Source organism: Chrysoperla carnea, chromosome X (assembly GCF_905475395.1).
Source record: "Chrysoperla carnea chromosome X, inChrCarn1.1, whole genome shotgun sequence".
Taxonomy (NCBI): domain Eukaryota; kingdom Metazoa; phylum Arthropoda; class Insecta; order Neuroptera; family Chrysopidae; genus Chrysoperla; species Chrysoperla carnea.
In genome coordinates, this window is record NC_058342.1 from 32,906,985 (window position 1) to 33,195,342 (window position 288,358).

General features: G+C 31.0%; 21 protein-coding genes and 1 long non-coding RNA gene across 29 annotated transcripts; 9 read left to right on the top strand and 13 right to left on the bottom strand.

The window, feature by feature from the left end:
- The first annotated feature begins 1,022 nt into the window (after positions 1-1,022).
- LOC123302773 (INO80 complex subunit B) lies at positions 1,023-2,196 on the top strand. The gene is made up of 2 exons (XM_044885860.1): positions 1,023-1,117; positions 1,176-2,196. The coding sequence occupies exons 1-2, from the start codon at positions 1,108-1,110 to the stop codon at positions 2,051-2,053; spliced, it is 888 nt and encodes a 295-aa protein (XP_044741795.1). The 5' UTR covers positions 1,023-1,107; the 3' UTR covers positions 2,054-2,196.
- A 2,874-nt stretch (positions 2,197-5,070) lies between these two features.
- On the top strand, positions 5,071-8,325 carry LOC123302748 (SET and MYND domain-containing protein DDB_G0284059). Its single transcript, XM_044885822.1, has 6 exons — positions 5,071-5,143; positions 5,359-5,923; positions 6,394-6,951; positions 7,289-7,457; positions 7,895-8,065; positions 8,129-8,325. Exons 1-6 carry the CDS (start codon positions 5,128-5,130, stop codon positions 8,318-8,320), a joined length of 1,671 nt encoding a protein of 556 aa, XP_044741757.1. The 5' UTR covers positions 5,071-5,127; the 3' UTR covers positions 8,321-8,325.
- A 595-nt stretch (positions 8,326-8,920) lies between these two features.
- On the bottom strand, positions 8,921-14,295 carry LOC123302718 (putative uncharacterized protein DDB_G0282133). The gene is made up of 2 exons (XM_044885781.1): positions 11,739-14,295; positions 8,921-11,031 (listed from the first exon to the last, which is right to left on the bottom strand). The coding sequence occupies exons 1-2, from the start codon at positions 14,192-14,194 to the stop codon at positions 10,113-10,115; spliced, it is 3,375 nt and encodes a 1,124-aa protein (XP_044741716.1). The 5' UTR covers positions 14,195-14,295; the 3' UTR covers positions 8,921-10,112.
- Positions 14,296-15,094: 799 nt separating this feature from the next.
- LOC123302779 (survival of motor neuron-related-splicing factor 30) lies at positions 15,095-19,061 on the top strand. 2 transcript variants are annotated; one of them, XM_044885871.1, is made up of 4 exons: positions 15,108-15,232; positions 15,294-15,388; positions 15,470-15,754; positions 16,754-19,061. In XM_044885871.1, exons 1-4 carry the CDS (start codon positions 15,191-15,193, stop codon positions 17,019-17,021), a joined length of 690 nt encoding a protein of 229 aa, XP_044741806.1. In that variant the 5' UTR covers positions 15,108-15,190; the 3' UTR covers positions 17,022-19,061. The 2 variants fall into 2 exon arrangements, with proteins under 2 accessions (XP_044741805.1, XP_044741806.1); XM_044885870.1 differs by having other exon boundaries at positions 15,095-15,232; positions 15,294-15,754.
- A 3,170-nt stretch (positions 19,062-22,231) lies between these two features.
- LOC123302728 (band 4.1-like protein 4) lies at positions 22,232-42,632 on the top strand. Of its 2 annotated transcripts, none has more exons than XM_044885794.1 (15): positions 22,232-22,291; positions 23,699-23,814; positions 32,330-32,589; positions 35,114-35,211; positions 36,751-36,871; positions 36,933-37,020; positions 37,099-37,251; positions 37,652-37,809; positions 37,889-37,986; positions 38,076-38,154; positions 38,547-38,987; positions 39,368-39,745; positions 40,011-40,148; positions 40,399-40,675; positions 42,485-42,632. In XM_044885794.1, exons 2-15 carry the CDS (start codon positions 23,719-23,721, stop codon positions 42,602-42,604), a joined length of 2,505 nt encoding a protein of 834 aa, XP_044741729.1. In that variant the 5' UTR covers positions 22,232-22,291; positions 23,699-23,718; the 3' UTR covers positions 42,605-42,632. The 2 variants fall into 2 exon arrangements, with proteins under 2 accessions (XP_044741729.1, XP_044741728.1); XM_044885793.1 differs by having other exon boundaries at positions 40,399-41,113; positions 42,485-42,592.
- A 2,225-nt stretch (positions 42,633-44,857) lies between these two features.
- On the top strand, positions 44,858-55,855 carry LOC123303065 (histone-lysine N-methyltransferase trithorax). The gene is made up of 12 exons (XM_044886163.1): positions 44,858-45,022; positions 45,141-46,652; positions 46,881-47,003; positions 47,070-47,270; positions 48,312-48,470; positions 48,572-51,269; positions 51,520-52,200; positions 52,340-54,028; positions 54,279-54,876; positions 55,093-55,255; positions 55,368-55,514; positions 55,682-55,855. The coding sequence occupies exons 1-12, from the start codon at positions 44,864-44,866 to the stop codon at positions 55,853-55,855; spliced, it is 8,304 nt and encodes a 2,767-aa protein (XP_044742098.1). The 5' UTR covers positions 44,858-44,863.
- Positions 55,856-64,906: 9,051 nt separating this feature from the next.
- LOC123302767 (palmitoyltransferase ZDHHC20-B) lies at positions 64,907-76,393 on the bottom strand. Of its 5 annotated transcripts, none has more exons than XM_044885850.1 (8): positions 76,096-76,393; positions 75,762-75,883; positions 75,572-75,692; positions 74,542-74,765; positions 72,551-72,680; positions 71,777-71,903; positions 71,554-71,634; positions 67,997-68,482 (listed from the first exon to the last, which is right to left on the bottom strand). In XM_044885850.1, exons 1-8 carry the CDS (start codon positions 76,265-76,267, stop codon positions 68,356-68,358), a joined length of 1,104 nt encoding a protein of 367 aa, XP_044741785.1. In that variant the 5' UTR covers positions 76,268-76,393; the 3' UTR covers positions 67,997-68,355. The 5 variants fall into 5 exon arrangements, with proteins under 5 accessions (XP_044741787.1, XP_044741788.1, XP_044741786.1 ...); XM_044885849.1 differs by having other exon boundaries at positions 74,530-74,765; XM_044885852.1 differs by lacking the exons at positions 67,997-68,482; positions 71,554-71,634 and adding an exon at positions 64,907-65,127.
- Positions 76,394-84,085: 7,692 nt separating this feature from the next.
- LOC123302753 (ceramide kinase) lies at positions 84,086-98,402 on the bottom strand. The gene is made up of 6 exons (XM_044885831.1): positions 98,248-98,402; positions 91,004-91,198; positions 90,053-90,622; positions 88,834-89,267; positions 88,570-88,715; positions 84,086-87,853 (listed from the first exon to the last, which is right to left on the bottom strand). The coding sequence occupies exons 1-6, from the start codon at positions 98,381-98,383 to the stop codon at positions 87,769-87,771; spliced, it is 1,566 nt and encodes a 521-aa protein (XP_044741766.1). The 5' UTR covers positions 98,384-98,402; the 3' UTR covers positions 84,086-87,768.
- Positions 98,403-103,210: 4,808 nt separating this feature from the next.
- On the bottom strand, positions 103,211-105,124 carry LOC123302781. The gene is made up of 2 exons (XM_044885874.1): positions 104,798-105,124; positions 103,211-104,036 (listed from the first exon to the last, which is right to left on the bottom strand). The coding sequence occupies exons 1-2, from the start codon at positions 105,010-105,012 to the stop codon at positions 103,622-103,624; spliced, it is 630 nt and encodes a 209-aa protein (XP_044741809.1). The 5' UTR covers positions 105,013-105,124; the 3' UTR covers positions 103,211-103,621.
- A 943-nt stretch (positions 105,125-106,067) lies between these two features.
- LOC123302794 (THUMP domain-containing protein 3-like) lies at positions 106,068-108,756 on the top strand. Its single transcript, XM_044885887.1, has 6 exons — positions 106,068-106,319; positions 107,160-107,517; positions 107,576-107,754; positions 107,936-108,112; positions 108,426-108,563; positions 108,636-108,756. The coding sequence occupies exons 1-6, from the start codon at positions 106,101-106,103 to the stop codon at positions 108,753-108,755; spliced, it is 1,191 nt and encodes a 396-aa protein (XP_044741822.1). The 5' UTR covers positions 106,068-106,100; the 3' UTR covers position 108,756.
- A 5,426-nt stretch (positions 108,757-114,182) lies between these two features.
- Positions 114,183-118,097, bottom strand: LOC123302761 (bifunctional arginine demethylase and lysyl-hydroxylase PSR). The gene is made up of 5 exons (XM_044885843.1): positions 117,844-118,097; positions 117,368-117,726; positions 116,452-116,691; positions 116,036-116,310; positions 114,183-115,783 (listed from the first exon to the last, which is right to left on the bottom strand). Exons 1-5 carry the CDS (start codon positions 117,911-117,913, stop codon positions 115,450-115,452), a joined length of 1,278 nt encoding a protein of 425 aa, XP_044741778.1. The 5' UTR covers positions 117,914-118,097; the 3' UTR covers positions 114,183-115,449.
- A 1,100-nt stretch (positions 118,098-119,197) lies between these two features.
- Positions 119,198-120,666, top strand: LOC123302789 (cytochrome c oxidase subunit 5A, mitochondrial). Its single transcript, XM_044885883.1, has 2 exons — positions 119,198-119,437; positions 120,222-120,666. The coding sequence occupies exons 1-2, from the start codon at positions 119,313-119,315 to the stop codon at positions 120,541-120,543; spliced, it is 447 nt and encodes a 148-aa protein (XP_044741818.1). The 5' UTR covers positions 119,198-119,312; the 3' UTR covers positions 120,544-120,666.
- Positions 120,667-121,377: 711 nt separating this feature from the next.
- On the bottom strand, positions 121,378-125,175 carry LOC123302766 (palmitoyltransferase ZDHHC16B). Its single transcript, XM_044885848.1, has 8 exons — positions 124,857-125,175; positions 123,974-124,121; positions 123,310-123,501; positions 123,116-123,233; positions 122,346-122,554; positions 122,143-122,281; positions 121,604-121,796; positions 121,378-121,529 (listed from the first exon to the last, which is right to left on the bottom strand). The coding sequence occupies exons 1-8, from the start codon at positions 124,877-124,879 to the stop codon at positions 121,418-121,420; spliced, it is 1,134 nt and encodes a 377-aa protein (XP_044741783.1). The 5' UTR covers positions 124,880-125,175; the 3' UTR covers positions 121,378-121,417.
- LOC123302764 (lysosomal acid phosphatase-like) lies at positions 125,085-127,500 on the top strand. Its single transcript, XM_044885846.1, has 5 exons — positions 125,085-125,423; positions 125,488-125,583; positions 126,028-126,267; positions 126,530-127,054; positions 127,285-127,500. The coding sequence occupies exons 1-5, from the start codon at positions 125,265-125,267 to the stop codon at positions 127,432-127,434; spliced, it is 1,170 nt and encodes a 389-aa protein (XP_044741781.1). The 5' UTR covers positions 125,085-125,264; the 3' UTR covers positions 127,435-127,500.
- A 922-nt stretch (positions 127,501-128,422) lies between these two features.
- Positions 128,423-131,505, top strand: LOC123302787. Its single transcript, XM_044885881.1, has 5 exons — positions 128,423-128,475; positions 129,551-129,761; positions 130,181-130,368; positions 130,432-130,482; positions 130,833-131,505. Exons 2-5 carry the CDS (start codon positions 129,575-129,577, stop codon positions 130,914-130,916), a joined length of 510 nt encoding a protein of 169 aa, XP_044741816.1. The 5' UTR covers positions 128,423-128,475; positions 129,551-129,574; the 3' UTR covers positions 130,917-131,505.
- Positions 131,506-142,834: 11,329 nt separating this feature from the next.
- LOC123302730 lies at positions 142,835-149,906 on the bottom strand. The gene is made up of 4 exons (XM_044885800.1): positions 149,376-149,906; positions 147,451-147,813; positions 146,112-146,253; positions 142,835-145,352 (listed from the first exon to the last, which is right to left on the bottom strand). The coding sequence occupies exons 1-4, from the start codon at positions 149,540-149,542 to the stop codon at positions 143,289-143,291; spliced, it is 2,736 nt and encodes a 911-aa protein (XP_044741735.1). The 5' UTR covers positions 149,543-149,906; the 3' UTR covers positions 142,835-143,288.
- A 17,115-nt stretch (positions 149,907-167,021) lies between these two features.
- LOC123302758 (mesoderm induction early response protein 1) lies at positions 167,022-171,153 on the bottom strand. Of its 2 annotated transcripts, none has more exons than XM_044885838.1 (5): positions 170,542-171,153; positions 169,240-169,549; positions 168,566-168,651; positions 168,098-168,499; positions 167,022-167,600 (listed from the first exon to the last, which is right to left on the bottom strand). In XM_044885838.1, exons 1-5 carry the CDS (start codon positions 170,767-170,769, stop codon positions 167,283-167,285), a joined length of 1,344 nt encoding a protein of 447 aa, XP_044741773.1. In that variant the 5' UTR covers positions 170,770-171,153; the 3' UTR covers positions 167,022-167,282. The 2 variants fall into 2 exon arrangements, with proteins under 2 accessions (XP_044741773.1, XP_044741772.1); XM_044885837.1 differs by having other exon boundaries at positions 169,210-169,549.
- A 3,461-nt stretch (positions 171,154-174,614) lies between these two features.
- LOC123303066 (protein dbl-1) lies at positions 174,615-211,779 on the bottom strand. The gene is made up of 3 exons (XM_044886164.1): positions 211,608-211,779; positions 193,643-193,805; positions 174,615-175,745 (listed from the first exon to the last, which is right to left on the bottom strand). Exons 1-3 carry the CDS (start codon positions 211,686-211,688, stop codon positions 174,892-174,894), a joined length of 1,098 nt encoding a protein of 365 aa, XP_044742099.1. The 5' UTR covers positions 211,689-211,779; the 3' UTR covers positions 174,615-174,891.
- A 10,099-nt stretch (positions 211,780-221,878) lies between these two features.
- Positions 221,879-224,004, bottom strand: LOC123302797. Its single transcript, XR_006535557.1, has 3 exons — positions 223,890-224,004; positions 223,485-223,489; positions 221,879-221,917 (listed from the first exon to the last, which is right to left on the bottom strand). It is a non-coding gene; the product is annotated as an uncharacterized LOC123302797 (long non-coding RNA).
- A 5,779-nt stretch (positions 224,005-229,783) lies between these two features.
- On the bottom strand, positions 229,784-236,934 carry LOC123302762 (growth/differentiation factor 8). The gene is made up of 4 exons (XM_044885844.1): positions 236,378-236,934; positions 236,079-236,312; positions 232,748-233,166; positions 229,784-230,533 (listed from the first exon to the last, which is right to left on the bottom strand). Exons 1-4 carry the CDS (start codon positions 236,802-236,804, stop codon positions 230,369-230,371), a joined length of 1,245 nt encoding a protein of 414 aa, XP_044741779.1. The 5' UTR covers positions 236,805-236,934; the 3' UTR covers positions 229,784-230,368.
- Positions 236,935-254,736: 17,802 nt separating this feature from the next.
- On the bottom strand, positions 254,737-256,886 carry LOC123302786 (keratin-associated protein 6-2-like). The gene is made up of 3 exons (XM_044885879.1): positions 256,630-256,886; positions 256,250-256,566; positions 254,737-254,769 (listed from the first exon to the last, which is right to left on the bottom strand). The coding sequence occupies exons 1-2, from the start codon at positions 256,836-256,838 to the stop codon at positions 256,260-256,262; spliced, it is 516 nt and encodes a 171-aa protein (XP_044741814.1). The 5' UTR covers positions 256,839-256,886; the 3' UTR covers positions 254,737-254,769; positions 256,250-256,259.
- A 4,247-nt stretch (positions 256,887-261,133) lies between these two features.
- On the bottom strand, positions 261,134-273,887 carry LOC123303067 (zinc finger protein 423). The gene is made up of 7 exons (XM_044886165.1): positions 273,800-273,887; positions 270,516-270,742; positions 266,075-266,217; positions 265,345-265,756; positions 264,174-265,253; positions 263,233-263,592; positions 261,134-262,603 (listed from the first exon to the last, which is right to left on the bottom strand). The coding sequence occupies exons 1-7, from the start codon at positions 273,885-273,887 to the stop codon at positions 261,134-261,136; spliced, it is 3,780 nt and encodes a 1,259-aa protein (XP_044742100.1).
- Positions 273,888-288,358: the final 14,471 nt, after the last annotated feature.

Below are 288,358 nucleotides of genomic sequence, written 5' to 3' on the forward strand. Positions count from 1 at the left end.
GTAGAGGCGCTGAAACTCGTATACTACGATTTTACATTAGCTCATATGGGCTGCTTCTCCTCTATCCTATGCTCTTTGGTTACAACTTGAATAACAAATAAACGAATTTACAAAACAAAAGAGATTGATAAACCTCTACAGGAGATAATTTGAACTAATTAATATTTCCATCGACATATACAGATGTTTTTAGCTTAAAGGCAAAATATAGTAGCTCTACAAAATCGAGGAAAAAAATTTGTTAAAACGTTTCATAATACCAAAAGAAATCTCAAACTTTAGGGGTCATATGTCGCAAATTATTTTCAAATTTTCAAATAAGCCTAATTTTTGTAACACATGCAAATTTGATCCGATCTAAATGGAATTTTTTATTGAAACTATAATTTTTGGATCAAACTTTTCATTTTTAATATTAGTTTTATTGTTGCTATTCACTTTTATGCTAAATACCAAGACCTGAACCCAATGATGGATTTAACAGATGGTCAAAGGAGCATTTGGCCACTGAATCCCACCCTCCTGAGGATTCAAAAAAATGTGAATATAGTTGGTATAAAAATACAAGAGAGCTGTCTATAGTAGAGCACAAAATTCGATGCAGAAGGGGCCTCAAACTATATTTTTAAGGACCCCATGGGGATTTTGCCTATTGGGCTGCTTCCCTTAAATCCATCACTGCCTGGATCCCACATTCTCGAAATCTATTAACGGGTTATATCCAGTTAGAATTTTCAAAGAATCGATTTTTTTTTGCAATTCCGGAATGTATATGTATTTAAGCATATTCTCAGAGTGTAATCTTTTGAAACTTTAAACGCGTTTTTTTTCGAAACAGCATTTTCAAAGTCAGTGAGCAAGATTTCTCCGAAACGACTCGACCGATCGGTTTCGAATTTTTATAAAATCTTTATAGATATTTTTCCCAGATATTAATCATTTCCCAGGATGGTTGAGACTTTGAGACTAATATTATTATTATACATATAAAACATTATCACACTAGCTAAGCACGTCCAGATGATATATGTCCATGAATTTGTGTATAATGATATTGCCAAATTTGAGGTTAAAATATTTTGAAATAAACAAAAAAGAAAAGTCGAAATGGATATCGGTATGTATTTTCTTGAAATATTTTTGAATATTAAATAATTATTAATTTCATATTTCAGACGATTTAGGTGAATCAGATTCACCGTCTTCCAATAGAAGACGACATAAGCATAAAAAACATAAACGTCGAAAAATTCGTGATGATAGTGAAGGTTCTGTTGACATGTCGATGGATGAAGAAAACATCAAAGTAAAATCACCACCTCCAATGTTACCCATAGAAAAAACAAAGTTAATCAAAACTGAATCGAAACCTGTAACACCACCAACAGTAACGACCCCAATTAATGCACCACCTTTAAAAGCAAACACAGCTAAAAAGAAACGGACTAGGGGCCGTGACAGTGGCACGTCCAGTGAAGAAGAACGTTGGTTAGACGCTATCGAATCGGGAAAATTGGAAGATGTGGATGATGAACTGAAAAAAATCAAACCAAAAGATCCAAAACTAATGACAGCCCGTCAACGGGCGATGTATGAACGTGGTACCGACAAAGAAGCATCACCAAGTCGAGAAACATTAATGTCCCTACCCACCGGATACAAAGAGAAAGTTATGACAGCGGAAGCAATTCAAAAAGCCGCCCTAAAATCACAAAAACGAAAACAGTTGGCGGATGAAAAACGTGAAAAAGATAAGAAACGTACAATGGAACGATTATTAAAGAAACAAGAAACAAAAATAAATAAATCGGCTAAAATGAAAGCGAAACGGAACGTACCGTTAATTTCATATAAACAAAATTTACAGGAAATCACGTTATCGTTCCCAGAAACTGTTGAGTTTGATATGAGATCGAAATTATTGAGTGAACAAAAAATACCGGAACGGATTTTATGCGGTGTGGCCGGCTGTAAAAATCCGAAAAAATATGCATGTTCTATAACCAAAGTGCCATTATGTAGTCTACAATGTTACAAAATGAATATCCGTTGAATTACCAACAATACCGAAACTACTTGTCATTAATTCTATTTATTTTTTAACCCGTGTTGTGAGCATTTTGCTCACACACGATTTAAAACATAAATAACTTTTTTTTTTAACTCCCGAATGAAAAAAGTGGTGTTATAAGTTTGACCGCTATGTGTGTGTGTGTCTGTCTGTCAATGGCATCGTAGCGCCTAAAAGGGTGAACCGATTTTGATTTTTTTGGTTTTGTTTGAAAGGTCATTTAATGGAGAGTGTTCTTAGCTATGCTCTTAGTTATCTTCAAATTCGAATTCAGGGTTCCGTACTCGAAAATACGAAAAATTTGCGATGATCTTCCAAATCTGTTCAGTTTGGAAAAGGCTTTAAAGAAAAAGGCAATTGTTTTTCTTCATATAATTTTAATTTTTTTTTGAATTATGAATTTCTCAGATTTTATCAGCTCATACAGTTTTAAAAAATATATTTTTTTCAAGTCCTTGAGAAACTGTGAACATTTCTTTCATCACGAAAGTAAAAGCGTAAGCAAAAAAACATTAACTTCGGAAATTTTCGAGCTTGCCCGTGTACTCAGTAAATAAGACAAACTTAAGATTGAAAATCATGTAATCAAACTATTTTTAATTAGCTAGTGTATTAAAAAATAAATTTATATAAAATTATGTAGAGGTTATGTTTTACAAAGTTAAGGAATATTTTACGCATGTGCAGAACGCATCAGCAAATCTCTTATCACGCGACTTAAGATCATCAAACGGTTGACGCGAATGCTGGTGTTGATTTAATTGAAAGGGTGCTTGATTTTGGGTTGGATTTACTTGTGATTTACTTGGGAATGCTTTAAAAACATTTGAATGATCCGTATTTTAAACTTAATAGCAATAAATAATTATGAAATTAATAATTTTTTTAAATAAAATATTTATAATTTGAAAATTGTATTTTAATTTTTTGAATCCAATAAAATGTTTAGTAAATTAGTTTACAAAATTATTCCAGAACAAATATCTTATCGGATTCATAAAGAAGCACTAATTTTGGGTCAAACTTTTCATTTTTGATGTAATTTTTTAGATAACATTCATTTTTTTGCGAAATATGGGCATCAGAACCCCACTATCTTCAAAACTTTTATAGATAGGTTAAATTTGTCCACAAATTCAAAAAGAATGGCCCAAATTTAGTATAATTACATACTTGATTGATTAAAATTGGATATAATTTGGATGTGATAGAGCAAAATTCAATTTTTTGGATTTTGATGACGTCATAAAATTCAAAAATCCATTTTTTTCATAATATACCCAAATATTATCCGATCTGAATGGAATTTTTTTTGAAACCCACTAATTTTGGGTCAGACTTTTCATTTTTGATGTTATTTTTTAGCTTAGATTCACCTTTCTACGAAGTATCGGTACCAGGACCCCACAATTTTCAAAACGGTTATAGCTAGGTTAAATTTGACCACAAATTTGAAAAGTGTGACCCAAATTTAGTATAATTCCATACTTGGTTGATTAAAATTGGATATAATTTGGATCTGATAGAGCAAAATTCAATTTTTTGAAATTTGATGACGTCATTAAGTTCAAAAAATCAATTTTTTTCATAAAATACCCAAATATTATCCGATCTGAATGGAATTTTTTTTGAAACCCACTAATTTTGGGTCAGACTTTTCATTTTTGATGTTATTTTTTAGCTTAGATTCACCTTTCTACGAAGTATCGGTACCAGGACCCCACAATTTTCAAAACGGTTATAGCTAGGTTAAATTTAACCACAAATTTGAAAAGTGTGACCCAAATTTAGTATAATTCCTTACTTGGTTGATTAAAATTGGATATAATTTGGATGTGATAGAGCAAAATTTAATTTTTTTGATTTTGATGACGTCATAAAGTTCAAAAAATCAATTTTTTTCATAAAATATCCAAATATTATCCGATCTGAATGGAATTTTTTTTGAAACCCACTAATTTTGGGTCAGACTTTTCATTTTTGATGTTATTTTTTAGCTTAGATTCACCTTTCTACGAAGTATCGGTACCAGGACCCCACAATTTTCAAAACGGTTATAACTAGGTTAAATTTGACCACAAATTTGAAAAGTTTGACCCAAGTTTAGTAAAATTCGTTACTGAGTTAATTAAAATTGGATATAATTTAGATGATATAGAATACAATTCAATTTTTGGGATTTAATAATTACCCCTAGAGGGGAGGGGGGAGTATATCGAAATTGTGACTTCGGAATAGTGATCAGTGACACCGAAAATCCTCCTGTTTCTGGCCCATTTTCTTGAATATTTCCAAAGTTTTAAAATTTTAAAAATTCGTCTCAGAAATGGATTCTTATAATTAGCCTATTTGGCCAATAGCAATGGCCAAACTTTCTAGCGGCAACAAGTTAGATGTAGATTTTGCTCTATGCATCTTCTTGAACATTTTTTTTTTAAATTGGCCCTAGAGATCGAGGTACAAAAAAATGCTTCATTTTACACTTTTTTCGTCTAAATTGATTCGTCTATAGACATAATTTCGAATCTAACAAGCCATAACTCGTATTTTTACGACCATTACTTGTTCACTTGACTATTATGGTTGCATGTATATTCGCAAATAGAACAGCTTGGCGGTCTGTTCGTGCGTTAAATGTATACGAGCACAGCTGTGGTGGTGGACGTCTGCACTCCGCACATGCTATAAATAATTTGACCATATGCACAGCTAAATATAAATCAAATTATCTTGAACAAATAAAACAAACTTGAACAAATCAAAAAAAGAAAATGAATCAAATTAATAATACAACAAATGATATTTTCAAAAATTGCTATCAAAAAATTCGAAGCGAATTATCAACAAATGATTTTGATTCATTTACAAAATTACAAACGAACACACAACGATTTCAATTTGTGTATAATTTGAAAAATTTACAAGTACCGGCATGTGCTCGTACTGTAACCAAAAATTTTGAACAAGCTATCAACTATAAAAATGATGGGAACAAACAATTTACGCTTAAACATGATTTGCAAGCTTTGGAATTGTATAATAAAGCGCTTATTTCGATGCCAATTCAATCCGGTAAGTTTTTAGTTCTAAGTAAAAAATTTTTACGACTTTTTAGCATAGAATTCGAAATGATTTCTGATGAATTTCTGGGCGTGATAGTTCATAATCCATTGACCAAAAAAAACTTTCAGTATCGTGTTTTTTTTATTTTTTTTTTATTCAAGTTTTTGGCTAAGCCTGAGGATAATTTTTGCAATATTTTGAAAGGAATTTATTTTTGTATACAGCAAAGGATGTGGCAATAATTCGTGCAAATCGAAGTGCAGTTTTACAACATCTAAAATTGTATCGTTTAGCTTTAATTGACATTGAATGTGCTCTAAAAATGGATTATCCAAAAGATATGCAATACAAATTACATGAACGTAAAGCACGTATCTATCTAGCATTAAAAAAACATGCGGATGCATTGGATGCATTCAAACGCACTATATCAACGTTAAGCGATTGTAAGTTACCATTGGAACGTAAGCAACAATTACAAATGGATGCTCAAATTATGGTTGGAATGTTATCCAAAGATAAAAACGTTCTAAATTCAAAACAAAGTGATTTTAATTTGGATGTGAAAAAAGTACGAAGTGATTATTTACCAGAATTAACGGCCAAATGCAATACAGAGTATCCAAATGCAAGCGAATTAGTGAAATTTGAGTTTAATGAGAATTTGGGTCGTTATGCTGTTGCCAATAATGATATTCAAGTGGGAGATACGTTAATCGTTGAGAAAGCTGCATGTTCTGTGTTGTTGTCGAATTATTCGTTAACGCATTGCCAACATTGTTTTCTAAAGTAAGTTTCGTAGTCAACATAAATGAAGCCCACAATATTAGATAGTAAAATGGCTTTCTGTGAAACTTTTTCTAACCCACCGTAAAACGTTCTTTGAATCATTCTGATCAAAAGCTATCATTTGTAGCTTTAATCGTCCCTCACTCGAAAACTATCCGTTAAAAAATTTTGTGGAATTGAGAGCTCTTGATCAGAACGGCCCGAGTTTTTTTTGAGTTAAAAACTACCATTTAAAATGTCTCTACACAAATATCAATTTGAATGTCCCGATAATGTACTTTATTTCGTCCCCAATAGATGCCAGGAAGAGTCATATTTTGCAGTCAACGTTTCAGTTTTTCCTGAAAACACCGATAAAACGCCATTTTTTTAAAATGAAACTTAGCTAGATTGATTTTTTGCCTCAAAAACCATTTGCATACTAATTAAGAAGATTGATATTTCCACTTTTGATATTTCCACTTTTGCAGATTACAAGCACCAATAGCATGTGACTCATGTGCAAATGTAATATTCTGCAGTGAATTATGTAAAACAAAATCAAAAATTTATCACAATCATGAATGTGGAATCACTCAATCCATTTGGGATTCAGGAATATCAATTATCTGTTTAATGGCTTTACGTTTTATCACGGAACGTAATCAAGAATATTTTCAAGAATTGTACTCATCAAACTGTAAAACTCAAAATGTATACAATCAAGTTTTAACATTGGTCACACATAGTGATAAACGTTCACAAGAGGATTTCTTCCATCGATCCATAATGGCATTGTACCTTATGAAATGTTTGGAACAATCCAATTATTTTACATCCGATTCTACGATCGATTTCAAGTATTTTATTGGTGGTTTAATAATTAAACATTTGGAAATTTTACAATTTAATGCACATGAAATATCCGAATTAAAAATGGATGAAGTTTATCCAAAACGTGTCGATTTAGCCAAATCTATATTTTTGGGTGGAGCGATTTATCCAACATTAGCGTTATTTAATCATTCATGTGATCCAGGAATTATCAGGTAGGTGCTAGAATGACCAAAAAGTATACACAAATCTTATGATTGAAGAATGGGTTAAGGTGTCCCCACGATAGGCGGAAATTTAGGACAAAAGCCTATTGTAATATTTATAAAAAATTATTTTCTCAGGCATATACATTACATAACTACATTTGGAAATTCCAAAATCACTTGACTTACATGCAATCATGCGGCGTCTCGAAACAGGATGAACTAGGCTGCCGATACCAACTGTGGTGTAATCAAATGCTACACCATATTTAAATTTATAATATTCAATCGACATCGAAATTTTTGATTTGATTATCGTTTGAAGAATGAATAATTTCCATTTCAGATATTTTCATGGTACATCTGTAATAGTTCGAGCAATAAAAAATATCAAAAAAGGTGAAATGATTGCTGAAAACTATGGACCGATTTACACTGAATCACCATTGTATGAACGTAAACGTATATTGAAAGAGCAATATTGGTTTGATTGTTTTTGTATGCCATGTATGCAGGTAAAAGACTCCATAAATAAACAAAATTCGGTCACTATTTCGTAAATCTATGCTTACGGTTTCTAGAGATTGAATATTCTGAATCATTTCCGAACATTTACTTCCGAGTAACGAGTTTGGACCGATTATATAACGAATTTCCCGAAAACTCCAAGAGACGGCGGAGATACCGTTTACCCTGAGCACCAGGTGCCTCGGAGACCAGTTCTGACGCGATATTCGTGTTCAGCGACTCCAAAAAACCCCCAATGTAACAAGTTTGAAATCATTTCCATCACTATTAACCGAATTGTGAATTAAGTATATTTACGGTTACTTAATTCACTGTTCAAAGTTTTCGAAGTTGACCGTTTTTAGTGTTTCGTTTCTGCGACTAAAACATGAATTTATAGGATTGATTTTTCTGATTCATATGTTCCTGTATTTCCCCCATACAGAATTGGCCCACGTTTGACAACATGAACCCATCAATATTACGATTCCGTTGCGATGCTCAAATCAAGTGCACGAATATCATTCCGATAAGTGTGAACACTGATAAATTCTTTGCACATTGTGGTCTGTGCGATCAGAATACAAATATTCTAAAAGGATTAAAATCTTTGGAGGTAAAAACGCGATTTGTATATTTTCTGGATGAGCTAATTAATTGATATTTTTTTTACGTCCAGGAAACCGATTATTTATGTAAAAAGGCGAATGAATTCATTGAAAAAGGTGATACGACGAATGCCTTTCAAATGCTGAAGAAAGCGTTGTCGATAATGAATGAAGTTTTGGCTCCACCATTTCGGGATTATACTTTATGTCAACAAGGAATACGAAGATGTTTGTTGGATTTAGGAAATAAAACTAATTTTTAAACATTTAAATTACTACATTTATTTGGAAAACATAATACATATACCCTTTTATAGTATAAATTTTATATATAGGGTGTCCTCAAAAAATTATTCTTAAAAGTATATTTATTTGTATGTAAAAAAAAACTACTGTTTTGTTTTAAATTAATTCAAAAAATCCTAATTCAAATATTTCTATGATTAAATACAATATTTTTATGATTATTAACAATTAAAAATGATCGCTGATTTGTTTAAAGTGTTTTGCACCTCTTTGTTTAAAATTATTGTGGGACACCCTATATACATTGTTTAATATTCTGTTTTTAATCACTTTGTACGAATATCACCCTGTACGATAAGCGTATCACATTTCAGTCTTACGTTTAAAATTTTGAAAATTCTTAAGAAAAAACAAACAATACAAAATATTTAATATTAATAGTACTTAAAGTTTCCATTCATGGACTAGATCGTTTTCGAAATATAAAATCAGCTAAATATGAATTATTATAAATACAAACAAAAATATCACATTCTAATTCGAAATCTCATAAAATTAATAATTAACTCTCAAAAATATAATTAATAATTAAGTCTTAAAATTATAATAAAGTCATGTCAAAATACAAGGAAATTATTGAAATGTTGGTATTTTGTGATAGATCGACGAATCAAAATGATCTTCTTTTTTAGAAAATACATTACGCAAAAATAAAAACGCGACAAGCTTTTCTTTCGTTAAAAGTACTGGCCCGGGAGCGGACTGCAAAATCATTTGACCCATCGGTAACCAGCTCAAACTTTCTAATAAAGCTGCAATAAATCGAGTGACAGATCGTTCTCAAGGAGAACACAGAGGAATCTTAATCTAGGTGCTAGGAACCCACTTGCGGTACCCCTCTTTTGTTTTATTATTATTATTAGTTTAAGAGAAAATTCGTAAGATACGTTTGTTATTCTAAATTGTCCAAATAACCGTAAAATCTTTTTCCCGAGAAGTAATAGATAATTTTCGCAAATTTTATGGTTTTATTGCGTTAAGCACAACGAAATTCTTTTAAAAGTTTGCCACATTTGATCCACAATTTTAAATAGCGCATTTTCTAAAATAAAAAATCAAGTCACTTCGTCGATTTGCCTCAAAATAGACACAGAAATACTATTTTGACACCACGAAAAAATAAACAAACTTCACAAATTCATCAATCAATATTCTTCTTATACTGCAGCCATAAAAAGGAACATCAAATTTTTGAACATTTATTTTGAACATTGGATCTTTAAAAAACGACAAAAAAAAAGCAAACGATAGAAGATCAGAATTTCGATTGATTCTGATACGAAAGTTATGTCTTCGTTAAAGGATTGACTGGTCTGCATGATTTTTTGTCTTTCGATACTCTATTTCTTCTTCTCTCGTCTTTTGGGCTCATTTTATGAGCGAATTGAGCGATTCTTTTGGATCGTATTTAAATAACGAAATGTAATAAAAAAGGTATTTAAACTTATCGAGTGTAAAATAAAGAAGTGTTAGAAGTATCCAAAGATCCAGTGTTCGAATTCCAATAAGAGACCATCCATTAATTACGGCACCGATAAGGAGGAGAGGTAGAAGTCAAAAGCTTTGGGGCGCAAAATTTATATGTATAAAAAAAAAACTAGCCCATGAAGATTTTTAACTGCTGAGAGAGGAGTAGGGTTGGTTAAAAAATCGTAAAATTGGTGTGACGTAATTGATGGATAGCCCCTAATATTACATTTTAAAAAAAAATATAGAGTTAAAGCACACCTAACACGATGCAAAATCATGTTAAACAGTAGATTGACCGTCCTGTTGACTTGAACCACCGCCGGTTGAATTATTATCATTGTTATTGTTATTTCCAAAACGGTACGCGAATATTTCTTGTTTTAATTGGTCATTTAATTTGCCTTCGTGTGAGTAAGGGCATTCATTTGTTTCATTCTTTATACAGCGCTCATCAAAAGTATAATGCTCACAAGGGTATTCTGAATGCATATACAAACAACCATTACCTTTGGCACATGACCCACGAAAAAAGAACTTACAAGGTTCTAATTTTATTGGTGGCATCGCACAGTGGCTGAAGCCACAGTCCTGGCCTTTTCGGCAGTTACCTTTCATATAAAATAGGCAAATGCTTTTTTCTGGTGCAAGGTCGGGGAATTGAGCTTCTCTAAGCTTTTCTTGACGTAGCCTTTCACGAAGTTCACGTTTTTTCCGTCGACGTTGTTCATTCCGTAGCATTATTTCAGCTTTACGTTGTTTAATTCGATTTTTGCGATTTTGACGTTTCCTTGAGTTCGCGGCTTGTTTACTTGTTTTTGCTGGTCCTGTTGAACAAGATGGCAATGACATATTGCCATCGTCATAGATATCAACATACTGATGATCACGTAAATGCGATGGGGGTACATTCTCTTTCATTAAATGTTCTTGCGCAGAAGAGATGTATACTTCTGTGGATGCGCTAGAATTGTTGATTTGGACATCTTCAGTTGTGTCAACATCACTTACATTCTCATAAATGGGCATAAGACTTGAAGAGACATTTTCATTAGCCACAGGATTTCCGTTATCATTATTATCATTAACGTTTTCAGAAAGAAACTTATTTGGAGTAGACCTCTCTTCAGAACAATCATTTCCGGCATTCAAACCATCCTTAGAATCTTCTTTAAAAGATGTTGATGAATTGTTATTATTCCTAAACAAATGAATTGAAACTATGCATTAGTGGAATTTAAATGGAAAATAAAACAAGTGAAAATAAACAATTGATTGAGTTAATTGTTGAAATAACCTGTATAGAAAGTGTTGAATGTCAATCCTTGCATTTTTATATCATGTATATATGAAATATATCAACAAAGTATACTAAGTACAGTTCAAAGTTTGTAACGCTTAGAAATATTGATGCTACTAAGAAAATTTAAGTATAGGTGTTCATAAAATCACCTAATTAATCTATTCCCGGTTGTCAGTATGTCTGTCCGTCTGTGATCACGATAACTCAAAAATGAAAAGATATATCAAGCCACTGAGGAAGTGAGAAGAAAAATACTCTTATTACATTGTGTGTAAGAGTGGCTATCTTTCTTTACTTACATAACGCAAAAAAAAACTATTGCGTAATCAGCACTGTCTCTATACTGAGTATTTCAATTGTTTCTTATAGCATGTATATGAAATATATCAAAGTATACTAAATTTAGTCCCAAGTTTGTAGTTCATATACGGTTGTCTGTCTGTCTATCCGTCTGACAACACGGTAACTCAAAAACGAAAACAGATACCAAGTTGAAATTTTATCAGCGTGCTCAGGACGTAAAAAAGCGATTTCAAGTTCGTAAAGAGCAATATAGACGTGAAACGGGCGGGTATGTGGCTAGTAATTAAATAAAAAAATGTTACCCATGCTTAATTTCATGAGAACGGCTGCTATGTTCAGTTTTTTCATCTTGAGAATCATTGTCGTTACTTGAAGCATCATCCCCTGATTCCTCGGATTTAGATGAGGCGCAATCTGTATCACTACACGAATAATAGTCTTCGTTTGATTTGTCAGTCTTATTTGTTTGATCATCTTCTCCAGCACTTGGACACGGGGTAGATGTTCGTAAGCTTTCATTATTAAATCTTGTTATGGCATCTTCTTCGTCATTTGAAGATAATTTTTTAACTTCTTCTTCCTCAGATGTATTATCATCAATTCCATCCGATGAACTTTCGTTATCGCTAAATTCATTACTGTCATTTGTTTTATCATTTTCTAAATCACTGTCGTTATCGCTTAATTCCCTACTCTTATTTGTTTGGTCATTTAAAGATTCTTCCTCGGATGATACGCTTTCATTATCACTTTGGTCTGTTCGGCTTCGGTTTTCGTAATCCTTTAGAGGAGTATTTTCATCAAAGAATAATTCCCGGAAACGCCTTGAATGTACTCTTTTTTTAATTTTATTTTCATTTTTCTCATTCGTCTCATCTTCAGATGATAAACTTGACGATGATGAAAATATCGTTTTGGTTGAATTGTTTAGTGAATCAATTCCCGTGAAACTTTCTCCAGCTTCATCCGATGATGAGTTTTCGTCATCTTTTTGAGGTGTATTTTGATTTTTTAGAGCACTTGACTCGTTGTCGCTTAATTCGTCTTCGTTTGATGACGAATGTTCATTATTGTGGCTTCTTTTTTCATCTTCTCGGCCATTTGGAGATGATTTTGGCGTTCCTTCCTCGGATGAAATGCTTTTTAGAGCAGTTTCGTTGTCGTTTAATTCGTTGCTCTCATTTATTTGATCATCTTCGATTGATGACGAAAGTTCATTATTGTGGCTTCTTTTTTCATCTTCTGGGCCACTTGGAGATGATTTAGGAAATGCTTCCTCGGATGAAATGCTTTCAACATCACTTTCATCTGTTTCTTTTTTATTTTCTTTATCTTCCAACGAAGTAGGATCATTTTCATTAAATAACCCCCGGAAACACTTTGAAGGTGATACTCTTTTTGTAATTTCATTTTTCTCATTCGTAAAATCATCTTCAGATGACGATGACGATGGTGAAGAAATCGTTTTAAATGAATTAGTTCCTTTGAAACTTTCTCCAACTCCTGGAGCATTAGAAGTTTCTTTTTGAGGTGTATTTTCAATTTTTGGAGTAGTTTCGCTATCGCTTAATTTGTTCCTCTCATTTGTTTGATCATCTTCCAAAGAACTGGAACTTGTACAGGGGCTTGTGGGGCTTAAAATGTTTGATGGTAAACGGTCATTATTGTGACTTCTTTTGACATCTTCTCGGCCATTTGGAGATGGTTTTTTCATTTCGTCCTCCGATGAAATGCTTTCAATGCTTTTATTTTCATTTTTGTCAATTTTCGAAGTATTCGTGAAGCCATCTTCAGATGATAAACTTGACGATGATGAAGAAATCTTTTTGTGTGAATTATTTAGTGATTTAGTTACCTTGAAACTTTCTCCAGCTTCATCTGATGATGAGTTCTCTTCATCTTTTTGAGGTGTTAGAGAACTTGAACTTGTACAAGGGCTTGTGGGGCTTAAAATGTTTGATGATAAACGGTCATTATTGAGGCTTCTTTTTGCATCTTCTCGGCCATTTGGAGATGGCTTCTGAATTTCTTCATCGGATGAAATACTTTGGATATCACTTTCAAGATTTTTATTTTCATTTTTCTTAGCTAACAGTGCCCTACACTTACCTACAGTTGATATAAATGCGATCATAAATTCTCTTTCATCCTCGTCTGTAGGATTGAAATATGCTTTTTTAGTAGAAAGACTTGGTGATGAACTTTCACCATATAAATTATCAACTTCGAACGATTTTCGTTTCCTTGGAACTTGAGAAGATGATGCACTAGATTCGTTTCTCTGCATTGATTTATATTTATTCCATTCTAAACACGAAAAAGGTTGAATTGTGGCATTTTCTGGAATGTTACATGGGGGCTTTTGAAGTATGGAAAAGAATCTCGTCACACTTCTTTCATCAATTTTATTTTGAACAGTACCCGGAGATTGCTTGATACGTTCATCACTTTCACTTTTTGACGAGGTTTTCGATTCATCGTCATCAATTATTGTAAAAGAATCGACATTCTCGTTATTTGATTCCAATTTTAACTTTTTATTAATTTGTATGACTTCACTGTAATCCGCAGGGGGAGAATCGACAATCTCAATGACACCGTCATTGACGATATAATCTCGATTTTCAGGTGAATCGACGAGATCAATTATTACACTAGGTTTTTCAATTATCTTCACGGATTCATTATCTGAATCATTATCTTTGTTTGATTGTAACGCTTCATCTTTTTTATTATCACTTTCTTCTTTCGAATCCATTTTCGAAGTAGAATAACACTAATTGGTACAGTTTTAACAATATAGATAACTAACGATCATCCACCATTCACGTTTATTAGTTTTTCGTTCGTTTGTTTATACAAATGGCCGCCATTTATTGCTAAAAGCCGCACTTGCCCTCACTACTATATCCCTGGTAACAAGCACTGAGCACATGAAAAAAAAAATTGAAGTTTCCCTCGTTTTATAATTTTATAATGGTGGCCGATTCACACTTCTTGATACAACAGAACACGATAACGTTTTGTAAAGGGTTGGTATTCATATTTTTGTAAAAATGGAAACTTTTAATATTTAACAGGGTACTAATATCTGTGTGAAGAATCTGTTCTAATACCATCCTATGAAAGATCCAAAACATAATGAAACTGGAGTCACTTAGCCTAAAATATTCTTGAAATTTTTTGTCATCCTGCAGTAAATGCTAATTGATAAGTTTTGCAAAGAAACTATCATCTCTCCTTGTTTTATATAAGATTTCTTCAAACATTAATAAGCGCAATAGAATATCACGATCACTTATTTTATTGAAGGACCGCACACAACTGACGCTTCAGAAGAAATAATCCAGTACGCATCAGACGCTCAGCGTCAACATCAAAATACAGATTTCATGTGAGCTCACTATTAGGCCGGTATCGCACATAATATTGTATTCGAACGTACCCTACATTCTGATCTGAACTTAGCTGTAAAATATGACATATGTTCTTTTTGTATCCTAGTGTATACACTATTTACACTAAATGTAAGTCTAGAAAAGGATAGTCTTATGCCAATGTAATAGCAGTCATTTTATTAATTTACACTCAGTGTACCACATCGGGACAAACAGAAAAAACAAAATATAATCTAATGGTGTAAATAAATTTTTTTAATAGTTTATAAAATTGTTACCAAATGTAGTATTTGAATAAATAAAATTTTCGAAATAAAAAATAATCGGATTGAATTGTAAATTGACGGGCATTTACGATGGCGGACGATTTTCAAAACTATTATTTACAATTACAACAGGTAATTGAAAGTAGCAAAAATATTGCAAAATTTTAACATAAATGTCATTGAATCTTTTTAGGTGGAAGCAGCTTTGTTATCCGATCCCAATAATCGGGAACTATTAAAGTTAAAACAAGATTTAGAGGAGGTGATTGCATTGAGCAAAGATTTAAAATCACAAGCAGATGGCGATGATTATTTACCGACTGATGGTGGATCTGGGGGCCTGTCAGATGATGGAGACACAGATGCCACAAAAACTTTATTAACATCCGAAACGAAACTCGCATCCTTACATGGCGCGTCAACATCCTCACGAAAATCAAACACAACGGTTAAACGAGAATGGAAAGTGGGTGATCGATGTTTAGCAAAATGGGCTGAAAATAGTCAATTTTATGAGGCGGTTATTGATAGCTTGTTGCCCGATGGTCAAGTTAATGTCACATTTTTAGCGTATCAGAATCGATCCACGACTACCGTCGACGAATTAAAGGAAATTAAGGAGAAATTTATTGACGTTCATGGTGATAGAAATAAGTGAGTATGTACAACTCGATACTTTTCGCGTAATTTATGTCGATGAGAATTTTTCACATTTTTCTTGATTTTTCCATTAAGTTTAGTAAATTATTGGGTTCAGCAATTTAGTCTATGCCAATTTCGGAAAGATCAACGATCAACGGGGGCTTTTCTGATTTTAGAAACTTATTTTTTTAATTCAAATTAGAGACTCAAAATTAGAGAGTATAGGCAGTGTTGATTACGGAATCGTTTTTTTTTTTTTTGTCATATTAAGAAGGAAAGGTGTAGCCTTGTCGTGCCCTCTTAAACAAATTTGTCTTTCCATCTCCCTTTTTTTTTAGTCTTTCTTCATAAATGTACTTCGGGCCCCCTTGAAGTGCCCTATTTCAAGGGCTCAGTAGGAAACTGTTCCTTTGTCCACTTGTTAAATCCGTCATTGATCTGTCGTAGGTTAGGTTAGGCTAAGCTAGAGTGGCTGTCTTGGGATTTGACACACTTAGACCATAAGTTCGTTGTGATTCTAAAAAGAGAGTTAGCCCGTCCCCGGTCACTTCTCTGTGAACCATTTAGAGCTATTTAGAAACAGCAGGAGCGTTTTGGCGTCAACGAACTTTGGATCGGAGAGGTCGTGAAGGGAAGACTGGCTCAAGTAAGTCTTCATGGCAAGAGCTGGACAGTGACAGAGAAGATGAGACTTCGTTTCCTCCTCACCATGGCAGATCCTGCAGTAGTCATGATAAACTGTCAGGCCATGGCGTTCAGCGTGCCTGCCGCCCAGCCAGTGTCTTGTAATAGCCGTAACAACCTTGCTAATAGAGGTCCTTGGAAGAGATTTAAGATCTTCGGAACGCCTAAGATTGTACTAGTCTGTTGTATGTTCTTTAATTATATTTTTTTAAGTAAAATTTCTTATACAAGTTTATTTCGAGTATCGTGATATTTATTTCAATAACTATGTCTCAACTTGAACTCAACAAAAAATTCATTCTTTCACTCTCATTTTATTTTTTACAGAAAACATTTAAAATTAAATCAAAGAGAATACTTAAAGAAGAAAAAATTGAAAAAACAGCAACGTTTCAAAGAATTAGAAGCCGAACGTGAAGTCGAAAAAAATAAATGGTTAGCATTCAATACGAAAGCTGCGAAAAAAGGTGTCAAAACAAAAAGTATTTTTGCATCACCTGACAACGTCAACGGACGTGTTGGGATCGGTACTTGTGGTATGAGTGGAAAACCTATGACAGAGTTTACGACTGCCGAAAAGTGGAAGAAAAATTAGCATTACCTTCAACTATATAAATTTGTACTTTTGTTTTTCTTTTAGACCGAGAGCTTGTCCGCTATACTTGACAATCATTTCAGAAACAGTTATCAAAGTCTTGGATAAGAAATACAATCCGCAATCCGCTTGGTCTTTTTGAATCCTACCAGAGCTCATTTTAAGACTCGGAAATTCAAGACCATTTGTAAAAGTATATGAAAAGTTATTGTTTCCAGTAATTTCCAGTCGTTCTGAAATGATTGTCAAATATTACGCCAGGCACTAAATTTATGTTTTTGTATAAACGAAAATCATGCATATTTTTACGTTCTTTATAGTCGAGTCAGATAAACTTTTTTTTTGCGTCAAAAAGTTGAAAAAGCCAGTTTATTGACCAAATTTTCTTAAAATCAAACAGTTTAGCTACAATTTGTACCGAATGCCGTGAAAAATCCTGTGTTTGTTAGTAAAAACGATCTAATATTTGGTTTGATTGACGAAAAATTGACCTGAAAAAACCTACAAATATCAGGAAATTTTAATTTTCTGGAAATGTCAGGATTTAAGGTGTTATTTCCAATTGTGAGCGCAAAAAAACATGTTTTTATGAGTTTTTTTTTGGAAAACGTATACATGTAGGACATTTCTTTAATTTTAAGATCCTATTGTTCGATTTCATAAATTTGATATGGTACTGCTCCTGTAGACGATTTCCTGGAGGTCCTCCAAAAAAAAGTGTCCGGCGGTGCGTACCATATCTCTCGTTGGATTAAATCGATAGATGAATACAGGTATTAATCGAAGTAATAGTCAAAATTGTGATTTATAACAAAATGGCGGCTTCCAAAAAATTTCCAACTTCAAAGTGATTTAAAATATCGAAATAATTTTCAGAAATCTTATTCTTTCGATTTATACCTGGGAAAAATATCTAAGAAGATTGTGTAAAAATTCGAAACCGATTAGTCAAGCCGTTTCGGAGAAATCTTGCTCAAGGATTTTGAAAACCCTACTTCGAAAAAAACAATGCCTTTATCTTTGTGAATATTTCTCGGATCAACTTGAAACTTTAAGAGAATATACTTTGTACATTGCGGAAATGCATGATTCTTTGAAAATTCTAACTGAATATAACCCTTTAAGAAAAGGTTTAACGGTATTTTGACCAAGGTGTTAATCTCCAAATCAAAATTTTCATTCTCAGGAAAATATGATCTTGAACGAAACAACCACCAAATCTTTTGTCTTCCTAAAATTTGATAACATCAAGGTGGTGAGTGCCCTCAATAATCTTGAAAACCTGGGTATTTTGGGGGAATTTTGAGACTCTAAAAATGTCAAAGTTTAGTTACTAAATTTTATTTTCGTTCAGGGAAAATGATAAAAATATTTTGTGTCTCTTGAGAGATTGTAAATCCGGTTTTTTATAGAAATTCGAATCCAAGCTATTTTTTTTTTTTACAATCGATTTCTTGTAAAATGGAAAATTTCCAAAGGATTGTAGGTTTTCAATGAATCACGGCGTATTCGGAATAATATTGAAAAATTATTGTAATATATACATTTCTTCTGGAAAATTTTTTAATTTCAATTTTTTCGAAAAAAATAAACTAGAAACAAAGATAATTTTTGCGAAATTTTGATGATTTAATGATAATGATTATCCACTTGTATTTTGTTGTGTTGACTAAGGTCGGGGATACGCGAACGTTTAATTCGACGTTCATGTTTTTTTTTTCCGAAAATAAATTTTTCCAATGTTCACATGCTCAAACTTATTAATAATAACGCGAAAAATTTTATTATTAATGATATTTTCGTGACAACTTTTTCAATATTCGTAGACAATAGGACAATCGAATCGCAAAATTTTTCGTTTACCAATTCGCCATCAAGTACAAAAAAAAAACAAAATTAATTTTTCGGTATTTTATGCGATATTTATGATTGCGCGCATTTACGAACGTATTTTTAAAACGGCTGTGTGACCCCGACCTAAATTTAATTGTTAGGAATTAATTATAAATATGTAAATATTCTTAAATAAATTGATAACTTAAAAAAGATTTGTGTTCATTCTTTAAACAACCTATTTTTACTAGTGATGGGACGAATATTCGCGTATTTTTTAACCCCCGAACTAAAAAAAGGGGTGTTATAAGTTTGACCGCTGCCTGTTGCATCGTAACGCCTAAATGGATGAACCGATTTTGATTTTTTTGTTTTGTTTGAAAGGTAATTTAATTGAGAGTGTTTCAAGTGCGAGTTTGGGCTTCCGTACCCGAAAAAATTAAAAAATTGGCGATGATCTTCAAAATCGGCTCAGTTTGGAAAAGGCTTTAAGGGGAAAGGTGATTTAATGGATAGTGTTCTTAGGTATGTTTCAAATTTGACAAAAAAAATCATCATTTTGTATCATAAATTGCAAAATAACCCCTAACTTCACTAATATGTACTTTACTCATATTTTTAGATCAATTTTGAACCACTGTTAAATTTGTATGTTGGAAAAATGCAATTATAGTAAACTAACCTCAAATAAAGAAAAATCTGAAACTTTTGCTTTTCCCGGACTTATATGGTTTGTTTTTAATGGACTTACAACATGATAAGCTTGCAAATGAGTGGTGCAAATAAGGAAGATAAGGATAGAACAGAATAAAACTTGCTAGAGTAATAATATATAAGGAGACGCCCTTCTTGGCGACGCCCATGATTTATGAGCAATTTGGGAACTCTCAATCAACAAGCAGATTATAATAAATGTGAAATTTCAATTTAGTATTATCTATTTATGAAAACAGTTATACCAAGAACATGACAAACATGTTATAACAATTGCATACACTTGTATCTTAATCAGGTAATGATTATCGAGAAATAAGTGAATGTAATTATAGGTCAAAGCTATGTTCTGTGTACCAAAAAATTTGTTCTTACAATTATTATTGATCGTGTTTTTTTAAGTTGCGGGCTGGTTAGTGGCTATGGGTACTTGGTTTGGGTTGTTGGTTTGGCTCATCAATGGTCATTATCATCGATAGCAATGTACTCTGAGGCCTGAGCTAAGCGCACACTATTTGAATTTGTTAGTCATCAGTAGTAAGCGGTAAGGTAATAGTTATACAATCAAAATAACTTATAACGACTAATCAATTATTATAAACAATTGACAATCATACAAATTGAATCCCTATCCTCCTACTGATCCTGATCCTGCTATATTTATGTGAACTTTTTTGAGGATGAAAGAATGTATCAAACTAATTATAACTGCTAACCCATAGGTATTATTTTTTAAATATACAGGACATGTTACATTTGAGAGTTACAATAATTCTATACATAATTTAACGGGTTGTTTAAATCATTCTAACCATTCCGAACCAATTGCTATCCCTGTATATTTTATATGTTTCCCTATAAATTTTTGTTTGTTTGTTACGCTTTCACGCAAAAACTACCAAATGGATTTGAATGAAACTGTAGAACAAAATAGCTCATACATAGGAATAACACATGAGCTATGATTTATAAAGATATATTTAAAAATAAATTAAATTTAATCTGACATTTGACTGCTCCATCTATGATCATCATTTTGAACCATAAATTTAAGATTTCTGTTAAAATTTAAAATAATAAATGATTTTAAATAAATTCATGGCCATCTTTTCTGATATACTCAATGAATTATGACTATTTTACACTTTTAAAAAAATTGAAAACTGATAAATATGAGAGTAAGGATGTTTGTTTGTTACGCTTTCACGCAAAAACTAATAAATGCATTTGAATGAAACTCTATCAGGTAGGCCAACTATTAAATTATTATTGTTATTATATATAAATCAAAGATTACAATTATGGTACCTTCAATGTCGTAATAACTTATTTGGACTGTAGTAAGCATTGCTGCGCTGCCATATTATTGCCTTCTTTGTGGTTACTTCAGAAGGTTACTTCATGTATCTTATTTAACACCAGTGATACTGAAACAAAATTTTACCTGTACAAACTTTTCAAGTTAATGATTCTCATGCACAGGATCAATCGGTTCGGAAAACTGAAAATTTCAGGAAATTGAACAAAAAATTTTCTTCATTGTTTATCGAAGTCGAGACTTTATTCTCTTGGCCGGATTTCCTCATGAGGTTGAAGTCTGATTTTAAGACTGTATTAAAGCGAATGACAAATATTTCCACTTTCTGTCCGAATATTTTGTAAAGCCAGAATAAAGTACCTAATCTTCGACTCGATCGAAAAAAGAGAAACTTGTGATGAACTTGGACTTCAAAAGATTCATCCAAGTGTTTCTTAAACAAATTTTAAGTGCTTGATTTCTTTGCTTCATACGTCATTTTCACATCAGGATCCATAGATTTTCTTTTTCCCGAATTCATTAAGAATTAGTTACAAGGGCATAAAATGGTTTGCTTGTTAAATCTCGACTCCTTCCTCCACAATTATTAATGTTCAAAACATTTAGGTAAAAAAAACAACGAGAAGTGTCGTGGGACACCCTGCAGGAACTATATTCCTTTCGTACCTTCGTACATTATAAATGTAGAGCTTACTTTTTTACAATAAATTAATATTCAAAGCTAGTAGTGTTCGAAGATTTCATCCAGCAGTAAAAAAAACAACAGGTTGTTAAAAAAAACAAGTTGTTTTGTTAGCTAGGCAAGTGTTATTGACACCTGTTAACAGTGTTAAAGACCACTGGTACTTAGCCACTTCTTAAATATAACTTGAAAAAAATACAAGGAAAAAAACAATCATACAAACGATATAGCATTTAGCTTTGTTTGAAGCTAAGTTAAGAGTAGGGGACCCTCTCTACTTTAACCAGGGGCAGAGCCTAGTGAAGTGTATTGGTACTGGGTACACTGTTTTTAAGTGTTTACAGTGTTTACGAAGCCAGCTTCAATGAACTAGCCATGCTATTAATTCACTTAACAATAAGTTTTGACACGGTGTAAAAGTTGTGCAGTTTTTCATTCTGTGGGGGCGAACTAAACGAAAATCATGTGTGTACAGTGAAAAACCGTGAACTTTCATATTGAAACATGGATAGACCATAATAAAGTTTAGTGAAGTTTTGTTTTATGTTTTTTGGGAAAAAATTGGCTAGAAATATGACATTGTTTTTTTTACAGTTACTTTTTTTAAGATAAGTTTTTTTTTTTTGAACAAGTGGTGATTTGTTTTCAAATGAGTTTCAAATTTTTGAAAATTTAAATTTTGGAAGGGCGGGAAAGTTTTCTTGTTGTAAATTTAATTTTATGGTGAGTTTTTTTTTGTTTCTTAATATTTAATTACTTTAATGATTCTTTTGGTGGTAATTATTATTAGGTAATCAAAGTTTTGATTAATTAATTAATCAAATCAATTATCTTTTTATATCAAAATACTTTTAATATATATATTTATTTGGTATTGAAAGTGTTTGATTAACAAGAAAACGTTTCTAATAAAAGTTGTGATTATTTTTTTATGGGAACACATGGACTGAATTTAACTATACTTCGTTCAATTAAACATCGCTTTGCTTGCACTAGTTTTTGGCGTATAATTTTTATCTTCTTATTTTTTTACATATTATTTTTTGATATGATTTCTAGCAGTGGCTGTGGTGATTTGGGAGAGTGTTGGACTTCTAATCTATAGAATCTATAGGTTTACTGTTCAAAGCTCATGCACTTTCACAGCCGGTCACTTTCAATTTTCAATTAATACTCAACGTAATCTGAACGTAATTATCTGAGGGACAGTTCTGAATTGTTTCGACGGTAATACAATTTCGATAGTACGTACAATTCGCCTCAAATCAGTCTGGTAAGATTGAATGGTTCTGTTTTCTGTGGCAAGATGTTGATAACCTCATTATCACAAACAGTATTTTTTCGTTTTTGGGTAGATTTTTTAAAATTGGAAAACAGTTAAATAGGGTTCTTCTATCGGATTATAAGTGGATGGTTAGGTTAGGTTATATTGGCTGTCCACGAAGGACACACTTAGGCTATAGAGCCCATTGTGTTTTACCACCTTTCCGCTGATAATTTCATTTATCAGCTCCTCAATTTCAGAGGCTGAGTGCACCTCCTTCATGCATATACCATGCACTACACTAACACATCACAAATATTAATTAAGTTAATTATGTTGCGATGGCGGGAATCGAACTCGCTACCCTTAGCATACCGCGGACGGAATTTGTTACGCTTTAACATTATAAGTGGATATTTGATTCTGTTTAAATTATAAAACATAAAATTTGAACCATAAGATTACTTTGATTTATTTAATTTCAAATTTGATTTGTTTCTAAGTTTCTAAGTATTAGTTGTATCATAATAATTGAGAGTGCTATAGACATAAAAAGATTGTATACACTTTTTTGGGTCGCGTAAATAATTTAAACGGAATTAGAATTTTTAATATCGATCTCTGATTGAACGTAGTATATATATTTATTTGTTTATAAAAGGGTTGAATCAGAAAAGCCACTTTGTTTTAATGTCCACATGTTTTCAGTAAACCAAATTGTTGTTGAAGGCGGCAAATATTATAAATGTGATTTTTTCGAAAAAATTGGTATTCATATTTAAATAATTTTTAATTTTTACAACTTTTTTTTGAACTATTTTAAATTTAAATATATGTAAACACAAAAGTATGTTTTTTTTTTCTAGGTGCAATAAAATTGGACAAAATGAGGGACTATTTTTGTTTCCTTTGTCCAACAGTTAGGGTGATTAATTGTTCCGTATTTTTTCTGGACGACCACACATGTGAATTTCCTATGGAGGTTAGTAATTTTTTTTCTTTTTTAAATTTAATTTCCTTTGAACAGGTCCTATCTTTTCTTTTTTTATACAAAATTATGATAATTAACTAGCAAAAGGATCTCTGATGCTATAATTTCTATGATCTCAAAATGTTGATTTTGCTAATAAAAAGCCACAAAAAATTTATTTCGGAAAAATACACAAACTTTCTTGTCAAAAACTTAAATTTTAAACCTTTTTTAAACTGTCAAAAACGCGGGCATCCAATTTGATGACGTAATATCGGTATCATTATACGAAATAACACAAATAAGTTTGACAGATATATTCATAGACATCTGATTATAATAAATATAAATACTTATTATTTATGGATATATTATACCCAGCTGTCTACACTGAACTAATTGATGGTCTATGACTCATACCGATATGACATCACAGCAAGGCTAACCCGCGTTTTAGGTCACGTGATATACAGTTTAAAAATAACGATTTTTAATTTTAATATTTTAAACGAAAAATGTGCTTTAATGACTCGAAATCACAATATTTAAGTATATTTTTACATAAATTTTAACTTTTTTTAAATTTCATGATTTATTTTTGACCAACGATAATACCCTATTACTGAAAAACTCAAAAATTCAAAACGTGATAGATTAAACTTCGAAAATTCGAAGGGAAATCTCGAAAAAATTTGTTCGTATTATGTTCCGAGTTTGCTAATTTAACTGAAAATTTTTCTCCAGAAATAATTCGTTTCCGTTTGTAGTAAATTAAAAGAATACTTTCCTCATGAATGCTAGTCATAATTAATTAATTAATTAAATGCATGCAGATTCGCAATTGTTTCATAAAAACAATTACGAGAATTTTTTAATTTATAATAATAAATCAACTAATTAATTTTGCTTGCCATCCCATTAATTATTAATTTTAAAACCTTATGCACTAAATATTATCTAATTTATGATCTTTGTACTAGAACTATACTTGAGTTATTTTACCGAGACCAACTTTTTGAACTTTAAGGTAGTTCCAGCACCAAGGCAATTTTATATTTACGGTTGAAATTATTTGTACCTTATTTTCAACTTTGATGATGAATTTTGTTATAACTTCATGAATGTAGACGAAAAATAAAAATAAAATTTTTCGATATGTACCTTGGTTTTCGAAACATCGAAAGCTAAAATAATTAAACAAAATTATCAATTTTCGATATTTTGAAAATTACTCCAGATATCGAAAAATTGTATTCTTACTTTTCGTCTTATTTTGTCAAGTTATAATATAATTGATCATCAAAATTGAAAATATATATTTTTTTAAATTTTTATCCCCACTACCGTGCTCGTACATTAATTAGTCGGGCACAACGAGTTTTTTTTGGTTTTCAACAATATATTAAGTTAAAATCTATGAAAACATATCATTCATCTACCATTTTACCATAAAACCAATTTTAACAAGTGAAAACAAACAATTGACTGAGTTAACTGTTGAAATACCATGCATAGACAGTGTTGATGACTCTATCACATTACACATACATACATAACTGATATTCTCATAATTACATACTATACAATTTACGCATAATGTGTGCTCTCACGGGTAAGTAAACAGTGATGTTTACGAAAAAATGTTTCAAACAAAAGTTGGTTATTTTTTTATAAGGAATATTTTTTACATTTATACTTTTGTTCTATCTCTAACGGTTTACAAGATGGGTCCTACGGATCCAAGACCCACTTGACCTATGTTGCTCATTTACGAACTAGACCTTACTTTGTATGTCTTCAGTACGCTATAAAAATATCAGCTTGATATCTCTTTTCGTTTTTGAGTAATCGTGATGACAGACGGACGACAGACGACAGACAGACTACCGGAATTGGACTAATTAGATGATTTTATGAACAACTATACCAAAATTTTTTGCTTAGCATCAATATTTTTAAGCGATACAAACTTGGGACTAAACTTAGTATACCTTGGTATATTTCATATATATATGGTATAAATATGCCTACTTTTGAAGTCATTTATTGATTTAAATAATCAGGCAAACCACCAACCCCCCTAAAATTTTCAGAATTTATTTACACTTAGGCTACCTTCATATAAAAAAATCAAGCCTTTTATCCAAAATTGGCGCTCGTTCATCCTCAAAAATTCTCGTTTCAAGAAAAAAACTTATTTCTCGTATGGAACCCTCGATAACATGTCTAATACACACTTGATTAAGAAGATTTCAATCAAAATTCTCATAAAAGTACGGGGGGTACAAAAAAATTATGATGAATTGTTTCATACAATTATTTAGCGAAAAAAAATTATACATGTAACAGAAGAGTGGCTACGGCAGTGGCTGATGAGACGGAGTGACGCGCGTGTGAACTTTTTCTCTTGTTCTTTTATTATCAAACAAAAATAATTATTTCAAACATTAAAGCTAACTTATTCAACGGAAGTAGAATAAGTTGTGGATCTGTTTTTTTTTTTTTATATTATTCTGTAAGCTAAAATGCACTTAACTGTTTCACAATGTGTACCAAATAAATTTATTTCTTTCATTAAAAACACACTTGGAAGAAAAAAAACTTGCAAATAATTTATACAAAAGCTTTCCATTTTCATTTTGTATATTTTGGGAAAAGAATTTTCACCCAAAGAAAATTTTTGATGGTGAGATAATATCAACATTAGATAGCTCGTCAGTCAATTAAACAGCTTCTCAATTTTTTTCAATTAAAGGGTTATATTCAGTGGAAACAGTGATGTTTACAAAAAAATGTTTTAAACAAAATTTTTTTATAAGGAACATTTTTTACATTTAAACTTTTGTTCTGTCTCTAACGGTTTACAAGATGGGTACTACGAACCCAAGACCCAATGGACCTATCTTGTTCATTTACGAACTCGACCTCACTTTTCACGTTCTCAGCACGCTATAAAAATTTCAGCTTGATATCTATTTTCGTTTTTGAGTTATCGTGATGACAGACGGACAGACGACAGACAGACAACCGGAAATGGACTAATTAGGTGATTCTATGAACACCTATAGCAAAATATTTTTCGTAGCATCAATATTTTTAAGCATTACAAACTTGGGACTAAACTTAATATACTTTGTATATTTCATATATACATGGTATAAAAATGATAAAAATAAGTTTATTTGGTACACAACATTAAATTAATCGTCAAATGAAATATTAGAAAACAGGATTTTGATAATTTTTTTTTTTTGCAAACTTTATGAAATGAACGTTAATTTCCCGTGTAATTTATAATCATCATTTTCCTTGAATGTTAAACAATTCAAAAAGAAAGTGATTTTAAAATTCCGTAACAAAAATTTTCGAATCCATAACAATAAATTCAATTTATCGATTTTTATCTATTCGTCGCTAATGTAAAAACTTCGTGAAACGTAAAATCTGATTGAACAAATTCGGAAAATGTCGAGAATTCGAAAAAATTTGATTGTAGACACTAAAATCTCGATTCCTTTGAAACCTATCTAAAGTGTTTCAGTTTTTTCCACTCACCGTGGAAAGTAAACCCAAGGAAAATGAAAAATCAAAAATTTGTATTTGTAAGCAATGATGGACGGTTTTAAAGGAAGCCATCGTTTTTTTTATGAATAATGAACTAGCAGACAAATTTATTTTCCTGTCGTGTATACCTACCTATATTCTATACGAAACTCCTTGTACAATTGTTATCAATTTGAAAAGCCATTATTATCAATTTGATATTATTGAAAATAATAAATTTTTATTAGTTTATATTTAATAATAATAATGTTTTAAAAAGATTCAAGTTTCTAAAATGGTGTAAATTACTTTTATAGAGACTTTAACGATATATACAAGGATTGAATAATACTTGGGCTTTCAATAAAACTTTATAAATACTTTTTTTGATTAACAAAGTTTACAAAAATCACCAAAAATTCCTAGATCATCGGGATTTTTATTAATTTTTTTATCGTTCAAAGTTGGCTGAAAAAATGATGAATCATATAGGTTATCCTTTTTAATTGGATATTTCTATTTCAAAAAATCTAGAGAGTGTGATAAAAAACTATCTAAAATATTTAGACAATCTTGTAGTTTATAAAAATTACCATAAAAATATAAGGTTGTCGATGATATCAAAACTAAATTTTAATTTAATTATGAGTTCATCGAAGATCCAATTTTTTTATGAACAGAGACGACTATAGTTAGTTTATTAATGATTGAAGAGAGATATCTATATTATCAAATTTATAAGCAGCACTTGCACACAATATATTGTATATTTTTGTAGTTGCGTGGTTTTGTAAAGCTAAAAAAAATCACATTATTTGAGTACAAAGCATGTATGTATTTGGTTTATATGTATGTACCGTGCAATAAACCAAAACTTTTTTACAATACTGTAGGTTTACAATCACCTAAAGTATGGAATACTTAACTCTCGACTCTGCTCAAACTGAATTTTTTTTAGCGAGGTTCTTTTGTAGTACTATATATTTATTTATATACGGACGTCGTGTGAGTATTTCTATTTCACACAAGATGTTTTCGAAAATTAGGTTTTTAGACAAACAAGTGGACTTATGCAGATATATGAACCAAAAAAACATAACCTGCTAAAATATTACGGTAATTTTTAAATTTAGACATAATGTGGAAATTATCTTGTACTTGGCAATTCATTAATTTTAATAGTTATGTTAACGGATATTTTTATTGGAAACCAGTTTTGAGTAAGATAAATATTGACTAAAGTCTCCTAGAATGTATTCCGTAAATTATCGAAATTCGCTCAACGACACAGAGCTTGGACCAACCGCATTTTATCATGTTTTTTTATACCCTGTATATCAAGGTATACTAATTTTAGTCCCAAGTTTGTTACGCTTAAAATAATTGATAATACGACCAAAATTTATTTATAGGTGCTCATAAATTGGATTCATTGAAGTGTCTGTGACAATTTATAGGTCCACAGGCGAACATGCTGCAGTAATTGCCTATAAAAAAATCACTATATTAAAAAAAAAGAAAGACAAATGAAGCAAGCAGTTTTGATAAAATAATATAACGGATGTAATTAAGTGTAATAGTTAATTAATTAGTATTGCTAATTAAGAGTATCGTTTTTAAATAATTAATAAGTTTTCATAGAAGAATGAATGTTCTCAATTCATTGTATCTATTCGCTTCGTGCATGAGTTTTACTCCAAGGAGTTACCATAGTAACCACACAGTACTTTATTATTAAAATTAATCAATTTCGTCTCTTGTTTTCACAATTTCTAATGCAACAAGTTTAATTAATTTTTTTTTTTTCAATAATTTTAATTGGGCATTTATTTACTATATCGTTTACATGTAAACAATTGAAAATTACTATCCAAAATGATCCACTGGAAGCGCTGTCGTCGATCTGATTCTCTATATCATGGCTACGCACAGAGTCAATCACAGAGACATTTTGAAGTCATTTGAGAGATTCACGAAGGTAAATGTTGCGGAATATTGGAGACTTGCGAATTTCAATCTTTCGAACGAGAGTTGTATACCTGACAATATTTTTTCGAGGCTTCAGTGGGGCAGCTGTAACTTCCTTCCTGTTCCTCTTTTAGGCAACATCCTTGCATCCAGTAGCTCAAGGATTAATATCTCGAAATCGTCGGAGTTCCAGTGAAGAGAAACAACAGTCTTATCCTATAACTAACTATTAAACTATCCTACATTGCAGGCGCGGATCTACAAAGGAGGGGGGGGGGGGTAATGGGAATCATGAATCCACCAAAAAGTTTTTAATTAGGCTTTCATACGACAAAAACGCCTCAGGTAAATTTACGAAGATCTATCTCTGACTAACACCCTCCCCAAATTAACATAGATTCGCGTCTGATCCATCGAACAATAAAATGCATGTCAGCTTCTTATAACTAAGACATTATTAAGAGGTGTTCCATATTTTGTAAGAAAAATTATGAAACCTCCCAAAATGATCGCATTTCAAAAAATTATTATTTTTTTATTTGATTTGTCTGCAAACATCAGACAACAGTGTGAGTGCGATAAAGAGCGATACATTGAACTGTATATTAGTATGTCTTTGTTTAATTGAAACCTACATATAGATAAAGATATGGTTATCTTTGTTCCACAAATAATAGATGTATATTCATAATTGGTTTATGTAGATGCCTTAAGGCCATATATTTCGTGAGTCATTTTTTCTTTACCAGAATATTATTAAAAAATATAAAAAAATAAATCTACCTAGTCGCGGCCAATTTACATGTTTCTATTGTCATTATTAAACTGTGTTGATCAATCTAGGATTCCGTACCACATTCACAATTTTTTATTACAAGCTTTTATTTAGTTTCATCTGTCCCGTTGTCTGTCTGTGATCAAATCTTGCAAGTCAAATTTGATCCACTTTCCGGTTTCCGATTGATCTTGGGTAACAATGGATGGTAAGGCTGTGGCGTCCTGATTTTCCCATCGCTTCCGCCATATTTGATGTATATACATTTTTTTTAGTCTTAAATTAAAAATTTTAATAAAAAATACTTTTTAAGGGACAAGCTTTTATTGTACTAAAAAGTAGAAAAAAAGTTTTATCTATGAATCACTAATACCCGACTATTTTTAAAAGCTTGAAGCGCTTAATATCAACAATGAATCGAAAAGTACTTAGGCATGTGGAGTAGATGAATGAGGCATTCCGATTCATTTTTGATATTTTAAATTGAGCGCTTCAAACTTTTACAAATAATCGGGTATTATAATTTTTAATACCCGATTATTATATAAAAAAAATATTTATTATAATTTATATAAAAAAATTTTACTTACAAAGACTATATCGATTTTTTATTGGAAATTTTCAAAAATGAGTGGTACTGAACCCTAAATAATAAATCTACATATTAACCTCGTGAGAACCCCACCCATTTGTGATATGTGAGTGTAGTGTGCCCCCGCAAAATTAATATGTCCATAATGGTCAAATGTTAGTGTCGTATTTATATTGGGTCTTTCAATAAGAGCGACAACTTTTATAAAAAAACAACAATTTTAATGTATCAAACAAAATTGTGGTTTATTTTTAAGATTAGGATGAAATGAGATATCAAGCTGAATTTTTATAGCGTACTCAGGATGTAAAAAGTCAGGTGGATTTCGTAAATGAGCAACCTAGTTCAATTGGATCTTGTGTCCGTAGGACCCATCTTGTAAACCGTTAGAGATAAAACAAAATTTTAAATGTAAAAAATATTCCTTATAAAAAAATAAACAACTTTTGTTTGAAACATTTTTTCGTAAACATCACTGTTTACTCGTGAGGGCGCAAATTGTATAGTATGTATTATTATATTATAATCTCAGTTATATATGTGTGACATGTATATATGTGTAATGTGATAGTGTAATCAACACTGTCTATACATGGTATTTCAATAATTAACTCAGTCAATTGTTTGTTTTCTCTTTTTTTTTTTTTTTTTTTTTTTTTTGAATAGGTTGAAGACTTCGACCCAGGTCGATCGTATGCCATATAACTTAATTTATGATTCACAACAATTATATTTTTTCAATAGAATTCGTAATAAATTATTCCGACCACAATTCGAGAATAAACGTTTTTACTTCGAATATCATACAACGATTTTTGAATTCTTAAACATTTTGTTATGTACGTTTATTGTACAGTTGAATACTGTATAAATATTTCCAATATTTATTTGGAAATATTTCTATCACTCATAATTTCTCTTTCAAAGAGAACGATGAAAAATTTGTTAAGTCAAAATATTAAAATTGGTGAATACCAGCCGAAAACGATATTCAATTAAGAGAGAAAATCATGGTTTATTTACAAAATTTTAGATTGAAATATTTTGTTCTACCTTTGACTGTACATTTTAATAAAAATAAAAAAAAAACGAAAGACCAAATTTGCATAATAAAACAGTATTTTTAAATATTTTTGTATTTTTAGTATCCGCTATTCATGTTTACGATTAAATCGTTACTTTTTTTATTTATTTCGTAGCCCAAAAAGATGGTAAGAAAAGGGAAAATTTGAGAAAAAGGATAATCACACTCTTTAGATTTTTTGATATAGAAATATTCAATTGAAAAGGATAACTTATATGATTCATCATTTTTTCAGCCAACTTTGAACGATAAAAAAAGTAATAAAAAGCTCGATGACCTAGGAACTTTTTGTGATTTTTGTAAACTTTATTAATCAAAAAATGTATTTATAAAGTTTTGAAACCCCTAGTATTATTCAATCCTTGCATATCTCCTTAAAATTTTTGTCAAAGGGTTTCTTTTGGGAGGTAGTTTCTGTCGTTAATCTGTGATCCTCACCAAAATTTAATTAATTTTATAACCGTTCTGTTCTGCCCTGACTTACATCATAAATTTCAATCAAAACGATACTTGAAAGAAAAATTTCCCAAAAATAAGTTTCAAAATATTTGTTTTTTGATTACAGGACAATAATACCGGTCAAATGTTATTGGAAGAAGTTTTTCATCATTTAAATTTAATGGAAACAGCGTATTTTGGATTACGATACTTGGATTCACGAAACCAAACACATTGGCTAGATCCCACAAAAACGTTACATAAACAATTAAATTGGAATACATCGACGAGTAATCGTAATACGGATACAGTTCCGACTTATGTACTATATTTTGGTGTGAAATTTTATGCTGTCGATCCATGTAAATTAATCGAAGAAATTACTAGGTGAATATACATTTATTTTAATTTATTGTGTTGTGCTGTTATTCCTGGAACACACAGTAGTGGTAATAATTAGATTTGAAAAAAATCGATTTAAAAAAAAAAGAAAATTTCCCAATTTTGACCAATTTACTTTAAATTCTTTCAACTCTCCTACTTTTTTCAATTCTGTATATCGAAAAAATAACTGGGAGGACAATGAGTTTGACATGCTTTGACCCTCGAAATCGCGAACTTTGCATCTGATTATCACACGATCTAAACGAACAAAAATTTTTCAATTTCGGGAACTCACAGCTTACATTATTCTGAGTCTGTGAAAAATATCAAATTTATCGAAGAGTGCTTTCATGCTGAAAGTACCTTTAAGAAAGTACCGAAAGTACCTTTCATGCTGAAAGTACCTTTAAGAAAGTACCGAAAGTACCTTTCATGCTGAAAGTACCTTTAAGAAAGTACCGAAAGCACCTTTCATGCTGAAAGTACCTTGCCATCTCCTTATGGCAACAGTTGGGCAATGACAGAGAAGATGAGACATCGTTTTTTTTCATCCCCAATGTGACAGCTCCGAGAATAATCGTGATACACTGTCAGATCCAGGCGTTCGCACTGTGTATAAATAATTACAACTTTTATCTGAAACATTATTTTTTTGAATATATCTAATAGTTAAAATGTTAAAAATCCCACCCAAATATTTTCTTAATGTGCGCAAGTCAGCGCTGAATTAATTGTTGAAAATATCATGTCCATATAAGTAAAGAAGGATAGTCACTCTTAGACAGCCACAGTCGTGTATATATAACACGACTGTGGTGTCGGGCACGCATAATTTGCGCCCTGGTGGGTAAACAGTGATATTTACGAAAAAATCTTTCAAACAAAAGTTGTTTATTTTTTTATCAGGAATATTTTTTGCATTTGAACTTTTGTTTTATTTCTAACGGTTTACAAGATGGGTCATACGGGCCCAAGATTCAATTGCTCATGGACAAACGCTTCAATTTTTACGAGCTATCGTGTTTTCGAGCAGACAGGCACACAACCGGAAATGGACTCTCTAGGTGATTTTATGAACACCTATATCAAAACTTTTATGCGTTACAAACTTGGGACTAAACTAAGTATACCTTGATATATTTCATATGTACATGGTATAAAATAATTTTATTTTTGTTTTTTTTTAAATTGTTGAACGGTTGAAATGATTAAAAATTTATACTTTCGTGGTAAATTCCTTTAATATGATGAATTACGATCAATTATTAGTATGCGGTTATTTTTTGGATGGTTCGAGCAACCATGTTACCAATTAATCACAGAAGAATCTCAAATCGGTACGTTCTGTCGAAAAGTATGTTTTATCATAGTTTTAGCATAAGAACTGCAAATACCATTCTGGAAATACCTACCTTAAGGTAGTGCAAGCACCAAGGCAATTTTACATTTAGGGTTGAAATTATTTGTACCTTATTTTCAACTTTGATGATGAATTTTATTATAATATAATGAATGTAGACGAAAAATAAGAATATAATTTTTCGATATCTTGATCTCACTCATCCCCTTTCCATAACACTCGAAGTATTGTTTTACAAAACTAAAATATATGTACAGTTTTAAATTTTTTTAAGTGTAAAATAGTCATAATTCATTGAGTATATCAGAAAAGATGGTCATGAATTGTTTGACATTTACTATTTAAAAGTTTTACAGAAATCTTTAATTTATGGTTCAAAATGGCAGTAAAATGTCAGATTAAATTTAATTTAAAAAAAAAATATATCTTCATAAATTATAGCTTATGTGTTATTCTGATGTATGAGCTATATTGTTTTACAGTTTCATTCAAATCCATTCGGTAGTCTTTGCGCGAAAGCGTAACAAACAAACAAACAAACATCCTTACTTTCAAATTTATAATATCAAACTTTTTATTTAAAATTGCCTTGGTGTTCGTACATTCTTAATTGCAAATATCTCAGTTGCGTTCGACAAATGAGGGTTTTGAAGCTTGAAGGCATTTTTATGGATTGCGTGTGTTGCATGACACGTTATTGTTTGCTCGAACCAATTTAATAAGTATAGTTTATAACAAGGAGTAGACTGTAGAGTAACGATAGTGACTATTAAGTCAAATATAGCGTATTATATGTTATGATATGCGTAGCACTGCGCTGCGCTGGCTGAAGACTGGACTGAAGAGTGGAGCGCACTGTAACAGCTTACAAAGTACGGTGTATGTGAAATACCTTTAGGGCAATTGAAAGATACACATTTTGACGTTGGTAAATGGCCCTGTGGTCTCTAACTACACAAGCTCTATAATTAATTTTAAATCAAACTTAATATTATTTTACTTCTGGTGAAGTCCAGCATCCACGATACGACCGACCTACCTTTTAGACTTTAGAGAGGCACTGTGGGAATTATTTTTTCTTACATTCCATTATAATAGTTTTGAAAAATAAAAAAACAAAAACAATTATTAAATTGGAGTAATTTTTTGTATTTTTTTTATTTATAGATATCAATTTTTCTTACAAGTTAAACAAGACGTTTTACAAGGAAGATTACCTGTTTCCTTTGAAATGGCTGCGGAATTGGGTGGTTACATAGTGCAATGTAATTCATTTTTATTTTATTTTTGCTCTAACAAAAAAAAAATCGGAGCCTGAAATTTTTTGAAGGGAAAAAATCGAAAATATCAACAACAAAAAGTTATGTTTCAGAATTCCATAAAACTCAGTTATAAGGGTAATTTTGATCCAAAAAATTCAAAAATCGAGTTCATTTGATGATTGGGCTGGTAGATTTTGAAAAAATCGAGTCCTTGGATCGATTTTTGGCGATATCTCAAAAATTACCCACCTAATCTTTAATTGAACCCGATTTTTGATTTTTTTGGGTCAATTATACCTTATAAACTGTGTTTCATCAAATTCCAAAGCAACAAAATTTTTTCGTTTTTGAAATTTTTTGAATTTTTTTGAAGTTGAGTTGGGAAAAAATCAAAAAAATTTTTTTGTTTCAGAATTCGATAAAACTTAGTTTATAAGGTAATTTTGACCCAAAAAAATCAAAAATCTAGTTCATTTGACGATTGGGCTGGTAGATTTTGAAAAAATCGAGTCCTAGGATCGATTTTTGGCGATATCTCAAAAATTACTCGTTCAATCGTTAAATGAACATCAAAAATTGATCAGAAATGTCGTTTTTCTCAGAAGCTACTCTCCCAATCGCCTTATATACCCCATTTTTGAATTTTTTGGGTCAAATTGACCCTATAAACCGAGTTTTATCGAATTCCTAAACAAAATATTTTTTTTGAATTTTTCGATTTTTTTGAAGGGGTACCCCTTGAAAAAATTCGAATAATTCGAAAAAAATTTTTCGTTTCCGATTTGGATAAAACTCATGTTATAAGGTAATTTTGAACCGATAATTTCAAAAATCCAGTTCATTTAACCTTTGGACATGTAGTTTTCGAGATAATAACAAAAATTGATCAGAAATGACATTTTTCTCAGAAGCTACTCTTCCAATCGCCTTATATACCCCATTTTTGAATTTTTCGGGTCAAATTGACCCTATAAACCGAGTTTTGTCGAATTCTGAAACAAAATATTTTTTTTAATTTTTTCGAAGGGGTACCCCTTGAAAAAATTCGAATATTTCGAAAAAAAATTTTTCGTTTCCGATTTGGATGAAACTCATGTTATAAGGTCATTTTGAACCGATAATTTCAAAAATCCGGTTAATTTAACATTAAGACGTGTGGTTTTCGAGAAAACAACAAAAATCGATCAGAAATGTCATTTTTCTCAGAAGTTACTCTTCCGATCGCCAAATGTACGCCATTTTTGAACTTTTTGGGTCAAAGTTACTTTCTAAACATAGTTTTATCAAATTCTAAAACAAAAAAATTTTACCTCTTAAAAAAAATTGGAAAAATCATTTACTAGACTTATGCGATTGGAAAAATCGTCAAATGATCGTAAATGAGCGTTGGAAACCCTAAACAAAGGGCTATATTCCGGAGCAGCTTCTATCAATAACTCAAAAATTTTCGTTTCTCCAGACCTTACAGCTGAATTGTTAGAGCAGAAGTTTGATATTATGTTTAACCGAATACCACCAATTAAAATTATTTTTCTGCTTTAGCGGAATTAGGCGATTACGATCCTCAACAATTAGCACCCGGTTATTTATCAGAATTTCGATTTCTACATAGCCAAACAGTTGAATTAGAAAATCGTATTGCTGAATATCATAAAGCTAATGTGTAAGTACAGTAAAACCATTCAAAAATTACATAAAATATTTACAGTAAAATCTTTTTACAGAGGAATGCCACCATCTATGGCCGAATTAAATTACCTAGAAAAAGTCAAATGGTTAGAATTATATGGAGTCGATTTACACGCAGTATTAGTAAGTTAAACAAGTTTTACTGTACCCCTATCACTCCGCAAAAATTTAAAATTTTAAACTGAATTTTATGTTTTAAAGGGTGAAGATAATGTTGATTATTTTTTGGGCCTAACACCGAGCGGTATTGTTGTGTTACGTAATACGGCGATTGTTGGTAATTATTATTGGCCAAGAATTACAAAAATTCATTTTACTGGTTGCTATTTTATGTTACGGGTCGCTGATAAAAATGTAAGTATTAAATTATGCACCAATACCACCCCTGCCCCCCGATTCAAATAACATTTCATTAAAATCGGACCAAATTTCGATCAGTTATAAAAAAAAAAACAAGTAAAAACAAACAAAAAGTTGTGTTTCAAACAAAAGTTGTCATCTCATTTACAAACTTAGCCTTACTTACTATAAAAAATTTCAGCTTGATATCTCATTTCGTTTTTGAGTTATCGTGATGACAGACAGACGGGCAGACAAGCGGAAATGGACTAATTAGGTCATTTTATGAACACCTATATGCGTTACAAATTTGCGACTAAACTAAACATATATACGGGATATAAAAAATGTAAATTGTTTTGCTTGAACGCAATATTTACTACATATATGTAAATAATATTGCCTATATTTGTAGAACGATGAAAGTACGTATGGATTTGAAACACCATCGAAAGCAGCTTGTAAGCATCTATGGAAATGTTGCTTAGAACATCATGCTTTTTTTCGATTGTATCAAGTTTCACCGAGTACCGCCGCTGATATTTTTGGTTTAGGATCACGATTTCGATTTAGGTATGTTGATTTAATTTTAAGGATTCCGTAGAAGAAAAAAATTAGTTTAATTATTAAATATTTTCATGAATTTTGTTAGTGGGCGAACGGAAAAACAAGCTGCCCAAGATGCAAAATTATGTGTTCGTGCGCCACCATCGTTTTCTAGAACACTTTCTCATCGACGAAATGCTGATGGTAAGTTTAGTGTAATTGTTTCTTTGACCCGTAGTGGAACTTAAAAGATTCTTAACACAAAAAATACAAGCAACTTTTCTTTTTTTCAGGTACAAAATCAGAACGAAATGGAGATAATAGTCAAAATAAAGAAATTAAATTAGTTTCAATACCTCAACCGGTTCAAATGTAAGTGTAGTTCCTACTATCTCCACTCGACCCCCCTACCTTAGAGCATCAAGAGAAAATTGAATTACAGTGAAATCTGGTTAAGAGAGATGACTCACTGACTCTCGCGCGAAAATTCACTCGCTGTCTCAGTTATAGAGGTAACTATGACGATAAAATCGTAAGAACAAATGCCAGATATCAGCCAGCTTCGTCCCCCTAACAGTGGTAATTCAGTGCCAAAGTGTTGGGATCTGAGCATGGAATTCAGTTATGAAGGTTTCTCACTTATCCTGGTCTCATTTAACCAAGTTTCACTGTATCTCCTGAAGTAATGTAGATTTAGTTTGACTGGTATCAAATGAAAATAGATTTAGTTTGATTGGTATCAAATGAAAGATATTTTATTTCAGATCGGATAATCCGTATAGATCATTAACAAATATCGGTACAACTAGATCTCAAAAATCTGAGCTTGGTGGTGGAAACGATTCGCCACGGAGTACAAGAAGTGCTCCATGGACTCAATCCCAACAGCAAAAAGGTTTATATGGAAATGGCGGTACCACACAACGGTCACCAAGTTCGTTAGATGCAATTGTTTCGACCTTACAACGATCACAGCAATCGAATATACGACAGCGATCATCCTCGGTGGATAGTCATAGTTCAACGGATTCGAGAAGTATGCGTGGCGTTAAATATCGTCATCATCAAAGTCGTGCACATTCCGATAATGAAAGTGAATTATCAAAGAGTTCGAATCGTTCACGACGACATCGACATTCATCGGGACATCGAAGATCTACAGGCACCGATATGGATCCTTCACAAATGTCTTCCTCCAAGTATGAGTAAGTATATTTACTATTTCCTCTCGAAAATTCTTCGCCCTAGTAAATTTAATTAAAACGGTCCAAGAGACAATTCTTATAAGGGACTCGGCGAGTTTTCAGGGTAAACATTTACTTTGATATGAAGTGTCACATGGAGCTAATTTGATGAATCCTTTTTTTGAGGACCTCCAGGAGTCTCGCCTTCGAATGACACGTTTTTCTCAAGGATTACAGTTCTCAGTTGGAACCGTTTATATCGGGATGATTTTAGTAAAAAGAATCACCGAATTGATAATATCCCCTCTACTAGTGTGAAAGGTTCCCCCTCTACTAGTATGAAATTGGTAATATCCCCTCTACTACTTCAAAAGATAACGATCATTGTTTTTATTTTTTAGGGATTTAAAATTAGTCGAATCGAAACAGCAATGGCGTGAGGTACAAAGATTAAAGAACGGTCGAAGTGTTCAACAAGCGAACATCGTAACAAATCGTCGATCGAGTGTTGTAAATAGTTGTCATGAATCCGAATCAGAAATGTCGTATCGACAGAATGCTTCACGACGTCATCGAAAGCATCGATCCAGATCACGATCACCGGCCGAAGCAAAAGCACCATGGTTAAGTGAAGAATTAAAGAAACATGTGGAGTTCGATTTAATTGATACAACTGGCATGTCGCAGGCCCAACTCAAAGAAATACCGTACACGGTCGTTAAGACCAGTCATGCGAAACAAGTCAAATTAAAATATGGTACATCCAATTCGAATAAGAAGTAATTCAATTGTTTTTTTTTTTTGTCTTATATTGTACACCCCCTCTTCGCATACTACATTCATGCAAAGACAGTGGAGGGTTCAGAGTTTCAATTAAGGGGAAATAATTTTTTTTTAAATTCCGGCCGTAGAGGGACAAAATTAAAAAAATACTTAAAAAAAGTCACCGTATAATAATACATACTGCATTGAACCCCTTGCCTTTAGATCCGCCGCCTATTTTCGTAACCTAATCAAATTTGTAAAACTAAATGAATTTTTTAGGAACCTAAATGTACAGTCAAAATCGTCGCATATGATACAAAATCCAGAATATAGTCGAAATACAAATGGTGCTGTTCCTGGCTTTAATCATGAGCATACCGATTCAGGTTTAGGCGGTGAACAAGAATACGAGGATAGGTTTGTCAAATCTAATCAATATTTTCAATTTTCTAGAGTGGCCACAAATCGAGAGAAACAATTTTCAGAGCATGTAGTTGATCGGGAAGTATTATCAAATCAGAGTAAAAGGGTTTTTAATGTCTTACCCAAAAATCCGGACATTTAAGGAATTTTAAAAATTGGTTTTTTGTAGCCGCTCTGTTCTGTTGCGAATGATCTAGGAGATCATTGAAGCGGATTTAAAATTTGATTTTGTTGTATGTTTCAGATGGATCCAATCAGCACGTCGATACGACCCAACCCGTTCCTCTGCGTCAACAACGCATGACGTAACTACCTCAGTCCACAATCCAAATCCAAATAATATAAATAATAATCCAAATAATGCAATAAATAATTGTGTAAGTAATATGAATATGAATATGAGTATGGGTATGGGTCTTGATCCATCGATCCATCGATCCACACAGTCGTACGTAGGTCATGACGATCCACATCGTATTTTGAATACCAATACCAATACGTCATCGGCTACGTCATCATTTGTGAGTAAAACTTCATCTAGATTACAATTAGGGTCAGGCATTGGCACAGGCGCTACAACATCTAAATATAATAATATGCTGACATCCGCTTCCTCTTCTGCTTATAATCAAACTCTTTTGGCAAGTAGAGGTTCTTCTGTTAATAGAGATTTATCTGTGAGACTTTTTGCCACTTTGGAACCGAAACACAATTCTGCTTCTAATAATAGCTTTAATCATAATTTATTACCTTATATTGGAACAAATTATATTAATCAAAATCAAAACCAAAAAATACAATACGTTCCAAATAATACGACGTCCACGTCCAATGATCATGGTCATGGCTCTAATTATTTGGGTTATGGTAGTTTGGGTCGCGTATTTGTACATCGTGACGGACCATTAAGATTACGCAAGAATCATGTTGTTTAAAACGTCCGAAATTGTAAACGTTATGTAAGTATCACACTATTCATCAAACCATTCAAACAAATTGGGTGCATTCGTCCAAAACAAGTTCCTTTTAAGGCGAAAAAAAAATTGAAAAAACATGCTAATGATGTACTGGACTATGCGAACATCCTGTTGCCTAATCCAGTGACGTCATTTGCAGAACAAGATGAATTTCATACTCTTAAGCTGGCTCATCTTGGTACGCTTTTCTTTGTCAGGATACTTTTTTCAGTGCTTTAAAATGACTTTTTTTTGGGGAACGCAACCAATAGTCGTGTTCAAAGTAAATAAGCGTTTGATATCATACTAAAAGCTTCTCTTTATTCTCAACAAAATCTATAACCCTATTTTCTTCCAATAGACCCATAAGTTTATAATTACTTGAAACCCGGTTAGGGCTTTGATCTTAGCGCTTATTTACTATAAACACAGTTAATCATCTTCATTTTCCAACTTATTTTCATTTATTTTTTTCAAAACCTTTTTTTTTTTTTTTAATTTGAAAAAGATGGACATATTTTGAGATTTAACTCTAAAGCGATATCGCTTTATCCAATTAACCATTCAATGCATATCTTTTTCCTACTTCATAACCCGAGTAGTATAACTAGAAAACATTTTTTTAAATCATCGGCGAACTTTTCCTTTTTAAAGACCGATAAAAGACGCATTTTCAAAATTTATTAGTAATTAAGCAGAATGTTGGTTTTTTGGCTGTTTCGAGGCACACAGTTTACTCTCAAAATATCATAGTTCCCTTATTTAAGGTAGTACGAGCACCAAGGTAATTTTAGATTTAGGGTCTAATTATTTTTATCTTATTTTCAACTTTGATGATGAATTTTGTTATAACTTTATGAATGTAGACGAAAAATAAGAATATAATTTTTCGATATTTGCCTTGCTTTTTAAAAAAATCAAGCCTTTTATCCAATTATCCTGGCGCTCGTAGATCCTTAAGCAACATTTTTTATTTTATAATGCCTAGACATCCCTTCTTATCCTTTTTTTTTTAAATAAATACAGCCGTTATTCTGCATAATTACCATATAATTAAATGCTTTATTTTCGTTTTAAGCTCTGAACTTTGCTAAAGCTTCATTTTTACTTTTCCACCTGCCTTTTTCAAAATGGCGGCACTTATATGACGTCTTTCCTCTATCGAATTCTTCCGTTAGGTTATATTATTCTATCGTATTCTTGGCTTTGGCCTCAAATCCAATGGATTTGAGTATAAATAAATTTTAACTGACATAATTTTTTTAAGATAAGAAGAAAAACTTTGCTCTAAAACCATTTAGGAGCTGCAAAGGACCCCGTAATTTTTGCATGCTAAATATTTGTTTTTTATTAATTTTTTTATATTATTTTCAGATGGCAAATGATAATCATCGATATGATCAAAATCCAAATTTAAATAAGAATACGTTAAATAAATCGAATGGAAAAAATGGCGGACCTGTGGGAGCCACTGAAATGACCACTGAATTATGAAAAACAAATATAATATTTTATTTTTGAGAATAATTTATATTTTTTATTTATTTATTTTTATTTTTATTGAGTCATAATTTAGTGCTGTCCATTCCACTGTCCTCTTTATAAATAAACAACAAAATGTAACAATTCATAGAGTTAATTGTTTAAATACCTTGTATATACAATATAATCTGTTTTATATCATTGTTATGAAATGCCAAATGCAAAGCAATTGATGTAAAAAGTGGAGAAATATACTTAATTTACAGAATTTAGGATTTGATTTTTCTTAGGCGTTCTAAAATCTGAAACTTTTCGGGGCAATTGATAAATGCGCGATGAAATGATAATCGCTTCATGTGTTCTAGTAAAATCGTCGCACGTTAAAATTGACGCTTGCCTGAAACCGTAGCGATAATAATTTTTAACACTCGTATTTTCTTCAAATACGCTAGCGCAAAGCGTTCTGAGTAAATTGCTCGAGTATTCTCGACTATACTCAATACTTTTCCACGAAATAATTTATTGTAATCCAGAATTTATCCAAGCGAAGGCACTATTTAAGATTCTATACAAAATGAGAAACAGTAATACGTTTAATGGCAACCATTCATAAAATGCGTTACGCAAATAAAGGCAAGTAGGCGTATTAGTTAGAAGAGGCCACGAAGACATTTGACATTTGTAGATCATTGCTTACTTTAATTTGTTTCTTGTACATTTATTTTTAATTTTAGATAATTAGGAAGGGAAGATAATTTCTGGCAATTGTTAAAGATAAACACGGAGGGAGGGCGTTTAATAAGCGAAATTTTGTGTGACGTATTTTGTAAATGGTCAAAGTCATCATAATAATCATTCCAAGTCATTTTTTTAAAAATCGTATTAATAATTGAGTGAAGTAGAATATTTTTTGGGCACTTTACACGTTTAATTTTTATACACAGGAAGGTCGAAGTAAGTTATACTTGGGCTGTTATTTTGTGTACCAAAAAGAACGCACCCATTGACTTTCTCAATGAAGTACCCCAAAAAGTGAAAGTTTTATTTCCCGCCAATAAAAACAAATTTGCTTTACTTTGATAAAAGTTGTAAAAATTAGATTAATTTTTTTAGAGAATTTAAAAAATATATTTGAAAAATGGAAAACTTTTTTGAAAATGTTAAAAAATGTTTATATTTAAGCAAAAAATAAAAAATAAATGATTTTTCATATTGTTAAAAAAAATGTATTTTCTTGTTATTCCTGTTTCCCCTTACAATTTACGTAATAAATACATAGAAAATTTTCTAGGAAAATAGGTGTGAGACTAGGAAAATGTTAATATTTTAATACGCAGTTAAATATTAAATCAATATGTTTATGTAAATTTTCTAATAAAAACGTTAAAAAAAACTCTATAGGGAATTTCAGTTTATTTTTTAATTGTAATTTTCTATATAGCCGAACCAAAAATTACATTTGGAAGTTTACATTCAAGTCTCATAATTTTATATCATCAACAAATTACATTTATCCTCGAAAAAACCTGAATTTAAATAAAATTTATAAAAAAAAAAAAATTTCAAAATAATTTTTACAAAAATAAATAAACCAGATTTTGGCGGGTTTACAGAGTGTATCTAAAAATTGTGCCACAAGTAAAAGTTACATAATAAGTGTTTAGCATCATAAAATCTTTTACCATAAAAACAGTATTCGTTATATAATAAATAGTAGTCAAACATTGAAATTGTTTACAGAAAAATGGAAAAATTGTAGTAAATCTTATTTTCTACAACTTTGTTGCCAGTAAAAATTTATATTTACTGATATTATTATAGAAATTTCAAGTATTGTATTTCTCTCATCTTTTGTTTTAGTCTAAATATTTTATTAACACTCGTGACATTTTATTATTTCGGTAAAAACTAAAATATATCCGAAAATTATCAAAGTTTAACTTTTTGTTTTGTTAGTACACCCAGATTTTTCTTTGGAAAAAAGATGAATTTTATTATTTTTGGAATAATGGTAGTTTTTGTGATGTTGAAGCTTTTCATTTGGAAAAAATTTCGAAATGAATTAAAAATTGTTTTTGTTGAAAACTTAATATACGATGTGATATTTTTTGTGACCATCCGGTAGTTTGAAATAGGTGGTATTACTGGTAAACATTTATTTAACGAAAATTGGTATGACTGTGTACCAAACCAAATGTCTTTAAAACTGAACTAAAGCTTTTTTTTTGTAAACTATCCACAAAAAAATCAAAAATAGTGATTTCAAATGCAATGGGACGATCAAAATTTCCTGGCAAGCCATCAAAACATGTAAATCGTCAGCGTGTAAATGTTTTAGCTTGCCCACAAAATCGTGAAACAAAAGTTGTAATTGCTGAAAATATATTTATTGGCCTGAACACGTCAAATTTGGATAGCAAAACAGAACAGGTATGTACACAATGCAAAAACATTTACAAATTTTTAGTTTTTACCTAGAAATTCTTAATAAAACGTTTGAAAATGGTTTGGTCGAACATAACCTTAAGTGAACATATTTTGTTTGCAGGAAACTGAAACGAAAAGCGAACAAGACGAAAGACAAACAAAGAAGTTTAAAAAGGCGCAGATTCAACGTAAACGACGTTTAGTTACGAAAAAAATAGAACCAATACGACGTACACAGATTCGACATCGTACCAGATCAGAATTATTAGCACGACGATCCCGTTCAGCGGATTCCATCAACTTAGGTGGTAAATTTATTTTACCCCAGCGTAGTGCGCATTCATCGCGTGTTATCAAACCCAACAAACGTTTCGTGGACAGTGAAAACGAACCAGAACCAGTGAACAAAGTTAAAACTTCAAGTGATAGTTTAATACAAAGTGAAACAGAAACAGAGATACGAACTTGTGATGGAGTTGAATCCCCTCGTGATTGTTCCCCGGTGAATAGCGATTATAGTACCACAAATCCTCAATCAAATAATAATCCTCGATTAATATTACGTAAAGCAAAGTTACAATTAAATTCGAATCATAATTCACCGACACATCGACTCAACGATGGCGGACAAGGTCCATTTTCTATGTCCGCATCATCGGTGGACACGGCCTCTGTATCACCCGGTACAGTTACGTGCGGTGTCTGTGGTGCTGTACGCTTTTATCGGTTTGTTAAACAAGCTCGAAAGTTTAGTATATATAGTTGTGAATCCTGTCGAAAGTTTATATCGAAAATGATAAAACGTCAAGCGTGTAACAAAAACAATGGAAGTAATACCTTAGCGAAATTAGTTTGTCATAAAGGGCAAGGTGTTTGTCATGTACCGCCAATTGTACGAAGTCAACAATGGAATTTAATTCGATGTGCGTACAAAGCTCGATGTCCGGCATGTTGGTTAAAAATGTGTTTGCGCTCATTTAAAATGCCACCAAAGTTACGATCAAATTTAGCTGAAATGTTACCCGCAAACATGCAAAGTATTGAAAATTTAGCAATGGACACAAATCTATCCACGTTTGGATGGAAGAAAATCATTACGCCAACGTTTGATAGTGTACAAGAACGGTTAACGCCAGCCACCAACGACAACGATCACCAACGTCCCACTCCTCCATTGTTACGAGCGCGTAAAAAGGATCTAACATCGACCTCAACGCCTGCAGGTCTGCTACCAACCATCAACACATCGACCGATAAATTATTACTTCGACAAAAATTAAGTTTAAAAGGACCCCGAGTTAAACATGTTTGTCGGAGTGCATCGATTGTTCTGGGGCAAACTCCCGCCTTATTTCAAACGAACGTTCACGATGGGGATCATCATGGTCATGAAGGTGTTACGGGCGCAACAAATACTCAACAAACTCAGATACCGGAATGTCATAATGATTTGTCACAAGATTGTGACGACTGTCATCATAACATTATTACAAAGAGTTCCAGTGGCGCTAGCAGTGGCGGTAATTCTAGTAGTAATGACAGTGAATTAGAAGATTCGAAAACATCATCGACTACGTCCAGTATTAACGATACTTATCATTCGTCTTTTAAACTTACACCGAAATTTCAACAGGTAATTATTATTACACCCCGTATATTGTATAAATTACATATACAGGGTGGTAAATTAATCATACTATCGTCGCTTGAATAAGAACGAAGTTATCGACTCCACCCACATCATAAAATTAATTTTATATTCGGGTATAATTATGTGGGTGGCCCCTGTTATAGACGTGGTCTGATAAACGGAAATTTAACCGCGTTATTATTAATTGAAATTCGTAAATTTAATTTTTAGGTATGTAGTGAACCTGTTTACGATGCTTTGGAAGTTCGCCAACATGGTTTTGGTCTTGTGATGTCACGGGGTGTTGTTCCAAAACAAGTATGTTTTTTATGTGGAAGTGCTGGGCAAGAACAGGTAATAATATATTATAAATAATATTCCTGTCAATATTTCTAAATAATTCTTTTTTTTTTTTCATAGTTAATTCATTGTGCGGTTTGCTGCGAACCATATCACGATTATTGTGTTGGTTCAGACGCAGCCACAGCTGCGATTGGTAGCTGGACATGTCCAAAATGTGTGATCATATGCTCGGGATGTTCGAATAATGCTACTCGAACCACTCCATGTTTACTATGTCGCAAATTATTTCATACAACTTGTCTTGGAATTGATAATGCTGTAAGTATTCGTATACAACCACCCCCCTCGCTCCTCATTCAATCCTTTTTTTAACTTCCTTTTTTATTTCAGACATGTCCTTTGTAATAATCCTTTGTCCTTGTTGTTATAAAAAAGGTATACAAATTGATTTTATAGATTGATTTAATTTTTGTAGTCATATTTTCCCCGAAATATGTTTCTCGCTATTTTTAGATCATCTCCTGTGATCGCCTTTAGTTTAAATATCCTGGAAATATTCAGATTTCACTAATTTTAAACGAATTCCCAGAAGAAAACTGTTTTTTTTCGACAAATTTGATAACTTTTAACATCGGTAAGGCCTCTCCAAACTGAGCATAGAAGATTGAAAATCGGTATGTAGGTCGGGTTAGTGTTCAGAATGTACTTTTTTGAGGCGTCAACATTCCCTCAACATGCCCCTCCCATTTTAAATTTATATTTAAAATGGGAGGGACGTGTTGAGGGAATGTTGATATATATATATATATATCCAACGATTTTCATGAAAATTAGTATGTAGGGGTTTTTTAGGGCGAAAAATCAATCTAGATTGGTTTCATTTTTAGAAATTATCGTTTTATCCGTTTATCCGAATTTTCAGGAAAAACTGAAAAATGTTACTCTTACTGCCATCTATATGCGAATAGTAATATTATTATGTTTTTAAATTGGGAGCAACTAACTGCTTTACAGACACTGAAACATTAAAGATAGGTTTCAGTAGATGGCCTTGTTACGCGATTAGTATACAAGACGTTTTTGCTAGGTTTAATTTTAAGAAAACGTCGTTTTCTCTCGGAAACGGCTCCAACGATTTTCATGGCATTTAGTATGCAGGGGATTTCGGAGGCCAAAAATCAATCTAGCTAGGTCACACTGTAGATATTGTATGATTCCAAAAATTAGAACAGAAATGCGAAGTTTCATTTCAATTTAACAAGAAATATATAACGAGTGGAAAATATGACTTAAGTAATAAAGTAACTTTGTTTATTTTTTACTGAATTGTACCATAAACACTTGGTTCCCTTTTTTTAGTTATGTTCAAATTGTTTACAATGCGTGGATTGTGGTTTAAAAAGTGTTGATCAAATAATTGGCGATAAAGTGTACTGTTCGAAATGTTTCTGTTCGAAGTATAAAGATCATCGGTGCCCACATTGTAATATAGGTTTTGATTCCAAAAATAAAAATGAGGTGTGTATTTGATTTTGTGTATTATACTTATTAAAAATTGCCTTGGTGCTCGTACATCCTTAACGATGAATAAAAATTGATTGTGTTGTTTTGTTTTGCAGGTGATATTATGTTCGGAGTGTAAATGTGTTTGGCATACGAACTGTGATAATTTGAATAGTGAACATCTGATAATGCTTCGAACATTATCGTTAAATTCGATATATACGTGCCATAAATGTTTACAACAAAAAAACAAAAAAAGTATTTCACGTTCAAAAACATGGCGTGATCAATTATGTGCCCATTTTGTAGTTGGATGTTTAGCTGTGCTCCGTTCATTGGCCGAACTACGTGTCTCACAACGTTCAGTCCATAATAAAACTGTTGTTGCTGTCTCAACTGTATCAAATACTTCAAACAGTTCCAGTTCCAATAGTTCAAACAGTTCACAGCAACAAACATCCGATAAAGACTGTAGTAGAAATTATTTATATGGTGATCAAACAGATTCAGTGCCTGATTATTTAAAACAAAAATTTTTTTTACGTGATTGTTCTGTTGCAATACGTAATATACAAGTGAAAACGGGTGATGTTCTAACGTCAAATAGTGCCTTGTGTTCGTCACAAACCGTTGCGGCAACTCAACCGAACTCAACGTCTACGTCAACGTCAACCGAAACGGACGAACAGTGTTGTAATTGTACCGAAACTTTAACATTGTTAGAAGTGAAACGGAAAGTTGTCTCGAAAAGTTATTTATCGTTAAGTGAATTTAGACATGATTTAGATTTAGCAATACGTGGGAGTGGTTGGAACGAAGTGCTTAATTTAGTGGATGATATGTTTTATAAAGAGTTCCCATGGTGTACACTTGCGTCCAAAGCAACTCTACATCTTCCCACTTGTACTGTAACACTAACCACCAAAACACCATGCTCCTTAATTCAATGTACAACTTGTAGTACAATGTCGGAAAGAAGTTTTCCTCAAGCATCTGAAGATCTTCGTCCTCTCGAAGATGACCTTGAAGAAATATACGATTCACGTACATGTGTATTGTGTTTGAATCATGGCGATAAGTCAGATATCGAAGGAGGACGTTTATTATACTGTGAATCAAATACTTGCATACATGTAGCGTGCGCCCTCTGGTCAGTGGGTGTACATGAAACCCTTGATGGTGCGTTGTTAGGTGTAGCAGCCACCATTCGTCGAGCACGTCTTGTACGCTGCATGTATTGTAAACTTCGAGGAGCAACAATCGATTGTTCCGATCAAAATTGTAAAGCCACATATCATTTTCCATGCGCACAAAAAGCAGGTTGTGTGTTTGTGAAAAATTATCGTGTTTTCTGTGTAGATCACGGCGATTCAAAAGACTATGATGACGATGACTTTCAAATACGACGTTCTGTTTACGTTCATATGGATTTAAAGAAACACATCGTCTCGGAATCACACTCAAAATGGCAGTTTGTGGTTGGATCTTTGGTTATTCGTAACTTAGGATCGTATTATCCAATTTTATCGGATGTAGATGATGTTATTATACCATCTGGAATGGCTTGTACGAAATTATTTTGGTCGACTGTTGATCCTTGGCGGATTGTTCAATATAATATAACGACATTCATCGCAAGCGATGAAGATGATGTTTTTTGTGGTCACGAAAATAATATATCAATAGATCATTCAGATCTTCCAGAAAAAATTGATCAAAAATTAACTTTAATTAAGAAGTTATTCCATGAAACTTCTGAATCCGATACCGACTATGATTCTGAATCAGAAACGGAAGGCGACTCACAAGTTGTTCAAATAATATGTCGAGAAGTAGTTAATTATCTTTTAGATACAATATGCTCCGTTGAAGATGAAGAACTCCCACAAAATGCTACGGATATCCTTCCACCGGAAATAAAAGATGCAATTTTCGAAGACTTACCACATGACGTGCTCGATGGAATATCCATGCAAGATATTTTCCCGAAATTAATGTCCTACGATGATTTAGAAACGTTTGTAAATAAGGTCGAAACAAAAGATCATGCTGAAGATGATGTTCGAATTGTGAAACGTAAAAGTGAACCCAATAGTTGGACAACACGATCGTTGGATGATTCGCATAATATTTCGTTTGCTGTGAAAATGAATCGTGGTTTAAAACGAAGTAAATCGGATGTGCTACCATCGAATAGTTTTCATCCAAGTATATCCTCGAATCAACAACGATCGTGTAGTTTGACCTGGAGTTGTAAGTTAAACAGTAACACTACAATTAAGAAACGTAAAATATCGTGTGTAACAGACACGAATGTGTTGATGCTTGATACATTCCAAAATCACCAAGATCAACGGATCACGGATATGTTCCGACGTCGAATCTTACAAGTCGATGGTGCGAACGATGGATCATGTAGTGATAGTGACGATGAAATCCATAATCCAAATCTATTATGGAATTTTAATCAACAATCCACGGATGAAATCAACACTAGCGATGAACCGGTTCGTTGTCAACGATGTCAATGCACGTATCGTACACCGGATAGTTATACACGTCATCTGCAATCGTGTGATACAATGTCTACCAGTGATAGTGATACGGAAGATCAACAGCAAATTGATTCGAAGAAAATTAATTCAACAATTGTTAAACATCAACAGAATATCTATTCGAATATAACGATTACATCGACTACAACGTCTGTGTTACCATCACAGCAACAATCAATACAGAATCAACAATCGACGCTTGTTGATTCATTTCAAAGTCAGCAAGCGCCCCCTCAACAAACGACAGCTATCAATCAAGGTATGTTCGCCCCCTTTTAAAACTTCTAAAATATTTTTTTAAACTTCGCTTATATTTGTTTACTTTATATGTACTGTCTTGCAAAGTTATTTCTGCTAACCAAGCTGTTTTGCCTTCTTTTGAAGCAGAAGAAGCTCGCAGTACAAAACGATCAACTCAAACATCGTTACCAGAAAATCCGCTGTATCTCCGAAAATTTGAAAAATCTATTTCAGGGTATATTCTTAAGTGTTTTTATTTTTTGTTACAGGATTTATTCAACAAAATCATTATCCATTAATCAACGATTTAATATTTCAAACGAATCAACAATCAACAGCAAATCAAGCCATTAATAATCCACAAATGTATCATCCACAGAATATTACATTTAATCCTGCTCCAACAATACAAACAACTGTCCCAACAGACCCTGTACCCATACTTGTTGATCAATCGAATCAACAATTAAACCAACAATTGAATCAACAATCAACAATATATCCATCGATTATTGACAACAACACAATTACCTTTCAAACAACACCACAAATCACTCCAATCAATATTGATTTTCAAGGTCGAACTCAAGTCGTTGATCATCAAATTGTTGATCACACACCTAAATATATCATTGATACATCACATTCACATCAGGTCCAAGATCAACAATTTACCACTCAAATACAAAACTATCCAACAATGATTGATTCTGGAAACAACATGGTGATTTTACAATCAACCAATCAACAAAACGATCTACAAATTGTAACTCCAACACTCATACACAAATCAACCAAGAAATCAACAACCATACCGGTTACACCAAGTCCGAAAAAGGTTCGAGCTGTTCGAGGCCCAGTACGACATCGATCAATACAACAGAAACAAATTCATCATATCGATCCAATGACTCAATTTACGTTACAACAACCAACTAATACTGTACTAGGTATGTATAAAATTTCTGGGGCACAAGGACATTCCAGGGAATTGTGAATCTGCATATGCAGCTTCATTACGCAGCTTCTATGCGCTTAATGAGTACTTTAATGCACATATAAAAGATGATTATTTTTGTGTTTATATAGGTATGGTCCAACAAACGCCAATATTTCAACCGACGAAACAGCTATTTGTACATGGATTGGGTACAACGGATTTAGTTGTAGCGGAAAGTATTAAACCGAATTTTACAACTCCAAACATTCAATATATATTAACAACGCCGAACATAATGACAACTCCACAACAAAATACATTCCAGATTCCACAAATCAATCCATCTGATGTGATGATTACAACGACGCCGGTTCCAACAATGGTTGGAACTATTATTCAACCACAAAGTTTTGAATGTGGAATTGTACAACATGAACAATTCATGTTCACTCCACAAGCTACAGTGGCTCCGAATCCTGCTCCAATGATGTATGTCAGTGGTTTGGGTACAAATCAACCCGTTTTTTACGGACTTGAAACCGTCGTTCAAAATACGGTTATGTCACAACAATTTATGTCGAAAGTTAGTTTACCGGGCTTGTTGGCCCAAAACAGTTATCAAACCACTCAAGTATTTCAAACAAGTACAATTGAGCCAGTGTTACCAGCTGAACAACCAATTATGATGCAACCAACTCAAATAATACCAACACAAATTGTACAACGAAATACAACGTCAAACTGTGGTCAACCACAACAAAATTATTCTCGATTACCGACCGTGATCACAACTAGTGGCTGTGCTTCAAACTCAATCCAAAATCATCACAATATTACTTTACCGATTGCCCCCATCCATAATACGAATCATAAGCTACCAACAAATGTTGTACCCCCTACTCCTCAAGTGAAAATCATAACATCGAGCTCGACATCGACATCGACATCGACAGCGATTAATAAACCGTCACGACCAATGAATCGTGTACTCCCAATGGCCGTTACAAAACCGGTTAAAACACTGAATAGCCAATTGAATGTAAACACAAATTTAGCAAATGTTACAAATAATACGACGAATGCCGAACTTTTACGACCAATTGAAATTAAATCGGAAAATTGTGATAATCAACAATTATTTGATAAGAATGATTGTAGTAAAACTGTTGATAATATTGATAAATTAACTGTGATAAATAGTACGCCTACGCATACGCAGCATACAACTGCGCATACGCATACGCTTACGCCTCAAACAATGCCATCAATGATTATAAATCATAATCATAATCATAATAATCAAACACAAAACAGTAGTGATATTAAAAAAATGGAATTGAATAATCAAATTTTTAATGAGAATCATAAAATTCGTATTATTGAGCAAAAAACAGTCCAAATGAATGTATCGAATCAGTCTCAGAATCATGGACAAATCCAAACGTTTCATGTTGTCTCAAAATCAACACAACCACCTCCACTTACATCTCCTCGTCCTGCTTCTGTTATTCCTTCACCCTCCACCAATTGCAGCGATACGATGCAACAAGCTACCAATCTGACTCAACAGTGTGCGACTCAACAGACAACACCTTCAACAGCAGCTTCGTTACCTTCAATACCAACACCAACCCCTGCACCAACTACGGATCAATTTATTGAAGAGAATCAAGAAAAACTTCAAGTTTCAGCTCAGACTCAAATTCAAACTCAACAACGAACAAATGTTGAGGAGCAATTTAAAATAAAGGAGCCAGAAACTGAATCAACACCTCAAGCTCCAACCAATAATCCATCAACATCACTTAAATTAGTCTTCCAAAAACAATCTGAAGAAGGTAAGATCATTTTTTCGCTATGTGTGTGTGTCTGTTTGTCTGTCTGAACCAGTTTGAATGCGGGTTTTTTTATTTATTTGAAAGATCAGATCGAAATTTGGTAAAAAGCTTTTCCATTTGTTTTGATAAGTTTAATTTACTGGTATAATTTTCTGCTATCAATAACAGAACATCCTGTATAAGATTACACGAGAGAGAGTTCTGCTGCTCACGAATTTTGTTTATAATTAAGATTGTATTTTGTTTCCAGGTATTTATAAAATAACAAACAAGCCAAAAAATTTACCGGATGAAAGTGAAAAAGATGTTGAAACAAAAACTGAAACACCAGATGTTTTTATATCGGTTGTGCCAGACACAAAAGATACAAAATTAGTACGTGAGAAAAAGATGAAAAAACGTAAAAATAATATTCAGCATTCAGCATCAAACACGACGACCACGACCAAGAAAAAATCAAAATTATTATTTAAGATTCAATCACAGGATGGTTTAAGTTTAACGTGTAGCTCATTAACTGAATTGTGGCAGAAAGTTTTCAATTTGGTACAGGAATCACGGAAACGACACAACATGGTACCGTTACCAGTGGACGCGTTGGATGGCTACGAAGCGTTGGGCTTGAAGAATCAAAGTTTAAAATGTATACTCGAAGAAATGAAAAAATTACGTTTAGCGGAGAAACAGAAGGAATGCGAAGATGGTGAATTGGATTTGGGAAGTGTAGCTGGTGCAATACGTTGTACCCCATATAATGGGATTCGTGCCGATCATGATATGTTTAGTTGGCTTGCATCACGACATCGACAAATTGAATTCCCAGAAAGCTATGATGATACTATTTCTAGGTATGTATCTAAATCATTTCAAAGCCTTCCAAAACACTAATGAGACATTATCTAAGTGATAAGGTGACGAATCGACCGAGGAAACCTGCAAATATCAGATGATTTTTTAGTATTTAGACTTAATAAATCATCAAGGTCTGGGAATTTCATGTCCAAAACAATTCAAAAATAAACAAAGCCGTTTTATTTAATTATTTGATGTAAATTTGTTTACAGGAGAGCGTCTTCAATAAATTTACCAATTGCAATGCGATATCGTAATTTAAAGGAAACATCTAAACACTGCGTGGGTGTGTATCGTTCGAACATCCATGGACGTGGTTTGTTCTGTTTAAGAGATATCGAACTTGGTGAAATGGTTATTGAATATGCTGGCGAGGTAAATTTTTATATTCATTTCTTAACGAGATCTTTCCAAAAATCTATTACGCATGCGGCATTTATGTCACTTTCCATGACATTTTTACTGAATAATGGGAATTTTTTTGCAGGTAATTCGATCTTCCATGACTGATATGCGTGAGAAATATTATAATTCAAAAGGAATTGGTTGCTACATGTTTCGAATTGATGATAATTTAGTTGTGGATGCAACGGTTAAAGGAAATGCAGCGCGATTTATCAATCACTCGTGCGATGTAAGTTTTCACTCAATTTTAAAATCCCTTTAAACCTTCGTACATCGCATGATCAAAATATTAGTCTAGTCAACAAATTTAATTTGGTGAATGGACTAATATTTTAATCTTTATTCATAATATTGTTTATCGAACATCCTGTACAATTAAGTAATTATTTTTTGCAGCCAAATTGTTATTCGCGAGTGCTAGACATATTGGGACATAAACACATTTTAATATTTGCATTGAGAAAAATTCAGCAAGGCGAAGAACTTACATATGATTACAAATTCCCCTTCGAAGAGGATAAAATCCCTTGTACCTGTGGAGCAAGACGATGTAGAAAGTATTTGAATTAAACAAACAATTTTTTTTTGTATAAATATTAAATTTGAAAAGAGAGAAAAATTTTAAAAGGAAAATTTTTGGTCCTGTATTTTAATCGGGACACAAAATAAACATATTTTTGTAATGGAATTTTCAAAACTAAACAAAAAAAAAAAGGATTTTATTTCTGATAAAAGAAAAATTGTGAAAATGAATATTTAAAAAAACAAATTTTTATTATATGTCGTAAAACAGTGGCGGATTTAAGAAGAAAGATTCAAAGGACAATTCTTAATGGCAACCGATTTTGTGTGTATTTGTGAGCGAAAGTTACATTGTTGAATTTCAAATTTTTATCATAAACAAGAGCTGATTTTGCTAGAGGGATCATGAAGTCCATCTGCTAGGGGTTAAGGAGGGTGATTGATCTTTTTTCGATCGCTTAAATCCACCACTGATCTTAAAACAAATTTTTAGATGTTTATTGTAACTGTTACGAAATTATCGACATTTTGTTGCGTAAAACACTAATTTTTTTATAAACATTATTTAATCGGAGGATACACGAGCGTTAAAATAAACCAGGACGTTGATTTTAAAGTCCGTTTTAGCTTTACAATATTTAAGAAGGTATTAAAATCTGTTTTATTTTTAACGTTTTTGTGTTTTTCGAAGTTTGTTTACATTTATTATGAAATACTTTCAAATTATAAGCCTTTGAATTTCGTACAAACGTTCAGAATTTTTATTAGGAACCATATTTTTCAATTTCCTACCATTTTGGAAATAAATTCGAAGGTTTCAACAACATAGTAACAATGAAAGAACCGGGTAGTCTTTGAAATAGTGATAAATGCATACAAAATTAGGATAGGCAATATGTATTTCATCCATGTATACTTTATGCATCAATCTACTCGTTTCGTGTCTTTTGAGACTTGGAATTAATCAGTGAAGTGAGCGGATAGCAGTTATTTAAGGACTAAACTTTTGTTCATCATGTAAAAACAAGGAACTTTTTTTTCGAGAACATTTTATTCGATAAAAATGTGATATTCTGTCATTATTTTTCGATCTCTACACCGCGATGTGTTATGTTTGGTTGATCCCCCTTTTCTTGGGATTTAAATAAGTATCTAGCACAAGACGATCGCCCTTAACTTCACAAAGGTCTTAAACAGACCTAATAAAGATTCTGAAAGTCTTGTATAAGGCGAATTTCGACACTCCATTTGATTCACCAGTCACCTGACACACCCAATATTACTCAAGTAAAGTGCCCATTTTTTGATTTTGTTGAATACTTCGTAAATATATTAAATGCGACATTTTTTGTTTCGTTAAAAGTACTCAAATATTTGCAAGCATGAGTCCCCTTTTGAGCTGTATCATGGTTCATTTTAAGGGCAAATTACGCCACTTTACTGGCAATCACATGTTTAAGCCCATTTGTAAACAAAATAAAAGTTCCAAGTCTTAAAAGGAGCTTTGGTATATCCCAAAAGGAACAAGGATAACTAAATTAAATGCCTGCAAATATTATGTATCGCGTGTCTCGTTTTTATTTTTACGGAGTGTATTTTAAAACTAAAAACAAACCATTACAATATTCTTTTTACTGATAGATAGGCTCACTAGGTTTTATTTTAATAATTTGTGTATTTTTTTCACAAGTTTTACTGTAAATATACTTTTTTTTATACATATTTTTTTTATTAATTATTTAAAATGTAGTCAACTAACCTTTCGAAGTATTATTATAGCATTAGCTTTAATACATCTTGGAAATCGACTATGGCTACGAATTTTTATTTTGAAAACGATTTTAAGTGTGGCGAAAATAATTATCTAAGTCTCTAGAAATGAATTCTGAAGACTGAATTCTTCGTCGATATTACGAAATGTATATATTCTGTATCAATGTCGAAAGTTGTACTTCGTTATAATACGCGCGCACAGAATGACACGAAAACTATGTTGAAGTTAGTTAGAATTTTTAACACGATTTCTAAGTAGAGTGCATTATTTTAAATAAATGTAATACAGAATGTACCAAAAAATGTATACACTCTTTATAATATGCCTGTAACATCTTATAGATTGTTTCTCTAGCCGGTTTTCCGGTTCATCCATGAGATCTTCTTAATGACAAAAAATAACCCACAGTTCATAAAAGGTACCGGTTCTTTTAAATTAAATTTGAAACATTTTTTAAATTTAATTTAAACATTTTAAAACTTTCTTTAAACAAGTGTCACCATCTGGTGTTAATTTCTTAAATTAAATTTAAAACTTATTATACATTTTTTTCGGGACATTTAAATTCCAGAATACTGCATTCTATTTACAAATTGAGTGATTTTGTTTTCAAAATAAAAATTTCTTGTATTCCCGACTGACAAGATGTATTTGGACGCGATCCCGTATTTTTTTTATCATCACAATCATAGTTTTTTAATTCTCGATATATGTGTATATTTTTTTTTTGTAAAACGAATCCAAAAACCCAAAAAAAAAGTTAGTATTTTACAAGGTTTCAAAACTATATTTAAATGTCAATGTTTATAACAAAAAAAATAAATAAATTTATTGTAATTTTTCAAAAATATTTTTATAAAAATTGAAAAATAAACAAAGAAAAAAAATTATATAAAAAAAAAAAGAAAATCGATAAAAAAATGCAAAAAAAAGAACAAATTATGAAAAATTTTGTGTTTATTTGATAAGTTAATTTCTAGTCAGTTATAAAAATTGTATTAAATAGCTAAAATATTTTACAACAGTTAATTAAGAGCCAAGAATCCGTTAAACAAATTTAATTCAAGCTCAAAATGGTTTTTCTTTGGTCATTTTAAACATATTTAGAGAGTGAATTATTAAATATCGGGTCTGTAATCTTGGAAAGTTTGTGGGCTTTCTGCGTAGCGTCTACTTAAAATAACATCTTTTATCCAAAAACGTCTCGCCTTCGGTTGAAAGGTTCTTCTCAAGGAAAAGAGGATCCCTTGTTCCTGATGCAAGAGACCCATTTGCGGTATCCCTTTTATTATAGTTATTAATAGAAGTCCAAAGAGGGAGGTGGATGGGAACATTTGTTCCTTAACCTTTCAGGAAGCAATGTTAATAATAATAGCAACCAGAGGGATAACGCAAATGGATCCCTAGCACCTAGATCTATAGATCCTTCATAGTTTCGTAACCAAACATCTTAACTCTGACGACATTTTGACATGCATTAGGGTTTCATCGTCCGTTCATTTAACCGACAATTTTCTGTCAAAGGAATTACTAACATTCCAATTTGATATTCGGGTAAATCTATAGATTAGAAAGACTTCCATTAGAAGATTGGTATTCTAGTAATTTAGCCTGTCACAGCAAGACAGGTGGCAGGAATCCAGAATCCTTCAAATTTTAATCCTCACTCGCAAGATATATTTACAATTGATAACTGGAATTTGACAGGAAAGATGTAAATTAAAACAGGAAAGTGACCCGTATTGGGTAGTTCCAATTTAGATTACCAGATGGCAATACTTATACTTACCATTTATCAAATAACTGAGAATTGCAGCTTCGCCAACTAGCGGTAATAATTCATACTAATTATAACAGGAGGCTGATCCGTTTGAGTAGTTCCAATTTAGATTACCAGATGGCAATACTTGTACTTACCATTTATCAGATAACTGGGAATTGCAACTTCACCAACTGGGGATAATAATTCATATTAATTGAAACAGGAAGCTGACCTGTTTTGAGTAATTCCATTTTAGAAAACAATTGATTTTGAATTAAAATTGTACGCAACTTTTTGTGGCATCTACTTTTATTTATACCGAAAGCGTTTTTTTTTTTAAATCATTGCTTTTTTTCTTGAAAGAGTTTCATGAAAACATACAAACTATTCTAGGGCTGAGCTTACAAGATGTGTTTTAACGAATGTTAATTTTAATACACGCTAAAGTTTTATTTAAACATTATGTAATTTTAACGAAAGTTCGTAAACCGGACGTTTTAATTAACGCTTAGTGTGAGCTCAGTCTTAGATAGGGCATATCCATTTTATTATATGTTGATGATCTGATAAAACATCAACCAAAAAAATATTTATTTTTGATTTTATGAAATGTACACTGAGAGGTATATAAGATGAACAAGTTTTTTTCTTCAGATTATTGCTCAAATAACAAAAATACTTATGCAAGAAGTTTCTGAAGTGATTCTAAAACTACTGTTAGTCGCAGACCTATTTATACCACTAGAAAACATCAAATAGTAAAGTCGACAAGTTAAAAATGGTGAAAAATAGAGATAATTCTCTTAAACATATTTTTAAGATCATTATCTCTATTTTTCACCATTTTCAACTTGCCGTCTAGACTATTACGTAATGACGTTAGATAATTCAAAATGGAATTGAGACACAATTATACTTCTGTTATGTACATGTCTATAAAGTGTCCTGTCTCTAAATTCATGACGTCATTGCCATCTTAAATACATCACGTGATAAATGTGAGATTTTTTTTTAGACCAACTTGTATAATTTTACATAGAATCTCGGATTAAGGAGAAATAACTCGACACGTTTATATCGAAAAGTTCTCGTCCGTTCTCAAGTATTAATTTTCTTGTATTTTTTTTTAAAGGTAATTTTTCGTTTTAAGTAATCAAATCCTTTGATGACATCACAAGAAATACCAATTAGTTTTGGTATCAATAATTAAAAAAAGAAAAATGATTACTTTAAAAAACAGTTAAAAATTTTTATTGATCCTTTTTGGGCCCCATTTCTTAGGGAGGAAAATATGTACTTTATATCACAATGCAGACATCTTCAGTATGAATTGGTTAAGCTTGGATTTCTATATTTTATAGAAAAGTGAAATCCCTACACTAAAAAGATTATTAAGGTGATTGTATACCTACAGTATTGTAAAAAAGTTTTGGTTTATTGCACGGTACAAACATATAAACCAAATACATGCTTTGTAATCAAATAATGTGTTATTTTTAGCTTTACAATACCACGCAACTACAAAAATATATAATATATTGTGTGCAAGCGATGCTTATAAATTTGATAATATAGATATCTCTCTTCAATCATCAATAAACTAACTATAGTCGTCTCTTTTCATCAAATGATGGATCTTCGATGAAGTCTTAATTGAATTAAAATTTAGTTTTTATGTGATCGACAACCTTTTATTTTTATGGTATAATTATAAAAAAAAACTACAAGATTGTCTAAATATTTTTTAATTCTTCTCTAAAGAGAGTAATTATTCCGGAAGTGAAATGCATACTGAAGATGACTACATTGTAGATCGAAATATCTGTTTATGAAACTTAAATCATATAGAAATTGGGGCATCAATTGAGGGGTGTTGTATATTTATAGCCTGTTTGAACATTTTTGTTGAACGCAACAATTTTTATTTTTTTGAGTATTTTATTTTTGTTTAAAAAAATAATTAATTAAATTACAGTCAAAACTGGTTATAAGGGCATTGAAGAGGTCGTAAAATTATGGTTATTATATCCGATAGTGACTTTTACAAGTATCTTACTAGGAGCTAATTTCGTGACTAGGACTCTAAAAATCAACTGAAGGGAAATGAAAAGTCCGATCAACAAAAGACAAGCTGGGCCACAAAAAGATCAGGGAAGCTCAATAGGATCCTTTGTCTTTTAGAAGAAGAACATATATATAAGGACGTGAAATCTCCTATACAGAGCTGTAAGCGCCAAAGTAGAATTTTTCGGCGATTATCTAGGCAAGGTCTCTTATTCTAGACAGCCTCATCCGCAGTACAAAGCACGCAACAACCCAGGATTAGACTTCGCCCAGATAGACGCCTTTTTTCCTGCTACCCTCTCTACTCAAGTTTCACGTCCTTATATATATATATATATGTTCTTAGTTTGAACTCATTATTGAGAAGATTATAACCAATTTTGACTGTAGTTTAGCATTAATTAATTAATTAATGAAGTGAAGTTGAAGAGGGGGAAGTAGATTGAAGTAAAGTGTACTTTACAAAATATCATTATTTTTGCTTATTGTAAATAATTTTTATAAAAAGATTTAAAAATTAATAATTGAGTATGTAATCATTGATATTGATATTGATATAATAATTCATATGAAAATCTTTGTATTTTTTTATTTATATTAAAAACATTCATAATATTTCAAAATAGTTGCTTTTTTTTGTTGTACACCCTATATATAAACCTTGACCTTGAAGGCGGTGAAATTCGACTTTTTGCCTTTCAAGTTAATGGGAATTTTGTATTCTGGTTTTTTTGGTATGTACTTATTCCTCAAAGTGCACAGAACAGACCCAGGTGATTGGACAGACGAACTCGTTCTTTAAAAAAGATCTGAAGTCTCTTGACCTTGAATAAACCGGCGAAATTCGATTTTTCTGCCTATGAAGTTAATGGGAATTTTTTTATTCTGGTTTTCTTGATATGTACTTGTACCTCGAAGTGTAGAGAATAGACCCAGGTGATTGGACAGACGTACTCGACCTTTTAAAAAGGTCTGGAGTCTCTTAACCTTGAACAAACCGGTTGAATTTGACTTTTCTGCTTTTCAAGTTAATGAGATGTTTTTAAATTCTGGTTTTCTTGATCTGTACTTGTACCTCGAAGTGTATAGAATAGACCCAGATGATTGGACAGACGTACTCGTCCTTTAAAAAAGGTCTGGAGTTTCTTGACCTGGGAGTACTTGGGAATTTTTTTCTTCTGGTTTTCTTTGTATGTACTTGTTCCTGGAAGTGTACAGAACAGATCCAGATGTATGACCTTCTTATACTCTTTGGGTAAAGATAAATAAAAACAATTAAATGACAAATATAAAACGTTTATTTATTGATTTTAGTTTGTTCAATAAAACTTAAAATGTATTTAACAATTATTTTTATTTTTTAATTTTCATAATATTTTTTAACATTTTTAATAGAATTTAAAATTATTTGATTAATTATGCAAATTAAATGTTTTTAAAAGTTTTTTCAGTGATTTGATATAGATATAATGTATAATGGGTATCAGGATCAGGAAATTGGTATGCAATAACACTCATACACATCATACAGAGTCATTCAGGATTAACGATCATCTATTAAGTAAAGAGTGTTCAACGTATTATTGTCTTCTATCTATTTATATTGGAAAAAAAATATTCTGTGGAATTTTATTATTATCATCTATGTAACAGATAATGTATGATCCAAAGAAAAGCGAAGAAAATTCGATTCTCAAATTTTAAGTAAATCAACAATTATTGTTATATTATAATCTTGTCAGAGTTTCAATCGAGTCTTGATTATTTAGGGTAATTGAGACCCGAAAAAACACAAAATACAGCTGTCTAAAACTTTTAATCGGTGATATTTCGAAATCTGTTTATCCAAAACGTATTTATTTTAGGTTCGAATTACCCTCGATAATGGGCTCTATAGCCTAAGTGTGTCCTTCGTGGACAGCCAATATAACCTAACCTAACCTCGAATAATCCAAAATTAAAAATCAATATTTTTTGAATCTTTTGACAATAAAAGTTGAATACGTAACTGTTATTGTAGCCCACGCTTTCTTTGCCGATCATTTTAGGTCTAACGTATATATATGTACGTTTAATTTTTTTTTCTAATTATCCCTGACGACAAAAAAATCTAGGATCTATTTTCCGGTCCTAGCATATATTTGAATTTAGGAGTAAAATTAAAAACCGATTGCACAATTTATAGGTTAGAATGTATATTTCGGAAAACGTCCAAGACATTTTTTACATTTATTTGACGTTTTGGCCTACGACCATTAATTGTAGAATAGGCTTTAGAGTCATATATATGACTTTGGTGCATGGTAATATATACAAGATTAATTTTTGGGAAAAATTAATTATAAAGATTAATTCTCACATACAATAAATTCTTTGAAAGCATTATATGGGCTGTCATTCCCGAAACTGTAGCATTAAAACAGCAGAATGACAAACAGAAATCGTGTTTTGTGGAAATTATATTTAGATAACCCCCTGCATACTAAATTTCATGAAAATCGTTGGTGCCGTTTCCGAGATTAAAGTTTCCTATGTAACTATATTTTCTAAAAATGAAACCTAGTTAGATCGATTTTTCGCCCCCGAAACCCCCTGCACTAAACTTCTAAATTTCATGAAGCCGTTGGGGCCGTTTCCGAGATTTCAAACATATAAGATAAGATAAAGAGTGTGATTCCATTTTGATATATAAATCTAAGCTTAATTTTCGAGACTAAGACGAGATTTTCCAATACCTTCTTTTGCATGTGAGAATTATCTTTTGGCAGGATGTAATAAAATACTTCCAAACTGAATCGTTTGAAAACTTATAGCTCTGTTCTAAAAAATAATTTCCAACAAGCGATTCGATTTTGAAGCTTAGTACGCGGATTTACAAACTTATTTAAATTACCCGTATCTGGGGAATAATGGAATAAAAATTGGTGGAAAAACATGTTGTTTGAAGCAGATTTTCTATTAATCTGTCTGTTATTTAAAATCATAACCGAGTAATCTCGAAGGTTTTCATATTAAATCTCATTTAAACTAATACTGATGGCCAAGAAGATGCAACGTTACAGAAAAGTCCTCGTTATGGTCGTCTGTAGGGGGTTTTAGGCAGTACTCTATAATCCGACAAATTCGGAATCCGAAACTGCCCTGCAAAACGTTTGCCGGATTAAAGGGGGTCCACTGTAGTTGAACATTAATCAATGGTTTATCCACGGACCTTGAAGGATGATAATAGTACCCCAAAACCTCAGACAAACCCTTCATACCAAGTTTCTGCATTATTTTAAACGAGACTTTTAACATAAAATAGTCTTGTAATAAAATTTTTGTTAGGTTATAATTCATTTGCCTAATACGTCACTATTATAAGAAAAAAAGTAAATATTTCAAGAAACTTAAATAAATGCATCATGAAAAAATAATTGTTTCATTTTGACTAGTTTCATTTCCATATTATTAAAATCTAAAAAATTTTCCTACAAAAGTATCAAAAACACTTTTTTTTTTCTTTACTCCCTCCCTCTCTCACTCTCTCGACGATTTCTGAAAATATTTGATTTTTGTAAAATTGAAAAGCTAAAGGGCTAAAGATTAGAAAGGAAGGAAAAAAGAGTGGATATGGTTTAAGGATTATTTTATTGTAAAGAATAAAAGGGTGAAGGTGATAACAGTTGCTCGGAATCTTCATCAATTTGTCGTGTAGGAAACCCAAGACCATCACCCAAGCTGAAATTATACATTCATTTCATAATAACTAAAACGTAATTACGTTTTGAATCAAACAATTAATGTCAACTTAATAGACATAAAAAAACATTTCACTTGACATATTACATTTTATGACGTCATCATACTTTGCATTCATAAATTCTACTAAAGATATCGTGGTGTAATTTTACCACAAAAAACTCACTACGAGATTTACTGAATCTCAAAAAGCTCCCCTTGATTACTTAAATTTTGCTTAGGGCAGTGTTCTGGTCGATAAATTTGAAGAAATCGATCGATTTTTAAAGATAAGATTCTTAAGAATATGTCCTTAAACGGATTATTCAAAATTCGAATTATTTTCGGAGATACAGCGGATTTCTGGTAACAAAATTTGAATTGATTGCTCTGTACTGCGAAGCTTCTGCTGCTTCAAAAAAAGGCAAAACAGCTCGGTTAGAAAAAATTACTTTGCAAGACATTGCATATGGAGTAGAAGGCCCAATGTATGGATCTGGGATCGCCGATTAATCCAAAAAGAGTGATATTATTATCCGAGTTACCCTGGCGGAGTCTCTATTACCCGGAGTCTCTCAAATTTGTCGTTTGATCGAACATTGTCAGTGGAATTATCATGTTCTTAATTTGGGGATCTCAGATGATCCCACTAGTAGGTCTTACATGGACGACAATGAAATGTCCAATCATGTAGAAGCTTTTAGGGAACTAGATATGTTTGGATCCGAAACTTTTAGTCGATTGGTCCTGGAAGCACTCCTCACAGAGAGGCGCTACTTATGGCCTCTGCAGAATCATATTGTTTCAAAAATCACCATTCCGCTGGAGTCGTACGGTCTCCATGTGATGAGTTGTTCTCAAGGAGGGCACAGAGTACCTTTAGACCTAAGTTCTAGGGTCCTATTTTGTGGTTCCCTTTCATATTGGGAACCACTTCATATCAGCGGAATTATCATGTTTTTAATTTGGGGATCTTAGATGATCCCACTTGTACAACAATGAAATGTCCAATTATGTAGAAACTTTCGGGGAATTAGATATGTTTGGATCCGAAACTTTCACTCGATTGATCCTGGAAACACTCCTCACAGAGAGGCTATGGGTTTTCTAGGCTGTCTCTCCTCTGCAGAATCATATAACTTCAAAAAGCACCTTTCCGCTGGAGTCGTACCATCTCCAGGTGATGAGTTCTTTTCAAGGAGAGCACAGAGTACTTTTAGACCTAGGTGCTAGGGACCCAATTAGTGGTTGGTTCCCTTTCATACCAGAATGAACGTAAATGATTTTTTTGACGCCATAAAATATAAGTATGTCTGTAAAAATGATAAATAAAATTTTGGTTAGTATTAAAATAAATAAAAATGAAAAAAAAAAAATTTAGTTTGGTTTACATAGTTCGGGCGATTTTTTATTAATGGTTAAATTATCACAAATTGAATTTGTGAAGATCTAAAAAAAAAACGAAACAAAACAAAGGTCTCTAAAATCATGCATCCATATTTGATAGCCCTCTATGTATGGCTCATGCAACTATTGATCCAAGTTTTGGAATAACATGCAACTTACAACTAATTCGATTATCGATGAATAATAATTAAGGTATTTTTTAATTTTAAATCCGCTCCGAATGTCTAAGCCAATCAGTTTATTTTAAATATTAAGCCCAGCGCTTTTAAAATAGCTGGATATTTAAGAGACGACTTTTTCTCATGCTTTCTCTTAAAAAATTTTTTGGCTCTTTGGTATTTCAACTTATCTTTAGCCGAGCAGGCTTTCATTGGTTGCGTTTAGTTGAGCTGATCGCTCAGTTTTACTCGATTAGTATCGACATTTCATCTATAATTAAGCAATACTGAGCGATTAATTCAGCTAAACGCAATCACTATTCCCCCAGAGAAGAAATACTTTAATGTTCAATCCACTAAATGCTGGGTAACTAATTCGTACTAATGTTAACTAGACATCGAGGCGGATTTGAACTTAAAATTAAAACTTAAAAAATAAATACACTCCGCAAAAATAAAACCGCAATACTTCTTGTTTCGTTAAAAATACACAATATTTGCAATCATGTAACCTTGATTCTTTTGGATTCAATCAGGACTCATGGTCTGGTCAACAAGTTTAAATTGATGAAATATAGAGATAAAAGTCGTAAAAATACGTTGGATTCGGAATTATGTTTAGAAAAATATAAGATTGCCGATGATAAATTTTAATTTAATTATGAGTTCATCGAAGATCCATCATTTGATGAACAGAGGCGACTATAGTTAGTTTATTAATGATTGAAGAGAGATATCTATATTTTCAAATTTATAAGCATCACTTGCACATAATATATTCCAATTTGATGACGTAATATGGGTATCACTATACGAAATAATACAAATAAGTTTGACAGATATATTCATCGACATCTGATTATAATAAATATAAATACTTATTATCTATGGATATATTATACCCAGCTGTCTACACTGAACTAATTGATGGTCTATGACTCATACCGCTATGACATCACAGCAAGGCTTACCTGCGTTTTAGGTCACGTGATATAAAGTTTAAAAATAACGATTTTCAATTTAAATTTTTTTAAAGAAAAAAGGTCTTTTATGACTCGAAATCAGAATATTGAAGTATATTTTTACATAAATTTCAACTTTTTTCAAATTTCATGATTTATTTTTGACTATAATACCCTATTGGTCTTGGATATGACCCAATAAGTTACATTACTGCAAATATTGAGTATTTTTAACGAAACAAAAAGTAACGTGTTTTTATTTTTGCGTAGATTATTTGAAATAAATAAAAACGAGACGATTTTTTGTAAGGAATAAAAATTTATTAATATATTTTTTGTATATATATAAAAAAAATTATTTTTTATTAAATTAAAAATCGCAAATCGTAACAACAAAATGAATACCATTTTGAGTTCGATGATTAACGAAGACATAGAATTTTACATACTTAAAAAAAAGAAAAAATAAAACAAAATGAAATCGTTTTGAAAATATATTTTTACCTTGAACACTTTTCGTTAGCCAATTTGTACTGAAAATTTATTACTTTATTGACCGACAAGATCTTTTACAAATCCAATAAATTAAACAAATATATAAAAAAGAAAATATGAAAAATTGAAACAAAAAATTTATAAATACGAATAACGCGAGTGGTTTCGCGAAACCATTTTAATCGGATGGATGGATGGATATCGAATTATACGTTCATTGTTTTATCAGAGGGCGGATTGATACGCATTGTTTCATCGGTTAGTATCGCTGAATCAAATGACGCTTCGGCAGCATTGTTTTCGGTTATCGAATCATTTTCATCATCGTCAGATCTAAAAACGTTATTGGATATTTGAAAATAAAAACAAATTGATGTTTTTAAGAGACCCCACTTAAACCTTAGGAAAAGAAAATCATGGAAATTTTAAGAAAAAACACTTTGCTTAGATTCGAGGTAAATTGATATTTTGAAAATCCCGAAACAGACTTATGAACTGTATCCAAGACTCTTAGAACATGATTTATGAGATTTTGAGGATTGTTTATTTCTCTCTACATTTGACCCTCCTTTAGTTATAGACTACAAGCCCATGCTAAAAATTTTCAGGTGAAATTATCCACCAGGAATTATGTTGAAAAATACTAAAAGCGTAATTCTGGCTGTTTCAGTTTTTCCTGAAAACACGAATAAAACGACATTATCTAAAAAATTTTCGCCTAAAAAACCTCATGTATACAAATTTTCATGAAAATCGTTGGAGCCGTATCCGAGATTGCTGATAATATATATAAAAAGAGGATTTTCGCATCTCTATATAGCTTCTCCGAATTGGGCTAGAGAGAATTGAAAATATTGAATTTGGGTTCAATTAATATCAAGGAGGAAGTGCCTTTTAAGAGTATAAACTTTCCAAGCTCATGTCCTCCTTTTTTTCGTGGAAGTATATTGTTTTTTTGAAGTTTTTAAGGCTTTTCGCACCTTGTCTGATGGATATTTGAGCTCGAATAAGTTGAGTACAATTGTTTTTTTTCGCTTATCAAAAAAAAGTTTCCCTGGCTAGACTGCTATTTAGACACCGCCCCAGTTATATTCGAATCCATCACAAGTGTTTTTCCATAAGGTTTATGCAGGGTCCGATCAATTTTCTCCAATTTTTAGAATAATTTTTTTTTTATAAATACTTATTTACACTACGAAGAATTAATTCGCTAATTGTAAGACGAGTCGAACATATTTTAGAATTTGTGAGTTATCGTGTCCACAGACAGACAGACAGACAGTCAGACAACCGAGAATGGACTAATTAGGTGATCTTATGAACACCTATACCAAAATTTTGTTCGTAGCATCAATATTTGTAAGCTCGAGTTACAAACTTGGGACTAAACTTAGTATACCTTGATATATTTCATACATACATAGTATAAAATGTGACTTATTGAACAATGGGTCATGTACCTATGAAACCCATAAAAACTCAATAGTATCCTTGATCGTTATCGGTGTAGCGAATCATTACAATTAGCGAAATCTTATCGATTATGAAGATAACTTTGTAGTTGAAATACGTTTTTATAATAAAAAAATATATATCTAGAAATTGGAATCAATCGAAAATTTAAAGAATTATTTATGCTGCATACGAATTTCGGCTTTGGTTTCTTTGTGTAATGAGATATCAGATCCAATTTATGCTAAGATTTTAAAAGTTCTCTAAATCAAAACTAGTACGTGCAAAAAATTGATTGATTTCAACTACTTTTGGAGCCATTTAGCAAAAGCTTTTTGATTTTAAGATGTTTCACATACTTCTAGTAACACTTTCACTAAATTCCTTCAGTTTCACGGAACAGATATTAAATGTATCATTCAAAAATCGACCACTAATTTTAATAGATCCAACTCTTTTTTATAGCCCTTTACATCATCGTCGTATTAACCCTTGGTGGTGCCTGGGGCTTTAAGGGAAGACGCCCTCTTTGAAGGAAAAACGAAATATCCTACAGTTCTCATTTATTATCTTTAATAATATTTATAACATTTCCAAAAGCATGTGGGGCCCCCTGAAGCTTACGAGACCAGGGGTTACAGCTCTCCCTGGACTCCTGGTTAATACGGCGCTGTTTATCATTTATGTATAGTATGTAGGTCTACGGGAATCAATTAGTTGGGTAAGATCTAGATTTTAAATTTGAAATCGAACATATTTTCGAAGAAAACTTTGGGTTTTTTTAGCCTTAATACATAAAATATTGTTCCATTGTAAGTTATTGAAGCACTAAATCTAAGGCTGAATTTTTATTTAAAAAAAAAATGAAAAAACAAAACAATATTAAATTGGAAATAACATCTCATAACATGGAAAATTGCCTTATAAAAAATTTACTGTTGCAAAAAAGGGTCATTTAAGGGTCCTTTTTTTGATATTTAACAATCTCAAATCAATGTACAATGAACTCTAAAGCGTAGCACAAATTGAGACGCAACTTGATAAGTTGACGTGAGGTAGTTTTGTATGTAGTCACCATGCCCTGAATTCCCAATTCATTCCGATTGAATTCCGATTCAATCCAATATGAAATTTCCAGTAGTTAATAATAATAAAAACAAAAGAGGGGTACCGCAAGTGAGTCTCTAGCACCTAGACCAAGAGTGCTCTGTGCCCTCTTTGAGAACGATCTGACTAGACGTCTTCGGGTAGTAGACGCTATTAAAATCGAATGAAGCTAAAGGATTCTGTCAAGGCCAGACGCCACACAGAAAGCTCACAGCTTCTCCGTCCTGATCTCCCCCAGGATAGATGGATCTAAGATTTCGGACTCGAACATTCTGAATCTAACGACCTGCAGATTTCTGCCGGTCCAAATAACATGTATTGCTATTGGATTGAATCGGAATTTCAATCGAAATCAATTGAAATTTTTTCCAATTAAATCCGAATCAACATTTTAATTGGTTTCAATGAGAATGAATTGGAAAATTTTTCCAATTGAATCCTATTCATTCCGATTGGTTGAATTTGAAAATTCCGATTCATTAACCTCCCCTAAAATTTTCAGAATTGTTTTAGACTAAGTGTCTAACTTCTGATAAACAAAATCAAGCTTTTGATTTAAAATTTCCTTGGTACTCGAACCTCCTTAATTAGAAAATTGGTGGAAACCCGAAATGATCTATGAAGCCCTATAATTTGGATAGATTTTCGGTGGTATTTCAAAAACCCGCTAGTTTTTTTGACAGGATTAGTTCCTAAAATGACCCCTTTTTTATTTTATTAGAAAACTGATTATTATCCCAAAAAAATAAGTGGCGAAAAAGAAGCATTAGCGCAAAAACAACTATTTTATTTATTAAAAAAAAGAAAAGAAAAAAAAACTGAAACCAAATTGAAAAAAACCTAACCTGCCATGTGTTGTACCCATTGAGTTGTACATGCTGGCTTGGTGCTGAGGGTGTACAGGAAAAACGATTCCATCGCCCAAACTAGAAACCAAACTATGTTCACTTGTTTTGTCAATTAAAAAAAAAAAAAAAGAAAAAAAAAAAACAGTCCCCTAACCAAATATATTTTGCAAAATCCTGAAATTAACACTGAACAAAAAAATTTCACTTAATGAAAACTCACCTGGTGTACACGGGCAAAAACCATAATTTTGATTTGGTACCAAAAACTTCTTGGAAATTTTTACAATGACCAACATTAAAACCATTTTTATCTTCTCCGGTACGAAAATATGGTGCACGAAATGCTTCTACATAAAAGAGAAAAGAAAGTTAAAAAGATCAAAAAAGCCTTCTTAGGGGTCACTCATAAAATACGTCACGTATTATTTCCTCTTTTTACCCGACTGCGCGACACAAAGGAGTGATAGTGTGTTTATCAGTCTATTTACCCGACTGCGGAACACAAAGGAGTGGTAATATGCGTATCAGTCTATATATGTATGTATGTTCCTTTAAGGATTCAGACACACTAGATATCGGAGTGATAATGTGTTTATCAGTCTATTTACCCGACTGCGGAACACAAAGGAGTGGTAATACGCTTATCAGTCTATAAATGAATGTATGTATGTATGTATGTGTGTTTCTTTCAAGCACACTAGAGACCAGAGTGGTAATGTGTTTATCAGTCTATTTACCCGACTGCGTAATATATATGTCTGTATGCATGCATGTATGTTACTTTCAGGTAGGCCGATCTTGACGATTCTAACGTCAATCGATTTGTATTAATCTTGCAATTGTCACTGAAAGTTCGGCAGTAATGAAAATTCAACATGGCGACCACCACACACCAATTCAACATCAGGATTGTCTCCTATTAGGCAATAATCTCTGAACGTCATGTTTTCTGTTTTCGTGACATATTGAATGACCCCCTTTTTTAAATGCATACCTAATGTTGTACGATTGTTATAAACCAGACAGCAATGGTAACCAAACAATGATACCAAACTAATTGCAAACATAAGGGCCACAAAAAACAAGAATAATATATGGAAACGGCCAAAACCTTCCAATTCTCCCTAAAACATTTTTAAAAAATTTTTATTTTAAATCTAAATGCACTACACTCAAGCTTTAAAGCTCTGAAAATTTTTACATACACATTTTTTTTTTTTTTTTGGAATCGTCTACAAGTATTTAAGCGCCCTAAAAGTCACTAAAAAATTGGGGGGCAGGTGAAATGACTCGATAATGTGTGTATAAGAATTTTCAAGTTGTATTTGAGATCCCTCACATAACGCAAACTTTTAATTTTCCTTTAGTAAAAAGTTATATACAGGGTGGGTCAGTTTAATCTATGCATCTTAATATGTCGCCAGAGGCGTTACCTATTAAAAATGACCTCAACAAAAATTGGAGACTTTGATGGGGGACATCATGTTCTGGCATCAGATTGGACCTAGTTCTAACATTTTTTCGAAAAACGCTAGCTTTCGAAGGAAATGCGGCTTAAAAATATATAATTATTGCATTGAATCGAAACGAAATACGTTTAAAGTTTACATCATTGTAGATCAGAGCCATGGACACAGTTTGGCCTCTTGGCGTTTGACCTCTATTGCCCTTGGCAACTTTTGACTAAAGCATTTTTTTGTATTTAGCATCGCAAGTCACATTTCCTCCGAAAGTTAACGATTTTCGAAAAAATGTTTGTTATTTTATAAGGAAACCCGAAGAAGTAGGCCCAATCTGATGTCAGAACATGATGACCCCTATCAAACTCTGCAACTTTTGTTCAAGTTATTTTTTGATTGGTTAACTACAAAACGAACTTTAGCCATTATAGATTAAAATGTTTCACCCTGTATACTAATTTATAGAAAATCTAATCAAAATCTTTATTGAGTTAAAAACGAGTAACTTCTCTTGTTTAACTCCCGAGTTAAACTACAATGACTACTCGTTCTGATGTTCAACTCAAGAAGCGATACAGTAGTGACATCTTTGAATTAAATCGATCAAGTTCAAGTTCAGAGTTCACGTGGCCGATTCAAAGACGCTAGAATTCTATTCCGATTCAACAAAGGTTTCATTTATTATGTGAGCGTTTCTGGTAACTTTTAGGGCATGCGATTTTAAGCAAAGGTAAGTGGATTAAAATTAATGGTTATGGTTTAAAAATTAGTCAACGATGTTAGAATATGAAATAAACGTACACCCCGAAAAAATAAAAACCTCTCACTTTTTGTTTCGTTGAATAACATCTCGAAAACGATTATTTATACAACTATGAAACTCACATCAAATTCGAGTGAAAAAATAGGGCTAATGATTATAACAGTTTTCAAAAAACAGGAGCGAATTGAAAAATAGTCTTAAAATTTCGATTTCCACTACAACACATCGAATTGCAAGTAAATTGGGTTGCCGCAATTATTAGCGAAACAAAATGGTCCCGTTTTTATTTTTTCGGAGTGTAAAAGAAAAACATAAATAGTGACGGATTTAAGCGATGGGGACACTTAACAGATAGATTTCATTTTTATTCCGCTTTGTTTTAAATAAAAGTCAATTGTTGAAACAGAGTTCCTTATCGCGCGTTTTCGTGCTAAAAAATTAGATCGGAAAAAGTGTAACAATGAAAAACGATACCAGAAAACGAAACTAAAACTTTTCCAATCGATTCAGATAATATAAATAATATAAATTATTCGTTTTTTGTCAAAATTTTAAACGAAAAATATATCGAAAGGAACTACGTTTCAACCGGGTGTCCATAATACACCTTCCTTTTTTTTACGTTGAAAATCGGGCACCGTATAATCGAATTGATTGGTAAACGGTGAAATGTTTTTCTTAAATTCGCCACTGGATCGTGAACATGCAAAGAAAACAAAACACTAATCTAAATTGTGTGATAGATCTTACACTTATACGAACCCTCCAAAAGTAAATAAAATATCTGAGGGATGTTAGACCAATGTATAAACAATAGAGTAACGAATAACCTAAAAATAATATGAAAAATTTATAATTGTAAAATGATACACAATTATTAACCCATGGACAGTGATGGTCCATTTTTAATACGCATTTGCCACAAACACTGCAATGGTGCGCACGATCTGGTTTCACATGATGGCATTTATCACAATATCGTACACCTGAAAACAAACATGAAATCAATTCAAACTTCCAAACTCAAATTCTGTATTTCGTTTAAGAGATTGTCCATAAAAGACGTCACACCTTAAGGAGGCGGAGTGGATTCGCAAAACGTGACCATTTATGACAGGGTCGGGAGATGGGGTTGTTGCAATGTGTGTACTTGTACTTGTGGTACTACAAGACAGATATGGTCTGAGTACAATCGCAGGCGTTCCGAAGTTCTCATATCACTTCCAAGGGCCTCTGTTCGCAAAGTTGTTGCGGCTATCACAGGACACTGGCTGGGCGGCAAGCATGCTGAACGCTTAGGCCTGGCAGTGTATCACGACTACTGCAGGAGCTGTCACAGTGATGACGAGAAAGAGACAATGTCTCATCTTCTCTGTCACTGCCCAGCTCTTGTCATGAGGAGATGGACTTACTTGAGCCAGCCTCTTTTTGACGACCTCTCCGATCTAAAGTCAGTCGACGTCAAAGCCCTCCTGCTGTTCTTAAACAGCTCCAAATGGTTCATGGAGTAGTGGCCGGGGATGGGCCAACCCATTAACGGTATCACAACGGACCCTATGATCTAAGTGTGTCCCACCCAAGGATAGCCACTCTAACCTAACCTAACACAATAATCTTTGTATTTAAAATTGAAGTTACCCAGCGAAGTGGGTACTTCACAGCTAGTAGTTTAGCTTTGATCTGTTCTATTTTTTCTCTAAAATGAAAAGTTTTCGAGTAAATTTCACCCAATTTGAATGAGAGTATTTAATCAAATTACACAAAAATTTATTGAAAAAAAACTTAAACTTACTTCCAACTTCAGTGGTATTTGCTAAGGGTAAATTTTTCGCAAAATCTTCAAGAATTCTTCGTTGTTGTTGATCTGTATCGCATTTAACTAACCGATCTAGAACTGCTGGTGGTACTTTAAACTAAAACAAACATATTAAATCAGTCCAGTTCACTCTTAGTTTAGTTTTAAGATTACAAAAAACACTCACTTTAGAGGGCACTTCACCAATATTTGTAAACACTGTTTGCCAATAAGACCATAAGAACATCAAGAAAAATATATGGTAGAAAATTAAGTATGCGATACGTTCTAACATCCCTTTAATGTTAACTGCAACGAGAAAGAAGCCTTTATAAGCCTGTTTTAATTACATATTTAAATCTAAAATCAAGTCATTATTCTCCAGAAAAGTTATGTTACCAGAAACTTAACTTCCTGGAGAATAATTGCTCCACTAGATTCATATTGATAAGGATTATTTTCTAGATCGAAATACGAATAACTAGGTTGTAAAAAAAAGGATTTAAAGGTTACAAACTTACATATACACAATTGAACAACGTAGGCATAGTAAGACCAGACGACGATTGTTGTAATTAACAACACTGGTAGCCATTTTAATGCATTTATACACATTCGACAGAATCCTGGACTTTTTCTATGACCACTTGATACGGCCCCTGTTGGGTAGTCTAAATGCAATTCACGAGTCATTACTAAATTATGTTACACATATTCTATTAGATATTTTAATTATAATTATGGCTAATATTGTAATTAGATTATGATCGAAACTTATCGAATATACATAGTTGTTTAATTATTGATTTTATTTTAATAACATACTTTGTTTTTAGATCGAATTTAACGATTTTAAGAACACACAAATTCGTTAGATTAGCGAATTCAAGTATTTATATTTTTATCGACACATACTGCTGATTACAAGTATTATCACTCAAATGTTTTTTTTTTTTTGGTACTTTTACCTAATAAATACCAACTTCGAAATATGAAATGTTACTAATTTTAACTTTGTTCCACTGTTCCACACCCAAACTAAAATGTTGCGTTTCCATAGAGTTTCATCTACATTGACTTTACCATGGAGGTTATTGTAATCGTTTGGGCATAAACGATTTAAATAAAACGATTATTAATGTTGATCAAAACAGTTATTTCATTAAGCAAGCACACAATAATTAATATACAATGTCTAGGACTTGATCAGTCGTCATTATTCCGTGTTTACTAATCAGTTGTATTCTAAAGTTTAGTTTACAGTTACACTATTACAGTTATAAAGAAGGAGAACGGTCGCTATAGAAAATATTGTCCCCAAAATATGGACAAAATAAGTGAGGCGCTGGGATCGCTAAGTTGTCTCATTAAAAGCGGGCTGTTGTGCGCTAATTTCAAATGATCTATCAACGTTTAATATACATGTATATAATATCATTCAAAGGAAAAAAAGTAAATAATGAAATTATTATTAATTATTATTATTATTTACTAATGAATAAATTATAAATTATCTATTCTACTTTAAATTTGAATGGTACTAACTTCATCTACTTGTTCTAATAAACAGCTAACCTCGCAGATACTACTTACCGACGACAGTGCGGCTGAAAAATGAACTATAAATTCTACAAATTTTCAGGGACAGACGCTAATGCTTTATAGCGTAGCGATCGTTCTCCTTCTCTCTAACCTCCATGGACTTTACAGTTATATAGATATTTATGGCACACAATTTTAAGCGTGCCAACATCTGAGGTAATTGCTTAGGTCAAATCTATTGTAGAATCGTAAAAAAAATGATACGTGATAAGTATTTTTTTAAGTCAAAAAGCGAAAAAGTGAAATCACGATGTTTTATGTAAAACATTTTGTGATATAAAAATTTGACATTCAATGTACGTTTTTTTGATAAATGTATATTCAATATATATTTCTTTGGCAAAGGTTTCTATATTCTTTTGATAAACGCCTCTCTCTGTCCGACGGCTGTATAGTTTATGTAACTAGAAAAAATTTTAATTTATGGTTTGAAATTATGCTCATAGATGGCGTGGTTAAATGCCATAGACAAAATTTAATTTTTAAGATATATGTGTAAATTATAGCTCATGTATAATTCTGATGTACGAGCTGTATTATTGTTAAGTTTCATTAAAATCCATTCATTAGTTTTTGCGGAAAGCGTAACAAACACACAAACAAACAAGTAAGGATGCTTTTATATTTATTATATATAGGGAAGGGATAGGGATAATTACGGTTGAAATAAATAACAGACGATTGTTTGTTTTTTTTTTATTGAACGCAAATTATAATGGTACAATTATTTAAAATTAAATCAAAGATTCAACAGATCTAAAAAAAATCAACAGTATATTCTCAAATTTGATCAAAATAAACACTAAATAAAATTTTCCTGAGCTTTACAACTAATTGTTTGTTTAAAATTGGTTTAGCTTAACTAATAACAAAAATTTTAATACCTCTAATGGTACAATTATTTAAACTTATATCACAGATCCAACAGACCTAAAAAAAATCTACAATATTTTCAAATTTGATCAAAATAAACACTAAATAAAATTTTCCTGAGCTTACAGTTAACTGCTTGTTTAAAATTGGTTTAGCTTAACTAATGACAAAAATTATAATACCTCTAATGGTACAATTATTTAAACTTATATCACAGATCCAACAGACCTAAAAAAAAATCTACAATATTTTCAAATTTGATCAAAATAAACACTAAAAATTTATCGAGCTTACAGTTAATTGTTTGTTTAAAGTAACAAATAACAAAAATTATAATACCTAATGGCAAAATTATTTAAACTTATATCACAGATCCAACAGACCTAAAAAAAAATCTACAATATTTTCAAATTTGATCAAAATAAACACTAAATAAAATTTTCCGGAGCTTTACAACTAATTGTTTGTTTAAAATTGGTTTAGCTTAACTAATAACAAAAATTTTAATACCTCTAATGGTACAATTATTTAAACTTATATCACAGATCCAACAGACCTAAAATATTTTCAAATTTGATCAAAATAAAAACTAATTAAAAATTCTACGAGCTTAAATCTTAAAAATTATTAAAAAATTGACAATACTAGACAATAAAAATTCTTGACAAAACTACATCCTATCATGTAAGCATTTTCCACGATGGAGCAACATCTCAAGATAATTTTTTAAAAACAAAAACAATAAATTATGGCTTGTTTTAGAATTATATATTCAAATTATAAGTGGTTTAATCATGGAGGTTAGAAAGACTTTATAACCTCTTTATAACCTTCATGAGTTTAATTCTATCCCGACGAAACCTCTTCACTATTGCACTAATCAGTTTAAGGGCTGCCAACTTCAAAATTAACGATTTGAACAAATTTTTAGCGCGAATATTTGAGAATTTTCACTTTTTTTTATTAAATTGTCGATTTTGTTTTAAATAATGTAAAAAAGTGTGTTTACACGATTGAAAACAAATATTAAAAAATAAAAAATCTTGAAGTATTGTAGGTTTATTCCATTATTGTAGGAAATGAAGCAATTAATATTGCAATTTTAAGGAACAATACGATTTTTTATGGGACCAGGCTCAAAATGTTCATATGAGTGTGTAGAACACTTTGAGCCAGGTCCCATAAAAAGTCGTATTGTTCCATAAAATTGCAACCTTATGACCTTTTCCTAGTTTGCTTTAATTAACTAGAACTAGAAGCTAACTAGATTTAAAAAATTGAGACCTTCATTTAAAATTAAGACTTAGAATAATCTGCAATGACTCGAAGATTTGGTTAAGTTCAATGATTTAAAAATTTTGGTTGGCACAAAAATTGCATATTTTACGATTTACATTATATTTCAGTCTTGGAAACGATTGTTTTTTGAGTATTTGCAAGCATTAAACTAATCCGCTTTCTAACTAATCAATTTCGATGTAAAAATATTGTCCTAGCAAAAAATTAATTAATCCCGGAGGTTTTCTGTATTTACTCAGAGGAGCACCTGACTAAGACGATAATTGTGATAGCTCTGACGAAGAATCATCAGAAGATGCTGTTAGCCACTCTAAGAGAGATTCGTCAGGAGAAGATGCTACTGACCACTCTAGACGAGATTCGTAAGAAGATGATTAACATAACCTCAGACGACGGGTCGAAAATTCCAGAAAGCTCAGGCAAAAAATCATCTGAAGCAGACGCCTCTGATGAGGACAACCATTATGATACGTCTGGTAGAGTCTCATCAAAAAATTAAAGCTCACAACTTGACGTTGACGGTTCTGAGTGAGGAGGTGAAGAACTGTCATAAGAGTACTACACCGATGATGACACTCTGAGACCTCTGGCGAATCATCGTCATTGGATGATTCTGATAGCTCTGGCAAAAAATCGTCAACCGATTCTGAAAGCTCTGGCGAAAAATAATCAGACGATTCTGAAAGCTCTGGCGAAAAATCGTCAGATGATTCTGATAGCTCTGGCGATAAATCGTCAGAAGTGGATGATTTTGACGTTGACGAGGTTTGTGATAAATCTGGCAAAGAATCGTCAGAGATACTTGACGATTTAACTTCTGACTTGGTTGAATCTTTATCCTGAAAATGAGAAATATATCACTGTAAAATACATCATAAAAGAAAGATACTACACTCTAAACAGTTTCTTTCACACGAACCTCTTCCGCATTTTTATCGTCTGGATCATCCGATTCTGAATCTGATTCATTTTCAACGTGTGATAGTTTCATCTCCAATTTCCTTTTATAGCTCACCTCCTCTTTAATTGGTAAATCCTTAGCTAAATTTTCAACCAACTGTTTTGTTGGAGATGTTTTGATTTTTTTTAATGGTGGAGGTACAGGTTCATCTGGAAGGAATGTTGTCGATGTTGAAACTGATTCTTCAACTACTATTTTATCAGTAATTTCGATGCTCGAGTTTTCCCCCTGTTTTTTTCTTTTGGTAGTAACATTTTCTGATATTTTCATATCGAAATTCACATTATTTTTTTCGCCCATCTATAAAAGAGCAAAAGAAACAATAAAATATCATGTATAATGTCATTCCTTTTATAGAATATTCCAGTAATAATTTAGCAAAAAAAAAAAAAAACGTGGTTGTACCTTAATAAATTCCCCAAAATGGAGAAATGTTGTTAACAGCGAAAAAAACAAAATTTATCCACGAATTTGTTTAAATTTCTATTTATAAATTATTACAAGTTATTCACACAAGATGAAAAATTTCTATATTAATTATTTTCTTACTTTTCTTTCTCAATCGTTCACAACACACAAAAGTTTTACACTCAAATAAAACCGTTTACATTTATAAAGTTTTATACCGCTTCGAAGAAATATATATAGACTTATAAAATACAATAAATTATAACATATTGCTGTTATGTCACTCTTGTTCATTTAATTTGTATAAGCGCTCTCTTTTTAATTTTTGCGCCTGTGCACGAGGTGCGCTAACAGACAGTTTGAAATAGACGACTGCTAGTTCAAGAAATACGAGCATCTCATGACAGTATCTTATTGTATCTGCCAGCCATGTACCATGGTTGTGACATAATCAAGTTACTAAATTTAAAAATATTATTTAATTTTACTATAAATTAAAATTTTTTAATATTATATATCTTCGTTTTTTGTAATAGTGTCCCATTTTTGAACGAAAAAGCTAAAAATTAAAAACTTCAGAATCCAGCCAACTCCTCTTTAGTCGACAAACTTAACCCAACCAACTCGTAATTACAACAAAACAACAGAGTTATGAAAAAATAAAATAAAAAATGTTCAAGACAACAAAAATGAAATAGATAAAAAGAATCCAATAGAATCCAATAGGATTACATATGCTAACAAATTAAAAAAAAAAAAAAAACAAAACAAAACAAAAACAAAATTTTGAGACTGTTGCTGGAACCGAACTAAGCTGACTATAACATAAAATACATAAAGCTAAAATACATGTTATAGTCGAATAAAGAAATCGATTCCTCTTGATCAATATGCGTCAATATTTCAATCGGAAATCTTCGCCATGCTGATTATCATCTTCTCAGATAACCAGACAGCACTTCGGGCCCTTGAGGCGTCAAGATTCCAATCAAGGATAGTCTATGAATGCTTCGAGGAGCTGAATCATCTGAACAACACAGTCAGGCTGATCTAGGTACTGAGTCACTCTGGCGTTAAAGGGAATGAAGCAGCAGATTTGTTGGCACGAGAGAGTTCGCCCAAACCGACACTTTCACCTGAGTCTGATGTTCCGTAATTTACCGAATCAAAGAATGGCAACGATAAGCACATCTTGATTACTGGGGCCTTGCGTAGGGCATATAACAGGCTAAATTTTATATAACCACAGCCAGTCCATTCGACTTTGCTCGTCTGAAAGTTACTAGGGGATAAATAAGAAGGGTGGTGGGACTCTTGACAAGACATTGTTGATTAAATTATCACCTTCATAACATGAGAAGGTCTAATGATCCCACCTGTAGAGCCTGTATGGAGAATGACGAAACCTCCATACATGTTATTTGCACCTGAAGAAATCTGCAGGGCGTCACGTTCAGGCGTCTGGCCTCGACAGAATTGTATAGCTTCATCAGATTTTAATAACGCCTCTAACCAGAAGACGTTTCGTCTTTGGGTGAGGAGGGAACAAAGGACTCTTGGTCTAGGGACCTGCTTGCGGAACCCCTCTTTTTGTTTTTATTAATTTGTTCGTGGAAATGGAAATCACTTTTAATAATATTTTTATTTTAGTTGAGTCTTTTGAATACAAAAATTATTGTTTTACGTGAGCGTACACTTCCAAGCACGTGCTGAGTTGTTCGTATATTGTCGTATATTAAGTTAGTTATTCTATGATCTGTGTTTTTTTTTGTGTAAGTTGTACCTTACGAAAGTTGTTTTCGTGTACGTCGTATATATTCGTATTGACGTATGCATTCTAAAGACCATTTGACACTATGAATTATCTGATTGTAAAGTTCAGATGACACTACAAATTATTATGTGTCATAATACGCAGCCAAGAATGATACTATCGCCTGTAACTATTGTTTTTGTTTTTTTTTTTTTTTTTAATATATTTCGTTTTTGTTGTCTTGAACATTTTTAATTTTTTTTGATAACTCTGTATTATTTAATTACGATTTGGTTAAACTTCCTGAAATTGGGAAAAAGGTTGAAGATAGGAAAAATGAAAAGAATTGTGTTTAAAAATTGCAAACAATTTTATTGAATTGATTTAGTGAAATTGTAAAATTGAAGTGAGACTGACTCAGACATGATAATATGAATTCCTCTTAGAACGAATACTACGCATGTCTAATGCCTGATGTCACTTGTTTTACCTTTCCCATTAAATAGTTTCTTTTTTTTTAGCAATAATAAAGCATTTTCTTTTTTCTTTTAAATTAAAATTTAAAACATAACAAATTTTTTTTTTTATAAAATAATTTACCATTTTCCTGAGGCTTTTTTTAGAACATCCAAATCTGAAATTACTTGGAAATTTTCCTCTGTTTCATTAAAATAAAAATAATTCTACGTAAAAATGTTTTTCAGATCTGAAAATTTTGCAAAATATAAAAAAAACTCTATTCTAAAGAAATTTTCTTTTAGCATTTCAATTTGTAAAACTTGACAAGCATTGAAAAATTTGAATTAGTAAAAATTTGAATATTTTTAGTTAGAAAATATTGCCTATTATTCAGATAATAAAAGTCCAAAACCAAATAGGTCCACAAAAGTGTTGTGTTCAAATCCATAATTCGTGAGGTCTGGGCCAAGGGAGACTGTATTTAAGGGCCTCGAAATAAAAAAATTTAGGCGAAATTATTGATTTTGATATTAAAAACTGTTATTTTTATTAGAAGAGTCCCACACAAGAGGAAGGGTCCCAAGACCCTTTATGAGAAGGATCTCACGAAAGAGAGATGGCCCCAAGTTGATTTACGAAAACTAAAAAAACCGCTTCGTCTGGTTTTCTCCGGCGACTAATATGGTTAAAAGGTCCTGTTTTTTGTTAAAAAAAAAAGGCGTCTCGCGATGCCTTGAATAGCACCATCAAATCCGGCACTGTTTCAAGCTCTTAATTAACTCGAATGAAAAATAAAAGCTCAAATTTTTGACCTTAAAATGGACATAACTTTTTGTAGACCGTGAATGTGACCCTTATCAACTGGTGTACTACTATTTTCTTTGGCGCGTGATTTTTTTTACAATGAAAATGTTGATTTCCTTCCACAATCAACAAATGAAAAGAAAAAAAACAAAACAGATACTAAAAGCAATATTTTCATGAAGAAAAACTGTTTTAAGAAAATTTTTCTATAGGTATTGTAGGAATTTTGAGAAATTCACGTAAATTCTAAAATTTTCTAGCAATAAAAGCCATATTTTTTTCAGCAATACAACAATTTGTGGCAATAAATAAAAATATTGTGAAGAATTCTCATATTTGTGATCAAAGAAATTTTCTTCTAAAAATCAAAATAAATGCAAGAATTTTCCAATAAACACGTTTTTGTTTGTCTCGCTTAGAAAAAATATATATCTAAACTTTCTTTTTTTTAATAACAAAAGAAAAAAAAATGTTATCTTCATTAGGCACAAAATTTTCTGCACTATCCACAATTTGTTCTCTTTTTTTTTTCTAGAAAATTCGAGAAAATTCAATTTTTGTGAGTTTTTGACTAATTTAAAAGCCAAAAGTATGTGCAATGTTTATTTATAAGCAAAAAAATTCTAGGTCGATAAACTGAAACATGACTTTCTAAAAAAGCTTTTGATCTTATTGCCACCTAAAGATCAAATTCTAAGCTTCATATCAAGCATCAATCAGATATATTGTGATGATCATTGGTGCCACTTGGCGGGGGGTGTGCTTACTATTTTTATCTGGAATTGAATTTTCATCGAATTTCCCAAAAGAATCTAAATGCATCAACAATATCATATGTAAGTTTTGGAAGACCAACTATATTTAAAAAAATGATTTCTATAAAATATACTGACCGGGTGTTTAATACTGAAGTGAACTTGATAAATCAATAAATAAGTGTCAGCCATTTAAAGTTAGGTTGAGTTTGAGTCATGGGAGTTTAATCCCATAATAATTATTTCCGTGACCCGGGCACCCACAAACAATAAAATTTCTTGTTTCATGATTAAAGGCGCTCATATTATCGAAGTAATCAATAAAAATCAATAATTGTGAATACTATTCATTTCGATAATCAAGAACGCAGTTGCGCAGACGTCAATTTTATTGTTAAGGAGTGCCGAGGTCACGGAAATATAATAATTTAACATTTTTAATAAAACAATGTTTGACCTTTTGAAAACACCCTTTGTATAAACTTTCAACAATTGTATTTTTCTTAAATTTACGTGCATAAATTAAATTCAAAATTAATACTTCAAATAAGATTGCCATTGCTCCAGATTCTATCGGGAGATTCCAGAAAATCTTGTAGTTTGTCCCGGATTCCGATATCAACATAAATCCACCAGATTTCAATAAAGAAAGTGATTTTTTTTTGACAATTTCCGTGTGAATTTTTTATCGCCGGAAAAATCTCCCGATTATTCGGAACTTTGAGGTGGCAATCTTAACTTCAAAAATAAAATCCCCTCTCCCACATCAATTTAAAATATAAATAACCTAATAACAAAATATTTAGGTGAGTTGATCTTGGAAGCTTGTGTATTCATATCAATATAAGAGATCAGGGCCGTCTCAACTCTTATTCCAATTATTTTATTAATAAGAGCGTTCTTTCGCATTAAAAATTATGCTTTTCTCATTTACTCTCCGTTCTTCTCTTCTAGAACGGCTTTCTTCTCTTCGAAGATTCTAGTACGGCCCTGATCAGTATCACGTATGTGGTTTGAGTATGGCTCCAAAAATCGAACGTACCGTTTTTTTTTTTGAGTGTATCGCGAGTATTTTTATTTTTTGGAATACTTTAAAAATATCTTACAAATTCAACTCTCAACATTTTCAAAATTAAGTATCATTCAAATATCTTATTTAAATATCACATGATTTTCTAACGAGCCGAGAGAAAATTTTCAGGATTTTCTATTATTTATTTTCGAGCATGGGTGTAACTGTGAACATAGAAAGTATCTCTTTTAGAAACATACATAGAATATATCCAACGTTTTTACATTGTATAATAATTAAGTAAATTTAATATACTATTCTTTCATATGAATTAATGTATTTTGTATATACTTATTGTAAACAAAATTTCGCTCTTGGCGCTTACGTAATAGCGTGAGATTTTCTCTTATCACAAGAGTAATGATTATGGTACAAAAAACAAAAATTTTCATGATTTTTACTCGCAAGTTACTCAAATTTTATATATTTTTGAGTTGCTGCGTTGGATAATCTTTTAATATAAGTATTTGACTTTGAAGGACGTTAAAAAAGTTGTAGAGTTACTCCCATGTCGTTAGGCAAGAATTTAATCGGTTCAATAAACCTGAGATTACTTTAACAAACAACAACAAAAAAAATAAAATTTAAAAAAAAAATAAAAAAAACAAAATTTTTGAGTATTTTGTTTTGTATCTCACTGTTTCGTATCTTCAATCTCCTTTTTCTTAAATTTTGCGCTTGACGCTTGACTTGGAACATCTTTGAATTCTCAAAAATATGTCTTAAATGTCTAAAATGCACCGTTCAATCACAATTAGTTCATCTCAAACCATTTTGGATTTTATTCAATCACAGGTTCTCTTCAAACACTTCAATTATTTCGAAGTTCGAGAATTACGCAATAAGAATAATAATAAAACATAAAAGTGTCTTAATTACGGTCTCATCTTGTTTGCGCCACTCTCAAAATAATTGAAGCATTTTGAACACTCTGTATATGTATTTTGTTTCGTAGTTATCTCAAAACGATTTGAAATTGAATTGAAAAATATTTATTTAAGGTAGTATAGCAGTATCGAGGCTCATGAGCTGTCATGAGTGTCTCTGTTCAAAAACAGAGCTGAGTGTCTCTGTTCAATAATGCCGGAAATTGTTTTCATCACTATAAACCGAATTGTGAATTTAGTCAAACATTTAGCTCATATTTTGATCATTTTTTGAAAATTAAAAAATGATTGTTGATTTGACAAAACGATTTCCCCTTCTCGATCCTGCTAAACTACCTTAATTGAATTCAATAATATTTACAAAAAGAAAGATTTCAATAAATTTGTGTACTTCGAACGTACTTCAAATGTACGACACCAAAAAAATGGATAACAATTAGAAGGACCATAAAATAATTCGAATCATTGAGTTTGAGCATGCGTACTTACAATTACTTATTAAATATTATAGGGACCAAATATATTTTAATGATTCATAATTTGTTTATGAAAAAAGGCCGTATTATTGTTAGTAGTCCATAGACGTCGCAATTTTTTACATGCATCGTACATCCATCAAATGAAATTATTTTTAAAATGACATAATAAAAATAATAATGGGGGTTTATCCTCTGTAAGTTTGATATACGTCTTATCACAGAGGTCACTCACATCATTATTTGTTAATCTTTATTTATTAAATTACAAACATATTTACAAAAACATTTTTGATGTGGGTGGAATCGATTACTTCGTTCTTATCCAAGCGACGGTAATGTGATTAATTCTGCACCTCCATTAATTATAAATTGTTCACACTGCCGCTGCCTGGATTCGAACCCGCAACCTAAGTCTAAATAGTCCAACTGCCTTAGACCCCTCGGCCATTTAGGCTCTTCATTGTAAATATGTTTGTAATTGAATAAATAAAGATTAACAAATACTGATGTGAGTGGCCTTTGTTATAGGGGTATATGTCAGAGAAACGGAGGTTAAACCTCATTATTATTATTAAAAATTACATAAAAATTTAGTTTTGTTTAAAAAAAACAGTGACATGACGTATATAACATGACGGTCACTAGAACTAGCTCACAGTGACACGGTCATCTTTAAAAACCTAAAAACGTTATCTTGGTCGATTTGTTTTTATTGTAAGTATAAATATTTTTTGTTTGTTTTTTATTTAATTATTGTATAAATCAGGAATGTTTGTTGTGTCGTCGTAGTCTTAGTCTTACTTATAGAGACACAGGCGACAATCGAGTATTTCGAGTATTCTTTATGAGAAACAGAAAAAGCATGATGGCTTTTCTATATATTCTTGTAATCCACGACTGTAGACATTGAGCAATTGGCAATGAACTCTGTAACAAAATAAAAACAAGTGAATACAAACAATTGACTAAATTAATTGTTGAAATACCATGTATATACAGTGTTTGCGCCTTCATGGGTAAACAGTGATGTTTACGAAAAAATGTTTCCAACAAAAGTTGTTAATTTTTTTATAAGGAACATTTTTTACATTTAAACTTTTGTTTTTTCTCTAACGGTTTACAAGATGGGTCCAACGGACCCAAGAACCAATTGACCTATGCCACTATATACCAATTTTTACGTCCTGAGCATGCTATAAAATTTCAGCTTGATATTTTTTTTCGTTTTTGAGTTATCGTGTACACAGACTGACAGCGTAGCTTTTGAACGAATCCTCTCCCCCTCTTGACCAGGTCACGTGGTTTATGGATGCTCCCTAAATTAATTTCACTCACTAAAAATCATAATTCTCTGAATTAAAAAAAGCTGAAATACCAAACGGTTGTGTTTTTCCACCGAAATACAAGAAAAAACCCAAAACGGGCCTAAAAAAGTTTTATTCCAAAAATTTGTTGTATTTAAAATTAACATCCAATATTAGAATTGGCCCCGTCTCAACCCTTTGGTATTCCAGCTTGTCTTTTGACGACCAAACTTTTATTTTTCCTCAGTGAAGCATGCTTTTGTGACGCAATCACCAAATTAGGTGCCTTATTTACGCGGGCATATTTTTAGTCCAGTAAGTGAAATCTGAGAGATTTACCTAACATGAATATCAGCTTCTTTCACAACTTCTCCATCACAATTCCAGACGCTGCTTGTTGAATTTGAGCTCACAGCGGCATCACCAACATTTGAATGAAATTCAAATTCACGCACACGATACACTTCCACAAATGGAAAATCATTCTAAAAATGAAAATTACATATCAATATTAATCTTAAACATTTTTTACACTAAAACTTTTGTTCTATTTCTAATGGTTTACAAGATGGATCCTACGGATCCAAGACAGTAGATACTTACAATTGTTTTAGCACGACTGGATAAACGTAACAATAATCGTAAAACATTGAATGCAGAGGTATGTCGCACCAGAACCAGATTCACACAACCATCACCGATATGACAATAGGGGGCAATACCATTAGGACTTTTAGCACATGCGCAGCTTACATTCGCACCATTTACCATAAAAAATTTTCCACGTACTGTACGCCATTCTGTGTTGCTTGGACTCGTATTTGGATCTGTTGTGTTAACCGTTGTCTGTACTGTACCCGTGGCCGTGGCATGTGACAGGTCTGTTGTACTCGTGTGGGCTGATTGATCTTTTTTCGAACTACATCGATTACAATTTTCTAAACATTTCGAAGGATCATCGTTTTCTGTATCATTTTTTTCACATAATAAACGTAATTCCCCGTCATAGCCCGTATTCGAAAGAATTTTTTTCAAACCTAAAAATCATCAAATCAAACAAAAAAGATTACCTTGAGCCAAAGATTCGTTAGAATAAGACGTGATTTGATATTAGTATACTTAATAAGCCGGAAAATGTGAAAAAGTGATGAAACAGCTCCGATTTAAAAAATTATTGTTTGTGCGTATTCCTTAGACCTTCAGGAAAATTCATCCGCACCTATTACTATAAAAATGTCAAAACCTCTGCATTACTATGAAAAATGAGAAAATTTGGGTAGTTTTTCCACCCTCTAAGCAGTCTAAAAATGGTCTCCTGGGAATTTTCGGGATCGCCAATCATGAATCGTTTCTCGTAGATTTTTGGGGTCGTTGATCACGAATTGAGAGTCAACAAGCAACTGAGAATGATTGCAACTGAGTCAATTTTCTTTTTTTTGTCCTCGAATTCGTGATCAGCGACCCTAAAAACCTCTATGAGAGCTAAATTTTTATCTCTGGAACGCTAGGGGTGATTTTAATGTGTTTGCAACTATCTTCAATTGCTTTTTAATCTCGAATTCATGATCAGTGACCTTGGAAAGTCTTGGGAGTTGATTTCCAAGGTTAATTTTGATTTTTTTAAATTTTCTTATCACTGTCACTTTTTGGAGTGCTAAGGGGGTGGGAAAACTACCTTGATTTACTCATTTTTCATGGTAATGTAAAAGCCTGAAGGTCTAAGAAATACTTTCGAACAAGAATTTTTTAAATCGGAATTGTTCCACAAGTTTTTCTCATTTAATGGTATTTTCCGGCCCGATTTACTGTATTATATGCTTACCAGAATAATCGTAACGTTTGGGACCCATCCAACGAAATCGTTCACTATCTTTTGCAACATCACCTAAAAATCCATAACTCATAACACTTGCGTAAAATCGTATAAAACGATCTTGACTGAAAGCTGATGCTAAATCCAAGCCGATAGTTTCCCCAAAAATGATATGTAAGACAGCGGTTTGGATGTCACTAGTTCCATGCACACAATACGCCACGGTATCGGTACTACCACCAGGTATCACACCCACAGGTACTTCTGGAGCTGGGATTTCAGCGTTTGCATCATTCGGATTGATATTTTTATCTTTACATGCTTTCAATAGGAGACCATTAAACAACTCGGAAAATGTTCCATCACCACCAACACATGCGACTGCGTCGTAGATGTTTAAATTGAGGTGCATTAACAAATCGGTGATTTGATTTTGACGCTGGGAAATAATTACACTCACATCGACTTTGGCTATTTGGAATAATGGTTTACCATGTTTCTCAAATATTTTAAGAGCTCTCTGCTTTCCGCCATATGGATTCACAAACAGGAGGAGGCGTTTAGGTCGATGTACAAAACCTGTAAATATCTTTTTTGAAATTATATCATTCAATTCAGATTCAGTCGTAACGTAAGTCAATCTTTAAGGTAATTGTAAACCTACAGTATTGTAAAAAAGTTTTGGTTTATTGTACGGTACATACATATAAACCAAATACATGCTTTGTAGTCAAATAATGAGTTATTTTTAGCTTTACAATACCACGCAACTACAAAAATATATAATATATTGTGTGCAAGTGATTTTTATAAATTTGATAATATAGATATCTCTCTTCAATCATTAATAAACTAACTATAGTCGTCTCGGTTCATGAAATGATGAATCTTCGATGAACTCATAATGAAATAAAAATGATATGGGTCGAATATTTGAATTGGTTATGTTGGTATACTTACTATTTAAATGATTTTGTATTGTTCGTATCCACATGGTGACCTGACGTGGATCTGTATGAACGACAGTGATGCGTCGATGGCGCCACACATTGTTATTCAATCGTTTTGCGTAGTCTAGCACGAAGTAGGTACAATCTGGTTGATCATCTCCAGCAGATATCGCGATTACATCGCATAATGGAATTGTATGTTGGGCTAAAAAATATGTAAAATACGAAAAAAATTATCGATGGTTAATTTTAAGGTGATTGTAAACCTAGAGTATTGTAAAAAAGTTTTGGTTTATTGCACGGTACATACAAATAAATCAAATATATGCTTTGTACTCAAATAATGTGATTTTTTTTAGCTTCACAATACCACACAACTAAAAAAATATATAATAAATTGTGTGCAAGTGATGTTTATAATTTGATAATATAGATATCACTCTTCAATCATTAATAAACTAGCTTTACTCGTCTCTGTTCATCAAATGATGGATCTTCGATGAACTCATAATTAAATTAAAATTTTGTTTTGATATCATCGACAATCTTATATTTTGATGGTATTATTATAAACTACAAGATTGTCTAAATATTTGAGATAGTTTTTTATGACACTCTCTAGATTTTTTGATATAGAAATATCCAATTGAAAAGGATAACCTATATGATTCATCATTTTTTCAGCCAACTTTTGAACGACAATAAGAAAAAACCCGATGACTTAGGAATTCTTTGTGATTTTTGTAAACTTTGTTAATAAAAAAATGTATTTATAAAGTTTTAATGAAATCCCTAGTATTATTCAATCCTTGCATATCTCCTTAAAAATGTAAAATTTTTCTAGACATCATTCCGAATCCAACGAACATATCGTATTTGTACGATCATTATTTTTATATTTCACCAATTTGAATTTGTTGACTAGACTATAAAATAAAATAAAATTTTCGTTCAGGTAGAGTCAAATTACATAAATCCGATTACTAATGATGTAATGCTATCTAAATTTAAATTATTAATTTACCGATAAAAATTTTTTAATTCTTTGAATTGTATTAAATTTAAAGTGTACTGATAGACGAAGAAACGAAGGAATAAAGTTCAAAAAATTTGAGCAGTATGTCCGATTTGAATGCGGTTTTCGGCATTCGATTCGTTAGAGCGTCAAGAAATTTTATGACCAAGTCTCATTCGGTTAATAGTCATGAAAATGATTTCAAACTTGTTACACGGGAGTTTTTGGGGTCGCTGAACACGAATATCGTGACAGAATTCGTCTCAAAGGTACCTGGTTCTTAGAGTAAACGGTATACCCGTCGTCTCCAGGAGTTTTCGAGAAATTCATCATATAATAAACCTTAAACGTTTTGATTCGGTAATAATTAATAATAATTAATCCAAAGATAATATTGAACACAAATATCGTGACAGAATTGGTCTCAGAGGTACCTAGTGCTTAGAGTAAACGGTTTCTCGTCGTCTAGTGGAGTTTTGGAGAAATTCGTCATATAATCAGCCCAAACTCGTTACTCGGGGGTTTTTGGGATCGCTGAACACGAATTTCGAGACAGAATGGATCTCAGAGATACCTGGTGAAACGGTATCCCCGTCGTCTCCAGGAGTTTTCGAGAAATTCATCATATAATAAACCTTAAACGTTTTGATTCGGTAATAATTAATAATAATTAATCCAAAGATAATATTGAACACAAATATCGTGACAGAATTGGTCTCAGAGGTACCTAGTGCTTAGAGTAAACGGTTTCTCGTCGTCTAGTGGAGTTTTGGAGAAATTCGTCATATAATCAGTCCAAACTCGTTACTCAGGGGGTTTTGGGATCGCTGAACACGAATTTCGAGACAGAATGGATCTCAGAGATACCTGGTGCAACGGTATCCCCACCGCCTCCTGGAGTTTTCGAGAAGTTCGTCATATCTAAAGATGATATTAATATTTAATCTAAAGAATAAATTTAGAAATGAATTAAAACAATTGTTTGAATAAGAACGTTTTACAATTTAATTAGGTAAATAATTATTAATAATTAATCTAAAGTTATTATTTGCTTTAGATCACTGATCAAATAAAAATAGAATAATGATGTTTTGTTTTGATGTTGAATATTTAAGATAGCAAATCAGCAATCATTTTTTAAAGGCTGTTATGTTACAAATTTTAAAAATTCTTTGATTGCCGTGAAAAAATTTATGAAGAAAAGTGATTTTCCAGATAAGCATGGTTCAAAGTTCATTTTTCACACGCAAGTACAGTGGAATATGTGAAATTTCTTTAGTCCTAGGGCAGTTTTAAATACCTTCCCATTAAAATGGTGAAAGAAGGATTGCAAAATTTTCTACGTTACACTCAAACGAAAGAAAATTGGAATTCATTATATTAAAACAAGTGAAAACATACAATTGACTGAGTTAATTGTTGAAATACCCTGTTTATAAAGTGTTGAATATCAGTGCTTGCATTATTTTTTTGGTTTTCGAAAATTTCGATAAAATTCGATTATTCGAGTTTTTTTTTTTCGTTTTTGGAGAAAAACCATTAATTGAAGTTACCTGCAACTCTGTTTCTTTTCAACTCTGTTTCTTTTATAGTTTTGGAGAAAATAGACACCAAAGTTTTGACCAAATTTGCGCCCTCACGGGTAAACAGTGACGTTTACGAAAAAATGTTTCACACAAAAGTTGCTTATTTTTTTATAAGGAATATTTTTTGTATTTACACATTTGTTCTATCTCTAACGGTTTACAAGATGGGTCTAATTAGGTGATTTTATGAACACCTATACCAAATTTTTGTAAGCTCTAGTTACAAACTTGAGACTTAACTTGGTATACCTTGATATATACTACATGCATACAGGGTATAATGAATTGATGACGCCACTGATCATTATTTATAATCGTCAGTATCAGAACAGTGAACAGGTACAAATGTACCTGCATTTATTATTTAATTGATTAATCAAAATCAATTATTTGATAAATATTTAATTTAGTTATTCAACTACAAAATATATTATTTAAAAACTATAAGTCCTTTCGCAGGATAGGGGGTTTCGAAGGAAGTAAAGCGGGAAAGATTGGTTTATTCATACAATCTACAATTATTATTTGGGTCTATTTAATGTTATTATTGTTATTGCACACTTTTGAAATACACGGTATCTTATATTTATAATAACAATAATGGTAATTAACAATTATAAATTCACGGAGAAAGTTTACAGAAAACATTTTTGTTGGAAACTACACGAAACATTTTATGTCCATTAATTTTAACACACAAAAAAATAACATTAATATTTTTACTTACACGAGGGTTTGTTACCCACAAATTAGAGTTCACCCGGTTCGTCACAAACATCAAATTTCAAAATTACCTGATCGTTTTTTTATATAATTAACATAATTTTCTCCGGAAATATCTTAGAAATTAAACACTCAATCATTAAATTAATCTAATTTTTGTATTTCTCGATTCTTTGGACTTGGCTCTTTATATTGGATTTTTTACAATATCCCAAAAATTATACATCTAATCATCAAATGAACACAATTTTTGTACTTTTAGGGTCAAAATTACCTTATAAACTGAGTTTTATCGAAATCAGAAACCAAGAAAATTTCTCGATTTTTTGGATTTTTTTCAAGGGGTGGCCCTTTGAAAAAATCGAAAAAACCACAAAAAAGTTTTTCGTTTCTGAATTTGATGTAACCTAGTATATAAGGTAATTTGGACCTGAAAAATTCAAAAATCGGGTTCATTTGACGATTAGACGTATAGTTTCTGAGATATCGCCATGTCTGGGCCTATTTTGGTCAATAACTCAAAAACTATTCGCCCAGTCGTCAAATAAACCCGATTTTTAAATTTTTTGGGTCAAAATTATCTTATAAACTGAGTTTTATCAAAATCAGAAACAACAAATTGTTTTCGATTTTTTGGAATTTTATTAAGGGGTACCCCTTTGAAAAAAATCGAAAAAATCGAGAAAAAATAATCGTGTCGGAATATGATAAAACTTGGTTTTTAAAGTAATTTCGACCCAAAAAGTACAAAAATCGGGTTTATTTAACGACTGGGCGAATAGTTTTTAAGATATCGACCAAAATCGCTCCAAACATAGCCAAATCTCAGAAATTAGACGTCTAACCGTCAAATGAACCCGATTTTTGAATTTTTCAGGTCCAAATTACCTTATTTACTAGATTTCATCCAATTCAGAAACGTTAAACTTTTTTGTGACTTTTTAAAAAAGGCAGAATTTTTAAAAATTCAAGAAAATTTTACCCAAAAAAGATATAGATTAAAATATTTTTGAGGACAAAGGTTTATTTCTTAAATTTGAAACTGGTATAAAATAATAAAGCTAAATAACCTTTTTTATCAATTAAAAGTTTTGAAAACTTCCTCACTAATTTACAACATAGATGAAGTTAGCCCATTTTATTTTATAATTTCCGCTCATTAATGAGTAATTAAACAGCTGCTAGCTGTTCTAATTGCAACACACGACTTCTCAAAATTATTTGTTGGAATTTTTAAGTTTTTTTGTTGTTGTGGGGAATACCAAAGTTGGAATCTTTATCTTAAGGTGATTGTAAACCTAAGGTATTTGTTTCCCTACAGTATTGTAAAAAAGTTTTGGTTTATTGCACGGTGCATACATACAAACCAAATACATGCTTTGTACTCAAATAATGTGATTTTTTTTAGCTTTATAATACCACGCAACTACAAAAATATATAATATATTGTGTGCAAGTGATGCTTATAAATTTGATAATATAGATATCGCTCTTCAATCATCAATACTCTAACTATATAGTCGTCTCTGTTCATCAAATGATGGATCTTCGATGAACTCATAATTAAACCAAAGTTTTGTTTCGATATCATCGACAAAACACTGTACACTGCTTTGGTACATCCCTGTATTCCTTTGGTATTCCTGTAAATACTACTGTACTTACAACAGAATCAGTACATGTTATTACGATATTATTACACAGAGCACAATGGCGCATTAGAAATGTGCTGGGCCCATAACCCAGAGATCCTTAGATCGAAACTATGCTCTTTCTAACAAAATTTTTTTTAAACAAAATTATGGAGATAAAGAGCGTTTAAACCTGTACTCAATCTTTAGAGGCGTTGAAACACGTATACTATTTTTTAACATTGCCAGTAATGGGAGCCTTCTCTATTTTATACTCTTTGGGTACATCCATGCCTTGATTATCTATAATCAGTTACTTAAGATGAAGGATGGCAGCCACTCCTCTTAAAACTATTAATTATTATAATTAAATAAAAATTTTCCACATATTCAATACCTTGGCTAGTGACTGACTAACTGACTGCACAAAACGATTGTGATGATAAGGATACAAATCAATTGTTTTGATACTGAACGCCAGAACACTTAGAACGTGACCTTATCACGTAATAGCCATTTTAAATATTTCAAACAATAATGAAAATTTTTCCTACAGCTACATTTATTAAAAATTAATCGTCTATTGCCATATTTTTACAATTTTATTACTTATTTGAATAAACATTATACAAAAACTTTTGTAACTCAAAGGACGATGCACAAACTTTATAGAAAAACGTCTTAAAATTAAATTGTCTAAATTTTTATACCCTGTATATATGTAATATACAACGTGTTCTGTTATTAACTGCAGAAACCTAACTTCTCAAAATAAGCTCATCAAGAGCAACAAAAAAACTCTTTTCCAAATTTGGATCTGAGCCCTAATTTGGGAGCTACAGGTATGACAAACATTGATAAATTTGATTATTCACAGCCTATCATTCGATAACCAGTAGCCAATGATAAGTCCATTTCCAATTGTCTGTCTGTCTGTCTGTGAACACGATAACTCAAAAACAAAATAAGATAACAAACAAAAATTTTTACAGTGTGCCCAAGTCAATCTTCGACCCGTAGGACCCATCTTGTAAACCGTTAGAGATAGAACAAAAGTTTAAATGTAAAAAATATTCCTTAAATAAAAATAAACAACTTTTGTTTGAAACATTTTTTTGTAAATGTCACTGTTTAACCGTGAGGGAGATTATGGAATAAACATAAAGTCATTCCGTGCAGACGACTTTTGAATTTTAGTGTAATTGTGCATTCTAGAAATTTTTGGCACTTTGTTGATAATATAATATTAATTGATTGTATTATAAATAACTAAGCCAAAACAACGCGTGACCGGGTCAGCTATTCATAAAAACACACGCAAATACGTTTATACAATAGAGATAATAACATATAGAGTCGTAAAGTGGTTGCCCGAACGTTTGATCATTGTATAGAGAGAGACCAGATTTTAGAGGCACGATAAGACAGAGATAGACATAAGTAACGAATTCTCTCTCTTTTTAAGCGGTCAAGAATTCACTTATTGCAATTTCCTATGCTTTTAAGCCTCTAGGTTATTATATCTATGGTTTATACATGTAAAACTTCGTTAAAATATCAATTCCATGATTTTAAAAAATTGACACCTCCAAAAACCACTTTCTTGGCACAAACTCAACCTACATACCCATTTTCAATCCTCTAGCCCCGTTCCGAGGGACTGTACAGTTTCGCAAAATGATTAACACGACGAAAAATCAGCCTTTTCCCTAGGAATTACCTTCAAATTTTTGAAATTAAGCCCCTTTCCTTAAAAATCCACCTAGCATACCCAATTACAGCTTATTTATGCAAAAGGGAATCGCAGGATAGACCCAAAATTAGCGAGAAACAAATATTTATTTCGGACACCTCCAAAACCCCAAAAATCGAGTTCGAATTTTCGAGGGAAACATGACTAAAACCAAATTGTGTTTTGAGTATTTTAATTCGATCCAAAAAGCATTTAAGTGTCTCCAAAAGTTTTGTTCGGTAGTGTATGAGTATTTATTTAATGTAATAAATTTTTTTGTAACTTTAAACAACATTAAAATTGTTTAGCCTTGAACTGAAAGGTAATTTGTAAGCATGCTTTGAAAAACCCGTTCTCTGTTCTGTGTACCAACTATCTCGGTTAAGGGAAACTCAACCTTCATTTGAATAAATCATATTATACAAAAAAAAATGTAAAAAAAATAAAAATTATGCATATTTGCATAAAAAATATTTAGGCTAAAAAATTTTCGCTGATTCAAAATATTCAGGGTAAAACAAACTCAATAATAAAACAAAACAATTACGATATATTCAGTTTACTTACAATGTGGTAAATTTTCTGTTTCCCAAATAAATTTCCATCGATGTAAATAAACTCGACTACGTTTTTTATTTACAGTGAACGTACTGAGTAGGACAGTTTCATTTGGATCTGTTTGAATCTGATCGTTTCGTAGCATTTTTTTTTAGAATAAGATTTAGATTTTTTTTAAATTTAATATCACATACATAAATAAAACAACTTGATTTTAATATATATTTTAATATTTCATTAAATTTAATTTAAATTTATTTATTTATTAACCTAGCTAGCTATCCTAGTCATTTATTTATTTTATTTTAGTTATTTAGTTCACTTCTTGTTTTTTTTATTTGTACTGAATCACATTTCTACAATATTTTCATTTTTGTTTACTTCTGCTAACTTCTATTCGATTCATTCTGTTTTCATACAATTCAACATATTTTATTTACATTTTCAATGAAATTTTCACTCATTTTTACATTGAAAAAGTCAAAATTTACTGATTTACCTAGCTTTGTTGTGTTGTGTACGCGTAGCTACACTCTCAAACTCATCTAACACTGACAGTCTGTGACATGACAGCTCACTCAACAAACATAACATACACGATACTCGATACACTCGATACACGATACCATAGAGATAATACAGCATATCTCTATGCACGATACTCGATACAACCATTTACAAAACACTACACTACACTAATAGTGTTGAAACGCATGTCATCGATTCATAAATTAAATTTTGTTTCGTTTAACCTTTGATCATATGTTTCACTAGATAGACCCAACGTATACCAAGTATATAAATTTTTGCTGCACAAAGAAGATTAACAAAGACAGCAATACAATATTCAAACAGACTACATGGGGTTTGCGGGGCAGTCGAATTATCGAATTTGTTGGTCTATAGAGTACTCACTAGTTCAACAAATTCGATAATTCGACATTACCTTGCAAAACATTTGTCGGATTACCGCGATTTCACTGTATTACTGTGTGACTAGAACACATAAAATCTTCCTTCTTCAAAGAAAAATGAAAGTCTACGGTCGTCAAAAGACAATCTGGAATAACAAAGTATCGGTTTCGGGCACCACAAAAGCAAAAAGGCTTTAGATTGACTCATTATTCAGAGAATTATAAAGATATGAAATTGAAATTTTATGAATATGTATATGGAATTAAAATTTCTCAAACGAATCAATTTGTGAATCGGAATTATTCAGACCATCACTACTGCATAATAAACATACACATACATACTCCTAGTCATAATTGGCGTATGCCTACCCAAGACAAAGACTGCATACGTTACATTTATGACGATGCCGGTGACGGTCCCATGCTGATTACTGAATTTTGTGGTTTTATGACTTATTTACATTGTTTTGTTTTCAATGCACTTTGATTCATCGATTCATACACTTTAATTGACTTCAAAATAGAGCAGTAGAGTTATAAATCTTATATTTACATGGTTGGGCCAAGCTTTTAGTCCACAAGGCAGGCACTACCAAATTTCTAGTCTAAAGGAGGGCAAATCATAAAGTTTTGATCCAAAAACAGTATTATGAAAAAAACATACTTCGTCAACAATAACTAAGTTAACGTCTACAGGAGAGAGGGGGGGTGCCCTGCCCTTCGATACGCTCATGTATGTGCTTCCTTATTTAGTTAACGCCCAATAATTTATAATTACATATTTTTGTTTTTCGAAAAGAAAAATACATCAAACGATAAGCAGGAAAATCAAGACAAGTAAATCAAAAAGTTCCGTTTATCTTTTATTTGATCTTTTGGGAAAATTGGACGACCAAAGATACAAATAAGGTAGACTCAATTTTACCTTAAAAATACTTAAATTGTTTCCTTTTTTTACATTTTTTATTGGTACGGAATCCTATGTTCCATTTTATTTTCAATATATTTTTTTTTTAATTTTACATTGAAGTTATTTATATTGCCTATCTTTCACAAAGAATGTCTTTGAAAATTTTCTCTTATAAAAGTTGAAAATTTATATTATCCAACACAAAAGAAATTTATTATTTTCAAAATATATAAAAAATGATAATTTTAGATGAAACGACTCCAAAAATGTAAACAGATTTTCGACAATAAAAACAATAGCTTTATTTTTAAAAATGTTTGTAGTCCGTAAATAGAGTTGAAAATATCATGTACTTTCAGAAATATTTTTCCTCTTGAAAATTCCTTTAAAATTAATATACAAAGTGCACAAAGTATCTCGTCAAGGCCATTTATAGTTTTGAATTTTCTTATTTATATAAAAATTATTTACATGCGTTTAATATATACAGAATGTTTCACGTTTCAAATAAAACGTATAGGTACAGAGAGCTGCAAGTTCAATTACGATACGTAATAAATATTTTTTGAATAGTTATAAAAACAGCCAAAATAAAAGCTATCAAAGATTTGTTTGTATTTAGCAAAACAGAATTTAGCATGGAATTCTCATGGCAAACATAGTAAATGACGTCACATACTATGTCCGATCTCTCTGTATAATACCGTTCGTAGGCTCGCGATTTCACTGAACTTTTTCGCTTTTTGTCTTAAAAAAAAAAAACTTATCACTTATAACTTTACATTTTTTCATACGAATCTACAATGGATTTGACCTAAGCAATTACCTCAGATGTTGGCACACTTAAAATCATTTGACACTCAGTCTATGTAACTCTAATGTCAATGGATTTATATAAGCATCTAAATAGTGAGAAGTAGCAGTGATGCAATTTTGATAAAAAAATATTAGCCTTGTTGGAACATCCTGTAACATGTAATAAATTACTATTTCCGACCTCAAAAATTTTAAAATAATTCACGCTAAAAATTTATTTATAGATAGTTGACAGGATGTAAAAATAACATGTCAAAGTTACTGTCATGTGAAGCTTTTTGAAAATTAGAAATTATAAAAACATGAAATAATCGTTTTAGTCCAGTCATTATATACATTTGGATATGCATATGAATCTAACAACCTAAATTTTTGATATTACGTGGAAGAGGCCTAGAAAAGCTTAACTTCGAATTTTCGACCAAAATTTCATTGTGGATTTTCTTAATACTTTTTTGTTGTTTTTCTCACGATCTACAATTAAGGCCCTTCACATTTTTGACCCATTATCCATCGTTATTGAGATTATGATTATTATGGAAAAACTGAATTTAACCCTTTTTTCAAGATGGCGGAAAATCCACAAGGAAATTTTGGTCGACAATTTGAAGTTAACCTATTCTAGGCCTCCTCCACGTAATATCAAAAATTTAGCTTGTTAGGTTCATGTGTTTATCTACCCTGTTTTTTCCGACGTAATGACTGGATTATTTCTGTAAAATTAATACTTCTCGTGCTACGGCCAACTGAATAATGTCTGCGAGTTACTAAAATTTTTTAATTAAAAATATGTATTTGATAAGTCTATGAATGAAAGAATGTCTTCTAGTATAAAATAAATATTTATTATATATAATTATAATGAATATTACAATATTAATATTAATTAAATAATAATGTTATTGTTAATGATAGATGAAGTGAAGTCATTGTTTGTGTTTAAAGGCTGCTGTTTCGTTTTAATTTTTGCTGTTGTAACAAAGTTCAATTTATTTAATTAGCATCATATCACAACAAATTCACACTTACACTCGTACACTGTTTGTTTAATCTTTATTATCTTTCATTTACTGATTTACATAATGTATGTACAGGGTTGGCACATTTACAATAATTATTTTATGTATACAATAATTTCAAGGTTTTCATAATCCCCAATCCAAGAACATACATATTAAGGACGTAAAACTAGATAAAAGAGTGCAAGAAAAAAGACGCCTATCCGGGCAAGTCGGTCGTTGCGTACTTTGTACTACGCATCAGGCTGTCTTTTGTTTTCAATCAATTGAACAATTATTTTCAATCATGAATACTATAAGAGAAGGAGACTTAACCCTGGGTTTTCAGTAGGCCCATATACGTCCGGCACTTGTAAGTTCGATTATCTGAATTTTTCTTAGCGTATAATCATCATAGCATATCTGAAGTTGCACAAGGTCGTGAGATACAAACAGCGCCGCCAAATTCAGATAAGGGAACTTACAAGTACCGGACGTATATGAGACCTTCGAATGCATTGTCCGAGATCCAGAGTTAAGTTTCAATCACTTAGACAGCCTGATGCGCAGTATAAAGTACGCAACGACCGATAACTAGACCCCGCCCAGATAGGCGTCTTAAATTCCTTAATATATATGTTCTTGTCTCAATCCTAAGGCGAGCAATCCTGAGAAAAATACAAGAATTTCATAATTTTGAGAAAAATACAATTTCATAATTTTTGAGAAAAATACAATAATTTAATAATTTTGAACGATAGAAATTTTATAATCAATATAATAATTTTTCTAAAACTAGAAAAAAAAAAAGTGAAAACAGACAATTGACTGAGTTAATTGTTGAAATACCCTGTATAGAAAGTGTTGAATATCAATGCTTGCATTATTTTTTATAAATTAGAAGAGTTTAAAAAACCAACACAATTAAAGCGCACTTTCGCTCACCATTTATTTGGTTATCGAAAATTTCGAAAGTATTTTCTAGAATCTTTTTTCGTTTTTCGAGAATATTTCACAAGACCACTAGTTGAAGCTATCTGCATGTTTTCAACTGCCTTTCTTTTATAGTTTTGGCAAAATGGACACCAAAGTTTTCCTACGAACCCAAGACCAAATAGACCTGTTGCTCATTTACGAAGTCAACCTGACTTTTTTGTTCTGGATACGCTATATTATAAATTTCAGCTTAATATCTCTTTTCGTTTTTGAGTTAGCATGTCCACAAACAGACGGACAGACAACCAGAAATAAACTAATTAGGTGATATTATGAACACTTATACCAAAATTTTGTTGGTAGCATCAATATTTTTAAGTGTTACAAACTTGGGATTAAACTTAACATACCTTGATATATATTTCATATATACAGGGTATAAAAGGGGAAAAGGAACAGTTTATTATTAGTTATTTTTGCATTAATTCTGGAACAATTTGCTGACTCATGGTCCAATTTTAGTAATGGGATCTAATATCATAGAACTCTCACAAGTCAAATGGTTGATCTTGGATGATCCGATTTCTAAGAATGTAAGATATTGAGATCGTAATTTAAAAAAATATAATAATTATCTGATAAATAAGAGATCCTTAGTGGAGGCCCCTCACCCCCGGACCTGAATATGAGTTCATAAATCCACTTCAACCAACATAACATTATTATCGTCCAAACAAAAAGTCCCTGAAAGTTGATTTAGAATTTTTGTACTTCTTTTTAAGTAGGTAGTCGAGTTGTTTTCGTTATTAATCCAAATCATCTTCATCAGGCTCCTCATCAGATGATTTGAAATCCAAATCATCGAAATCATCCTTATTGATACCTATCGACAAAGCATCCAATTGTAAAACGAGTTCCTCTTGAGTCCAATAATTAGTTTGCGGTACACCAGAATACTCGGATCCACCAGCCACATTTATCGCTTCACTTGGTGTTTTACCTTTTAATATCATTCGTTCGAATTTACGTCGACGACGTTCCGGTAATGCACGTAATTTTTTTAATAAATCCGGTCCTAAATCGGCTACCGTTTGTACAGTCACCACATTCGGTGTAAAATCTAAGCCCATTGGTTTACAACATTTTGGGCATATGTTCTCTTTTTCTGCACATCCTGGACACATTATCCTATACGCTAATTTTACTGTTGGCATTTGGCACCTAAAATTTACAACATTCAAATCAACATCCTTCTCAAGGGGAAAAAAGATTAAATTTAACCTTAACCAAAATCTAGCAGCCTTGAGTCTCACATTAATATAATTTAGAGTAAGTAAGTGCACTATCGTGTACTTAGCAGGTTTAGTCTCACGTTAGCATAATTTGGAGTAGATGAACTATCGTGTGTTGTGCGTGAGTCTCACGTTAATATAATTTAGAGTAGATGCATTATCGTGTGCTTAGCAGGTTTATTCACACGTTAACACAATTTGGAGTAGATGCATTATCGTGTGCTTAGCAGGTTTATTCACACGTTAACATAATTTGGAGTAGATGCACTATCGTGTGTTTAGCATGTTCAGTGTCATGTTAACATAATTTGGAGTAGATAATTAGCATGAACAGAATATGATCTAAGTTTATTAAACTTTCATCAGATTTTCTGTGGTTCAGTGAATGAACGCAATTGGATTAACCAAAAATGCGAAAAAACGCACAGGCCCGTCTTAATTTGATCCAACTAAAAGCATGGCTAAGCCGTGAATCAGTAAATGTACGCAGCCACAGATAAATATTACTTATTCCCCGAAAACTTAGATACTATTCTGTTCACGCTAATTATCTACTTCATAACGTGAGACTCACGTTAAAAACACGATAGTCATCGTATATTCGTAAATGTAGCCTCAAAGAATGGGTCTGCGTCTGCGAACCGATTTAAATTTGAATAATAATTAACAAAAATGACCATAAAAGCTTACCTCGAACATTTTTTTGGATGTGTTAACGGTTTATACTTTTTATATTGAACTTTCCATTGTAATATTTGAGAACAGCGATCACAAGTATCGTTAAACGTTAACGTATTTATTAATTTTTGTTTGTGACTCGTGTCATGTAAATTATTTTTGAATCCAGTTTGATTCTTATGTTTTTGTGGTCGTTCACGTTTTTCATTTCCACGCTGACAACTCATACTTTTTCAAGCACAGTACACAGTTCCACACTTTTCAATTCCAATCCAATCCAATAAATTTTCTTAATCAAAACATAACCTCGTTAAAATTTCATCATTTTTTCTTAAGTTTCAAAATTAAAACTAATTAATGCACTAATAATTTTTAAATAAATTTTCACTTAAATTTGATTTATTAAATAAAAGTTTTCATAATCAGAATACCGAATTTTCTTTTAAAATGAAAATGTATGATTTTGAAAGGTCAAATTGAAAAACGTGTTAAAGTTAGTAGTCACATGGATTTGTTTGTATGTTGAAATAGTTAGGTCAATGCTCACACTTCACAGTTACGGAAGCCTGAATGTCTCAATAGCTTTTTCTTAAAAGTATCTACCCACAAATATAAAATCAACTAGTTCACTTTCAACAAGTGCACTTGTGACTTGTGGGACATTATGGAAACAAACCTTTTTGAAAATGTCAGTCAGTAATGACTATTCTTTAATTAGCCACTACCGAAACTGTCTGGAATTATTAATAATTGTATGTCCGGATTTAATGATAATAATTAAATTTAATGATAATGTTTATAAATTGTCTTACGTAGCTAGTTAAAATTATACATATATTATTTAAAAAAGTATTAAAAAAAGATCCGATAGATGGCAGAACTAGGGTAGGTAAAAATATTTTGATTTCTTATATTTTTATTTCCTGCCATCTATTGGATCTTTTTTTAAATATTTTTTAAATAATATTAATAGAAATTTTTAACTAAATACGAAAGACAAATTATAAACATTATCATTAAATTTAATTATTATTATTAAATCCGGACATACAATTATTAATAATTCCAGACAGTTTCGATAGTGGCTAATTAAAGAATAATCATTACCGACTGACATTTTCAAAAAGGTTTGTTTCCATAATGTCCCACAAGTCACAAGTGCACTTCTTGAAAGTAAACTAGTTGGTTTTATATTTGTGGGTAGACACTTTTAAAAAAAAGCTACTGAGACATTCAGGCTTCCGTACACAGTCTAGTTTAGTCTAGGGCCACTCATAATATTTTTATAATTTTATACAAAATATCAAAAATAAATATGGATAATTTGGAATTGACAAACAATCGAATTAAAAAACTTTTCGAGCGTACAAAGAATAATCAAAATTTACTTTTAATTGAGGCAACTGTTGATACTGGTTTCGAAAAAGTTGCTATTGAAGAGCTTTTAATAAAATTTTCTGAATTAAATGAAAATGATTATTGTTTAAGTCCAGGTCGAATTTATTTTTGCATAGAAATTCTTGAATTAACAAAGGTAATCAACAATGATATTTATTTACTGCATGTTCACAAACATCCCCTAACCTAAAATAAAACCTAAAAAACACCAACATTTATTTTATTTGGCAATAAAATATGAGTAGAGATAACTCCGAAAATTTAGGGCTTTTATAGGATTTTGAGCAATTTCATGGAAAATATTCGATCAATTGTTAAATGAGTCCGATTTTCTAATTTTTTGGTTTGAAATAACATCCTACTAGGTTTCATGAAATTCAGAAACGAAAAACTTTTTTGTAATTTTTTCGATTTTTCAAAGGGGTACCCCTTGAAAAAAATCAAAAAAATCGAGAAATATTAAATGTTTCTGATTTCGATAAAACTTAGTTTATAAGGTAATTTTGACCCAAAAAGTACAAAAAGCGTGTTTATTTGTCGACTGGGCGAATGGTTTTTAAGATATCGATCAAAATCGACCCAAATATGCTGATATTTCCGAAACTAGACGCCTAATCGGCAAATGAACCCGATTTTTGAATTTTTCAGGTCGAAATTACCTTATATACTAAGTTTCATCGAATTCAGAAACGAAAAACTTTTTTGTGATTTTTCGATTTTTTCAAAGGGGTACCCCTTGAAAAAAATTCCAAAAAATCGAGAAATTTTCTTTGTTTCTGATTTCGATAAAACTCAGTTTATAAGGTAATTTGAACCCAAAAAGTACAAAAATCAGGTTTGTTTGATGATCAGATGCATAATTTCTGGGTTATCGTAAAAAATCCAATAAAAAGAGCCATTTCTCGTATCGATTTCCGCCATTTTCTTAGATAGTATTTCCCTAATAATGAAATGAACTAAATTTTAACTGTTTCAGATAAATAATTTACGATCAGTGGATAACTTTTCAATAGTAATATATTCAGATAATTTAAATTTCGTTAGTGACAAGGACGAAGATTTAAATATTTTTAAGGACTTAGCCAATACTATCGAATTTTCTAAAGGTTTATCGGTTTGGTCGAATTTCACTGACTGTCCAATACAATTTAACGATTCGGATTCGTTTACAAGTACCGAATTCAAATTTCGTATAACGGGAATTAGATCGTATAAACATGCGTTCACATCAATGGAAGCCGCTTCTCATTTTGGGGGTGTAATTAATGATCGATTTCTTTGGCCAGTATCAATGGTTGAATTTCATTTGGAAATTCTTTTATATATTGTTGCAGGTACTCATATGCTTGAAACTCCTTTTGACCTTAACTAATTATAAAAATTCTTTTAAAGATCGTGTGACGGTTGCTTTAAAATTAACACGAAGATCAAATCATCGACGGAACATAGCGTTTTTTGGACCAACAACTTTAAGAGCAACTGTTTGTTATAATTTATTATTATTGGCCAAACCAAAACCTGGTGACGTCATTGTAGATCCATTATGTGGAGGGGGCTCGATACCTATCGAAGTATGTATTTGAAATAGAGAATTTATCAAAACAACTCGTTCAAATCCAAAATCATTGTTACCTTACTTTCTCGCATCGATTACAAGATGTTTGTAAAAGTTTGAAGGGAATTTAAATCTTTCAGCGAGTTGAGGTAATGTTTTGACAAATTAGGGAAATAAAATATTGATTTTATTTTTAGTGCGCATTAGCTTTTCCAGAAACTGTGATATTTTGTGGGGACAATCATGAGCGTGCTATCGAACGAACATGCAACAATTTAGAGGCCATTCCAAATATTTTAGTTCATCATTTTGCATGGGATGCAACAAACCTTCCCTTTAAAGATAACAGTGTCGATGTTATTGTTACAGATTTGGTAAAAAAAAAGGATTAGTGTACTTAAGAAGTTATACTTCTTCGGCAATAACAAATATAATCATTTATTAATCATGTAAAAAATATTTTGTTCATAGATGAATCTTAATCTATCATCTATTTATCTTTGTTTATTGTTAGTGTTATTTCGTTTATCGACTAACTTCATGGTATTAAAAAATTGTTACTAACTTCAACATGTAGTTTTCACGTCACCATATGCGCGCGCATATTATAAAAAGTATAACTTCAAAAAATAAAATTAATTGTGAGAAAAACTAAAGTGATGATAATTAATGATTTTATTTTTACAGCCTTTTGGAAAACGTTCCGGCTCCTTTTCAGATAATCGTGTATTGTATATGAAAATTTTAATAGAATTTGGACGAATTGCTAAACCGAATGTTACGCGAATGGTGCTTTTAACAAATGATCGTAGAAGTTTATTAAATGTAAGTTATTTAAAACTTACATGCTTGTATTTAAGTTCAGTTTATTTTAAAAAGTTTTCTTTTGTATTTTAGGCAATGAATAAAAATAAAAAACAGTATTGGAACAAAGGTCAATTATTGGCTGTTAAATTAGGGGGCTTAAAACCATTAGTCTCATGTTTCAAACGAAATAAATTGATATATGAACCTTAAATTTACCTGTCTTTTCTTGTTTCTAAAACCACGAATCCCCTTGTGTAGGCTCCATTCCTAAAACTTTAAGCTGGAACACCAAAAAGGCAGTGCTGGATTAACCGAGATATGGCGCTTCGAAAAAAAGATCATTTTTTCAAACTTCGTTAAAAAAAATGTCAAAAAGAATTAGGGTTCTGTAGCAGGTAATCCTCATTCAGACAACGTCAATCGGGTTCGCTAGTAAATAAAACCATTTAGAGGCAATTAGAAATCATTTTATTTATCATAAAAAACGATTTTAACAAAAATATTTTAGAAGTATGTTTAATGTTTTATTGAGACACAAAAGAAAATTAGTTTAAAAAAAAAAAAAATTTTTTTCCAATTAATACTTGTTTTGATAAAGGAACTAAATCGAATATTATATAAATAAACACACTGATACTGCAACTTGCAGGACATAGGGCACAGGACTGTATTTGCACCCTGCACCCCTCATAAAAAATAAACTTTCACTAATTTTATACATTTGTTTTAACAATTTTTTTTCTTAATTATTAATAACAAGCATTTATTGAAATTATTGCTAAATTTGTTTCAACTCGTACCGACATCATATCGTACTTATTTTTAACTAAAAGTGCATTTAAGGCAACGCTTGATTTGTTTTGCACCTGCATCTGATTCAGTCAAGAATAAATGATGCATCTAATAGGTACAAAACTCGATACAAGACATACAGATACAAAACATTTTACTGTCTTATCAATGTATACTCACTGTCAAAAAAAATGCCACAGTTAAAACATTCTAAGCGTACTCATCATATGTTATGTTATAATAGTAACACTTAGAATGTTATAAAACGAGCATTTTTTTTTGACATTGAAATACAATCTTTTTAAAATATTCATTGTACATAGATACCCTTCTCTTTTCTGGCTCGCATTGTACTTAGTCATTTATAATTCACCATTCGATGCATTCAAATTAAAATTAAGTGATAAGATTGTGATCGATCTAAAAACAAAAAAATCAATCGCTAACTTTGACCGTAACACTGGATCTTGAATGAATTATTCGATCAAAAATTAGTGAGTCGTTTTTAACTTAAACAGATTGACAGAATAATTAAGTAAGATCCATGATCCATGGATCTTTATAAAATTCTTATTTTAAAGTGGGTGATTTATTTTAATTTATCAAATAATAAAAATAAAACTATCAAAATTCCCCTTTTTCTTAATATTAAATTAAAAAATATTTAATTCATTTGACATAGACAATATTTTGAATAATTATTAGGCAACGCAAAGGCTGTAATTAATCATTAAAAAAATCTCTCATCTGGATCTTTTACGCTTTAAATAGATATCTGATATTTATACAAATTTCATGAATATGTAGGAGCCATAAACAGTTTAGTTTATTTAACAAGTCTATAGTCATAACATAATATACGTCTGTGAAATATAATTTGTATATTTCACAGACGTATATTATGTTCTGACTATAGACTTTCATAATAAACTAGACTGTTTATCGTTTCTACAAATATTGTAGGTAATTAATTAAAAATAATTACAATTTGGAAGATAATTTTTAAAAAATTCTTTAGATTTTTTTTCATGATTAATTACACTCTTTGCATTCTTTTTAAATAAATATAGAAACTTCAAAATTATTAATAACAAAAAAAAAAAAATATTTGGAGCTTTTTTACGATAATTTATTACGGTAATCTCCTTACACTAGACGGAAGACTTATTAGATTGTTTAGTCTAAAACCCCACAAGATTTCAGTCGTTTGCTCTTCAATGGACTCATGGACTCCAAGTTCAAACAACACTTACACAATAATCAAAAAATCTTTGCTCTCCTGAACGAAGAAATAAAATAAAATAAATACTATTTTTATTGTATTCGAAGTGATTTATTATGTGGGTGATGTAGGAGTTCATTTATCAAAAAACAAAATAACAACAATGATTGACCTTAAAAAAACTATTACCGTAAATAAAATCCGTTAAAAAACTCATATTGACTAACTTAGAAAATTCGATAAATAAGCATTGGCCTCTACCTTTGGTCTGAAACAAAAGAACTACAATCTTAAAGTAAACACAAAAGTCATTCTTTTCAAATGTTTACAATTTTATGGACTCAATTCAATCATCGTAATCAGAGTTAACTCTTTTGATCAGAAATAAAAAATAGGAAATTCATACAAAATTTAAAAAAAGTCTTAATTCAAAATGTTTTTCATGTTAATTTTCAAAAGAGTAACGGCGACCAATAAGGTTAGCTATAACTAGGATTGCCACCTTTTCAGACTTAATCGTGTAGTTTTACCCGGCTCCCGATATCAACAATTTCACCGCCCATTATAATTGCTCACTGTCGCTGCCTGGATTCGAACCCGCAACCTCAGAGTCAGTAGCCGAACGTTTAAAAGACGATTTAATTTTAATTTAACTTTCCGAAACTTTAAGGTGGAAACCTTAGGTGTATCTCGATTGAATTGAGTAAATTAAAATAAAAAAATGAATTGTAGAATGGCTCACGTAAGAACATAAGTGTGGGTCGTATACAACAGTAAGTATTTTTACTCAGAACTTAGAATAACTTAGAATTTAGAAAACAAAATGGTTGGTGTTTAATGTTGATGTATACTTGGTTGTTTAAATTTAATTAATTTTCATGTAATTGTAAAATTCTATATAAATTAATTTTAGTGTGTTATTGTTATTGTCTGAACTAAATTCTTACTTCTTAATCAATTTTCACATAACATCTAAAAAATTTATAGTTACAGGCACTTCTTTTGGTTTTATTTTTTTTTAAACAGAACAAAAAAAGTCATTTTATTTTGTGTGTTTGAGACACTAAATCTGTGTCTTACTCTTAGTCTTTGTCTTACAATCAGTTTACTATCATTCAACTATTGCAAAACCTATATCCATCCCTCACCACACCCACCCCACTAGTTCAACCAAAAAAACATATAACGCAAAATATTTTGGCAGTAAAAGCATTTTTTTACAACAAACAGGAAAATTGCATTTTCAAATTTTAAAAAACATGGACGATTCTATCTTCCTCTCAAATCTTCTATCTTCCTAGCACCTAGATCAAAAGTCCTCTGTGCCCTCTTTGAGAACGCCCTGCCACCCGAAGTCGAGGCATCTTCGGGTAAAAGGCGCTATTAAAATTAGATGAAGCTAAAGAATTCTATCGAGGCCACACGCCACACAGAAAACCCACAGCTTCTCCGTCGGAATCTCTTCCAGGATAAATTAATCCAAGGTTTCGGACCCGAACATTCTGAATCTAACGCCCTGCAGATTCCTGCAGGTGCAAATAACATATATGGAAGTTTCATCATCCTCCATATAGGCTCTGCAAGTGGGATCATTAGCGATTCAGCTTTCGAGAAATGGTTTTATTTGAGTCCCGATTATCGAGATTCTACTGTATTTCATTGTTGTTAGTTCGAATAAGCGGAGGGAATGGGCAAGACAATTCAAAATAGTTATTTTTCTGATAAGAGGAATCTGAATTGCGAAAACAAATAATCGGTCAAAATGAGATTAGAAGGAATCTCATTTAAAAAAATCGATAGATTATTTTTGTATACTCAACAATTGGCTGAAATCTCGTCTATGCAAGTTTCCTGTTTATAAAAAAATCTCAAAATTTGGCTAACATAACCATAATCATTTGAGATCTGTTGTAAAAATTGCATAATAAAACATGAATCCCCTGAGTTAAGTGGATCCAGTGGGTCTTATTCCCCTCTCTCCCAACTGTTTTTCAATTATATACAAAAATGATATTTGAGAATGATAAAAAAAAAACATATTCTCTCATTTGTTACAATTTACAATACGAGTTTGTATATTTTGCTCAGGCTTTCATAAAACAAATTTTTATGCTCCGAACGATAAAAATTTAATTTCACTTCAAATTTCATTTAATTTGTCCATTTATTTTTCATATTTTTCAAATAAAAGTTGTTAAAAAACTTATTAAAATCTCCCAATTACCCCCCAAAAATGGGAGGGTTAGGTACGGCCCTATTTAAAACCTAATAAATAACTGTGGAAATTTTCAAAGATGCAATAATTTTTTCTATTTTTCTATTGATAGAAATCAGATTAAATAATAAAATAATAAGATACGTGAGTGCGCGTATTCTTTGTTTACATTATTTATAAATTATTATATTTATTATTACGTAAGAAATATATACATTCATTATACATCCATTATTTTCCCAGTTTGGTTGGTGTCCCATGCGCTTTTCTACTTAAAAAATTGATGTTCAAATGAAATGAAATTCGAAATCATATAGCTTGACTTTGAAGAGTCTAGACCAAAGAGGTTATATATAACATAGAGGTTTCAAAGCATAGGACACGCAATAATTGAATGACCAACACCGAAAAAAAGGAACCGTCTTCCCTCTTTGTCTCGCAGTCTGACAAAGCGCGTACATTAATATTTTGAATTATTGTATTAGTACGCGCATGTCTGTGTTTTTCATAGAGGTAATATAAGACGAAGACATGATGGCCACATTACGGTTCTATGTTATTACTTCTATGGTCTAGCAATGAGTTATGACCATAGACATATAAGAGTAGGCTGGAGAAGTGGGCGTGATCTGCCCAGACTCGATAAAAAGAGAACGATGTTCTGATGTACGTTTTGTTTCTCTTTAGTTGCGTTTGTGTATTAACAGTCTTGAACAAGTCAAGCCCAAAAAAAAAAAACTGAGGCAAAACGTACGTCAGAGCATCGTTCTCTTTTTATCGAGTATGGAATCCCACTTACACGTCCATTACTAGCGTGATCTATTCTTACATGTCTATGGTTTTGATTCTATGTTTTATTGATTATCTTTGATAATTTGAATAATAATATTTGGAAAATCGTTTTTCTTTTTAAGTTTTTTTTCTCTCATTTACAATTTTAATTTAAATAGTTTTAAATTCTTATTCTAGGACAAAATGTAAAAATATATATTTTTTAATTGTTTTTTTTTCTGATTCTTCTTTTTTAATACTTGCAACATTCATTTGTTATTATTTGTTACATCATCTTTTTTTTATTTAAATAAAACTCAACACACGCACTGAACGCATGCGTTGTCACCACATCGTATCGCACACTTATTTAAAATTAATATTGATTTATTTGACCTTTAAAATTATTATTATGACGAATAGATGCTATCAAACAAATAAAAAGAAATTCAACAATTGAGAACTTTAAAATCTTTTGTTCATAAAATTAATACGCATGCGCTTATTTTTATCTTTGTTTGAACACAGAATGCGTTTAAGCGTTTGTATTGATTCCACACATGCAGACTATAAGAGAGATTTAACTCTGGCTTTTGAATGGGCCCATATTTGTTCGGCACTTTCAAGTTCGGATAGTATATATAAAGTTGCGCAGAACCAATACGCATGATCGTGCGATACAATCAGTGCTGGGCGTATATGAGCCCATCGAATGCCTTGCCCAAGATCCAGAGTTAAGTCTCCTTCTCTTACAGTCTTCATGATGTCACATTAATTCCTACATTATTCGAAATTCGGAAATTCTTTATGCAGAATACTTATAAAATGTCGAAAAATTAACAGTTTTACGGCCACTGCCTTAAATAAACTATTTTTCAGGATTTTTCTTGTAAATTTTACGTTAAATTAGTAAACATCTTTGAGCAAAATTGAATGGGAAACAATGTAATTTAAAATCTAATTTCAAATTCTAGATTCTAGACGAATAAGCACCCGTGGCTGAAATTATGGCGCCTATCTGGCGGGGTCTCACATCGGTCGTAATTTTTATTGCGCATCAGGCTGTCTAAGTGATTGACAATAATTGAAATTGTTTCCAATCACTTTCAATTGATTGAAAACAAAAGGCAGCCTGATGCGTAGTAGAAAGTACGCAACGACCGAGAATTAGACCTCACCCAGATGTTTTTGGTGAACATTTAATAAGTAAGTAAATTTAATATACTATTCTTTCATAAGAATTAATGTATTTCCACACTTTAACCTAAAAATATATTGTAAACTAAGTTTGAAATTTCACTTTACGGCGCTTGAGTAATAGTGTGAGATTTTCTCTCATCACAAGAGAGATGATTGTGGTACGAAAGACGACCAATCTGAAGGGTTAAATTAGCGGGAAATATTTACTCGTGATGAACTCATACTGCGGCTGATGATGACTATCGAAGAACGAAATACATATTTAAAATAAAACTATTTGGTTTAGAATTTGAAATCGTATTTCAAATTCTCGTATTTCAAGTACCAAGAGTTCGAATTCATTATCTTTAAAATTGAATAGTAGAGGGGGCATAATAAAAATGAGTACGAAACCCTAAAATGTTCAGACTATCGTTATCGTTAACTAAAAACTAATAAAGCGTATCGTATCGTATTTAGTTTGAGTGAGATTTGTGTAAGCGCATGCGTTGCTATCAGTGTCCGTTTTTTGAACAGATTGAATATCTTAATAAAGGCTTTTTTTTATTTTAATTAATCCTATCCTAATTTTTTTATTTTTTTTTTCTTAATTTTTGTAGTTTTTTTTTTTTGGTTTTTGTTGTGTTGTGATTTAAAAATGGACCAAAAAAAGATAAAATGAAAATTTGTTTCGCATCTACCAACTACTAAAAATGAAATAAATTTCATGACTCATCTGAATCGGATGAATGTGTTTTTTTGTTGTCTGTCGTGTTTGTGGCAGTTTGAAGGCGATGATGCACGTGGGGATGAGGGTTCGTAGGCGGTGGAGATCTAGTTAATTTTCTTTGTTTCTTCTTTTTATGAGCTGACAATGATTCTTGTCCACTATCTTCGTTCGGTGACGTGTACGTTGACGAGGATGCACATTCATCTGAATCCGAACTGGAACTTGTGTTGCTCGAACTATCCGAAGCTAAACCAGATGATTGACCTAAATCAATTTTATTTGCAACGGCTGCTAATTCTGGTTCCATTTCGCACAATGTACGATACCATCTACAAAAATTATATAAAATATTAATTGTTTAGATATCCTGTATATACTGAATATAAAGTGCACTATCTTTTATGCCAGTATGTAAACTTTGAATAAAACAAGGGAAAACAAACAATTGACTGAGTAATTGTTGAAATACTCAGTATAGAATTACCGACATAAAAGATGAGCCACCCTGTAGATTATCGATCTCAGCGGTGAATGAAAAATCACAGGCGGCAATGCCTGGAAGAATAATTTGAAGTACTTACCGTCGTGATAATTTGGGCCGTCCACGAGCTGTTTTATGCCAAACAACTGGGAAATTTGTTCTACTACAAAAGTTTTGTGTAACAGCTACAGTATGATCTAAATTTAAAACTACATGCCACCAACCACCCGGTACAAAAACAGTTTCACCAGGTCGCTGTAAAATTTCGATTGGTTTACAGTCTTGAGGCCATGTAGGTTCCTTCGTGCGAGGATAAACTATATCGAACCATACAATAGCTTCATCACGTTGTTTACCACCTTCAGCTGCTGTTATCTGCAAGAATCATATCCACAAATTAGAATTAAATTTTGGTAAATTTCCGAGCTTTGCTTTCCGAGCTATCTATCAACCAAAACTGACATAGCCACACGAAAGTAGCCAAATGAAGTGAGCTGGCACTTTGTTGATACTTACTTTTAATAATTCTTTTGGAGTATTGGTTGGAAATAAACACCAACGTTTATGCCCAGCTACTAATGCATTCCAAGCACTTGTACCCAGCGGATCGATGTGGATACCAGTACCAGATCGAGCTGGACCCATTACAAACCAACGAAACGGTGGTCTTCTACTATCACCTGCATATTTAAATAAATCATCTCGGAAATATATCGGAACTACATAATCCTGAAGTAATTTACTACGACGGGGATGCTAAAAATTATAAATTACTATTAGTTCCATCAAATTAAGTGAACTTTTTCTGAAGTTTTCTACGTTTTTCCAAAATTTTTTGCAATTTACTCGAAAACTTATGCATTTAAGAGAAAAATATATTTGTCCAAAGTTATCAGGCGTAAAATTTTCGACTTTGCACTGATATACTTTTTCTCTAAAATGCATAGTTTTCGAGTAAATTGTAAAAAATTGTGGAAAAACGTAGAAATAACCCTTTTTTTCTACGCATATTAATCCAGTAGCCCTGTCGTCTAAAAGTACGGGATAGTTTGCCTTAAGGAGTAGTTTTGACAGTACCTTTTCAGGACGTTTGTCAAGCAGACTAAATTTGCTATAATATGACACTAGAATTGTCTCTGAAGACGCAATAGTTTCAAAGTCGTTCTGAGTCGATGGAAAGAATCTGATACTTTGGAAATTTGTTTCAGATTTACGAAAGGTAACGAAGAATTAGGGTTAAAATTCAACGCAGAGTGTACTGTATAAAGCTACTGGACTATGTGAAATTTTTATTCTATAGATAAAAAACTAAAATATGGCATAGATGGCATTGCTGCAGCTAGAACTTGAATAAATTTTAGGTAACTTGATGGGGCTATAACGATATTGAAGCTGTGAGTCACTTGTAGAATGGGAATGGGGTGAAACGAACCTCTCCATAGCTACTATCAAAAATATAAAGCGGGCTATCATCTTGTGAAGTCATCATATATTCTACGTAATATTTCATTTTCATTTTAACGCTGTAACCATCGTTGTCTTCGCCACATTTAAATTTTTGATTCCGATACTTTTTCGCTAGACGTCTTAACGTCCACTTGTATTTCGCACGCCAATTTGTTTGTGCGTGTGTTATAACGCACGGTTTATATTGACTCTCATAATTCTCGACAAATTCACGTGGTGAAACTAATCGAGCATCAATACGATCAATATTTTCTGTTGTCTTCGTAAATTCTTCAAAACGTTTTGCATAACCTAATTGTGTCCATGCTCCCGGTGTATTTAATTCTAAAACAAAAATTTATTTTCTAAAATATGAAATTAAAAATTTATTTTTGACTCAATTATATCAAATATTAATTTTTAAAATCATTTTATAGGTTATTTTGATTAAAAAAAAATTACCTGGGCGGGCTTTATGTTTCACTTCTCGAATTCGTTTTCTAGCTCTTAATTTTGTTTGAATATCAGTCATAATTATTTTATATTCGTGGAAAATAAAAACTAGCTCGTATAAAAAAAAATTTCGAATTACTTTTTTGAAGTTTTTATTCCATACACAGAAAGTCACAGGTTATTCCAGAATATGCACGAATCACACACAGTTCAGTCTTTAGCATATACTATACAGCTATAGAGACTGTAGAACGAATCTCTTCGAATTTAAACTGTTTTCTAACAAAAATTTAATTTGCAAAATATTTTCGTTTCTTCTTTGTTTCTTATAGTAACTATTTTAAAGACTAATTTCTTTTTTATTTTTAATTTGATATTTTTGACAGAATTTTAAATTATGAGCGCCCTGTTATGTTTATTAAACGTAGGCATTATTCTTGATTTTTCATGTAGTTCAAATAATTAAGGCACGGTCAAAGTAACAACTTAGTCCAAGATTTTGCTAATTCCTACTGGCGTATTCAATTTTTAACGTAATTGGGAAGTGGTTATTTGAGGAACATGTAATTCCGATTCGCCTCGACGGTATGTAAAAGTTTGCTAAGAATAACCCGAAATTTTACTGTGATTTTCAACAGTGGATGTGCTCATACGTAAGCCATTCTCTTTCAATTGTTTAGTCAATACTTAACCTGATCTGGAAGTGGTTATCTGAGGAACGCATTACTAATCAGGACATTGATGGCTTAGTTCTGATTCATCTTGACGGTAATACAAGTACGCTAAGAATAACCCGCATTGGATATTCAGATCATTCTGTCAGATTGAAGATTTGATAAGTTGAATTGAAGAACAGTTGATTCTCCTCTTATGAATACTTTGCAAGACACTCTATTTTGTTAATGTACTCTTTTTTTTACGTCCAGTAGTTTTTATGGTCTGACTGGACCGATTTTAATGATCTCTGATTTATTGAATTCGTCTCCACCTCGAATAGCAGAAACTATTAAAATATCTTGAGAACGGATTGACTGATTTTGATCAATTTTTTTTCGCCCTGATCACGATAAGTTTCATCGCGTGTCTTAAAAGTAAGAAAATCCAAAAAATTTTGATGCATATACAACGCCATCTCTGATACATGACGAAAACAAAACACGTTTACGCAGATTTATTTTAAGTATTCATTCAACTAATAACACAACGTTTATTGAAACTTACGCGGTACGAAGTTCATCGGGTCATGCAAGTTTTAAAGTAAATCAAATCATATTCTTTGATCGTGTAGACAAGGCATCACTATATGCACCGTATGGTGTATGCATGGAATTATTACGAACTCGAGTACAGTTTGAATAAAACCTACAGAATTAACTACTAAATTGACGAAGATTAGACAAGACAGTAGGTGATTTGTGAAGAGTGATTGATTTTAATTTTTTTAGTTCCAATAAAACAAAAAGTAATACATTTCCAAAATGTTGCGATCTAGTTTAGCTCGTGTTGGTTCCTTATTAAAATCAACAACGGTCACACGTAATGCCGTTGCCGTGCGAAATATGTCCAAACATTCGACAGAAACAGATGAAGAATTCGATACAAGGTACGTGCTAGTAATTACATAATGCATGCTTCATAATTCGAAATCGATTTCAAATTCTAATTTGACCAAATTGCATTCCATTTCATCTTCGAATTCGAGTGAAGTAAAGTATTTAATAACAACTTTAAATAATTTCAAGTTAATTTAGGGCGTATTTTAGGCTACCCGCTATTCGGTCATTCATCGATTGGTTTACTTTCTAACCAATTTTATTTGATACTTCATTTTATTTTGTAAATAACCCCGAAAACTGTTACAGTTTTGTTGAACTTAGGAAAAGATTTATTACTTCAAGATAATAATTTGAATTTAAGAAAGTTCTTATAAAATTATTACTTACGAAAAATTTAGGATAGTTTTCTGGGATGATTCTTATATAACATTGATTTTAAAGGAAGTGGGTTTATTTTGTATACCGGGCGTATTCTTTGGGTAATTTTAAGTCGAAAGGGCCTTATATTCTTTTCTCCAAAACCCAATAGTTAAGAAGTTATGGGCACTATTTATTATTTAACCTAAGTAAAGTACTATTATTTAAAAATTTCCTTAACTATTGGGTTTTGGACAAAATTATATAAGGCACTTTCGACTTAAAATTGACCAAAGAATACGCTCTTAAGCTATTTCTGTCGAGTTACGGGACACCCTGTATACACTTATAAACACTTTACCACTCCTTAATTATACATATTCGTACATCAAGTTATAGGGCTACTCCCGTAAAATAACGAAGGAATACTATTTTAGTTTTGAAATTGATTGAGTGATTTTGATTGTTTTACAGATACGAGAATTACTTCAACCGAAAGGAAATCGATGGATGGGAAATCCGTAAAGGAATGAGCGATTTATGTGGTATGGATTTAGTACCCGAACCAAAAATCATTTCAGCCGCATTAAAAGCATGCCGACGTGTAAATGATTACGCATTAGCTGTACGTATCTTGGAAGCGATCAAATACAAGTGTGGTGGCAAAACTGACATCTACCCATACATTCTACAAGAAATTGCACCCACATTGAAAGAGTTAGGCATTGAAACACCCGAACAGTTAGGATACGATCAACCAGAATTAGGATTACAATCAGTATATGACCTACATTAAATTCAATCCTAATTTTTAATTAAAAATTTTAACTTACATTAGCAAAAAATCAAAGTTAAACTTGTAGAAAGTTGTACAAAAACAAATCAAAATATGTATTTATCAATAAAACAATTGTTTAAATATTTGCCTCTTTTTATTTTTACTCATATGTATTTACCCCCGAAAATGTAGACTTATTCATTGTATCGAAGATCAACAAGGAGGAGTTGGGGTTGGTTTTAAATCCCAAGAGTTTCACATTTTATGTGGTTTTGGAGATGTCTTGTAAACCTAATTCAAAAAATCTTAGTTCCCTTAGTTAAGGATATACGAGCTCCAAGACAATTTTAATTAAAGAGCTTGGTTTTTTTTTAATATGAAGTTGGACTAAGTCTAAATCAATTCTGAAAATTTTAAGGGGGGTTGCCCGTGCTCGTACTACCTTAATTTTAGTGTTGGATAACCCCTTTTATCGAGGAAGGCTATAGGTTAACAAGACATGTGCTTACCCAACCGAATCATTAGACGATTCCGAAAACTACTGAATGGATTTTAATGAAACGTTAGGCGATAATTTATAAAGATGCTAGCATTTACCCACCTGATTCGCTGGACGATTTCGGGAACTGCTTAATTTTAATGAAACTTTACAATAATATACCTCATACGTCAGAATAAAACATAGGTTATAATTTATAAAGAATAGTTTTCCACTCGCTTCGTTGGACGATTTCAAAAACTATTGAATGTATTTTAATGAAACTTTATAATAATGTAGCTCATAATTTTTTGAGCGTTTAAAGTTTTATTGTTGATTCTGAGGGGCAGGAATACAATAAATAAAAAATTAAATTTGAAAAATGAATAACAAAATTTATTAAAATTAATGTATTTATGGCCATTCGTCTAGGGCATCGCTGTCGCGATCGTGTACAGTGTACCAAGTTAAACCATCTCCATCGGGTCGATGAGCTGATGGTAAAAAAACATTCCAAAACCACGTTCTATAAAAATCAAATAAAATAATAAAATAAATGAAAAATTTGAAACGTTTAAAAGTTTGAACAGCTCCATTTACCTTCCACGTACAAGTCCTAAAAAGAATCGCCAATTTTTACGTTTACCGAAATCGTATGGATTGATATAAATTTTGTTGTTGGCTGCTAATCGTTTTGTTTCTGCTTTATTGATATTATTCTCAATACTGGTTTCACCACGACCAATTAATTTTGCGTGCCAATATGATAACCCACCCAAAGCAACAAATACACCTAAAACAGGATTTATTCAAATTAAATTTCCATTTTTCTCCAACTTCCTTGATTAACTTTTGTATTCTATAAACACATATTTCGACTACCATGTGTATGTTATTCGTTGCTGATTTGGTGAAAGTCTACACACTGGTATTTTGGTGTGTTCAAAATTTATATTTTTCCAAGTATTTAACAAAATTGTCACGTCAATTGCGACGCCCATGGCAACGAGTAACATACACTATAAAGGTACAACATGGTAATCGAAATACGTATTATATTGAGGAAACAAATCGAAAACCAATTCAAAATATCGTAGAGTTGTCATTTATTATCTTTGATTTTCATCAAAAGTTTTTACCCAAATTTAATAAGGCCATATAAAAAATCGCTCGTCGTTCCCACACTGTATACTTGGGTAGATCATCATTTGTTTGGAGTGTAGCATCCAAATCATCCATATTTTCATCGAAAACAACATCAGGCATTGGAATTTCGTTCTATTTTAGAAAAGAAAATTGATTAATGTCTAGGAAATCTCGATTAATTGTTGATACCACATACCATACGTATAATGTGACCCGTTTGGTTAATTTGAATTGGATGTCCTTCCAATTCATCAATGGAATCAGAATCAGGAGTATTCTCCCATAAAGCTTCGACACCGATACTAAAGCCGCAGATAATGATAAACAAGACACCGATTACGGTGTAAACCATGTATAAAAAAAAATAACGATGGTTAAAATGGCCGACACAGTTATTTAGCCAAGCTGAAGTTTTTAAATTTTTATTAAGGATCAATACCGATCAATTTTATTCAGTTTTTTTGAAAAATTATGTTAAATCATTCCAGGAATTTTTGGCTCTGATGATCATGACGTCAGTTGGTTGTGTAAAAAAATGCGTTGATATTTTGTATGATAATTGCACGAACACATAAAACAAGGACGTGTTTCGAGTGGAGAGAGTAGCAGGAAAAAAGGCGCATATCTGGGCGAGGTCTAGTCCTCGGTCGTTGCGTACTTTGTACTGCGCATCAAGCTGTCTTTTGTTTTCAATCAATTTCAATTGTGTAAACATCGCTTTCTCTCTCGTTCGAGAGACAGACAGCCTAATGCGCAGGATAAATTACGCAACGACCGATGACTAGACACCGCCCAACCCCCCCCCCCCCCCATTAGGCGCCCTAAAAACAGCTACGGGCGCTTGTAGGGCATGTGGAGTTTCACGTCCTTGTTATATGGGTTCGTGGATAATTGTTTATAATTTAAACTTTTTAGTTTACACAACCGTATGACGTAATAACATGGCAATCGTTTTGAAAAGGATACGACAATGATGATCCATTTTTAAAACGCAACGATTACAAATCGAACAGTGATGGGTGCGTGGAGGTTTTGGTGATATACATTTTTTACAAATGCTTACAGCTTCTGTTATTAATTCATTCTAAAAATCAAATCAAATGGCTAATTAAGATCAAAATGATTGATACCTCAAAGTAGTATATATAAATATTTTGTACCTCAGGTGGAAAGCCTGGTGATGTTTTAACAGCCATGTAGTAATGGAATACATTATTGACTAGTAACCAATTTCCAATAATAACTAGAAATACTGTGGTTATAGGACTCTTGTTCCACCAATATGGTAGACCGATCCAATATGCTATGCTCACCACTGATGTTGTTAGCGTGCAAACTGCTACTACAAAAAACTAATACAATTCAACTTGTCAATCAAATTTTATATACCTAGATTCACAAAATTTAATACGGGATAAAAAGAACGTTTCAAGCAGTGTCGAATTCATCATTAAGCAGATTAGGCAACTGCTTAGGGGCTTCGGGGAGAAGTCAAAAGATAAAAAGACAAATTCGTACGAGAAGAGCGTGCAAAAGGGAATGCCAAGACTAAAAAACTAAATTTTTTTGAGAAGTATCGCACAGAAAGGGGCGCCATGTTGATTTACGAAGAAAAAGGGGGAAAAGACAAATTTTTATGAGAAGGGGACGCCAAGATGATCTAAAAACATGACGCCGTCTGATTTTCATATCGTTTAAGAGCCCCCGGAGAATTGTATTGCCTAGAGTTTCCGACATGGGTTAATCTGGCAGTCTGGCACTGATTTGATGAGTATTTAAAGGTTGAGTGAAATAGTTTGAGCGTCTTTGAAAATAAATACTTACTGTGCCCAACACACTCGTAAAATTATTGACAAACCAAAAAATTGGTTCCATACAAACATCTGCCACGTAACTTTGATCACAAAATTCATTATACATTAATGATAGTATTGTTAATCGCCATTTCTCCCACAATTGGCGAAATTTTGATCTAAAAACAAGCAAAAAAGAAATATAAACCATTAACCAGTATTTGTTATTTTGTCGTTATAATATCTACAAATGACTCAAATTTGGGAGTTTCAAATCGTCTATTTTCTTGACAAAGACAAACGTAAGCGGGGAGTCCGTGACAGTAAAACTGCATTTACACAGATTTAGAAATTTCTAGGTATGTGTGAACAAGTATTTTGCATTTTCATGGAAATTAATTTTGTAAGATACCATTTTATTGCAAATTTTATATATTTTCAGGAAAATTTAGTTTGACAGATCTTATCGTGGCAGAAATGTCTGCCAAACCGATTTTTAATTTATAAAGCCTATAAAATTTTACCCTTATCGCGGAATTCCTTTTTTTTTAATTTGTTCGTTTTGAATTCTACTTTCGAAATACCTCAGTGTGACAGCTCAAAATTTGACCAAAATATCTGCCACACCACTAAAAACATAAAAAAATCCTGGCAAAAAATATTTCTGCCAGAATAAACCGTGGCACACCTAGTATTACGTTACGGGCTCCAGGACTAACACTATTTACCCTACTCAAAGAAACCCTTAATGAGCTTCCGCACATACTAGGGGTCCGTCAAAATCTTATTTTTTAGAATCTTTTTTAAATTGTTTTGTACTGATTCATCAACTCGAAAGTTAAAAAAGTTTCTAGAAAAGGAATTCTAACCAATAAATTTCGAAGAAAACTGATATTATCAATAAAAAAAATTACCTGAAAACGTTTAATAATTTCATTTTGAAATTTTCGAGCTAAAAAAATTCTACTAATTGTATACTAATCGTTATCTAAAAATTTTCGATAATAGGAACATAATTTTCTAATTTTATCCAAATTGATTTAGGAAAAGCACATTTTCCACAAATGTTTACTGTCAAATTTGACAGAACAGAAGCACAGGGTAGACAGACTTGTTTACATTTGACTGACACTGACAACCACTACTCGGCAGTTCGGCACTCGGCATTGAACCGCATGCAGTGATAGTATTAAATTTTAACTGATAACAGGCGGCCCAGACTGACTTAACAATCCAACGAAACTAAAAGTGATATCCAAATAACTTTAATCAAATAGTAAAAAAAAAAATAATCTTATCAATTTTGAATTGATTGCCAAATAATGTCGAAATCAAAAAAAGTCCGATCCAGTATCATTAGTTCGTCAATCGTACTTGGAGCTATGGGTATTCTAATATCAATCCTTCTATTATTCCTATGCACAAGTTCATTCGAATTCGAATCCGATACATCGACAGCCAACATTCAGTTTATCAGTGTTGTGCGTATTTCGAATTAAAAAGTTAAAATTCAATTTAACTCAACAAGTGTGTTTGTTTGTTTAGATATTTCGACATGGGGATCGAACTCCAACCGAAACATATCCAAATGATCCTTATAAGGATTATCCATGGCCTGATGGATGGGGTGCGCTTACAAAGGTAAAACTATTTTATTTTTAAAATTTTTTTCAAAATGGATGAAACTTTCAAGGTTGCTATACATATTTTTATATAATTTGATAATAAAGTTATACTACGGCCGCTGAGGGTGTTTTCGTGGCCGATTGAAGTCCATAAAAATGACCAATGCAAGAACATATAATATATTAAGGACATGAAACCTCCTCCTTCGGATTCAGCAGACTAAAATATATCGAAAACCATTAGTCATTTTCGTGGACTGCAATTGACCATGAAAATCGTCCCAGCGACCGTACTATTAAGTCTGGCCGATTGGGCTTAATTTAATATGGACCTTTAAAATTGTACAGTTATACAAATAAGATAATCCTTCAATAATTTCTAATAATTGTTATCGATTATCCCCTAGAAAGTTTCTGGAAACAAATATAAATAATATTTTGGTAATTTCTTGTTCAAAAGATGGGTAAAAATCAATTGTACGTTGCTGGACAACGTTTACGGACAGGATATCGTCATCTGATTAAGGATAATTATTCTCCTGCGGATGTTTACGTGCAGTCCAGTGATTCGGATCGATGTCACATGAGCGCTGCTGTCTTTTTAGCTGGATTATATCCACCGAAAGGAAATCAATTATGGCATGATGACATATTTTGGCAACCAATTCCAATACATTCGTATCCAAAGCCATTAGATCAGGTAAATTGCTATAATCTTAAGGACATCGAAAAGTTACATTTTGGGTTGTAAAGAAGGGGTAGTGTAAAGCTAAATACATATTTGCGAGGCTATAATCTTTGTCCCGCGGCAGCCATCTTGTAAAAATCGGTTTGAATGGTTTTCACACTGTATCGAGCGAACGCTCCCTTTTACACGCTCCCCCCCCCCCCCCTAAATGTAACATTTCAATGCACTAAGTAAGTTGTACGAAATAAAAAGGTTCCGTTCTGTATGTTTTCAGACACTGGCAATGGGTAAATTATGTACGAAATACAATAAAGAATTAAACGAAGCGTACCAATCAAAAGAAATCCAAGAAATTAATAAAAAGAATGCGGATGTTTTTGAGCATATCAATAAACATGCTGGCAAAAATTTTACAACAATAACTGATATCGAATTCTTCCATACAACATTAGAGATTGAAGAAAAATATGGTTTAAAATTACCAAATTGGACGGCAGTTGTGTATCCCAATCGTACGTTACCATTGATGAAACAAAGTTTAGCGATTTTTTCATATACACCGTTCATGAAACGTATTCGAGGCGGTTCCTTCATCAAAGAAGTGATTAACAACATGATTCTGAAACGTGATGGCAAATTAACACCGAATCGTGATTTGTTCTTGTATTCAGCGCACGATATCACTTTGGTTCATGTCTTCCGTACCTTGGGTTTTGAGGATTTATTTAAACCTGAATATGGGGCTACACTTATTTTTGAATTGTCTAATATTATTAATAACACCGATTCAGAAGTCAATGTAAGTTCCACAATCATACAGAGTGTCCTCATAAGTCTTTTAAAACCTCCAGAAACTGTGAGGATTTCTATCATCACGAGAGTAAATATTAACTCCGGAAAAAAATATTAACTCCGGAAATTTTCGGGCCTGTTATATCTTGGACACCCTTTATATTATATCTTAGGACACTCTGTATACTTGAAATTGAACCGAGTAAATTTCTAAATTAATCTGGTTTTATTTTACAGTTAAAATTCTTCAACACAACGGAACAAATGAAACCAACATTTTTGAAAATACCAAAATGTGGTGAACCTTGTTTTTTGAATAATTTTGTGAAATTAATGACTCCATCAGTTCCTGCTGAATTCGATGAAGAATGTGAAAATAACAAATAAATTTTCCTATTACCAAAGACTTCCAAAGAATCATCAATTTTACTATTTTAAGACTTAATTTTTAAGACTCACAATAAATTTTAGTATTTTACTTTTTGAAATTCGTTTTTTTTTATGGAATTATCCTTAAATCCCTTTTTAAAAAAATTAAATTTATAATCAATTTTAAGGTAAATGGTTAAAGAAGAACAGTTTAAAGAAATATTATACAACGTGTTCTGTTATTAACTGCAGAAACCTAACTTCCCAAATAAGCTCATCAAGAGCAACAAAAAAACTCTTTTCCAAATTTGGATCTGAGCCCTAATTTGGGAGCTACAGATATGACAAAAATTGATAAATTTGTTTATTCACTGACTATCATTCGATAACCAGTAGCCAATGATAATCAGAAGATATTAATAAATTTCATTTAATAATATTCAACTAAAGAAGGGATTTTTAAAAATTATAACATGATTTAATTGGATTATATTATATTGTAAAAATATTAAATTATTGTACGTAAACAAACAAAGTATGTGACAATGGGTTTGGTTTGTTTGCTTAGGTCCAACCAACTGAACACGCTATAAAAATTTTAGCTCGATAACTCTTTTTGATTTTGAGTTATCTTGCTCATAAACAAACGAAAAATGGACTAATTAGATGATTTTATCAACAACTATACCAAAATTTTGTTTGTTAAGCATCAATATTTCTAAGCGTTACAAACTTGAGATTAAACTTAACATACTCTGATATATTTCAAATATAGGGTATAATTATAATAATTATAAATCTTTTAATAATATTATCAAATATTTAGAGAGCATTTTATAAATATTTGAAAGTTTTAGTTTGTAAATTTTGATTTTATAGAAATTTAAAAAAGGTAAAATTTTTGGACAACCCTGGTGTTTGAAATGAAGATTTAATTAAAATTATGTGTTTGGTTAGGTGGGGCTACATGATTCATAAATTCATTTAAAAATATTTTAATTTTTATCTTAAATTAGTGATAATTAACAAATAAGATTAATTTTATTATTTTTAAGACAGGTAAGTAAGTTTTTAATTGCTTTGTTTTTTTAATTTTAAATCCTCCAAAACTTTTGATAAAATTCTTTTGATTGGGTCTGGGTGTGGACTGAACTCGATTGGCTTTAATCCTTTTTGATTTGATTTTAAAAACAGTTCGATTTCAATTCAATTTTAATATTAAATATGAATCATCAATACAGAAAGTTATCACTTTCAAATATTTTATTTAAATGCTTAATCGAGAATTTCATAAAGATTTAAGGGTTTTCGAGGTTATGTTTATATTTTGTTTATATGCTTTTTCAAAATTTTACACGTCACAAAATATCTAAATTTTGGCGTGAAAATTCAAAATTGATAAGAGCGTTTATGATTTTTATCAAACTATATGGATCCGTTGTATTAATAAAGATCCAAAAGAAACTTTTTTGGTAATTGGATTTCAATTTTTTTTACGTATTTTATAATGGCTTTATAAAATAATTAATTGTAGGTGTTAAAAATTAATTTAATTTTCGATAAGGATATACGCAAAGCATCGTGTGTTTAACGCGAGTCTCACGTTAAGATAATTTGGAGTAGATAATTAAGCGTGAACAGAATATTATCTAAGATTTGCTCAGATTTTCTGAATGTTTCCATTTTTTTATGAAAGCATTACAAGTTCAGGACCGTAAAATTATCGTTTTAAATAATAAAATTATCATAAAAATTTAAATAATTGTATTTTGTAATAAATTTTAATGATATAGATGGCTCAGATCTAGGTTTTTTTGCGCTAAATACGAATGAAAATCATAATTGATCTTATCTTATTATATTTTTTTATTAGCCGTATTTAAAAATTACTAAATAAAGTAGAATCCTAGAATTTGGGCTTTGCTCTTCAGTTTTAACTTTCTCTGGGGAAATCGGAATAATTTGGCTACCTAATTGAAATCTCAATTAGTTTAGTTTTATTTATAATTTAAAATCGAAATGGGGAATTGTCGAAATAGATCGAGATTAATGTTGAATGGGTTGGAGGGATCTCTAAATTTTAAAATACGACCTCTTTCTTTAAATAAAAATAATTTTTTTTTGGATTTTCCAGTATTTGATTGAAAGTGATTGCAAGATGGTGATGTTAAAAACCTGTTGGTCTCCATGTATCTGGAACAATGATGTTAAAGTTGGAAGTCGTTGTGTTGCAGTCTACACAGCAGCTTTTAGTGTGGTCCTTATCACCTTTATCGTGTACATGATGTGTGGCGGCGAATCAACACAGTTATATAATCCAATGTTTGAAGCCAGTAAAAATGGACGTATGTATCAATAGTCAGTTTTCTTGTCAGTCTCATTTTCCAGAGGGATAGTAAATTTATTCAGACATATAGAATATTTTATAAATCATAATTGGATATAGTTCAAATAATAAAACATAGATGGACCTACAGTTAGCTTGACAACGTTGGACTCGAAACCAACTAAAAGACTTTGGTCGAATAATAGATCAGAGGGTCGCATTAAGATTAGTTCCAGGACATTTAGAATTAAAAATTTAATTCAAGGAAGCCTTCTTTTCACGCGATGACGTGAGGTATGAATAAAATTAAAATCTCATCATCAAATTTGCATACGAGTTTTCGATGTCGTGTTAGCTTCTAGAATTCGGTCTAGTAGTCTAGTAGGTTGTAGGTAATTACATAGAAAACATTTATTAATCAATTGAATTTTAAAATAGGTTTGCCAATTTATGGATCAATATTCATCATATTATTCCTGGCATTAATTGGTTCATCAATTATAATGGTAATTGGTATCCAAAAATGTAATCGAGGCTATATGTTACCATGGCTAATTGTTTTTGGAATTATAATAATTTTCCAATTCTTATTTGGTTTATGGCTATTTTATGGATACTATATTTACGTAAGTTCACATCTAATTTTTAAATCTCACAATATTTTTATTGGAAAATGCTATTTTTTTTAGCTGGATGCTGCATTTTATGGAATTATTGACTGGTTTTGGATGGTTTACAACGTAAGTATAATTTATTTATTGGATCCATAGTTTCTGAGATATTGTCGAAAATCTCATGCGAATAGTATGATTTCTCGGGCAAATCGAGAATCATCAGAGAATTTTAACATTTGAGTTTTTTATAAAACATAATTAGATATAGTTCAAATAATAAAACATAGATGGACCTACGGTTAACTTGAGTATCTGATAACGTTGTATTCGAAATCAACTACCAGACTTTGGGCGGGTAATAGATCAGATCGCTGCATTTAGTTTAGTCGCAAGACATTTAAAATTTAATATTTAATTTCGAAATATAATAACTGAAATAAAATTTCTTTTATAAACAAGTTTTGTTTTGATTTCAGATGTATTGCTGGGCATGCGTATATTCACAATACCAAATATTTGCAATAATGCAATCACCCAATATTGAATTATTATGGCCTTAAATAAAGGCATTTTATTCGCACCCCTCTCCACTCACATAAATAATATTATTTTTTTTAAATTATATTTTTCTATCCGTCCGTCCAATAAATGTGATTTGCATTTATTGCAACAACAACAAAAAAAGTGTTCAATTAATAATTTTATTTTTAGATTTATATTAATTATGACATTAATTATTTAATTAGTTTAATCAAAACCAAGCTTTTAGATATAATTGTAAGGATGAAAAAACAACCTGTTTTAATTGACTTTTAAGATCTTGCCACGAAGGCAGAGAATCATTTTAAGAATCTCCATTTTTTTTAAGTTATATAATATGTGCCTTTTTAAAAACTACTTAACTCTCGAATCCGTCCTTTATTACTTGAAACTTCATTATAAATTTAATTAAAGTCCTAAAAAGTAAATCGAATTTTATGATCCTTATTATAAGGACTGTTTTAAAAGAAACGGGTGTATGAAGGTGGTATGCCACGGAACCGTATTAAATAATGAACGGTCGTTTCAAAGCAATTAGGACATTAAAGTAGCCCCGTTGTTAGAATTTCTGATAGGATGTTCTACAAAACATTTTTTTTATAAATTTGACTGGACTTTTGTAATTATTTATAAAATTTTATTTGTAATTGTAAATAAATTGTTTTGATAATTCAACTTTTTTTTATATTCTTGATTAATAAATCAATTTTTAAGTAAAATGTTATTTTTTTAATGTTCTTAATCCTTTATCAAATTCAACGCCTATGACCACTGAAAACTTAAAAAAGAATTCTGACAAAGCCAATTAATTCATATTGATATAAGAATAAAAACTTTTGCTCTATCACATCAAAATTTTAGCCAATTTTAATAAATCAAGTATGTAATTATACTAAATTTGGGTCATAGTTTTCAAATTTGTCGTCAAATTTACCCTACCTTTAACCGTTTTGAAAATTGTAGGGACCTGGTACCGATATTTTGCAGAAAGGTGAATCATAGCTAAAAAATAACAGCAAAAATGAAAAGTCTAACCCAAAATTAGTAGGTTTAAAAAAAAATTCCATTCAGATCGGTTAAAATTTGGGTGTATTATGAGAAGAATGGAATTTTTGAACTTGATGACGTCGTCAAAATCCAAAAAATTGAATTTTGCTCTATCACATCCAAATTTTATCCAATTTTAATAAATCAAGAATGGAATTATACTAAATTTGGGCCACACTTTTCAAATTTGTCGTTAAATTTAACCTACCTATAACCGTTTTGAAAGTTGATTGGTCGTGGGACCGATATTTCGCCGAAAGGTGAATCATAGTTAAAAAATAACGGCAGAAATGAAAAGTTTGACCCAAAATTAGTAGGTTTCAAAAAAAATTCCATTCAAATCGGATAAAATTTGGGTGTATTGCGAAAAAAATCATTTTTTTGAACTTGATGACGTCATCAAAATCCAAAAAATTGAATTTTGCTCTATCACATCCAAATTTTATCCAATTTTAATAAATCAAGTATGGAATTATACTAAATTTGGGTCATAGTTTTCAAATATGTCGTCAATTTTAACCTACCTATAACCGTTTTGAAAATTGTAGGGACCTGGTACCGATATTTCGCAGAAAGGTGAATGTTAGGTAAAAAATAACATCAAAACTGAAAAGAATGACCCAAAATTAGTAGGTTTCAAAAAAAATTCCATTCAGATCGGATAAAAATTGGGTGTATTATGAGAAGAATGGATTTTTTGAACTTTATGACGTCATCAAAATCCAAAAAATTGAATTTTGCTTTATCACATCCAAATTTTAGCCAACTTTAATAAATCAAGTATGGAATTATACTAAATTTGGGTCACACTTTTCAAATTTATGGTCAATTTTAACCTATCTATAACCGTTTTGAAAACTGTGGGGTTCTGGTACCGATTTTTCACATAAAGGTGAATCATAGCAAAAAAATAACAGCAAAAATGAAAAGTTTGACTCAAATTATTAGTTATTAAAACATACTTACCCAACTAAATTAATGAGTTAACTTCAGGGGAGGGGAGTTCAAGTGATGGAATGATGATGACCGTACCCTAAGATACGCCCAAGGTAATAAATATGGGTGGGAACGAGTGGGTGGAATTAATCATAAAACAGTAAACAATTATTTCATATCATTATTAAATATATTTTGTCAGGTTTTACAAAATAACAAAAAAACACGACTGTGATAAAATAGTTAATTAATAATATTAATTTAATTATCAGTTTGTTTTGTTTTTGTATTTAATTAATTTAAATTTAATATAATTTAATTTTTAACGAAGAAATACAGCTGAAGACTGACTTTGATAGTCAAAGTTGTTTTTTTTTTTTGTTTTTGAAGACCGCTTATAGTTTTTTTATTTATTTTTTTTTTTGAATAGACTTTGAAGACTGACTGACGGCGGAGCGGATACTTCATTTATAAATACATTTAAAGTACAAGTTTCATTTTTTTTTCTTTTTTTTTTTTTTGTTTTAAATACACGTTTCTTAATTTTTTTTTTCATTTATATTTTTAATTATTTTTTTTTTTTAAATTCCTATTTAAATTTAAATTTTTATTAAAATTACATTAATAATCATAATACAGTGAATTGGTTTTCTTTTGTTTTTCATTTCGTTTTAAAATTAGGTATTTAGTATTTCTTCAACAACTTCTTTTTAATAGTTACCTCTGCGGTATGCGGTATGCAGTCAAGAAATATTCGATATTTTGTTTTTAAATTAAAAGAAAAAAGGAGAACGATTCAATGACTCAATTTTGCTCAATTTAATACACCTAAAATTTTTATATTTATAATTTAACGTTCTAATAAATCACTTTCAAATTTCGCGCGTAATTAGACATAAACATAGTGGACGCCATATTGCTCTGTGGTCATGACGTCAGTTGACTATAGATGCGCTGATATTTTGTATGATAATTGTTTATAATTTTTAACTTTTTAATTTACATTTTTGAACATGAAATTTTCACGTTTAAAGCATGGGTTTTCATTTTTTTTACGCGGAACTCCAATTCTTTTTCTAACAGAAAAATAGTACTAATGTACTCCTTATAACATCAGCTATCTGCCATGAAAGTGCCGTCAAAATCAATCCAGCCGTTTCGGTGATAAGCCGGAACAAACAGACAGACTGACATTTCAATTTTATTTATTTTTATATTTTAAATCTTTTTATTTCAGTTTTTTGTAATTTTCTAGGGTGAAGACCCAAAAAACCCACGTCTAACCCATTTAAGTATTAAAAAATTAGTTATTTTGCATGAGATTTTGGAAGATATTTCAGAAACCATGGATCCAATGAAGAAATGAATCCAATTTTTGTAATTTTTGGTTCAAAATTACCTTATTTATCGAAATTAGATCATTGGATCTGTGGTTTTTGAAATATCGTCCAAACTTTCATGCGAAAAACCATTTTTCGAATTGATTGCCGATCAATATTCATTGATAATTGCTCGATTGTCTCGATTTGTCGCTAATCATTTATTCGTGATCAAATCAGAACAGAATTATAAAATTTAGGTGAATTAAAAAGAGAAGTCTTATCTTAAAATGTTTTAAAAAAAAAAAATGAGATCATTTCAAAAAATAAAAAAGAGCAACAAAATAGATTTTGTCTTGTCCTAAGTATATAAAATTACGTATTTTGATTTGTTTTTAGAATCATTGTGAAATCGTTCGAATCGAGTCGTCCGTGTGTCCATCGAATTCCGATGCCGATTTGTCTATCGGATCACACCGGATTTACATAAAAAGGGGACAAATATTTTTTGTTTAAATAGAATTAGAATAGAATAGAACTATGTACATAGAATTTGTTAATTATTTTTTTGTTAAAATATACTTCAATTGCGTCTGCTTCTGAGATCAGTTTTTTTTTAAATAATTGTTTCGTATAATTTTCTCAGTTTCTCATCTGCGTCTGCAATATATTAGAAAAAACCCTGTTTTTACAATAAAATATATAAAATATTTATTTAAATTCCATTTAATTTAAAAAAGTAACTAGTCACCACGTGCCTCGCCTCGTCTCGTCTCACTTCATCTCATCTCATCTACATCGATCTCTTATTTTTTACATTATTTTAATGAGATCAGATCAGATCTGGATTCACTTAGATCCATTCTAAATCAAATCAAACTTTACTTTAAGTATTAACTTAAAAAACAAATACAGACAAAATCGCTTATAACGACATTGATTAAACGCTTATTACAACCAATACTAGAATTAGTAAACCCGAAAATGTTGATAACCTATCGGACAGCATCACCACTAATCTCTGATTTCCCTGATAAAAAAGTCCGATTCCTGAATCGGAAATTTTCAATTCGAGCAATCGAAATTCATAGGATTCAATTGAGGAAAAAATTTCCGATTCATTCTAATTGAAATCAATTAAAATTTGGAATCGAAATTTGATAGAAATGAATCGGATTTAATTGGAAAAAATTTCCAATTCATTTCGATTGAATTCCGATTCTAATTGGAAATTTCCAATTAATTCCAATTCATGGATGGAATTGGAAATTTCATATTGGACTTTATTGGATTGAATCGGGATTCAATCGGAATGAATGGGAACATTAATCGCTGTTCACGAATTCGGGATCTAAATTCAACAACCCCATCACATTTCAATAGGGGATTTGTGGCTCAAAAAAGTTATTTTCTTGCTAAAAATGACAGTGATGTTCCAATTTTCTTTTAACGTTGCGAACTTTCAATTTTCTTGTAGGAGAATGATTTTAGTGTTCTAGTTACTAAATCATCTCCCAGAAACATTTGCCGCACTAGGATCGTGCTATAAGCGATTTTAACTGTAATTGTATTAACTTAAAAAACAAATAATAGTTTTGTATTAAATCTAACAGTAATCAGTAATCAGTATTCAGTATCAGTACCTATCAGTATCTTATTACACAGTTTAATAATATTTTATTTCTCATCAGTAATCAGTACCATTTTTTTTTTTTATAAAATCAAAAATATTCTTATATTCATAAATTAACGGAAAATCTTGTTAAGAAAACATTTTTTTTTAATATCATTATCACAATTATTCTTTTTTTTTTATTGAAAGAATTAGTAACACCGTTTGTTTATTCATTTGTAGATAGATGGCATTGTAGTTTTTCTTGCACTTGCAAACGCAATGCGTTCGATTCATATTTACTGTCAATTGTCTACGATTTGAATAGATCTAGACATTCAAAGTTTACACATTTGGATTTAATCATATTTTTGGATTTTCCCATTTTTTGAAAAGGGCCTCAATTAAATTCTATGTGCGCTAATAAAGGATGCGTCATAAAAACGCATTTACATTATATAATTTTAAATTTCGCGCGTAATTAGATGAAAACCATTGACATAACATTACATAGACTAAGTGTCCCTACATTCTTCTGATAAATGTATTTTTTTGATAAATATTCCTAGTTGACCTAAGCAATTACCTCAGTTATTGGCACGATGATGCTTAGTCTATGTATAACTATTAAGTCAATGAGTGGACGCCATATTGCTCTGTGGTCATAACGTCAGTTGACTGTGAATGTATTCTTTTGATAAATATTCCTAGTTGACCTAAGCAATTACCTCAGATGTTGGCACGATGATGCTTAGTCTATGTATTACTGTAAAATCAATGAGTGGACGCCATATTGCTCTGTGGTCATGACGTCAGTTGAATGTGATTCTGTTTATAATTTAAACTTTTTAGTTTACACAGCCATATGACGTAATAACGTGGCGAGTGCTATTTCATGGTGTTTTTATGAACTAAAGAGTAAAATACTGGAAAATCTAGGTCATTTGACAACCGAGACTCGAATGTCTAAATCTATTTGACGTAATTGTAAACAATAACAAATTTGAAAGAAGGAACTCGATGCTTTATTTTATTTATAATTTGTACAATTTTTATAATTCAATCCAACAAAATTACGCTATCGATGTTTAAAATAAATTTTCGAAGTACTTTCGAAGTTTAAACTATAAAAATTGTATTTTTTTTATTAAATTGCACTAATTTTTGTATAGAACATAGAACAAAAATATTTTTAATAAAAAATAATGCCATAGGAGATAAATATTTGAAACTCGAATTACTTCTATATAACTTTTTGATTAGCTAATTTTAAATTGTTGTAAAAATTATCAAAATTTACGTTGCGTCGTTTCCAATTGATAGATATGGACGTCTTTTACGATTGTTGATAATTCCGAACAACTTAAAATGAATTAAATTAAGTACAAAAATGAAATAAATTTAGTTTGTCAAAGAAACACTTGATTTTTATTTGAATTTTAAGAATTGTTTTTGTTATCAGATTCAGATTTAGGTCAGAAGTACCACAACGGTCTAAGGTCTGCTCTTATTTTATGAGGTTGATTTTGGGTCTCATTAGTTTAAACCAATTAAAATATACTTCACAAAAAAAAACCCGTCGAATTGTTTCGTTAAAAATACATAATATTTGCATAAATTTGTTATTCCATGTCTTTTTCGGCTCTATCAGGGGTCCTTTTAAGGATAAACAAATGAACTTAAAGATGCTTTTCTCCAACACTCGAAATGTTGTCACGGAAAGTAGAAATTCAAGGCTATTTGCAAAGGGAAACAAATTTCAATCTTTGTCCTGACAAATCTCTCTTGTACTTTCAATTTTCACAGCAACATATCAAGTCTTAACCCGTCAGAACTCGCGTTATGAATTTTTCAGATTTTTCCAATCTATAAAAAATATTTTTTTTTTCTAGTCCGTCAGAAATTGTGAGAATTTCTCTCATCACGAGAGGTGTAAGCAAAAACTATTAACTTCGGAAATTTTCGGGTCTGTTCGTGTACTTTCGTTAGTTTAATATGAGTCGTATTCAGTAAATTAAAACAACTTGTGATAAAAATATGGTGAAATTAGTTAAAATGAATTTAATTATTTAGATTATTTCTTTCTAAATTTTAAAATTATGTAGAGGTTATGATTTACAAAGTTAAAGATATTTTAACGCCTGTGTAGAACACATGAGCAAATCTCTCTTCACGTAACTAAAGATTACAGAACAGTTAACGCGAGTGCTGGCGGGTTTCGAAATCTCACCTTCAAAAGAATCAAGAATGCCAAAGTTAAATAAATGTTGCAAAAACGGAAACTTTTTTTTTGTTGAAGTGTAGCTTCAATTCAGTTGGTACTCTTTACTTCATTGATTTTAGAAAAACTTTAAATTCAATTCAAATGAAAGGTCAGTGAATAATAAAGAGACATCTGACGTCAGACAATCATATGATACTGTTTTGTTATTGACATTAATTTATATAATTTTCTTTTGTTTAAATTTTCATTTTTCACATTTAATAATTTAATATAATTTGTACTTTTTGTTAATATTTCTTTAAAATTAAATACTTTTTTTTTATATCAAAATTGGTTTTGTTTTGTGTCAAATATGCTATATTAGTTAGGTATTATATCACTCCTATCTTTGCTCTGCTCTGCACTTCCATCTTTATGTTTCATCTTTCATTACATCACAAATAAAATAAAAAAAAGATTCAACTATATTTTTGTAAATTATATATCGGTCGATTCATCGATACTTTGTCAATCAAAAGATTCATGAAGTCAAAGTATCGGTGAATCAATTTAATGAGTTTAAAATTTTTTCTAAATCACCAATGCCGTAACTCTTTCTATAGAATGTAGGTATCGAACGCAACGATTTAAATTCCATTCATAAAAGTTGTTTTCTGTCGAATCAACACTAATTATTGTTGTATTGTATTGTTTTTATTGAATTCCGATTCATTCCGATTGAATTCTGATTCAATCCAATAGAACCCAATATGAAATTTCCAATTCCATCACATTTATGAATTGGAACCAATTGGAAATTCCCGATTAGTTCTATTGGATTGAATCGGAATTCAATCGAAATGAATTGGAAATTTGAATCGGAATTGAATCGAATTTTTTTTTTTAAATAGATAGAAAATAACTTTTGTGAAAGAGTTTTTTATCGTTTTTTTTTTAATAATTATTTACTTTATTTATTTATTTTTTAAAATTAATAATTAATATTTTGTAAATACTTTCACTAATTAACAAATTACCAACGCAACGATAACAAAATAAAAAAAAGAATTAAAAATCTTTGCACTAATCTATCAAAAAAAAAAAACTTTTTTAGTTAGTTAATTAGTTTGTTCATTGCGCACGCGTGACACCCGTTTGGAGTCGTTCGCGTCACACTGATTCGTAGATAGTTGATAATGATAAGCGTTCATCTCAACATAACTGATTTAATTATATCATTATTGAGCTCAAAAAGAGAAGCCACTGTCACTGAGTTCACTTTTCCAAGTAAAATTTCAACTGAGCTAATCACAAAGAACCCGATAAAAAAATCCGATTCATGAATCGGAAATTTCAAATTCAACTAATCGGAATGAACAGTTGAAACCATTATTTATTCCAATGGAAACTAATTAAAATTTTGAATCGAAATTTAATTGAAATGAATCGGGTTTAATTGTAAAAAATTTCCAATTCATTCTGATTGAATTCCGATTTAAACCAATAGAACTTCTAATTGGTTGCAGTTCATGACTGAGATCGAATTGGTAATTTCATATTGAATTGGGATTCAATCGGAATGAATTGGAAATTTGAATCAGAACTCAATCGAACTTTTTTATCAGGGAACAAGTAATATCTCCTTCGACGTGACAGCTGCCTTATGGCCTCTTCTTCTCGCGCATCTAACAAGATATGGCATCATTAAATCAATATATTTATAGTTATAGGAACTTGCACGAAATAAAACTATATTTGAACTACTCAAAAACATTTGCACTCCAATTGCATCCGTTCAGTTCGAAATCGATAAAATTGTTAGTTTAGTATTTATTATATGTTGAGCAGTATTCAGGTAACTATTGAGTTGAGTTGAGTTTAGTTGAGTATTGAGCTTGAAATTGTATCAGACTATTTGAGTAAAAAATAAACAAATGTGATAGTCATGCGCAAATATAATAAATTTATTTTATTTAATCAATCATTGTATTAGAAAATTCTCGTTGTGTATTAAAATTTTCTCGATTTCAAATTGCGGAATAACGTAATTGTAAAAAATAAACTGGCAAATTAATGGAGATTTATTTTAAATTCTACCTATATCAAAATTTATTTTAGTTTTTGAGATGTATTTATAAACAAAGTTCTCGGACTCGGGGGAGAAATATTCGTAAAAAATTTTCGAGGAGATCAAATCCATTTTGAAGAACAATGGATTCTTTGAAATTTGATACTACATTTAATTATATTTTTTTTTTTTGTTTGCTTTTTTTAGTATTTTTTGATTTTGGTTAGAAGTCAACAAATATAATCCGTTCAAACACATAAAACGTAGTATATTATTTTAGATTTAATTTTAGACGGTAACGCAACGCGCAATCAATTTTCTAAACTCGTTCATTGGTAGTCAATTGGATCAATTTATATTCGAAAATATTCCAACAAAAAATAATCAATTATTTAAGGGGGTCTTTATTTATTAAGAGGGTCTTTTCGCCGCCAAAGATTAACAGTCTTACGAGAAAGCAAGACTCTACCAACTTTTCTAGAATTATACTACCAGTTATTTTTAAGAAGTCAAATACTTAATTGAATTAAGTATTGAGATCGTTAACTCAAGAAATCTTTACTTGCTTTTATTATCTTTGTGTAAAAAAGTGCCCAATTTACTTTCATCCAGCGAAAGGACCTCCTTAATTGATTCTTAAACAAACCCAGAAAATAAAATTTTAACATTTTTGTCGTAATAATCGATTTTGACTGTAATAGATAAAATTCGTTCCTCTCACAAGTAGTTTGTACAAACATAAACATTAAACATAATAGTAGTACCTAAATAGTAGCACTCAGTAACACGTATGCACGTTGTAACAAGAATCTCCATTTGCTCATGAATTAGTTTAATGCACGTATATGATCCCGACCTAATATTTTTTTTTCTCATAAAAATTGTTAAAATTTAAGTTTTATTCTTTTTTGTTCACACAAAACGTAATTGAAATTACATAATTAATAATTATAATTATAACATTATACTTTTTAATTAATTTAATTTAATATAATTAATGAAAGATCACAGATAAGATATGCAATCAATATTTTTTTTGTTATATTTATTAAATATTATTTATTTTTATTATTTTTTCACAATTATTTATTTATAATTATTTATTTAAATTTAATTTATTTTGTCTCTTCTCTGCTCTTCTATCTTTACATTTAATAAAAAATACACTCAGCGTTATAAAAAACACTAAATTAACAACAACTAAAAAACTTTCTAAGGATATTTACCACTTTAAAAAAGCTTCTTAAGCTTTATCCCCACCCGACTTCATCATATTTTCTTTAATCTTTGACATCCGACTCTGGCAAGAAAAAATCGATTTGACCGCACGCGTAGATCAATTTCTGCTTGTCAGAGGGGATTTTAAATGAAAACAAGTCATATATAATATATATTAATCGTTTAACTACACTGTATATATTGAATTTATACAACAGTGTTTGAATTTATGACAATTCTATTCTGAAAACATTTCAACACCCAGAAAGGGATGCAGAAAGTGGAATTTGCCTGTTTAAGGAGTAGTAATTATCCTCCTAAGAGAAATATCACTAATTTGTTACTAATTTAGTAAAAATCATTTTTTTCTGAGAAGAAAAAAATAGAACAACAAAGGGTTAGGTTAAAGGGTCCCAACTTTAAGAAAATGATTTGGGGGCATCCAATTCGACTTTTTGCTGTTGACTTGCATGTCTTCCTTTCATTTTTCATCAGATAATGAGGATTTTTAGCGAAAGCCATAAAATAAGCCCCTGGTAACTCAAAAAATGAGCCCCTAAGTTGTTCCTTTACCCGTTGTGGGTAGTAATTACCCTCCGAAGAGATATTTTACTCATTTGTTACTCATTCAAACAGAATAAAAACTAGAACAACAAATGGTCAGGTTAAGAGGTCCCAACTTTAAGATAGTTCAAAAAAAATGATTTGGGGGCGTCCAATAAGAGTCTTTGTTGTTACAGGTAACGTTGATTTTTAGCGGGAGTCATGAAATAAGCCCCTGGTAATCCATGAAATGAGCACCTAATTCGTATAACTAATAAATAATTCGTAACTTTTTCAGAAAGATTAAAGAGCAGAAGTGGGGTGTGGGAGGGTTAATATAAAGGGGTAAATATCCTTGCATTGATTGCAAATATTACCTAGTGATTGAACACAAGAGTTTGACACGAAAAGCAAATAATATCACCTTATACCCTGTGCAAATCCTTTATTATTTTTTTTTTTAAAGCAAGTGATTTTATTTTTATTTTGTTTATTTGTTTTTTTTGTAAACATTCAATTCAATTAATGATAACGATGGATCGTGATCGGTGAGGGGTGCTAGGTAAAAGGTGCTCTCTCTGAGAGCTCCTAGGTTCTTCAAGTTAAACACGATCCTCTTACAAAATGATAGATAAATAAAAATTAAAAAAAATTGAATTTAATTGAATGGATAATGCTTGACTGAATTGAAACAAGCACAGTTGCGGCTCCTCAGTGATCGCCGTTACAGTGATCAATAATAAAATCGATACGAGATATGATAACTATACGTAGTAACGACAAGCCAAGCTCAGAGCCGCCCCTCTTTTTCGTCATTCTCATTTTGATTCTGATTGCACTTATTCATCAACAGTTAGAGTTATAATCCTTATTTAAGGTTATGTTAGGTTAGGTTTGTTTGTAATAGGTTTGTTTTTAGTAGATTTGTGACGATGCCCTGAGCTTGGTTACAATATCAATTATTTATTTTAATTTTAATTAAGTATTAATTTAATTTAATAAATTCATTAAGAATTGTGAATGCGATAAATACCATTACCCCTCGCTCGCTACTCCCTTTTTGTTAGATCCCCTTCGTCCTTCCACACACAAAATTGATAGATTTTGGCAGCAGCATTTTAAAATGTTATTTATGGTATGTTAAAAGTTAACGATTCAAACTTAAGTTCATCACTGGTTCATCATATAAAACTTGGCACATTTAAAAAACGAAGAAACTTGATTGGTTTTGGTTGCTTGATTTGAAACTCTTTCGAGATCGTCGAGGAAACACGTAAAGAAGTGAACAAGGAGGTCACAGCAGATAACATTCGTACAGGTACGTTCAACAAAGACGACAAGGGCATATACACTGACTTGACTTTGATCGATAACGATTATAATCGATAATCGATAATCGATGGTGGGTTCGTATAATACTTATAATTTTTAATTTTATCAGTATAATCAAAACGATCCATAACCCATTCCACCGGTATCTGGTTTTAATCTATGGTCAAACATGTGATGGTATGAACCAGTCGGTGGAGTCGAAGCATACGCTGCCGCACCTGAATAACTGTACCCATTCGGATAATTTGGACTAGGCATGTGTAAGACAGATGTGCCATGGTTTAAACTACCATAACTACTGTGGGAGTAGGGTTGAGGTGTTCCATATAGATGGGGCGTTCCATGGTACGATAATGGGACAGGTACAGCTGGCATTCCACAATTATGATGCTCCATAAATGTATGCATACCTCCCATGCCTCCCATTAAATTTGAATAGTTGTTGGTGACTGGTGAGTTCATGTAGTTACTTGTAAAACTGAACTGTGAACTACTCAGTCCACCTTGATTACTATGATGATTGCTGGCCGCTCCTGCTCCAGGATAACTAAAATTTAAACTGGAACTGGAACTATTGTTATTACTTGTACTCCCTGTATTATTTGAAGGTGATGACTGATGTTCATGAACTGAGTATGAACTGTTGTTTTGTCCGTTACTGCCTGTAACGCCCCCGCCTGTCACGGACTCATCTAAAGTCTGATGATGATTCGATTGTACTACGGTATTCGTTTCCCCATCGGTTATGTTCGGTATTTGATCAACCAGTGATTCTAAACCTGATAAACTTTTTGTAGACATGTCTTGTACTTTGTACTCTGGTTTGATGACATTGGTCACGTTGGTCACGCTTGTCAGTTGTGTATTTGTATTATGTTGCTGTGATTGTGGGTCAGGACTGTGGCTGTAATTATTGTACGCTGAATACGGTAAGGGCCGTATCATCGGTGGGGTTGTTTGTTGTTCATGGGCACTGTTTGTCGATGGGGTTGGACTAGAAAAACAACATTCCGTTGTATCTTCGGTGGGCATGTTTGTTGGTGGATCGAAGTCTGGTGCATCTAAACTTGGTGAGGTGGGTGCCGGTGATTCTAAGTGTTCCGATGATATTGCTGCACTGATTTCCGATGATAGATCTGAATGTGTGAATGGTTGTGATTGAGGTCTAGGTGACTGGATGTATGGTGGTAGATGTTGTAACGAGGGCGTAGGCGTGGGGGTAGGGGTCGGTGTGTTGCTGTACATTTGTGAAGGTGTGTGTTGTTGAGGTTTCAGATGACTCATGTTATATTCATTTGATTTGTTCATTTGATCTACGTCATTACACTGATCGACGTCATGAAGATGTGTCATCATTTTGGATGGATCGGATCCCATTTGGTGGTCGTCCCCAACCATTGTCATACCATCTACACGTATTTTTTTGGGTCGTCCACGTTTCTTTTTTGTACCATCTACATTTAAATTGATTTGTGGATTATAGATACGTTTCACTGGCTGCGGTTTTAACGCTTCCTCGCCATCAATTTTTATTTTCTTTGGACGGCCTCTCTTTTTTTTACAAGGAACAATACTACCATCTTCATCACGTTTTGCATTACTTATATCTATAAGTTCGTTTTGTGACATTTCATTCTCACAAAAACTACTTTTAATTCGTGCCTCAGAAAACACCACTTCCGATTCGTCAATCATGGCCACCATACCATTCAAATAATCACGAAACTTTTTTAACGCCGCATAAAATGGTACTTTGTCTGCGGCGCGTGGCAACTGTGCACAGCGTGCGCTAGACGATGGCATCACCCACATATACGTGTTTGTACCATCAATTAAATCCGGTTGTCGACCAAAACAAAAATCTTTTTTGCCAGAGAATACTTCATATATTAATTTGCCATTAAAAACAGCAATTTTTGGTTTAAAATGTTGTAATTTTTCTAAAAGTATTTGACTACCCTCTTTGATTTCCTTTCGTGTTAAATCGGCACTACCTTTTGTCGCCCTTTGTACCATGTTTGTGAAACCAATACCCACTTGTAATAGTTTATAATCTTCGTCAGCTGACATTTGTTCGGGTGTTAAACCGGATAAATATAAACACTTCCAAAAATGATTGCCGGGTCCTGCGTAATGGTGCCCTTTATATGCTGCAAATAACCCTGGATTTATTCCAATCTGTAACATTAAACAAACAAAAAACATCTTTAATACACAAAACAGTATTTAGCTAAAAAATAATTGTAGAGAACCGGCTTCAACGTTTTTCTAATTTTAGGATCAAAACGTTCAATAGCTCGTGTCAACCAAAAACAAGAGTGCTATACTAAGTTTAGTCCCAAGTTTGTTACGCTTAAAAATATTGATGCTACCAACAAAACTCCGGTATAAGTGTTCATAAAATTACATAAAAAGTTCATTTCCGGTTGTCCGTCTGTCTATCCGTCTGTAAAAAGCGATGTCGAGTTCTTAAATGAGCAAAATAGGTCAATTGGATCTTGGGACCGTTATTACTTTGTGTGTAAGAGTGGCTTTTCTTTATTTACATGACGTAAAAAAAAAAAAACGATTGCGTAATCAACACTGTCTATACAAGGTATTTCAGCAATTAACTCAGTCAATTCTACTCTTCTACTCATTAAGATCTATCAGAATCTACGGTTACAGATATTTTGAGTAAAACCTTTTTCAGAAACAAAAATTAAGAGGTTCTTTTAAATTATTATTAGCTAACTTAGATTGGATCTTTTGAATCTTTCAGACAAGTTAGCCTCTTTCATTCGGTCCCAGATACAGAGGATGACCTTTATGAAGTCACCAAAGTAAAATTGAGATGATTTACATATTTTGTATAATAATTGACCCAAAATTGACACAACGGGAATTACGATCAGATTCAGTTTAGAAGAATTAAAAAAATTAAGAATTACTACTTACAATAATTATATCTAAATTTTGAGTAAGATGATCAGGTAACGTCCGTTTTGAGACTTCCTCTTCTGGCATACCATTAAAACGATCATGTTTCTTGCGTTCTTTGCCCGGTTCTTTTATTTTCATAATTGTTGTTATATTTCCACTGTAATTCATAAAAACATAGTTAGATTTTAATAAATAGTTACAATTACACTATTACAGTACAACCTCTATAATTTCTACAGTAAAAACTCTTTAAATTTGAATAAATTTTCAAATCAAAATTCCCTGATGATTTTCGATTTTTCGATTTTAAGTGATCAAAAAATCCAAAAAGAAAATTTCTTTCCTAATTTTTATATGATCTTTCCTATGATTTTTTAATTTTCTAGAATAGTTAGAACCCGAGTTCATTTGTCTATTAGATAAATACTTCCTAAAAAATCCCCCAGGTGATACTGGAGGTCTATAGCCCCTCCCTCCGTTAAAGTTGTAGAAAAAAATACATGACCTAAACGAGCTCCCAAAAACCTGAGATCAGTGTGGCTTTGAAGATTAGCCTAGAACCATCCTTTTCCAAATAAATTTCCAATCCCCCAAGTAATACTGGAGGGCGCTATATTATGGAAAAATCTGGGTTTAAAACTCTAAAAGACGGAAACAAGCCAGATTAACTGTTACAGACAAGGTATTTAAACAATTACAAGTTTATTATTTAATTTTATAAGTAGGGAATGTAAAAACTGGACAAATTGATAATTAAATAGGTTTATGTATTCAAATATTTCAATAAACTTTTTCTAATATTTTTTTTCGATATCTCTAACCATCTCTGAAACTAATAAAAAAGGTCTACAAAGTATCTTTTATCTTTGCTCAAACTATACTATTTGACAAGGATAAAAGATATTTATTTATCAGAGTATTTTTCTGGTATTCTTGCAGAAACAAAGGCGAATCGTAATCTAAAATTAAAAAGTCTATAGGTAGATTATATTGGCTGTAAACGAAGGGAAAACTTAAGCCATAGAGCCCATGGTGATACCATATTTGTATTTTACCACCTTTTCCGCTAATAATTCTATTTAGCAGCTCATAATTATTTTGAGAGGCTGAGTGTACCTCCTTCATGCATATATCATGCACTACATCAGTCCATCACAATTATTACTTAAATTAATTTTTGTTGTGACGGCGGGAATCGAACCCGCTACCCTAGGCGTACCGCTTACGGAATTGGTTACGCTTTTACCAACTGAACAACTAGGGTTGACAATTGAGTATTGACAAATAAATAATATTTAAAAATTATTAGTTATGAATTGGTAATTTTGATTGAAAAGATAATGTAAAAACGTACTCAGCGTCTAATTTAATTTTCTTCTTGCGGCCACGTTTTCTGGGCGCCGGAATCATGCTGTTGGGATCCATAAGCATGTTATTCGGTGGTGACATGTAATTATGTTGCATTTGTTGTGACATTTGTAACATGTTATTACGATTTTGTTCTGCATGCGCATGTGCATGTGGATGTCCGTGTCCATGTCCATGTGCATGTGCATGTGCATTTGCATGTGCATGTGCATGTGCATGCTCTGAATCGTCCACAAAACTGTAGGGATCTTCTAAATGATCCAAATTTGTTGAGTGTGGACCCATTCCACCACCTAACACAAGATCTGCACTTGTTTCGTAGCCATCATCTTGATTTTCATTTGACATTCTGTAGAAAATAAACAAATCGATTACACACAGTAAACTTAAGAAGATTAAACTAGTAGATAGTAAAATTTTAGAAAGAAATTCGCAACAACCCTGGTGGAAAAAATATTTGAAGAAAGAATAAGTCTTAGAAAGTCTGAAAAAGTCTTAGAAACTCTGAATTTCTCAACGTTTGTGGACTGTCTAATTCAGGCGAGTTATCCAGACTGAATTAGACAATCCAAAGACTTTTTCAGAGTTCTTATGACTTTTTAAGACTTATTATTTCTTCAAATATTTTTCTATCAAGGAAAATATATAATTTAATAGATCCAGTGGCGAATTTGAAGGTAATCGCTCTCCAGATCCACGTCATCACAGGGCAATTTTTAAGAAGGTTTTTTAGGCCATTTTAACCTTATTAAGCGCCATTTTTTGGCCGTCTTCGTAAATCAACCCTTCTTGTATTATTAATCTAAGCTTTTTCAACTTGGGTGATCCTTAAATATTGTCGTCCTAGGCCAGGTCTTCGCGGGCCTTAGCCTAAATCCGCCTATGAATAGATATCATTTTAACTGCTTGGAGCAGATTAATGACTGAAGGATCCAATTAATTACAAATTTAAAGTCCAAGTGCGCTAGTTTGTGTTATTAGGAGCTTATTTGACATCTCTTTTACTTTATCTTCGGAGAATTAAAAAAATAATAAGAAGGGTATCGAAAGTGGGTCCCTAGAACCTAGACCAAGGGGTGTTCTATGTGCTCTCTGGAGAAAATCTGCCACCCAATAAAATTGTTATTAAAATCAAATAAAGCTATAGGTTTCTGTTGAGGCCAGACGCCATGCAGAAATTCCACAGATTTTTCACCATGATCTCTCCCAGGATTGATGGATCCAAGGTTTCGAACCCGAACGTACTGAATCTGCAGGTGCAAGTCACATGTATGGAGGTTTCATCATACTCCATACAGGCTCTACAAGTGAGATCCTCGGAGATCTCCAGGTGATGAAGGTGGTAGTTCAATTTACAGTGTCCTGTCAAGAGTCCTACCACCCTTCTCAACTGAAAGCGCCGAATATCTTGAAACATTGATTTGTTTTGGTTCGTTGTTTATACTTCTAAAAAAAAAAGAAAACTCTTAAAACTTTAAAATTCAGAAGTGGACAAATTTTTCCGTATAATTTCCTTCTACGGGCGCCTATATTAAATTAAATTTTTAAGTTTTATTGAAAATATTTGAAACAATAGGATTGTACCGAAAATGTATACAACGTAACAAATGAATCACCCGGTTTTTGGATCCAAAAAGTTGAGAATGTAAGAGATTTCAAAATAAATAAATATCTAGTTCTGTTATCAAAATCATATTTTATAGCTTCAAATAAATCGGTTACCATGAAAACATAAAAGATCTGGAATTGGATTCCACAAAAAAACCTAGCTAAAAAATTCCAAGTATTTTAGGCAATGGATCGATATGTTTTTTTTTTAAATAATTAGATGAAGTTTTGCAAGTTTCCGCATAAAAATAAAATCGCTAGTATCGGGGCACAATTTTTGATTTTTGACATTAAAAAACTTACGGTTTATATCGATCCAAATGTGTTGGACGTGTATAGACCGAATCCCGATGAGAGTTTAGGCCATTTGGTGGACTACATGAACCAGTTGAAGCACCATTTGAGCTCGCTGATTCCATGCTTGCCCCTAATAAATTAGCGGTTTCACGAAATAGTGTTGCTACTTGCATGATGGTCGATTTTTAAAATTGTTCCTGGCAATAAAATTTGTTAAGGTACTAAAAAATCGTTGAAACGTTGGATTTTGATCACTTTAGCTCAAAATAAAATTTAAAAAAACACTTAAACACTTTGCCGCACTTCACTTATTAGCTCTCAGATTTAGCTCTTTGGTAATAATTAACTTGGGAGCTCACACTAATTAAAACACTGAATTGATTTTGAAGTTGAACACTGATACTGATACTGATCCAAAAATATTATTTTGCTTCCATAATCCATGATCACAAAACAATTGTTCGTAAAATTCGTTTGATTGTTTAAAAATGTTTCTAAACAGCACATTTTGAATTTCAAGTTGATGTTCTTAGTTCTGATGTGGTTTGAGTGATCTTGAACATAAAAAAATGAAAACAAATGAGTATTCGCCTATTCGGTATACAATAGTGCTTTTGCGGACCCGGTAGTGGTCGGTTATGTATATAATACTATACTGATACACTATATCACTATAGTATAGTTCCTATAATACAGAACCAGGATTCGAATATATATATTATATATATATAGGTTTTTTTTTCAACAATTCGCGGTTCACACAAAACCTCACCCTAGCGATCTTCGAATACACACCGAATGTTCTGATTGGTTGCAAGTTATAAGAACATTTTACAAAAATCAATAATGTTGTATCCTGGTAGTGTATTTTTACAGAGCGTCCGGATCGCGCAATTCATGCTGCGGCTTAAAACTCACTATACATTTACTGTATATTCAGTGTATGTAGTTGTGTGGACATATACTGACACAGTTATGTATATATGTATATATATAGTTAAAATCATCTATAGCGACATCCAGGGCTGCCAGATGGAATAATTTTGTAATAGGGTATTATCGTTAGTCAAAAATAAATCATGAAATTTGAAAAAAAGTTAAAATTTATGTAAAAATATACTTAAATATTCTGATTTCGAGCCATAAAAGACCTTTTTTCTTTTAAAAAATTAAAAATCGTAATTTTTAAACTGTATATCACGTGACCTAAAACGTGGATATCATATCGGTATGAGTCATAGACCATCAGTTAATTCAGTGTAGACAGCTGGGTATAATATATCCATAGATAGTAAGTATTTATATTTATTATAATCAGATGTCTATGAATATATCTGTCAAACTTATTTGTGTTATTTCATATAATGATACCGATATTACGTCATCAAATTGGATGCCCACGTTTTTGACAGTTTAAAAAAGATTTAAAATTTTGGTTTTTGGCAAGAAAGTTTGTGTATCTTTCCGAAATAAATTTTTGGTGGCTTTTTATTAGCAAAATCAACATTTTGAAGTACTTTTTCAAAAATAGTGGAATACCCTATTCTCTGTATAAAGCTCGTATCCTAGACTGTCTCGTATAATTGAATACAAAAAAATAAATAACATATGCAATTCAAAGACTTGCATGTATGAGCTTTCGTATGACATGATTTTTACATATCGACATTTACTTCTTTCTTCAAATTTAAATTTTACCGTGAAAGAAATAAATTTTTTTTTGAGGTTATACTCATCGTCTATAATTTATGAGGTTTATAACAGAGATATTAAGACCATAGAGCCGCAAAATGATTGCCCAAAGGGTTGATCGTAGTAGAATGACCAGATATAATAGGCGAGTATAGCTGTCCTCGATAAGACAGAGATAGAAATAAGATAGAGAAAAGATCAGTGATGTAAATGTATTAACGTATAAACACCTATCAGTTCTGTCTCTTTCTTTGTGGTCTAATTCACTTATTACGTTTCCTATGTCTTGTTTCCATTTTAGGTTTCTATGGTTTATAATAAAGAAAAACGAATTATAAGACCTTTGTATGTAATAGACCTTTTTGTTTTAAAAAGTGATCTTATGTTTCTGACAGTTTGTCAAAAAAACTAATGCGATAAAATGAATAACAAAATATTATGTGCAAGTGATGCTTATAAATTTGATAATATACATATCTCTCTTCAATCATTAATAAACTAACTATAGTCGTCTCTCTTCATCAAATGATGGATCTTTGATGAACTCATAATTAAATTAAAATTTAGTTTTGATATCATCAACAACCTTATATTTTGATGGTAATTTTTATAAACTACAAGATTGTCTAAATATTTTAGATAGTTTTTTATCACACTCTCTAGACTTTTCGATATAGAAATATCCAATTGAAAAGGATAACCTATTTGATTCATCATTTTTTCAGCCAACTTTGAACGATAAAAAACCCGATTAGCAAGGAATTTTTTGTGATTTTTGTAAACTTTGTTAATCAAAAAATGTATTTATAAAGTTTTATTGAAATCCCTAGTATTATCCAATCCTTGCATATCTCATTAAACCTCACGAATTGGACGTTATAATCGATGTCGCTACAAATGATTTTGACTATATATATCTATATAATACCATACACATACAGACTTAGTATACCCAGACCCACATTACATTCACATCACAGTTAAATCTTTCTGTTCGGTGTTCTGTTCCCTACATTCTACATTATCTAGGATACAAACAAAAAAGACAGATATATAACCATTTACTATTTACTATCTTTCTCTAATTGTATGTTGGAATCATTTACATTGGATTGCATTGTTGTCAGATTTGAATCAATTCGATTTAACTTTTAACAATTATTTATTTATAAAGTATCTAAATTGTATGTCTCAAACTGAGAATATTTGATCGGAAATTATTGTGAAAATCTTAAAAAGTATCAAAAAATGTTGAGAATTTTCCAATTTTTATGGTTTTTGCTAAGGATGTATCAGCACAGTAATGGAGGCACAAATTTAAAAAATATATATTTTCAATTTTGATGATAAATTATATTACAACTTGACGATATAAGACGAAAAGTAAGAATACAATTTTTCGATATCTGGCGTAATTTTCAAAATATCGAAAATTGAAAATTTTGTTTAATTATTCAGCTTTCTATATTTCGAAAACCAAGGCATATATCGAAAAATTTTATTCTTATTTTTCGTCTACATTCATGAAGTTATAACAACATTCATCATCAAAGTTGAAATAAGATAAAAATAATTTCAACCCTAAATCTACCCTGTTCTTACATCCCTTATATAGATGGAGACACTTGGTTTTTTTTTTCTATGCCATTGCTTATATATTTACTTTCTATTAAAAAGGTTTTTTAAAATTAGTTTTCATTCATTCCAAGTAAAAATTATCAAAAACTTTCAAAATATGTCGTTTCTTGAGATTCCTTCATGAGACCCAATGTATTTTACATCGATTTTCAATGACTTTCTTCTTAAAAATTTGCACGGATACCTATGCTGAAATTTTAACCACATGTTCTTTGAGTAAAAGTCTGCCTTTAAAAATTTTTTTAGTCTTTTAATCAAACATGCTCATACATCCTTAACTTAAAAAAAATTAATATAAACATTTTTCTAGACATCATTACGAATTCAACGAGCTCTCGAACATATCCATTTCTTACCGTTTTCAACTTATCAACTAGACTATTTATCCAAAGACCGGAAGCACACCTCAAAAAACGTAGATTCCGGCCCAAAATCGAAAAGAAAGAAACCCTACGTGTGAGATCCGAGGCTAGTGATAAACAATCTGTAGTGTATTTGTATGATTCCAAATTTCCAATTGATTAAAGAATTAGTTTTGGTGGATTTGGCAACATCGTGTAGTCATGAGTCGTCAGAGTCAGAGTCTATTATAAATATCAGTGGTTATATTTACGAGAACGCAACACAGATGAACGATTTTGTAGTTTGTATATTATATATTGGATTATCTACAATACATGTATATACAAATGTATATACAATACATGTAGATGTATATATAACACACATATATATACATCCAAGCAGCAGTAAATATATAAGAGTTATAACGAGCACGTCACATCTATTCAGTTGTATTGTAAATACATATAATACAAATGTATTTCAAAAGAAACATAACCTGTTCATCGCAACTGTCAAATCTGTCAATAATCATCTTATTTCCTTTCTTAACGTTCTGTACCAGATGATCTTTGTTTGATATCAGAGTACATGAGTACATACTGTTGTTACTATAGCGACAACAGAATGCAACATTCTGATTGGTAAATCAAACCACCATCATATCTATATCTCATATAGTTCATAGAGAACAGTACACTAACAGTGAACAGCGAGCGAACAGACTAACAGTGAGAAATGACTGTAAATGTAAAAACTGTAACGGTATGGGTAACAATATTATTATAATTAGTATATATGCAACAGGCTACTGATGTAGCTCAAACTCAAACTCATAGCACAAGCACACCACAGCACACACTTCTTATAACATACCGTACTTTTTTATTTGACTTTTTATTTTAAAAAAAATATAAAAATCAACTCCACTCTGCCACTCTCTATCAGTATTCAGCAAATCAGTTCAGTTCAGTAGACCAAACTGGTGTCATCACTCACCATACAATACACTCTGAACTCTCAGTACTCGGTACTGTAAATACGTACAGCACTTGGCACTTTACTTTAAAATAAAAGTGCTCACTGCTCAGTAATTTGTAACAGTTCTTAAGTCACTAACTAAACAAAAAAACACTTGTGTAATATTTGACAACTGCAAAGTGCAGTGTTCCGTTCACTATTTTGTAATAAAATGGTTTGATTTGGATTCGTATTCGTTGGTAACTAAACATTCATTGCTGGTTTGGTTTTTGTTGTCGATTGCATTCTTGAGATAAGAATTCAACTCACTTGAACTGTGAGAGGCATCGCCATGCCATTGAGAAGGGATACGAGAACAAATACTAAACATAGTATTATACCTCTGGTTCTCAACTGAATATAATAGATACAGTCAAAATTCCTTATAGTGACGTTATGGAATGATACAAACTGAATTGGAACTAATTTAGTGACTAAAATAATAAAAATACACTTTTCTTCGGAGAAACTGGTTCTCAAAGGACAAACTGGAACACCAGAGAGTTAATCAGAATTTATTGTAAAGAATGATTAGTGAAAGAAGCAATTCAAAATATGTATGGAAGGATTGGATAATACTAGGGATTTCAATAAAACTTTATAAATACATTTTTTTATTAACAAAGTTAACGAAAACCACAAAAAATTCCTAGGTTACCGGGCGTTTTATTACTTTTTTTATCGTTCAAAGTTGGCTGAAAAAATGATGAATCATATAAGTTATCCTTTTCAATTGGATATTTCTATATCGAAAAATCTACAGAGTGTGATAAAAAACTATCTAAAATATTAAGACAATCTTGTAGTTTATAATAATACCATCAAAATATAAGGTTGTCGATGGTATCAAAACAAAATTTTAATTTAATAATTCGAGTTCATCGAAGATCCATCATTTGATGAACAGAGACGACTATAGTTAGAGAATTGATGATTGAAGAGAGATATTTATATTATCAAATTTATAAGCATCGCTTGCACACAATATATTATATATTTTTGTAGTTGCGTGGTATTATAAAGCTAAAAAAAATCACATTATTTGAGTACAAAGCATGTATTTGGTTTATATGTATGTACCGTGCAATAAACCAAAACTTTTTTTACAATACTGTAGGTTTACAATCACCTATAAGTTTTATTGAAATTCCTAGTATTATTCAGTCCAAATAAATTGTATTATTAGGCTCGAAAACACACTTTCAAGTTCAAAAAGTTTGCCTCGATAAAACAACTCAAGTATAGTGAGTTACTTTTACAGTCGATATAAAAGATTTTGACTGTACTTACAATAGATACAGATATATACATTATAACATACAACACACTTACATTCCTAGTTTTTAGCTGAGCTAACGATCAACAGACGAACAGATAGACCTTTATTTTAACCTTTTCTAGTTATCTTTCCTTTTCATACAATTGTATTTGTGTATCGTTACATTTCATACCTTCTAATGCCCATTGTTTGTTCGGCTTGGGTTTAGTATTAGTTAGGTACCAGAGTACCTTTGTTGAATGTTCAATGTTGTTAAATTCACTACCTGAGCTCAGTTCAGCTCAAAAGCATACCCACATCCATAATATCATATCCATGTGTGCTGTCAGTTACTATTACTCACTTACTCAGTTGTGTTTGGTTGTGTTGTATGTGATTAGTAGGAGGCCTTTTAGCAGGATTATCTATGGTGGTCAAACACAAGCCACGCCAGTTACTTTTATGTTACTTTGCTACATACCTTACCTACAATACCTTATCTACAGACCTTACAAAAGTATACTTAGCAACTAATAGCAAAAACAAACAGATTTTTAGCTCAAAAATTACGTGAAGAAGATGAAAAATTGGTTATATGTAGTTTACAGGATGTAAAAGAAGTAATTTAACAATAACTAGAAAAATTTGGAAAATTCACATCGAGAAATAAAAATAAAATAAATTAAAAAGTATACTTTAACTAAGAAAAAGTTTTATACAAAAGTTCTACCTGACGTAATTCTTTACATTTTTGTCTTTTTAGCATCAAAATTGTCTGAGATTAGTCCCGGATTTGCCATATAGGCGGACTAAGCGGTGCCTATGGGCCCCCACATATTTACAAAAGATAGTTTAAGGAGTTTGGCACTTATGAGCTTGGAATCTGATCTACTGAGAGATTTAAATTTTGATGACATTATTGATAGTTTTTCTAAGCCGACGAGTCGGAAAATAAAAAATCTCTTAATTTTCCCGTTTTCATCAAAAACTTTCGTCTCCCAAGCCCCCACAAAAACTCCGGGTCTTTGAAAAGTAAATCTGACACTGCCTGAGATATTCTACTTTTAACGACAAGTACTTTTTGTGTTGTCATGTGTGAAACCTTAAATTTTAACAGTTTTTCGCGGATATCTCGAAAACCGTACATAAGTAATACTCTCTAAGCTGTGAATTCCCGTTAAATTTTGTCTCTAAAGAAGCTAGTAAGTCAGTTTATTTTGGTCATAGCTCCGTGAATTATCACAATAGTTGTGCCTAATATAGCTCATTTTCTAACCTTTTTACAAACTATAAAATAGGTCCATGAGTTTTTGCCAAATAAAATTACAATTTTCTGTTATTGAATGATTCGACTTGAGTTGTTGACGAATTAAATTCGACATTCAATCAAATCCTTTTGTTATTTTATTTTTGTAGTGATATCATTTTTTTCTTCGAATGTACGGTTTTTGAGTTATCCGTGAAAAACTGTTAAGATTTGGGATTTCGATAAGTGACGACTATAATAATTACACTGTGCGACAAATTAGATTTCTTTTTTAATACTTATGCTCAAAGTAGTTATATTCCATCAAATTAAACGAAAATAGCAATGAAATTTTTCCAACGCATCACGTTTTCAAAGTATGACGTCATAGCTATTTTCAACGAGTCATTTTAGAAGAAACAATTTTGACATCTTAAAATTGAATTAAATTTTATAAAAACTAGCTAATATTATTCTGGGTGCAAAAATCTTGTCGCCCAGTGTTATTTTTTACTTTTTTTTACATAAGTACAAGTCAACTAAATCTATGGTAAATACAGGTCTAAGGGGCCAGTATTTTTGACATACCCTTCCCTTCCTGATACGCCCATGCTCCCAACAGTCAGCCTGAGCTCAATCAAATCATAAATTTTGTATTTGCCTCAATCACGTAAAAGTCTTGACGGATATCAGATAAGAGGGATATTGCAAATGGGTTCCTAACACCTAGACTCATAGGGTTCTCTGTACCCTCCTTGGGAACAACTTGTCACTCGGAGGCGAAACATCTCCGAGCAAAAAGGGCTATTTTAATTAGATGAAGCTATAGAAATCAGTTAAGAATAGAGGTCGCGCATGTCTATAAATAGAAATCGTGTTATGTTGAGGCGACACCATGGACAAAGTAAATTTGGGTGACATCCGGTAGTTTTAGTGCATGTGTTTTAAAACAACTCATGTGTATTTTCTCATATTTATTCGACAGTGACGATTTCAAGTATCGTTGGTTACTATTACTGGAAAGGGATGCCAGCCATTACAACTATAAACTTATTAACTGAAACTCACGTTTGTAAAACACACTCGACTAATACAAACAGAAACAGTAACGACTTAGCTCAGGCTGTGCGCGTTGCCGCTGTGCCGAAGCCGCTGTGCGTTAGTCACCATTCACTAGCCACTGTAAGATAACACAGTTATGTAAGCGTTGCATGTCGTGCAGTGCGTCAGCGTAACTGTGCGTTTGTTTAGTTTAGCTTTGCCTACTCAATTCTAATTCTAGCTCTAAATTACTGCTAGAATAATAAATAATTCGAATACTTTAATTTTTTGCTTAAATATTTCATTATGAATTCTTGGTATCATTAACATCCTGCCATTTTCAGTTTATTTAGTTAGGTAGTAATTACTGAGACACATTCTACGAATTTTAATACTAATAGTTTTCATACTCATCAGCATAGATAAATGAATACAGTGGAACCTGGTTAAGTGAGACATCAATGGACCTGCAAATTCATCTCACTTATGGAGATATTCAGACTTCATTGCGTGTCTTCCCACTTTCATAAACGGATATTAACTTCATTTTTTCACGTACTCATAACGACTTAAGATTCTTTTCGACATTTTTCATATAAACATCCTTATGATAGTAAAGCAAAACTAAAACTGAAGATCATTGAGGCTCAAAATTAGTTAAGTACGGAATTTTCGGGTAAAATAAGAATAAGTAAGTAAACAAACAAAACAATGTTATCTCAGTTCTCAGTTACAGAGGTTAATGCATATAAAATTCACTCGCTGTCTCAGTTATAGAGGTAACTAAATCGAAAGAACGAATCCCAGATGTAGAGGTTTGCTTCGTTTCACTAACAGAGGTAATTTAATGCCAAAGTGTTGGGACCTCAGCATGAATTCCAGTTATGGAAGTTTCTCACTTATCCAGGTCCAACAACTTAACGAAGTTCCACTGTAAATACTAAAAAGTACTCATCACTCATCAGTGTTCAGTGAGTAGAGTATGAAAAACTCACACAACCTCCATAAACAATATTACAAAATAATTTATCATGTTTTTCAATAACGCAGACAATAGTACAGACAATGGAGATTTTCACCTCAAAAATTACGTAGAAAAGAATTTGGAATACTTCTTTACGTAATTTTTGAAGAAGATTACGTGAAGAATGCATTTTTATGAGAAAACAAATTTGATTATATGTAGTTTATAGAACTTTTGTCAAACAATTCGGCTTGAGTTGTAAACGAATCAAATGCGATATTGAATGAGCCATGTCTCGAAAACTATTTATTTTTACAGAATGAAAAATTTACTTGATTCAATAAAGATAGTTGTTCAGAAATAAACTAAAGAAAGAATAAGGTTTTGTATATGGAGGATTAAAAAATATAATGCAACACATGAAATCCAGGCAATGCAGATACGAAACTAGACGAACTAGACCAACAATTTTGTTACTTTTTACCGACTGAGATGGAAAAAATCGTTATTTGAAATTAAATAGTTAAAATTTCATAAAAACTAGTTTTGTTTGCGCAATTTTTTGATTTGTTTATTCCTAGTCCTAGCTACTGACTCTGTCTAGTCTAAAATGTTTAATTAATTACGTAGTTAATTGGTTTTAAATGAATATTTTAATCGATAATTATGTTTTTAAGTTCAAATTCTGAAAAATACATACCCGCATATGATTGAGGTATACTTTCCAATTTGGAAAACATTATGTAACTTCAAATAACTCAAAATGATTTTCAACGCTTTTTAGTCCTTTTCCAAAATTAACGACTTCAGTCTTCTTCAGTCATTTTTTTCTTAGAAAATAATAATTTTAATCAAAGAGGCCCCAGGAATTCCAATATATTAAAGGCGGCCTTAGCGTCACTGTTTATAATGTACAAAGAAACCGAGGCGGAATTAGGCTTAGCAAAAGTTTAAGGCAGGTGAGGCGTAATAAATGACTAATTCTGACGATAGTTGGTCACCGATATGTGATTTCGAGATAACGACAAAAATCGGTTAGAGATATCGTTTTCTCTGAAACTACTGGCTCAATCGCCAAATGAAGTCGATTTTTGAATTTTTTGGATTAAAATTACCATAAAAACTGAGTTTCATCAAATTCCGAAACAAAAAAAAATTTGAAAAATTTTCGATTTTTTTTAAGGGGTACCCCTTCAAAAAATTGCAAAAAATCGAGATAAATTTTTCGTTTCCAATTTCGATAAAACTCTCTACATAAGTTAATTTTGACCCAAAAATTACAAAAATCGTATTCATTTTACATTTGAGCGCTTAGTTTTCGAGATAATGACAAAAATCGATCCGAAATTTCGTTTTTCTGTGAAACTATTGGCTCAATCGCCAAATGAACCCGATTTTTGAAGTTTTTGGGTTAAAATTACCATATAAACTGAGTTTCATCAAATTCCGAAACAAAAAAAATTTTGGAAAATTTTCGATTTTTTCTAAGGGGTACCCCTTCAAAAAATTGCAAAAAATCGAGATTAATTTTTCGTTTCCAATTTCGATAAAACTCTCTACACAAGTTAATTTTGACCCAAAAATTACAAAAATCGTATTCATTTTACATTTGGGCGCTTAGTTTTCGAGATAAGGACAAAAATCGATTCGATATATCGTTTTTCTCTGGAATAACTGGCTCAATCGCCAAATGAACTCGATTTTTGAATTTTTTGGGTTAAAATTACCATATAAACTGAGTTTCATCAAATTCCGAAACAAAAAAAATTTTGGAAAATTTTCGATTTTTTCTAAGGGGTACCCCTTCAAAAAATTGAAAAAATTAGCGGAATTTCGCACGGGTCGAGCTAGTGTATTTATATTTGGATTTAGTTTGGACCAATTCGTCGTTACCCAAAAGAAGTTCCTAAATAGTTAAAAATCCATTAATTGTTTACTACAGTCAAATTGCTTTACAAATTACAATTCAACTTCTTTCAATTTACAGTTAAACTTCTTGTAATTAGTCTTAATAAATAGTATGTTATAATTTTCTGTTTAGTACCGAAATAACCCGTGTCGGCTCCTAGCCAATGCAATTCTTCTTCTCTAGGCATTGTGAATATCAATGTGCTGTTTTTTTTTTGGGTGAATCACCTTGGCACCAACTTGTGTGCGGTCCCTGTCATAAAAATTTATCTTTCTCTCTTTTTCAGCCTTCGTAAATCAACTTGGCACCCTCATGTGTGCGGCCCCCTTCTCATAAAAATTTGTCTTTCCCCCTGTTTTTAATCTTCGTAAATCAACTTACCGTCTTTCTCGTAAAAATTTGTTTTTTTCTCATTTGTTTCCCCTCGGAAGTTTTCTAATCCGTCACCGTTTCTTTCTGCTCTTGAAATATCTTCAAACTACTTACCTTATCCTGGGAAAAATCCTGTAACCGACCGGCCATGGTGCAAGGATTTTCTTCTTATTCAATTATAATTGGATGCAAAATCTATGATGAGTTCACGTTTAAGAGGGAGGGGGCACACCTGCTGCCTCGATATGGCTAGGGATAGGGGAAAAAGAATAAAAAGCGAGAATATTTAAATAGTAATACTTGTTATTTATTTGCATAAAAGAATAAGGCGTGTTTTCAAAAAACATACAAATTGTACAAATACGAATGAAATGGAAATCAAATTTTCGTGAAAATCAATTTTCACTTCATATAATCATTGATCATTGCAAAAATAATCGAAGCACGAGCAAAATTTGTTTGTTTGTTTTATTAAAAAGGCACTATTTTCTTTTTTTTACTCTTAAAAATTGGTTTTCGCACTAAAATAAGTACAGTATTTTAAAATTAGTTTTAAAATGAATTATTGGTTGAAACAATTGGACTGGATCAAGTACATCAAAATTTAAAAATTCCACTTTCAAAAATCAATCCACATTTTGCGTGCTTAGATTATAGCCCATACATTCTTATAGGCTGCAAATCAAAATTTAGTATGTTTCTCGCTGACATCACTTTTTTTAAAAATTTCTATTCAATATTGAAATATATATAAACTTTTTTTTTTATTCTTTTCAAGTTTTAAGAAATTTTTCAAAATTGCCCAGCAATTGTTGGATTGAAAAATTTATTAAAACTAATCTCGAATTCAATACATTAATCAAAACTGATGTCATTAATGTATAAAAATCGTATTTAGATTCAAAATATTTTTGAGAAAACGTATTTTTATGTTGGTGTTCCATAATATCCACCAGTATACTGGCCAGTACGCATGACGGCGGAAATCGACGCCATATTGTACTGGTAAAACGGACACGACAGTGTACATGTGTCCACCGGGTGTTTGTGGAAGAAATTTATTTATTTATTGTTCATTAAGAAGGAATAATGGCGTCTGAAAAAGACTTACTCGTAATTGACGAATACAATAAGAAATCTTATACGCTCAAAGAAACTCTTGAAGACGAAATACGGGTAAGTTATTTTGTTGAAAAACCTATAATATGACGTCACCTACTGGCCAGTATATTTCGGAACGATTCACTAGTATGGCGTTGGTTTATGACGTCATCGGTACTGGCTAGTATTCTGGTGAATAATACGGAACACACCCTAAGTTTAATTTAGAATTTTTAACCCGCCAGCACTCGCATTTTGAGTAGTCCTTCAGAAATTGTGAGAATTTCTCTCATCACGAGAGGTGTAAGCAAAGAAAAATTAAATTTTCTAGTGCTAATTAAAAAATAAATTTATTTAAAATTATGTAGAGGTTATGATTTACAAAGTTAAACAATATTTAACGCATGTATAGAACACGTGAGCAAATCTCTCATCACGCGATTAAGATTACGGAACGATTGGCGTTAGCGTTGACGGGTTATGGAAGAATTATGAGGTATCTAGTAACAAATTCGCCTAAAATTACGTATAAGTATCAAAAATTCGAATATCCTTTTAAATCTAATACAATTGCTTCTTTTTTTTGGAGTTCAATTGAAAACAATCAATTTTTTTGGGTACGAATCTTAAAACAGGGTGGCGATTGAATTGGTTTTGTAAAATTCGCTAATTATTTTTAAAAACTAGAAGATATATAAGCAAATTGAATCACAAGGGAGGGATTTTGGGGGTCAAATCCCCTCCCTTTGAGAATCTGTCCACATAAATTTTCAACTAAAAATATAGTCCTGTAAGTGCAACCATTTATGTGCCGCATTTCCACTGACGAATCAGATACCCATGCATTTTTTGAGCTCGCGGTACATTCTTTGACTTTGCCTTTAAGTCGAGTATTTCAAACAGAAAACCTGAATCTTGACGAGGCGGAATTTATATATTCCGAGATTCGGATTAAAAAAGCTGATCTTCAAGAATCCAATTTCATAAAATATATTTAAAATTTCCGTGATTAATTCAAAGTTACAAGATTTTCCAGGTCAATCGCCACTCTGTTTATAATAATTCCCTGGAACTGCTACATATCTTTTCGAAATTGTATTTAATAAAAGGATTTTCTCAAAAATATTTCATAAATTTTGGAAATCAATTTTCATTCGCCTTGGTTTAACGTATAATTATTTAATATGTTTTATTATGTAACTCTAATTTGTGATTTGTTTTTATTAAATATTTACATTAATAGTTTTGATTTGTTTAGGAGAAGAGGAGTGGGATGGGTTTGAGGAGGGGGTAGGAAGGTTCTTAAATATCTAAATATAATATTTAATTTAATTAATATTTTGACTTATAAAAAAATATACGAATTATAGGTTTAGGAGGAAAAACAAAAATATTACATAAAATCTAAGTAAATTTTCGCTATTTACTCCTAAACTAAACTATTTAAATGAATTAAATATTTTAAATTATTTAATTTAATTACAAGTATATACATTTTTTTCTTGTATATTATGTATATTTTTTATTTTTATTGAATTATTCCAGATTAAATACCTGGATTTGGTTTCTTTTCGATGGCGTAAAGCCAGTCAAGAATTGATTGATAATCATTTTAAAATTAATATCTTTTCGAATATCAAACGAATTTTTCGAATATCAAACGAATTACAGACACATTCAAGTTTCGTTCAATTAGATCAAGTTTTTTGATTAATAATTATAATTATTTTTAATTTATCTTAATTAAAAAACAAAATTCAAATGGATTATAATTCAAATTGTAAATTAAAAAAATATTCTTAATTTTCTCGAGTCTCGATTTTCTAGACTCAATTTAATGATTGCGTTGATTAAAAATCGATAAAAATTTAATGATTCCTTATATTTACATTCTTATGAAATCGCTTATGTCATCCAACTCAAGCAAAATTTTTAAGGTTGTTATGAATAAGGAAGGGGGTTAGATACGTTTTTGAAAAACATCATTTTTCACGAAAACCAAAAACAAAAAGGAATGACTTCATATTTTGGTCACTTTTCTTATTTTATCAATAATTGACTGTCAATTTTTGGAATAGGTTTTTGTGAAGTTGTCATTTTTGAGTCTCATGTTATGAATCTTAAATAAGTGTGGTTACCGTCGTTTCCCTATCAAATACAAATTAATAACCCGTCTTCAAACAGTAACTTTAACATTGTTTTTCACTAAAACCAAAAAACAGGAATGACTTCATATTTTAGCTAGGCTTTCCTTTTTTGGATAGCATTTTCTTCATAACAACCTTAAAAAAATTATTTTATAATCAATAATTTGAAATTTCAACGAAAAAATTAAACTTGAAATGATTTGAATTTGAATTGAAAACCAAAACCAGATATTTGACTCTCTAATCGTTCATAATTTGAACATTTCAACAAGAATTGATGAATGAATTGATTTATTTTATTGAAGGAAAGTTCATTTGCATTTGTTCTACTTATAATAAATGCAAATTCTCTATTTTATTATGCTTTTCACTTAAACTTAAACTTAAAGAAAAATGTTCAACTTAAAATGGTAAATAACTTACAAACTACTATTATGCCTTGCGCCTGCGCCTATACTATACAAACATAGTCATTGATATGTTCAAATTTAGTATAAACATTTATTTTTTTGGACTTGAGGGGATTCAACGAAACCAATATTGATCAATAAACCAACCGTTGGAATTGATTTTAAATTGGTCTAATTAGGAAATATTTAGTCTAATTTAGTATTTTCATCTGTTTACAGTCAAAACCAGTTATAACGACTTTGAAAGGCATCCATAATTATCCAAGAATTACGAAAATCGCATTAATTTTATTGTTCAGAACGAATTTTAGCTCGTGGCATCGTTTTCGACAAGCTCAAATTAGCTTAAAGTGATGTTTTTGTGGTAATTGAAGGAAAAATTCTTTTTTCAGGATCGGATTAAGCAACTGTCTAAGAACAGGGCCCGATCTAGCTAATTAGCCGCTCATAACAAAAAATAAAAATACCCCATAAACAAAAATGCTTATATGCCAAATCGTGATGTCATTCAAGATGCCATGACACTCTACACTGTTTTCGAAGTAAAGAATTCAACAAAGGGTTCAATAATTTGTTACAATCTGTTACATACCGGGGAGGTAGGGGTTAAAAAGTCGTTCTTTAGTGTAAATCAGAGAGTAATGTAACGTAAAACCAATTTTTCAAATTAATGATAAAAGTCTATTGGTCGTTATAGTTGACTTTGGCTGTAATTTGCTCGTTTTATTTTAAAAAACTTATTCCAAATATTATTTTTGGATCCAATAAGACACCATTGTTCGGCTGTTTCATGAACAATGTAAAAATGTTTCTTTAAAAGTGCTTTGAACTCAATTTGGGACAACAAAAATCGAAAATCGTTTATATACATCTTAAAAAACGCATGCGCATATAATTTTATTGCAATTTATTTTTACTTATTCTTTAGAAGCGTTTCTTGTCTCATTTTCGACAAATTTTAGTGTGAATTTTTTCATATATCCTGAGAAAACAAATTTTTGTTTTTAGAATTTTTCATTCCATATATAAAATATATGGTTTTTTTTTATTTTCTAGAAAGGTAAACATTCAAATCGAGGGGGGGAAATCGTTATATGTTTATTGCTCCATTTGTTTTAATGATACGTCTCGATTAATTTAGTTTTGTAATACAAGATGGCAGCATTAACTAAAAAATAGTTCCTCTTCATTTGAGCCCTGAGATAAATAGAACTTGTTAAAACTCTGTCACCAAACTTCCAATCCAAAAATTAGAAAAAATTTTGTCGAAGGAACTAAGGAAAGTACCCCTTCATGGTACGTCACAAGATGGTATAGTTACGCCACTGCAACTAGTTCTGGATTTATCCGTTATGGTATCTCGAAAGGGAAGTCACCTAATTGAAAATTTAAATATCCTCGCCCTTTTTACTATCCAAAGAAATTTTCGCAATCTCACGAAGGAAATTTGCAAGTGACACTCGAGTATGAAAACTAAAAAATGAATGATAGACAGAGTAAAAATTTAAAACAAAAAGAAAATGATGCCATCAAGTATCTTGTTTAAATTTAGAATTGAAATCTTTGACATATTTTCAACCTTTCTCAAATACGTTACTTTTACGCGCTACGTTACGTAACAATTACATTTACTAATAAATAAATAAACAAAAAACGAAGTTTGAATTTTATTTACAGCATGCAAAGATTTGTTTTGAGAAAGATTTACGAAAGTAAGAAATAATTGTTATAAATATATATTAAATCTATGATCTAGGATCTACGATCTTTGAGATCAAACAGTTATTTGGGCCATTTTCCAAAAATTATAACTTTTAGAAATCATTTTGTTAGGGTGTTAGTCAAGTATCGGAACAGCAAAATAATTTTATTTTTTATCAGTAATTGTAGCCGGGAACCTCTTTTCCACTTAGGAGTACAGTGTGTCGCATTTAAGATAAAGACACCCTTCACTTTCGTCATTTGTAGAAATATCAATTTGAAAATTTTCACAGTAATACAGAGGGGTTGGGTTACATTTTTTAAGAGAGTTAACAGTAACCTGAACTTTAAACTCAGCCTACTACAGTCAAATAGGACAGATTCTTGAAATTTTGCCAAACGCCAAAAATGGTTGGAGATATCGACAAAAATTATTTAAAAAAGTTTCTTAGAATGTTTTTTTATGCCCATATACCAATTTTCATGACAAAAGTCGCATCTCGTCTTTACTCAAAATTATTACAAGTTTATTTTTTAATTTTATAACTATGGAATGTAAAAACTGGACAAATTGATAATTTAATAATGTTATGTATTCAAATATTTCAAAAAAACTTGTAAAAATTTTGAGTACAGACCAAAATAATTATAAATCCGAATTTAGTCATGAAAATCGGTATATGGACAATATTCGAATAATTTTTTTCGATATCTCTAACCATCTCTGGCGCTAGACAAAATTTTAAGAATTTTGCTGAGTTTAAGGTTCAGGTTTCGGTTAAATATCTTAAAAAATGTGACCCATCCCCCTGCATGACTGTGAAAATTTTTCAAATCGATATTCCAATAATTGACGAAAGTGTGAGGGTGTCTTCATCTTAAATGCGACACACTGTATACATTACAACAATTTTTTTTATCTAAAGGGAGTTATTCCGCTGTTCCGATACTTTTATAACACCGTGCTTCCGGCCAAAAAAGGCAGACGCCGAGTTAAGTTGATTTTAAAAAGAATAAAGTTTATATTTCAGTGAAGCACTGACCACTGACATGATCACTATCACGATCACGATCAGTAATCAGTATTATTCAAATGATTACTACGATCGATCGATGATTTTGTGTCGTTATTCAATTGATTACTTTTTGTTTTGGTATCATTGGTGTTGGTAGCACCACTCCCAAATCCCACATATGGACTGGTGCTACGTTCTTGATTACTCATCTGATCCTGCTCGTCTAAAAAACGATCCATAAAATCCGTGATACCCGGATGTAACGTATATTTTTTCTTTTCCAAACGTGTTTTATTTGCAAATACATCGTGCCGTTCGGTTTTCTTCCACAAGTAATAAAATTGTACTAATTCACCAACGGAACGTGTTCGAACCTGTTACATAACAAACACACATTTAATATTTGGCGCTGCTCCAATGTTCTTTAAACTAACTCGGCTCTAGATCAAATAAAAACAAAAGCCAGAAACAAACTTGTGCCATTTCTAGCAAGTTCGTCAGCTTCACAATTCCCTGGAATGTCCCTGTGCCCCGGTACTCATACCAGGTTTACATTCATTTGTTCCGACAGTTAATTTAAGGACGCGCGACACTCTTGTGCCATTTCTAGCAAGCTCGTTGGCTTCACAATTCCCTGAAATGTTTCGGTGTCCCGGTACCCATACCAGATTTATATTTATTTGTTCTACTAGCTCATTTAAGGACATTCGACAATCCTGTGCTACCTTTGAGGTTTCAAAATTACTGTTTGTCGAGATTGTTTCTCGGTTTTGTGCATTTTTTATTAAATTGATCTAGATTCTGGACGAGGCAAAGTTCAAGGACCATGGAGCCAAAATTTAAAATTTGATAGTCTAAATAAAATACGCACCTTATTCTGTTGAATTAAATGGAAGTCTTTACCATAGCTGCGTAGACCATTCTCAAAGTTACGGCATTCCTCCTCAGACCATAAACTCATGGTTTCCGCTGACGTGATCGCATTGATTCGTCGTCGTCGTAAAGCTTCGTCAATATTATGTCCACATTGTAAGAGCAAGAACAAGGCTTGTTCATCGTCCTTCAAATGCTTGCCAACTGGCAGGGCATAGACGCCAGGACCACGTTTCTTCTTAGCTCGCACTTGTTTCAGATATTCCTCAACTTGTTTTGGTGTTAACGGTGTTGGATCCCATAATAATTTATCGTCGTTTTCATATGGTAATACATCATCGTAACAACATAAACCTTCTGGAATCGCTGCTTGATAATCACTTCCAACCATAATTGTCTTCTAAAAAACATACAAAACAAGATCTAAATAAAAAAAAAACACCCGACTACACAACTAAAAACATACTTTTTTCCATTCGTCTTCATCTGGACTATAATCATAATCATCTTCCTCCTCTTCGATATCAACTTCGCTGTGAGTTCGTGAGACCGCTACAATTTTAAGAAAAATATCGAAAATTTAATTATTGTGGCTTCTGTCTACAATTTTGATTTACAATTAACAGGAACATGCACATTTTTGGAATATTTCAAAAATTTGCTCTCCGACATAATTTTTGAGAAAAAAGCAGTCGTTCCGGATTAAAATAGGCAAAAACTGAAATACAGCGTTCAATGTTTAATTTGATTATGAGTAGTATGAGATTTTTTCTTATCACAAGAGTAATGATTGTGGTACGAAAGATGATCAGTCGAAGGATTAAGAAAACTGGGTTTACGACCAAACTACCTTAACACAAATATTTGAACAATTCCAAAAACAATCACATAAAATTGTACAAACATTTTCGTCGCGATTTTCATAATAAGAATCGTTTTCAAAATTCAAAAAACTAATTCTGTTCAATTAGATATTTGATTTATGGCCGGTGAGTGCAGCCATAGATCAAAAACAGAATTCATGTTAAAAAAATTGATTGATTGCCAAAAAAAATGTATGGCAAATAAAAAAAAATTTTGATTTGTTTGCGACGAAATTTTCTCACTTACACCTAAGAATTCTAGCACCATCTTGCTCACTTTCTGGAGTATCGGAGAGTGGTTCGTACAACTGACACAATGCCGATTGAGGTTTTAAATGTGGTTTGTCTCGTATCGATTGTCGATCACTGTCAATTGTTTCAATGTCTGTTGCTCCACCAGACGATGTGTCCGTTCCCACCGAGCCAGTTAATCGTTCGTTATTCAACTGTTCCATGTTCATACTTGGGTCGTTTATATCACAGTTGCTACCGTTTTCAACTTCAGTACCAGTACCTCCTGAAACTGTTTGTGGCGATCCGTCCAATCCATATAATTTCAGCAATTCTGATAATGGCATATCTCCTTCCTATAAACAGTTAATAACAAGTGAAATTTACAAAATATAAAAAACAACCGACAAATTTTTCGGGTAAGGATCCTAATAAAAAAGTCCAATTGAATTCTGATTCAGATTTCCAATTCATTCCGATTGAATTCCAATTCAATCCAATAGAACCCAGTATGAAATTTCCAATTCTATTCCATTCATGAATTGCAACCAGTTAGAAATTTCTTATTAGTTCTATTGGATTGAATCGGAATTCATTAGAAATTATTTTCCAATTTAACCCGATTCATTTCAATTGTGTGGAGTTTTACGAGAATATGTAACATATTTCATCGAAACTCGTTAATTGGGGGGTTTTCGAGGCAGCTGAACACGAATATCACATTGAAAATGGCCTCCGAAGTATCTGGTGCCTAGGGTCGCGGTATCCACCTCGTCGCTTGCGAGTTTTATGAGAATATGTGCTATATTTCTTTGAAATTTATTACTCGTACGTTTTCGAGTACGCTGAACACGAATATCACTACGAAAATGGTCCCTGATATACCTGGTACCCAAGCCGGGCGGTATATACCTCGTATTTTGTAGTTTTATGAAAATATGTAACATATTTCGTCCACCCTGGGCAACAGGTACATTGAGAGCGATTTTCGTTGTGATATTTGAGTTAAGCAGACCCAAAAGCCTTGACTAACAAAATTAGACTCATTTCAAAAGCAAAATAATTAGGTTACAAACCGGTTTGATCTCAAATTGTTAAAAATTTAACCTATTTTAAAAATGAATGGCACAATTTTTGAGAAAAAAACAGTCTTTCCGGATGAAAATCGGCAAAAATTGAAATAAAATCAATATTTTCGAAGTTTTTTTTTATTTATATAACGTTCAAAGTTTTTAAGACTTATTCTTTCTTCAAATATTTTTCCCACCAGGGTAATTGTGTCCCAAATTTTAGAGGCAGACAGAGGGTTAAAGTTTGTTAAAACATAAATGATACGTAAGGTACTAACTCTCTGTAAATTAGATAATTCAGCATGTGGATCTTGTGCTTCACCAGCGGCCAAAGCTTCTTCTTCTTCCAATGTACGTTCATCGTCGTAATCATCGACCATCATATCCACGGACGGATCAAACAAGCGATCGCCATGGCTCTTGTTTGATTTACCATCAGCTCCCGAACCATTTGTTGTTTTATTGCGATTCACACCGCTATTCTTCAATATTGCACATTGAGACATTATTAATTACAAAAAACATTGAGCTGTTGAGTTGCCAGCTCCAGTCACACACACACCACCCACAATATCAAATCAAACTAGAAAACAAAAACATTCACTCGTACAGTCCCACAAATCAAACGTTTTCTAAAAAGGCGGGTAAAATTTGTTTGAATTGAACAACATTGTGATGAGTAGTCACAGTCACAGTGTCAGTGTTTTGTTTTCAATCACATTCACTGAATCACTTAAAATGATTTAATTTTCTTTTAAATCACTAATTCATTTTCACGTTAAAATTATTTTGTTCACTTCTAAATTAAAATTTCTACGTTTTATGGTTTTACGTTGTAATTATAATTGTTTGATTAGGTTAGAATTACAATTACATTTGCAATTAGAATACGTTTTTACTTACATTTATTAAAAATTATTTTAGAATTTTATATATTTTATTGCTTGTTTTTAAGGTACAATATTAGTTTTAGTTCTAGTTATTCGAAATCGAAAAAAATTAAAAGGTTTTTTATGTTTTTTTAAACTTAGAATCCAAGAGGAAAAGATGTTTTTATTGAGGAAGCGTTTTTATGCGGTAGTTTTTAGTTTACTTTATACACTAAACTCACCAACTCCAAGTCACCACCGGACCAAGACACTTACTCACAAATCACAAATACTCATACAAGTTACAATCACTACTGTCAAATAATAAACTTAACTAAATACTACAAATAAACACAACTTCATTCAAAATCTAATCCCGATTTTCCATTTTTTTCATCATTAAATCTCATGAGTAATCGTAAATTTTATCAACCAAATCAAATTACGCATCTAAATTTAGAAAAAAAAAAGATTTTTGTTGTATCAAGGTCACCGCTTTATTTTTTGAGGATTACATTTACTTTTTGGAGTGACCTTTAGAACCAGGTGTTTGCTTTTTTTTGTTCGAAATGATTGATGCTTTGATTTAATTTTTTTTTTTTGGGTTGAATCCAGAGGAAATTCAAGTATTTTGTTTTTTGAGATGAATCAAATTCAATTAATAGGGTAGGGAGAAAGCTTAGAAATATTTTTGATAATTTTTAATATGGTGTAAAGCAGTCCATATGACTTCTATATGTATATCAAGTATTTAATATAAAATTGATTTAATTAAAATTCAATGTTTATTGTTGCTATATTCTATTGTTCTTTATGTGGCGTCAAATCGTTAAATTTCATAATTCAACAAGTTGTCTCCACAGATTTGTGTCCCCACAACGGCATTTTGTCGAGGTTAATACCCTTAGATTTAGGGAAACTTTTTCGGAGTTTCAACATCCAAATATAATTCGATTAGTTTGGATTAATTGGATTAGTTTTACTACCTACTTAACTTCCCGGAACTTTGAAATCGCCACTCCAATGACACTTAAAATAATTCGTCCGCCATTTTGTTGATACACAAAATGGCGTTGTTGATTTAATAGTTCCTTCGAAATATTTTAATTTAGACAAAAAAGTTGATTGCTGATTCAATCAAACTTTTTATGGCCACCATGCTGAGTATTTTTACCTAAATTTGTTTTTGAAAGGCTCTTTAGATACAATGAAAAAAATATCAAAAATTGAATGAAAATCTTCACATAACATGCGTAACGTAAGTGAACTAACTCACTGACCGCATGATGGCAGCACAGTATTGAATTTACCATTTGAAAAATAAAAGTTATAAAAAATAAAATGCTCATGATGCGAGTGCTGACGGGTTAGTGTCTATATGAATTACTTATACCAGTGATTATTATATTTCTAAGGCTTCATTTGGTGGCTCTTTTATTAAATGTGAGAGGTACACATTGTTCCAAAGTGTTCCAAAAATAAAAAGATGAAAAAACTTACTTTAGATAATTTTGATCTGTACTAATGGTGTATGATTCGCTCATAGGATATAACCCAACTAGTTTATATATGGAGGTAACAACAGTTTATGCAATTGTATATACAAAAGTGTAAATGCTCTGGCATATATTTATTGTGCGTCATTAAAACAACTCGTGATCAGAAGAGTTCCTTCACTAAGGTCATATTTTCTGTTCATTAGAGTTTTATATTAATATATAAAATTTCCACGTAAAAGGACGAGAAGAGTTGACAGTACCAAAAGAGGCACTTTCAATTCGCATACAAATTTTTACATTTAAACAAAATTTTGTACGGCAACCTATTTCTGCCGGTCCTAAACTTGTGTTGCTATGGGGAATTGTCTCACTTACCTAAAAGCCTAAATGAATTTTTACACCAAAAATTTGGATTAAGGAAAATGGAATGGGAAAAAGAAAGAAAATCAAATAAATTTTTTAATTAAAATAAAAACTATATTTTAAAAAAATACAATTATTACAAATTCGTCATTGAATGCGGAAAACTTAAATCGTAAAATTTGTAACGTAACGAAATGTAATATAAAAACGATTATTACGCTCCTGTTTTTATAAATACAAAACAAAAAACATGCTTCATGCATCGATTGACGATTACAAAAACATTTTTAATAAATATTTAGCTTCTTATAAATATAAATCATTCCTGTTCGATAAATAAATTAAAATCGAATTTGGGGGGAGGTGATTGCTTTTAATACTTTTAAAACATTGAAGAATCTTTGTATCAATTTTTTGGTGTCCTGGCCGAATTTTTGGATCTTTTTTAACTTTAGTCAAAAATTTGGCCTACAAAAAATTCATAATATAGTTTGTGGAGAATTTTTTGGTTTTATTTTGACTTTGTGTATGAGTTAGGGTTTCCACCTGTCCAGATTTGATCGAGAGACTCCAGAAATCGATCATGTAGTTTATCCCGACTAATGGTAGTTAAAATAATAGGGAATATTCATGAAATTTAAATTTGGTTCAAAGTTTTTCGTAATTTTATTGGCTGGACATTTGAACTAAACCATTCTTTTAGTAATTAATATCTTTTTAATTACTTAAAATTATTTAATAAAAGCACAAATTTAGTGAGAGAAATTAAAATTTTAAAACGGACGTGACGTCATAGTATGTGTCTTGTCAGACTTGTTGACATACTGTCTGGTATTAATTACTTATATTTTGTATGGTATTACCATGAATATATACTATAATTACTACATACGTGAGTATTACACCTGTAGTAAACAGCACATTGAACTGTCACCAACTAAAAACTTAACATATTAATACGTCATCAACAGAGAGCGCCTGCGTTTAAACTTCTCAAAGTTATTCTCTACTTTAAACATTTTTTTTACATCTAATTACAGCATTTTCAAACAGTATTTATATAAAAATATAAAAAAAAAATTCATGAATATTCCCTATTACTGTCAAACTGTCAAAATTACGACGCCATTTTGTGTACCAACAAAATGGCGTCGTAATTTTGACAGTTACTTGGAAATGTTTTTATTTGAACAAAGCGGTTGGTTTTTGATTCAATCAAACTTTTTTATGGACACCCTGATAAGTATTTTTACCTAAATTTGTTTATTTTTGAAAGGCTCTTTAAAAAAATATCAAAAATTGAATAAAATTCTCCATATAACTGACTCACTGGCCGCATGATGGCAGCACAGTATAATGAATATTATTTATTTGACATATTAAATGCAATTTGATGAAACTTATTTTGAACATGAGGTAATTGAAAATCGATAATAAATTAAATAAATTAATAAATACAGAATTTTTGTTTCCATCTTAATTTAAAATTTCTTGAAGAGACCTAAAATCCCATATCATTATTACAAGTTTAAAAAACGAGTCCTCTTTCAACAAGAAAAATGGTAACGTTTTGAATCGATTTGGACAGGAATAATTTTTGAGATATGGAGATATGGGATTTTAGTTACTTCGTACAATAATTATTTAAACTAATTTTAGTTTGACCAAAGTAATTAATTAGATTTTAGATGAATAGTTCCAGTAAATGGCACTTTTTACTCCACGCTTTTCATCTTTCATCTAATTTAGAAAATTTCACACTCGTATTCGATGAAAATTGGAGTGAGTATCCAGACGGCTAGTTTCGTGACTGTACCAACTCTTGGAGACTCCATTTTGATTGAAGACGAGTGTTAACGACAGGTCAGAGTGACAGAGACAAGACAAAATAAAATATTTAAATACATGCACAATCAACAACAGACATTTTCGGCCATTTTGTAACTTTCATTTTATTATTTTTATCCAAGTAAATAATTTGCAGCGAGGAGTATTTTTTTGGTGCACAACATGGTTTCGGAGCACGTCGATCTTTCTTCCACACCAAACTCTGTATGAGAGCATGTTTGTTCGCTGGATTATATCGTACCGGACAATGTCCTTTACAATATCCAGCATCGTATGACTTTGGTTCCAAAATGAATTCGAACGATTCTAAATCCTTGAAGGTCACGCTTAATGGATATCGACAGCATTTTGTAGTGTTCTGATTATTACAATATGGTCGGATATTCTGTCGACTTTTTCGACTACGTAATTGTAATTTTCTATGTTCGGTGTTGGTTGTTCGTTTGATCCGTTGTAATAATAAATTTTGTTTTTTACTTGGTTGTTCAATCGTTATTAATATATTTAAATATGCTTGCTGATTGATTTGTAAGGGCGTTAAACTACGTTTACATGTATCACAAACTACAATTAATTTTAAACTACTTAAATTATTTATTAAATTGGATTCAACCGTTGATTCCACATCGAAATCAATCCATCGATCTTCTAAATCTTTGACTTCATATTCCTTCGATATAATTAATTTACCACTATTACTATTCGAACTAGAATTATCTTCATTTAGACTACTTTCACTTGCATCGTATATTTTTAAATTTATTTTATTATTTACAGTTGGTATTACAGTTGGCATTAATATTCGTAGAGAAGCACGAGTGATTTCGAGCACAGAATCATCTGAACTGTATTTTTCGTGTAATTCATTTATTGGAAATATTAATGTGTTACCAGCAATTGTATCTGAAACAAATAATTATGTAATATTAGTAAAATTTCACGTTCAGAATACTTTATTCTATATACAAAGTGGTTCAATCAGGGTCGGTTTCAGACTAACATAATTAAGGTGAAAAAATTTTGGTTTATTGTACGGTACATACATATTAATCAAATACATGCTTTGTACTCAAATAATGTGATTTTTTTTAGCTTTATAATATCACGCAACTACAAAAATATATAATATATTGTGTGCAAGTGATGCTTATAAATTTGATAATATAAATATCTCTCTTCAATCATTAATAAACTAACTAATTAAGAACTCATAATTAAGTCAAAACTTAGTTTTTATATAATCGACAACCTTATTTTTTTACTTGTCCCGATTTATTCAATGATAAAAGACTCCAGACCTCTTTTAAAGGTTGAATCCGTCTGTCCAATAACCTGATTCTCTTCTGTACACTTTGAGAAACAAGTATATACCAAGAAAATCAAAAGAAAAAAATTTCCATATTCCCATTAGCTTGAAATGCTGAAAAGTAGAATTTCACCGGTTTATTCAGGGTCAAGAGCCTCTAGATCTTTCTTAAAGGTCGAGCCCGTCTGTCTAATCACCTTCGAGAAACAAGAACATACCAAGAAAATCAAAAGAACAAAAATTTCCATTAATTTGAAATGCAGAAAAGTCGAATTTAACCGGTTTATTCAAGGGCAAGAGCCTCCAGAGCTTTCTTAGAGGTCGAATCCGTCTATCTAATCATTTGGGTCTCTTTTGTGCACTTCAAGAAACAAGTACATACCAAGAAAATCAGAAGAAAAAAATTCCCATTAATTTTAGAGGCAGAAAAGTAGAATTTCACCGATTTATTCAAGGTTAAGAGACTCCAGACCTTTCTAAAAGATCGAGCCCGGCTGTCCCAATCACTTGGGGGGGAGGGTGATGTATCCAAGAAGGAAAGGTTTAAGGAATGCAATAAAGTCTTAAAAACGAAATTTTATGCTTGATAAAGTCCCAAATTACTTACAAAGAACGTTATATAACTATCGATAGTAAAGACTCCATTGAACAATTTGCCATAATAGCACTTGGTGCATATTAACCTGTCCATTTTCTAGGTATATCCCAAACCATAAAATGAAAATGAATTTTTCTTGGTATGAGTTTGTTTATGTTTCAGTTTCAATGAACTCTCATAAAAATTAAGTAAACGTTTTATCACAAATATCAAATGAAAATGACTTTTTCGTATCTCGTATCGATAACTCATTATTTATTTTTGAATCAGTTCAACTTTATAGGTTATTTTCAAAATTTTGTGGAATTTGTAAATAAACAAAACTTTGACATATCAAATAATGATTTGCTTGGTGGGTAAAAACGTTTACTGTTATTTCTTAACATGTCTGTAAATTAAAGTTTGGATATACGCCACTAGATGACTACAGTAGTTTTCTTATTTTGTAAAACATAAATATTCAACTAGCAAAAGGTCATGAATATAATTAGTTTCAGGATATGATGGTTGGGAGAATCCAGGATTTTTTTTTATGGAAAGCCGGTGATACAAAAGAAAATACACCACCAATCATTAAATGAACACGATTTTTGTATTTTATGCGTCAAATTTACTATAAATACCGAATTTTATCTTTCGAAGTAAAAAATTATTTGTAATAAGAGTACATTTTTTCTCGATTTTCCCTTCGTAAAAATCGGAAAAATTATGAAAATTTTTATGTTTAGGAATAAGATAAAACTCATTATTTAAGGTAATTTTGACCCAAAAAATACAAATATCGGGTTCATTTAACGCTTGGATGTCTGGTTTTAGAAATATCGCCAGAAATGGATTCGTATGTAAGGATTTCAGGCAATATCTCAAAAATTAATCGCCTAACCGTCGTATGAATCCGATTTTTGTTTTTTTTGGGTCAAAATTACCTAATATGATAAGTTTCATCGAGATCGGAAACAAAAAATATTTTGTGATTTTTTCGATTTTTTCGAAGGGGTACCCCTTAAAAAAATTCCAAAAAATCGAGAAAAATTTGTGATCTCCAATTTTGATAAAACTCATTATATAAGATAATTTGGACCCAAAAAATACAAAAATCGTGTTTATTGGACCGTTAGATTAATAGTTTACGAGATATCGACTGAAATTCCAGTTGAAAGAACGATATCTTAAGAACCACGTTCCCTACCGTGAAATAAACCCGATTTTTGAATTTTTTGGACCAAAAAAACCTTATAAACTGAGTTTTATCGAATTCCAATTCAAAAATTTTTTCGTGATTTTTTCGATTTTTTTTGAAGGGGTACCCCTTAAAAAAATTTCAAAAAATCGAGAAAAATTTTTGATCTTCAATTTCGATAAAACTCATCATTTAAGGTTATTTTGATCCAAAAAATAATATAAACGGGTTAATTTCACGGAAGGGCGGTTTGTTTTTAAGATATCGTTAAAAATTCCATATATCGAATGTTATCTCGAATCGATTTCAGAAGATTTCTAAGAACATATTTAAAACACATCCTTTCCCCTTCCTGTTGATCTTAAAAACAGTACATGTGTCTATATTTCCGCGTAAAATATGAGTATAAAATGCACAAATAATGAATATACCTAATTAATATGTGTGTTTGATTAATTAATTAGAGTCATTTGTATTTATTAACTAATGAGTAATGTTAAAGTGTTGTGTGCTAATTACTAGAATATTAATTTGTAGTATTTAGTAAGTCCTTGTTACTCATTAAGGATGTACGAGCACCAGAGAAAAGTTGGAAAAAAAACTTGATTTGGTTAAATAAAAAACCTGAAAATTTCGAAGGGGGGATGCCTGATTATTTAAATAAAAAATATGACTTCAAAATTAAGAGAGTAGAGCCTAAATGGCCGAGCGGTCTAAGGCGTTTGACTTTGACTGTTTGTCCATTTAGACATAGGTTACGGGTTCGAATCCAGGCAGCGGCAGTGTAAACAATTTATAATTAATGGGAGTGCATAATTGATCACATTGTCGTCGCTTGGATAAGAACGAAGTAACCGAATCCACCCACATCAAAATGTAATTGTAAATATGTTTGTAATTAAATAAATAAAGATTAACAAATAATGATATGGGTGGCCTCTGTTATAGGCGTATATGTCAACATTCATGAAGTTTATAATAAAATTCATCATTAAAGTTGAAAATAAGATAAAAATAATTTCAACCACAAATCTAAACTGGCCTTGGCACTTGTACTTCCTTAATAAAAAATGATTTTAAACGTACTGCACTGCATTGTACTGTACGGTTTAATGAACTGCATTTATTCGATTTACATGAAGCATTTAGCATCCAGCATTAAATGACACACATTATTATTCATTACATTCTAAATTTTAAACTAATTACTATTTTAAGGTTGATCTGCCAATTTTTTATTTTTTCGATTAAGATGTTTACAAAACTCTTCGAGTGTTTTAATTTTTATACCATGTGTATATGGAATTTATCAATGTATACTAAGTTTACTCCCAAGTTTGTAACGCTTAAGGTGATTGTAAACCAACGGTATTGTAAAAAAGTCCCGATGACCTAGGAATTTTTTGTGATTTTTGTAAACTTTGTATTTATCAAAAAATGTATTTATAAAATTTTATTGAAATCCCGAGTATTATACAATCCTTGCATATATCCTTAAATAGATTAACAAAAAATGAAAAAAAAAAGTTGAATCAAATATGATTTAACCTTGATTCAATTTTTTATAATCTCTGTGTACTTATAAACATTGTAAACAAATTGATTGCGTGGTCCGTGGCCTGGTATTTATTACATAATTAAACGCAACGCACTTTAATCATTTGAGCTCCCATCTTATAAAAATTATACAAAATTTTTTGAAAAAAAATAGTATCGACTCTAAAAAAAAAGCACAAACAAGTAAAATATAATTTTAAAGTAAGTATTACCATTAAAAATTTCCTTCAGAACAATTACGCTTTGAAGTAGACGCCAATGAATCAATCGTTAATGAATCGATCGTGGAAATTATTTATTGGAGTAGATATTTACTTAATCCGTCAGCACTCGCAAAAAACGTTAAGTAATCTTTAGTCGTGTGATAAGAGATTTACTAACGTGTTCTGCACATGAGTTAAATGTTTCCCGCGTTAAATATCCTTTAACTTTGTAAATCATAACCTCTACATAATTTTATATACATTTATTTTTAATGCACTGGCTAATTAAAAATTATTTAATTATGTGATTATTGAATGATGTTTGAGGGTGAAAATATTGGAGCAGAGATTAAATTTATTTACTGAATACGACTTATATTAAACTAAAGAAAGTACACGAATAGGTCCGATAATTTCCGAAGTGAATATTTTTTTGAGCACTCATACGAATTGAATTGCTAACCTCCTTTTTTGAAGTCGATAAAAATGATACGAAGTTGGACGTAGCATGTATTCACGTAGATTAAACGCAATGATGTTCACATGACAGGTGTTTTAAAAATTTTTTTTAATGGATTGTGAAATTAATAGTTTTGTATATTTTCAATAATCAAACTCAATGCAACTTTATTTTTGTTCCCGTTAAATTTTATTTTAAATACTCCTCAGATATTGACTCAGTAATATGGACCGTGTGAGGCTAGCCTTAAGATTTACTGTATTTAAGGTAGTACGAAAACAGGGCTATGGAGTCCTAGTCCCGGAGTTAAGCACATAAATGATAGCTAGCGAAAAATTGATATCAAAGCTGAAAAGAATGACCCAAAATTAGTGGGTTCCAAAAAAAATTCCAATAAGATCGGATCAAATTTGCCTGTATTATCAAAAAAAAGAATTTTTTAACTTTATGACGTCATCAGAATCCAAAAAATTTAATTTTTCTCTATCACATCCAAAATTTACCCAATTTTGATAAACCAAGTATGGAATCCTACTAAATTTGGGTCGTACTTTTCAAATTTGTTGTCAAAATAAACCTAGCTATAATAGATTTCAAGAATTTGGAGTCCTGGTCCCGAAATTAAGCCCATAAATGATAGCTAGCAAAAAACTGACATCAAAGCTAAAAAGTTCGACCCAAAATTAGTGGGTTTGAAAAAAAATTTCAATAAAATCGGATCAAATATGCCTGTGTTATCAAAAAAATTGAATTTTTTAACTTCATGACGTCATCAAAATCCAAAAAATTTAATTTTGCTCTATCACATCCAAATTTTACCCAATTTTGATAAACCAAGTATGGAATCCTACTAAATTTGGGTCATACTTTTCAAATTTGTGATCAAAATTAATCTAGCTTTAATAGATTTCAAGAATTTGGAGTCCTGGTCCCGAAATTAAGCCCATAAATGATAGCTAGCAAAAAACTGACATCAAAGCTAAAAAGTTCGACCCAAAGTTAGTGGGTTTGAAAAAAAATTTCAATAAGATCGGATCAAATATGCCTGTATTATCAAAAAAATTAAATTTTTTAACTTCATGACGTCATCAAAATCCAAAAAAATTAATTTTGCTCTATCTTTCCCAAATTTTACCCAATTTTGACGAACCAAGTATGAAATCCTACTAAATTTGGGTCATACTTTTCAAATTTGTGATCAAAATTAACCTTGCTCTAATAGGTTTCAAGAATATGGAGTCCTAGTCCCGGAGTTAAGCACATAAATGATAGCTGGCGAAAAATTGACATCACAGCTGAAAAGAATGACCCAAAATTAGTGGGTTTCAAAAAAAATTCCAATAAGATCGCATCAAATTTGCCTGTATTATCAAAAAATAGAATTTTTCAACTTTATGACGTCATCAGAATCCAAAAAAGTTTAAATATAATATTTAAATAATAAAAAAAAAATAAATTTGTTCCCGGAAATACTTCTGTATTACGAGTATTTCCATAAGAAACATTGTGATGGCGCCAAAATGTGGTACTCATGAGTCATGATTCATAAAACGATTACATTGTACGTCCTGTTTGATTGTTTGCCAAAAATAAACTCATTGAGCCAATCTTTCTATTTGTACAGTTAAATCCTTCCAAAAATGATATTAAAACTCAGTAAATAAAGTCGATTGAGGCAATAAAAAAAGGCCTATTTTTTCATTCCAATTTTAATAAAGTAATAAAAAATCATACTGAATGCGGCCCATTCATTTTTTAAGATAGTAATCCTTTGTGATTAGATGTGACCTAATTTACATTTATTAAAATAAACAAACAAATCTATTTGTAATAATTCTATAGTTGTGATACTGATCTATTAAAATAAAATGAGTCATTTGAATAAAATCAGACAAATTATGATGAACATTATTAAGATTGATTAATAATTCACAATCGAATCGTTGGTCACTCAATCAGTGATCATGATCAGAGCACCATGGTCGGCATTCTTTGACTAAATAGAAGTTGAATGTAAATTGGTGTGAAACTGTAAACACTACTCAACTAGTAGTATTCAGTATTAGGTGTTAAAATATAGAGTGTCTCGAAAAAGTATATATAAAGTCATTTTTTTATATCCGATTCAGACCAAACTCAGTATATAAGGTAATATTGACCCCAAAAATACCTATTTTATCAAATTCCTATTCAAAAAATTTTTTGTGATTTTTTCGATTTTTTTTGATGATTGAAGAGAGATATATATATATTATCAAATTTATAAACATCACTTGTACACAATATATTTTTGTAGTTGCGGTCGTATTGTAAAGCTAAAAATAACAGATTATTTGACTACAAAGCATATATTTGGTTTATATGTATGTACCGTACAATAAACCAAAACTTTTTTATTATACTGTAGGGGAAAAATTACCTTAAATGCAATCACCTATAATGAAATTTTCCTCTTGTTAATTTTTGAGCTTAAAAAATCTCTATTGCCTGTACTATAAAGTATTTGATGTTGATCAGTATTCAGTATTCAGTATTCACTATTCACGTATTCAGGAGTTATGGATTTGAGGGGGTTGGTATAAGGACGTTCATATACAATAATCATAATCATAACATAACATAATATTCTAAAAACAAACTGAACTTACTAAAAATAAGTTTGAGTTTAAAAATATTGAAATATTTTATTTATAACACACCTACTCTAACATTTACATTCATACACTAAATATTTGGCTAAATCATTCACAAATTAATCAATACCGAGTGTTTCAAAAAATATCTAACGTGAATATTGAATAGGGTATTCTACTATTTTTGAAAAAGTACCTCAAATTGTTGATTTTGTTAGTAAAAAGCCACAAAAAATTTATTTCGGAAAAATACACAAACTTTCTTGCCACAAACTTAAATTTTAAACCTTTTTTAAACTGTCAAAAACGCGGGCATCCAATTTGATGACGTAATATCGGTATCACTATACGAAATAACACAAATAAGTTTGACAGATATATTCATAGACATCTGATTATAATAAATATAAATACATATTATCTATAGATATATTATACCCAGCTGTCTACACTGAACTAATTGATGGTCTATGACTCATACCGCTATGACATCACAGCATTGCTTACCCGCGTTTTAGGTCACGTGATATACAGTTTAAAAATTACGATTTTTAATTTAAATATTTTAAAAGAAAAATGTGCTTTTGTCCCAGTTGACCTATGGTGCTCATTTACGAAGTCAACCGTCCTCTTTTTACGTCCTCAGCACGCTATAAAAATTTAAGCTTGATATCTTTTTTCGATTTTGAGTTATCGTGTTGACAGGCAGACAACCGAAAATGGACTAATTAGGTGATTTTATGATCACCTGTTAATTATTTTATAAAAATATTAATAATCCTTATTTTTTATGAAAAAAAATGTTGTGTTTTGTTATCTACATATCATGATTCATCATTAGAAACCTGTAACTATCGAAAAACTTAAATTTAACACTTTAGTGTCCCTCAAATGAGTTAAAAACAATTGTAAGCATGATTCTAACAACGCGACAAAGCTATTATGTCAGTGTTAACCATGAAATAGAATTCAAGTGTGGAAAATCAAAACTAAAAAATTTAATATTTATCTGTTGTATTTGTGCTTGTACACCCTGTAAATTTTTTCATTCTTTTATAGATGAACACATTTTTTTTGTCTGCCCACTATTCTCTAACTCCGACCACCAAAAAACATGTGACCATCGTGAACCATACCAAAAACAATAATATATATTTTGTTCTTACGTCAAAGAGACGCGAACGTGAAAATCCCAAACTAGTTCATTTTATTTGTTTTCTTAAATAATAATAAATGTACCGCATCTTTTTTCTTTTCTCTTTACTTGCCTCTTTTCATCTCTTCACCTGCGTCATGTTGTCCAGACGTCCAGTAAGTGTGGATAACAATTGGTTTGTTTCATCATAATTCATTTAATTAATAATTTTAAATATTTTTCAAACAAATCATGTTATGCCTTTGATATTTTTCTCGTACTCAGAAGAGTATCGATTTCGGAAAAGATGAGAAATATTACGTCGATTTCAATTAATAACACAGACAATAAAGAGTTTTTGAGCTCAAAAGTTACGCGAATAATTTTTATACAAAATTGTCAGAGCCTAAATGGCCGAGCGTTTGCCTTTGACTGTTTGTCCATTTAGACTTAGGTTGTGGGTTCGAATCCAGGCAGCGGCAGTGTGAACAATTTATAATTAATGGGAGTGCAGAATTGATCACATTGTCGTCGCTTGGATAAGAACGAAGTAACCGACTCCACTCACATCAAAATGTAATTGTAAATATGTTTGTAATTAAATAAATAAAGATTAACAAATAATGATGTGGGTGGCCTCTGTTATATTATTATTATATACAAAATTGTCTGAGATATGGTAATTTTTTCATATCATTATATAAGCTATAATGTGTCATGCGTCATTATATAATTTGATACAGTGACATGGAGAAAAAAACCTGGAAAAATGGCGCAATTAAAAAATATTTGGCCAAAAAATTTTGATCCATGAGAGGACAGCTACCCTGATCTGCTTTCTTCTCGGCATACCCATGGACATGACTATAATAATTGAGACTAGCGAGTAATAACCACAAATAAATTTTATATATGAATGTTTATTATTACATGAAATCGACAATTAGTACATAATAAAAGTTATCATTGTTTTATTTTACAGTGCAAATCGGTTTTAACGACCAACTGAATTCGAATATAAATACAAATGTGAACATACCGTTTATAACGGCATCGTATAAAAGGACATATCGGTTATAGCGGTTAACTATTATTACAATGAGTCATCTATAAAGAACAATATCAATTATTTTAAACATGACTTAATGAATTTTGACTTGTATTTAAAGGGCTAATTTTATTAAAAGCATGAAGTTATTCAATAAATTTTCCGTGCGTATAGCGACATCTATGGATACTTAATGAAACTATTATCATAGTTTTGATCCAATACATGCCACCAAAACTATGAAGTTAGTCGATAAAGCTCACTTTGTATAGTGTGTGATGTAACGACATCTATGAATATTAAATGAAACTATTATGAAAGTTATGATCCAATAGATTTGATTTGTTATGTTTAACTAGTTGCATTTGTTATGATTCTAGAACATTAAACTCATCCTTTTCCGAAAAAAATTAAAACCCAGTGTTTCAAAGACAAGCTGAAACATCATCGATCAGGTTTTCACTTTTCCTTGGATGAGTTTTAGTGAAAGTTTTGTGAAACTAGATCTAAGTGACTTTTTTCTTAGGATACAAATTAAAAGTAGATATCGTTTAAAACGACTATCGGGCATAACAATCAAATTGGGGATCCACTGAATGTCGTAATAGCCTGTTTTCACTATATTTGATTTGTTAATGACTAAATTTAGACAATTCAATCATTTGTGTACAACAAATCAATAATTTTTATAAAGCATTGCTTACACTAGAACAAATACGATTTAACATTCATCAAATTACTATTGATTTTAGTGTCCTAAGTCTACAGCTTTACCACCTGCGCCAAAAATATGCTAAATGTTATAAAAATGATCAATATGTTTATTTCAAACCCTCTGTTAACTGGTAACAATAATTTTCATGAAGTTGGCTCAATCACATATGGACTAGACATGATAGATATGCGATCATAATAACCAAATACTCTATTTAAGGCAAACGCAAAGAAGGTTTCTTTTAATTGATCGATTCGCTTTATTTACACGATTATATATTCCATCTAAGTACAATTTTATTTCCCATCCATAAAATGCATGACTTTAAACCTAAAATCAATCTCTTTCATAGAAGTAATGATTTTGTTTATTTAACTTCAGTGATTTTGTATCAATGAATTCATATTTTAAATTCAATTCCATTTTATTGTAAATACAAATATTTAGCTGTACTTGTTCCAATCATTATTAAACTGTTTGAAAGTATTTTTATTTCAATATGAAACTTCGGGATAAGGTTGTCATTATTTTAATTTTTTTTCAGTGAAAAGTTTTGGGAAATAATATTGATAATAATAAGTAATAGAAATGGAAGTAGCGTGAGTAAATGTAACATAACATTTATATGAAATAAGTTATTTATTATTAGTATTATTAATGATTGGAAATTTGTGTTCCCCTCAAACTCGTGTACCTTAGCTAGGCAAGCAATTAGATCCTAGATTATTATTTTTAGTATTTTTAGTAATGATTGTTCTTCAAAATATCTCTTTTTAGAGGTGACCGCGGGCGATCCTAACCACCACAAGAATGACTAATTTTTGTTAATCATTTCTATAATTTCAATCAGATTCAGAAATAAAACCAACCGGATCAGGATGTAATGTACACAGGTATACAGAACCTTGATTATAAAACTTCTTTGAAAAATTTTCAACCGGATATCCGTTTGGGAATTTTCTTTTTACTTAAGTGACTTTTTTCCATTTATTTTCATATCTACAAAATGCCCTATTTCATAACAAAAACAATAAATTTTTTATTCAAATATTTTGATTATAACATTAAGGGGGGCGGAGCGAAGGGGAGGGAGTTTAGTATTTGAACAATTTAAAAATATTCTTTTGTTTACATTTCTAGCTAAAAATATATTCAATACATTTTAAAATAGACGAAATTTTCGAAGAATTTATACCAAATTCTATTCAAAAATTTTTATTGCATGTCTCACGTTTAGTGTTCCTAATTTTATTAAGGTCCTCTCGTGACTTTTAAAATTACCTCGGTTTATGTAGGTACATGCAGTGGTGTAACTATGCCATCTGGGACCCGTGGCAAATTATTTTGATGGGACCTTATCAGTAAAGATCGTCACGTTGTAAGTAGTTATCCAACACTAATAACAATTTTATTTTCAAGAGCATGGGTTTATACATTTACAAAGAATTAACAATTTAATTTCAATAAGATATTTATTAAGAAAAATCTTTTCTTCGAGCTTTGTGTTCCGCAAAAGTGGCTTTAACATCATCAAAGTTTAAAGATTGGGTCATAAAATTTTCAAAAGACAGAATAGCCAAGTTAGATAAATCTGTCTTGTCCCATAGAATTTCTTAAATAGGTTTTTATTAATTTTAGTTTTGAAAATGTTCGTTCAGCGCTAGCTGTAGTCACAGGAATTGTAACAAATAACATCAATGTAGTGCATAGTTCAGGAAAGCTGCAGGACATAAAATGATTCTTTATTAAAAATTAAATCAGCAAGGTCTCTAATACACGAAGATTTTCTATTTCGTCTCTGAAAGTGGACCGAAAACTGAGCATTTTGAAAATTTTGAGTGGACGTATTAGAATTAAGATGTTTGCGCCTGAAGCACGCTGTAATAAACTTATATTTAGCTAATTTTAGAAATCACATCATTAAATTTTAAATGAATGTTATTAATAATAGATATTAATATTACCTACAATGTTTTTATATTAAATATAATTAATTAGTAATTAAAATATCTGTGAAAATTAATTTTTCACATTATAAAAACAACTCAATAAACTTTTCTCTGTCTTTATTGAGACTTCAAAAATTTCATTTGTTTATTTTAAAAGCATAAATTCATTTTGTTTATGACATTTTTGAGAATATTTCACATTCTTTTTTATTTTATATGAAAATTCTATCAGAAGTTATTATTATTAAACATGTGAAAACAAACAATTGACTGAGTAAATTGTTGAAATACCATGTATAGAAAGTGTTGATTACTCTATCACATTACACATACATACATGTCACACACATATAACTGATATACCCATATAATACTACAATTTGCGCATAATATGCGCTTTCACGGGTAAACAGTGATGTATACGAAAAAATGTTTCAAACAAAAGTTGTTAATTTTTTTATCAGGAACATTTTTTACATTTAAACTTTTATTCTATCTCTATTGGTTTACAAGATCGGTCCTACGGACCCAAGACGTCTTCAGTACGCTATAAAAATTTTAACAACAATATTTGAAATTTATTAGACAGTATATTACTTTCATATAACCAACTCATGCGTTTGTGTCAACTTCACCACTCAATCCCAACGGTATTACATTCGTGGCACCGTTCCCCATATATGATCTCACGATGAGATTGAGACAACCTCATATCGATTGGTATTAAGAATTTTTTGTTCAGTTTATAGTTTAAAATAAAAATAACGATGTGGATTGCCTTTGTTATAGATGGATGTCTGAAAAACGGAGGTTAAACCCTATTATTATTATTGTTATTAAAATTATTTATTTTTTTTCTAAAATTGAATTGTGATGAGGTAGATTAGAATTCAGTAATGATCTGTATAACTAAAATTGTGGATATTTTTAAAAAGTTGATAGCTAAAAATAAAACATATAAAAATTTGATAGATATTTTTGGCATTCGGAAGTTTATTTATAAATTTGCGCATTGGTACAGGGATGCATAAAACATTTGATTGATATTGTTTGTGTAACTTTGTGCAGGGGCATATTGCATGGAATGTTACTGGTAGTAAATTAAATGCGAGCAGTAAGTATGTGGCTATATGCGGCCGCGGTTGTTTCAAGGTAGCTATACATGAGAGTGGAGAACGCTGAATTCTGTATAACCAAAGTCAAGTCAATACATGTTTAGTGTTGACTGTTATTAGTTTTATATTATGATTCAATAAATAACGAAAACCAAATGAAATTCTTAGTCGCCCATTAATTTTTATTTCAAAATTTATTTTCACATAAATTTCCATTTCATCAAAAATGAAAATTTCAACATTGCCAATACACAATACATAGTGATTATGAAAAATCATTCATATATATTGATTTCAAATTCAATTTTCACTCATTTTTCAATTCAATTGATTGAGTTAATTGTTGAAATACCATGTATAAACAGTTTTGATTACGCAATCGTTTGTTTTTTTTAGAGTCAAGCAAGTAAAGAGTGATAGCCACTCTTAGATAGCCATACATGCATACATGTCACACACACATATAACTGATATTTCCATATAATACATCCTATTTAATTTGCGGGTAAACTGTGGTATTTACGAAAAAATATTTCAAACGAAAGTTGTCAATTTTTTTTATAAGAACCTTTTTTTCATTTAAACTTTTGTTCCTATGGCCTTTTTGACTCAAAACCCAATAGACTTACGTTGCCCATTTACGAACTAAACCTCACTTTTTACGTCTTGAGCATTCGTTTTTAGTTATCGTGTTGTTGGACAGTTGGACGGACATACAAACGACAACCGGAAACGGATTTTATGAACACCAATACCAAAATTTTGCTCGAAGCATCAATATTTTTAAGTTCTACAAACTTGGCACTAAACTTAATATACCTTTATATTGCTGATGTTTTTCTAATCATTTTTACATCTTCATAAAGCTATGATCATTTTTTGTAAATAGGCCTTTTCATCATGTCATAAGCGCAAGTGCAGCGTTTATTTTTTTCGTACTGACAGCAATAAGTAAGACTAAGATAGAAGATATTTGTTATTCATTTTATCACATTGGTTATAAATCATTTAGTACGAAACAAAAGTGAATCGTGATTTTAAAATGAAAAGCTCTATTGTACCAAGTTTCCTAAATGGTACCAGGACAAAGTTGCTAAAAAACTATATTTTAAATTCCTAAACTAAACATAAAAATTATGTTTATTTAGGATTTTTATACATTTTGACTGTAATTTTTAAAAAACTTCGAAGGCGTTCAATTTTAAATATCGTAGCGTCTCAAGCTTTTACAAATAGCTAGGTATAAGTGTTAAATTATTTTTTACTTTTTATTACATTAAAAGCTTGTTACAAAAAAGTATTTTTTTATTAAATTTTTATGTAATTGTGAATGAAGTTTGATTTAAATAGAAAAAAAATTTTGTTTAACCCTGCATGATCCACATCTTACCATCTACAAAGTTGATGCTTTAGTATGACAAAATTTATAGATATTATGAATATTATTTTGTTTTGAATATAACACATTTAAGGATGTATGAGCGCCAGGTCAATTTTGGATAAAATTACTTCATTTTTTTTTTACGAAGTCTAAATGTATTCTGAAAATTTTAGGGAGTTTGCCTGATTATTTAAATAAATAACTTTAAAAGTAGACATATTTAACATTGGTTTTATGCGCTAAAAATAGATCCTTAATATTAACCGATATAAGGTTGTCTCAACATCATAAGTGCCACGAATGTGATACAACTACCGTACGGGGTTGAGTGGTGAAGTTGACACAAACGCATGAGTTGTTTGTATGAAAGTACTATACTGTGTAACTAATTTCAAATATTGTTGTTTAGAAATGCAGCATAGTTTTAAACAATTTCTTTTTTGATAGGTTCTACCACTTATAAATATTATGACAAAATACTGATGTGATTGTCACAACCACATGAGCAAGGAAAAAAATAACAGGTTTATACTTGCTAACAGGTTTACTTAAAAAAAAATTAGATTTCTTCAAAACGGATTTGGACCAGTGACATATGGATTACTATTGATTTTAGTGTTCTTTATCTACACTTTAGCCAACTGCGCTATTGATGCTTGTTGCAATACCAAAAAATGGTATTATATATTATAAAAATGATAAATAAGTTTCTTTCAAACTTTCTGTAAGTAAGTAACAACAATCTTCATGTAGTTGGCTCAATAACATATGCCCTAGACATGATAGATATGCGATCATAATAACCAAATACTCTCTTTAAAGCAAACGCAATAAATTTTATTTTAATTGATCGATTCGCTTTATTTACACGATTATATATTCCTAACTAAGAACAAATTTATTTTCTATCAATAAAATGCATGACTTTAAACTAAAATCAATCTCTTTCATAGAAGTAATGATTTTGTACAAATAATTTCAACCACAAGTCTAAAATTGCCTTGACACTCGTACTACCTTAAATCTGATGTTAATCCTGCTTTTGCTTTTGATGATGAATACTGAATATAACTGAAAAGCATTACTGGAAACCATTCAATCTGTTTTACTTTAATGTTAAAGTTATTGAATAATATTAACATTACTTTTAGTTCAATCATTATTATTTATTAAATGGGTCATTCTACGGCAAAAAGGTATATTTTCATATAGAGAAGCGCCACTATAAAAATGTTAGAATTTAAATTTAATTATATAAGACTTTATATTTAAAGTAATTCATTTGTGCACATCTGCAAAGTGGCAGTATATTTTTTCATTTTTTAAATCGTTTTTAAGAGTATTAGAAGAGTATCTGTAAAAACTAATATGTTTGCTTAATGAACTTATTATTTAAAATTTTTTAGCGTGTTTTTTACTAAGCGGTACATTTTTAGAATGTGAGTATATTTTTCGTCAAACTTAGACATAATAAGCTTGAAAATGAAGGGTGGATCATAGAATTTGATTAAGGAAGATAAGGATAGGACAGACAAAAACTTGCTAGAGTAATAACATACATATAACATTTAGAATAACAATATACCTAAATTAAATTGAATGTCTCATTCGTATAATTATAATGAATAATTCAAAATGTAATTAATTTTAGTGAGCAATTATTAATTAGAATAAACAATAAATTACTACGGATTATACAATTATATAAACACATTCTAGCTATTATATAATATGATATTTGATTATTTTAAACAGTTCACTTCTTAAAAACTGTACAATATTTAAGCCTAGTACAATATTTAAGGAGCTGACTTGTATTTTTACGTAAAAGTCCCAACACGAAGAAAATAGAACTTAGTACAAATTTTTTTTTAGTGTAATTAAAAGAATCAATTAGAAACACTAATGGAAAAATCGATTAATCACTTTCGCCATCAAAAGAATCACTTTCTCAGGAGAAAAACACACAAATCTTGAAAATGGCTTGAACAGGGGTCGAATTTATTTTGTAATTTCAGTAATCAAGAAAAAGGGTTAATCTGACTAATTTCCTAGATTTTATTACCTTTTTCTGAATTTGGCAATTTTCTTAGAATTAACTGAGAAGTGGTTGAAGACCCAAAAATCAATAATAATCGTATAATTCAAGTCACTGAATTGATGTTTTTGGTACAACGCCTAATTTTACTCATTTTGAAATTCAAACTCACTTTTTACGTCTTAAAAATTTCAGCTCGATATCTTTTTTTCATTTTTGAATTATCATGCCAATAGAAATAGACTAATTAGGTAATATTATGAACACCTATACAAAAATTTTGTTCGTAGTATCAATATTTCTAAGCGTTACAGACTTAAAGTACTAAACTTAATATACTCCGATATATTTTATGTATACAGGCTATAAAAATAGTTTTTTCTGATATACTTTCTTCGTATTATTAAATTTAATTAGGTTAGATACTGAATATTTGAAAATTTTAAATCGTAATATTTATATAGAGATAATACCATAGAGATGTATAGACATAGAAAACGCAATAAGTGAATTCTTAGCCACAGTGAGAGAGGTAGAAAGAGACAGAAATTGTAGCTTTATAAGAGAGAATAAGACAGCTGTTTTTATCTGTCTCTTTACAACTATACGTACCTTATTCATCTGTCTCTCTCTACTGCGATTAATGCATCTCTATGGTATTATCAGCTCTATGGATAATTATTATAAGTTGTTCGGTATATCCTCCTGGGCCATGATTAATATTATCCAGTTTGAATACACGACTAGTATTTGATTAAAATTGAGTAATTTTTTGTATCAATAATTCTGAACACTCTGTACTATGTATTAATGAGGACAGAAAATTTTTGAGTCATGCGATTTTAATAATAACATATAAATATAAAAATATTTATATGTTTTATCAAACGAAAAAGTCGTAAACATTTTAGTGAAAATTTATAGCACATACTACCAAGAAAATATGTATGACATGCTCACGATGACAAATACATTATTTATGAATATTTTAAATAATTTTTACTTTGGCGCCATTTTTATTTTAAAACATTCGAACGATCATAAACAACTTACAACAGGTTTATTTACCATATGTACGAAAATTATGTAAAAAGAAAATTTTTTAAAATTTGATTTGGGTATTGTTTTTGAGAACTTTACCTAAAAGATGTAATAAGTGTTGAATGCGTTACAGATAGGCGTAATTCATCAAGAAATTGGCCAAAAATTGGTATTAGGATTATCATAACAATCGTAGTCAGAGGTTTTGAAATATTTTTAGTTTTGATATTTGAGAATTTTAAGAGCCTAAATGGCCGAGCGGTCTAAGGCGTTTGTCTTTGTCTGATTGTCCATTTAGACTTAGGTTGCGGGTTCGAATCCAGGCAGCGGCAGTGTGAACAATTTATAATTAATGGGAGTGCAGAATTGATCACATTGTCGTCGCTTGGATAAGAACGTTATATGGAATAAAGATTGTGGATTATGGAATTGTGTACTTACCATTTGTTGTGGCATTGAATGTATGAAATCTTTGGATTTGTAAATTATTATCTAATTCTGGAGTAATAATACTGTTTTCTTTGGCCATTGTTTTTAAATCTTCTTCACGTAATTCTACGTATTTCTTGTATGTGTCTGCGTACTCTTCTTGACTGATATTCAACTGAAATCAAACAGAAAATACAAGTTATTAATGAGTGAATCCAACCCTGTATAGGCTAAAAAATTTCAATAATGTTTGAATTGTGTAATCAATTGATAAAATTAAAATATGAACGTTGTCATTGAAAAATTTCAATAAATCAGTTTACAAAAAAAAATTACAGTTAAAATCAATTAACACAATTACAAAAATATCTCCAATCGCGTTATCAATTTCTAAAAAAAAAAAAAAAAACAATTAATTTGCCATGTACAAATATTTAACCATAATCAGTTATCATAAATTTTATTTAATTAATACTCAATTATTTTTCCAAACGTTTCACTTTGTTTAAGGTCTTTTAAGCCATAAATATCATCAGTTATTTTGACTGTATTTGATTTTTTATACCCTGTATATATGAAGTATATTAAGGTATACTAAGTTTAATCCCAAGTTTTTAACGCTTAAAAGAGTTGATGTTACAAAAAAAAAAGTGAGAAGAAAAATACCCTTATTACTTTGTGTGTAAGAATGGCTATTTTTCTTTATTTACATGACGTAAAACACATACGATTACGTAATCAACACTGTCTATACATAGTATTTCAACAATTAACTCAGTCAATTGTTACACGCTAAGGAGAGGGGGTTAATTTTCTTGACACTGTCATTTATATTGTCATTTTACATTCTATCAACTACCTATAAGCAAATTTTCATCTTTTTCACGCAATTTTATCGGTATTCGGAAAGACCCGAGAAAAATCGACCGAAAAAATAGAAGAAAAATTTTGTCACAAAAATTTACACCTTAAAGTATGATCGAAATTTCACTGTACGATTGAATTCAGGCATGGGCGAGTTATTTTAAATCGAAGTCACAACTTTATTGTGTGTCATAAACTTAATTGTGTGTCTCTTTATTCAAGTCCACATTGCTCATAAAGGAGGAAGCGAGACGGATATACGACTGCTCTACCTACCTCAGTTTCTCTAATAGTAATAAAATAGGTAGAAAAAAGAGTTGTATCTCTGTCTTACTCGTATTTATGGTAAGGAGTTCGAGGGACTTCTGTAAGTCCCATTTGACTTAAATTACTATAAAAAAATTGTTTTTCCTTGTAATCTAATAATTTTTAATTAGCATTTGCGGTGAAAGAACCTCCTGAAGGGTACAGTCTCGCTCTAATGTGTTATGCGGCATAATGTTATTTGTTAATATGGCAAAAGCTATTAAAAATATCATTAATGAAAGACTTTGACTTTTTTTTTACAAAAAGTACACAAAAATTTGAAAGAAATATACAATTTAGTTATATAACAAAAAATATATGTTATTGGTCGATGTCTGTGTCTGTATCTTGGTGGCGTCACAAGATACTAACTGACTCGTCGTCGTCTTGAACGTTGAACGATATGGTACGGTACATTCTTATTTGTGATACATCTCATATGGTAATCGTTATATAATATGGGTGCATGATTTCATAAATATGTACTTCACTTCACTCTGATTCAAATGATATCGTATTTCTCAAACGAATTGTAACAAGCAAACCAATGCAACGTTAACGACTAACGACCTAGCCAGTAACGAGTCCAAGTCATTCAGTCAGTGTTACACTTATTATGTATGTCCGTCTGTCTCTGTTTGTCTGTCTGTCTGTCCAGTCTACTTACATTACAAAATAGAAGTCAATATATTTGCCGTTGTACTGCCAACTATTACAATTAGATTCAATGCACCACCCTGATATTAAATGCATTTACTGTTTTTTAATGGATGCAATGAACTTTTCAAATTGTCAATATTATTCAAGAATTCATTAAGTCTCTTCTTAAGGAGATATGCAAGGATTGAATAATACTAGGGATTTCAATAAAACTTTATATAAATACATTTTTTGATTATCAAAGTTTCCAAAAATCACCAAAAAAATCCTAGGTCATCGGGCTTTTTATTAATTTTTTTATCGTTCAAAGTTGGCTGAAAAAATTATGAATCATATAGGTTATCCTTTTTAATTGGATATTTCTATATCAAAAAATCTAGAGAATGTGATAAAAAATTATCTAAAATATTTAGACAATCTTGTAGTTTATAAAAATTACCATCAAAATATAAGGTTGTCGATGATATCAAAACAAAATTTTTATTTAATTATGAGTTCATCGAAGATCTAATTTTTTTATGAACAGAGACGACTATAGTTAGTTTATTAATGATTGAAGAGCGATATCTATATTATCAAATTTATAAGCATCGCTTGCACACAATATATTATATATTTTTGTAGTTGCGAGGTATTATTAAGCTTAAAATAATCACAATAAACCAAAACTTTTTTACAATTAAAAGTGAAGCTAATAAAAGCGCGTTAATGATAGGAATACATATAGAATCAAATCAATGAATTAATTCATATAAGTGAATGTAAAATAGCCTTAATTGAAATAATTGATAATAGTATTGTTATTGGTATTTATTTATGTATTATGTAATTTGTATAGTCCCGTTCAATAAGTTAAACAACTCATCTATAAAAAACCTTGATTTGGAAAGTGCGTGAAAGAATTTTAATATCGCTATAATTAACCTAAAATATTTATATTAAAATAATCATCAGTTAAAAAGTTAAAATCGGTTATAGCGACAGTATACATATGTAGGTCGTTATAACAAACTAATTTTAACAGCAATTGGTCGTTATAACCAATGTATGAGGGTTGAAATTATTACAGATTGAATGGTTTCAAATGATGCTTTTCACTTATTTTGAGTATTTGTCATCAGAATCAAAATCAGAATCAGCATTACCATCAGTACGAGCGCCAAGCCTAGTTTGGACTTGTGGTTGAAATTATTTGTATCTTATTTTCAAATTTGATGATGAATTTTGTTATAACTTCATGAATGTAGACGAAAAATAAGAATATAATTTTTCGATATCTTCCTTAGTTTTCGAAATATCGAAAGCTAAATAATTAAACAAAATTTTCAATTATCGATATTTTGAAAATTACTCCAAGTATAGAAAAATTTTAATCTTACTTTTCGTCTTATAATTGTCAAGTTATAGTATAATTCACCGTCAAAATTGAAAATAAAATTCAGCCTTACTAAATCGGGCATAACGGTTTTTTTTCCAATAATTTATTAAGGTTTTAACTTAAATTTAAATAGCTTTTTTTTTTTTAATTTCTTCCGATTAGTTTTGGAGAAATCTATAAAAACATATCATCCATCTACCGTTTTACCATAAAACTAATGTTAAATATGTCTACTTTTAAAGTCATTTCGACTTAGTCCAACTTTATATAAAAAAAACAAGCCTTTTATCCAAAATTTCCTTGGTGGTCATACAACCTTAAATTTCTCACTTTTAAAATCGTTAATCGAAAATTATATTTTATAGATTTTTTTTTTAATAGATTGTCGCATTTTTTTTGAACCTGTCTGTATATGGTATTGTATATAATTGATATGCGTTTGATTTGATTTTGATGAAATTGATGTCAGATTTAGTGTAATTATTTAATTTATGCGAAACGTAAGTTAAAAATTATATGAACATCATAATTAGTTTATTACCGCTACTGCTACAAGCTACAAGGTCTAAGCCGTTCGTAGCGATATAACAGTGTAACATTGATGTATAGCACTGTACCTATATCATTTACTAATTATTATTATCTAATTAAATATTGATTACATAATTATTAGATGGTAGGATACTAATTGTAATTTCATTATTTTTGGAATTATATATGGCTACGTTTATTATGTAACGTGTAAAGCATCCTTTATAAATACCATCTATTCAGTATCTTACACTGAAAAAAAATTCTTAATATGAACCGATATGAGGTTGTCTCAACATCATAGGTGCCACGAATGTGATAAAACTACCGTACGGGGTTGAGTGGTGAAGTTGACACAAACGCATGCGTTGTTTGTATGAAAGTAATGTACTGTCTCACAAATTTCAAATATTGTTGTTTTGAAATTCAACATAAACAATCGTTTTTTGATTGGTTCTACAATTTATAAATGATGTGATTGTTACAACTACACGAGCAAGTAAAAAGGTTTATACCTGCTATCCAAGACTCAGTTGACCTATGTTGCTCATTTACGATCTCACTTTTTACGTCGTGAGTAGGCTATAAAAATTTCTTCTTGATCTCTTTTCATTTTTGAGTTATCGTGTTGACAGACGGACAGTCAGACTTTCGAAAATGAACTAATAAAGTGATTTTATGAACACCTAAATTTTGTCGGTAGCATCAATATTTCTAAGCTCTAGCAAATCTTAGAATACTTTGATATATTTTATAAATACAGGGTATAAAATTTGTCTGTGCTATACTAAGGGCAATCGATCAATAAATGATTAGTTTAAACAGTGCTTAATAAATAATGAGTTCTTGCTCTTTTTATACCATGTATATGAAATATACCAAGGTATACTAAGTTTAGTCCCAAGTTTGTAGCTAGAGCTTATAAATATTGATGCTATGAACAAAATTTTGGTATAGGTGGTCATAAAATCACCAAATGAATCCATTTCCGGTTGTCTGTCTGTCTGTCCGTCTGTCTGTGGACAATATAACTCAAAAATGAAAAGATATATCAAGCTGAAATTTTTATAGCGTGCTTAGGACGTAAAAAGTGAGATCGAGTTCGTAAATGAGCAACAGTGGTAAATTAGGACTTGGGTCCGTAGGACCCATTTTGTAAACCGTTGGAGATAGAATCAAAGTTTAAATGTAAAAAATGTTCCTTATAAAAAAATAACCAACTTTTGTTTGAAACATTTTTACCCGTGAAAAGCGCAAATCATGCGCAAATCGTATAGTATGTATTATATGGGAATATCAGTAGTATATGTGTAACATGTATGTATGTGTAATGTGACAGAGTAATCAACACTTTCTATACATGGTATTACAACAATTAACTCAGTCAACTGTTTGTTTTCACTTGTTTTTAAAAAAGTTAATTGTAGTTTTTTTTTTTGTGTTAATATATTTTAGCATTTAGCAGTGAGGACTGACTTCGCATGTTCAGCAGTGTTCAGTGTTCATGAGTGTAATGCTGATGTTGAATGTGTAAGAGAAAGTAAATAAAAAAATAGTATTACAGCATGTGTCGTAAAAAGTTTTTTTTTTTTTTTTTAGTAGGTCAGTAATTAATACCATGTGCGATGTGCGATGTACATGTGTTTGATCTAAAATTAACACCCCACAATATTCATACAAATTGTGTATCCGGTAAAATCAAATAAATACAAAGGGGTTGAGTTACCCTTCTTAATCACCCTATTACTACACTGAAACAAAAAATTAAAATAATGACAACCTCATCTTGAAGTTGGCCGTTTCATATTGAAATAAAAATACTTTCAAACAATTTACTTGGAACAAGTACAGCTAAATATTTGTATTTACAATAGAATAGGATTGAATTTGAAATACTAATTCATTGATACAAAATCACTGCAGTAAAATAAACAAAATCATTACTTCTATGAAACAGATTGATTTTAGTTTTAAAGTCATGCATTTTATTGATAGAAAATAAAATTGTACTTAATTGGAATATATAATCGTGTAAATAAAGCGAATCGATCGATTAAAAGGAAGCTTCTTTGCGTTTGAATTAAATAGAGTTATTATGATCGCATATCTATCATGTCTAGTCCATATGTGATTGATCCAACTTCATGAAGATTGTTGTTACCAGTGAACAGAGAGTTTGAAATAAACATATTGACCTTTTTTGAAGCATTTAGCATATTTTTGGTATATATGTAACAAGCATCGATAGCGCAATTGTAAAGCTGTAGACTGAGGACAAAATCAATCGTACATATTCCATATGTCGCTGGTTCAAATCCGGTTTGAAGAAATCTATTTTTTGTTTAAATAAACCTATTAGCAGGTATAAATCTTTTATTTCTTTTACTTGCTCATGTAGTTGTGACAATCACATCAGTATTTTGTTATTATATTTATAAGTGATAGAACCAATCAAAAAAGCTTGTTTAAAACTTTGTTGCATTTCAAAACAACAATATTTGAAATTTATTAGACAGTATATTACTTTTATACAAACAACTCATGCGTTTGTGTCAACTTCACCACTCAACCCCGTATGGTAGTTGTATCTTATTTGTGGCACCATTCGCCATATTTGGTCGAGCGATGAGGTTGAGATAACCTCATATTGGTTGGTATTAAGAATTTTATTTCAGTGTTCATTTTATTGGGCTATAGCGCGGTGCCTATCGCAAATTCTATCAAGGAGTGATTTTTTAGTCTTTATAAATATACAAGGAGCCCTCATTGAACGCCTCCTGTTCAAAAATATGTCTACTTCCACCTGGCTGCAAGAAGCCCACAAAAGCGCGATCCCTGTAGCATTTGCTACTCTTGCGACGTAGCTAAATCGCCACTGAATAGACGTAACATCTTAAAATGAATTTTAAACACAAATATCCGTTTCAGCTTGCTCTATGTAACCCTTTAATTATATGCAAAATTAAAAATTTGACCAGGAAAATCATTGAAACATTGTTTATATGATTCACATTCAGAAGAGAACGGAATCAGAAGCGTGAATACCCACGTGACAGTGACAATCACAATGATCTTAGCAAAAATAAATTCCCCTCAACAGAATTGAACATGTACCTGTGTGCCCCTTGCCTCGCACTCTCCCCCTCAGCACCAGAACACAGAATTATTCATGGCGATTATTTAGTATGTATAGCGGCGCAGCGCACTGGCTTCACATTCAATTTTTATTTGTATTTAATATCAAAGTACAATTATTTATTATTATTATTTTTTTTTTATATTAAAATGTCATCCTTGATAAATCTTGTGAAATTTTGCGTTGATCACGGAACTAATTATGTGACGTCATACAATATAATTATACGTCATCAAGTGGGTCCGTAATATGCAAACGTAATGATAGACACCTTTTAATAAAAATGATTCATAATCTAATTTCACATCTAAATCTGTGTGTTTTTTTTTTCATTTGACTTTCATGTTATGTATGTTGAATTATGGACGACTTGTGTTCAAAATGGAATGCCCAGTTGTTCAATCATATTAGACATTTGGTCATTTTAACCCCCAAGGAATTGAGTTTTTGAAAATTCAGCCAGTTTTTCTTTCATTCTTAATTCCAACCTATATAAGGTTTTCTTAACATCATAGCTAGATTAAATATGGCGAATGATGCCACGAAAGTGATACAACTACCATACGGGGTTGAGTGGTGAAGTTGACACAAACGCATATGAGTTATTTGTATGAAAGTAATATACTGTCTAACAAATTTCAAATATTGTTGTTTTGAAATGCAACAAAGTTTTAAACAATCGTTTTTTGATTGGTTCTACAATTTATAAATATTATAACAAAATACTGATGTGATTGTCACAACTACACGAGCAGGTAAAAGAAATAAAATATTCATACCTGCTAATAGGTTTATTTAAACAAAAAAAAAATTTCTTCAAGCCGGATTTGAACCAGCGACATATGGAATATGTACGATTGATTTAAGTGTCCTAAGTCTACAGCTTTACAACTGCGCTATCGATGCTTGTTACATATATACCAAAAATATGCTAAATGCTTCAAAAAAGGTCAATATGTTTATTTCAAACTCTCTGTTAACTGGTAACAATAAACTTCATGAAGTTGGCTCAATCACATATGGACTAGACATGATAGATATGCGATCATAATAACCAAATACTCTATTTAAAGCAAATGCAAAGAAATTTTCCTTTAATTCATCGATTCGCTTTATTTACACGATTATATATTCCAATTAAGTACAATTTTATTTTACATCAATAAATTGCATGACTTTAAAACTAAAACCAATCTCTTTCATAGAAGTAATGATTTTGTTTATTTAACTTCAATGATTTTGTATCAATAAATTCATATTTTAAATTTAATCCCATTCTATTGTAAATACAAATATTTAGCTGTACTTGTTCCAATCATTAGTAAATTGTTTGAAAGTATTTTTACTTTATTTCAAAATAAAACGACCAACTTCGGGATGTGATTGTCATTCATTATTTTTCAGTTTATTTTTAAAAGTTACAATCTTGGGTCTAAACTAAGTATATCTGGATATATTTCATATACACATGAAATAAAAAGCTTATGGAAGTATCCCAAATACGGTATATACGTTTATGCAGGTCGCACGAGGTCGTATTTATTATACTTTATAAGATTAGATTTTAAAATTTATTGTTCCGGAAATAAGAGTTTTATATTACAGAATACAAAAATTTTTGTTAGGCATGTCTGTCTCGTTGTAACTTAGTAGATGTAAATGTAATGAAGGCCACTGAACTACATACCTAGTAGGTAGCAGGTACTCCACTCCGTGTTCTTAGAACAATGATTGTCATTTTTTTTTCCTACTCATTTACAAAAAAAAAAAAAATCTTTTTACTTCTTAGAAAATTTCTTTTTCATTTGTGAAATTTTATTTAGATCCGGTATTTGAATTTCTTATGTAATAATTGTCAATTATTAATTCATTCTTGTAACATTCCATTGCAAGTAACCTTTTTCTGTGTGACTTTGAAATACTTATTCTTACAGTGGGTTTTTATTTCATTTGCAAATTAGATATCCAAACCTGAAACCATCAAGGAGGTTTACATTTAGACTTTACTTAAGGATGTACGAGTACCAAGGCAATTTTCTATAATAAGCTTGATTTCGGAAAAATACACACGCTTTCTTGCCAAAAACTTAAATTTTAAACCTTTTTTAAACTGTCAAAAACGCGGGCATCTAATTTGATGACGTAATATCGGTATCATTATACGAAATAACACAAATAAGTTTGACAGATATATTCATAGACATCTGATTATAATAAATATAAATACTGATTATCTATGGATATATTATACCCAGCTGTCTACACTGAACTAATTGATGGTCTATGACTCATACCGATATGACATCACAGCAGGGCTTACCCGCGTTTTAAGCCACGTGATATACAGTTTAAAAATAACGATTTTTAATTTTAATATTTTAAAAGAAAAATGTGCTTTTATGACTCGAAATCAGAATATTTAAGCATATTTTTACATAAATTTTAACTTTTTGTCAAATTTCATGATTTATTTTTGACTAACGATAATACCTTATTTGCAATTCTTTACATGTAAATTTTAAAGTAAATGTCAAATTAAAATTATTGATAAATAACAAATAATTAAACTTGTTTTATAAAAAATTGTGAAAATAAGAAAACAAATTGCACAAATATTATTTTTTAAATGTAAATTATCATAATTATTTATTTAAATTTGTTAGACAATAAAATTCGATTTTTAATGTAAGTCATAAATGCAATCCATACAATTATATATGCATCCATACAATTCTATAATTAAAGTAGTGTATCGTTACCATGGAAACGCCTCCAATAAAACTCATGCACGATGCGAATACACATTTTGAACATGAATGAAAAACATCTGTTTTTTTTGATACAAGCCGTTTTGTTGTCAAGTCATAAGTGTCAAAACATTTGCCAAACAACAAAAAAAACATGTAGTTTTCCTAACCTACATCTATACAATCTATAAGTATATTTTATGAACTGAATAACAGAAATTATTACGGAAATAATTAATTAACGGGAAATTTTATTAAGATTTTCTATCATTTTTCCAACAATATTTCAAATGTTTGAATTAATTATTTTGAAAATTACATGCAATTTACTTCTGTTCAAATTCTTAGGTGTCTATCAGTAAGTACTTTAATGAAAAATTCAAAATGTGATACTTTTTCTTTCGTTAAAAATGCACAATTTTTACAGGCATGTAATAAGACTGAACATCCTTAAGTGCAGGAACATTACAATATTTAAGATCTTTCAGCTCAGTTTATCTAACGTCAAAGGTAGCACAGGACTGCCGTACGTCCTTAAATGAGTTGGCGGAACGAATGAATGTAGACCTGGTATGGGTACCGGGACAAAAGAACATTCCAGGAAATTGTGAAGCCGACGAGTTTGCCAGAAATGGCACGATGCTGCCGAACACAAGCATCAATAAATACCCGGGAGTTCTATTTGCGAACTGCAAGTTACTTCTGAAAGAGGATATTCTGAAAAAGGCCAATCTTAGATGGAGGGAAGAACGTACTTGTGGTACTACAAGACAGATATGGTCTGGGTACAATCGCAGGCGTTCCGAAGTTCTCATATCACTTCCAAGGGCCTCTGTTCGCAAAGTTGTTGCGGCTATTATATTATTAGGCCTGGCAGTGTATCACGACTACTGCAAGAGCTGGCACAGTGATGATGAGGAGGAGACAATGTCTCATCTTCTCTGTGACTGCCCAGCTCTTGTCATGAGGAAATGGACTTACTTGAGCCAGCCTCTCTTTGAGGAACTCTCCGATCTAAAGTCCGTCGACGTCAAAGCTCTCTTAAACAACTCCAAATGGTTCATGGAGTTTTGGTAGTGGTAGTCTAGTATTTGTATGCTCCAATCCGTTATTAAAACAAAAAATATAAAATTTAAAAGGTACGATTACGAATTGATAATCATTATTATATAATAAAAATATTTTTTTTTTTAAATAAAGGTCTTTATCTTACATAGCAGAACACAGCTGTAGTAATACCTACACACATGAGCGCCTACAATTATTTCTTTAGACTGGGGCAAACATTTTCTACCATTAAAATACGTATATGAGATGACACAATCAATATTATTGAAGCCATTTTATTGACTCAATATATTGACACGAGTCAATAAAATTGATTAGTTAAAATCATGATAATTACATTAACATCGACTTTCGACCGTCGCTTTCCACTCGCTTTCCACCGTTTGGATTCACAAATAGTAAGAGGTGTTTAGGTCGATGTACAAAACCTGCAAATATCTTTTTTTGAAATTATACCATTCAGTTCAGATTCAGTCGTAACGTAAGTCGATAGTTAGCCATAATCAATCAATCTCGATACTCTTTAAGATGATTGTAAACCTACAGTATTGTAAAAAAAGTTTTGGTTTATTGCACGGTACATACATATAAATCAAATACATGCTTTGTACTCAAATAATGTGATTTTTTTTAGCTTTATAATACCACGCAACTACAAAAATATATAATATATTGTGTGCAAGCGATGCTTATAAATTTGATAGTATAAATATCTCTCTTCAACCATTGATAAACTAACTATAGTCGCCTCTATTCATAAAAAAATTGGATCTTCAATGAACTCTTAATTAAATTAATATTTTGTTTTGATATCATCGACAATCTTATATTTTGATGGTAATTTTTATAAACTACAAGATTGTATAAATATTTTAGATAGTTTTTTATCACACTCTTTAGATTTTTCGATATAGAAAAATCCAATTGAAAAGGATAACCTATATGATTCATCATTTTTTCAGCCAACTTTGAACGATAAAAAAAGTAATAAAAAGCCCGATGACCTAGGAATTGTTTGTGATTTTTGGAAACTTTGTTAGTCAAAAAAGTTTTATTGAAATCTCTAGTATTATTCAATGTTCAATCCTTGCATATCTCCTTAAAATGTAATTATTTTCATATAATAAGAATTGATAAAATCTTAGAAGTGACTGAGAAGATGTTTCTCCCCTCCAATAAATAGTTAGCATAGAAACGCCTATGAATAGAGATGAATTGAAGTAAAATGAAGAGTTTAGTTATTAATTAAAATAAATCCAGGTATTTCCAATTGTAATTAAAAATACGTAAATGAGTGATTAAAAAAATATAAAAATACAAAAAAGTTCAGTTCTGCTGTTCAAGCTAATGTTTTTGTATTCATTTGTTTTTGTATTTATTACGGTTTTAAGAAAAATTAATGTATTCAGTTCCGGAATAATATTCATTCAAGGCTGACCTTATTATTTTTCGGGAAAAACCACACACAAACATACCAATCATTCAATATTTATTATTATGTAATTTTTTATTTTTTTCAATAATTTTTCCATACTTGATTTTCTTTACATACTTGTAATAATTTTTCCGTTTTTCTATTAATATTTTATTAGTTCATTATAAGGAATATGTTTTCCTTATTAAAATGTCTTAGAAAATTTCAAAATAAATGATTTTTATACCATGTATATGAAATATACCAAGGTATACTAAGTTTAGTCCCAAGTTTGTAACGCTTAAAAATATTGATGTTACAAATTAAATTTTGGTATAGGTGTTCATAGAATCATCAAATTAGTCCATTTCCGGTTGTCCGTCCGTCTGTGGACGCGATAACTCAAAAACGAAAAAAGATATCAAGTTGAAATTTTTACAGCGTACTCAGAACGTAAAAAGTGAGGTCAAGTTCGTAAATGAGCAACATGGGTCAAGTGAGTTTGAGTCCGTTACTTATAAAAAAATAAACTTTTTTCGTAAACATCACTGTTTACCCGTGAGAGCGTAAGCTATGCCCAAATTGTATATATATGTATTATATGGGAATATTAGTTATATATATGTTTGACATGTATGTATGTGTGGCTATTTTTCTTTACTTACATTACATAAAAAAAACAAACGGTAATCAACACTGTCTACACATGGTATATAAACAATTAACTCAGTGATTAGATGTAAGCAGTCCCTGAAGCATATAATTAGGTGTAACCCGTTAAGTATCTTGCATCTAATTTGTAACATAGGGTATATCATATCATATACATATTAGTCCAATAAAATTCGACATTTTGTTACTTAAATTCTGAAAAAAAGAGTTTCTCAGGAGAGTACGGGACCTGTTAATTGATTTTGAAATAATATGAAAATTATAAAATTATTTATGGAAATAATTATGAAATTTTGGAAATAAAATGATATAAACATATAGTTTAAGGAGATATGCAAAGATTGAATAATACTAGGGATTTCAATAAAACTTTATATAAATACATTTTTTGATTATCAAAGTTTACAAAAATCACCAAAAATTCCTAGATCATCAGGCTTTTTATTACTTTTTTTATCATTCAAAGTTGGCTGAAAAAATGATGAATCATATAAGTTATCCTTTTCAATTGGATATTTCTATATCAAAAAATCTGAGAGTGTGATAAAAAAACTATCTAAAATATTTAGAAAATCTTGTAGTTTATAATAATCACATAAAAATATAAGGTTGACGATGATATAAAAACTAAATTTTAATTTAATTATGAGTTCATCGAAGATCCAATTTTTTTATGAACAGAGACGACTAAAGTTTATTAATGATTGAAGAGAGTTATCTATATTATCAAATTTATAAACATCGCTTGCACACAATATATTATATATTTTTGTAGTTGCGTGGTATTATCAAGCTCCAAGATCCATCATTCAAGGGAGGGATCACCGGGATCGTTAATTAATTAGTCCATATTAAAGTTTTATTGCATTGCTCTTATAGAGAAATCACAATAAAGGACATATTTGGACAGTTTTCTGATAATTTTCATTTGGAATTAAAAAAGAAAAACTTTTTAATAGAAAGTAAACAAATTAGAATTGAAATTATATTTTGAATATCTTCAAATATAAATTTTATTCTTATTTTTGATCTAAATTCATGAAGTTGTAACAAAATTCATCATCAAAGTTGAAAATAAGGTACAAATAATTTCAACCACAAGTCTAAACTACCCTTGGTGATCATACTACCTTAAAAACCAATAACGAAAGTACACGAATAATAATCAATTGATAATTTGCTTGGACTAAATAGACTTATTTGAATTTTTTTAATTTGGTAATTTGAAGAAGTTCCTTTTAAATAAGTAGCTATAAGCAAAGCCATGTAAATGAAACTAAGAAGTTGTAGATCTTAAATTTGTTTTGTTACGCTTATTAACGAAACACAACTAAACTAAATGAAGCTAAATTAAAGATTCCACAGTGAACAGTGACAAGTGACCAGTGGTGACTGTCTTAAGCATTCGTTCGTTCGTTGTTAAATACTGCACTTTTAACAAAAAATAAAAAATTAACCAGTACATTATGAACGGTATCGTACCGTACGTGACTTTTTGAAATTAATATCAGTTAAGATGAATAAATTAACAGCTTCCCTTTCAGACAATTACTAGACATTTCATAAATATAAGTACAAATAAATACATTATTTTATACATTTTTATAAAAAAATCTTCAATAATATTACTTTAGTACATTAGTCATCCGCTATGGACACCATCTAGGCCTCTACACTAAATAAAAATTCTGAATACCAAAAGATATGATGAGGTTGTCTCAACCTCATTGCAAGATCAAATATGGCGAATGGTGCCACGAATGTGATACAACTACCGTACGGGGTTGAATGGTGAAGTTGACACAAACGCATGAGTTATTTGTATGAAAGTAATATACTGTTTAATATAAATTTAAAATATTGTTGTTTTGAAATGCAACAAAGTTTTAAACAATCTTTTTTTGATTGATTCTACCACTTAAAAATATTATAACAAAATACTGATGTGATTGTCACAACTACACGAGCAAGTAAAATAACTAAAAGACTAACTTTCATAAACTTTTAAACTTTTTAAACTAACCCAACCTGCATACCGATTTTCAACCCTTTTCGTCAGCTAAAGGGATGTTATCCAATCTAAATTGCTGAAATTACCCACTAGTAAAAACAATCCTATATGCCGAATTTCAACTTGACATTTTCGAACTAGTTAAGATTATTAAACAATTAAAAATGTTATTGAAATGTTTAGAAAAACTTGTGGAAGCGACGGGAATAATTTATGGTAACTAAAATGCGTAAAAAGTATCAAATAAGGTGTCTTTTGATGTTTTTTTTTTACGATGTAGAAAGTTTTGAAATTATGGAAAATTTTATTGAATTTGGTTGGAAGGTAAATGTTATTGGTTTTCACCAGGAATGCCGCGTTGAGCATTTAAGCTGATTTATTAAAAATTGAAAAAAATTTTACGATGTTTCGAAAAATTTTAGTAATTTCTTATTGAAAACAATTACAATTATATTTTAAAATGAGTATAATCAAATGAATTTCCACAAATGAAAAACTCCCGAATATAAACTTAATTTTATTCTTAAAATTTGTTTAATTATTTAACTACACAGAAAAAAATCGGTTTCTTGGATCAAAAAGAAGTATTTTTTGCATTTAAAAAAACAAGATTTTCTTGTCCTAAGGAAACTTATCTTTAATTGTTTCAAAGAAGTCAAGAAAAACTATTTGTAATTGTTTCAAAAAAGTGATGAAAACCTATTTTTAATTGTTTCAAAGAAGCCAGGAAAAACAGGTTTTTATTAGTTTCAAAAAACTGAAAAACCCTATTTTTAATTGTTTCAAAAAACTCAAGAAAACCTATTTATATATTTTCAATTTTCATAATACATTATATTATACCTTGACAATATAAGACGAAAAGTAAGAATAAAATTTTTCGATATCTGGTGTAATTTTCAAAATATCGAAAATTGAAAATTTTGTTTCATTATTCAGCTTTCGATATTTCGAAAACCAAGGAAGATATCGTAAAATTATATTCTTATTTTTCGTCTACATTCATGAAGTTATAACAAAATTCATCATCAAAGTTGAAAATAAGATAAAAATAATTTAAACCCTAAATCTACCCTGCTCTTACATCCCTTATATGGATGGGAGACACTTGGTTTTTTTTCTCTATGCCATTGCTTATTTGTTTACTTTCTTTTAAAAAGTTTTTTTTATTTATTTTCATTCCAAGTGAAAATTATCAAAAACTTTCAAAATATGTAGCTTTTTGAGATTCCTCCATAAGAGCCAATGTATTTTATATTGATTTTCAATGACTTTTTTTTTTTTAAATTTGCATGGATACCTAAGCTGAAATTTTTACCACATTTTCTTTGAGTAAAAGTCTCTCTATACAAAAATTTAGAGCTTTAAATTGAAACATTGTTGTCATGCTCATACATCCTTTAGAAAACCTATTTTTATTTGCTTCAAAAAAGTGAAGAAAACCTCTTTTTAATAGTTTTGAAATAGAGAAGAAAACCTATTTCGAACAAGTACTTATTTGAATTCAATTTTCAAATAGTTTACGATTACACTAGAAAAACATTCGCATACTATATGAGAAAAAAATAATACACCGTTAACCACATAATCGACTTTTCTTTTCTCTTTTTTAAGAGATTTTCCGTTTCCGAAAGTGTTTTCATTTTAAACGTTTCCTTTTAAAATGTTTTTCACTATACAAAAAAAATACACCCCAATTCGTTTTCAAACCCGCCTTCTTCATTATTCACCAACCCATATTTACAACAAAAAAACTAGGGCTTTAACAATAAGAAAAATTGTTTAGAGAAAAATCAACTGATTGTTTTCTAATGAAAAACGGAAAATTATTTATATAAATATATTTTTCTTAATAGAAAATATATGGAAATTTGAAGGGAAAATAATATTGTTATTTTATTGATTTTGGTTCTTTATGTAAATTATTTTTAGATTTCAGATCCTGGATTTTATTAACTTTTGGTCAAAGAGTGAAAAATATCCCAAAATTGACCTAAAGATGGCAAATCGAAAATATTTTTGTCGATGTTTCGGGGAAGCTAAGTCTCTAAAACTCTAAAAGATAAAAAGTTGAAAATTTGTAGTTTTACTCAAGGAATATGTGGTTAAAAATCAGCTTTGGTATCCATGCAAATTTTTAAGAAAAAAATCATTAAAAATCGATTTAAAATACATTGGCTGTTAAGGAGAAATTTCGAAAAACGATATTTTGAAAGTTTTTGATAATTTTCACTTCGAACAAATGATATCAAATTAAAAAACAACTTTTTAATAGAAAGTAAACATATTAGCAATGGCATAGATTTAGGGTTAAAATTATTTTTATCTTATTTTGAACTTTGATGATAAATTTATGAACATTTCTACGAATGTAGACGAAAATTAAGAATAAAATTTTTCGATATGTGCCTTAGTTTTCGAAATATCGAAAGCTGAATAATTAAACTAAATTTGCAGTTTTCGATATTTTGAAAAATACGCCAGATATCGAAAATTTTATTCTTACTTCAATTTTTTAAATTTGTGTCCCACGACCGTGCTCATACATCCTTAATTATACATAGATTAATTCATTAATTATAATTTTAAGGTTTAATTATATGCAAATACAGAATTTTTATTTTTATTTTAAGTTCACCCAAAAAAAAGGATTTTTTGGTGCAAGGAATGTTTTCTGGAAAGCAATAATTTTGTTTTACTTAAACCAAGAATTTGGTAAATAATTTTTAGTAGTAAGAAAAATTTCTTAACGCCAGAAATTTGTTTTTGCTATGTGTGAAAAATTTTCGCTTTTCTTTTAGTTCACACAAAAAAACGGATTTTTTTGGCGCAAAGAATTTTTACTGGAAAGCAATAATTTTTGTTTTCTTAAACCAAGAATTTGGTTAAAAAATTTTAGTTGGTAAGAAACATTTCTTAGCGCCAGAAAGTTTTTTTTTGCTACGTGTGTAAATTTTCGCTTTTTTTTTAGTTCCCACAAAAAAAAGGTTTTTTTGGCGCAAAGAAATTTTTTCTGGAAAGCAATAATTATGTTTTTCTTAAACAAAACAATTTAAAAAAAAAATTTTAATCGGCAAGAAAGATTTCTTAGAAAGATTATTTCTTTTAATATTTGTGTGCCATTAAACTCATTTTTTCTGTGTTGTTAAAAATAAACATTAGATCAAATTTAAATAAATAAATAATTTACCTGTCGAACATCAACAGAATTCGCGTTAAGATCCAATTCATCCAAAAAAGTAGTCCGTATTTGGTTGGTGAACTCAGTCATATTTGTAATATCACTAAACGTTGAAACGGGACGATTGTCCCGAATACTCCTAGCCACAGATCCAATAGCCACAATCAATAAAACAAAACAAATAAAAAATGCCACTATAGTTTTTTTAAAAAAATTACTGCCCATAGCCAAGAATATGGGCCGAAACACATGTGTGTAAGATTTTTGAAACCGCACGTCCAAAAAAAAAAGTAACAAAACAAAAATTTTATCAGCAGGTGTTTTTTATTTGAGTTTTTTTCACATAATTGAGGAGAACTGATCAGGTGGCGTTATAATTTTAAATACTGATAAAAAAGACCGAAGACCACTATAGTTTACGATATACTGCACGAATGTAAGACTTCTGACTGATAGTCGTAACTATAGTCGTATAACTGATACTAATAGTATAAGACCAATGTTTAACATGTGTTTCAATACTGAACCATACTGAAAAGAGTTTGTTGAATATATAAAGTGTTCAGTGAGAGTAATCCCCACAAAGACAGTGGCACAATCACGCACTTTACATTTCAATTCACAGATACACATTCAGAGAGTTTTTTTAGTTTTTCATAGACTAAACTAACTCGTATGATGTAAAAATTAGTAGTAAAAAGAGTTATTAGAGGTGTTACATGGTAGACGCAACGCAACTAACTAATATCAGTAGTTATTAGTTAATAAGTCAGTGGCGTAACGGACGTAATCGTAAGGTACGTTGTACAGTGGAGTATTTATACCAAATTTATGAGAAAAAATATCATGGAGGGTTTTTAGGAATAAAATTAATTAAAAGACTTCTTCAATTTTTTTTTATCTATGCTCGCTTTTGTTTCCTTTTAAGGGGATTTTGGAATTATAAGTTACAAGCTTGCTCCTTTTTTCGACTTTGAACCACGCGTATAGCTGTCTTCATCTGTCTTATATTACCTCTATGAAATACACAGACATGCACGTGTTTATACAATAATTCAAAATATTTATATTCCCGCTTTGTCAGGCTGCGAGACAAAGAAGGAAGACAGTCCCTTTTTTCGGTCTCTTTTTTAACAGTCAATAATTCACTTATTGCGTTTACTATGCTTTTAAGCCTCTATGTTATATATAACCTCTTTGCTTTTCTTCAATATTCAATATAAATCTTTATTTATTTGCACTAACAAACATAGTAAACTTAAATTGAATAACACGGTAAATTGAGAGCAACAACAATAACAACATGCATCCGTAAGAGCATGTAATTGCGGCTTACAAAACAATCGGGGGGCGAGGTTAAAGTAACTTAAGTGATCTGTTTGTGATGGAGTGGTTATCTAACTACACCAAAAAACAACTTTCAATGCAAAACAAAAGAATTGAGCCCAGAAATTTGATATAAATACTCCACTGTACGTTGTAATATGATGTATTTATTACTTGTGTTTTACGTTACGTCCACGTTCACGTTCTGGAGTTTACTACATACAAACTGTTTAAATATGTTAGGTTGTGAATGTTTAGTTGTACAACCGAGTTGTACAAAATCAAAATGTTTTATTGATGTTGTATTTAGTTTGGAGTACAAGAACAGTACGATATTACGTTTAAATGTATGATGTACACCTTTAGTTTAGTGTGGTTGTAGTGTTCTAACCCGATACCGATACCGATACCGATGACGATGACGATGGACTGATTCAGAAATGCTAAGAATGCGTTGTGTTATGTGGAGTCTAGTGTACTAGTATTAGTATTCTAGTACGGCAGCTAACCGTCAAAATGATCTTGTCTTTAACCTTTTACTTCTTTAACCTTTTACTTACAGAGACTGGGTATTTCACGGGATTTCTTTTTGTAAAACTTCATTTTACATCTCGATCGAGAACGCAATTCATTTTCTATGTCTAGTCACGCCGTTAATGATACATAGAAAACGAACAGGTTCAATCAATGTGTCTCATTTTTCTGTCACGAAATACAACTTATAAGTTATATAATTAATTAGCTTTTCTTCTCTAGCTTTTCTTAGGTCACCCTCCTCTCCTCATTCCTTAAGGTATCTAGTCTAGCGTTCCTTTTTTTAACTGCCTGATTTTTTAAGCCTACGGCTGATCCATCTTCAATTTCTTAATCTCAGTCTCAATGGGTTGTTGTTGTTAAATACTACTAAAAAGTGGTGTAAAATGCATTTACACTGGTACTTATTAATACATTTTCAATATATCTCTAGTGAGAGGACTGGAAAAAAGTTTTAATTTTAAGCATAAACTAGAAAACCAGATCATTGGGTCAGCTGCCGTACTATATGCAGAGGACTGAGGAACCCATTACAACATTAACATTACAAGCAGTGCCAGTGGGGCGCCTCTAGCTCTCTAAAGTATACACTACACAATATACTTACTATATATACTATATACTATGCTATATTATATCCAATATGTACATTTTACTTTTAACAACTTCCATACATTAATTTTTTTTATTGAAAAGTCATTCGGTGCAGCCTCTTTGGGTATGGGTATGGGTATGGAGGTTAGCGGGACATGCTCGAGGATCGCGCCTCGAAGCAATGGTTCAGAGCACCTAGCTAAGTAGACCCTTGTACTCTGTCCCCGCTACGCTTTTCAGTGGCTATTATAACCAACTGATGTACGGAAACCCAGGATTTGCCTAGCGCTGAGTTTCCTAATTTCTTCTGGTTCGACTATGTCCAGACCAAACCATTTCCTTCGCTGCTGTATGAGCGCCGGACAGTAACAGAGAAAGTGGATCGATGTTTCTTCTGAATTTTCTCCGCATCTGTCACACGCGGGAGATTGTCTTTTTCCAATCTGTTGTTGGAACTTGACAGGATATCATGCCCTGTGAGTAACTCTACGATGACTCTAATATCAGCTCTGTTTAGTTTCAAGATCTCCTCGACTCGCCCTCCCTCGTAGCTAGCCCATGCCTTTAATTGTTGGTTTTTCAGATTATCTTCTAATCTGTTCCAAGAGGATTCAACATCCCCATGTACCCTATTCTCGGCGCCGATATGTCTGAGAACAGGATACAAGATAAGACCGACTCTTCCCGACACCTTGTTGTTATGCACGTATTCCTAGTATCCTGTTTCGGAGCCTACGATATTGTCACGTATTAGTACTGGAAAAAACTTGAGTCTAAATGGCCGAGCGGTCTAAGGCGTTAGACTGTTTGTCTTTTTAGGCATAGGTTGCGGGTTCGAATCAAGGCAGCGGCAGTGTGAACAATTATAATTAATTGAGGTGCAGAATTGATCACATTGTCGTCCCTTGGATAAGCACGAAGTAACCGAATCCACCCACATCAAAATGTAATTGTAAATATGTATGAAGTTAAATAAAGATTACCAAGATAATGATGTGGGTTTCATTAAAAAACTAAAAGCACGCTTGAATGCACTAATAATTGGAAAATAATTTGAATTGAAATGGAAAATTTAAAGCGTCAGGTGGTCGATATCAGTAAAAAACTTTGAATTTTCTTAAGGTTAAAGCTACCGAGGTTTCACTGTAATAAGTTTCTTTAAACAATAATTTATTTTCTTATATTTTATTATCGCTAAGTTAAAGATTGAGTTCTCTTTAGGTAACAAAGTTTAAATTTTCCCAAAGTATAAAAAAAAACCCAAGCGAAGAGTGTTTGAGATAAAAATATTAACATTTTTTAGATAATAATTATTTAATATAGTAATTTTAATAATTCTTTAATCTATAGAGGCTGTATGAGTAGCTGAAACCATATTTTTTAATGTAGTAACTTTAATGCATTTCAATATAATTCACCTGTGGCTTCTTCATTTTAATCTTTTTATCAGTTTTTTTTTTTTTTTTGGTTTTTTTCTGTACTTTATTTTTGATTTATTTTAAATCGAGAATCGAGACACGAAATACAAATTTTTAGTTTTTTTTTTTGGTTTGTTTAAATACGTTTGGCTACTTGACTTGTTTGCTAAACATACTTTTTCGAAATGACTTGAAATGACATTGAATTTGAAAATGAACAGTCTAAAATTTTTGAAAATTGATGAAAAAAAAAAAGTAAAAACAAACAATTGACTGAGTTAATTGTGGAAATACCATCTATAGACAGTGTTGATTACTCTGTCACATTACACATACATACATGTCACACATACATAACTGATATTTCCATATAATACATACATATACAATTTGCATTTGATGGTCGCCGTATTGAATTTTCATTACTGTCATATCTTCAGTAGCAATCCCAAGGTTAAGACAAATCGATTAACGTCCTAATCATCAAAATTGGTCCACGCTTTTTGTCTCTAGTGTGAAACATAGGAACACTCATTTTCACAATATGCCGCCTGTTGGTCACCATAATAAATTTTCATTACTGCTATATCTTCAGTAGCACTCACATGAACTTCATGAATGTAGACAAAAAAATAAGAATAAAATTTCTTTAATATTGTGTTGATTATTCATTCGAATCCTTAATTATTTTCTAACTGGCATCATAAAAAGTTATGCGACGAAATTTCTTTTCAAATTATATCTAAATTCTATGTCTTAGTAACTTCAATTCGATTGGAAATTTTAAGAATGTCGTTTGAAGTTTAAGCAGAACTCATAAACTTGTCCATATTTATGATTCTAAGAACGCTAAGCAAATATAATCTGTAATCAACTTTTATCGATCAGAAAAATTCTTTGCCAAAAGCAATATTAAACCTCTGTCAATAGTATTCAGTTTCCAGGAATCATATTGTGTGCAGTAAATTCTTAGATATTATAGCAGAAACTATCGGGTGTTGAGCATGGAAAATCTCAACCATTTAATACCTCTTAATCATTTAATACTTCTTGGCCTTCTTTTTAATTGGAGAAAACACCACAGATTCAAATTGTAAAGACCTTTGAATGATTTAAAAAGTTATATAATTCAAAAATTTTCACGTTTTCCAGGTCAACAGTACAGAATAATACCCTCATTCAAGATCACTGTTTAAGTTGTTTCTTGGAAGTTGTCGCTTGCAGTTCAATTTTTATCGAAATTCTACAGAAAAACGACGCAATTAGCGTGATATTTACTAAAGTGTTAAAGTCGTTACGTAAACTGTTAAAGTCGTTATGTAAACTGCTGCTGCTGCTCAGTCGGGTTTTTTGATTTTTTAGTTAGGAGTTTCAAATACTTATCAAACGATACCCCACTTACCGTATTTTGTCGACTTTTATTTTCAGCCTCTGTATATATGTTTGGTCCCTTACTGTCAAAAAGAATTATGGGTGTTAATATGTGACACACTAGAGACCAAACGTGTCTGCCGATTTTAATGATTCTGACGTCAATCGATTTTTCTTAGCGTTAAGAGTGCTGCTGAATATATGGCAATAGTGAAATTTCAACATGGAGACCACCAGACGCCATATTGTGAAAATAATGTAAATGTGGTCGTATGTGGCGCAATAGAGTCCAAATGCGTGTACCGATTTCGACGATTCTTACCCCGATCAATTTGATTTTACCTTGCGAAGGCTATTAAAGAATCTAAATTCAATATGCCGACCACCAGACGCCATATTGTGAAAAAGCAAAGAATGAAAGTCCTCGAACTATGTTAAATGGGTTATCATTCAATAGCTATTAAATAGACAAATCGGTTATATAACCATACCAAGTTTAAATCGGTTCACGCGTTCTGTCTCAAAGGACCAAACATAAATACATACAGAGGCTGAAAATGAAAGTCGACAAAATACGGTAAGTAGGGTATCGTTTGATAGGAAACTCCTAACTAAAAAATCAAAAAACCCGACTGAGTAGCATCAGCAGTTTACATAACGACTTTAACAGTTTACATAACGACGTTAACACAGTAGGGACCCATTAGAATCTACACCTGCTCAAATCTTCCCAATAATGGATCCTGACTTTTAAAGTCGTTATATAAACTGCTGTACCTGTTTTTTATTTTTCAGTTTATATTTAACTCCGGGTTTTTTTTAATTTTTTAAATAATTTATTTTTATTCATATAATTTTTGAGCTCAATATCTCTATTGTCTGTGCTATGATAAAATAATAACAAAAAATATGGTTTCCCAAAAAAACACGTAAAAATATAAATAATTGTAAAATTGGTGATTAATGTTAATAATGATGATTACTTTATTTGAAAATGTGTATTTTCCTATGAAACATCAAATGAAAATTCACAAAAACCATCATAAATTACAGGCGTATAGTATCTCTATCTACCTGTGTACAGGTGCGATTCTAATATGAAGATAAAAAATGTATAAAATTTTATGAATCATATTCATGTAGCACAGTTGTAATGACGTCATTGAATCAAAGTACAACAAACAAATTTTGACTTTGATTTTAAATCAGATAGAAAAGAGTGGTGGTGAATTCATTAAGCTAATTAAAACTGTACGATTGAGTTTTTGGACGAAGAAACGAAGCACAAAACATGATCAAAGTTCGAAAAATTTGAGCAGTAAGTCGGATTTGAATGCGGTTTTCGGTATTCGATTGAATTGGTCTCAGATGTACCTAGTGCAACGGTATCCCCATCGCAATTCTGTAGTTTTTGAGAAATTCGTTATATAATCAGTCCAAACTCGTTACTGGGTTGCACCAGGTACCTCTGAGACCAATTCATGTACTTCAGCGATCCCAAAACCAGCTAGTAACGAGTTTGGACTGATTATATGACGTTTTTCTCGAAAACTCCAGGAGGTGACGTGAATACCGTTGTACCAGGTATCTCTGAGATCAATTCTATCACGATATTTGTATTTAGCGACCCCAAACTGGTTATATGACGAATTTTTCGAAAAGCCCAGGAAGCGACGAGGATACCGTTGTACCAGGTACTTCTGATACCAATTCTGTCACGATATCCGTGTTCAGCGATCCCAAAAACCTTCGTGTTACAAGTTTGGAATCATTTTCATCACTATTAACCGAAAACCGCATTCAAATTCAACTAACTGCTAAAATTTTTCAAACTTTATTCCTTCGTCTATTTACTAATTCTTTTTAATTAGAGTTAATGGAATCTCTTTTCATTTTTCATTTTAGTTAAATAAATATTCAAGAAATTCAAAATAAAAAAAAAAAGGTCATACGCTACGCTGGCACTAATCTCACGTATTAGGTTACAGTTGATTCTGATAGCACAACCTTGAAGACTGACCTGACATTAGCGCAGCAATTAATTGGGTAGTTTTCAATATATAGGTACACAGAAATCCGTCGGAGATCTCATTTTTCTAAGAATAGTTACATAATTACATACTATACAATTTACGCCTAATTTGCGCCCTCACGGGTAAACAGTGATATTTACGAAAAAATGTTTCAAACAAAACTTGGTTATTTTTTTATAAGGAATATTTTTTACACTTAAACGTTTGTTCTATCTATAACGGTTTATACAAGATGGGTCCTACGGACCCAAGACCCAATTGATCTATGTTGCTCATTTACGAACTCGACTTCGTTTTCTCTTTTCGTTTTTGAGTTATCGTGATGACAGACAGACGACAGACGACAGACGACAGACGACAGACGACAGACGACAGACGACAGACGACAGACGACAGACGACAGACGACAGACGACAGACGACAGACAGACAAACAGACAACCGTAAATGGACTATTTATGTGATTTTATGAACATCTGTACCAAAATTTTGTTCATAGCATCAATATTTTTAAGCGTTACAAACTTGGGAGTAAACTTAGTATACCTTGCATATTACATATATGCATGGTATACAAATCGGATATTTCGATAAAATTCAGTATATAAGTTAATTTTGACCCAAAAATAAATAAAATTTGCGTCACTTTTAAGTGCTATTTATTCTTAAAAATCGATATAAAAATTTTTAGTTAGCTCAAATAATTTCGGAACTTATCTATTGATAAACTAGTCAATGGTTAAATTTTAGGTAATGTTAATGGTTTGTTTGAGGTTGTGTTGGGCTTGGGTTGGGTTACATGTACATACTCTCCGTATATGAGAATTTTGGATTCCCTAAGGTGATAATATGGTAAAATAAAATATGGTATGAGAATATTATTTTGGGGTAGGTACAAGTGGGCTGTTAAATTTTCACAGATATTTATTATTTAATTTGAACTGATGATACCTATTTGCACATGGGCGTCTGCATTTCAAACTCAGAAATCAACCCCCCAAAACAATTCAAATCAAAGCTTCAATTAAGGTAGTATAGCTGTATCGAAGCGAGAAACAGTTCAGGCAAATTAGCAATCATTTTTGACTTGTTTTTTACTGATGATACAAAAAAAAATTATAATTAATTAAAAATTTCATTAAGGAAGTAAGGGCGTTTTTATTTTACGATAGGAAAAAAAATTATTAAGATGAACATTTTTGTAATGCACTCGTGAAATTTCAACACATTCGCGGATACAGTTTTCGCTAAAAAAATTCCCGAAGTTAGCACTTTTAACATAGGCTTATATTTTGAAGCTAGCTAAAATCATGAAGAAAAACGTAAAAAACTCGTAGCGATAAGAAAGTTATACTACTACTGCTATACTACCTTAATATATCAACTAAAACGATATATAGGTACTTTATATATGGTCATCCAATTTTTCATTATATTTTCACATTCAATTAAACTTTTCACCATTTTCACTTAACAATCAAATTTTCCAATAATTTAATGATTCCTATGTTCGATGATCTTTAACCTTTCATTAAAGATATGGGAAATAAATATGTGAAATCCGTTCCATTCATATACAGGTGATTTTAATTCATCTATTCACATTACACATTGATTTTTCTAAAAACTTTTTTGATGTGCCATAAATTAATCGATTATTATGCTACTAAAACCATTCTTTACCGAGGAAAAACTGAAATGCCTTTTCCAAAAAGACAATGTTTCGTTAAAGTGCCACCCAAATTAGTGAAATTTCTCTCAGAAAATTACCAAATGGACGATGTCAATACTGATTCCCCTAAGAAAAGAATATAATTTATAGCAAAACTATTCGAGATATGTATAACGTCGAAATATTTTTGATTTGTTCAAATTGTTAAAACTATTCAATATTTCTAAAAAGAGGATCCTTTTACTGACCTTATAAGAATAGGTTGGTAAAATGAACCCATTGCATTTTTTATCAAACAGTTCACATAAAATATTAATTGTTCTTTTACATTGCATCAATAATTAGTATGAAAACAAAAATCACTGGTAAAATCATCTAAATTAATACATTCAAGATCCGCCACATGATGGCGGATCATTTTACTTATTATAGTTTTATATACAAAATAGGGATCATTTATAAAAGGGATCATTTTACCTGTAACGACATATTTTAATATAGTCATAAAATTTATTTTACCCAAATCAAAATATGTTATTAATATTATTAAAAGTCAGCAGAAACCAAGAGAAAAACAATCAGCCAGTGAAAACTAGTACAAAGGAAGAAATTTTGTGTTGAAAATTATCTTACCATAGATCATAAGTAATAAAACTAATATTTTTGCTACGAATCACAAAATAGCTTATACATCGCCAGAAGTCTTTGTGGAACGATTAATTTGATCTATTGGTAAATATACTAGATGGCTTTCGATTCACGCTTTTCGCTTTTGGCTCACTTAAAACAACGAGAGATTATTTTATCCAGAAGGATCATACACTTTCTCCTGCATACGGTTTCGAATTAATAGTAATCTTTTTTTGTCGTCAGTAAAAAAAAAACACTTATAGATTATCTTATACCTCCTCCTCCCCCCCCCCCCCTTAGTATATAATAGTGATATTAGAGTAGACGCCAATGTATGAATAATATTAATAAAACAAGTATATTACAGTAACATCAACATCGGTATGGTATCGAATTTAAATTCAATTTAATGTATATTTGAATAGTTTAAATTTAGTTTAGTTTCCCCTTTCGATAAGAGATCTATTTGGAAGCATTTGTACTACCACACTCCCACAGAATGAGTATACACCATTACAGTACACTAGTACTAGTAAATACTAGACAGTGGGAGTATATGTAACCTATATTTGGAATCTAATAATAGAAATAGAAATATTATATACAGTCAAAATATATTATCATGACTTCAGTTATAGTAATATTAATCTTATACAAGGTGTTCTGTTATTGATGGTAGAAAATTATATCAATAAATTAAGCTTATCAAAACAAATGGAAAAGCTCTTTACAAAATTTCGATCTGAGGTCTAATTCAGAAGATGTGGCTATGAGAAAAATAGAAAGATTTATGGATTCACAAACCTATCAAACTCATTAAACGTAGTAAGTGCCACGAGGACTATCATAAAACAATAATTGATTGTAAATTGATTTAATTGGGTAGCGAATACTAAAAAAAATATTTTGCTATCTTTATTTATAAAGAAAACAAAAAAATAATACATATTTATCAAATTATTTCACCACTACAGAGACACTTAGATGTGGGAGGTATCAAATTATATATTAATATAGATACGGAGGGGATTAAATTGTGTAATACATAACACATAATGTCTTAGGATAACACAACATGTTGTGTTTTGCTAAGACATTCTGTGTTTGTCAACTTAAAAAAGACACTGTGTATACAAATACTTTTCCTTAAATGTCGTTCCAATTGATTTTGACTGTATATTATATTATACATATATTTCACTGAAGTAAATCCTTCAAAAACTATTTCGTTTCGTATTTAAATAACGACTTAGAACTTACGAGTCCGTAGGTAACTTACGAAATACTTTGGACACGATCAGTACATGGATAGAAAGTCGCCAAATTTAATGAAACTTTCGGAAATCGGTAATTTTAAGGAAAGAGCAATTAAATGGGATAATGAATTCTGTTAACAAATACATAATGATGTCGACTCGAGATAGCGCATGCGGATTCCTTGGGATTCCAACTCAGTTAGTCCTGTATTTAAAGCTTCATTGCTTATAAGGTTCACAATAGAGCGAATATGGTGTCACATTTTTTCGCTCGACAACACATTTTTCCCGCTGACGGCTCTTGCGTTAATCCTGTGGTTCAAATACCCTGGCTTATTTCGGGTTAACCATGCTTTCATTGGAGTCGAGTTAAAAAAAGTATGCGGAATTTTTCATCTTGTGTAAGCCCTGTGATTAATATTCATCGGCGTCCAATCGAGTTAGCATGGATCTACGGGCTTTTTGGCCCGTTCGATCACTCTTGTATTCACGGGTTGGCCGTCCACCTAATGAGATCGAGAGTTGATTGGTCTGTGAGAGATTTGTCGCTGGTAAAATGATTGACGGATGAATTGTCAGTCATGCTACTGAACTGAACAACTGAACCCTTGAACGTAGGGTGAAACTAATATATTTTATATACAGATAAGTTCAAAAGTAATTGATAAGATGGTTACAATCTGTGCTCTTTCTTTTTGTTGGTTTTGTGTTGAAAACTTTAGAGTGGGATGATTACTTTTGAGATACATTGTGCATGTGTATGTGTGTGTATATATAGAGTTCGATTAAAGAGAGAGTTTTTAGTAAAAATAAATAAATTGAAAAATTTGATAAAAACGGAAACAGTTTTATTTTCATTTCTGGTTTGTTAAATGTTTTTTGTTGTTGTTATGGAATGGAATTCTGAATGCTCTTTATTCGTGTTTAGTCACTTAGAAATAGTTTTTTTTTTTACGTATACGTATGCGTTATACGTTATGATTATACGTATGTGAAAACGATTTGTTTTATTTTTTCAAAATAGGGTTGCCTTGTCTAGGATTTAATACGTACCTAAACTTTCATTTAGTGGAATAAACAGTGCTTTTCAAAAAGTCTTTCCCCGTATTTTTCCAGCCGTCTTTTTTGTCAGTTCTTAACCGTTTTTGTCTACAGTAATATCGAAAGAGTTGATTTTTTGTTTGTAATGGATAAACTCAAAAACAACTGGACCGATTTTAAAAATTCTTTCACCAATATAAAGCTACATTATCAGCAAGTAACATGAGCTGTATATTATTGTTTTTTAATTTAGGATTCCACACAAAAAAAAATTAAAATTCATGGTATTGAGATCAAAAAGGGGAGAAACGAAGGAAGTGAAGACTATAACGGTAGACCCCTTTATATTCTAAAGTGACCTCTACTCGTTTGATGAGTTTAATTGGTCTGTGAATGCATAAATCTTTCTATTATTACATCTTCCGAATCAGGCCTCAGAGCGAAATTTGGTAGAGAGCTTTTCCATTTGTCTTAATAAGTTTAATTTACTGGTATAATTTTCTGCTATCAATAATAGAACACCCTGTATAAATCGAAAATGACCAGCATTACAAAAAAATATCCAGACACTTTTTTTGTATAAAATAACCTAAAAGAATGCGAACTTATATGCTGTTATATATTTTTTAGCTGTATTTTGGATAAGTTTTTTGCGTGTAATTTATGAATTAGCTCAGACTTTTGTAATTTTCTTCTAACTAGATAAATTTTTTCATTAAATATGTTTCAAAAGTAAATTTTTCAGGAGGATTGTAACCTTTAATTTCAAATATCTTCAATTTTTGTGTGACTTAGCATGTCTTGCTCCTGTTACCTTCATTTATTTAAAGTTATACTCATCCAAAATTTAAGAATTTTATGGAAATGAGCAAGCTTGGAATGTGGTGACTAACTTTAACCATTTATTAGTCAGGCTTAAAGCTCGTGGTTAGGTTTTTATTTTCTCAGTTCCAATGAATGCAAAGTAAATAAATAATAATAGAGTTGGCAACCCTACTTGAAATGATTCATCATAACTTTATCTCGTGCTGGTGTTCATTAAACAGTTACAAAAAACAATTTTTCGGAGTCAGAGTCATGCATCAATATCAGAATCAGCATCTTTATTTGTCTGTCAGTAGTTTTTTTGGGATTAACGTATGGTTTTTGTGTATTACCGCTTCAATTATTTTTCTTGACGTATGGCGGTCAAGTCTAGTGAGAGTCAACGCCACTTTATCGTAATTACCGTAATGAAAATATTCGAGTTCAGATAATAAAAAAGAACGATATCTTAAAAAATACTTGCTCTATCGTTAAATAAACACGATTTTTGTAATTTTTGGGTCAAAATTATCTAGTAAACTGAGTTTTATCAAAATCGGAAACAAAATAATTTTTTCGATTTTTCGCGATTTTCTTTAGGGGTACCCCTTAGAAAAAATCGAAAAAATCTAGAAAATTTTTTTGTTCCCGATTTTGATAAAACTTAGTATATAAACTAATTTTGACCCATAAATTCCAAAAATCGTGTTTATTCGACGATTGGATGCATAGTTTGCAAGATATCGATCGAAATCGCATCAAAATGAGTGATATCTGAAAAACTATTTGCTCTATCGTTAAATAAACACGATTTTTGTAATTTTTGGGTCAAAATTATCTTGTAAACTGAGTTTTATCAAAATCGGAAACCAAATAATTTTTTCGATTTTTCGCGATATTCTTAAGGGGTACCCCTTAGAAAAAATCGAAAAAATCGAGAAAACTTTTTTGTTTCCGATTTTGATAAAACTCAGTATATAAACTAATTTTTACCCAAAATTTCCAAAAATCGTGTTTATTCGACGATTGGATTCATAGTTTACAAGATATCGATCGAAATCGCGTCAAAATGAGCGATATCTGAAAAACTATTCGCTCTATCGTGAAATAAACACGATTTTTGTAATTTTTGGGTCAAAATTACCTTGTAAACTGAGTATTATCAAAATCGGAAACCAAATAATTTTTTCGATTTTTCGCGATTTTCTTAAGGGGTACCCCTTAGAAAAAATCAAAAAAATCGAGAAAATTTTTTTGTTCCCGATTTTGATAAAACTCGATATATAAAGTAATATTTACCCATAAATTCAAAAAATCGTGTTTATTCGACGATTGGATGCATAGTTTACAAGATATCGATCGAAATCGCGTCAAAATAAGCGATTTCTTAAAAACTACCTGCTCTATCGTTAAATAAACGTTAAAAATTTTATCAAAATCGGAAACAAAAAAAATTATCTCGATTTTGATAATTTTGACCTAAAAATTCCAAAAATCTTGTTTATATCAACTGGATTTTGACGATTTTTACATCTCCATTTCCTTATAAAATCAAATATTTCGTGGTACTGAATGCTTCATAATTAAAAATAAACATATGAATTATAGTTTGTTACACTTTAAAATCACGTTCTTTTGATATGTTTTAAAATTTAAAATTTTATTTGAAAATGCATTCATTTCTGATTTGACCCAAATTTGAAGCTATTGATAATAATTAGCACTCCTAAAGTGTAACAGAGCCCAATTTATTGAAACTGAATAATCGAAAGTGAACCATTCTAGAGTTTTACAAATTTTTATTCATTTAAGTCAACATTCATTAATTCAGTCATAGCGGAGATTCCTTAAATGGATTCCAGGTTTTAATTTTTTGTTACGGGGTCCTAATTTTCTGAAAATAAAATGTAGTTAAAATTTCTTTAGCACATAACACATACATACATGTGACACATACATAACTGATATTCAAGTATGGTACATACTATAAAATTTCCGCCTAATTGGCGCCCTCACGGGTAAACAGTGATGTTCACGAAAAAATTCAAGCAATAGTTGTTTATTATTTGATAAGGAACATTTTTTACTTTTAAACTTTTGTTCTATCTCTGGCGGTTTACAAGATGGATCCTACGGACCCAAGATCCAATTGACCTATGATGCTCATTTACGAACTTGACTTCACTTTTTACGTCCTAAGTACGCTGTAAAAATTGCAGCTCGATATCTTTTTTCGTTTTTGAGTTATCGTGTCCACAGACGAACAGACGGACGGACGGACAACCGGAAATGGACTAATTAGGTGATTCTATGAACACCTATAGCAAAATTTTGTTGGTAGCATCAATATTTTTAAGTTTTACAAACTTGGGACTAAACTTAATATACCTTGCATATTACATATATGCATGGTATAAAAATTTCTTTAATGAAAAAATAGTGGGAGTCCTTGAATCAGGTTTTACAACAAAACCAAAAAATTTAAAATGAAGACCGGAACTAGATACATGAATCTTTGTACAGGCAATAAAAAGTGAATATTTATGAATGTGTTTTAAGTTTAGTAAATTCTTTTGAGTGTATCTAAGCAGTTTTTTATTTTTTTTATTTTTTTTTTTGTAAATTCTTGGAATTTTTTAAAATATTATTTTGTTTTTGAAAATTCTTTTCAACGTCAACAACGTCAACATGCTACATGCTAATGTTAATGCTATTAAAACGTGAGCAAAATTATATAAAAAAAAAAAATTATGTTCGGTTCAATCTTAGAATGGGGAAAGCCCCACTTTAAATGAAATACCTATAAAGTATAAACAAACAAAATTAAGAATCATTCATGCAAGAAAGGTTTCGTAGCTTTCCAAAATCAATTAAATTTATATTATTTGGATGACTTGACAGGTAAAATTTTACAAATAATAAACAAAGAGACGAAGTTTGATAGCAGTAAGTCGGATATGAATGCGGTTTTCGACATTCGATTCGTTAGAGCGTCAGCAAATTTTAAATATGCAATTAGCATAATTGGGTATTATCGTTAGTCAAAAAAATGATGAAATTTGAAAAAAGTTAAAATTTATGTAAAAATATACTTAAATATTCTGATTTCGAGTCATAAAAGCACATTAGATTCAATGCGGAATAATTTCAGAGACTGAACGGAATGAAAATGTTGGCTCTACAGTCAGATTCATAAAATATCTCGAAAATTACTCATTTAATGGTCAAATAAACACGATTTTTGTAATTTTCGGGTCAAAATTACCTTATAAACTTAGTTTTATCGAAATCGATATGGCGTCTGGCGTATTATGGCGTCTGGCGGTCGCCATATTGAATTTTCATTACTGCTATATCATCAGTTGCACTTGCAAGGATAAGAAAAATCGATTGACATAAGGATCATCTAAATCGGTCCACACATTTGGCATCTAGTGTGCCACACACTACCACTCCTTTGCGTTGCGTAGTCGGGTAAAAAGCGCAGAGTAATTCGATAAGAATAATATTAGTTGAATGTGATAAGTGAAAAATAAACTACATATTTTATTGAAAATTTATTAAATTTAAATGAAAAAACGAATACAATTAATATTAAATTTTTAAAATAAATTATTTAGTGACTAGATGCAAATGCAGATGGCTTTAAACAAATCAAATGCAGGCAATAAATATTTTTAAACATAAAAATGAGTGAATATAGTAATTATACCCCAATCGGTAGCAAGCGTTCTGTGGCCATCGAGGCGTTTACAGAAGATTTCGATCATTTCCTATATTTTTAACTTGTCCAATTGATCTTTGATGGTACTAGATGCGCATGTTCGATCTGCTTGTCTCTAATTGTTTTGAGATTAGTTAAAATAAGAGGGGGAAATCTGACGAGCTGACAACGATTCTACAGACGAAAAAACATAGAAAATAATCGAAATCTCTCGTCAACCCTTTCGTAACCACAGAACCCTCGCTAGCGAATGGAGTATTATATGTAGTAAAATGCAGGCTATTTTTTAGTAAACGACACACATTTACGATTTACTTTATAGTCGAATTAATAAGCTGGAAAATGTTGAATACTTGTTGGACAGCATCGATTTCTAAACCTCTGCCTTCACTTGAAAATTAGGGTAGTTTCAACCCCCCCAAACAATCTATAAAATGAATATTTTACCTCCGGAATTGACTCCAGTACGAAATATTATTATTTATATGTTTTTGACCAAAAATGCCACGAATACTGGGGTGTGGTGTTGAATTTAGACTCTGCATTCGTGATCAAAAACCTCCTGAAAGAACTTCTAAATTTTTTGGACAAAAATAGTATGAATCCCGTACTGTAGTACGGTATTGTGGATTTTACATCCCAGATTCGTAATTAGCGACCAAAAAATCCCATTGAGCCAATTCCAGAAGCAAAATATTCAATTATTTGGTGGGGGGGTTGAAACTTCTCCAATTATCCTATGAAGGCACAGATTGGAGGTGATAAAAGTTCTTAAGGTCGTGTTTTCAACATATACAATATCTTCAGGCTTATTTATTCGACTATTAGTATATAAACAGTAAGCAAAATTTTGTTGTAGTCAAAATTTCGAACTGATTACACTTTTAAAATAAAAAATTTCTAAGAATATCTTATAGATCGATTCACCGAGTGCTTTAAAATCCTTTGATAAAACATTTTTCGATAATTTTCGAAGTAGAATAATAAAAGTGGGTATTTATTGAAAAACATTGGATCCATGGAGTATACCATAAATCAGGACGAACCTATGGACAATCGAGCTTCGTTAATAATTTTGAGAATTATTGCTCAATAAATATTAGAAAAAATGAATTTTTTTAAGGAGTGAAGTTGTTGAAAATAAGTTTTAAAATATAAAATTTCTCAATTTATTTCAAATTGAGCCACCTCCCATTTCAAATTGTCACAAAATTACACGAAGTCGAGCAACGAACGAGGACATGGAACCCTTGGGGAAATAGCAAGAGAAATTTTTCCACCCTTCAATTTTAAGTTCTAATATATTCGAGAAAATGTGAAAATTAAAAACTTTAATAAGTGCATCGAATCAAAAAAACGTCTAAGGACTTTTAGATTTATTTTGACTCAAAAAAAAAGATTCTCCAGAGATTGGTCCTAACTTGAAACATCCTGTATACGATTTTAAGTACAATTTCTCTCGGTGAGTCGATGCGATCGATAAGTTTTTCATAAATAAAATTTTTTTTTAAACAAATTTTTTCTTGTATTAGAAATTTCTTGAATACTGAATTCAATACAAGAAAACACTCCCCGACTCTGAATCTACACTGTAAAGAAATTTACTGGAAGTAAACACGTTTATTGGGCTATTGATATTCTTGTAACACGTAAATATTTTTATGATTTCAATACTTAATTCAAAAAAATTAAAAATCATCTTGTAACCAAAAATTTGTTCACAGTGTATAACTTATAAATTAATTTAAAATCTAATAATAATAAAAATTGATAAATCCTAAAATCTAATACTTCGTTTAAAATGGAATCCGCTAATCCAACCGCTAAAGGCTTAACAAAAAATAATCGATATTGATTCATATTGCTTTGATTAGAGCACTAAAACTTCAGTATTCGTATATACACCGACTGTTACGTCTTCTCGAAAAGTTGCATTAGACAAGTTTTTGTCACGCGACTTCAATACTTTTTGGCTATCCCAAAAGTGCCCAAATGTTCACTTCAATAAGTACTTCGATAGTTGATTCATACTGATGGTGAGTAAATTGAAGAGTTCGAAATATGCCATTGATTTTTCTAGGAATTTAAAATGGCTGGGACGAATACTTTAGTGCGATGTTTTAGTGCGATGTATAAATAAATACAAAAAATCAAAAATGAAATCAGGTTTGATTTTCTTGAATACTTCACACAAAATTACGTACTTCACAAACTCATGTCACTTAGTCTCAAACTCAAAAACGCAGCTGAATTGCGCATATATACTCAATTGATTTATTCCAGAATATTTTGTTTTTCTAAGTTACATTAAAAACATAATCAGATGTTTTTTGATCCTGTTCTTGTTTCTATTCCAATTCCCGTGTTATCACAAACATCCACACGATTCCACAATCATATTTGGTAACATTTTCAGTGTAATTGTATTGTTATTGTCCATGTACAGTAATTGTAACGGCTGGAACTGCGTGGCCGTACAACATGGTAACAATTCAAGGCGTAAATTTTCTGGAACACCTTGATATAAGTATGCCTGTAAATTGAATTTTAAAAAAATTTTGTTAGAGGTTTATTTTGTGAACATTTATTTTTTTTGGAAATTTTTATTTTCATATAAGTAAATTAAGTTTATCAAGAAAAATGGAAAAGCTCTTTACCAAATTTCGATTTAAGGCTTGATTCAGGAGATGGCTATGGGAAAAATAGAAAGATTTATGAATTCGCAGACCAATTAAACTCATTAAATTAGTAGGTGTCACTTTAGAATATAGAGGGGACTCTCATAAAACAATAAGTGATTGTAAATTAATTGGGTAGCGGATACTAAAAAAATTATACATATTTATCAAATTATTTCACCAATACAGAGACACTTAGATGTGGGAGGTATCAAATTACGGAGGGGATTAAATTGTGTAATACCTAACACATAATGTCTTAGGATAACACAATCAAGGATCCTCTATCAATCCCCTCCGTATCTATATTAATGTATAATTTGATACCTCCCACATCTAAGTGTCTCTGTCTTTGATAGGTCTATGAATTCATAAATCATTCTATTTTTCCCATTGCCACATCTCCCAAATTAGGCATCAAATCGAAATTTGGTAAAGAGCTTTTCAATTTGTCTTAATAAGCTTAATTTACTGGTATAATTTTCTGCTATCAATAACAGAACATCCTGTATATACCAGGTGCTCTGAGAGTAGAGGTACCGATTCTTTAAAAAAAAAATTAAAAACCAATAGTTTTATGTTCAGAAAGTGTTATTTTCAGAATTGAAAAAAAATATGCTAATTTGGTTAAACTTTTTGGTTGAACACATAATCAAGAATTTATCAAGATCCAACAATTAGTTTAAGTGGATTCTGGGTATAATTTTTTTAAAATTATTTAGTAAAATTATGGTTAAAACTTTAATTAATTTATGTTATGTTACTTTCAATTGAATCCAATTAAAATAATGTGTCAGTGTCATAACATCACATAACTTCCATATAAAATATGTTTATCTTATATTTTTTTTGATCAAGTGCCAACAATTAGGTATAGTGGCGAAAAAAATGAGGTACCTAATTTTAATTAATAACTAATTAATAATAAAATTAACGTTCTCCAAAATAAATATTACGTTAATTTTTTTTTTTTTTGGGTCAATGACTTTGGGTAAAAACATCACAAAAATAACGGTGTTATGAAATTTTTTGCATCGTGGATATTTATAGAAGTTTTCTGTTGTATTCGAATGACATGTCGTATGCGGAGAGGTCTGGTTTAAATCATTCAAGGAAAAGAAAAGAAAAACTAAATTTGTAATGCATTACGTGTCAGTGTGGGTTTATTTACGCGATATCGATGATCTATTTTCATTTTACGAATGACGTAGTTTCAGTTTTTCATATGAAAATGATTTAATGAATATTTGTGTGAATGATTTGTCGATTCAGTTTTTTTTTTTTTTTTTTTTTTAAATATATTTTTCAATAAAAAACCACAAGAAATTCGAAGAATTTTTGCGTTTTAAATACACAATTCACAATTTTATTCGATCGATTAATAATCGTACATTCATAAAACCCCCTGATCCCCCCTCCCACATCTTCTCCCAACGATGTGTCTTTTTTTGTGAATGAATTTACAAAACTTTTATGTTTATTGGAGAAACTTTATTTTTGAAATTTGAAAATGATTTGCAGTAGGAAATTTCGATTGATTACTTTTCTTTTATTTCCTTCTAAATCAAATTCAGAAATCGAAATATTTTGAAAAAAGAGAGTCGAAAAAAGTATTTTAGCTCGTTTTCGATAAAGCTCGACTTGATTTAACAACTAACCCGTCAAACGTACAGCAATCTTTAGTCGCGTGATGATATATTTGCTAACGGGTTCTGCACATTCGTTAACTTTGAAAATCATAACCTCTACATAATTTTACACTAGCAAGCAAGTTCAGACTTATGGTCTAAATTATTTGTACTTTATTTTCAACTTTGATGATGAATTTTGTTATAACTTCATAAATGTAGACGAAAAATAAGAATACAATTTTTCGACATCTATCTTGGTTTTCGAAATATCGAAAGCTAAATAATTTAAAAAAAATTTCAATTTACGATATTTTGAAAATTATTCCAAATGCGTTATTTTTCAAAAACAAAGTTTTTACCAATTTTTTTTACAGCTTAGGCAGGAATAATTACATGAATGCATATATAGTGGTATAACTAAATAAAAATTAAGCTTACCCGAATAATAGAATTATAATGCGATCCGCTGACAGTAACCGCAGCCGCTGAGGTACAGGATCCCCGACAGAAATATGCATTATATCCACTTGGAAATATAATCCAATCAGACCATCCGATATCCTTGAATGAAATATACAAATTTTCCCGACAACATTCTTTTGCATCTGGATTACAATTCATATTATGACGACGATTTCGTCCCGTTCGTGCGGAGGCATCATATTGCATTGCCGTTGGGTTCTGATGGAAGTATGTTGATATTACTAGGAATAATTTATGCTCCGTTTTATGGGATATCGGTGATTCAGAGACATCCATGCCGCAAGTCTTGCATGCAACGTTGATTGAGTGATTGTACTCATTGTATTGGAGCCATTCACGGACGGAGGGTGCAATATCTGCACGGATCCAACCCTCTGAAAATATTCATTTTATTTTAATTACCTATCGTGAATTCTTCACATTTGTTATAACACCTTTAATTGTCTATTTATTCAAGTATGAAAATATCACCTACGAAAAAAGACTCTGATGGCTAAAAATCCATCAAATTAGGTTAAACGTTTGATTCTAGTTTACGAGAAATTAATTATTATGCCCGTTTTACATGATGATATATGAAGAAGTCGTAATAAATGTTGGTTTTTTAGTCAATAAAAGCTTTTAAAAATGTTTTATCATTTACATAAATAACTTTTATCAATATTTGTCAAGTTTTAAGCTTTAAAATCATATCAAACTTAAGAACTGTGAATAAAATTGAAAAACTTTTTTTTTGTTGTTGATAAAAACACTGACTTTAATTGTTAATTTCTCCTAAACCAGGAACGATATGAATTTTTCACAAAAGACATATAAAAAGATGATTTTTGATAGATAAAATTTCAAATCTTTGGTATCATTTTCAATTTACGGTATCGAAATACCTTAAGGTAGTACTACCAGGTAAAAGACTTTGCATTCAGAATTTAATGAAACTTGGCATAGTTGTCCCTTATTATATCATAATTAACCAGTTAAATTTTTAGGGGCCTTCAGAGAACTGAAAAAAAAGATATTTTAAAGATATTTTAACATTGAATCTTATGGGAAATCACAGATTTTATTTTATTTCACAAACCTGGACGTTCAAATTTTCAGTTCTCTGAAGGCCTCTAAGAATTTAACTGGTTAATTATGATATAATAATGGACAACTGTGCCAAGTTTCATTAAATTCTGAATGCAAAGCCTTTTACCGGTAGTACTACCTTAAAGACTTCTTGAAATAAAATTGATAACAAAAATTACAATTTTTTTTTGTAATTAATCACCCTTTTATAGGTCTCAATTGTGAAAAATTCATATCGATTCTCTGTAGGTTTATGAGAAATATGCCCTTTTTTGGAAAAAAACACTACCTTTGATGGTTAATTTCTTTCTGATCTAAAATTTTAAAGTTTCCACAAAAGACGTATAATAAGTTTCTAAGAATCATAACATAGTAATTTTTGGATTGAACGTGTCTGTTTGAACGTAACAATTTCCCAAATGTTTTATTTCATTAAAATAAATTTCGTGGTGAAATTTTCTATACCTACGGATTACTAGATGAATGACTAATGTACATTGGAAAATCGTAATGATCTCCCCGCCTCTACCACCAGCCCTCAATCAAAATGATTAATTTACGTTTGAAACAAAGTGCAGTGCATAGCACGCAAATTAAAACGTTTAACTGTAACTAATAAACTAAATAAACTCTACACCGTTATTAGACGAAGAAAGAAAGGCGTAAAGTTCGAAAAATTTGAGCAGTAAGTCGGATTTGAATGTGGTTTTCGGATTTGGATGCGTTAGAGCGTTTTGTGACCTAGTTTGATTGATAAGAAATTAAAAATATGCAATTAGCATAATTAATATGCATTTTATAATTGCATTTTAAAGTGACCGTTATTATTAAATTCACAATTCGTTTAATAATGATTCCAAACTTGTAACACGAAATTTTTCGGGTTGCTAAACACAAATATTGCGACAGAATTGGTTTCAGAGGTATCTGATTTTCAGGGTAAACGGTTCCTCGTCGTCGAGTTTTTGGGAAATTTGTTATATAATCGGTCCAAACTCGTTACACGAGGATTTTTGGGGTCGATGAAGACGGATATCGTGACAGAATTGGTCTCAGAGGTACGGTATCACCGTTGCCTCTTGGAGTTTTCGTTACGATGTTCATGTTCAGCGATCCTAAAAACCCCCCAGTAACGAGTTGGGACTGATTATATGACCAAGGCCACGGGGATAACGTTGCATCAGGTTGTCGGGGATAAAGGTTGCATCATTAATTATGCTAATCACATATTTTTAGGTCACAAAAATTTCTGACGCTCTAACGAATCGAATGTCGAAAACTGAATTCAAATCCGACTTACTGCTCAATTTTTTCGAACTTGATTCCTTAGTTTCTTCGTCTACTATTAAAGTATGAACAATTTAAAATATTTTTTCATTTTCTTGGAAATTAATATTTTATTTTAAGAATTCGATTTAAATACCGTATGATTCACGAAAAATTTACTGAACAATTTTGTGCTATTTTAACGCATACCATTTCAGAAGTGTCTTTTTTATATCTGGAAAGATGGCATACTTGTCAAAATTCAAGAGTGGCAAATTTTTGATAATTTTTGATAATAGAATTGATAATAGAGCCTAAATGGCCGAGCGGTCTAAGGCGTTTGTCTTTGTCTGTTTGTCCATTTAGACTTAGGTTGCGGGTTCGAATCCAGGCAGCGGCAGTGTGAACAATTTATAATTAATGGGAGTGCAGAATTGATCACATTGTCGTCGCTTTGATAAGAACGAGGTAACCGACTCCACCCACATCAAATAGTAATTGTAAATATGTTTGTAATTAAATAAATAAAGATTAACAAATAATGATGTGGGTGGCCTCTGTTATAGGCGTATATGTCAGAGAAACGGAGGTTAAACCCCATTATTATTATTATTATAAATGTTAACATTTTTGAAAAATTTTTGCACAAAAATTACATGATAGAGTATACTCGAAACTTCACTATTCGAACAACAACATATCAAAAATTCGGACAATTTAGCTGGAAGACATTTTGCCAAAAGGTATGTGCGTCGTTGTTTGAGATAAATACCTAAATTGTTTTTAATTTTTTTTGTAAAATTAAGTAAATTGAAGAATTAATTTAATTAATTCACGTAAAAGGAAAAACCGCAAAGAATGAAATTAATTAAACGAATTAAATAAAATGAATTGACCACATTTTAATTATTAATGGTTAAAATTAATGAGAAAAATAAAACAATGAACATACCTTCAGTAGCTGTTTCAAGTATGGCAATTGGTTTAATACGTGGAAAACTATGTTTTGGATCCCAATGAGCCATTTCAGAGATGACAAACGTTTGATTATGACTATCAAACATATCGGGTCGTTTATATAACCATAACTCAGCGGAGCGAATATTTTGATAATCCAAATCGTACGGTAATTGTAATGAAAAACATGCAGCTGGTGTGCGTCGATCTTCATCACAACCTTCCATAACTAAACGGGCAAAAATTTCACACATAAGAAAAATGTAAAAAAAAATTTAAAAAAAGTTAATTTACCATCGAATGGGAACAGAACCGCTTGTGTAGTTTTAGCAAAATACTGTTCATCCGCTGCATGCTCGGAATCGTGAACTAAAAGAGCATCACCTTTCTCAAGCGGTTTTGGTAGATCCGATAACGACATTAAACCTTTTGGCGGTTCTTTTAAACGTAGTTTTTTCAGTATTTGCTGTTTAATATACTCAATTCGTAAAGCCGTTAAATCCACTTCGGAGATTGTGATTTTTGTTGCTTCTGCTGTATGTTTATGGCATCCATAACATAAATGAGAACCATCTCCATCCGCTTCGGCGATTGCAAACGATTCAGAGCTTGATTTCGATGGTTCGTCAACGTTGTAGGGTTCAATAACGTACGACGTAACCGCATAGTAGTAACAATACGTTAACGTTACAAATAAAACGCACCAATAATTTTTATACATTTTGTTTAAACTTTAAAAGCTTGAGAACAGTTCAACAATACAAAATAAATGTTTAATAATCACACAAAATAATTTTAATAATGATAGTTAAATTTTCGGTTTTAGGTCTTTAGTGTTTCATGATACCGAACACGTTTCAAACTGATTACCCGTTGTATTAACCCCCGCTAAATATAAATTATGCGTAATATAATCGAACCTTGGCCCTCTATAACTTTAACATGAAATAATTTTAAAGATTAATTATTTATTTTAATATATGAGCTGATTTATAAGTTTCTAGTATTCTTGAACCGATTGAACCGGAACTACGGCCATTATTCAATATATTATTAGTTTACTTTACTTTATTTATCAAATATTTCAAAATGAACTTTGGACTTTTTATGGAATTCAATTCAATTCAATAAGTGTTAAGTTTGCAGCAGATTCAGCGATTTATATACAAATTAATAAGCAGATTATTTCAATTTTTGTATTTTGAATTTTTGGAAAAAACTTATGCAACAATTTTATTTACCCTAAATTATTCAGTACCCTCAATCATAACATAATTGACCTAAATTCTAATTAATTTATTTATCAATTATTTTGCTATTTAAAATTATACATAATCAAAGATAAATTCAATTCATCGAAGAGAACTATTCAATTCATCAAATATATACCACATTTTCTTATAAAAATGGTGCCCAGATGAAAAAACGCCCAAAATATCGGAAAATTTTATTTTGTTTGACATGTTTTAAAACGAAAAAAATGGGAGAGTGCAATAGGTATGCAAGGGCTTAAAACAGTGGCATAATTGTAACAAATAACATTAATGCAGTGCATACTTCAAGAAAGTTGCAGGACATAAAATGATTCTTTACTAATAATAAATCGGCAAGGTCTCTAATACCTTCACGAAGACTTTTCTATTTCGTCTCTGAAAGTGGACCGAAAACTGAGAATTTCCCTGGAAAATGATTCAGATACGTCTCTTTTATAAATGTCAACAAATTCTAGAACTTTTTTTTAATAAATCAGTGTCATTTAAAATTTGTAAAGTTGAAGGCTGCAAAACACTGAAACTGGAATGAGTCAAGTTGGTTAAAATTTGTCAGACAAAACAACTTCAAAAGAAATTTCACTTTTTATGGATTTACGGAGTATTTGTATGAAACAAACATATTAAAAAAATTTTCCGATACCGTGAATCGAACCCGAGCCTCCTGGGTGAAAGCCAGGTATCCTAGCCACTAGACCATATCGGACTGTTGTTTGTTTGATGTGAAACGTGATTTAATTTGATTATTAATGATGTCCAATACTCGATAAAATATGTTCACTTTGAACAAACTTTCCGGATCTTGGAGACGCTCAACTTCACAAAGTTGGCTTCAAAGTAAACAGATTAAATATAGCTCTTACGAAAATTTTTTATAACCCATGTTCAAGAAAAATGCACAAACTCGAGTGTTCTTAACAAATTTCTTATAAAATAATTTTAGTTTTAGCACCTACACTTCTAAACTTCATATAAAATTTATAGATAACATTTCTCACCCTTTGAACCCTCTGTACAAAGCGGTAAGGTGTGACACAAATTTTTGAGCAATAAATTCCAAAAATAGATGATTCTAAAAATCACAGTTATTCCAATTGTCCAAAATATCTTTTGATTACTGGGTTACAGTTTTCGAGATATCACTCTTCATGAATGTAGACGAAAAATAAGAAAACATTTATTCGATATCTGATTTAGTTTTCGAAACATCGAAAGCTAAATAATTAAACAAAATTTTCGATATTTTGAAAATTATTCCAGATATCGAAAAATTGTATTCATACTTTTGGTCTTATATCGTCAAGTTACATCATAATTCGTCTTCAAAATAGAAAAAAATAATATTTTTCTAAATTTGTGTCCTCACTACCATGCTCATATATTCTTAATTAGTTCCCCCTGCCTCTAAAATTTTCAGTATTGATTTAGACTTAGATCAGCTAAAAATAACTTAATTTGTTTGATGTCTCAAAAAGGAAAACAAATTCAAAACAAACAAATCGGTATCTTTTAAAAATTTTCCAAAGTTTCGAGAAAAGAAAATTTGAGTGGGAAAAAAAAATCGACCTCTATATAAAAATTGTATCATGTTATGTCCATGTGATAATGGGTCGAGTAGGCGTTTTGGGTTCAAATATAGCATTCCACGATTGGATAGTTATTAAAATTGGTAATATTGACTATCCTTTACTGTTATTTATAATTTTGATAAAAGATGACTCAAAATCACTGATCTCATATCTCATTTTAACCAATTGCAATGTCTGAGTCTGTCTACTCCCGTTCTGTTTAGTGTTCACGAGTGCTTGCTCTCATTCAAGATTATCTTGAGAACAAAGTGAAAAGAAGTCCGTCCGTTCTCCGTATACAATCCATCTTTTTAAAATTATCCATTATTTTATTTGACAATGCTGAGTACAGTGAAATCAGTTCTTTCAATATAAACATACACCAATGAGATTTTGTAATTGATTGTAGCAAATTATGGATTATATCTGTGTCATCCGGGTTCATAAATACAGATTATTTTATATCTCCGGTTCAAAATTCCAAATTTTGTAATATTCAATGCTTTTTACAGATTGTCAAACAGTTTTTACTGTAATGAAGTTTTTTTTTTGTTTATTTTGTTTGACAGATTATTAAAAATTTTTTCTCATAAATCTTTCATACACTTTCATCACTTTTCAAAATTGGAAAACATTTATTTATAAATTTTAGGCTAATTATTTTCGCGCGCATTTTTATCTATTGTTATGTAATCACGATAAAACTGTACCCAAAACGTGATTATACGAAAAACATTCCGTTATACCGTGGTTTACGCATTTCTTTTGTTATTCGGGATTATCTAATACAAGAAATGGCCTATTAAAAGTCCATTGGTCAAAAGGTCAAAAGTTTCGAAAATAGTTTTTTTTGCTTTCTGCTTTAGTAATTATAAAATTTGTTCGTTAGGTAATTTTACATAAAATAGGTTCGGGACAAAATACCCGTAGAATAGTTCTCAAGATATTTGGCCGAAAAAAAATTTTATAATAACTCAATCTGCCATAAACTTAATTTGTTTACGAGATACTTAAAAAAACAATTTCGGCGAATCTTGATCTTGAATAGTTTTTTTTTTGCGCACGTGATTTTGCAATGGACTTTTCAGGTCATTTCTTTCATCCGGATGAAAATAATCCCGGGAAAAAATTTCGCTTGAATTCTTTAAGCAGAAAAACCTTTATTTTCCTGGGATAAGAATCGATTTCAAAGGAACTTTTTAAGTACACAGTATCACTGCGAAAAATCATCGAATTTGGATTTGGAAAAATCATCAAGTGCGGCAATAACTCACCCCTTGTCTTTGAACGGAGGGTTCAAAGAGTTTTAACGCCACTCGAAAGCTGATTTATGAAAAATGACTATTTCCTTCCCCGTTGGCCCAAAAGCTGGAAGCGTCCACGGGTCCTGGAACCTTATTGTAATAATTATTTATTAATAAAGATTTTAAATTCATTTTTAAAAGGTAATTGCAGATAATTTTGGGAAAACACTGTTTTGAAGGTATTTTTAATTGCATGCGCTTGCATATGGCGTCAACATAATTAACTAATTATGGAAGTAATGATTCAATTACATGAAATGGGAAAATACCATAACTTCGAATGGCATAGGTTAATCATTATGGAAGTCTTATACCCAATTAAATTCATATATTAGTACAAGGTCAGTCAAATGATCGACTTGGAACTTTGTAAATAAGTATTTGATAACAATGCTGCCGCCCTATCAAGATTCCAACAATTGGGGCCTAACTTATTTTAGGGTTACTATAATTGTTCTGTCAATTCTTAAGAACTTTACTAGACCTAGGAAATGATTTGTATATTTTATACTGTGATTCTCAGAGTTGAACTTCGTTATACCTAATTTTGATTGTAATTCCCCCTTTTTAAAATTTTTAATATCAAATAAATTTCAAATAATTAAAGATGAAAATACCAAAAAATGTGCTTAATCATTGTTATACTTTGCCCTGTGCTGCGCTTAGGTTTTCCAACTATTTTCTTTAATTAAATGGTCAAATTATTCTGATTTTTGTAGTTTTTCAAAATATTCAGGTTTCTGTTTATACTATGTATACGAAATATACCAAGGTATACTCAGTTTAGTCCCAAGTTAGTAACTCTTAAAAATATTGATGCTATGAACAAAATTTTGGTATAGGTGTTCATAAAGTTAGGTTAGGTTAGGTTATGTAGGCTGTCCACGATGGACACACTTAAGCTATAGAGCCCACTGTGATACCATATATGTGTTTTACCACCTTTCCGCTGATAATTTCATTTATCAGCTCCTCAATTTCAGAGGCTGAGTGCACCTCCTTCATGCATATACCATGCACTACACCAGCCCATCACAACTATTAATTAAATTAATTTTTGTTGCGACGGCGGGAATCGAACCCGCTGCCCTGAGCATACCAACCAACTGATATAATTCGTAAAGTAAGTTACTCGTTGCTAATTTGGTGACGGTTTGTAATTATTGAATAAGGAAATTTAAAATCGAATAAAAATTCAATTTGAACTTCCATTTTTTTTTTCCAAGTGATGAAAAATTGAATAATCTTTTCAAATAAGAAAAAAGGCGATTAAAAAAAATTTTATCGGTTTATATTTATTTATTTTTACTGTTTGTTACTACAGGTCAGAGAAAATGATCTTACGGATATTTGATTAGCGATTAAAACCGCATTTATTGTATATTATGCTATGTGCTATGACAGAGATGTTCTGTTCTTTATCTTGTTTATTTTATAGTAAATTTTATTTTACAATTAAAAAAACACAAACATTTACAACTAATTCTATTTAAGTCAATTATTTTTTATGGAATTTTATAAGCCACCTGCTTCATTTTATAGTCCAAATACCAATTCCATAAACATTCAATATAGTCAAAATCGCTTGTAAGTACGAAAGACCGAACGGGTCACTGTCAATTTATAAGAAAGTGGCCCTAAATTAGTGTACTACCTACGAGTATAAAACCAACTGTTAAAAAAGTCATTATTTCACTTTCTACAAGTGCACTTGTGGCTTGTGGTATTATGGAAACGAACCTCTTTGAAGGTGTCAGTATTTTGTCATGTACAGATTTCTAATTAAACGTCGTAAGACAAATACATAAGACAAATTATAAACATTAACATATTATTATTAAATCCAGACATATAGTTATTAATAATTCTAGAAAGTTTCAGTAAGGATAGTCATCATCGACTGACGTCTTCAAAGAGGTTCGTTTCCATAATGCCACAAGTCACAAATGCCCTTGTTGAAAGTGAACTAATGACTTTTTTAAAAGATGGTTTTATACTTGTGGGTCGTACACATTTAAAAAATTAGCTTGTGTAACGCCACTTTCTCATAAATTGACAGTGAGTCATTCAGGCTTCCGTATGTAACAGACATCGGTTATAAATTTGATTAGGTTCAATTTAACAATTGATTTTCGTTTCTGTATATACATATAATACTTTCCAAGCGCTCATTTTGGGGAAATATTTTGTCTTCCAAAAAGCTCGTTAAGTTGATTTTCGTCTAGAGTAGCTCATCTTTGCTACTTTTTTACAAGCTATAAAATAGGCTATGAACATTTGCCAAATAATTTTCTATTTTTCCGTTATTAAAAATGATTCGATTTGAGTTGTCGACGAATCAAGTGCAATATCCAATGAGCCGTATCTCAGAAACTATTATTTTTACAGAATTGGAAACCAATCGAATCTCTTGGTTATTGTATAAGCTTTATATTGATATCGCATGTTTTTGAATTGAATTTACGGCTTTCGAATTATCCGCGACAAACGGTTAAGGTAGTGATTTCGTATATAATGACCTTGAAATTGCTTCTGTCATAAAAAGCAGAATATCTCAACCAATTTTAATGTTAAAAAGTCGAATAAAAAACTAAAATCTGCAAAATTACATCATATACAACTTTTGTATAAGACTTTTCATAGTTAAAGATATAGGCGTCGCCAAAGGGGAGAGAGGCAGGTAGGGGCAGCTGCCCTTTTCTAGATATTCACAAAAATGGATCAAAGCACCAATTTGATTAAAAAAAGTATAATTATTGCCCATTTACGAACTCAATTTTTGTGTAGCACGAAATATAAAAATTTCAGTTCGATATCTCTTTTCGTTATTGAGTTATCCTGTTAAGGGATAGACAAATGGAAATGGACTAACTAGGTTAATTTTATGGACGCCTATTATATCACAAAGATTACAATTTGGGAATTTTGAATAACAAAATATCGATACGAACGAAGGATATTTACCTTTTTGGAATTTATGTAAATAAATAATAATAATTTTCTTTTTACAACAACAATAAAATTATAAGAAATAAGAGGTTTATCACGCAGCGGCAGAGGTTATCAAAATAAATTTTGTGGAATAAAACTCATTTTGATTTATTATCCACAATGTTTTCAAATGTTCAAATTCTTGTTCAAATGCTTCCGGAATCTGTTATTGGATTCAAATCAAGGTATCAATCGTCCTCAATAAGTCTTTTTCATATCGAAATCCAACGATTTTATACGAATTATTGCTATAAGTATTAACAGTGGAATAAAAAAGTTTTCTAATCTCGAGGAAGCCATTTTAGATTGCATCTCTGACCATGTCAGGAACAAAATATTAAAAGTTATAAACAATAGTCTTTATAGGAATAATGTGCCTATAAATAACTTTAAAAAAGCTTGAGTCGCTCAATTTAAAATATCAAAAATGAATCTAAACGCCTTATTTACTCAACATGCCTTTTTATTTTTCGATTCATTCTTGATATTAAACGCCTCGAGCTTTTACAAATAGTCGGGTATGAGTGACTCATAGATAAAATTGTTTTCTATTTTTTAGTACCCTAAAATAAAAGCTTGTCCCTTAAAAAGTATTTTTTATTAATTTTTTTTTTGTATTAATATATTTGTTTTCTTAGAATAAATACTTCAGAGTAAATATTTTTAGAATGAATTCTAAGAGTCCAAGATACAATTTTGAATTCCAAACAGATGGAATTACTTCTAAATGATTATGATTGTGATTATGATTATGATTTCATTTAATGGTTGTGGCGTATAAAAATATTTTAATGTCAAAGATTAATGAAATTCTTAATCGTAATAATTATAATTATTTTATAATTAATTATTAATAAAATAAAATCATTTTTTATTTATTATTTTTACTTTTTCACATCTAATATATAATAGTCATTATTCATGTTTTCAAATCTACACAATTTAAAGCATGCCTATGAAAAATGAGTATTTTAAGTTTTCATCAATAGTTTTCTTTATTATTATAGCAATTCATTGTTACTCAGGGGCCTAAACATTCATAATTTAGATTTAAATTTTCGAATAATGAAAAATTGAATTATCTTTTCAAAAAAGAAAACAGACGATTAAGGTTTTTCCACCATGAATGCATTGACAGATTTGGACCTATTATTTGTTTCACAGATTCAGAATAAAGTTAGCTGTGAGATTTTGAAGTTGCAGAATTGTTGATCATTTAGATCGCGAAATAATCAGCTGCAAAGTTCCTCCGATTTCCACATTCAAAGCATGAAAAACTTACTGTCCTCCCAGATATGTTTTACGATATTACAAAAATTATCTTTAAGAATTGAAAAAAAAGTTGGAGAATTGAATGTTAGATATTAATTTTCGTTTTCGAGATGTTAATTTTAACGTAAATTGGTCAAAATTTTGAACGAAGGCATAATTATTTCGTGTTTTAAACGGTCAACATTTCTGAAACTTTCGGATTTAATAGTAAACCCTATTAAATCCTTAAATTTAATTTCTCGTTAAACCGAAAAAAAAATTAGCCATAGCTTTAGTATAGAAACTGCAAGTACCATACTGGAAATATGCAGACCGTTACGACTAATTCCGATTAGCTAATTCAAGGCTAATTCATACTGATGATGACTACATGGTTGTCGAAATACATGTTTATATAATAAAAAAGTTGATCTAGGAAATTGGGCCAAATATCGAACTTTACTGTACTTGATGAATATATGTCGTTAAAAATCGATAATTAAAATTGTTCGTTAATCGAGGTTGGTATTATCAAGTAAATTTATGTGATTTTTAATGTGAGTCAGGAAAAAAATAACTTAAACATGTGTTTTAAATAACATCACATCAGACATCAGGCATCAGGCATGGTTTCCATTTCTATACGCTACGCACATCAATTAACATAAAACCAATATATTTTTTATACTAATTAATAAAATAAGCCTGCGAATACACGTGCTGTATTTGTTAAGGTGATTGTGAACCTACAGTATTGTAAAAAAGTTTTGGATTATTGCACGGTATATACATATTAATCAAATACATGCTTTGTAGTTAAATAATGTGATTTTTTTTTAGCTTTATAATACCACGCAACTACAAAAATATATAATATATTGTGTGCAAGTGATGCTTATAAATTTGATAATATAGATATCGCTCTTCAATCATCAATATTTGTAGTTCATCAAGATATCATCGACAACCTTTTATTTTTATAAACTACAAGATTGTCTAAATATTTTAGATAGTTTTTTATCACACTCTCTAGATTTTTTGATATAGAAATATCCAATTGAAAAGGATAACCTATATGATTCATCATTCAACTTTGAACGATAAAATAAAAATTAATAAATAAATAAATAAAGTATTGTTCAATTCTTGCATCTCCTTAAAAAAACTATAAATGCTCCAAGTGATGCTGGAGTATAAAAAGACTGTAGGACTGTATACTTGTAAGGCATGTGTATTTGAAACTTTATAATAATATTTATTATTTATTAAAAATTAAAATAATTATTTTTTAGTTCATCATCGATATGATAAGTGTTGATGTTGATGTTGTATGTTGAGAGTTGAGTTTGGTTGAGTTGTGTTGAGTGTGAGGGTTTGTAAATTCATTTTGGACTTTGATTGAACTTTAATCTGTGGAAGCATGCGGCAATCCCGGTCAATCGACTTATACAATACAATACAACCACTATTACAATTTATAAATTAACAGTACAGTATCATAGGCGCCAAGAAACGGGACCGCTACAACACGGAGCATTTGTTCTCTTCCTACCTACTAATGAGGTCCTTTGGCTTGGGGAAAGTAAATTGTCCGAAAGGACTTCTATAATTCAAAAAAATAAGTATTTGTCTTCTTAAAAATTAAATTATAGCAAGAAAATAATGTCTTGAATCAAAGTATTATAAAGTAATGTAAAGTATATATTTTAGTGCAAAAATAAAAGCCTGAATATTTCGAAAAACTAGTTTTCACGTTTTTTCACTCCATCTAATCGATAACTGGTTGTATAATTCAAGAAAAGTTGGTAAGGTGTTAATTTCTCGTAAGACTGTCAACAAATTTTCACAAAAAGACTTAAACTAATATTAAAAAACTTATTTTTCCTTGTAATCTAATATTTTTTAATTAACATGGAAGGCCAAAGGACTCCCTTAAGATTTTCCTGATTTTTCTTTATAAATTATGCTTTTAATAGCTTTTGCCATATTAACACATTAAAACTTCCCTCTAGCGGCCATATTATATAAATTTTACTACATGCGTCGATCATTAAAACTTCGTGCCCCTAGACTCGTGTCTAATTTGTCTTACAAGTAATCCAACTGCCTTACAGATGAAGGGGAGTCGGACCTACGCTCCTTAAACCTGAACTTGCTATGAATTTAGTTGGCTAAGTATATGCTTTTTGCCAAATAACCAATGAATTTATGAAAGTTTGAGAACAAAAATTTGCTCCCCTTTGGATCAAATATTGTTGTTTTGCCACCCTCATCTTAAGCTCTTGAACCCAATACTGGATACGCCTATGATACTACTTATTCATTTTATCATTATGATAATAAATTTTTGGTCCGGGAATCCATCAATATTTGAATATACACTTTAATTTTAACCAATATCTATTAATGTTATGTAAATGTGATTGCATACGTTTGATTTGATGTATCAAAGTTCACCAAATTATACAAAATCAAAATATATTTAATTAAATTACATTTGCTGAAAGGATCCAGTATCTAAATTACAGATTTTTGAGATATTCTACTATTCTATGCTTCTGAGCCACTTTTTTTCATATCTTTGATTGCTTTTGTCTATACTTAACGTGATTCTGGAGTTATTATTTGCAAAGTTTCACTTGAAAACTGTTTGCTCCTTATTTTGGACTTAAAGAAAAGGCGCAAATTCGCATAAACAAAACGTTACCTTTAACAGCGAATATGAATCACAACTATTTAATTATTTTAATAGAAACAGTAACATTAAATACTAATAAATAAAGCGCCAACCTTCGTCTTGAATACTTAAAACAAATCCTTACTTAATTGCACTAATAAACACAGCAAACATAAATTGAATGACACGGTAAATCGAGAGCAACAACTATAATAACATGCATCCGTAAAGGCATGTAGATTGAGGCTTACAAAACAGACGAAGGACGAGATTAAGGTAACTTAATTGACCTGTTTGTGATGCAAAACGAAAGAGCTGAGTTTTCTGACTTTTGGTCAGAAATTCGATATAAATACTCCACTGCTGTTTGACATGTTTTCAACATTTTCCGGTTTATTAATTCGACTAAGTATGGGATATAAGAAATGAAGAATTATTTGAATCCTTGAGTATGTATATAGAGTTGTAGTATGTTTAGAGTAAGTAGATAGAATTGCGATTGATTTTGATTTTGATGTGGTCTGGTTTCTGGTCTGGATGAGTGGTCGCCAGTCGTGTTCATTATTTAATTCTTATCATTATCAGTGAATGTCAGTCATGTCTTAGTCTGCTCTGCTTAAAATTAGTTATTCATGACTGGAGTTGGACAAGGACTAATAATGTTATATATGTTCAACATTCACATTCTTGTGAACATGACAGCTGATACTGTCACTGATAGCTGATACCAGGATTTCATCATTTGTTTTTAAAAATTCAACAATAATTCTTTATAAATATTTCTTAGTTTAACAAAAATATTTCGTCATTACCAAAATAAAATATTTTTGATTAAATTCCAAGATTAATTCAAAATGTAATTTGGACAATTTTTTTTAGCAAGTTCATCGCAAGTGTCATTTGTTTTTGCATAATAAAAATTATGTTGCAAATTTTTTTTTATTTTTCCGTGTTTATCTCTCTGTAATATTGCGCATTGATTTTTGTTTTTATTTTTTCATTTTATAGCTCAGATCCTCAATCGGCCAAAACAACGACAATAGCTTTTTTGAAGTACACACTTTGTGACACTAATGTTATCAAAAACAAAAATTCAAATAAGTTGCACAAAAATTTTCCCCAAAGCGATCTTTTTTGGTGGGCTTTGAAAATTTTTGAAAAAAAAGGCCGTTTTTCTGGGAAAGTATTGATTATCGGTGATAAAATTAAATGGGAAAGTTTACGATGATTAAAAAATACAATTTGTGAGTCGAGACTCGACCCTATATCTTTATCCGTTGTTACGAGTAATTGAAGTTTTGAAATTGACAAATTTTTTTCTCGGAAACGCCAGGTTTGGGGGATAATAGTATGAAAAGGTACTTTTTATGTACTGATATTTTTTTCGAATTTGTATTAATAATAGAAACGGGTCTATACCTGTTTGTTTTTGAAAATTAATGGATCGCCGCTGACAATTGAAGAATTTAACGACCAAAATGAACCCCCTTAGGTCAAAGAATGACTAAATATATACAAAAAATCAAATTATTTTTATTACCTTGCCTGGCAGTAATTGCACAGTTAACATTTTGGGCATTTACACCGCAGTTGCGAAATAAATAAACACTTAATTTTAAACATACAATTAAAGTAGGGCGCTTAAACCGCCTTAGCCTTTCATTTTGAGCGTTCATTTATTTATATATGACTTAGTACTTTGTATTTATTTAAGACGAAAGGTTCAAATCAGGGCCGTCTTACGATATTTGGTGTTCCAGCTTTTTTTTTAACGACCGAGTAACGACCACTAAATGAGTCCCTAGAGACATAATAAGTAAATCCTGGTAACTAATTCAGTTTGGAGCTTACCTTAAATAGAAACTAAACAGTAAGTTAGGAACGTTAGCGCTTTTGTTTTGAGGCTGGAGGTGTTAAAACGGCCCTGCTTCAAATGAATCAAATTATGTAATTATATTCGATTGAGTTATAGCAATTAAAATACATTGAATTAACTTTTGCTCGTATCACTCTTAATGAAAGACCATGATTTGCATAAATGTGACACCGCCCAAAATTTAAATCCAATATTTCGTTAAATATTAAAAAAAGAAAAGATAAGTTTTTTAACGAATAAAAAACAAACCAAATTAAGGATTCAATTCAATTATTTCATTGTTATTATTTTACAAAAGAACAATTATTCTAATTTTGTTCATTGTTTTTAATTTTTATTGTTTATTAGAGGCTTTTTCAACAAATAGTCCAGTATAACACGGCATCGATCCATCTGATATACTTTAAAAAAGGAAGAAGGGCAAGAACATATGTATTAAGGACGTAAAATTAGAGTGGAGAGGGTAGCAGAAAAAAAGACACCTATCTCGGCGGTTCGGACGTTGCGTACTTTGTACTGCGCAGCAGGCTACCTTTTGTTTTCAATTTTTTTTCTTTTGTTTTCAATCAATTGAACAATTTCTATTGTTTTCAATCACTTAGACAGCCCGTTGCGCAGTACAAAGAACGCAACGACCGATAACTTGACCTCGCCTAAATAGGCGCCTTTATAGTTATACAGAGACTAGCATCGCCTATCTTTCCATACAGCGAAAAGCGTGCCAACATCTGAGGTAATTGCTTAGGTCAGCTACGGATATTTATCAAAAACACATACATTGAATGTCAAATTTTCATATCACAAACTCTTTTACATAAAACATCGTGATTACACTTTAGTTTTTCGATTTTTGACTTAAAAAAATACTTATCACGTATAACTTTACATTTTTTCTTACGAATATACAATGAATTTGACCTAAGCAATTACCTCAGATGTTGTCACGCTTAAAATCGTTTGGCACTCTATGTAAGTCTATGTAACTTTAACGTCAATGGGTAGAACAATGCAGATCTGCTGTAACACATCATGGCCATGCCATTTCAAACTGTACTAACATTATTATTTAATGAGGGTCTAATTACAAAGAATTGTATTTGTACTGCTACGCAAAACCCAAACAATATTTGTCATACAAATAAAATGAAATTCTCTCCAAATAAATTAAGATCATATTACATGTTTCGAGGAAAAGGTACTTAAGTTAGGTCTGGTCACAACAACCAGTAACTTTACTTTATATACCCTATGAAAATGAGTATAATTTTGTTACAAGCCATCAATTTTTTTTGGTATGGTATCTTCAATATATCACGGAAGTCCTTAGCCATCTTTTAATAAGTTCATTCTTCCAAATCCAAGAAAAGGCTGAATAATTACAACCTGACCCCATTTCTAGATATACGACCTCCCCTGAAATTTAATTCTTGCAATACAGTCAGCAAATTGAGGCCTCCAAGCTTGTTTGTAAGTTGATAAACTCATCCAAAAGCTGCCCCCGAATTTTTTAAAGGGATCCACATCCCCTAGCGAATTTGCCTTTCTCTGGTTCTTTCCTTTCATCGGAAACCATTTAGTACATAATTTCGACCAAATATTGTCTTTTGTACGCATCGAATAAAAAAAAATTGTTAGACATCTGAAATATGACGATTTAATGAAAAATTTTCACGTTAGCACTTGGAGTCGAGGGATTTGCAAGTTTAGCATTAGGGCTGACATTGATAGTGACGTATACACAGGGTATGGACGGTGGCCGTAGTAAACATTGTTGTGTATTTAATTATATAATGTTTTAAAGTCAGTAGTCAGTACTTAAAATCGTTTTGCTTCTTGAGTGTAGTTAAAGATGATAGTGTTTACATTGTAATCAACTTACAGCTCAAATGTTTATATTTTGAATACAAAATTATAGTCCAATACATAAAGAAACGATTCTGGCTGGAGATTGTTGGACAACAGGCCAAGTTTCCTACCAACATCGAATGATAACATCCCCAGATTGCCCCAAACCTAATTTTAAAATTTCAACCATAAAATACCAGTAGAATATACAAAGTTGATAGACTTTTTAATCCCTTTTTTGATACATATCGTTCTGTGGTATCGGATGAACCGATTTTGCAAAGATGCTCTCAGAATTAATTTGTTATGACGATATTCAGATATGATATTGAGCAAATTAAACTAAAATAAGGTATCCTAAGAAGTTACAATTTCTTCAGGACAGATTTTACATTTTCCGTCAGGTTTCCTAGCTCTGAAAAGCGAAAATTGTTGTAGGAAGGGAACCCTAACTAAAACAAAAAACATTAGCTTGGTAATCTGATAAATTAAACATAAATTTGATTATTTTAAACATACAATTATTTCTAAAAGTCACAAATTATAAATGTACTGATAACAATTTGTTAATATACTTTTTGGTGGGTGAAACGTTTTTTCTCAAAATTCTTTTTGTTTTGATTTGAAACGTTTTTTCTGCTTAATCATTATGACTTAAGAACAATTTCTAATTTTATATTAAATAAAAAGAAAAAAAAAAGAAAAAAAAAGTGAAATGTATATAATTTTCAATTTCATTTGAATTAAAAATGATAAAATTATCTATTTTCCTTAATTTCACTAACAACTTAATTTAATTAGATATGCAATGTTCATTACTTAAATGTATTAAGTATTGCATGTACGCATTGTCATTAGAAACATAAATTTAAAAAAAAAAATACTTTTTAAAGGATAAGCTTTTATTGTACAAAAAAAAAAAAATTATTATTTCTATGATTCATTCACCGATCGCCTCAAGCTTTTACAATAGTTGTCACGTAAAAGTGACTCATAGAAATTATATATATATATATATAATAATTTAAGTTAAATATCTTTTATTTTAATTTTCCCAATTTAACAAAAGCTCCAGGTAAAAGCAAAATTGACATGTTAATTTACATCTTTTCAAACACCTTTAACCAAATTTTCAACGAGATGCTTTTTTTGAGTTCGGAAGGAATAAATTTCTCTATTGCTTGTGCTATAAATTTGATTCTCCATAAAATGAGTACGGTATCGAACCATTTACCTTGATACATTTGTCCACACACTCACAATTTGACCCTGAATTTTTGCCCAAATCATTGATGAATGCAGGCAGTAAGCTACTAAGTGTAAATGCACTTTTATAAAATTTGATTTCATTGTATGTTTATCGTGCAATGCACAGGTTTTAGCATAGTTTTCAAATGAAATTTAAATGAAAATTTGATTGTCAACAAAATATGGCCAATTCAATTATTTTTAATTTAATATTCTTTATATTTTTTATCAAATTTGTTTATTTACAATCCGTAAATTCGTTAGGTAAGTTCATTTTTCTCTAAGTTCACCAGCTTTTACACCAGTTTATTTTATTCCGTTTCACTGTTTCAAAAAAAAGTTTGGGAGGTAAAATATTCTGCGAAAAAAGAGCTAAATGTTATTCTTTTTTCTAAATTTTTTTGTTTGTATTAAAATTGCAATATTTCAAAAATTCTGTGTCCGAAACTGTTAAAACTTTTTGAGCATCTTGTCATTACCTAATTAAAATAAATTGGAAAGCAGCAAGCATTAATTTTAGTTCCCGGACTGGATAAAACATAAAAAAATGGTACGAGAAACTTTCTTTTCATTATAACTCCGTTTAATTTTCGTGCAAATGACTTGAAACGTTTTTCATTTTCAAGGTTTTTTATAATACTTTAAAAAGTGTATGATATATTTTTTCAAAGAAGGTCAAATTTTTCAGTTATTTAACGTTAAATACTCGAATCAAAGTATATAATCTTTCACTTAATCTAATAAATTTGCGGAGCTCGTACGTCGAAATTTTTGATTTTACGAAAAAACTTTTATTGAAAAAACATAAATTGTAGGAAATTTTCTGAGGTTTAATTTTGTTTGTATATATTTTCGTCGTAAAATGACTCGGAAAGGAAATATTGTCAAAAAACTACTTTTCGACGCCATTTTTCCAATATATCGGTGCGAGCGGCAAAGATACAAAGTAGCAAAGTGGAAATTCGAAAAGAATACCTCAAAATCTATAAAATCTCTCATTTTCAATACTCCCGAAAAACTTTCCAGGTAAAACTACCAGATGACTATACTATAAAATTTTGTTTTAGAAAAAGGCGATCCCGATTTGCAACTAATCACATCATTAGATATCGTACAAAATTATTTAAATCAAAAAGCTTCAAATCATTTATATTTAATAAAACCAGACGATATAAAGCACAAAGTACGACGTTATTATGCTCAAGTACCAGAGAAATTGTATTATCTTGGTGATGTTAACCCAAATTTATGGAAAGATTACAAAAAGGAGTTACCTCCTGGTTTGTACATGGATGTCTTACCAAATAAACGTGTCAATGTCCAAATTATTCGCACAAAACGTTTAAAGAAAAATTTTCCAACGTTTTCATTACGTACCGGCTACGACATTCTCCATTGTATGCTGGATGCGATTGTTTCATTGCTTACCAACCGATTGACGGAAACTTATAGCAAATTCGTATCCATTATTCTTAAAATTATCATGATTTTTACTAATTTGGCTAAAAGATTATGTTTACGGTCTCTTAGGTAATATCATTAGGACTACTTTAAGACCGCGATTAAATAATTATAATTCTAAGCCATTGGCTCTTTTTAATCGGGTAATTTTTCTTGTTTTTTTACTACCGGAAAGATCTACCAGAAAGGGGGAGCTTTAAAGGAGAAATTAATTTTTTTTTTCGTAAACTAATTTCGACCGAGATTTGTCTCTCACAGCCATACCAAGAAGGTCTTAACAGATTAGGAGATAATCTGAAAAACCAACAATTAAAGACATGGGCCAGCTACGAGGGAGGGCGAATCGCCAAAAGCCTGTTGGGTGAAGGAAACTCGCTCGGTAACAGAGCCGAGGAGATCTTGAAACTAAACAGAGCTGATATTAGAGTCATCGTAGAGTTACTCACAGGGCATGATAACCTGAACAAGTTCCAACATCAGATTGGAAAAAGACAATTTCCCGCGTGTGACAGATGCTTAGAAAATTCAAAAGAAACATCGATCCACTTTCTCTGTTACTGCCCGGCGCTCATACAGCAGCGAAGGAAATGGTTTGGTCCGGCCATAGTCGAACCAGAAGAAATTTGGAAACTCAGCGCTAGACAAATCCTGGGTTTCAGTACATCAGTTGGTTATAATAGCCACTGAAAAGCGTAGCGGGAAAGAGTACAAGGGTCTATTTGGCTAGGTGCTCTGAACCATTGCTTCCAGGCGCGATCCTCGAGCATGGCCCACTAACCTACATACCCATACCCATACCCAAGTCAGTGGTAACTGATTTACCCCCGACTTGTCTCCTCCTCGATACACCCATGACTCCAAAACCTAGGTCTCTGTTAACAGAGAAGCAAAAGTTAAGGATCTTTCATGGCTATTGGAGGATTTGCTTCTAAAAAATTCCCCATGGTTGGATTATATATTTTTTTAATCGCAGTCTTATAAATTAGGATACCATCAGGGGTGTAGCCAGAAAAATGTTATACAAAATTCCTTAAATTTATTATGAAATTAAAATTTCAATGGCTACGCACCTGAATAGTTGATTGTTATTGGTTAAAAATAAAAAAATTTTGATAAAATAAGATTTTGTTTTATTTTTTAAATTTTGTACATTTGAAAAATATTATTGACCCTGCATTTAAAAAAAATTTGTACCTGAAAAAAAAAGAAAAGAAATGTTTATTAAAATGATTTAGGATTTAATTAAAACATGTATGACGTCATAATACAAATTAAAAATGTCAGGTTTTAGTAATTTTACTTTTCCGCTGTTAATTATTTAAATATGTTAATTTTTGTGGATCTTTGTGACAAATTATTGACTTTGAAACTTGAAAGTGAATTTTAATTTCTTTTATTTATTCAATCAAGGATATGCAAATTAGCAAACGGTATCAAGGAAAATACGAACTTTTTCTTTTAAGTGCCAATTAATCTAAATTAGTATTCGAAGCCGTAGTAACTTTCGGTATTTAATATTGTGTTTAAACGTTCGACTTTCACTTTTTCCGATTTCGTTTTCAGAGAGTCACTTTTATTTCGAAAGTCCCAATTTTATTTGTCTAGTTTGATATAATTAACATGCAAAAATTCCGTTTTTGAAACAAACTGAAAAATTAGGGCTTAGAATAATCTGCAATAATTGCAATATTTTGTTGTGGAAATTTAATGATCAAGAATTTTGGAAAGCACAATAATTTCTACATTTTTTCAAACAGTGTAATCCCATTGAAGGGTTTTTAATTTTTTCGAATAAAAAACGCTACTGTATTAGGTACTTTCTGTTTTAGTAAGAACAAGATTTTAATTTTTTGGTCAAATTCGGAGAATTCATACGTTTTTCCGCGAGAAATGACAAATCGACTAAAATCCTTAGATGTTCCAACTTATACGACAAATTTTTCCTCGATTTTTTCATGAAAAGGTAAAAATTATTGTACCAGAAAAATTTGTTGCCACAAGGAAATTTCTATTCGCTTTAGGAATATTTTGTCTCCCTTTTAAATCATAGTTTCAAGGAAAAATTTTCTTGATTCAAGCAATTATTTTAAGTCTGAGAAACCCTTTTTTCTGTCTATATAAAGAATTATTTATTTTTCGGTTAAATTCGGAGAATTCATACAATTTTCCGCGAGACACATCACGAAATTCGAAAATTCTAGTGCAAAATTGGAGAAATGGCAAATCTATTAAAATCTTTTGGTGTTCCTAATTATACGACTGATCTTTCTTTTCTCCTTGAATTTTTCATGAAGAGGTATACAAATTATTTGTACCAGAAAAGTTTTATTGCCACAAGGAAATTTCTGCTCGTTTTAAGAATATTTTGTGTCTCTTTTAAATCCTTGTTTCAAGGAATAATTTTCTTAAATAAGTCCGAGAAATCCTTTTAGAAAAACTATTTTGCCAAATTTATAAAAAATGTGCCAAATATTAAGTGATCAAATACATTTTTCATATTTTTTGCCATTTTCAGCCACAACACAGAATTTTTATCATGTTTTCCGATCCGAGACTATATACAAATTTTCAAAACACGTGTATGTAATCATGTTAATATCATCACATAACTTGCGTATACATTCTAGGAAACTTTTTAGGCATTTCTAAGAGATTTGAAAGTATTTGAACTTACATGAATAGTTTTACCAAACTCCACCATGGCCGTAGGCAGATGCATAGCCTGATGAATAACCTGAAGAGTAACCATAACTGCTTCCATAACCTCCATGACCATAACCTCCATATACTACTGGAGTACTAACGTATGTTACAGATGATGGGTAAGAGTGATGGTAGTGATGAACTTGAGATGGTGCATAATAGCTACCTCCATAACTTCCATGTCCATAACCATATCCACTTCCGTATCCATAACCTCCGTAAGATTTGGCACCATATGCAGCAGCTCCTAAGCCTCCTAATACCAAAGCTTTTTTAGCTACTAAACCACTAAAAACAAAAAAATCCACAGTTAATTTTCCATCCCGATTTAAAATATCAAATTAAATTTACCCTCCAATAGCTGCTCCAGCTAAACCAGCTGCTCCAGCACCCAACAATAGTTTAGTACCAAGGAACCGTTTGGCACGTGTTTGTTCCGGTTGAACACCGGTTTCAGTGAATGGTGTTGGTCCATTATTTTCGACTGGATTTAAGATTTCTGTTCCAGCCAATGCCAAACCAATGATGGCGAAGAATGCAACTAGTGTTTGTGGTAACATTTTGAGCACAGTTCACGCAAAAAATTTTGTCAACTGGTTTATTTAAAATTTGTCACCTGATATATATAGGCTGCCATCTTCATGGCCTTGGGGTTAGATTAGCTGTTCAAATTATCATATTTGAAATCCGGTAATCGATGAAGATAGGTCACATATCACATTTATTACACAATATTTATAAGATCGTTAACAGCAACAGGTTATTGGATTCGTCCACAGGTGGGTGTGTGTTGATTTAAGGAAATTTTGCTCATATTTGGGTATTTTTTTGTATTTTTTAATAATTATGTTAAGTGGTTTCAAGGAAATCCAGTTTTAATAATTTTCACTTTTCAATTATTAATCAACAAACTTTTTTATTGATTTTAATTCTTAACTATGTTAAGAATTTTTCTTCTACAACGTGTTCCAAGAGATATCATTAAAATATAAATTTCTGTTTAAGCAATAATTAGGTATCACTTATGAGAAACTAAGAATTTATTGGTGATTCTATGAAAAAGTGTACCATAAATGAAACAATTATATACTAACCCGACTATTAGTAAAAGCTTGAGGCGCTCAATTTAAAATATCAAAAAAGAATCGGAACGCCTCATTTACTCCACGTGCCTAATTATTTTTCGATTCATACTTGATATAAAGCGCCTCAACCTTTTACAAATGAGTGACTTATAGATAAAATTATTTTCTACTTTTTAGTACAATAAAAGCTTGTCCCTTAAAAAGTATTTTTTATTAAAATTTTTAATTTAAGACTAAAAAAATGTATATATATCAAATATGGTGGAAGCGATGGGAAAAATTAGGAAGCCAAAACCTTACCATACATTGTCATCCAAACTAAATGTGCATGCAAAATTTCAGCTCAATCGGAAACCGGGAAGTGGCAAAATAAAACGTCTTTTGGGTCAAATGCAGTATTTATACGTTTTTTGATTATTATTGAAATTGCAAGAAAGTGGTTTAATTAAACCAATATTAATTTTCTTGTGAAAATTTTCTGCTTTAAAACTATTCATTAAATATTGGATTGATTCGAAATCATTTACATGTACCTTACAAAATTAAAGCCAATTACAAGTGATACACTCTGTAAGTAGCATCTACTTGTGAAGAACTAGCTATAAAAGTTCATCATTCCGGATCTTTTACTTTTAGAATCATAACAACAACGAAATATTTTTGGTCATTGATCTAAGCGTTGGAGCAGTTTGGTCAGAAAAAAATTGATTAATCGCTTTTTCAATTGTTGTAAAGCAATTTTCAAAAATTTATAGTTAGTAGAATAGAAGTTGTGTGGCATTTCATTCGTAATTTCAAAGTCCATCTCTTGAATTGTTTTTAAATGCAGTTTAGTTTTGATTTTACTAAAACAGATGGCATTGTTATCGTATTATGTAAGATCCGTCGAGAATGTAGAGCGCATTGTCTTTAAAATATGTAAAAAAATCGATAACTACCAATGAAAAATTGTAACGCTACATTGATGCGTTATTTAACTCTGTGACTTGTGATATATTCAATCGTTAATTCTAGTTAAAAGAAACTTAATTTATCATAAACCTTAGTTACATATATAAAGCACAAATATATTTCGCTTATTACGAAATAGATGGCATTAATAAAAGTTTCTATGCAATTGGGGTACCGATATTTTGATCAAGAAAGTTAAAAATTCTCGATTTCACAAGCTTATCCGCAAATTTTAACCTTTTCGCATTGAATCCATTGAAAAATTATAGTACAATAATTGAGTAATAGATAGCATCAAGTAATTTTTTATCGGCAACTGTTATATATAACATGTATTACTAGTTGCCTAACCATTGGTAAACGTGAATTCCATCTGGACTCAGAAATGATTATAACTTAATAAATATTAATTAAATTATATAATTTAATTTCAATATAATAAACTTTCAGGAAAGTCAATCCCTTTTTCGCGTACGACAATTTTCCACAAGTTTAGGGGAAATTTCTCTTACTTAAAGAGATTTTAGAAATTGATAAAGGGATCATAAATGGCAGATGTTAAATACGCTCGACTGTGGTTTATAGAAAACAGGCAATTAGTAGCCTTAATTATACAGATCTCCGAAAGAAAAACGCTTTCCTTTTATAGAGATTCAAGTTTCTCACTTTTACGGCCTCGCCGTTAGGGGGGGGGGAGGCACAGGTAGATATACGAAGATATAAAAAATAACGGAAACAAACAATTGACTGAGTTAACTATTAAAATACCCTGTATAGTAAATATTACTTGCATTATTTTTAATAAATTAGAAAAGTTAAAAACAACCAACACAATTATATCACAAAAAACTAATTGAAGCTACCTGCAAATTTGAATCTGCTGGACACATGAGTTTTTCCTCACGGGTAAACAATGATGTTTAAGAAAAAATGTTTCAAACAAAAGTTGTTTATGTTTTAATAAGGAAAATTTTGTATGCTTAAACCACTAAAGATTCACAAGATGGGTCCTAATGATGGAGATCCAATTCACCTATGTTGCTCATTTACAAACTCAAACATGATATCTTTTATCGTTTTTGAGCTATCGTTTTAAAAAACGGACAGACAAAAAACCGGAAATTGACTCTTTAGGTGATTTTATGAACACCGATACCAAAATTTGTTCGTAGCATCAATATTTTTAAGCGTTACAAACTTGGGACTAAACTTATCTTGACATATATTTCATATATACAGGGTGAAAGATGAAAAGTTGAACGAGACAGATAAATTTTCGGTTGATTGAATTTGCTACAGGCCTCGCGCTGTAGCTTGACCCGACACTGGTGCTAATATACTTACGTTGAGGTTAGAATTTGCTTAATATGTTTAGAATTATGGATAAATAAATATGAATTGAGACGTAAACTTGGGACTAAACTTATCTTGACATATATTTCATATATACAGGTTGAAAGATGAAAAGTGGAACGATACAGATAAATTTTCCGTTGATTGAATTTGCTATAGGCCCCGCGCTGGCTTATCCCGACACTGGTGCTAATATACTTACGTTGAGGTTAGAATTAGCTTAACATGTTTGGAATTATGGATAAATAAATATGAATTGAGACGTTTTATTAATTTTTAATAAGTATTTATTATTTTGGCAATAAAAAAATCACATTCTCATTTTTATTTGAATCAAAAAACACCATTCATTTTTGTTCAATTATTTACAATAAATATGCAAAAATTTACAACTTTTTTATTATACTTTTACTTGGCTGGAACTGCAACTGGAATTGATAAAAACATAACAGGACTAATTTCAAAATGGCTTGGCTTATATATTACAATCAGATCAATCAGATCATCAGATCACTGATCAACTGATTTAGTAGTCCGTCCAATTATTGTCAATTATTTCTAGACAAAACAAATTGAATATTTTTATTGATTTTTATAGCAAAGCTATTGTAACAAAAATATTATTTACATGTTAAATGGATGCTATACAGGGTGTTCTGTTATTGGTGGCAGAAAATTATACCAGTAAATTAAGCTTATCAAGACAAATGGAAAAGCTCTTTACTAAATTTCGATCTGTGGTCTGATTCGGGAGATATGGCTATGGGAAAAATAGAAAGATTTATGAATTCACAGACCTATCAAATTCATTAAATTAGTAGATGTCACAGAATATAGAGGGGACTACCATAAAACATTTATTGATTGTAAATTGATTTAATTGGGTAGCGAAACCTAAAAAAATACTTTGTTGTCCTTATTTGTAAAGAAAACAAAAAAATAAAACATATTTATCAAATTATTTCACCAATACAGAGACACTTAGATGTGGGAGGTATCAAATTATATAATTTTAAAACTGCCTCAAATGAGTTAACAACAGATGGCATGATATTCGAAAAAAGGCATTATGTTTTATGTATCACACAATTTTATCCCCCCGTATCTATATTAATATATAATTTGATTCCTCTCACATTTAAGTGTCTCTGTATTGGTGAAATAATTTGATAAATATGTATTATTTTTTTGTTTTCTTTATAAATAAAGACAACAAAATATTTTTTTTTAGTATTCGCTACCCAATTAAATCAATTTACAATCAATTATTGTTTTATGAGAGTCCTCTCTATATTATCTAAGTGACACCTACTAATTTAATGAACTTGATAGGTCTGTGAATTTATAAATCTTTCTTTTTTTCCCATAACGACATCTCCCGAATCAGGCCTCAGATCGAAATTTGATAATCCTTTTTTTTTGAAGATTAAAAATCCTTGACTTGTACACCTTGTAACAAAAAAAACTTAACTATTAGCAACAGTTGTCGATTCAACTAAAGCACGATTTGTAGAATTTGGTGAACCTCCAACTTCAATATATTCATTATCTGAAGATACCGAACACGGTGCATTCTTATTATTCTTCTCCGTTAAATCGTTACCATGCACCGATTTAGTATGATTCATAAAATGTTCCAACTGATGAAAATCCAAATGACAATCTGTACACTGATAATGTTGCCTATAAGTATCAACATTCGTAGCCACACTGTTACTGTTACTGCTATCAGCCGAAGATTGATGTAGCGAATAACTATGATTATCCAATTCGGCACGGAAAAAGAATCGAGACGAACATTTCTGACAATCGTACGGACGATTCGTTAAACCATGTTCTAACATGTGCGAATGTAATCCTTGTGCGCCCGTAAACACCGCTGAACATAAATAGCAAGTGAAACTACCAAAACCGGCGAATGTATGTTCGATTAAATGTATTTGTAACTTATACGAGTTCGAAAACTTGCTCCGGCATAAATGGCACTCGTGTTGGAATTGTGAATTCGATGTTGATTCATTTAGATGTGTTGTTATATGATTTTGAATTTCTAGTTCTGTATCGAAATTTAACTGGCATCGAATACATGAGAATTTTTGTTTTTCTTCCATGGTCGATTGTTGATGTAAGGTTTTTTCGAGGTTGTAACTATGTTGAATAAAACAATCCTTACAAATGGCCCCTCCACCGGATATCAACTTCGATTTATCTAACGATTTTAAGCATAGAATGCATTGGAATTCGTTTGTGGACGATGTCGATAGAATATTGCGTATGTGAAACTGCGCATGCATTCGGACTTCAATATTTGAGATCAATGTTTGTCGACAAATCACACACGGATACGGTAACGCTATTTGTCCACTATTATTATTGTTATTTGAATTTCCCGCGGCGGTTGAATGTTGAATTAAATGTGTATAATACTGATCATCGGTCGATAATGTCGCTTTACATTGAGTGCAACAGTTCCCGGACACCACTTTGCAATGAGTTAATTTGTGCTCGGCTAAAAGAGCAGCGGATGGACAAAGTTCATCACATATATTACACTTATGTTTACCAGAAACGCCACTACTTTGCGAATGATTCTTCATGTGACTTTCTAACTCAGTCCGTGACTTACAATTTTCGTTACAGTATGCGCAATGTAAGCTAACCACACCATTTTTCGAAGTGGATTTCATATGATGGACTAACTTACGATGTGCAATTAATTCCGTTTCATTTGCAAAATCATTTCGATCACATAAATCGCATATGTTGACTTTGTAATCGGGTGTTTCTAGTTTGATACAATTCAGTGATTGTGGATCTTTTGTGTTTTCATGTGATAACGTTGATTTCGATTTCGATGAATTGAAATGAGTTGATGTTGAGCTTGATTTTTGATCGTATGTTTCTTCAATTTGTGTTGAGCCACCATTCGAAGAAACCTGAAACAAATTACAAAACAAGTGAAAAAAAAAATTGACAGAGTTAATTGTTGAAATATCCCGTATAGAAAGTTTTGAATGTCAGTGCTTGTATGTAGCTTTTCAGTCGCGTTTTATTTTTATTTTCGAAAGTATTTTCTAGAATTTTATAAGTGACACCTACTCATTTAATGAATTTGATAGGTCTGTGAATTCATAAATCTTTCTATTTTTCCCATAGCCACATCTCCCGAATCAGGCCTCAGATCGAAATTTGGTAGAGAGCTTTTCCATTTGTCTTGATAAGCTTAATTTACTGGTATAATTTTCTGCTATCAATAACAGAACACCTTGTATACTTTACCGTGAAATTTATTGAGGAATAAATAATAAACTGAAAAAAATTACTAGCAGGGAAATTTGTTCTTAAGGCAGCAAGTAAATACTTTGATTTAAGACAATATTTTCTTGCTAAACTTTAATTTTTAAGAAGTCAAATACTTATTTAATTGAATTAAAGAGGTCCTTTCGACGCTAATTTTTAAATAAATGCACAATTTACTGCCAGAAAGCGAAACGACCTTCTTAAGACGATTGGACCATGAGAATCTTCTAAAAATTACTGGAAAAAATGTTGGATTTAAACTTACTTGATTCGTAGATTGATGATAGTCTTGCATATGTCGTTCCAACAAATATTCCACTTGGAATATCTTGGAACAAATTGGACACTTGTATGGTTGAAAATGCATCGTTAAATGTAATTGAAATTCAATTTCTGATTCGTATTTGTTCAAACAGAAATGACAACGATACTGATACTGTTTTGGTGTATTGGCTGGCACAGATGGGGACACTTGATGAATTGATGGTAGTAAATTTGCGCTATGATTTGTGCGTATATGGATTTTACCGGATTTTTCTGTACGAAACACAGATCGTACATCATTTGGACACATAACACAACGAAATAATTGATTTTCACCACTATGTTTAACCGCAAAATGTACCTGAAAGAATCAATTATTCGTTAAGAAGATTAGGGATTTCTATAAAACTTTATAATTACATTTTTTCATTAACAAAGTTTCCAAAAATCACAAAAATTTCCTAGGTCATCGGGCTTTTTATTACTTTTTTTATCGTTCAAAGTTGGCTGAAAAATGATGAATCATATAGGTTATCCTTTTCAATTGGATGTTTCTATATCAACAAATCTAGAGAGTGTGACAAAAAACTATCTCGAAATAATACCATCAAAATATAAGGTTGATGATATCAAAACAAAATTTTAATTTAATTATGAGTTCATCGAAGATCCATCATTTTGATGAACAGAGACGACTATAGTTAGTTTATTCATGATTGAAGAGAGATATCTATATTATCAAATTTATAAGCATCACTTGCACACAATATATTATATATTTTTATAGTTTCATGGTATTGTAAAGTTAAAAATAGCTCATTACTTGAGTACAAAGCATGTATTTGGTTTATATGTATGTACCGTGCAATAATCCAAAACTTTTTGACATTACTGTAAGGAAACAATCACCTTAAGAGATATAATTATTTTATATTTACTTACTTGAATCGCAACTCGTGACTCGAATAATTCCTTACACAACGAACATCGAAACACATGCTGCGCATGTGTATCCAGTAAATGCTTTTGTAGATCATCTGCATTGGTAAAAGTTTTCGCACATGTTTTGCAATTGTACTCAGTAACGGATGCCAGAAAATGTGTACAAATATGTTTTTCCAAAGTATGATGATCCTTAAAAATTTGCGTACAATGTGGACACGACAGCATGTAAGACGTTTTTAGAATATCATTTAATAAATTATTTTGTGGAAATTTTTGTGAATGCTCGAACATCGAACGAATTCCATCTCCACTACCGCTATGTTCTAAATGGATTTTTAAGTGAATACGAAATGATTCGAAGTCTGGTAAAGCTGCATCACATTGACTGCACAGTAAAGTGTTTGGCATGTCTAATGGATTCGGGGTAGATGAGCTGGATGTCCGCGATAATGGCGTGGATATTGTATCGATATTATTTGTATAAATATTCGTGGATTCTAATTGTGCTTTCTTAAACCGTTTCGCTCCATACGTGTCATGCGGTTCATTCAGCGATGTCTTCTTACTCAAATCCGTTGGTTTAATTTGTTCCGATTGATGGACTTGGAAAAAATGTTCCGTCATTTGATCACGTGTCTCAAATTGTTGAGTACAATATGGGCAAACATTCTGATACATGTTACGATGCACTGTCAATAAATGATGTTGGAACATTTGTGGATTTGAGAATTGGAGGGTACAAATGTGACATACCAATTTTGGACTATCGATAATTGGGGAATGTAAATGATAGTTTAATAGTGGTGGTGAATTATGTTGGATATTCGATGAGGATGAGGATAGCGGGGCGGGAATTGGAACAGGTGTTTGAACTCGGGAGGATGAAGAAGTTATCCCATTGATGTAATGTTTCACATCAACGTGAACTTTTAATTCGTCCATCGTTTGAAAATCTTCTGAGCAATAAATACAAACTAAGGTAACACTCGGAGGTGTTTCTTGTTTCGTTATTATTAAGGGGGTTGGTGATTTTTCTTTTGCTTGTAAATCTTGTTGATGGTATGATGCAATATGTTTCTGAAAATAAATTAAGAAAATGTAAGGAATAAAACTATATCTGGCCTAAACTCTGACTAAAGGGATAAAATTATATCTGGCCAAAACTCACTTGTAAGAGTGACGTCGATTCAAAAAGCTCCCCACAATGTGAGCAACAATTATTCTCCGATAACTTTGATGGACTGGACGCTTCAGGTGTAGGTGTTGCCATCGACAGAGATGAAGTTCTAATTGGTGCTGTAGAAATTCGTAAAGGTGATTGCGGTGACGTCACCGTGATTGTGGTCGATATTTCCGATTGTCGTGTCAAATCTATACACGAAGAAGTTGTCGATGTAAGGGTTGGGGTCGTTGTGACTACCATTCCCATTCCCACCTGTTGTTGCTGCTGACGTTGTTGTTTTTTATGATTTTGCATGTGTGACGTCAGAGCTGCAGCAGTATTGTACCCTCGATTACATGTAACGCATTGAAATGGCTTACCATTATCGTGGGTGCGTAAATGAATTTTTAAGTGGTCACTGTAACAAAATCGGATTAGTTTTGATTGGGTTGCTTTAATTTATTATACACTAACATATTATCACTGCCATCTGTTGAGCAAAATAAGTCGTATGAGGGATTGGAAACAAATGAACATGTATGGGTAGCGAATACTAAAAAAACTATTTTGTTTTTTTTATTTATAAAGAAAACAAAAAAATAGTACTACATATTTATCAAATTATTTCACCAATACAGAAACACTTTTTAAACTGCCTCTAATGAGTTAACAACAGATGGCATGATATTCGAAAAAATAGACAGGTAATAAAAGTATAAGTTTTCAAATGATTTACCTTCTGGAAAATGCAGCTTCACAATGTGTACAACGATATTTTTTATCACCGGTATGTAATTTGATATGCCGATCACGTGACCGTTTATATTTAAATAATCGTGAACAAAATTCACATTTGAATGGCATCTTGTCATTGTGCGTCTGAAAGCAATGAAATTTGTAAATTATTAAAGGAAACTGAACCCTAAATTACGATGAAGTGTGAACTATATCGTATACTGTTTTTTTTATCCATTATGAAATATTTTTTTAAAATAATTTCAAGCGATATCGCAAAATGAGTAACCTTAAAATAAAATGTAAATATTAAACAAAAATTTTATCTCGTTCTTTGAATTTTCTTTAGTAATAAAAACTCAAAAATCACGAAAAACTAATTAATTTGATTATTAGACACATATTTCTAGAAAAAATTGCCTAAAATTCGATCATTATATGAGATTTTTGAAGATATTTTAAGCACAATACAACCAATCGTTAAATAGACCCGATTTTTGTTTTTTATGGGTCAAAATTACCTAATGAACTGAATTTTATCGAAATTGGAGCCAAAAATATTATTTCAATTTTCTAAAATTTTCTTAAGGGGTACCCCTTAGAAAAAATCGAAAAAATCGTGAAAAAAATTTCTCAGTTTATAAGGTAATTTTGACCCAAGAAATTCAAAAATCATATAAATTTGAAGATCAGGTGGACAGTTTTCGAGATATTGTCAGAAATCGATCCGATATATCGTTTTTCTGAGAAACTGTTCTCCCAATCGTCAAATGAAACCAATTTTTGAACTTTTTGGGTCAAAATTACCTTATCAACAAAATTTTGTCGAAATTGGAGCGAAAATTTTTTTTTCGTTTTTTTGAAATTTTCTTAAGGGGTACCCCTTAGAAAAAATCGAAAAAATCGTGAAAAAATTTTAGTTTCGGAATTTGATAAAACTCAGTTTATAAGGTAATTTTGACCCAAGAAATTCAAAAATCATGTTAATTTGAAGATTAGGCAGATAGTTTTCGAGATATTGTCAGAAATCGATCCGATATATCGTTTTTCTTAGAAACTGTTCTCCCAATCGTCAAATGAAACCGATTTTTGAACTTTTTGGGTCAAAATTACCTTATAAACAAAATTTTGTCGAAATTGGAGCGAAAAAATTTTTTTCGATTTTTTGAAATTTTCTTAAGGGGTACCCCTTAGAAAAAATCGAAAAAATCGTGAAAAAAATTTTGTTTCGGAATTTCATAAAACTCAGTTTATAAGGTAATTTTGACCCAAAAAATTCAAAAATCGGTTTCATTTTACGATTGGGGAAACATTTTATACTTTTTGAGTCAAAATTACAATTTTTTGTCGATTTCTAAGCGGTACCTCTTAAGATAATTCCAAAAAATCGAATAAAATTTAGAGTATATTGTAAAATTGCAGTTTACTTTTCGATCAACCTTAAAAAGGAACTAAAAGATGTCCCACCCTATAGTAATACTAGGTAGCGGAACCTAATGTTAGATAAGAAATAAAAAAGTGATTGTTTTTGAAAATAAACAAAGGTATCACAGACTTGTGGAAACAAACTGAAACAATTCAAAAGATTTTCACAAAGTATGCATGTTCTTTGTTCAAACCCATCCTGCTAGTCCAGTTCATGTCATTTTAAAGTTCCGTCCGTCCTGTGACGAATCCTGCTCCTGCCTCAGCTTGTATTCATAAAACATAATGATCAGTTACGTTTAGTCCTGATAACACACTTATAATAGTACAGTAGCCGACCTAAAAAATGGTCTTGTTTTGCTTGTTGTCGGGTATTTATTAAGAAGTGGAATAAAATACACTACATCGTGCAGAGAACGATTGTCATATTTCGCTGTATTATACATTTTCCATTTTCCTTGTTTATTTTCAATTTCCAAGTCTAAATTTTTACCCTACAAATGTAAAGTTTGGCCCACAAAACATGAGATAAACTAATTTTTTTGTAAAAATGTCAACCGAGTGTTTTTTTTACTTGTTTCAAGTTCTTAGTTTTTAATTTTTCCTTTAATTTCTGATCAAAACTACATTTTCATGAAGTTTAAAACCTTGAATCTCAAATATCACAGTTCATTGTGTACATACATAATTTGTAAACCATATCATTTAGCCATTTATATTATATGAAGTAAAAAGAGTTCTTATGAACGTTCTTATGTATAAAACAAAGAAGATTTGCATATGTATACATATGAATAAACACAGCTGGTCAGACTCAATCAATTGAAGTTGTACACACACAATACCAATCAAACACAGTAACACATAACTGAAACACACCACAACACACAGTACACATTCCCTCTTTGTTTTAAACATAAGAACGTCCATAAAAACTCTTCTTACTTACAATCGGTATATAATTTAGTCATGTTCTTCCTCTGTTGTCCTTAATATGATTTCTCTCCACTTTTTAATAATGTCTAACAAAAAACATGATAGAATTTTTCACACTTAGCTACTGTACTAAAACGCTAGCATGTAGTAAAAGTAAATACGAGTAAGTACTGATTACTAAACACTGACCACTAACTACTGGACTGTACTGTCATCATATTGTCTTTTATTTCTTTGTAAAGTGACGTATATCAGAATCTGTACCAGATAAAATTCAATTTTAAGGTAGTAATAGCAGTATCGAGTCTCACAGTTAACGACTATTTTGTTTAAATTTATTCAAAAGATCATAGTTGCCTTAGTTAAGGATGTATCAGCATGGTAGTGGGGCACAAATTTAAAAAAATATGTATTTTCAATTTTGATGATAAATTATATTATAACTTTAAGAAAACAATTTTTCGATATCTGGCGTAATTTTCAAAATATCGAAAATTGAAAATTATTCAGCTTTCGATATTTCGAAAACCAAAAATTCATCATCAGAGTTGAAAATAAGGTACAAATAATTGCATACACAAGTCTAAACTTGCCATGGCGCTGGTACTAGGTTAGGTTAGATTATATTGGATATCCACGAAGGACACACTTAGGCTATAGAGAACCTTTGTGATACCATACATGTGTTTTACCACCTTTCCGTTGATAATTTCATTTATCAGCTCCTCAATTTCAGAGACTAAGTGCACCTTCTTCATGCATATACCATACACTACACCAACCCATCACAACTATTAATTAAATTAATTTTGTTGCGACGACGGGAATCGAACCCACTACCCTAAGCATACCGCGGACGGAATTGGTTAGGGCGACTGTTGCTGGTACTACCTTAATTATAATTTTTTTAGTATCATTAGTTATAAATTATTCAAAAATGATTGCTGATTTGACTAAAATGTTTCTCGTCTGAATACTGCTATACTACCTTAAATGAAAATTGTATGTTTTTAGTACAGAGGGGCCGCCAGCCGCCCATTCTATCTGCGTACCACGATCTATGTACCTTTACCTAGTATCTAATTCTTTAAAATCTAAAGCAGAATTTAAATTTTAACACGTTTAATATAAACGTTTTTCTTTTGAAGTTATGCCGACTAACAACACTTGTGTCTTTTTTGATTGCTACTAGATTTGAAGATTAAGGAGGTGTTCTTAGTGAGCTATTTTATTTTATTTTTGTTTACGTAAATGTAAATAGTTGACTTGACCTTTTTATCTCAAATCTAAATTAAATTCAGGCACACATTAAAAAATAGTTAAGGCCACTTAACTTCTCACAATCAAAATTATACATAAGTATCAAATTTTTTTTAAATTTGAGAAAAAAAAATTAATTCAGCATTATAAATTCTATTGAATCACGGTGGATGCTCCGAAAATCTAAAAAAGGAGTTGATGATTGAATGATTTTCATGGATTAAGAATAAAAAGGAAAACGAAAATTTTCTTAAGATTTCCCTTCGCTAAGATAGTTTTCTTATTGTTGTCGACTTCAAAATCGGATTTTTCATTGCTCAAGAATGTTTCACAAGAACACTACTGGAATCTACCTCACGGTTAAACAATTATGTTTATTATATTATTATATTATATGTTTATGAAAAAATGTTTCAAGTAAAAGTTGTTTATTTTGATATAAGAAACATTTTTTCTATTTAAACTTTTGTTTTATCTATGAGTTCTACGGACCCAAGACTCAATTGACCTATGTTGCTCATTTACGAACTAAAACTCACTTTTTACGTCCTGAACACCTTATAAATATTCCAGTTTCATATCTCTTTATGTTTTTGAGTTATCGTGTCTCCAGACGGACGGACAGACAAACAGACAAGCGAAAATTTAGTAATTAGGTGATTTTATGAACACCATGTTCATTTCATGAAGTCAAAATTCTTAAATTAAACAAAATCTCAAGAATTATTACAGATTATTCCATTTCTAAGTTAAAACATTTATCGAAAATTTCAATTTCGAACCAAAAAGTCTAAGAACAAAATAAAAATTTCTGCACAAACCTGTTCATGTTTTTTTAAGTAGCTCAAACGTGGAAATGCTTTCGTACAAAATTGACATGGATATGGTGTCGATTCCGTGACACCCACAGTAAACACCAATTCAGATTCAGGTAAATCACTGCTTGAATTTGGTGTTGGACATGATGAAGCTGGTGTGGGTGGGGTACGTGGCTCTTCACCATTATCAGATTGCCAACTACCTCCACCAGATTCTGTTCCCAATGTATCTGAAACAAAATTTGTTATTTATAATTTTTAATACACAAAATACCCCTTCAAATTATTCTTAACACATTGTAGTTTTTAAAATCGCATCATAATACAGGTTATAAAGAAGCTAGTTATTTGTGCCCATAATGCACTAAATTACAGGAGTTATTTTATTATTTAAATTAGGTTCAGTATCATGTACTGAATGTAAATGCAGAAAATCCTCACAAAAATAGGCGGAGGAAGTGCCTCCATTTTAAGGAAAATCGTTTTAGGCTATAATAATAATAATAATGGGGGTTTAAACTCCATTTTTATGACATACGCCATATCACAGAGGCCACCCACATCATTATTATTTAATCTTTATTATTTTTGATGTGGGTGGAATCGGTATATTCGTTCTCATTCAAGCGACGACAATGTGATCAATTCTGCATTCCCATTAATTATAAATTGTTAACACTGCCGCTGCCTGGATTCGAACCCCCAAACTTTCAAAACGTTTTCTAAATAGCCCAACGTTCAAAGACTAACGCCTTAGACCGCTAGGCCATTTAGGCTATATCTCTATAACCGTGCACTTGGAGAGCAAAAATGGTAATAACTTTTATTGTAGAAAACTAAATTAATTGATTTCGACTTATAGTCCAATTTCATACTAAAATAAGAAATTTATACTGCCTTAATGTCCGATTTACCCTAACACTCTAAAAAGCAATTTCTTTCTACATTAACCCGAAATAAGAATTGACCCGAAATTATCTGTACAAACTTTTCATTGCCATCCAAATCTTAGTTCCTTATTTTGGATTTAAGAAAATTACAAAAAATTGGTGATAATTCAAAGATTTGTAACGTAAAAGAGACCCATCGTTGCTGTGAACTACTTAAAGAGTCATTTGAAATGATCCAAATTGTAAAATGATCACGTAATACACTCAACGGCAGTGGATATGATCTTTGAACTCTTACATGGACATAAATTTCTTAAACGTGTTGATAAGTGTGGGTTCCACTGCACCGTTTAAAACAATCTATGCCGACAAAGGTTTAATTTACATGTTTTTTTGTTTATCAGCTCTGTGAAGTTAATCCACTACATTCAAAAATTTTTAAAACTTTTAGTTCGTATTGAAAAAACGTCATAAAGATTTTTTGGGGTTTTTAAAGACTTTCATATTTTACCATATTTCGTTACAAAAATCGTTACACGATGGTTTTTGGGGTGGCTCAACAGGAATATCGTGACAGAATTGGTCCCAGAGGTACCTGGTGCAACAGTATATCCGTCGCCGTACGACTAAACCTAGTATACCTTGATATATTTCATATATACATGGTATAAAAACTTGTGTTTTGTTTTTAAAAATTTATAATCATTTAATTTTGTAAATGTAAACATTATAGCGATTTAAAAAAAATATTTTATTAAATATTTATAATATCAATATTTTGAAATTTAATATTTGTAATATTTCAAACAGTTAAACATATCAGCAATCAACATAAATTAATGTTATCGCTTTTAATCAAATAATTTAGATGACTATTTGCAGTAAAAATTTATTTTCTATAACTTTATTGAGTATACAATTTCAATTTAACGAATATTACTTATTCGTTAAATTTCTAGAGTTATCTATATCAAAAGTATTTAAAATTCCTATTCACACTATCAGAGTCAAGTTATTTTTTACAGATATTTATTAATATAATACCTTTTATAAATATTTGGATACAAAGTGTTCAAGTGAAAATAATTCAAAGTTTTCATTTGAAATATTTTATAAAAAAAACAACAAGTGAAAACAAACAAATTACTGAGTTAATTGTTAAAATACCATGTATATAGACAGTGTTGATTACTCTATCAAATTACACATACATACATGTCACACATATATAACTGATATTCCCATATAATACATACTATAAAATTTGGGCCTAATTTGTGCCCTCACGGGTAAACAGTAATATTTACGAAAAAATGTTTCAAACAAAAGTTGTTTCTTTTTTTATAAAGAACATTTTTTATATTTAAACTTTTGTTCTATCTCTAACGGCTTACAAAATGAGTCCTACGGATCCAAGATCCAATTTACCTATGTTGCCCAATTACGAACTCTAATTGATTTTTTATGTCCTGAGGACGCTGTAAAAATTTCAGTTTGATATCATTTTTCGTTTTTGAGTTATCGTGTTGACAGACAGACTGACAGACAACCGAAAATGGACTTTAAAAATTTTTTAAAAATTTTAATAAAAAATACCTTTTAAGGGACAAGCTTTTATTGTACTACAAAGTATAAAATAATTTTATCTATAAGTCACTCATACCCGAATATTTGTAAAAGCTTGAGGCGCTTAATATCAAGGATGAATCTCAAGGAGTAGATGAGGCGTTCCGATTCATTCTTGATATTAAGCGCCTCAAGCTTTTACAGATAGTCGGGTATGAGTGACTTATAGATAAAATTATTTTATACTTTTTAGTACAATAAAAGCTTGTCCCTTAAAAAGTATTTTTTATTAAAATTTTTTTAAATAATTAATTTCTCGTAAACCAGAATTGGCTTGATATTTATACAAAAGGTGTATTAAATACTCATTAATTGACACACAAATTTTCAGTTCTTTGGTAACACTTTCGCTATGGATCGAAATACCTTAAATAAATCATAATCGATCCAATATTTCGCAGATATTTCTTTTAAAGCTGAAAATAATTTGCAATAACTCCAAAATTTTGGTAGACACAAAAATTTTATTTTTACATGGATTTTCCGTCTGGAATTGTTTCGTGATTTTTTAAACATTTAACTAATCCGATTAGAATATTTTTAGATTTTTTGAAAAAAATAAAAGTCGACCTTATTTTTGAAAAAAACAAATTTTAAACTTTGCCGGGAGACAAGAGACCTCGAAAATCTGAGACTTCAGCCCAAAAACAAAGAGATGGAACTCCTCCAAAAATATAAAGCCTTAAGAAAAATTTCAGTTCTCAACAATAAAAAATTTTTACTGAAATTTTTCTATAAAACAACATTTTTTTACAAAAAAATTTGGCGTACCTTTTTTCATGAATGTAGGTGGAAAATGATGATTTTGAATTTTTCCAATTAAGAACTCTAATCGACTACTGTTACCTTTAAATAACATTTCTCTGAATGTTTCAGTTTTAATGTCAATGTCATTCTGTCATGTTTTTGGATGAAAATAAACAAATCACATACACTTGAACCCGCGTTGATCACTTAACAAGAAATAAAGAATCAGCTATCAGTAATCAGTATAAAAGTATCTAATTCTAGTATCAGTATTTTAAGTCCCACTAAACAACAATGCTTTAGTGAACTCTCTGAGATGCCACGCCACGTGTTTACTTCACTTACACTACAATCAAATAATTACACCGCGTGTAACAATCATTATCTCTCCCACTTCTACTTCAAACAATTTAAGCATAAAAAGGTGCCGCGATTATTTTGTTTCCGTTTCAATTATTACGATTTAAAAAAAAAAGTAAATGCGCCGAATCATTTAATAGTTAACTTGTTTATTATTTTCATATAGAATAATAGTAAAGTAATAGTGCAGACATAGTGACTAGTAGTTAGTGCCACTACCAGTGCACTTCAGTGTTCTTAGTGTTGGGTACATAATTAAATATGTATCATTGGTTCATGGTTGTATGGGAGCTACTGAGGGCGGTTTTATACGTCCCTAGGGAGGGTCATCTTTATTTTAATATATCACCACCACTATAATAATGTTTCAAACTAGAGAGTGTCCTAAAATAAACGCAACAAGTAATTTTGATAGAAAAAATAGTTTTTTCTCAACGTCATCGCGAGATCAAATATACCTAATAGTGCCACGAATGTGACACAAATACCGTACAGGGTTGAGTGGTGAAGTTGACACAAACGCATATGAGTTATTTCTATGAAAGTAATATACTGTCTAACAAATTTCAAACATAATTGTTTTGAAATGCAACATAGTTTTAAACAATCTTTTTTTGATTGGTTCAACCACTTATAAATATCATAACGAAATACTGATGTGATTGCCACAACTACACGAGCAGGTAAAAGAAATAAAAGATTTATACCTGCTTATTGGTTTATTTAAACAAAAAATAGATTTCTTCAAGCCGGATTTGAACCAGTGACATATGGGATATGTACGATTGATTTTTGTGTCCTAAGTCTACAGCTTTACAACTGCGCTATCGATGCTTGTTACAAATATACCAAAAATATGCTAAATCCTTTAAAAATCAATATGTTTATTTCAAACTCTCTGTTAACTGGCAACAATAATCTTCATGAAGTTGGCTCAATCACATATGGATTAGACATGATAGATATGCGATCATAATAACCAAATACTCTATTTAAAGCAAACACAAAGTAATTTTCTTTTAATTAATCGATTCGCTTTATTTACACGATTATATATTCCAACTAAGTACAATTATTTTTTTCCATCAATAAAATGCATGACTTTAAACTAAAATCAATCTCTTTCATAGAAGTAATGATTTTGTTTATTTAACTTCAGTGATTTTGTATCAATGAATTCATTCCATTCTATTGTAAATACAAATATTTAGACTTGTTCCAATCATTATTAAATTGTTTAAAAGTATTTTTACTTTTTTTTTCAATATGAAACGGCCAACTTCGGGATAAAGTTGTTATTATTTTAATTTTTTTTTTCAGTGTACCTATAAACCAATTTTCCATTGAGTTCGAGAAATTTTGAAGGTCAACTCTATCACTTGTATTATCAGTAATCAATGATCAATACAAATATCTGATAGGATGCACCTTTAGCAGATAAATTACAAGTAATAAATCAAAGTAAACTAAACTATTGTTACCTATTAAGTATTAAGTGAATTACTTATAGCATGTAATTAAAGTAACTTTACCAGTACTGAGTACTGAGTACAGGTACCTAAGTCATATACTAGTTACTTTGTTACTTAACAATGTTCTTCATCTTGATCTTGGGCTTTTATTATCGTCACTACTTCACTAGTCAATAGTCGCTACGTCATATGGTGACAAACGACAATATTATAGATTATTACATATTTTTATTGCTCTTACTTAACTTCGGATTTCAAGAACATTAAGGAGAAATGCAAGAATTGGATAATACTAGAGATTTCAATAAAACTTTATAAATACATTTTTTGATTAATAAAGTTTACAAAAATCACAAAAAACTCCTAGGTCACCGGGCTTTTTGTTACTTTTTTTATCGTTCAAAGTTGGCTGAAAAAATAATGAATCATATAGGTTATCCTTTTCAATTGGATATTTCTATATCAAAAAATCTAGAGAGTGTGACAAAAAACTATCTCGGAAAACTATCTCGAAATAATACCATTAAAATATAAGGTTGACGATATCAAAACAAAATTTTAATTTAATTAAGAGTTCATCGAAGATCCAATTTTTTTATGAACAGAGACGACTATAGTTAGTGTATCAATGATTGAAGAGAGATATCTATATTATAATATTTATAAGCATCACTTGTACACAATATATTATATATTTTTGTAGTTGCGTGGTATTATAAAGCTAAAAAAATCACATTATTTGAGTGCAAAGCATGTATTTGGTTTATATGTATGTATATCGTGCAATAAACCAAAACTTGTTTACAACACGATAGGTTTATAATCACCTTAAATTAATTTACTGATGTGTTCTGTCTGATCAACTAACTTTAAGGGCTTTATAAGAGATTTCTTATGGGTGTCTTGTAGGTTGCCATAAAGTCAATGTACATAAAAATCCGAGCTTAATAAATAAAATAAATATGATTTTTTTCTACATTATATAAATATATATATATATATTTGTTCATGTTTTTATTAGATTTGAGATCTTACAATATCAGTACTTCCCACGTTCCATATATAGATTCACGTACATATCCATCCGTCCATCCGCAACGCGATTACCTACGAGTAGTCCAGTCCATTCAATTCGTGGTGAATCCCGTTCTTCATTTTTTTTTTTTGTTATATTTTTTGCTATAAAATAGATTATCGATCTCATTTTAAGCCTGTTATTCAATTGAAAATTATTAATTGAATTCTTTATGTGATTCAAGATTTAAAATTTTAGATCAGAAAGAAATTAACTATCAAAGGTAGTGTTTTTTCCAAAAAAAAGAGCATATTTCTCATAAACCTACAGAGATCGATATGAATTTTTCACAAAAGACATTATCATGAAAAATTTTCACCAGGGTGATAAATTACAAAAAAAATTGTAATTTTTGTTATCAATAATTATAGTACCGATAGTACTACCTTAAGTCTTTAAGGTAGTACTATCGCTAATAGACTTTGCATTCAGAATTTAATGAAACTTGGCATAGTTGTCCATTATTATATTAAAATTAACCAGTTAAATTTGTAGGGGCCTTCAGAGAACTGAAAATCTGAACGTCCAGTTTTGTGAAATAAAATTAAATCTTTGATTTCCCATAAGATTCAATGTTAAAATATCTTTAAAATATATCTTTTTCAGTTCTTTGAAGGTCCCTAAAAATTGAACTGGTTAATTATGATATAATAATGGACAACTATTCCAAGTTTCATTAAAATCTGAATGCAAAGTCTTTTATCGGTAGTACTACCTTAAGGTGTTTCGATACCGTAAATTGAAAATGATACCAAAGATTTGAAATTTTATGTATCAATAATCATCTTTTTATATGTCTTTTGTGAAAAATTCATATCGATTCTGGTTTAGGAGAAATTAGCTATCAAAGTCAGTGTTTTTATCAACAAAAACTTTCGTTTTGGTATCGAAACGTCTTAATTGAATTTCTCCAATTTGGGTGCTTATACACTATCGATCAATGATCCATAAATAGACGCAGGTGAAAATCACAAATTGTGTTGCTTCGATTGATTAAACACACATCAATGGACGAACACCTGTGTACTTAATGATAAATTGATTTAAGAATGATTAACGGCACACGCAGTTCGGCGCGGCGTCGTTATATCAACTATTAAACCACAAAAATTATTTTTTATACAAATTATTTGATTATTTTTATTTAAAAACAAGTGAAAACAAACAATTGACTACGTTAATTGTTGAAATACCATGTATAGACAGTGTTGATGACCCAATCGATTATTTTTTATGTCCGATAGCAGCCACACATATGTAACCCTCGCGGGTAAACAGTGATGTTTACAAAAAAATGTTTCAAACAAAAGTTGTTTATTTTTTGATAAGGAACCTTTTTTAACTTTGGTTCTATCTCTAATGGTTTACAAGATGGGTCCTACGGATTCAAGACCCAATTGAGCTTTGTTGCTCATTTACGAACTTGACCTCATTTTTTACGTCCTGAGCACGCTGTAAAAATTTCAACTTGAAATCAATGTTCATGAAGTTATAATAAAAATCACTTAATTGAAAATAAGGTATCAATAATTTCAACCACAAGTCTAAAACTGCCTTGGCGGTCATACCACCTTAACCACCTTAATTACGGATAATATTACTTGAAATAACACTATTGTTAAGGTTGATCTGACAGTATAATGTAATTTTACAGTGTTTTTTTTTACATATACGATACCAAAAGTTATACCTAATTCTTAGTTTTAAATTTTCGATTAAATTATATATGATTTATTGATTCTATGTGTGTTAATTCTATGGTAAGTAACAAGCATTGTACACATGTTTTATGAATCTATTACATGTAAATAAATGCACCCACACCTACAGCTAGACACCCACACATACAGATGATACTGATACTTATCGTAATCGTAAATGAAGCGCCCTTTTAAATTCTTTGCAGGAGATTTCATACATATTATGTTTACATTATTAAAATCATCCCCTACTGAGTACTGATTCTGTGCTGCTGCCTTACAATCTTACATTACATATTAATATATGAAGGGTACAAGGGAAAAACATGCTAAGTCACACACACATTTAACGGAGATTTTCTTTATTTACAATAAGGAATATTCAGTTTTTCAAATTTCTAAACAAAACATAATAATAATAATAATGGGGTTTAACCTCCGTTTCTCTGATATATGCGCCTATAACAGAGGCCACCCACATCATTATTTGTTAATCTTTATTTATTTAATTACAAACATATTTACAATTACATTTTGATATGGGTGGAGTCAGTTACTTCGTTCTTATCCAAGCGACGACCTGGATTCGAACCCGCAACCTAAGTCTAAATGGACAAACCGTAAATGGATTAATTAGGTGATTTTATAAACACCTATACCAAATTTTGTTCATAACATCAATATTTTTAAAAGTTACAAATTTCCCGAGTAGAAATTTCAGCGAGGCTTTGATTCGACCCATACAAGGCATGCCGAATGTCAAACTTGCGAGTAGTGATTCCCACGTTTGGGAAGTAACGTAGTTCCGAGGTCTTCTCTAATTTGCTTGAAAACTGTTACCTTATCAGAAAGCCAAATTCGGGAGGACCACGCAACTTCGTTACTTCCCAAACGTGAGCCTGATTTGAATGCCTCACTTACCGCAAGTAACGCAGTTGCGAGGTCCTCGCTTATTTGGCTTCCAAACTACTACCTAATCAGAAAGCCAAAGTCGGGAGGCCTTCGCAACTGCAGTATTTCCCAAATATTTGAATGCCTCACTTATCCCAAGTTTGACATTCGGCATGCCTTATGTGCGCCGAATCAAAGATTTTACTTATTTTAGGTTTTACAAAAAGTATACTTATTTTAGGGTTGGAACTAAAATAAGTATACCTTGATATATATTACAAATATACAGGGTATAAAAATATGACTTAGCACGTTCTTCCCATGTACCCTTCATATAATATTTAATTTTATATGTTTTGTGTTGTCCAAACCCCAAACCAACCCCAACAAGCAAAACATTTACTTAAACACTTGTCATTTGTATTCTTTTTTTTTTTTTGTTAACTATTTTTAAGAACCCCTGGAATAATTGTGGAACGATTTACAAAAAAAAAAAAAAAAAAATGTAGGTTACACGGCATTTTATTCATAAATACATTTGGGGGGGTTGATTATTCAGTAAATTAATTTTATATTTTGCAAATTATGATAGGGACGTTAGTAATGCACAGAAAAAACGGATTTCTTGACGCAAACAATTTAACCAAAAATATTTTTTTTTTTATAAAATAATGCCTTGGAACGTCTCAAGCTTTTACAAATAGTTATTTATGAGTGACTCCTACAAAATTACCTTGACCTCACTTTTTACGTCCTGAGTGGGCTGTAAAAATTTCAGCTTGATATCTCTTTTCGTTTTTGAGTAATCGTGATGACAGACGGACAGACGACAGACAAACATACAGACAACCGGAAATGGACTAATTAGATGATTCTATGAACACCTATATCAAAATTTTTTTCGTAGCATCAATTTTTTTAAGCGTTACAAACTTGGGGCTAAACTTAGTATACCATTAAAAATACTCAAATTCGATTTCAATAGATTTGTAAATAAAAATTGATTGTTTAGAAAAAGTTGACCCTATCAAGATATTAACCCCCTTAAAATATATTCCACAATAAAAATGTAGGTATTAAAAACAAAAGTAGTTAAAAATAAAAGGGTGGGGTGAAGCTAGGTTTGATTTTATTTATTTGTCAAACATCTCAATTAATTTAAAAACAAGATCATTCAGTTTTCAATGCTTGGTAATTTATGTATACTATCAAACCATAGATATTATGTATAAACATAGATAGCTTTCAATACAAGGGATTTGATTACCTTTTGTTTCGGACAGTTTGTTAAAAAACTAATGTAATAAAATGAATAACAAATATGTTGGGTCTTTGTCCAACTTATTACTGTGTGTCCGAAACAGTAATGAATCGTAATTGAAATGAAAAGGACAATTTCGGAATAATTAGATTCAATGCGGAATAATTTTAGTGACTGAACGGAATGCAAATGTTGGCTCTACAGTCAGATTCATAAAATATCTCGAAAATTACTCATTTAATGGTCAAATAAACACGATTTTTGTAATTTTCGGGTCAAAATTACCTTAAAAACTTAGTTTTATCGAAATCGGAAACAAAAACTTTTTTTACACTTTTTGCAATTTGTAAAAATCGAAAAAATCATAAAAAATTCAAAAAAACACAATTTTTGTAATTTTTGGTTGGGTTGGGTTGGGTTAGGTTGGGTTGGGTTGGGTTAGGTTGGGTTAGGTTGGGTTAGGTTGGGTTAGGTTGGGTTAGGTTGGGTTAGGTTGGGTTAGGTTGGGTTAGGTTGGGTTAGGTTGGGTTAGGTTGGGTTAGGCTGGGTTGGGTTGAGTGTGGGAGTGGGTGTGGGAGTGGGTGTGGGTGTGAGTGTGGGTGTGGGTGTGGGTGTGGGTGTGGGTGTGGGTGTGGGTGTGGGAGTGGGTGTGGGAGTGGGAGTGGGTGTGGTAGTGGGAGTGGGAGTGGGAGTGGGAGTGGGAGTGGGAGTGGGAGTGGGAGTGGGAGTGGGAGTGGGAGTGGGAGTGGGAGTGGGAGTGGGAGTGGGAGTGGGAGTGGGAGTGGGAGTGGGTGTGGGTGTGGGTTGAGTTGGGTTTTTTTTCAATTTTATTGATCTGTATATATAAAAATAAATTGCTGTGCGTTAGTCTCGCTAAAACTCAAAAACGGCAGGACCGATTTTCAAAATTTTTTTTTTGGTTTGTTCGCTATAGTTAAGGGATGGTTTAGAAAAAAAACTAAACAGAGCTGATGTCAGAGTCATCGTAGAGTTACTCACAGGGCATGATTACCTGAACAAGTTCCAACATCAGATTGGAAAAGACTATCTCCCGCGTGTGACAGATGCGGAGAAAATTCAGAAGAAACATCGATCCACTTTCTCTGTTACTGCCCGGCGCTCATACAGCAGCGAAGGAAATGGTTTGGTTCGGCCATAGTCGAACCAGAAGAAATGAAGAAACTCAGCGCTAGGCAAATCCTGGGTTTCAGTACATCAGTTGGTTTATAATAGCCACTGAAAAGCGTAGCGGGGATAGAGTGCAAGGGTCTATTTGGCGATGCTAGAGCATGGTCCGCTAACTTCATTGTGGGAATTAACATATAATGATTATGCCAATTACAATCCCCAGATAATTGTATTCAATCATTTTAACTTTTGAGAAGTTAGTAACCATATTAGATACTAGCAGCTACAATATAGATATTGTTATCGTAAAAATAAAATTCTCTCCATGATAGGGAAGCAATCACCTAAAAACGTTCTACAACATTATTAGAATGTCTATGATATTCAATAATACATAAATATTGTGTGATATGCGTATAAAGTGTGTACATAGTTCACATAAAAGAAGTAAAGATGTATTGTATAGTAATAGAGTACTTACTATAATTATTGTACAAAGTACAATGTAGTTCTAAGTAGGGTTGTCAATAGAAAGAAAAAATAAACAGTCCGAAACATCGGACAAGACTTTATTATATTATAAAATTGATATATTATTCTTGTAATATTTTTATTGAAAGCAACCAATTGTAAGAATTATTTAGGAAAAGCTTCAGTTTCTTAACTTCACTAATTTGGCTTTAAAAGGGTGTAGTTTGGTAAGGGTGAGGTTGAGCAAAGATTACCAAGTTACAAAAGTTACTTAAAAATTTAACTAATATTTGATCAATTTTGGCTAGTTTTGATTTGACCACTTTTGATGATTTCATTCAAGGGGTCCCAGAGGGCAGTTATATCAAACCTAGGACTTTCCCCTCCCGGATATGTGGCTTATACCAATCCTAGGAACACCTTAAGGTCTAGCCTTGTGTCAAGTTGAATCGAAATCGTTAGAGCCGTTTTTGAGAGAACCCCAAAAATCCTGTTTTAGCATAGAGGGAAGTACCCTTGAAAAAAACGCCTAGGGAAAAAATGAACAAATCGGAATCAAACATCTGGAATTGTGACCCAACTGAGCTATGTACCGAGTTTGAGATAATTTTGAGTGTATTTAGCAATAATTTTTCAGGTCAACAGGTTTTTCGGTCAGACGGACAGACGGTAATATGGACAGACGGACAGACAGACAACCGAAAATGGACTAATTAGGTGATTTTATGATCACCTATATCATAATTTTGTTCGTAGCATCAATATTTTTAAGCTCTAGTTACAAACTTGAGACTTAACTTAATATACCTTGATATATATTACGTATATGGTATAAAAATGAGAGTGTCTTCATCTTAAATGCGACGTTATATGAGTATTTCGTTTTACGAATTATAATAAAGATCGGAAATAAAGTATTTTCGCAAACTATGTCGAAAATAAAATGGAATGGGTGATTATAGAGTATCGTTGGCAACCCTAAATGTAGTTATTAGAGTATATAGTATACTATAATAGTTTATTCCTTACATAACATTTATTGTTATTAGTATAAGTGAGTGGTATTTAGTAGTTTAGTATTATTTAGTACATTTATGGGTTGTTTTTCAATAATTCCCACGCCATGTTCACTAATTATCTAGTTGCGTTGCGTTTCAATAATTATTTTATTTCATTTAATATAAGTAAGCATAATGTAAATTGTGTTTGTAAAGTGACCACTGACCAGTGACCAATGACCAATGACAAAACAAATGTGTAAATGTAATGTCAATGTGTGTTGGGCATCGTCCATCCTATCCGCTCCAATTCAACAATCCGGTCATGAACTTACTAACACTCATTAAAATCATCTACATCTATAGAGTATTTACTTTGAGCTGTAGAAGGACCATCTCTATCATCACATTGTTATATTATTTAATTGTTTCATATAGGTTTCCGTCAACATTTCATAAATATTGTTAGATGTTTGTTACTTTTAAACTTCCGCTAATTTCATTAAATAAATAAATGACACTCATTATTTTATTTTTTATTTCTTATTCTATTCTATAACTAATTACTTTGTTTTTATTTCGCTCAAATTATTAAGTGGTCTTTCAGTTTTGTTAGACAAACAAATGACGTTTTTTGGAAATATGTTCCTTATCCACACGTTATCATTTGTTTGCTGTTTGGAGGGGGGGGGTGTAAAACAAAAAAATGTGCAACAAATAAGACCAACCGGGTGTCCCACGATATGAATTCGTGAAATGTATAACAGATGCCGTCTGGATGGATACACCTGTTTATTATGTCAGGTGTAATACTTTTACGCATTAGTAAACGTTTTAATATTACGAGTACGCATCACTAATTTTTAAATCAGAAGCGACTTGGGTCAGTTATTTACGTTAAATCAATTTATAAATATTTTTTTTATCTATAAGGTATTATCTTTTTTTTAGAATACATCACGCCGCGCCGTTTGGAAGTCCCCAAATAAGTATTTAATATTTCAGGCGATATCTCAAAACCGACTTTTTATTGGGTCAAAAATTTTCTTATATAATGAGTCTTATCGAAATTGGGGACCCCTTTAATTTTCCAAATAATTTTGTTAAACTATTCAAATGTTATGTAGACATTTACTATACTTGAGTTGTTTTATCGAGACCAACTTTTTGAGCTTAAAAGTGTGTTATTGAGCCTAATAGTACAATTTTATTTATTCGAATTTGAATTTTTGCTAAATATAAGCAATTTTAAATCAGAATTAAAAGTTTGAACAACTTAAATTGAACTGTATACCTTAAAACATGTACTTGGGTTTTTTTTAAATGTTGGTCTCGATAAAATAACTCAAGTATAGATAGGTACAAACTTTTGAAATGAAATACAGCGTTACAAACTTGGAACTAAACTAAGTATACCTTGCATATTACATGTATGCATGGTATAATTATTGGGTGTAGAATATAGTGAATAATCAAACAGTGTCAATTGTTTAGTTTCAAATCAATAAACTTATACTCGATGATGGATTGTTGATTTTTGGTCACAGTCATATGTCAATTGTAAACACGTGACTGACACGGGACAAAACATAACATGACACGATATATTACATCGAGACTAAACTATAATATTCTAATTCTATTAACATTTTTAAATGTATATTTCAATGTCGAATAGTACATTAACATTCTTTCAAGTTTCGATTCATCGAAAACTAAGCTAAACAATGAAAAGTTGAATTGAATATTGAGTAAAGTGCGTTTTCTCTTACGATTTTTAAAGAGTAGTGATGTGCCGAAACAGCAAAAAAGTAGATTTAGTAGATCGTGAATACACGGAACATTGATTTATAGTTGCAAGTTTCGTAACTATTGTAAATTTTTTGTGAATTTTGTATTTTTAACTTCTTCTATTTCCTATAAAATCCATTAAAAAAACCGGTACAAAAGATATTAAATCCACAAAAAAAAGAAACTGATACAGATCTTTCATTTATAGCGGATATTCGCGGATATGAATACGGATATCCGGCACATCACTAAAAACAGAGTACACTCAATGGAGTGTTGTGAAAATCAAATTCATTTTTTACGAGATCCATTAAGAACTAAAAATAATTCATTGGAACACGTTTGAAAAGGTGACAGCAATATTCGATGTGAATGCTTTATTTTTATAGAATATTAAAAATTTATCACCTTACATTTACAAGTACTTCCAATATATCATACATATATATGGTAGCATACTATAATTATTATGATTATATCGGAAGTACTTACTTATAAACACATTATAGACTTATTTGTTCATTTATAGATTTATTTGTATAACCTGTTTTTAAAATACATAATCATGTTAAAAGTTAAATTGGGAGTACCAACTTCTTAGCCCGGGAGATTAAAGGAATCTATTTCGTAAGTGGTTTCATTTCAACGAAACACCCAACTTTTTAACAGGCTTTTATAGCTTCACTTGTAACTAATTACCAAAAAAATTAGCGGGCCCTTGGCATAAAAATTCATGTCATAAAATCTTTGAAGTCAATTTTAACCTACTTTTAATTGTCTTTTTAACTTGAAAATTTGAATAAGTATCAAGGTCAGGTGACAATAAAATAATTTAATAACTTTATCCTAATATCCTGACTAGGATCACCAGGATAAACGATCAATTATCTTTTCTTTTAGTAATATTATCTTTAAATATTAATATTTACTCTACAATGAGTTGGTGTAGTGGCTAAGGTGACTGCTCTTCATGCAAAAGGTCGACAGATCGAAACCCATCAACCTTTTTATAATTTTTTTTTTATTCAACTTTGTTATACAAAGAGTAGGTACACAATCTTTTACTTAGCGGTACTAAAAATTAAGAAAATCCGTCCTCTTTCATGTGGCGCGGAAACTTAATATGGTACTTTTGGTAGTGAAATTTGGTGGTAAAATTTATGTAGAAATATACTTAAATATTCTGATTTTGAGTCATAAAAGCACATTATTGTTTTGTTATATAAAATTAAAAGTCGTAATTTTTAATCTGTATATCACGTGATCTAAAACACAAGCCGATATGATGTGATGTCATATAGGCAAAAAAATGCATTAATTACTAATTTGTTGGCTTTCATAGTAATTGTAAGTTACCATCAACTTAATTTTTACATATAATAATTACTTCTTTTTACCAATATTACGATTAATGGTTAGGTTGGGTTAGGTCAGAGTGGCTGTCCTGGGGCGGAACATACTTCGACCTTTGGGTCCGTTGTGATACCGAAAAAGGGTTGGCCCATCCCCGGCCAGTACTCCATAAGCCATTTGGAGCTGTTTAAGAACAACAGGAGTACTTTGACGTCAACGGACTTTAGGTCGGAGGTACGTTGATTAAAGTTTCCGAGACCTTGAAAGAATTTTCATAAATAAAACAGTTGATCGTCGGAAAAACCCTTTGGGCTCCCGGATCATTACCTATACCCTAAGTACCCGTTCCCACCACATCGAATACCTACTGCTTCACTAAATACCTACGGAACACAATATTATAATCTGGTATGGAAAATTTAGTTGAAATATGTTGTATGTTACATGGGAGAAGGGAACGAGGGACAGAGGTGGAAGTGGGTGAGAGGTGTACCAAGGCGGTTGTATCCCGTGGGACTGTACAAAATCTTGGTTGGCAATGAGCCTCATCTTTTATAATTTGTTTGATCACTCGAAGCAGTTTTCATGACGCTAAGTGGGTGTTTGTTTGAACCACCTAAAGTCACTCGTATTGTTGGTGTGGGTAGTGGGTATGCTACCATCACCGCATTCTATCAAGAATATATTCATAAATTTATTTAGGGGTGTACAAAATCATTTTTAAATATTTTATACATTATTCAAAGTTTGAAAATTTGCTTTCAGAAGTAATGTATTTTTTTTGAAAATACGTAAATGAATTTTTAATAAATCGTTAGGATTTATGGTTCGGGCATTTTTGACCATTGACCTGTATTGCTTTCAAACCAAACTAAAAGAGCTTGATAATTCAAATCTGGGTCTATTAGTTTTTTATATTTAAATGAAACCATGGCTAACTCTCTCATTTATCAACACAAAGTTTAAACCACTGAACGGATAGAACTCTTCATTATATTTTGTCCGGAAATTTGATAAAAATACTCCACTGAGCGTCGATTAAGGTGATTGGAAACCTACATTATTGTAAAAAAGTTTTGATTTATTGCACGGTACATACATATGAACCAAATACATGCTTTGTAATCAAATAATGTGATTTTTTTTAGCTTTATAATACCACGCAACTACAAAAATATATAATATATTGTGTGCAAGTGATGCTTATAAATTTGATAATATAGATATCTCTCTTTAATCATTAATTCTCTTACTATAGTCGTCCTTGTTCATAAAAAAATTGGATATTCGATGAACTCATAATTAAATTAAAATGTTGTTTTGATATCATCGACAACCTTATATTTTGATGGTATTATTATAAACTACAAGATTGTTTAAATATTTTAGATAGTTTTTTGTCACACTCTCTAGATTTTTTGATATAGAAATATCCAATTGAAAAGGATAACCTATATGATTCATCATTTTTTCAGCCAACTTTGAACGATTAAAAAAGTAATAAAAAGCCCGGTGACCTAGGAGTTTTTTGTGATTTTTGGAAAATTTATTAATCAAAAAATGTATTTATAAAGTTTTATTGAAATCCTTAGTATTATTCAATCCTTGCATATCTCCTTAAAAATTTGACACCCCTAACATTTACTTTTAAAATATATATATATAGATATACAGATGTAGTGATGGTGTAGCGCGGGGATAGCCGCGACATCTTCAGGCCAACGGTACACTGTACCACTGTACAGTGTACACTGTACTGGTAGTAATAGGGAGAATCACTAGTGTTAGTTGTGGGCGATCCCAAAGGAATACCCCAAGCAATCTCGGTGTTTTGCTTCCACAGTGCCAAGACTCAATTAAACTTTAAGATGATATGCATGTTACTCCCCTTACCTCACTTCATCTTCATTCTCATCTCATCTATACCGTATTTCAAGCACACTTTTGAATATCTTTAATATATATATTATATAACTATGTTATATAATATTTTATCTGTCTTTGTTTAAAACATATTTTTAAATAATATCAATGTTGTAGCCATCTTTGTCATAATATTAGGTACAACACACGTTTTTGAATC

What these genes read in the sequence shown, in the direction of transcription:
- LOC123302748 (XM_044885822.1), top strand. An exon ending in TTTGTATGCCATGTATGCAG is followed by an intron (nt 7,458 to 7,894) that starts GTAAAAGACTCC and finishes TCCCCCATACAG; the next exon opens with AATTGGCCCACGTTTGACAA. An exon ending in AAGGATTAAAATCTTTGGAG is followed by an intron (nt 8,066 to 8,128) that starts GTAAAAACGCGA and finishes TTTTACGTCCAG; the next exon opens with GAAACCGATTATTTATGTAA.
- LOC123302718 (XM_044885781.1), bottom strand. Translation starts at nt 14,194, where the DNA reads ATGGATTCGAAAGAAGAAAGTGATAATAAAAAAGATGAAGCGTTACAA. An exon ending in TCTCATGAAATTAAGCATGG is followed by an intron (nt 11,032 to 11,738) that starts GTAACATTTTTT and finishes TCATTTGTTTAG; the next exon opens with GAATAATAACAATTCATCAA.
- LOC123302779 (XM_044885870.1), top strand. Translation starts at nt 15,191, where the DNA reads ATGGCGGACGATTTTCAAAACTATTATTTACAATTACAACAG. An exon ending in ATTATTTACAATTACAACAG is followed by an intron (nt 15,233 to 15,293) that starts GTAATTGAAAGT and finishes GAATCTTTTTAG; the next exon opens with GTGGAAGCAGCTTTGTTATC. An exon ending in GTTCATGGTGATAGAAATAA is followed by an intron (nt 15,755 to 16,753) that starts GTGAGTATGTAC and finishes TATTTTTTACAG; the next exon opens with AAAACATTTAAAATTAAATC.
- LOC123302728 (XM_044885793.1), top strand. Translation starts at nt 23,719, where the DNA reads ATGAGGGACTATTTTTGTTTCCTTTGTCCAACAGTTAGGGTGATTAAT. An exon ending in GGGTGGTTACATAGTGCAAT is followed by an intron (nt 35,212 to 36,750) that starts GTAATTCATTTT and finishes TTTCTGCTTTAG; the next exon opens with CGGAATTAGGCGATTACGAT. An exon ending in GGATCACGATTTCGATTTAG is followed by an intron (nt 37,810 to 37,888) that starts GTATGTTGATTT and finishes GAATTTTGTTAG; the next exon opens with TGGGCGAACGGAAAAACAAG.
- LOC123303065 (XM_044886163.1), top strand. Translation starts at nt 44,864, where the DNA reads ATGGGACGATCAAAATTTCCTGGCAAGCCATCAAAACATGTAAATCGT. An exon ending in AACGACAGCTATCAATCAAG is followed by an intron (nt 51,270 to 51,519) that starts GTATGTTCGCCC and finishes TTTTTGTTACAG; the next exon opens with GATTTATTCAACAAAATCAT. An exon ending in TATGATGATACTATTTCTAG is followed by an intron (nt 54,877 to 55,092) that starts GTATGTATCTAA and finishes ATTTGTTTACAG; the next exon opens with GAGAGCGTCTTCAATAAATT.
- LOC123302767 (XM_044885849.1), bottom strand. Translation starts at nt 76,267, where the DNA reads ATGACTCGTGAATTGCATTTAGACTACCCAACAGGGGCCGTATCAAGT. An exon ending in CGTTGTTCAATTGTGTATAT is followed by an intron (nt 75,884 to 76,095) that starts GTAAGTTTGTAA and finishes TTCTCGTTGCAG; the next exon opens with TTAACATTAAAGGGATGTTA. An exon ending in TAACAATCGTACAACATTAG is followed by an intron (nt 71,904 to 72,550) that starts GTATGCATTTAA and finishes TCTTTTATGTAG; the next exon opens with AAGCATTTCGTGCACCATAT.
- LOC123302753 (XM_044885831.1), bottom strand. Translation starts at nt 98,383, where the DNA reads ATGCTACGAAACGATCAGATTCAAACAGATCCAAATGAAACTGTCCTA. An exon ending in AATACAAAATCATTTAAATA is followed by an intron (nt 90,623 to 91,003) that starts GTAAGTATACCA and finishes AGATATTTACAG; the next exon opens with GTTTTGTACATCGACCTAAA. An exon ending in CCAGTCGTGCTAAAACAATT is followed by an intron (nt 88,716 to 88,833) that starts GTAAGTATCTAC and finishes TTTCATTTTTAG; the next exon opens with AATGATTTTCCATTTGTGGA.
- LOC123302781 (XM_044885874.1), bottom strand. Translation starts at nt 105,012, where the DNA reads ATGAGTTGTCAGCGTGGAAATGAAAAACGTGAACGACCACAAAAACAT. An exon ending in CATCCAAAAAAATGTTCGAG is followed by an intron (nt 104,037 to 104,797) that starts GTAAGCTTTTAT and finishes TGTAAATTTTAG; the next exon opens with GTGCCAAATGCCAACAGTAA.
- LOC123302794 (XM_044885887.1), top strand. Translation starts at nt 106,101, where the DNA reads ATGGATAATTTGGAATTGACAAACAATCGAATTAAAAAACTTTTCGAG. An exon ending in AAATTCTTGAATTAACAAAG is followed by an intron (nt 106,320 to 107,159) that starts GTAATCAACAAT and finishes TAACTGTTTCAG; the next exon opens with ATAAATAATTTACGATCAGT. An exon ending in ATGTTATTGTTACAGATTTG is followed by an intron (nt 108,113 to 108,425) that starts GTAAAAAAAAAG and finishes TTATTTTTACAG; the next exon opens with CCTTTTGGAAAACGTTCCGG.
- LOC123302761 (XM_044885843.1), bottom strand. Translation starts at nt 117,913, where the DNA reads ATGACTGATATTCAAACAAAATTAAGAGCTAGAAAACGAATTCGAGAA. An exon ending in GAAACATAAAGCCCGCCCAG is followed by an intron (nt 117,727 to 117,843) that starts GTAATTTTTTTT and finishes TTTTTGTTTTAG; the next exon opens with AATTAAATACACCGGGAGCA. An exon ending in TTGATAGTAGCTATGGAGAG is followed by an intron (nt 116,692 to 117,367) that starts GTTCGTTTCACC and finishes TATAATTTTTAG; the next exon opens with CATCCCCGTCGTAGTAAATT.
- LOC123302789 (XM_044885883.1), top strand. Translation starts at nt 119,313, where the DNA reads ATGTTGCGATCTAGTTTAGCTCGTGTTGGTTCCTTATTAAAATCAACA. An exon ending in GATGAAGAATTCGATACAAG is followed by an intron (nt 119,438 to 120,221) that starts GTACGTGCTAGT and finishes ATTGTTTTACAG; the next exon opens with ATACGAGAATTACTTCAACC.
- LOC123302766 (XM_044885848.1), bottom strand. Translation starts at nt 124,879, where the DNA reads ATGAAATTATTAAACGTTTTCAG. An exon ending in TTACGAGTGTGTTGGGCACA is followed by an intron (nt 123,502 to 123,973) that starts GTAAGTATTTAT and finishes GAATTGTATTAG; the next exon opens with TTTTTTGTAGTAGCAGTTTG. An exon ending in TTAGGACTTGTACGTGGAAG is followed by an intron (nt 121,530 to 121,603) that starts GTAAATGGAGCT and finishes TGATTTTTATAG; the next exon opens with AACGTGGTTTTGGAATGTTT.
- LOC123302764 (XM_044885846.1), top strand. Translation starts at nt 125,265, where the DNA reads ATGTCGAAATCAAAAAAAGTCCGATCCAGTATCATTAGTTCGTCAATC. An exon ending in ACATTCAGTTTATCAGTGTT is followed by an intron (nt 125,424 to 125,487) that starts GTGCGTATTTCG and finishes TTGTTTGTTTAG; the next exon opens with ATATTTCGACATGGGGATCG. An exon ending in GATGGGGTGCGCTTACAAAG is followed by an intron (nt 125,584 to 126,027) that starts GTAAAACTATTT and finishes CTTGTTCAAAAG; the next exon opens with ATGGGTAAAAATCAATTGTA.
- LOC123302787 (XM_044885881.1), top strand. Translation starts at nt 129,575, where the DNA reads ATGGTGATGTTAAAAACCTGTTGGTCTCCATGTATCTGGAACAATGAT. An exon ending in TGAAGCCAGTAAAAATGGAC is followed by an intron (nt 129,762 to 130,180) that starts GTATGTATCAAT and finishes ATTTTAAAATAG; the next exon opens with GTTTGCCAATTTATGGATCA. An exon ending in GGTTTTGGATGGTTTACAAC is followed by an intron (nt 130,483 to 130,832) that starts GTAAGTATAATT and finishes TTTTGATTTCAG; the next exon opens with ATGTATTGCTGGGCATGCGT.
- LOC123302730 (XM_044885800.1), bottom strand. Translation starts at nt 149,542, where the DNA reads ATGCAAGTAGCAACACTATTTCGTGAAACCGCTAATTTATTAGGGGCA. An exon ending in AAAATTAAATTAGACGCTGA is followed by an intron (nt 146,254 to 147,450) that starts GTACGTTTTTAC and finishes TATGAATTACAG; the next exon opens with TGGAAATATAACAACAATTA. An exon ending in AAAATTTAGATATAATTATT is followed by an intron (nt 145,353 to 146,111) that starts GTAAGTAGTAAT and finishes TTAATGTTACAG; the next exon opens with ATTGGAATAAATCCAGGGTT.
- LOC123302758 (XM_044885837.1), bottom strand. Translation starts at nt 170,769, where the DNA reads ATGTCTCAATGTGCAATATTGAAGAATAGCGGTGTGAATCGCAATAAA. An exon ending in AATTATCTAATTTACAGAGA is followed by an intron (nt 169,550 to 170,541) that starts GTTAGTACCTTA and finishes AACTGTTTATAG; the next exon opens with GAAGGAGATATGCCATTATC. An exon ending in TGGTGCTAGAATTCTTAGGT is followed by an intron (nt 168,652 to 169,209) that starts GTAAGTGAGAAA and finishes TTAAAATTGTAG; the next exon opens with CGGTCTCACGAACTCACAGC.
- LOC123303066 (XM_044886164.1), bottom strand. Translation starts at nt 211,688, where the DNA reads ATGACTGAGTTCACCAACCAAATACGGACTACTTTTTTGGATGAATTG. An exon ending in ATTCTGTTGATGTTCGACAG is followed by an intron (nt 193,806 to 211,607) that starts GTAAATTATTTA and finishes GTTTGATTTCAG; the next exon opens with TTGAATATCAGTCAAGAAGA. An exon ending in ATTCAATGCCACAACAAATG is followed by an intron (nt 175,746 to 193,642) that starts GTAAGTACACAA and finishes TATTTGTTTCAG; the next exon opens with ATACAATTGCTGGTAACACA.
- LOC123302762 (XM_044885844.1), bottom strand. Translation starts at nt 236,804, where the DNA reads ATGTATAAAAATTATTGGTGCGTTTTATTTGTAACGTTAACGTATTGT. An exon ending in ACTTGAAACAGCTACTGAAG is followed by an intron (nt 233,167 to 236,078) that starts GTATGTTCATTG and finishes GAATATTTTCAG; the next exon opens with AGGGTTGGATCCGTGCAGAT. An exon ending in ATTATAATTCTATTATTCGG is followed by an intron (nt 230,534 to 232,747) that starts GTAAGCTTAATT and finishes TTCAATTTACAG; the next exon opens with GCATACTTATATCAAGGTGT.
- LOC123302786 (XM_044885879.1), bottom strand. Translation starts at nt 256,838, where the DNA reads ATGTTACCACAAACACTAGTTGCATTCTTCGCCATCATTGGTTTGGCA. An exon ending in GCTGGAGCAGCTATTGGAGG is followed by an intron (nt 256,567 to 256,629) that starts GTAAATTTAATT and finishes TTTTGTTTTTAG; the next exon opens with TGGTTTAGTAGCTAAAAAAG.
- LOC123303067 (XM_044886165.1), bottom strand. Translation starts at nt 273,887, where the DNA reads ATGTTATTTAAAGGTAACAGTAGTCGATTAGAGTTCTTAATTGGAAAA. An exon ending in ACTTAAAAAAACATGAACAG is followed by an intron (nt 266,218 to 270,515) that starts GTTTGTGCAGAA and finishes CATTGCTTTCAG; the next exon opens with ACGCACAATGACAAGATGCC. An exon ending in GAAGCTGCATTTTCCAGAAG is followed by an intron (nt 265,757 to 266,074) that starts GTAAATCATTTG and finishes ATTTTGTTACAG; the next exon opens with TGACCACTTAAAAATTCATT.